We start from the raw sequence: 288,358 nt of genomic DNA on the forward strand, positions 1-288,358 counted from the left end.
AAAATCAACTACTCTTTTGCATTGCCCATTTTTTTAGTCTTTATTATCTCCAAGCTGCATTAACCATCTTACCTCAAAGTTTGCATGGTGTGGCTGCATGATTCCCCCGATCCCCTGCACGTGTTCCCCAGCCTTGTCCTAGGAGGTTGCTTCCCCAGACCAGCTTTTCCTAGAAAGGTCCACGTTGTGGGTCCTCAGAAAGGCTTATTCCAGTCTGGGACCTGTTCATCACTGGCTTGTACCTCTCTCAGGGAAATGGGAAGCCAGTGAGAGGTGCAGCCTAATTCTGCCACTTTGCCTTTTTTGCAGCCAAAGGCACGTTAGTTCTGTGCTGGCAGTGTGGGATAGCTGTCCTAATCTACAGACAACTCAACCAGTGGCAATCACTCAGGAAAAAGCAAAGGGGAATCCTTAATCTGCAGATTATCTGGGGTATTAGACGGGATGATCCTGAAGCATATGAAATTTTTCAATGCATTTTTTTCATCACGGAACAATAGTGGAGATTTCTCACCCCACCCCACTTAACCTATTTCTGTGATAGGCTCAGCTTCGTATTCCTGTGATATTCCCTTAAAAGGTTTCACCCAGAACTGAAGGCTGCTTGCAAGGAAATATGCAACTGCTGAGCAACAGGCTTCCCAAGCAGACTTTTGAAGAGTGGTCATAGAACCGTGTGCTGCTGAAAGAAAGTTTCAGATGCTTTCAGTCACCCAGTTCAGCTCTGATGCAGCCAAGGTGCTATCTTCCCAGATATAGATGACTTATTCTTTTTATAATATTTTTTTTAAATCTTATTATTTTAGTATTACTATTTTTATTTTATATCTTTTTGCACATGAAACTAACTTCTTCCTGTATGAGTCTCTTTTCCTTGTAGGGAGCAAAAAGTAGCCACAGTAATCAAGAGGCAAAGAGAAAAACAGCCTTTGCCTATAAATTAGTTTTCACTGGCTGCTTTGCTCCCCAAAGGCCATAGGCTGATTGTGGGCTAGGAAGAAATACAGCAATTTGGGATTATGCATGGATAAAACAGTTATCCTCATGAGCTGATGATATGTCATCATATATTACAGTCCTGCAGATACGAATTTGGACTGGGACTGTGGAGGCAAAGTTCAGCAGATATCGCAAATAATTTACAGTGTAAAATGACCGTCTTTATTGAACAAAGTCACCATGTAGACAGGGGAATTAGGACAAATAAACCCTGGTGATTCATAGATTACCACAGCAGTCAACGCTGAAGGAGGCAACAGGCTGGGTGTTATCTGCTTCCCAAGATCCTGGGATATGTGACAAGTAGATAGAGGATATTGTTGGTGAGCTGCTACTGCTTTCCTTCTAACAGACCCCACCATGGTGCAATTAATTAGCCAGCTAGCAATGTCCTGTGTACAGCTGGGGACATTGCAGCTGTGCCAAGCTGCCAGGGACACCCTCTGCAATGGCTGGCTGCAGGGCATCTGCTGGAAAGGGCTGCTACCAAGGGCCAGCAGCACACACTCAGCCAGCTGTCCTGTGGAGGGCCACCAGCACAGAAAGCACAGCTGGGCACTGCCTCCTGACTGTCTCTGCCACGCTTGGAGATACTTCACCAGGGCACAAACTCGTTTTAGGTGCGAGCTCTTGCTTTGCAACTCTGTGCTTTGTTAGGTTAGCAATACCAAGACCTGATACGGAAAGACATCTTAAAAGTGTAACTGGAAAAACAAAGACTTCACGTCCTTCTGCAGTAAAAGGTAACACGGGACTGTGTGTGGTAAAGCCATTAAAAAGTACCTCTTCCAAGGTTTTGCTCCTTCTAAGGACAGAGAGGGAGAAACACAGCAGCCAAGAAAAATCACACGATTGCAGACAGTTTAGGTTCCTGAGGACCAGAGTCCCCTCATACCAGGCACCTGCCAGGCCCTTGATGTCTCAGCTTAGGGTGACTTTCATTTTTGTGAAGTGAAAGCAGGGATAGACATTTTACAGATGGGGAACTGCATTTTCAGGTTGCGAAACTGCCAAATAGAGAATTAAGAAAGGAAGAAAGAAGAAACTGCCTGGGCCACCAAAAGCGGGTGCTGCTCAGTGCCATGCTCACAGTGCTGGGGAAAGTGGTGGAACTTCACACAGAAGTGGAGACAGTGTGGGTGAAGCAAAGACTGCTTGCTGCACCACGGGGACACATTTTCCTTCCCTACTGAAAACATCCACTGCTTGCGCTCTATGGAACAGGACTTCCAAAACCAAAATAAGCCACAAACATAATTACTTTTAAAAATCTTTTTAATGAAGAAATAATTCCATTCCAAAATATAGACACACAATTAAATAGTTTAATCACTTCAAAATATAACATGTCCCCAGTAGGTTCCAACACACACACACAAAACAATACTTAACAGCAATACAAAAAACCCATACAATAGCAGTTCTGTTACAATACCAATGAATATCGTGACATCTTTAGTGTCTCTGTGTCTGTCTCAAGTGGTGTCAAGTACAGTAGTTTTAAAAATGTCTTACAGTTAGTAGCCTCAAGATGTAACTCTTCATACTTTTTCTTTTCTTTTTGGTTCAAAGGTAAAAATGCCCTTTTGTCTTCAGGACACAGTGGAGTGCTTGTTGTTCACAGCTCCGTCTGCTGAATTGAACCAACGTGATTACAGCAACCTGCGGTTGCAATATTTACAAGGTCTATCTACAGTAATTGCTGAGAACCAATAAGGATGGGAGAAGATGACTGAAAGTAAAGGTGGACACACTTATGATAAATTATGATGCAACAATTTGCCTCATGCATATAAGAAAATACGTATTATATCACAACAAAGGCCACACACCTTTTTATGCAGTTTAGTTAACATTACTACTTACAGACAACCCATTCTCCACCTTCGCTTTGGACATTCAAGGACCCTATACATCTTCACATCCCTGTCTCCTGATTCCAAACCACTGGTTTCCCCCCAGTGACAGTAAAACCACCCGGAGTTTTGACTGTTGTGGTGGGCCATTGGTAGTTAAGAAAAGGCCCTCGCCAGGGACCTCTTCTGTAACTCTGTTTTAATGACCGCAAACCACAACCAAAATAATATTCAACAAGCAGACAAAGACCAGCTGGGCAAAAACGCAGCCAGCTTAACAGTTGGAAAATGCTTAAAATAGATATTTGGAGAGCCAAGCAATAGGTGCTTCATCTCAGAGCTCCAAGGCTTAAGGGACCCAGCGCTCCACTGGGGATCACCTTGTTGACACCAGTCTGAATGAAAGGCGCTTGATCCGTCAACTTTTTTCCTTACTCCTAGCCAGAAGCCCTTGCAATGGATTTATTCTATTGCATCTATTTTAAGCATAGTGATAACAAGCACACAGACATTGAGATGATGGGAGGGATCTATTAGTCTGGGTACAGTTAAACTTGACATGGGTTGAATTAGTCAGCCATTGCATGTAGCTGTGTTCTAGCTTGTTTTCTCTCTGTTCAGGAAATGTTTGCCTGGAATCCTGAGCTGACAGCAATGTCTACAGCTTCACCAGAGTAGCTTTAAATGTGGAGTGCTAGGCACTAGTGGAGGCTCACCCATTCCTGAGAGGAGGTTGGAGGAAGGGGCATTGGAGGATATGGTGCCTGCCTTGCCAGGATGGCACATACCCCAGGAGCAAAGACCAGTGATTGCAAAAATGAAAAGCTTACATGGAGATACCTGGATGTCTTAGTATGCACTTGGATGTCTGAGACCAAGCCCAGATATGCAAGGAGATGTAGACAAGAGACCTGCATATGCAATAAAACAACATGAAAGTGAAAGATGGAAGCAGCTATTTCATACAGATACTCCTTCCCTAACAGATAGTGCCCAGGGAAACAGCCACGAGCCTATAGTGTGCATGCAAACAAGTGGACTTACTGGGTTGAGCTACATAGCAATCTCACGTAAATACAGCAGCGCACATCCGTGTCACCATGAAAGCAAGGACAGCCAAACCACGTTAACCTGCTTTAGATGGGTATCTCATCACTTGCTGTAGGCAAACTGTGCTGGTGTGAAATATCTGTATGAAACACTACTGTTTTCAGGGCTGTTAGACAGTGTCACTTCAGGTCAGCCAGATACTGGAAGCCTAATACTGTATTAGGGCAGTAAAATTACATTAGCACAGAGGTCACCCTGAGCTGCAGTGACACACTGCAGGTCACACTGCACTCAGTGACACGCAGGGCTGTGTGGCCAGCATGTAACACCGCACCGTGTCACTGCCTGGCTCCTGGTCTAGCTGATCCTGGCCTGGCTCTGATGTCTCTGCATGTCAGTGCTATGTGCCATACGGGTGTAGTCTGTACTTCCAAGCAAATATGCTGTGGGGAGGACATTATAGCCAGTTTGTGTCAGTCCCTGCTCAGGAGTGTCTGTAGGTTTGTAGTCACAGCAGAGCAAACACTTTTTAGCTAGCAGTCCCATTGCCTAATCCAAAATGGCCAGGTAAGTTCCCTTTCTCCTGAAATGCCTTTATACTTGAAAAATACTAAACTGGACAAAACTCCAATTCTGTAACTGTATGCCTGTCCTTTCAAAAAATAACCCACTGCTTTTCTTGTGCTTTTCACTGATAGCTATTTCTCCATCCAGCTCTGAAAGAGTCTCACTACACATTTCCAAGAGTGCATGCAGAACATCTGGTGGCTGGCTAAGGCAATACACATTCGGAAATAAAAAGAAAACAGTTGCAAGCGCACTTTTAAGCCTGTACATTTAAAGCTGAAGGCCTCGAAAATAACATAACAGAGGGGGGGGAGAAGGAGGGGCAGAGAGATGGAAAGAGCCGGTTTGTTTAACACATGCTTACTAAAGCTAAAACATCAATGAAACAATACCATGGAGGATTATACGTAACATCAGTCAGTTCAGGGATCTTATGGCACCTGTGGTTTATAAACAGCTTTAGCAACGAGTATTTCAAAACATAGTTCACAGTTTTAAGAAGATCTGTGCTGATTTAAAAACTAGATTCTATATCATTTGAATGTCACCTTTTGTATATGATATCTATTTGGAAAAAAAATATTTACACTAACTTCTATGGCTGATTTGTTAGATTATTTTGAAAGAAACATTCCTAAGTTACACATTAGCCCTAAATTAGAGAAGTTTTAAATTACTATTATTAATTATATTATTATTATTATTATTATTTTAGTACATTTTTGTTTAAGTCTTAAATTAAAGACTTGCAAACAAATTGTGAATATAGTCTGGTACTTTGTTTTTTGGGCTACTAGATATATACACTCAGGAGTATAATCATTCAGTGTTAAATGCATAATTGTAGCTTTTTATTTCTTCTGTGGAAAAAATGTACAGTGTATAGTAAACCGATCTACTAAAATCTCAAAGTATTCAGAAATCAAATTCCTATCTATAAACAGTATTATTGTAAACTGAACAGGTTCAATATCATGTGCAAAGGGTTTACGTGAGTTATTAATACCGCCATACTTGTAACAGCAGTACATACGTCAGTCTGTTTTCTTCACTGGTAATGAGCCATGTTACAGAAGATGTAGCTAATATAAGTTAGCTTTAAACAAAAGTCTTGTTGTCAAAAACACACATCTACAAACTACAACTCTTAGAACAAAAGTACTGTGCTACAGTCCTCAGAACTTAGTTATGTGATTTTTTTGTCAAGAGACGCTGCACCTCTTGGTTCCACTCTTCCGTGAAGTTGGCAGCTGAGTTTTCTTCATCATCTGTCTGAAAGCAGCTCTCCTCATCATCAGTTCTTATGTAGCTTTCGTTGTCTGTCTGACTACAGCTTGCCTGTTGAGAAATGTTTAGGGAAGGTTTTATAAAGCGTGCTGGTTTAAGATGCTGCACCCACACAGGCAGGAGCAAGTAAAGCCTTTGCCTGCTGCTTCATTGAGAGAAAAAAGGAGGAGCTGGCCAGTTCCTGCAGTGATTCCTCAAAAAGTTACAGAAGTGGAAAAGCCATTCTACCCAGATGAGCCACAGGTAGTGGAGCTGTAAACAGAAACTTACAGGGCACGTGGGAAGTTGGAAAATCTTCTCACTGTGGGGAAGAAAACTGTTGCCTGCTCTGCTGGGGAACCCAGGTGTAACTCAGTCTGCACTGACACAGATTTGCGGATGTTGCCATCTTCCCTTCCATTTTACCCTTCCAGGGTGCTCTATAAATACATTACCGCTCGCAAAACCATGGATTATTCCCTTTGTGCACAGCGTTCAGCCACTCAGTTAACAGTCACTCACCACCATGAGCCTCGCCTCACATGTAAACGCCTCACCCTCGGCTTACATGCCTGAGTATGTTTTACTGTGTCTAAAAAGAAATGTGATTACTTAAAAGCATGATTCTGGGTGCTATAGCTCATGAGCACCCTAATCTGCTGGTACACCAGTTTCTCCTTGGTGCTCCCCTGAATCCTGAAGCATCAGTAAGTATCTTAAATTCCTATATTGGTGGCATAAAAGTTTTAGCTGGTAATGGAAAATGCTTGGTAGACGACTGCTGCTCTTTCTCAGAAGTACGTCAGGATCTACAGTCAGGTAATACTGCAAACTTCTGCTTTCGGCATGTTTATCATGAAGGCACTGTTTACATGCTTGACCCCTTCAAAGTTAAAGGAGCTCACCTTTCTTCTTTTGACCTACCTCAGACAGAAAACTAATTCTCATTGCATGAGATATAACAATAACAACAGCACAAAAGACCAAACTTTAATGACATGAATTCTTTTCTACTGATTTCAGGCAAGAAGCTGGTCTATAAGGTGAGAGATGAAATGCAAACTACATCAGCAACAAAGAGTTAAATTAAAGCTGATGAGTGAAGAAAGGTCAGGTAGTTTAGCTTGCTTCTTCTCCTTGACACCATTTGATTGTATTAATTATTCAAGCACAAACACTTCCACCAAATTCCTTAATACCTAAGCATGCCAAATGGTATGATCTTAATTTAGTATCTCCTTGTCTCAAGCAGTTACAGAAGACTTAGCATTAACATTTTGTTGATAAATTGAAAGGTAACCTGCACCGCAAGTCTAATGAGGTGTTCATAAAAAAATTCCAAGGTACATCTTCAATGAGTATTTTTTAAAAATCAGATGTGTATCTGTACTGCTCAAGTACACAAACTCATCTGGGTATCTTAGTAAAGGCACATTTTGCTCTTTGTGATTCAGCTAAAAAGTACAAATGAAAGGCATGGAAGAGGTCAGTTCTCAGCTGCCTGAGACTGATTTTTATTGAATCAGTTTCAGGGTTATGTAAATAGAAGTTCATCTCATATTTCTTGATGGTATCGTTGTAAACCGGGACAGTAAAGTTAAGAGTGGCTTGTGAAACACTGGATGCATTAAGATGCATTGATAGTACTGCCAAGTATTTGGGTTTGCTTCAAATTTTCTGGGTAGATTACTTCTTTTTGGTGGAGTGTGGAGAGGGTTATTCTGAATTCTCTCAAGGCTTATCTCTGCTCCACAGCCAGCATTGGGATAGAGAGATTTTCATACAGGAGATAATGAGTACTAATGAACCTCAGAGTTCTAAATTCATTGCAGTGTTTTGGAAATGCCAGAATTAATTCCAAGTTAAGACTCATATAATTTATCATGTTATAAAACTGTTTCTTAGCTTTTTTTGTAACTTAGTCCACAGGTCCCTTTCTGTTACTTATCATTCAGTGGTTTTCAAAAACCATGCCTATCACTTGTGTAATTTTAGAATTAAACTCACAGAACTAAAGATACTTCTTCCCTGTTAACTTGGTCACAGTTCTTGTACAGCTTTTTTTATGCCTACTTAAGCAGAAAAATAAAGAGGAAAACCAAAATATGGCTGAGTGAATGTAGCAGATATTTTTGAAAATTACTGTGCTGTCAGCCTGCTGTTATTTTCAAATGGAATGGTCCATGTAATGCTGTTTTTTATGTATTTGTTCAGGAAAACCCCAAAAGAGATGCTGAATCATTTGGTTGTGCTAGCAGAGTATGACTTATATATGTAAGCAGCTCATCCAGTGCCTGTATCCTGCTTCTTCACCTCTGCATCACTGACATGGGAGGAAGAGGCTACAGAACCTGGGCTTACGGAGGCTGGGGCAGAGGTGGTGAGGGAGGACGTCAGCAGCTGTTTGAGGGGAGTTACAAGGATAACCAAGCTAAAAATCTTCTTGGCAGGGTTGAAACACACAAAAAGGACAGATCACAGTTTGGGAGGTTCAGGTTGGACATCAGGAAAAAATAAAAACCATGAGGAGGGTGGCACTGCACGGGGCGGGGGCGGGGGGGGGGATGCCCAGAAAGGTGTTGAGATTTCCATCTGTGGAGGTTTAAAATTCTTTTCTAGAGAAAGCCATGGCTGACACGGTCTTGTCTTGGAGCCAGACCTGTGTCAGGTGGAAGACTGGACCAAATGGCCTCCTGAAGGTCCAGTCAACCGATGCACCTACACCTCTGTGATCTCCTGAGCTCCTGGCATGAAGCTCATGCAAGGAACACGAACATGAACATGCAGTGCATGAACTTTAAATGCAGCCAGTCAGCTCTGCCTCGCAGTGTTTGGGGACCTACAGCCAAAGAGAGGCCAGGGCACAGCTTGGAAAAGTGACCTCAGGCAGCGGGTGCAGCAAATATGAAACCCACACATTCCTCAACTGTGGGACAGTAGGACAGTAATCTGACTTGGACCCTGGGCTACAGATCCTGTGTCCCGTCTTTCCCCAAGAGTAAATGGCCAGGTCCATATTGCAAAGGGCTGAAAATGTCAGTGGCCAGTGCAACACACACTAGCTGTAAAATCTTATTTCCTTCCCAGAAAAAAAAAAAAGAGATATGCAGGGCAGTTGTATTTGCACAGCACTGAGACGAATTGTCTGTGCCTGTCAGCTTAGCCAACAGTCTTTCTCGCAGCGGCACACCAGGTGGACTGGACTGACCACTTGGCCCATGGGTTTTATCACCTGACATTTTGGCAATATTCCTAATCTCGGCTGGTAAACATGAAAACTGAGTTTGGAGAAAAAGAGAAAAGATGAGAAAAACATAAATGTGTTGAATAAGACTTTTGTCCTGAAAAAACCAGTCATATTGAATAAATAATATTTTGTTAACAATGCATTCATATAAATAAATTGAGGGGATATGGAGTTTTTGTGTTTGAAAAATTTCCACCTGTTTCAATGCAAAGCATTCAGTCAGTTTTGCAATGGAAAATGTCACCCATAGCCACCCAAAGCCCCAGACCTCACAACAATTTATGTGACAAGGTTTCAAGTGAGTGAAAGGGCTTGGAGTGGGAAGGGAATGGAGTCTTCAACTGAAATTAGTACACGCTTTTGTCAAGATATGGAAAATGTGATCACAGTTAAAACAGAGGACAAAACCTCTAATAAAGACTCCTCCCTGTACTCCCTCTCAGTGCATGCTTCAGGTCTGATTTTACTAGCTTTTCACACCTCCTTTTCTGTTATAATAATGCATCTAAATGAACTGGACATGACCAACTAAAATGTTGCCATGCCAGCAATAAGAAACCATTGCTTTAGAAAATCTAGGAAATTGTAGGTCTTGTGGGAACATGTCCACTGCACAAGTAGATGGCTCTTAATTGAAAATGACAACTTTTTAACCACTTCCAGAGATGGAGGCTTTCTGCTCCCATTTGCCATCCTTGGCAAAAAAAACCTGCTATCAGGAGCATAGAGGCAAAATAATGTCAAACTTGCATGTTCCCTTAATTTCAAGATCTGCCTAGAGCCTGCTGAAAACAAGCTCAAATTCACTCTGTTGCGCTATTAAAAATAAAACAAGTGGTGTTAAAGTACATTTAACATAAAAAGTAAACTGAAAACATGATTAAATTATGTTTTATATATTACTGGCATCATTCGCTGTCTTGGGAAATTGTTATGCTACATGTTATTTCCAAATCAATTCTAGAGAATTTGTACATAGCGCTTTTAAAACTGCAAATGCAAATAGAATGCAAAAAGCCTTAATCAAATGACACCAACACCACTTGTCCGTGACTGATGAACGAGGAAAAGAACAAAACACTGTGGCTGGCCATCAGCAGCAGTATCACTCATTTGAAACTACAATAAACTGATCTCATTTTTCCCACCTGTTTTTTAAATAAGCACGAATGTAATACTGTTGTGAGGTAAGAAAGTATGTTGGCTTTCAACCTCATATGGCCATCTAGGGCCATACTGACTTTATTTGCATCATCACTGATTGAATAATACTGTCTTAGAAGTAAATGCAGTCGCTAAGCTTCAAGCAAGAACCCAACATAAACAGCAAAAGCACTTCAGACATTTTGACTGGTATGAACTATTTTGGATGTATTTTTCCAGTGCTATGAAATATTAGCACCAAATAAAATACACAAGATATGTAGTCTTCCATATTCGCAAGAGAGTGAATCTTGAGAAGACTAAGCCACGCTTATCTGAGTAGATGTATTTATCACAACGTACTATAATACAGAGTTTCTTCTTGTGGGCGTAGGTGAAGCGCCAAGTTCACCAGTTTTTGTTGGTAATTTCTGCAGGGCCAGGCTTTTACAACTGGTGGGAACATTTCAGTCTTTGGTGCTGGCTGAAGGGCTCCCTTGGGAGCCAAAAGCAGTTTTGCTACGGAATTAACCAGAGCACAGTGCTTTAAAAAGTTTCTTCTTGACATGGTTTCAAAAAGTTTCAGAAGCATACAGGAGAAGAGAGAGTAGCTCAGTCTCAGATCTCTGCTAACTTGAGGCAAGGATACACATTTTTAAGAAAGCTACAGGAGTATGCCTTTCCCCACATCACACTATCTTAACACCGCTTCTTAACAAAAAACGAAACTTTAAATGGGATTGCCTGAGATTTATAATTCTAATGAAAAGGATTTTTTTCCACTTAATATTGCAAATGGTTTCTCTGAATGCTACTACCCTCTAAAGCAGGGGTCCTCACACTTTTTAACCAGGGGGCCGGCGCGCGGATGCAATGGCAGGCAGTCATCTGCGGCTGCTTGGTTTCCCCCCCAACCCCCGGCGGGGGGGTCTGTAAATACCGGGGGCCAGATTGAGGACCCTGGGGGGCCGTATCCAGCCCGCGGGCCATAGTTTGAGGACCCCTGCTCTAAAGTCATAGTTATTCATAATTGTAATTAACTTTAACATTTCCACTAGATAGGTAGTTACACACACATACACTGTTGTTGAAAGCTCTATTTTCCTTCTAATGTGACCTGATCTGTAACTGACAACTGCAACAAAATAGAAGAAGAAAATTTGTTTTTCTGGTTGTCAATGTTTAGGAAACTCTACAAGGCTCATGTTTTTAACAAGGCTACCGGGAAAATGAACGTAACCTGAGGGGCAATGTTAGAAGAATTTTTATGAGCAGTTATTTGGTGTTTATAGTACTCTGTGTATCGCTGTTTATTTGCTTTTCACATCCATTTATTCTGCTTTAGCTGCCAAAGACACTGAGACAGATGCTTCAGAAATACCTAACAGCTTTTAACACTGAAGACTGGCAGCTGCTTTCACAAGGTCCACACGTTAACAACCAAATTCTACTGTCATCAGAAGTTGCAAATACCTTGAACCAGGATCAAATTTTACCATTAACGTTGCCACATAAATAAGGAATTCTAGCATAAAACATGGCATACAAAATCTAGCAACACGAATTCCTGCTAAAGGTGGTGCAGGCTAGGTCACTGGTTTTGCTTATCTGAACATGACCCCGCTCCCAGCTTGAAGTGCCCATTTGATAGTTGACCTTTGGTTGCCTTTAGTTCTGGCTTTGAGGAAGAGACTCAGTTTGTGACCAGCCTGACCCCTAACTTGATTTCTCCTCCCGTTCTGGCCCTGTTACCCCATGGGTCAGTGCCACTGTAGGATGGACAGCATTGTCTCACTGCCATCTTCACAGCAGGGCACCGTACCCCCCCTGGAAGTCAGAAATGTAGAGCCCATAGCTTCAGATGATGCAAGAAGGAAATGTGTAGTCTCCAATTTCCTGGGCAAATGTTCAGAATAACAGGCTACTTCATAAAAATAGCCTTTGTCTGTGCTCCTGAAGAAAAACACAATTGCTGAACTTGGCATTAAACTCGGTGCTGCAACTGTGAGGTTGGCATGTGTGAGGAACATGACCTGATTATGGGCCAGCAGGGTATTTATAGACCTTCTTGCTGTATCTCTGAATTGCCAGACTCTAGCTAGTAGCTGAGTATGCTACACTTTGGATTGGGGCATTTTAAACTTCTACAACACATCTGAAGACACCTCTGTGGTTAAGCAGCTGGTGGATTGCTTTCTTTAATGTTTGCCTAACTCCTGTTTCACACACCAGACTAGATGTTTTCGTGTCATCAGAAATGATTTATTTCAGTTATCCTAGGAAGATGAAAGCATTCTAAGGAATTGAGCTCAGGCTTCCTGAAATGTAATTTGGTTCCTTATCTTCTGGATAAAGTTTCTCTGTACTGGGTAATGTATTTGTCATCATCCTCAGGGACAAAAAGCCCATGTTCTTACTCTTAGGGTCAACAAAGGAAGAAGATAACAAGGGTGGTGGCTTAGCAGGAATCCTCAGGACTAGGACCACATTTCAAAAAGTCCAAAATGATTTAGAGATTCCTAGGCATCCTAACACAGGTTAAAAGAAGAAAGAAAGAGCCTTGTCACATACATTCAGGCAGCACAAGGTGCACTGCAACTGAAATACACATTACGAGGATTAATTCCAAACATTCTTCTAAATTGTAGTGATACTTACTTGAGAGGAGAGAGAGAAGGATATTGCACTCAACTTTGCAAACTGACCTGCAGACAACAAAGGATAGAAAACAAGAAGATGACAAATTAAGCCAGTGAGCAGCCAGGCAGTGTATTATTCTGAAGAAAGCCATGCACAAGCGTAGAAATAAAGGGAACAATTATGGACCCAGAAAATAAACCCAATGAAAAGTGTCTTGCACAACACATCCAGCAAAAGACTGTAACAAGAACACAACGGGTAGCAGATGTGGGAGGGTAAGCACTGTTAGCATATACACTAGTGCATTAAATGTGTTGTTTTCTGGTACCAATACTTGTTATTTACAACATGCTTCCAAAAAAGAGAGAGAAAGAAGCCTCCTTTGAGTTTCTCTGTCCCAGATTTCCTTGTGCTTACTGGGTTTTCTGCTCATACTTTAATACCAATTTAGAGTTTAGCATGAAAGTCTTACTTGGAGACATGGTGACACGAAATAACAAGAGTGGGTTTTGACCAACAATCTTCCATGCTACACTACATCTACATGTTTTTTAACTGTGCTGCTTTTACACAAAGCAAGACATTTAATAACATAAAAATGGCTACCATATTGTTACTGAGGTTATCAGTTTGTAACCTTAATAGGAGTTCATCCTGGCAGATTTTTTCAGCTGACAATTGCATTTTACGATAGCTACAGCCACCAGCTTTTTTGGCTATCCAGATGAATGCAGTGTTCATGTGAGCACAAATAGTAAAATAGTCTGTAATAAATTCCAGTGGTTTGATGCAAAATGAGAATAGTTGACCTGCCACTGTTCAAGTAGGATACCTTCAACAGAACTTTCCCAATTTTCCTTTGGTTTTGCAAGTAGAAAGTTGTGTGTTTAATTTTAGAGCACTCAGTGATACTAGTAGGAAAAAGGAATAGAACAGAAAAGCAAAATACTACAAATTAACTGCATTGTGCAGAGAACAAGCCAAAGCCAAAGCACATGTTTCAGGATCAATACATGACACTATCCAACCAACTCCTAATTATCCTAGTGGTCCCTCCTAAATTAATAACTTTTCTTGCTTCTTTTTAAATTTGTTCCCTAATAGAAAGTGCATCAGCCACACTGAGAAGGACTTCTTGTGTGTTGCATGCTTTGGGTCTGTGGTCATCAACTACAAATAGCTTCTACTTACAAGTCACTACTGTCAAATCATTGCCTGAGAGGAACCGACGATCTCACGGACAGTGAAGTACATAAATAAATTTCTTTTGGAAAAATGCTATTAAACACAGCTTGTCTGGAAAGAGGACTTTCTGTTCCCTCAGTGAATACATTTTTGAAAGAAAAAAGCCTTCTTTTTTCTCTGTTGTGTCTTGTCATTGTGTCCCCCTTGCCCCCCACCCCCACTTCAAGTGGAAACAAATCTTGTAAAACCATGGGGAATGAAGTTCATCTGGGTGTAGTCTTGGCTGACCTGAATGTGAAAGAAGTTTTATTCTGACACCGATAGGGAGAAGATTTCCTCCCTTTCTTCCGGTAATGTTGTTGGAGGGCAGCAGAAATGCCCTTTTTGACTGAAGCAAGAGTAACACCCAGTTCCATTGACCACCATGTATAATTTCTACTGCACAGTGAATGCCCTTATTTTGCAGTGCACACTCAATTTTGTGCATGTATAAAATCCCATTGTAACTTGTGACATTCACGTAACACTGTTGCCATATATTGCATTTCCATACTGTAATCAAAGTACAGTCAAATTGGTCTGTCGTTCTTTCTGAAGAAAATGCAATTTTTACCAGTAATAATAACATTTATTATTTGATGCTTGACAGCTGTCACCATTGAGGTACTCCTTCTTTATAACTGACAATTATTTTCCATTACATCAGCAGTAGCTGCTCATCCTGTTCAGAAGTGTAAAGGCTCCCATTTTTGCCATTTCCTATTTTGGATAAAAAATTGTGACAAAAACCCCCATGTCACCCACTGTTGCCTTAGTAGATAGTCTGTAACAATTCTGCTCCTGTCATCATGTTGTTAAAGACATGAAATGACTTTTGTCAGGCTACCACAGGCATGTAACAGACCTAGGTAAACAACAACAACAAGATGCTCACATCAACCTCAAAACTACCTGCAACTTTGATACGAGTCAATGAACTTTTACAATGCGAAGTTATCATGGCAACTGGAGAGAAAAGAAGACCAAAACAGCAGCCATTCTTCATTAGCCTGTCATGAGCCTGTCAGTCCCAGATTCTTGTCTCTGAAGCGACTGGCAGTGGACACTACCGAAAAACTACCAGATAAAAAGGCTAGATTTTGTTAGCTCCCAGCAGTCAGCAGTTTAAAGAATTCCTGCTCCAAAGGTGCTTTTGAACCTCATTTCCATGCACCTGATCTCCCGGTACCTGCTTAATCCTTTTTTTTTAGTTCATTTATACTTTTGGTCTCTGTTATGCTCTGTAGTGGTAAGTTCCAAGTTTTAATTGATTGCCATGTGGAAAAATAGTTATTTTTACTTACTTCAGCTCTGCTCCCAAATAACTGAACTGGGTGTACCCTCCTACTGATACTACTACCAACAATACAGGAAGTAATGAATTTTGTATTAGGATGATCCAAGTCAGAATAACTTAAAAACCAGTGCATTACACCAGCTAGAAATGGAGACCATTATGCACAGGACAGAGTATCTACAGAATTCTAGCTCGCTCTGGCAAATTTGCTTTACTTAAGACTCTTAAACTTGCCCTTTGAAAACTTCCTCAGGGGTGTTTAATGACAAATCCCCAGGCTTCTCTATACTAGATGCTTGCTGAATACTTTGTCCTCTGGAATACAATTCATTTCAGACCTTTTCCTCTCCTTTCAGATTCTGACAATGACAATAATACACAGGGTGCACCTGAGCTTCAGTTCACACTGGAGAAACCATTATGAATGGTTTTCACTACTGGAGAAAAAAAATCTAAATATAGCAAGAACTCAAGCTTGATACCACCAGCAGTCCTCTATGGCACAGGGGAATGAGGTCGAAGTGACTTGGTAGGCACTGGCAGAGAACAAGCTCAGAGGCAATTCTGTCCCACTGATGCTCTGGTGAGCTTAAGGACCACTGGTGTGTGCCTCAGGCAGTGTGGTCTTCCTGGACATGCACAAAGGGCAGGTGCACGCCAGCCTGTGCAAGAGAACCACAGCATGTTTTGGAATTTGGCTGCTCTAGTAACTGAGAAGAGATCATGCCTCAGGGCCCAGGACAGGCCAACAAGGGCACTGGGCAGCTATGGTGCATTGTTGTTTCTCACTTATGGAGATATATGGGCAGCTGGTGTCCTCCCACCTGGTATGCCTCATCCTGCAGCTTCTGCTTCAGGTACTCCTCCATTTTCAGCTCGTTCTCCAGCTGGCGGACAGAGTCATTCTCATAATTTTCATCTTCTGCTCTGACATAGGGGTCTGCATCTTCTGTAACCCTAAAAACAATTATAAAAAAATAGCCTCCTGAGATGAATGACATTCAGAGTCAATAAAACTTTATTGTAAGCTATGAGGAGAACGGGATACTTTTAGTCCAAGCACACGCTCCATTAGTTAGTATTTTCCTGGCAGTGGAAAACACGTCTGCTACTTCCCCTCTCCAGTAGTCTTGGTATTGAAGAAGTAGACCAAAGGGCATATTCTGCTGAAGGCATTTTGGGGGTACAGCCCTACAGAAATGAGTAACAAACAGTTCTCAATAATATGCTACAAAGAGGTTTAAACTAAAAATAACTGGAAAGATGCCTGTTGTCCTTCTAGTAAGATTCTGGCTCTAAAATAAATTGGTTTGTTGGTCAATTGAGTTGGTCAATAAAAAGCATTCTGTCTTTTCCATTTAAAAAGTGTTTTTTTCCAGTGGGCTCCAACAGGCCCCTCAATCTGGATAAGCAGTGAGTACAGTCCTACTCGACAGGGCATACTGGGAAGCACAGCTGTCCCACAGCCTCCACACTGCCTGAGTGTACCGGACCGCATGCGAGACAGCTCACTCCTGAGGGCACCCTAAGTTCTGGCCTTTATTGTTTACAGAGCTCACTACCATCCAGCTGTGAAGCTGTCCTCACTCGGATCTAGGCATTTTTTTTGGTAATCAAATAGCTGAGAGGCAGAGAAAATATTACATGCTGCATATTGTTTTCAACAGAAACAGAATGAGATTAAGAAGGCGAATCGAGCAGGTACCCACATGTCACTGCGGATGGAGCCGGTGGCGGCAGCGCTGTGGATGTACCCAGGCTTCCGGGCATGGATCTGCGCGAGGAAAGCCTTCTCGGATGTTGGGGACGGAACAAGGTCATCAAAATGAGTCCGTCCAAATTCAGAATCCACGTTGCTTTCTGTCTCGCTCCCCACTTCTGTGAAGCAAAAGGTGACACATGGTTCCATTTGACTTTCACAAGACTAAGTATACTTGCCTATTTCTCTAAGCCTTCCTCAACCTTTCTGACTTAGAATGCCACCTTCCTCATAGTGAGTAATAGTATATTATTCTACATATACCTGCAGAGCTAATAGTTTTCTTCCTGTGGTGAGGGGCACAATAGTGAAGCTTTTGGTTATCTCAGTTACTAGGTAGGATGTTTTTATGAGGATACCACAGACTGCATTTTATAAGAGGTCTTACACGTTCTCTAGTGACTGAAATTTCTAAAGAGCAAAATCCAGTGCCACACCTCTACGTTTGTGGCTTTCAGAACTGCTGTATTCCTGAAGCCTTGTTTAGGTATTTTTTTTCTAAAAGCATAAAAAGCTTTGAAGATGCGTTACACTGGTTCTTTGTTGGTTTATATTTTCTTACTCCCATTTTTTCAAATACATGTGAAATGTCAGCGTGGTGACTATCCACTCTCACCAGCCTCACTCACCAGAATTCAATTCTTTTACTAAAGAAGACATGGTGTTGGTGATTGAATCTGCTGCCACCAGCAAATCATTTCTCAAGTTTCGTCTTGCACCTGAAGCAAGAGACAGACAAAGCACAGTGTTACTATTCTTTATAAGACATATGTTTTCCTATTGAAAGCAGTTTTAACCCTGTTGAAAGCTGCCATTGTGATAATTCAGGGTATCAAAGTCCTTACGATGGACACGTGCAGAAGAGTTTTCTGCAGAATGGCCTCATTTACTTGTGCTGTATGCAAGAGCAGAAGCCTACCCTCATGCTTCATTTAATCACAATGCCAGATAGGTGGAGATTATTCATTGCCATCAAGCTTGCATTTGTGTGGTGACACCAGCAGACCAAGCCTGGAAGATTAAATCCAGCGTGAACTCATTTACAATGTCTGTGGGGGAGGAGGGAAGAAATGAAGTGTTTTCTCTAAGTTCCCACAGCTCTGCTTAATGACACCATTACTGCCAGGTATTTGCCAGATAATTATGGCAAATGTTGAAGAAACATACTTGAGCTCATCAAGACTGATAGGGATTTTTCTTCTCTGCTCCCTCTCAGCCTCTCCTGTAGCTCAAGGACTTTCCTGTATATTCCACAATTTACTCTCTTTCTCTCTCTCTCTTTAATAAAGGAAGCACTACTGCCTCTCTAAACAGCCCCAGGCTGCTTTTAAACTCTTTCTAATAAAGGATCTAAAAGTGCTTCCCTGCTGAACCTGGCAATATTCCCTTAACCATCAATCATGAAAGATTCTTGTGAGCTGCATGAAATACTCCTTCCCTAGGAGCAGGCTGTGGGTAAATGCATCCTTAACTTCCCCAAATCCCAAACACAGATCCTATTGTAGCTGAATAATCAATATATCCCACAGAATCTCTAATCTTCCAAACTGGATTATTCACAGAAACTGGCAAGATTTTACTGCTGTAGATTCTTTACAAGTGACTGAATGTAAAACAACACATTTTAAAAAGTTCCCCAAATCCTAAAGCGTTTTTTTAAAATATATCTATTAGCAAAGGGTTACTGGAATGTAGTTAACATCTCTCTTACGCACACACACACAATGCTCAGACAGCCACTCCCTCTCTAAAGACTTCTTGATTTTGATTCCCTGAACTATTGCAAACACTATGAAAGAGAAAAAAACCAAACAAGAGAAACCATGCTTTAACCATGGCTTGTCTGCATTACATATATATTGGCAGATCTCTGCTGGCACAGCACAGAATGGAGCCATAAAATCTCAGCCTGCTCCCTCCCTCACAAAGCTGCATGTCAGGATGTGTCAGAATAGCTGGCTTGAAATTCTTCGGGTCTGACCTTCCCACCTAGAGAATATGGTAAATAATGACATAAAGCTAGGTATTTATCAAATGCAACAGTTCTTTAAATGTGATTGCTTACCATTTTATATTACTTTTTATCTTGAACAAAACACATTTATGTACTTAAAAAGCATTTGCCTGAGGCGTCCTTAGTATTATTTATGGATATTTTATTGTGGCCACTACATTATTTCTCTTACTCTTAGCTCTGGAAGAAACAGCCCTATAACAGCATAGGGGTTAGTGGTCCACATTTTTGCCTGCCTTGATTTTCTTCACAGCAGAAAGAAGAAAAATATATCTCGCCTGTTTCTTTTGACACAGAAAATGAGATATCCAGCAACCTGTTACGCTGGGATCAGGAATTATGCCTATGTTCAACACGTGAATGGACTAGCACTTTAGTAAAAAGTTTAGTATAAAGTTTTTGATTGCATTTTCAACCTTGTCTTAAGATACACAGACAGACACAATTCCCATAAAAATCAAGGGGAAGGGTGCATGAGATGGCTGAAATGGGCTCCTGGGAACAAACACACTTCCACTGTAGCCGAGGGACTCCAGAGCTCCACTTACATTTGATTTACACTAGGGAAACAGGGATTTTATTCAAACAGAAGAACTTCAGTGATGTAAATATTTTAGGAGAGAGCAGATCAGAAAAAAAAAGGAATATTTCTTCATTTAGATGACATAGACTAATTACTTTCTTTAGTATTCAACATAATAATTTAATCTGTGGCCTTAGAAATTCAAAATAGTTTAAAATTTATTGTTACTTGACGAAAGAGTGGAAAGAGGAGTGAGAAACATGGTGCAGCCTGTGGCAGTTTTCTGGAGATGCAAAGGAAGGGTTCACCTAGACTTCCAGACTCCATTCCTGACCAGTCTAGCTGGAGCTTTCTCAAAGGCCCAAAGCAAAAAGACAAGGGACAACAGTCACAGGTTGCATCAAGGGATGTTCCTTGTCCACATACAAGGACAAAAAATTTACACAGTGAGCATGGCCAAAGAGCGGAACAGAGGGTGTGGAAAACGTGTGCTAGGACCTATCCAGAACTCAACTGGTTCAGGTCCCGAGCAGTCTGATCTCACTCTGAAGCCCTCTTTCTTGGAGCATGAGGACATGGGGACTTACAAGAGCCCTTTCCACCTGAAGTAATTCTATGATTGTATCATCTATTCCTAGCAAAGTCTTTACTTAAAACCAAACACACTGACAATGCCTTGCTGAAGTCAATAGCAATTCTTCTCCTGGCTAACAGAGCACTGGTAATTGGTCTGACCATTCTGCATCAAAATTCCCTCTTACCACCACAAAATCCATTAACTGGCATCACTGTCCAGTTTCTGCTTACCTGCTCCCTTTGACGGCAAAGGCTGATGGCTGACAAAGTTGATTCTCAATGGCAAAACACAGTTGTTGCAGAGCTGGGGATTTTTTCGTTTTGTTTCATTGCATGCAACTCAGAAGTTCATTTAGTTGTTAACCATGAGAAATAACGATTCTTCAAACAGTCTCTGAGTACCTCAGACCAGCTGTTAATGAGACTTACTTTGTGCAAAGGCTTCCTGCACATCTCCACCCACTCCGGTCAGAGAATCCTGAGGTGCGTGGGTTGGGGTGGAGCAGGCAGAGGCAGACCTGATGGGCATTGGAATCGGTCGACTGATAGTGTGGCTGGGTGAGGAACGTGGGGAGCCTGCCCCTTGGGTCTGAAAAACAATCACAAGGGGTTAAACAGGTCTCCGCATGACTCCTGCCTGCTGTCCTTGCCACCCATCCCTCAGCTTAAAGGCACCATGCTGTTCGTAGATCAGTTGGGTAATGTTAATTTTGCTAAAAGAAATATACTGAAGTCAGTTGTTAGCAGACAGCAACACTTCCGTGTAGAAAAACAGTAAGTAGGAAAATATGAGTCAAAGTCTGACTTCCTTTAAGCATGGGAAAATGTCAGGCAGCTACATTAAAAAAAAAATCCAAGTTAATAAACACCAAAGTACAGTCCTTCTCTCTGCCCTCTTCGCTCTCTCAATCCCCCCGTTCGCATACGTGTGTGATAAAACACAACCCACTCAGGGTGTGAAAAGGGGAAAGATGCTGGCACTGACATGGCTTTCAGCCTGGGCAAGGGACCGAAACAGCCCCTTTCATCAGAGAGCTGCTGTGAGAGCTGAGCACAGCCCTGCCCTCTGCCTCCCTGCAGGAGTTCACAGTACGTGCAACCTCTCAGTCACATAAAGTCTGACATTGACAATAAATAATACAGCTTTCTCCTTTTTATTCGAAGCTAGAGAACTATTTTAAGGCACTATTAAATCATACACTATTAAATTGTTCGCTCTACAGGATATACTCAGGCACTCCCAAAACACTGTGGGGATAGGGCAATATAAATTCCTGCTCTGGGTTCAGCTGCTGGAAGTGAAAACGTTTTAACACTAGACATATAAAATGTCATGCTGTTGGCACCTCACAGTTAGTATCATTTAGCTGAAATTCAAGCAGACTTTACAAAACGGCAATTTTTACAAACGCAGCTGGGTGACTGGTACCAAGAGACACAGTGTCCTTTTCATCCACTGTTTCAAAACCCCTGGGAACATGCATCCACCTAAGGAAAAACAAATGCTAGGGCCCACACCAAGCGGCACATGGCTTTCGACTGAAAACCTGTGTTTCATAGATGCCAAGGATGCAGATGGCTTGAGTGCTGTTAAAGAGGAACTGCAACACATACCCCTGGCTGTTTACAGCAGAAAGCAACCTGAGGGCTGGTGTTTCCCTCACCCTGGCTTTATTTTGAGAATTCAGGAGGATTTCTTAATTCTTCCCGCGGCATTTATTTTGACTTCTGTAGTGGCTGCCACTGCAGCCCTGATAGAGTTTGGCAAATATGTTGTAAAAAAGACAACAGCTGCCCATTGCAGGAGGAATGCAGCGTTGCCCTTGAGAATTTTATAAATTCCTGCCCTGGACCATAAATAATGTATCAGAATACTAAGCTATTTGTTCTTTTCTCCTATCACCCCTTTCTAAGAGACATTATCACCAGAGAGACATCAAGGGCAAATTAGGTTTATGAGGCACATTACTGATAGGAGAACTGAGCATTTAATGCTTATAATTTCTTTAATGATCGGTTTTAGAACATTTAAATGATGGATGAAAGGGAAGTTGAATATATAAAGGCCAGATGCTCTCCTGTTTCTGGAATCGTCTGTACCCACTCCAGCAAAAATGCAGATCTCTAGTCCTCCAGAGGCAGGGCACAGAGCAACCTGGAGATGTTTCAGGGTCCTTGGAGTTTGCACCCCCTGCACATCAGGCAGGGGATCTGGGATCTCCAGCTATCTCCTTTCATGGGGCACATTTTATCCTCTGTGAAAAAAATTTCCAAAAGGGTTTCTGGTTCCCAGCTCCCTCTTTCGCTTGCCCTTTTTGCTCAGCTCCTCTCTGCCTTTGATCTCGGTTCTGGGGAACACCAACAACAGTGGGAACTTTCAGAGAAGATGGGGGAAAAAATGGACAAAATTTGCTTCCTACAGTCAAGTCACATTCAAGGAATAAACTTGAGAATATGCATTTTATTTACTATAAATAACAGATGCCTGCCAGTACTTCTTCACTGGAATTTTCCCACCAGAGAAATGTAAAAGCTGCTGCACACCAGCACTCACCCTTGCGCCTGCTTTGCAGCTATGACCGAGATCTTGTGTTTCTGATAAACAGTACTTTCTTATCTGTAGCTTTCAGTGTTGGAACGAACGGTTTGGGAAGCACAGGGAGATGAAACATTTGGAGTCCCCTGCCCAGTAAAAAACTCTCTCTTTACACTATTTGGGCAGTACCAGACAGAACTGATGAACAGCAAGTTGAAACGGGAGGGTATTAGGGAATGCCTGATATCAGAGAGGTGAAAACTTGAATTCTATTTTATTCATCAAGATCCACCTCAGCCCAGGTTTGTGGGAATGGAGTGCTATTAGGTTAGGGGTTATCAGGAGAAACGTGGTTTTCACAGGCTAGAGACAATGGCCTGAAACCTGCTATGATCATCAGCAGTGACTTTTCAGTAATCTCAGCAAAGACACAGAGCACCGAATTGCTCCCAGACCTCGGTAGCCTCCCAGCTGAGGACCAAGGTGTGCTGAGACAGGAGCTACCACAGCTACGCGGATGGCTTCAGCTTTTATGTCTGATAGCTTGGTTATGTCTGATGATAGCTTGGTTGCAGCTATCAGTGTTCTGGTGCCTTTTAGGAAAACTTCTATGTGTTTTATTTAGTTCATCATGCCCAACCAACCTGCTACGGACTTTAAGTTAACCCTTGCTAGGCAGGAAAAGATTTCCCACTATCAAGTGTCACACATGCTTAGGAGAGAAAGCTTGAAATGAAAACTGGCTTTACAGGCACTTCAAGCGCATTGCGCCCCCTGCTGGAACTGAGCTGGGATGACACACGGGGAAAGCCCATCTCGCCGCCTCAAGTGACACAGACGTGAAGAACTCATTATCCTTTCTCAAGGAAGGGCAGCCGAGAAAGATGAAGTTCATACGCATTAGGTAAATTGCCAGGCTGCTCACTCCAGTTGAATTCCTCCAGAAATTAATTTAATCCTGTTTCTCTCAACAGATCATGAAATGGCATAGTGTAATGGGGATCGTTTAATAGAAATTGTGAGAGTAATTCCTTAGTGTCACCACCTGGTATTCAGTGAGGTTATTACTCTTGGAAGAAAAAAATCGTATCTCCTAACAGCCTGAAAATGTGCTTTGACTTATACTGTCCAGTGAACATTTTATATGATAGGGAAACTCTCGTCACATCAGAAACTTCCTCTTTTGCGAATGGAAGATCTTTTAATACTGCAGAATCAAAAAGGACAGCCCTTACATGGAGGCAATGTTTGGTCAGATTTATTTTTTTGTATGTGACAGACTGATGCTTTACAAAGATTAGGCACAATGTTAGTTTTATGAAAGTGAGGACTACCTACAGACTCCATATGCTCTACCATAGACAGAACACATCAGACTTGTGACCGTACTTCTGCTGATGAAAGCAAGAGGCAGCGTGTTTTGTTGAAATGAGACATTTTTATTGGACTCATAAATCAGACTGCTGTCTGGAAAGTGCTTTTTTTTAGTCTAAGATCTATTTCAATACTAAAAAGCATCAAACCAATTAAATCTTCTAAAATTTACCACTAGTAATACAAACACTTGCCCCTTTTGATCTAGGTTGCAGATGCTGTTCAGAAACTGTGTTATTTTCCTGAAGACTCATAGGACTGTTAGCATTAGTGCCAACTTTAAAAGATGTGCACACAATGCCCTGACTTCTTCTGGATAAAGTGGGATTTCAAACTCATTGCTCTGGTCTAATTTAAACGTTTCTCTTAGTTCCAGAATTCTCATTACATTTTCAAAATGTTATCTATAGTAGAAGTGTTCTTAAATGCATATTCTAGGTTGGTTTCACTACATTTGGGTGGTGATTTCCATATCTTAGGTGTTTTTATTTAGAGGACTGAAAAAAAGATCGAGACTCCTTCTAGCCATGACTTGCTTTCTAGAGGGCTAAGATGTTTTAATTGTGAAAATTACTCCAAGATACTTGAAAATAATGTGTGAAAGAATTGCAAAATATTAATTTTGGTCAAAAGAACATGCACACATTTCAAGCAAAGGAAGTAAATCACAGGAACACAAACACATTTAGGAATTAGTGAGGCCTACAATAAGGAGGTAACTTACTACCTGTTTCAATTCTTCTTCCTAAAGAAAAAGAGGATCAGCACATGAGATTAGCTAGGATGTAAGTGAAGAACAGAAAATAAAGCCAAATTTGGAGTGCAGGGTTAAAGGTACTGTTGAGATAGTTGAAGGTATGTGACCAGGTTACAGTCCCACCTCTGCACGCTTTGAAACACCAGAATAGTGCAAAGTGTGCAGAAAGCTACTACCATTTCCTACCCCAAATTCTCTTTGTCCAGGCAGTGCAATAGCAGGCTGACCTGACTGCTAGTTGTAGCACTGCAACATTTTATAGGTAGAGAGAAAAGTACCCTGTCTACTTCCAGCTCCCCAAAATCTGTTGGCTACTTGGTGGGCTCTGCTGCTCAGGTGCCACCAGTTCCAGCACTGTAGCTGCAGAAGGCTGTGCCTGAGGAGATGCAAATGACATAAGGGGTCAAACTCATCCTTTGATGCAAATACATGTTGCTAAATGTATTTCATTGAAATTCTTTCTGCTCTTATCAGAGCCATATTCAACCTAAGCTGCTCTAAATTTCAATGCACTCATTTTATCTGGCATGGCCAACAATAAAACGGACTTTTACGTTATTCAGAGCACTTTCTTCCAATGTGAATTTCTGACATCATCTGTCCTGAGGCACAACAGGTAAAATAGGGCTGGACTTTGCAAAAAAAACCCCACAATTTCCATCTTACCCTAGTCTGTCTTAAAAATGCACATGCTTTCTGATACCTTCATTTTTAACTGAGATCCTTTCTTGAGGCATTTCATCTGTTTAACAAGGGTTTGCTTCTGTTTTTATGAAAATGACCAAGTGTTGGTGGGGAGGCATCTCTGAGATCAGAGAGTTAGATCTGCTTGTCAAATGGCATGTCTGACAGAACTAACAACTGAATGGGCAAAGTTAAAGGAACTAGCAAAAGTAATTCTATACTTTCAGCTGGAGTAGGTAATAGTGTATGGTGCTGAGTTGCTTTTCTCGGTTATTAGTTAACTCATTTTATGTGTTGCTTTGTTTCTTTTCTTACTCTTTTTTATTATTATTATTTGATGTCCTCAACAGAGGAAACCCTAAAACCACCTGAAACTGGACCACAAAATATTTTGTGTTTGGACATTGTCAGATGGCTGATCCAGAGATTGCTACCCTGAAAACCAGAGATGCTGCTGAATCCTTCTACAAAAGAACAAAAACAGGACTGTAACGCATCACGCTGCGGTATTATTTAAAGGATTGTATTAATTCTTCGATAGTTTAGAGCTTGTCTCTGATGTTCCATCTACTTAGCAGTAGATTACACTGATGATGCAGTGTTACTACAGGAACAACATCATCTGAGCATCATCTGAAACCCCTGAACTGAAAGACCAAGGCAAAAAATAAAAAGGGAAGGAAAGCAAGCCAGATTTTATGGGTGGAAATAGTCAAGTTCTGCAGAATTCTGTGGTCATATCTCCTCCCTCTACTCTCTTGTTTCACTCTGCCTGTTCTCCTTGGTAGTATCAGGTGGAGCTCCTTACCTTCAGCAGTTTCATGAGGCCTTCTAACTGAACCATAAGCTCCCGCCGGCTTTCCTGGAGAGCTGACATCCTCTGTTCCAGCTCATCCTTCCGCTGTCTGAGAAACAAGCAGATCCGATCAGAGCTGACCCCTCACACCGTCAGGAGCTTTTAGCTGCATTGTTTCCCCAGCCCAGCTATGAGGTATATGCCTATAGACCGCAGGAAAGCAAACACACTGCATGAATTCAGTATAGTGCTTAGAAATGGCGCTAGATGAAAGCTAGGGAGTTCCCTCAACCTGAGAATATTCATGGGACTGAATACAGTGATTAGGAAAAAGACAGACACTAACACACACTGTTCTCGAAAGAACAAAAGAGGTTCAAACAAATTTGTGTTATATTCCTTTGTGGGGATACCTGGTAATCTTTGTCTTCAGATCTCTCTAGTCAATAAGCTCACTAGCTGTCAGGAGAAATTAAAGCCATGCCCTGCAGGCCAGGAAATTACAGCAGGGGCACTAAACACAGCGAGATGTGACAGAAACTAAGAGAGTTCAGAAATTCAGCCAGAAAAACACAGCAATCTGCTTTTGTTTCTATTTTTTTCTGAAAGCGAGAGTAAGACCATCACGTAGTGGAGATATAACTGCTTGAAAATAGCTCTTGGAACTCGGAGTCCAGTGCTGGTCCTGTGACAGTGTGGAGACCGAGCCACTCCAAGTGTGACAGCCAGCTTGTGCCCACATAAATGGGAACAGCTTTGCTTCTGCACAGCTCCACTGCACGGGGTGGGGGTTCAGCACTTGCACATGTTCGATCACTAAATTGTGTAAGAAGTCCCTGCATAAACACAAAATAAAATTGTTGCCTCCTGGAAGCTATGATGCAATTAACAACATTACTGCTGAAAAATATACATATTAGGTATGTTTTATTCACTACTGTGTTGCAGATAACATAAAACCACTATGTTGTTAGCCTTGTACTACCTACAACATATGACAATTTCCTCCTAAATGGAAAAGCGTCAGAGCCAACAAGACTAAGTACATTTCCTGATTTAGGGAAATATGAAACCCTGATTTTGAGCCTTTTCTGTAAGAGAGCGGTTACCAATATAAGCAACACTGACTTCTACAGGATTTCTCATGTGTGCTCGCTCTCACCTGTGTAATGGGATCATACAGTAACGCTGCCAGGTTGTATTTACTCTTCTGGAGGATTAATCTGTTCTCTGCTAAAAACTGCCTGTGCTGGCTTTTCTTTTCCAGGCATGTAATGGTTGGAAATGCTATGAACTGTACAAAGCAAAGGCAATTGAGTTTAAGAAACTGCTTATAAAAATAAGATACACTATCCATGTAATTCAAAGTGGCAGGTCCTAGCACAGACCTCTGCTGGATTTTAGATTCTTTCTGCGGGGAGAGAGATCTAAGCAGCATGCAATGTACAGACGGCTCCTCTGACTTTTTTCTCCTGCTGTACTCCAGAGCAAGTTCCTGGAAGTAATGGGCTCTCCAGCCTGTCTCCAAGACAGCACTGGAAAGGAATGCTGTGTTCAGAACCACATTTCAGCAAGTCTGCAACACTACAGCAGCTAGTAAAAGATGCTGGGACAAGTAGCCACAACATTTACAGATTCCAGCACTTTTTAATATTATATGAACTAATTTGCCCTAATCGATTCAAGCCCCCAAAATCTGTGGGGTAACAGATGTAAATCAGTGCTGCTGCTCCGAGTCCTGCTGTTTTACACATTACAAGAACGGCCTTGTGACATCTTAAGTATCTAGGAAGTGTTGAAATTCCAAAGTAAATCAAAGCCAATCTTTTGCCTTTCAAATGGTGAACATTTTAGAAGGTATGCAAAGCAGTACAGACCCACAGTTTAAAAGTTATTTTCTGACTCTGACAGAATCTGAATTAAATCAGAAAAGGTATCGTAATTGAGGAACTCAGCATCACTGCCCTAGGGACATCCCATGTCAGGAAATTCAAAAAAGGATATTATGCTTTTAATATGTGTAGCAGAACCAGAAAGAGGGAAAAATTAAGTAGTCAGTTCGCTAACACTGTCCAATATGATTTTTTTTTTAAGGATAATGAATTTTATTTGTCAACTACTTAGAAAGCTGATCTCCTAAACCTGCTTAGAACAGACTTCAGGCTTGATGCACAGGAGTTACATTACTGGTGTATTTTATGTAGAGTACACATTTTCATCACAGTTTCATATGTCTCACAGAATGTTACTAGCCTGTAGGTATCTAGAAGTAATTACACACTAAAGTCACTCATAGAAATGAAGAAGCTAATTTGTCTTCAGATTGGAAAGCAAATGTAATTATTTGTGAAACAGAAAAATATTTTAGTGTGGAAAACTCAATAATAAAACTATACAGTATTTGTAAAGAACAAATTTAGCACAATTTCTTACAGTAACTTCCTTTGGTTATGAATCAGACCACTAAAATGTTACTTGTGTGAGAAGCAGCTAAGTGGCCAAAAACATTCTTTAGTCTCCTCATAAGAGAATGGCTCTATGGGGGTGGGGAAAAAATCTAGCATTGATTAACTAGAAAGAAAGTGTTTACACTCTATTCTCTATTCATGTGAAGTGTTTTAAACAGTTCTTATTGGATTCTCTGTCTGGCTCTCATAAAACCAAACAGGAACTTCAGGACTTGCAGGGAGCCTAAGGATCTGGGCCAATGACAATTGTACCTCTTCAATGTGAGATACATGGCAATTAGTAAATCCACGTAGAGCATCCTAATTAACATGTGGACACATCCATGTTGATGTTTTTAGCTGGGTGGGATAATTGAGAAATGATCCTCTAAATCTTCAGCTACTTCTGACTTTCCACGTGACAAGGAGGTTCATTCCACAGCCTGGTTTCGCAGGGTGAACTGAGCTCTCCTTGGAGTTCAACACATGGGGGAAATTCCCAAAAATTAATGTCTAAATTTGGCTGCATTTTCATGTGGCTCTGTATTTACTTTAGCAAAAATGAGAAGTCTTTGTAGAAGCATTTGTTCTGACAGAACTTTTTTCCCCATATAATTAATGGCATTTGGACAGGGCTGTAGAGACCTATTCCAAATGACCTAAAGGCTTAACTCTGCAAACACTAATGCAAATGCTTAATTTAATGTAGATGAGTAATATGTGAGGTTCCTCATGCACGCTGTTTAAAGCATAGGCTTAATTACTTCTAGGACTACAGCCTGCACCGAAAATGGAGAAAAAATACACATTGTGTTCTTTACTTAAAAAAGCCCCCCAAACTGTAAGCCAGGCTGACCTCTTATTTCTTCTCTCGCTGAGAATGACTGGCTGGGCTGTCATGGCTGGAGGTTTTATCACTGCGGACTTACCTCAGGAGCCGGAGCTCTGCAAGGAGAGTGGGATTTTGTTGTGCCTTCTCTGGCGTGGGCTGAGATGCTTGCTCATGTTCAAGTCGCAGCCTCTGGATCTCCTGTAGGATTTCCCTTGGGGAGGAGAATAAGCAGAAGACTGTAAGTCAATAATTTTCCACACAACCAGCTCACTGGATCTTGCAAGAGGAGAAAAAGTATGATTGTATGTAGCTCTTCATCAACGTAGATATAATTGGCTCGAGCCAACAAAAGAAGCCCTCAGCAACGGGAGAGGGCTCTGGGTATTTTTTAAATACACTTTTAAGATTTCATCATAAAGGGAAATATTTCTTCATGACCCCTCAAAATCAGAGGTAGATATGAAATAGCTCTATGCTTACTTAAATTGCTCCCTTCTAATTCTTTCCCATGAACATTTCAAGCACTGCATGAACTTCACAAAACTGAAAATAACCTATCTGGCCCTTCCTGAGTATCAGAGAAAATGTTTAGCACTTCAAAAATACTTCTAGTGTAAGCAGAGATGTGAAAGCGGTCAACAATTCACGAAGAAGGACTTTCAATAGGACTTGTTACGACTGGCTTGCCAGACCTGGAGCGGTCTCGAAAGGCTAATACAAAGCTTCGCAGCAGAAGGTTGAAACCTTTGTGAATTGAATCTCTTCTTTGCAATGTGCTGGATAGCAGACGGTCAGGAGGCAGGCCTCAAACTATGAAAGACAAATCGAGGCTGGAGCTGGTGGCTCATCACATGGTGACAGAAGGCAGTGCCGAGTTTGGAATAGGAAACCATCTGGTCTGGTCTGGCCTCTGTTTTACAGTCCGGCAGTAAAAGCAGACTTCCGCTGCCATACATTTCATGGCATCAGGCAGTCTGATACCCAGGGCCAGAGTCTCTGCTGCTGACAAATGGGCATCACTCCTTTTTGGGGCTGGCAAGCCCATTTCTCCTTGACACTCTCGGTCACATCCGTACCTGGAGTCTCATTTGATCAGCAGCCTAACTTGCTGCTAATCTTTCTGCAAACCTTTCCCAGGCAGAAGTAGTTCTGGTGAGCTTTAATCACTTTTTTAATAAATAAAAGCAGGGGAGCATAACATTGCCAGTGTGACTGATCCTTTTATTATTTCATGTTACAGTGCTACAGAGGATCCAACTGAAAGTTAATCTGGTTTTGAAAGAGAACAGGCTTTTTTTTTTTAACTCTTAACAAACAGTAAAGTATCAATGATTATATCATGTCATTGAACAGTACACTCATTAAAAGAGAGTGGCTATGGATTTCAAAGCCTTTGTCATACTCTGTGGACCTTTCTGTGCCGTGTGCTTTTTGTAGGGGGAGGTGTATGTGCATGTATAATGAGCACATTGCACAGAAGTAGGTGGTAAAAAATGTTAAGAAACAAACGTACATAATATATGGGACTGAACAAAACCAGGTACTTTGTGGATGCTTACCGGTTTTTATTTTCCAGCTCTGCAATCAGCTGCCTTTGTTGCTTGTTTGCATCAATGGTGAAAGAGATATCTGATGCCCCTCTCTGCTGACCCTGCTGCTGTTGTACAAAAGAGAAGGCTGCATTGAAGGAGGATTAGCCAGCATGCACCCATGAGCTCAACACAGATATGTACTGTGAAATCTGCTTACAGAAAATGAGTACGAGGCTTGACTACACTGAAAAAAGAGCATACATGTTGAGTTCAAACTGGTATGGCTCCATTGCTAGTAAAAGCAGGGTATGTGCTACAGTAAATAAGACTCAGTGTTTGCAATCCTGTCATTCATTGCTTCTTCAAGGAGCTTCCTCTGAACCAAACGCAAAAGGCAACAGCACTGCTGCAGGCAGTTGCTGTAATATGGCTCTTAATTTTGATACCAAAAAGAGGAATACACTGAAGCAAAAATCAGCAATGCCAAAAAGAAGGGGAAGTGTTTCCAGTGCAGTGATGCTTTGATGCTTCATTCTCTTGAAAGTACGGTTTACTTCCAGTTTGAAAGCTGTACTCAGTTTTCAGTCTGGCTGTGTGGCCCATTTGGCCAAATTTTCCTATACACTCTGATGATACTTCAGAAAACCTCTTTCCCCACTCCTTCAGGTGCAACAGAACCTTTTTTCCCCAATAAAATGAGGTGGGGATTAAACTATTTCTTATTAAACTAGGCAGTGCTCGCAACAGCTTCGTTGGACTATGCTCTTTTTTCATATTCATCAGCAATAACCAAGTATTTTTTCCTTGTACACACTCCTGTATTTCAGTACTGTACTGATGACAACACAGAACAAGACATTTAAAGGTTCACAGCAAAGACACCCATGTAGTTCTAACTCCAACCTGAAAGAATCACATTAAAAAATACTCTGCTGAGTTACTGCTGTGATCTGAGTGTTTCTCACTGTAAAAGCCCTGTGAAGAGTAACTCTGGAGCCTCATTTTAGCTGATGCCAGGCACCTCTTCCTCCAGAGGCTGGACCCTCAAAAAGGCTGAAGATACATCTCAGTGCCAACCTTCGTCAGCACTGTCTATGGGGAAAGGACAGCACCTTACACCTGCAATCATTCACTATTTCTTCTGCTACGGCTACCTTTTCCCATTTAACACTCCAACCATGGCGAAGCAGAGCAGTGTGTAAAGAAGAACTGATACACGCTGGTGGATGTCATGACTGATACAGGGGAAACGAGGGATCTTTATCCTGAATGCCCAGTATTATTAATACATTTTGTTCCTTAAAAAACAGAATGACCATGAGCAAAGCTCTGAAAATTTCCACTGCACTTCTAATGTGGTGCCACTTGTGCGGCCCGAAAGATTTCTGTATACAGAAACCTTCCCTTTTCCATCTCTTTTGTTCAAATAGCACAGGTGGATGACAACGAGAAAGTATTTCCCTTCAAACCACCTCTATTTAAAAGCTACTTAAATATTGTTTCCTAAGTTTTCCCCCATATCACAGACACGTTATATACAACTGATTTCTACCCGTTTCTACCCAGAGACATTATTAATGGGAAAACTTGTTCCCATAAAGAATTACCATCCTTCAGAAACAGGACCATCACCTACAGGTTGCCTGAAATTTGAAACAGTGTCACACTTCTGGAAGGGATTGATTTGGGCTGGGCTGGCAGACCAGGAACACCCCTCTTTGCCCCTGCAGCTGCAGGTAGGGCGAAATCCTCCGGGACAGATGGCTGCACGGGGGTAGCAGGTTCATCTTCACTGCCTTTGCTCGGGAGGAACGTGACTCAATGTTTTTATATGAAGACTGGTGCCTGATTTCACCCTTTCAATTGACCCCGCAGCGTAAATCTCAGTGTGAAAATATGTTTCCAGGCACTCTGGACTGCCTGCTTTTCACTTAACCATCATTTATGGTTCTATCAAATGTGCTGAGATGGAAAAAAGACGTAACTAGGCTGACCTTATTTGTGCCATTTAAGATTTTATATACTTTGATTAGGTTCCTGTTTCACTCTCTCTTGCTCCTGAATGTAGTTAGTGAGGTTTTAGCCTGTCATCACCTTCTGTCTTGGGATACACAGAACAGAATAATCATTGCTCTGAAATGAAAATGGGAGCCAGGGCTAATGCAGGGGGTCATTACAGTCATCCTGCTGAAGACCATTTTTTTAAAATCCTCAGCACTTAGGGCCCTAGTGGCCGTCATATTTGAACTAAAGAGTAAAATGGATTCACCACCCCATTTTCCCACTGCAGTAAATCATTAACCTTTAACCAAAGCTGGTCCAGACAGTATTTTTTAGTCTTTCCCAGGTTCAAGATGTCAGATTCCCTTTGCTGTAATTGTTTAAATACCCTTGCATTAGTATATAGATTATATGCATTAGTATGTGGATTCTTTGGTTTAAATGGACTGCTTAAAACTGTTTTTGCTAAAGCGTAACAGCATCTGATGAAAAGGATAGGGAAAAATAATCCATTAATCATTAAGACTGTCAGATGTAATTTCCCTGATCTTGCCAAGCCCCTGGAACATGACAGAAGGAAAGTACCTTCCTTTAATTAAAACACTTACTGATGAAGAAGTTTCTGCTGCCAGCCTTGCTGCATACCTGGCGATCAGCTTATGTTCTTCATCCAGGCGACTTGCACTGTCAAGCACGCTGCTCAGGGTTGGAGGGGAAGGAGGGCAGACATGTTAATACACGGTAAAAATGACCATTGCTCTGTCACATTGTCAACTCACACACCCTTGTTACAGAATTTAGAAGCAAAATGTTGACAAATCAACAATGGCAAATGTTAATTGAGCAAAGGAGCAAAGTGACAGGGTAATTTCCCTGGAATGATCAGCTCTAGGGGCCAGGCAGCACCTTCCCTTAGGGGGAAACAGCAGTGGTCTGCAACCCCTGGCCAAGGCTGTGCAAGATGCAACTTGCAGGCTACTCTATCCAAACAGGGGTGGTTAAGACCACCAGTCAGCATTTGTTTTTACTTCTCAGCCTTGTCATATCACCTAGAAGAGTGATTACTTTTTGGACAATGGATTGGTGGGAAGCTCAGTGTTTGCTCAGAAAAATTTCAGAAGCTTTGTCAGACTTGCAACAGAAAACAGTACTTAGGACAGTTTTGCAGGGCACTTACCAAGGCCTCACGGACCACAGTCTGGAACCACTGATCTGGGAATTTACAGCTGGACTTTCTCTTTTATTCTTGGTTTCTTGGTATTTGGGAGTAAGATTTCCGAGAATCGCATAATGGTGATGAGAAAGCATAAGAACTAAACAGCAAATATGCTGAATTCCTTTAAAATATTGCAACTTATTATTATATATCACCACTGATTCCAGACTTGGTCTCACTTTAACTTGGAGTCAACGCCTGCTGCCAGGGTGCAGGAGTCTACCAGTGACAACTATGAAGAGCTTTGGTCACATGTGCAGGATCTCCATAAAAATCACTCAAAAAGCATAAGAACTAGAGTAAACTCCTTTAAAATACTGCACCTTATTACTTCCCCCTCACCCCCACTCCCAGACTATCAAAGGCAAATATTTCTCTTGGGTTAATCCCTTGCCAGCTGTCCTTATTTTAAATGGAGGCTATTACTTAGATGACCAGGAAAAGGGCAATATAGTAAGAACCTTTACTATTTCTAAGCATTTAGAAGTTTGCAGAGAACCATCAAAACTAACAAACTGTCAAAAAATGAAATCTGAAGAGGACTTAGCTGACCCTGGATAATCCTGGGATTTGGAAACCTACACTGTGTAAGTTTTAGTACATATACAAGGAAAAATGAAGCTCCTAAGAGGTGAGAAGACTGTTTTGCTGTGTGGAATACAAGACAGCCTGCAAACCATCCCAGACAGAGGTAAGTCTGACCTCTTTTTTTATGCCTTGGCAACTGTCTGTGTGATGTTTTGGCAGAAGGGAGACAGGCAAACACTGCCCTACCGATGGGCTCTTCAGGGCATGCAACTGGTTGCTGGTGAATGAGCTTCACGTTTCAAAAGAATGTGCAAACAAGGGTTATTTTGTGGGCATCATATTCTGATTTTTGTTAGAAATTATATCTTGAACTTGAAAAGCCTTCCAGATGAAAATGGCCCTTGTGCAATAAGTTCTGCTTTTGAAGAATTGGCATCTTTAAAAGGAAAAGGAAGTATTTCTCCAAAATTTCTCCGTGCGTTCATACCCCCAGGTTCCTCAGGGAGCTACAATGTGCATCATTTGGTTGGCTTGATTAAGTCCACTGGGATTTTAAAGTTATGTTTGAACGTTGAGTAGTGGTTGATATCCATTAAACTAAAGCTGGGAGTCATGTGGATTTGTTATGGCTTGCTGAAGTAAAGGAAAAGAGACAAACATCATCTTTTTCTCATTCTGACAATAACCTGAGAGACCACAAACATGAAGTTTAGAAAACCAGTAAAGCTATGAAAAGTCAGACCCAGAGAGGTTCTGTGTAAGCTAAGTTTATGCTGCAGACTGCACACAAGACTTCGGGTGGCAGATGAGCACTGACTGTTTGGTGTTGGTGATGTTTAATTTATTTTTTTACATATATAGCTTAACTCTATGCTTACTCAGATTCTTGTGGGATAACTGATTTACTTTCTCAAAAGACCCAAGCTAAAGGTTATTTTTCTAAATTTACACAGTTCTGCTTCTTACATACTCATGCTTACTGTCCTGATATGTCACCCAGAGAAAGAAAGAGCAAGCAACTCTTGCAGACACATGAAATTATGCAAACCAGGTAATAAGGGTTACTTTCATGACAGTATAATTAATTTTTAATTTTTCCATAAGGACTAAACCATCATGTCCTAACAGATGGCTGTGAAAACAGAAGGCATTCAGCATCAATTCTCCTCTTTACAGCAGTGTGCAACCATATTATCCACCCTGGAAAAATAATGGATTATGGTTTCACTTGTTGGCATAACACAATCTGCAACGCAGTTCTGAAATGTGAATTAACCCCTGAGACAATGGCTTTAATGAATGAACCAAGCCACTGCAGCTTTTTGATTCTTACTTGCTATTTAATGTCTTTGATATATATTTGTGTGTAGGTGGATGTCATAAAATAACAGGTAGCAGCACGTCAAATTTGGTCTATGAATGCCACAAATGACTAGCCACAAAGCTGTGTAAATTAAATTTCAATGGATGAGATAAATTTAGTTCTGAAATGTACCTGTTCTATGTGATCATTAAGCACAGAGGTATGCACAGCAGCATTAACCTTGACTGCCAAGACTTTTATGTCTCAGAGTTCTGATTTGCCGTAATTCACTTTTGTTTTACTTCAGCAACTTCATGGACAATGATACAGTGAAATACATACAAGCTTTAAAATATTATGAATATGTGTGCAAAATCTGAGACCCTCAAGAGAATGATTCGGGCAACCTTTTGAAAGAAAATGAACATTTTGCATACAAAGATCCTGCTGCTGATCCTTCTTTTCTAAAATAGTCAAATGACATTTTTAACACTGCTTCTCCATTAGTGATCGTTTCTTTAAAGATTTTAATTTTTAGCAATAATTGGTCAGCAGAATTACCTTAATTAATATGTACAGTGAATATCTAGTATTATCACCTGTGCAACAGGATTTCTTTTTCAGGCTTCAGTTGATCTGTGTAATATTCTATGGTCTAAGGAAGATTAATAAAAAAAGGATCTCAAAACTGCAGGCAAAGGATGAAAAATATGATAGCCTGGGAACAAAGGAGTGACACTGGAGGATCTTTGCTACTTCTCAAGCTTTAGATGTGTCAAATCAGCCTGTTTTGCAGTAGGTACCCTGCAATGGGTGATATGGATGTCCCCTGGTGGTCTTAATGTTACCACTGCTTAGAAAAGTCTCAGAAATGTCAGTCCTTAGTGAAATTTTAGCAACAGGTATCAGTGTGGTCTTCATGACATACTCTTTATTCTCCAAACATTCACTTAATAAATAATTTACTATCAAAAATGCTTACAAATTAAAGGGTATGTTTCTAAACCTCAGGACTGTAAGAACAAATGCCCTAACAGCAACTCACCAAATGTATTCTGAGGATTGTTTACCCGTGACCCTTTCAAAACTGGCTTGGTTTTAAGGCACTTTAAACTGAGACACATCACCTGAGCTCTCTGCTACTGTTAACTTGCCATTTACTTTAGAATCACCAAGATTTTACCATCAAAATGTTAACACTCAGGTATGGGGGTATAATCATAAAAAATGACTCTGTTCAAGGGAGCCAAGTATCTACACATTTCCTCTGTAATCAGTAGGTCTCTGTTTTTCCTCTTTCAAGGCAAAAATAGTCCAGCCTTCCTAGCTGGAGTTAAGCTGTTGAGCACACCCCCTTAATAAACATTTTTAAAAATACCATAGAATAGCACGGCACTTTTATAGTACAGAAATATGACTCACCACAGTACTACACAGTATAACATAAAAAAATTGGAAAATAACTTTCTGTGGAACAAAAATAACCTCCTACATATAAAATATTTCATCTTATTTTCTTCTGCACCTGAAAAGAAAAAGACTGAAATACGTGGAATTAATCTTCAAAACCAGGTAAAGTCTCTAACTTATACGAATAAAAAGGAGAACTATTTGCAGTTAAAAGTCCTTTTTTTCGAATCAGACACTAAAAATGAACTAAATTGAATATCAACTGTTGGTTTTACATGCTAAAACATTCTTTATGTTTAAACTAACCAAAACATCTGGCTAAGGGATACTTTTTCTACCCATACAGTTACTATAAATAACGAATTCAGTCTTTCTTTTGTTTCGTAATTTGCCCTGGAGTACTGAATTCTCAAAAATCCTCAAGTAGGTTATTAGCCTGCGGGGGATGGAAAGAAAAACTTGTACTTCTAGTTGTGGTATCAAATAACTGCAGATGAAAACCAAAGATAAGCAGTGAAAATTAACCAAATTAATTACATTACCCCACCGTCCCCACCCTAAATACTAGCTACACTTAAACCAGGAAAAAGGTATACTGGGCTATACTGGATTTATCATTAGCTACTATAAATTGGCCTGACTCAATACCTAAAAAAACCCTCCCTTGTTTTGAAAAGCTACTATATACCTCTGAAAATACTTTTATGCATTATGCTCACAAAGTGTTTCTGCAGATTTTTCTCGCAGATGAAGGTCCAGCTACCATCAACCCTCTTCTCATCTTTGGCTGCCAGTAGCACTTGTAATAGGTGATGGCACATATGGGTATGTACACATGGTATTTTGCAGGCAGATACAACAGCTAGCCTCTCCTAAATCAGAAGCTACCTGATTATGGTTAATTACATAGAATCATTTAGGTTGCAGAAGACCTTTAAGATCATTAAGTCCAACCGATAACCCAGGACTGCCAAGTCCACCACTAAACATGTCTCTAAGCACTGCATCTACACACCCTTTACTCAGGTTACCAAATCTTGTTAAGCTGCAGGGTGAAATAACTTGAAGTCAGCACCATCTTAATACAGCTGTGTGGGTTTTGAGCAGACAATATCCAGCCACTTTGGGGAACAGGCAGAAGGAGTTCACCTTTGCCAGAAGATGCTAACCCAGCCTATATGAGATGCAGCAGCTGAGCATCCTGCAGAGACCTCACCTACCTCTCCTGGAAACTGGCTTCACACAGGAGCTGCGGGATGGCAACACTTCATTTGTACTGTCTTTATCAAAACATAACCATTCTCTTCTCTACTAGCAGCCTCATTGCAACAAAGCAGAAACTGGCAATGCAGCATGGTTTTGTGTGTGACTAAGACTGCTGTCCCTCTTGGTTATGTTTCTGTCAAAATCTAATGGGTATCTTGTATAAAAAACTGAGGTTGTTTCTTTTGCAGTGATTTAATGTCAGTAATCAGATGTTATGTAATATGCTTTGCATAAGTTACTCAACAATTAAGATCATTATCAGTCACTCTCCATCCCTCAAAAACATTAAATTTGAAGGTTGTTATGGCACATAATTGTTATGTGCTTATTTGGATGTGAATATACTATGACTTGGTAAGGTTGGCTCAAAAAAACATATTCAACCTTGAAAGAACAGGTCGAATTTATTGGATAAAATTTAGAGGATGAAGATGGTAAAGATGAGATTAGGCACTCACAAGGGGATCTAGCTGGTGGTCCTCGCTGAAGCTAAACGAACCACAGACATGGCATCCAAAATGCCATGCCTGGCAAACCAGCCTAGCAACAAAATTATTCTAAACCATATCCGTTATTTGCTTGCCTTTTGAACAACTGTACCAAATAAGTCACTTGTGGTAGGCAAGGCCACATCTCCTTCTCCCTGTCAAGCCAGACTAAGTGGTAGAGCATGCTCCTGTCCTTAGCCATGGACACAGCCATTACACACAGGCCCCCAACAGCTTGTCTTCACAGCCACAGCATAGATACCTGCTCTCTGGAAATGCTTCTCCAGGAATGAAATTCCCCTTCACAATGTTTTTATTTTGAAGAAATGGTTTTAATTTTCCTCACTAAAAACTGATTTGCCTTTTTTCCCCCCACTGGCACTTTCCAGTGGGCTATAGAGTAGAGAAGTAGATCCAGAACAATGAAGGCAGACTTTTTTTTTTTCACTGGGCATGGCAAATTAGTCCCATTTTCAACCGGAGCTAAACACAGAAGTGAATTTTGTAAGACTGCAGAGAATCATTGCGTTCACTCTCCCAAATGAAGTTGCTTGTTGCCTTCTACATGTAAGGGTAAATGAAGTTTCTCCCAGTCTGGGAAATACTCTGCAATGGCAGTACAAGCAACCGAAGGGTTCATTACGAGCAAAAGAAACCTCATGAGTGTAGTTTTGTTAGAAACACTGTAGAGTTTTCTGTTTAGCACCATACTTTCTAGGGCTGTATACTACAGTGCTCACCGCCTTGCTGGTACAGGGCTGTAGATTCTTGAGTTTTGTTGCACATGGGGAGGGAAGACAGCGTTTCCCCTCCCCAGGGTGGCCCACTGCAATGCCACCATCCACGAGTGCTGCGTCAGGAGGGGGTTTAGTAGACAAAGTTCCACATTCGCTCAAGCAGAAACAATGAACTATGCTCCAGACAGCCGTTTTAAAAACCTGTCGTTCTTCACGTTGAATAAGATAAAGGCAAATTTACATACAAGATTCAAACAATGCAGAAATCAGGCAGATTTCAGAACAACGCCTGACATGTAAAAATTGAAATGAATTTTCTTCACTAGCGTAACAAGCAAATTCCTATTATAATTATTTATGTACTATTACCATTTCTTACTTTCCCGATAAGGTGAAGCTACGAATTATGTAGCACCTCAAAAATTATTACCTTGAAAACGTGGACTTCTAAGTCACCATTGTATGAAGATTTCCGTACCACCACCAAGCCCTGCCCTGACTAGAGCACGGTATCCCAAATCAATTTGCATAGCCATTCTCAAGCAAGCACTTACTTGCAATACCTTGCTATTTACCATCACTGCTTATTCACCTTCTCTGAAAATAACAGCAATTGCCACAATCCACCAACTTCGGGAGGACATACCCCATACTGATGCACGTTCTCTTTAGCTTACTGCTCATTAAGAGCTACTTCAGCTTGTAGCCAGGAGGAAACAGTGACAGCACGTGACCAACCACCGTCCCTTTCCTGGGTTCCCCAAAGGTGCCAAACCTGCACTAACCGTGCGGGGTTGCTCTGCAGCATGTTGACATACAACCCGATGAGTACATGTTCATCGGCCAGCCTGTCTGCAACATCGAGGCTGTACTGTAACCTGGAACAGGGTCAGGGGAGAGAGGGTGCAGGCCGGACAGACAGAGGGACATAAACAGAGAAAGCAGGAGCAAGTGAGAGCGTGAAATGGGAATTTAGGAACGAACACTAAGTGCTCTTAGAAAAAAAACAATCACCAAGTGCAGAAATTATTTTGTTACTACTGTGATTTATATGTTAAATATTTCATGGTTTAGGATGTAGAATCCCACTTGATTACAGAGGCAGCCTCAGAAATCAGTGAGATGCCAGATTGGGCCAGGGACTGGAGCTGCACTGTACCATTTACTTCAAAATACAACAGATTGTGAGGTCGGCAGTATTTGCTTTAATATACTACATATTGCATATATACACTAAATATACATATGTTATACACACGATTAACATACTAAAATCACAAGTTGGATTTGTTTGGAAGTGTCTGATCAAGACCTCACACATCCAGGTATACATAAATACATTTAAACATGCCCTACTTAGCTCACTGGGTTAATTGGTTATCACAATTTTCTCAGGAAAGATATATGTTTACAGAATACATTAAAAAGGGGAGGAATAGAGGAAAAGGTTTTAGTTTAGCTGTGTTAGTGCAAGCTACGAACATACTCTCTCTCTTTAACTTACCCTTTGCCTTTCAAGAAAGCTGGAGCAGCCCTAGCCAGCAGTTTGCTCTGCTCTACTTCAGTATTCTTGGAAGGAGAGCTAGTTAATAAGACAGGAAAACTAAGAAGTGATGTCTGAAATTCATTACAGAACAGAGTTTGGAGAAACTCATTCAACCACGCTGGACTGAATAAAAATAACAACAGAAGCTTTAAAAAAATTTTTGAAAAATTCAGTAAATGCAAAGTAAACTAGAGTTTTCCCTCCTGTTCTCCAAAAGCAAACTATAAAGACTTCACTACAGAAAAGACAGACAAAATGTGCTTCTCTCACAAATGGAGAGCTGAAAGCTTGTGTAGTTTCAAGGTGGAGTCTGCGATAAACATCATCCTAAATGCAGCTTTCAAGCAGGGAAAGCTTCACCATAACAGCTGAATTGCTTTTCTCCACATTTGCCATAAGATGGTTTCAATAATCTGTGGAAATGTGCTTATTTAGATCCAGTGATGGGATACACCAGTTCAATTTTCAGAAGTACTGTTCTGTTGATTAAAAAAAAAATATAGTTCATCAAACCCACTTTTTTTCTTCCTAATTACAGTATTTAATGGATGGCACTAACTGCACCTTTCCCAATGCTAAAATATCAATGTTAATAAGGTAACTGGCTAAAAATGCAGACTGAAATGTTAGGTTTTCTTTCATGCTGCAGTATTTTTTGTTTGTAAAACAACAAAGCAAAATGAAAATATACTTTTAACTTCTTCTTTTTAAAATTATTCACCTTTAATTTTTGGTTTGGCTACTGATACTGTAAATGCCTGATCAAAAGACAGGTGTGTGAGCATGCATGCACCTCTGCCTCCAGCTGCATGCGTGTGGGAGTGTGTGTGTGTATAGGCAGATGATGTTGCACAAATATGATGCATGATAAATCTGTGCAGATGTGGCTTTGACTGACTAGAAATCAAAATCTTTAATGTTAGGACAAAGAAGGAATTCAGTAAGATGAGGTGTGTGCCATTCCCCTCCTTTTAGAAGGTCAAGATTGGCAGCAGGGTTCTGATAAGGATGATACTGAAGGGTGTCCTAACAACCAAAGCCCTGCTGATATATAATAAATCTGGAAGATAGCTAAAGGAAATGCTGTACTGCACAGCAGGAAAAAATGCTTGCTTCACATTTCTATGTCGATCAACATGCTACTTATGTCTGTTGTGCTTCCACCGAAGTGATACCCATGCAGGTTAACATGCTCCATGCCAGCTAGAAGGGTATGTTTTCCACCCACATTTTCCTCCCAGTTACAGAAGGAAAATGCATTCAAGGGGTACAGGGTGTGGCATTTCCGCCAAAATATACAGTTGTCGGTTCTTAAAGTAAAGATAAGTATGTTGCTGCAGTGGGCGACCAATGATCCCAGGGCAGATTTTGCGCTTTACTTTCTAACAGTGCGTGCGATGCCCCCTCTATCAACCCTAAGTTCTCCTCTCCTATGCTCCAGAAGAAACACAGTTAGGGTGGAGTGACCAGCAAGCAAACAACTCATTGAGCAATGGATGTCACATCTATCAATGTTCTTTTCCTTCTTGGTGGATTATGCAAACTTCTATCTCCCAACTTCTTTTTATGAGTTATGTTTTCTAAGCTTTTCTGATGTTTGGGTGTCTCTTCTGGACTCTGTCACGCTAGTCAGTGTATTTGTCCTCATGCTGCTGCCCTACACTGGGTGCAATCCTCTAGGAAGATTTCTCCTCCTCCAGGGAAAGAGCTTTAATATCTTTCCACATGATGTCCCAGGGTCAGATGCAATCTAACGATCGTATTGCTGACTTCAATTAGTTTGTGGTTCGCTGCAACTGCTAGGTCCTCTGTTAAAATATTTCTGTCCATGCAATTATGCTTAATCTTTGATTATTTGCTTCCTTGCTGCAGCACTTTTCACTTATCATTACTGAGTTCCCTCTAACTGATTTCAGATCATTTGGGCATCAATTACTACCATTGCAACTGATCTATTTTTTAATTTAGAAACTGCTCTCCAAGCACTCCTTCCCATAACTATTTAAACCTTTGTACCGTCTACAAGTTGCATACACTCGCTCTATTGCTCCCACTAGGTCATTACAAGAAATAGTGCACAGTGTCTGACTTATAGCCTTCAAGAATTCCAGCTGTTCTCCTCCTAGAATGACGGCAAACTTTTGAAAATTTAACTACTGATTTTCAGTGTTGCTTTTATAATGATTTCCCCATGCCCATATTTCCTTTGAGTACCTCTGTATCATCCAGGACTTTGTCAAAAGTCCTTTTAAGGTCAACCTGTATCGTATCTGCTGCTGCTTTTTTACCCACTGGACCAGTTATCCTGTCAATGAAATAAATTAGTTTGGTTTGATATAATTTGTTCTTGACAAACCCGTGCTGGTTATTTCTCATTGGTTTATTATACTCCAGGTGCTTACTAATTCTTTCACCATTTCTTTGGATACCAAGGTTAGGCTGTCTCTTGTATAATCCCTTTGGGCTTTGTCCCTGTTTCTGCCTTCAACATTCCTTCATTTGGAAGAGCTGACATTTGTCCTTCTTATTCTTCCACATCCTCCTACACCCTCCACATATTCCCCAAAATACAGCTAATACTTCAGAGATCATTTTGGCCACAGTGAGTTACTCTGGGTCTTACCAACTGGAGCATAAATTTTAAATATATTTTCCTGTTAAAATGGAACATTTTGCAAGATGCCAAAGAATGCTTACCCATGCAAATTAACAGACAAAACCTCCAGCTCCAAATAGATGTCTACAAACATGCAGACCTAGCAATACTGTTCTAAATGTTATACCCTCTTTAGTGACTACACTGAACAATCACACATACAAACATTTCTTTTAGCAGGTAGAACATTGCTGATGAAATAAGCAGGATTCTCATATTATTCTGAAAATAACATACAAAGGCAACTTGCAGTTCAAGTCTACCACACTCCTTAGAGATAGAAAAATTGACATCAGCAACCAGTATGTTTTGTTCCAAAACTATTGTCCAGAAATCTGGCCTAACCTCTTGCAGTGCCTAGGTAGAATATCCCATTTTTTTTTAGCTTTTATGTGGAGTTCAAAAAAGGCACCAGCTACTCTGATTCAGTGTTAAGTAAGACTCAGTTTCTCCTTGGCTGTGGGCATTTCATACCATAGTGCATTTTTTTTTATCTACCACAGAATTGCAAAGTAATTTCAAGCTCAGCAAAATGTGCTGCATCACTCCGTTTATTCCAGTTTATTACTCCTTTAGAAGAACTAAATGCATTAGTGGCACTGAGAAAAATGCAAGAAAAAATGTCCTGTTTCATCTTACCCCATGCTAGCCCTATAATTTGATAGCTTAAAGAAGACATTTATTAAGAAAGAGATTGTATCCATTACTATGGTAGCTATGTACTTGAAGGCAGCACTGAGCCTGCAGCTGGGAAACAAGAGAACCCAAATAAGGAAGAAAACATTAGTTCAGGGTACAGACTTATTCCTCTTGACTACACAGAAGTTTCTATAATGCTCAATTTACCTGTTTTGACATCACATAACCAATTCATGGGGTTTGCAAGGGCATTACCTACTCTGCAGCAATATTCCCTTGTTCTGCTGCCCTCTAGGTAATTGGAGATCACAAAAATAAATGTGAGGTTAAAACCTAAGTATTAGTGACAGTGAAAAAATTACAGAACTTTTGGTTTTAATCACAAAGCAGCTGTTATTGCAACAAATGACTGTGATTTGGTATTTGGGAGAAGATCAGAGATTTTTTTGTTTCTTCTTTTCTAATGTGCTTTAAAGTTGCTCTTTAACTGTATGGAGCATATTGTTGATATCAATTTTCACACTATATATTTAGAAGAAAGGTGCTTATAATTGTTATGCCAACCTCCTTGTTAAAGCTCTCTTATGGACTTGGTTGCTCAAACTAAGCAAAGTAAGCAGAGAAATTTTAAGTGGACTTTGATTCTGAAGTGGCTTGAAAAAACTAGAGAAGCACCTCAGGGAAAGCCTGAATCCAACAGCCTTTGAGCTTTGGAATAATTGTGTACCCACCCAAAACTGGTGCTTCAGATGCAATTAAGCTGCAAATAACATATAATGTTCAATCCCCTTTCAGCTGTTCCCTACAATTTGTCATTGTGTTTACTAGTTATCAAAGATATTTCCTCTAATAAAATTCTTCTTCTTCCCAGTTAATTTCCTTTTTTCACTCATGAATCCAGAAATTATGATATTGTGCTGAATTTATGAGATTATATCCATTTCCAGCAGCAAAATGAGTCGGTGTGCTGAATTCAGCATTTGCTGCTACAAGGAGAAACTGGCTGCAAATGCTTATGTCCTTATATGAACACAAGTAGCTGAAATAAATACCATTGGAATGCTACAAATGGCAGCCTGTGCCAATTCTCCTTTGAATAAACATTGTAATTACATAAAAACTTTCTGTAAAGCTATCTGAAACCTCTGGACTAGATTGCAGCACAAATTATAGTAACCATAAGTTATCTGCGGTGAAAACACAACCAGCAGAGCTTTTAGCATTGATTACATTCAGCTAGATATTTTACCCTGAGTTTGTACAATTTGTATTATAATATGAATCACAGAGCATTTAATATAAAATCAGCACAACTGCAAACAGAGCTGTCAAAGTCTGTTTCTCTGATGTACGAGAGGATGAGCTTCCACTACTGAGGCCTGACTTTCCCAGGGCAATAATAATAGTAAAACCTAAAAGAATGAATGAAGATACTGTTATTAGCCTAATACAGATTGAAGAACTTGGCATTTAACAGAAAAGTACCTTGGTCTCAGTACTTGCTTACTGAATTATAGCTAATGTTCGTGGATTAATCAAAAAAAAGAAAGAAGGAAAGGTCATTGCACTCCACAGTAAAAAAACTGGGGAACCGTTCTTACTCAATTGCATATTTCTTTTATGCAGAATGAAACAGGCTTTTCCTTTAGTGACCGAAAGATGAGAGGAAATGCTGGGAAAAGGGTGCAGCAACCAGAGGCATCCATCCAAATCCAAGGCTCACTATGTAAATGGGAAGTCTTCATTAGCTTCAGCAGAATTTAGATCTGCCTTTTCTGTGGCCATTTTGCAAAGCAAAGAAAAAGGGTCTGGGGAAGGTTACTGGCAAGCAGAGCCAACTGCAGAACAGTAACCACCAGCAGCAAAAGCTGTGGAAGAGGAAGAGGAGGCTGGCTGTGAGCGTGGGAGATGTTTCCAGGCTCTCACGCAAGCCTCTTTTGTTCCTCAGTCAAGAATGCAACAGGCAAGTCATACGTTGATGATGAAACCATAAAGGTGTTGCTTTTTTGGTTTTCCAAAATGATATTTCCAACTTCCACTAGATACATTAACATTAATCCTACAGGAAAGGGTAAAATGAAAGATTTGTGCTCTGCATAAGCAAGACAGGTTGGCAAAGCCCACAGCCAGCAGGAAGTCTATTCAAAAGACTAATTAGAGCCACAGAAACCCTCTAGCCCACCAGAGCCTTCCTTGAAGAGTATCTTTAGTAGTTTAGCAGAACCGCTAATGATTTAGTGCATGAGCTACAGAACTATGGCATTTATTGGGTTAGTGCTCTCATACTGACCGTGAATTGTTGTGAAGCTGATTTACATACAGCTTTATAAGAGAATGCTCATCAGCCACAGGACTGGCTGCATTTATACCCCCAAGTAACCTGAATGATTCAAACAAAACCTTGTTAATACTTCAAAAAGTATACAGACAGCAGTGTGTTCAGAGTGGGTTTGTTACAATAAACATAATTTGTAACCATTTAAAAAGGATACTGACTTGACAGTTTATAGTGTGCTTTTTCATTCAAATAAAAAGATGCAAATTTGATTTATAAGAGATGAAATTCAAAATAATGAGAATAAGCTGTCAAACACTTAAAATCCTGCTAAATCAATGAAACAAAAGTTACAAAACTTTCCATATACAAGCAATGTTACTGCTTCACATATCAGGGTACTGTTTACTCTAAAAAAGCCAGAACTGACTGCTGCATCATGGAAATGCTCTGCTGTATAAGGATGTCACACTATCCACTTATAAGGAAGCCTGGATACCTATGGGTGGGTGGGTGTTTATTGTCTCCTGCCCTCACGGGATTCTCCATCAAGGAGAAAAGATATTTTAATGCTCAGGAATTGTGTACATTTAATCCTGACAGTTAAAGACACTCATTTGAATTGTTAAAGAACACAAAAGTAAAACAATTGGGATTTTTTCATATGTAAAGATAAACAAGCAGCACAGTAGATAGTGCTGTGGTTATTACTGCATGTCCCTGGCCTAAACGGCAAAGCATACCTTTGTTGAATGAGCACAGGGGCTTCTTGGGGATAAATAGAAGCAATAGCTACACTCTTAAAGAGCGTTGCTCTTAATGACCTATCCCAGAGAGGCCACACATAGATTATCCTGCCTTGCACATAAGATCCCATATATTCCAAGCACAGAAACGAATTTGCATTTGCTGTCTCACTGTCTGTATAGGCAGCAGATCTAGTCTTGGGGGCTGCTTTGGGACTGGCCTTCAAAAAGCATCTCAGTCACACCCAGCAGCTACTTGCACTAAGATAACACTGAGAATGTACATTTTATAGCTCCTGGTAACAAAGTTCATAACTCAAAGTAGTAGTAGACCATCTTTACTGTGACCTTGCAACGCAGTACACTCAGGTTTGGTTTTGGTGTTAAAATATGTAGCCATGCACACCCAGAGATTATTTTTGGTTATTTGGGAACGTGGAAGCACTGACACATACAGCAGGAACCAAGCAATAAAATGCACCTAAGGAAGACATAGTGCTCACCGTCCCCAGTGAAGCTGGAAGTTCTTTTTCTGCTACTTTCTTATCTATGTGCATTGGTAGGTTTACACAGATGGGTGAGACAGCTAGCAAACGCTACACACGTTTGGCAAAGTGTACATCGTACATTGTACAATGTACAAAATGGCCAAAATGTACATCATCAGCTGCAAGCACCTCCTCTTTGGGATTAATGTTTCTGACCATTCTTTTTCTCATGTGCTTACTGAAGGGTCACCATAGTCCAAGACTACTCCTGCTCTCTTGTAGCCTTTAATGACAATCTGAATGGTTTAAAAGGAGTAAGGATATCTTGCTATATATTGCAATATGAACACATTTCTCTGTTCATACCTTGCAGTACAATGCAGGCACTCCCAGTATACCAGTAGGCAACGGCATGTCCCAGTTCCTGTTCCCACAATGCTGCTACAAAATGGCTTCTCACCAACAGCTCACTTTCGGCCCCGATGGGAGGGTGCCTCGGTTGCATGTGAGCACATTTTAGTGGGACGTAATGGTTCAAATGAGAGCTGATTTTCTGTGCTCTGCTGCGAGGAGCTTGCAGTGCCCTAACCCCAATTCTCCATCCAGGTATCTGGGCATTAGTCCAAAATAATGAAGGCATTTCTCTCCTCATGTCTGTTAATCTTATATTGTGGGTGGTTTGGGTTTTTTTTGTTTCCTGGGGAGGAATTGAAAATTGAAACCTCCACCAGTATCATATAATGGTTTAATATAAATAAGGATAAGAACTCACCTTCTGTTTGCAAAAGGACTTCCTGAGGGAACAGAGTGGGAGAAGAGTGTGTCGTTCATGCTGGTTACAGGTCGAGGGGGCCTAGAAGGCAAAGTATCCAGTTGCATTAATTTTGCACAAAACCTCACTTCATCAGCAACAGTATTTACAGATAATTAAATGGGCTTCTTGTTTAAAGTAACATTACTACTGGCATCTTCTGCTTTAAGTAGCAATAGTCCCAAATTAAAGATGCTGTGTTTTTAAGCAGAAGCTGATAAAGCAAGCTGTTACTTGGGTCTGGAAGGAAATAATGCTTTTGTGTGTTCTAAGGTGAGATTTAAGCAACTTGCTTGATTTCTTTTTCCCCTGCTTCAGTGAAATAACCACTATGCCATTTTTCCTTTCTACAGCCTGTAGTCCAGGGTGCAGTCACTGCTTTCAACCAGCTAGGCTGAGCACCGACAGCAGGTTCTGTGGCAGCACGGAGGTCTGCAAGAGGTAACTGCCAATGAATTACACATCTTTTCATGAGGTTATCCCTGGCACAAAGCTTCACGCTACATAGTGACCACAGTGTACCTACAGCTGTCAGTGTCCCATAAAATATATGCAGAACTAAACTGGTTTAATTGCAAAGCTTTCAGCTGGTATATCAACCCCCCAAATCAAAATTTAAAATAAGTATCCAGTTTAAGAGTACCCATTAATAATGATGGTTTTATTATTACATTCTTTATTTCCTGCTCTTACTGAAGATGAAATGAGAAGGAATATTTCCGCCGCTTTCTTTTATTGTCTGCTCTTAAAAAATATTTTGTGCATAATTTTTCCTTCTGTATCCATTAAGAACAAATTTCCACTTCTTAATGGACTTCTTATGCAACACTGGGCAAAAGATATAGACATTCTGGAAAAACTAAAAAATAGGTTATTAAAATCACAGGGTATTCAATCAGACATGAGCAGAACCTGAAGCCATATATAAATTCAGGCTTCAAATTGCCTGGATTTCAAGTGGGTTAATATCCTCTTTAAGCTCTGTGAAAGATCTGTCTTGCTTCTGAATTCTGCAGATGAGCAAATCAAAATATAGTAGCCATCTGCAAAACAGTCACTGGGCTCTAATTGAGCCAGACAACCAGTCATCCAAACCGTTTGTAAGAAAAGAAGAAAGCCAGTTCTGCACAGAAGTGAACTATTTCTATACGTTTTCTTCCTTATTTTGTAACTGTTAGAAAACAAGCATAAATGTGGTCTCTGACAAGTCCGAATGGATTTCTCAGCATGTCAATACTACACCGACTTTAAGAAGTTTAAAACTGGGAATAGAAAGATGTAGGATTTGGCATGTTATTTATTTATATGAAAATACAGTTTTAGCCTAACCCTGCCTCTTCAGACCCATGTAAAAAACTCCAGTGCTGGTCAGTCATGAATTTGAGAAGCAAAACTTTGTGCTCTGTGTACTTATGGAGAAGTGTTTAATATCATTTTTCATGGACTCCTTCATCAGAGCTAGGAAGAGCTTGGATGCGGCCATAATCAGAGCCAATGTGCTGGGAAGGTCACTGTGGTATCAGTCTTGAAATACAGAGGTTTGAAAATAAACTTCAAGACAATTCTTAGAAACTAATTTTATTTAATGGGTAATCAACCAGTATTTTGCGGCCTGGGAATTGTAAACCAGTAACTGGTGTAGGGGAAATAGTTCACACCAACTACGTGCAACTGCTGCATTTTCCCTTTTCTCAATACAATCACTGGCCAGTGAACACAATTCAAAAACTAATTGGGCACAGGCTGAGGTTTCTGATAGATGCGTCCAGCCCTGGGCTGTGGAGTTCTAAACAGCAGGGGAGAAGGGAGGAGAGGCTGGTTCTCAACACTGTCCCAGAGAAGGAGGTGGGGGAGTGCTCCCTTTGCAGAGCTTGGGCTCTGCTTTGCCTTGCACCCAGTCCACCTGTGCTGAGTAAGAAGTGGGTATGTGGCACCCATGGACTTCAGCAGATCACCACACACACGCTTCAGGTTAATGTCTTCTCTAAGCTTTTTCTCAAAATAGAGATGGAAAAGAAAGTTTCTAACCCTCAAAAGAGATCATCCCTTTCACTGTCTCTGTATTTAAAGACAATTATTTACTTGGCTCTGGACTCTGATAAATTAAGGATTGGTAATAATGAGATTATAGGATTTTTTTGCAAGCTTCTTCCTTTAATAAGTGTACTAAAGAAGAAAAATACTCACCAAGTATCTCTTTTGCAGCCAAAATGAAACGGAAAAGATATCATTAATTAAATTGTCAGTTTAATATGTTTGTGGTCTAAGTAGTGCATTGGACATACTCCATTCTTATGACCCTGATTCTGCAAAAAGCATGAGAGTCTCTATGCATAAAAGGTCACTGATCTGTTTACATATGCAGTCTCTCTTGTGTACCAATGTCTATAAACTCCAAGGCTTTGCTCAAGTTTTGTGATTAGCATTCGTTTGTCAATTGTTATAGATATAGGATATAATATAGAAAACTATACTAATCTGAGCTTTCCCAAGGCAAGTTACTTAAAGGCTGATGCCCACTGTCGCATTCCTCAGGTTCAGCATGAATAGATGTTCAAACATACATATACAGTTGTGTGACGTGGTAAGACAAGAACAGCAGACTTTATGGTAAAGCAAAGCAAAACGCAGCTATTGACTATGAATGTATATTTTTTTGAGGTTATTTCTAAGCTTCTGGAAGTGAGCAATTAAGCTTTTTGATAAAAGTGAGCTGATGACGATCAGCTTTCTTCAAGGAGGCAGAAAACACTTAATACTATTGAAATATGCCATGTAATAAATGCATGTTATAGCATAACTCATACTCACAGTAATAAACCACGTTAAATAAGAGGAATTTTCCAAAGTGCTCTATGCTGGTCTAACCTCCTCACACTGATGTCAAAAATAACGCCCCCACAGGCTTAGGTGGACACCAAGTCAGGCCAGTGCAGAATGCATTTGAAAGATACCTCCATGATGCACTGGCCATGCCACTTGTCATCTCTGCAGTCCGGGTTTTCTTTTTTGTTGCCAATTTTATGCATAAAAAGGAAAAATGACCCCTCCATCAGTGGGGGTAGTTCCTCATCAGGTTAATGACACCTCGATAACCATTTTCCTAGATAAGCCTTAGATGTGTTTCTTTTTCAATTGACAATTTTGTGTGGCACCATTAAAAGAAAAGAAACATGCAGTCTTTCTGTCTGTTACCACTCAAAGGTGGAAGAATGATTAAAAGGAAAGGCTGTATAGTAATGCAGAGTTCTTGCCCTCATTTAAGCTAGAAGCTAAGAAAAGGATACTGTTTTGTTGCCAAAATTCTTCCATTTAATGCACATATAAAACTCTTTTTGCCTGGATGCCTGCCCAGAGCTGTTTCTCTCAACTTCCATTATGTTTAAAAATAAAAATCACATCAGTGAGAAGATATTCTCAATGATGTACTGTAGCATATCTCTCCCCTCAGTTAATTTATGTGATTTATGCCGTAGATCATGCTACCTCCACACTTACAGGTTTTTCACTCATGTATCATTATAGCCAATATATATTGTTAAGTTATATTGCCTTCAATCTATGAATAAAGAGAAACTCTATAATAAATCAAAATAGATGGTGGTTTGTTCTCACATGTAATCACTCTAAATTATGTCTGTATAGTTAGGAAGAAGGGAAGGTGTTAATTTCACAGCAAAGATTTAAAACAGATCCTGCTTAACTATGGTACCTTCCCCTTGCCTTGCCTAAATGCATTTAATCCATTCACAGTAGCCTGGTTTTCATTATCCATTATCTTCTGACATAACCCCCGGCATTTGAAGGCCTCCAGCCAACAGGGAACATAGGCTTCTCTTTCAGTGTCATGCTCCCTGCCTCTTTCCATTTCTCTTAAGGATGGCCAAATTCTGCCTTGTGGAATTACCACTGACTTGCCAGCAGGGCCAGGCTTTTATACCACGCAGAGCAGCAGGGCAGCTCAGCAGATCCAACTCCACATGATTTCTTCCAAAGAACAACATCCTCGCATTACACCCCCATGAAGAGGTGCAGGGGTTTTAACTGACAGTTGAGTGTAACAGGGATTTGGCACTACGTTTTTGTCAGAGGCACCTTGTGTCTGAAGACCAGAGCACTCTTTTACGCCTTGAGAAAGTTCTGCTGTAACCACATGAGGAGGACGATGAGGATAATTTACCCTTAAAATGTCAGGTAGGTTAGATGAATTTTCCAGGTGTCACACAGCCCACGATGGTCAGTGTGCACTTGCCCTTAAGGATGCTACGTGCAAACATTTGGTACTGACAAAAGTAAGTATGTATAATAATTACAGAAAAGAACAGTTCCAGCAGCCAGTAACACAGATATGCAGCAGGCAAATGCAATTTTAATGACTGCTGCCTTAAGTGCTTCAGTCAGGGCCCCTGGGAAGATCATTAAGAAAGATATTTTCTTAAGAAATGTATCAGAATAAGACAAGTACTTTAAAGACAGGGTTTTTGGAATAATTTTTCCAAGTTAATTTCTTTTTAACTTTCCTCCAACCAATGCCTTGATTTTCACTGAATTCTATGGAAAACCTAACTTTATTTTTCTTTTCAGGACTCAGGAAGCAAAGGTAAACCACATTGATACATGAGAATATCTGAGCAACTCCCACTATGGACGGTGGACATGCTTCAGAAAAAAAAATAATCCAGTGATAATTTCCCCACCCTGCACAAATACGTTTTCTCTCTGCTTTGAGCTTCTTGACTCCTGCAGAGAAAAAGTAATGACACAAACTACTATACCAAAAAATAATTTTGCTTTCCCAAAATATCAGAACGTAAAAATAATAGCCTGTCTTCCAGTGACTTGGCAATTAAAAACACACTTCTTATGCAGACTCATATAACTCTTTAGGGCCGGGTGAAGCCACGGTTGCACTAAAGTCAGTGAGAACTGACACTGATTTCAACAAAATCGGTCAGACTTCACTTGTCATGCCTTGTGTCAAGGCATACCTGTGATACACTGAAGCTGAGAGTCTCTAGATGACAAAACTAATGTTCTCAGCATGAATACATCCCAAAGTGCTGAAACTATGAAATTGCATGGATAGCTTTTGAGGATAATGGGGACATCACAAAATTGCATCCCAGTATTTGGCTATATGTACATATCCCGCTGCCTCTTCAAGTGAAGTCACGCCAAAAGAACATTTTTATACTAAATACCCCTATCAGCAAATTTGCACTTGAGATGCATTTAGTTTGATATGCCACAGCTGCCTCCCGTTTTGTTCAGAGCTACAGCATCTACACTTGGTGCAAGCAACTCCTACAACAAAGCTTACTTTCTCTACAGCACACAGATACTTACACAATATGAGCCAGGTTTAGAGGTTTTTCAGGCTGGTCAGGGAACATTGGGTGTAAAGGTTCACGGCTGGAAGCACAGCTTAAAGACTTGCTAAGTGCATTAGTTAGCTTCTTAGCAGGTGATTTCTGGGAGGAACAAGGAAGGTAGAGGTAATCTGGACAAGTAAGGTACATACTGTTTCTGCTATAGGAAGCACAAAACAGGAAGCTCTACAGCTTATATACCTATTGACTGACAGCCCCCTTACCCCACTCCCACCCTGAGAATCTGGTAAGGCGAAGTCTGCTTTACTGCTCGGTTTGGAGGAAAGATTACCCTTACCTTCAGGGGCCTTCAGAGTAGGCTCAGCGGGTATATCTATATGGGCAGATGCAGTTGCAATAGCTTCTTTGCAATGCCGCGCTCAGGCAGTATTGAATGAAGGACAGCACAAAGGTAGTGTCTTCTGGACTGGAGCTGGCTTGTAACTCGCCATCTTGGGCGTGCAACCGGAGCAAATCTGTGTATGCCTGCCCATATAGATACATGTATGGGACACCTTTTCCCTCCTAGTTGTGGGACAGGCACAAGGCTGCTGTATTCTTTCTCCTTGCTAGTATTTCCCTCCTCAGCTCCAGCACCCTGTACTGTTTAGGTACTGTCATAAAGCTCCTCTTCCACCTCCTGTGGCTGCTGCAGCCCCTGCCACACCAGGGAATGGGAAATTTGAGATGTGCGTGGTGAGAACTGCCCCACCATGCCACGGTGACCGCATGCCAGAAGAGGCTGACCTACTGTCATGAAAAGATGGAAAGGCTCCGCACGGAAAGCATGCTTGTCACCCTGAAATCCCATCAGTGACTCTAAAAAATAAACCCACCAGTATTTTCTGCTTTCTAGTTTTGTTCAGACGCTCGCTGCAGTTGAACACGTTTCTAAGGAAGGAAGGGCTTGGAGTTCAAAGGTGTCTTTTAGGCTGTGTGAGAGATTCTCAGGGAATCCAACTCACCTCTCTGTGATTCAGCTTTTCTGCCAGTGAAACAGGGGTAGGGATCCTTACACTGTCCCCTCCCCCCACATCACAGCTCTGCATGCTGAAATTTAAAAAGCCTTTTGAAAATTAACAGCAGTGGCATTGTATTTGTGCACACACATGCTGCGTTGACTTAAGACTGTAATCAAGATAATAATGAAGTATTTTTATTGCAGAAATCCAACATAAGTATGTGAAGTTCAGGCTTTCTCTCTTTCATTATAAATGCAATTTCACTCTGAATTGAGAGCGGCTGACATCCGCTGCACCCATGAACTCCTCCAATCTGCATACGGAGCTCGATATGGATGCATTATTGAGAATGCTAACCAGGTTTGAATAAATGCTAATGAACGCTACAAAAAGGCTATTTCAAACTTGAAGCAAAACATTTGTTTCTGACAAGGAAACATTTGAAACCACTAGACACCTAGTCATGTTTTTGTCTTCTCCTGAACAGAAATATTAAGTTTTCCAATTACTTCCTACCTATAATTACAGTACCCTGGCTACAGCAGATATTATTTTATAGCACAAGTTGCTGTTAGCAATGGAGTCAGAGCTACATACCTGGCACTCTCCTATTCAGAGACTAAAATCTAAGCCATTCCTATCTATACAACAAGCAGCAATTAGGACCCACAAAAACAATTACAGATCCAGATCTGCCGGGATGTAGCACAGGCCCCTGTGACTGGCATACAGAGCAAACCATGTCAAATTTAACCCTTGCCTGCTCCATCAACAGAAAAACAGACATTTAAAAAGTGTTAAGCTTCATAACTTTGTTAAAAAATACGCACAAAGTGCTTCACAAACATGAGCATTTACTATATGCATAAATTTCTTTTTCTTGTAACAATATATTTTTGTAATATTTAAGATTAGTTAGGATTTTTCTACTGGTCTCTGGATTTGAACCCTGAAGGACTGGGGTGCTCTGTGACCAACAGAATCTGTTGGGGCTTTGCTCCTGTCCATGGAGAGCTTAGCCCCCAGGTCTGATGCCCTTCAGAGAAGGTTAATGTAGCTGTTGATACTTCTCTTTCAGCTTAGAAAAAGCACTGAATTATTTTAAGAACAAAAAGGCTGAAATGTGTTTTTCTCTATCGTAAACACTACTGTGGATCTAAGCCTGTGACCATGCTTATATCTACAGTGCCAGGACCATCCCAAATGCTACGCATATGCTGCAGCCACTCAACTGAAAATATTGATGAATGAGCCTCAAGTATTCGTCATTTCATTTACACATAGCCAAACAGAACAAGCCAATGATGATTTTACCGTAAGTCCTGTGGGAACAGGAGAAGCTGCCGTGAGCCTGGTGCTCTGCTGCCAGCCCCTCCTGCGCTGCCCTCGCTGCAGCACGCACCGTCACAGGCACCCCAGATCCTCACCCAGAAAAGACCATTCCCACCTCTGTGCTCTCCCGATGGCTCCCAAGACCAGAGCCTCCCTGACAGGGTTGCCAATCCGAACCAGCGGCACAGCTCCCAGCCTCCCTGTGCCAGATGGCTGCCCCGAGCTGTGGCCGGGGGCTTCTCCACCAGCTGGAGGGCAAAGCAGTCTGCAGCGAGGCGAGGCGTGAGCTTTCCCTTACCCATGACGTGTACTCTTTCATTTGGTGCTGGTTGCTGTGGGAACCGCTGGCATGGCCCCTCCAGAAGCAGTCCTGACAGAGCTGGTAATTGTGACACTGCTGGCAGCGGTAGCGAAACCCCATCATGCTCTCGCTGTGGCAGTAGGAACACTCGACGGGGTGGAAGACTGCAGGAGAAAGACACACTGAGCCATAAACCAAAGCAAAGAAACCCCCAGCAAAAGAACATGGACAAAGCCCTGAACTGAAGGGCAAGTCCCTTCTTTGTTTCTAGCCATCTGCAGCTTTGACCTGTGACAACTCAAGTAGCCATGCAGCAACCCATGCTAAGCCATGGGCAACGCCTCCAACTTGGGCACCAAACCCTTCACCACCTCTGAGCTGATGCCTGCACCTCCTCCTTGCAGCAGCAAAAAACGTGCTCAGTGTCTAACACAATACATGATAAGAGTAAATTCATACATGGGAAAAATCCACTGCACCCTTCAGCTGCGTTACTGGTTACTGGGGGAAGCTGAATGTTTTGCTGTGCTGTGAGGAGCTAAAGTGATGTGTCTTGGAGGAAATGTCACATTCAGCTGTCTCATTACTGGAAGCACAAAAGTGTACTTAGGCATGTCATTGTCTCTTAATTACTGCTGTCTCATCTGTACCACTGGCATCATTTAGATACCTATAAATGGAGTTGAACACTTAGCTTTGGATGCCCAGATTTGGAAAGCTGGCCATCGAAGGGACCCACGTGGTCCTGTTTTCTGTTCCACTCAGAAGCAGATAGTAACGAGGATGCAAATCACTGAGCACGCTAAGGCACCAATCAAGACATTCTGAAGCCCCTTTCCAGCAATACTGCTATTTCTGTTCCTCTCTCCTCACTACAGCACGTACCCGATTTACCACGGAGTACTGAACATCTCCCTGTTCCCAGGCACCTTCTGCTTTTCTGTCATAAGGTTCAGTCTGGGAAGATTTGGATCAGTGCTGAGTGTATCAGGGTTTTAGTTCCTTGCCAGAATTTTGCAGGAGGAAGGGCTAGCGCTCCAGGCTGGGAAACAGTGAGAAACTGGTGAGGGACAGGGATGGATGACAAGAGCTTGAGGAAGGTGGGGAAGATAGGTTGCTCTGTAGCCAAAAAGGACTTGGGAACACCACCCTACCCACCTTGGTGCCTTTCAGTGGAAAAGGGATTTATTTAGTACAAGAATATGTACCACTTCCTCTTTCTCCTTTTATCACCAAAAAATGTCTGCACACCTCTCCTTCCACACACACACACACACCCCCCCCCCATTTTCTTGTAGGAAATATGGTATAAATACTTTTATTGCCTAACAAAATAAGTGCATATGATCTTTTCTTCCACCTGCCCCGCCCCCTTCTTTTTCCCTGCAGCATCCCAAAGCTTCAGTTACGCTAGAGGTAAACTTTCAAGGGAGCAACAAATTAGGAATATTCAACAAGCCCCCTACACAATAACCTCTGAAGCATACTACTGGGTTGGAAAATTGTTTACAAAAAGTCTATTTATCTGGCTAAATTAATAATTAATTTTTTTGGTATAAACTTTCTCCATTTTTAAATCTTCCTTTTTCTAGATTTAAAGTGTTGGAATAATGACCCTCAACATCATTGCCTCCTGCTGATCATAAGCAAGACATGCCACATTAGGAACAAACAGACAGTAAAAAGGCATTTCTTGTCTCATGTTTTTTTCTGTTGTCAGTGCTGTTTGTTCTGGACAGCAGAAACTGGCTGCATTGGAGCCGGTGAACTCCTCCAGAACTACATGAGGAACTGTACAGAGTTTGTCAGAGGCAATTTGTTGGTACACACAGTGAGATGAGATGCACAAATTTTCTAGCTCTGTTCCTGCACCTTCAGTGTGGCAGCACCTTCTACAAAAACAGTGTATGAAGGGTTTGGCTGGAGGACCACATCTGTGAGTCTGTGATCTCTTCTGCAGGCTGGAAGCTGGAAGGCTGACAAAGATATTGCTGTCCAGGGACAAGCAACATCCACTGTACAATAATCAAATTGAGTTGATCTTCATGGTCCCTTCCTGTCTTAAAATCTGTGATCTACTCATTTGGGGGATAGACTACCCTTGAAGAGAAAGAGGCATCTCACAGTTCAATCCTGATCTTCCACACAAACAAATGATAAGAACAAATCCGGAACTTTCTTTTCAGTGTATACCCTCTGGCAGCGTAGGCTTAGGAAGAGATCCTTCATATGGACCTTTTGGCTGGTATTTTGCACTGCACTGGACATCTTCTGCCAAGAATATTGCATGAACGGAAAATGCCAAGCTGTTTCTTCTCTGCTGCCGTATGTCATAGCTAATAAAAGTTGTGGCATCAATAGTTTACCAAATGTGTGTGAATGGATCAAGTCCTATCGCTCTCTGCTTATCCAGAGCACAGGAGGAGTGGACATTTCCTGAACCTAGCAAAAATTAAGCCACGTTCCTGGCCAAATGACCAACATGATTCTTTAAAGATTTTACCCAGGACCGTAAAAATAGCACAGGGAGTCAATGAACCCAGTACAGTAACTCCTACAAAACCATCTACAGAGGGAGAAAATTATCACACAAAAGTTTACTTTTGTAACTGGATTTTGGCCGAAGCTCTTACTTACCATTTTCAACGTTTGCCAGTCGATGCAGAAGTGGTAACCACACTAGACACTGTGGCGGGGGATCAGACATGAGAGTATCCAAGAAAGTGTTTAATGTGACTTTTTTCTGCTCAAACAAGCAAACAAACAAGCACAAAGAATCAGTAATTAGACACATCAAAATGATTTTATCTTGTCCTTACAGAAACACTGGGAGTAAGTTTCAGACACTGTTTGCTTGTAGCCTGGGTTTGCTAAAAAGAAGTGATACTAGCAAAGCTTTTCTGGACTATTTTTGACAGTGACAATGTATACTACGGATGACTAGCAGTCCTTCTCACAAGGCTGGGTTGGAGACACCTAGCTCCCACTCACTTCAAAACTCTCTTCTAAAGTCATTGCCTGAAGATGATCTGTGAATAAGGTTGGTATTCAGCTCTTCATGTTTTCATGTGTTTTGAGTACTGCATAATGAGCAAAGTGCATGTAGGGTATCACTCTGTATTATCAATTTCCACATGAGAAGTCACTGCAGAGAACGACTGACAGTACTCCAACAAAGAAAATGAAAGAAAATAATGACAAGGGAGTATACTTTCAAAATAAATAGAGGGTAAGGACAGACCATCACAGGCAATTGTGTTACTGTGATTTAAGGACCTATGCCTGTCTGTTGAGTGATGGCAACTAGTTATGGGTGAGCTCTGATTGTGGGGTGTTGTGTTTGCATACACTCAGGGTCTGCAACTGTTCCTAAACCCTCAACACCTGCAAGCACTTAAAGATTTGTGTCCCTTTATTTTCAAAGGGATTTAAATTCTAAAATATCCTTGTTGATTTTAAAAAGACAACTTAGGGCCTTCTGTTTCTTAGGCGTCTGGAAAAAGTCATCACAAATCTTAGTTCACTTGTTTCTTCAGACCTGCAGGTGATATTTCAGTCTGACATATCTCCACCATAAATACCTGCTCTTTCCTGCATAGTATACCAGCTACGTAAGTGTTCACTGAAGTACCTACTGGGTGGTCAAGGACAGAGAGTCCTTAAGAAATCAGCAACTGAACCTTCCTTTAGACTAAAATTAAGATGCAAAAATATTGAGCCCTGTTGAGAACGTGTGCCGATATAATTTACAGACTTACATATTTAAGTAGCATCCCCATATCCAAAGGGATTGCTAAATTTTCATATCTGATTGCATAAGCTACTGCTTTAACTTGCTAAATAACTGTGGTTACCCCATGAGGAAGCAAAACAGCAGCTATGCAGTGACATGTATCATCTCTGCGTGTTGTGGAATGCTTTTAAGAGCTGAGATTTCCAGATGGAGTGTCTGTGCTGCATTTATATACAATTGCCACCAGATGTAAAGAAAATCATTGTTTCTCTTATATACTGAGTGATCAATGGAAAACACCTCACTCTGTAACAGTCTCAGGGCTGAAATATTGCAAGATATTGGGAAATATATAAAGATATTTGTCCCTAGGAGAAGAGAATATACTTCAGACTAGTTGTGAAAATGGTCTTGATTCTTTAATGAACAGAAATAGCCAGAATATGAGCTCTAAATCTCATTAAAATACTATCTTTTCCCACAATACCTGCAGTATGAAAGTCCAATCAAACAGCTGCCACCTGCTTGTTGCACGAATGATCTTCCCACCCACGGAGAATGGATAACCACCTCCCAAATAGGCATCCTATGCTATAAGCACCAGCTCACAGAAAAGGACCTTTCTTTTGGAGATCTGCTGTGTATGTTTGGCATGGCTTTGCTGACCAATGCCACCGGCAGATGTCTGTGCTGTCTGCAGCAGAACTGAGAACAGGAGGAAAAAAGGGAGAATGAAGTCTAGGAAAAGAAGGGTCTTCCAGTGCCCCATACTGCAGAGCTGAGTAGCCTTAAGTCTTCTCTCTGCTCTTGAAGGCAGATAAGTTGGCAGCAAACACACAACTGGTCTAAACAAGCAAATAGATGGGGAGACAAGAACAGCTCTTCCACAATGCAGTAGGCTTTTGAATGCAGGTATAATTTAAAACCTGATTTGCACCAAATAAAGCAACTCAGCTTCACTGACAGCTTTATGGCCAAACTCCTCTGGTGGCCACTGATTTTATGGATTAGAGAGAACAGTGTCCCTTAAAAGGACACCAACAGAGCAACTTACATACATTTTAAAAGGCGTATTTTCCTCTCACTTTTTTTTTTTTTTTTCTTTTTTCCAGCTGCTGGGAAAGTTGAAACCGAAAACTGTTTTCTAAATATATACTACATGCAGATGGAGTCTAGGTTTGTGGAATAACACTTAGCTAAGTGCTAAGAAAATGAAGTTAGTGCCTATCTTTTTAGTTTGGGATAAAAGAAAGAGAACTGAAAAGTGTTTTTTGTAATAATAGCAATAGTATAACTTAACAATAATCCTACCTATGGGGGAAAGCGGTGGCAATAAAACTCCTTTTTGAGCCACAGATTTGTATTCTGCAATATTAAGTCACTTGTTCTGGCATTTCTGTTCCATAATTTTGCTGCTGAGGAAATACTGTTGTTTCTATTTTGAACAGTCATTCAATCTAGCGGTGGTTCACAGACAGAGGAAAATACATGGTTTGATCAAGTAAACCAGTACAACGGGGAACAATAAAACATTTCTACAATAGGAAAAATCCTTTCAGATGCAAGTCGAAATGGATTTGACACCGTGAGCAGAAGATCATTCCCAGAATTTTTTCTTTCTCTGAAATTGAGAAATCTATATATCAGGGGGCTGAAAGGCTTCTGGTAAGTAAAAGTGATCCATACTGAGAACAACAGAGTGTGCCCAACATCCCAAGGTATCGACTTTTGGTAACACTAAGTGCAGCCTAAGAGAGTGAAAGAACAACCTATAGTGTAACTAAGACTGTAAACATTATTTATCATAATATCATAGGGATATGTTGTTTTGAGCCTTATTTCAAAACTCCAGTTCATCCCTAGTGAGGACATAATGAGAATTACATAAAGTAAATTTAAGTGAAATATTAGACCAGATTACAAGAGCACTTGGCTGCCTATGGATGCAAAACAGCAGCTTTGTAAATCTGCTCTGTACCTGCATCACTCAGAGAGCTAACCCTCATTAGCTGTAAGTGGAGATTGTGAACAAAACCATCTCATGCCTGTTTGGAGACACTGCTTCTTCAAGTACCTTAGTACATCTGGTCCACTCATTTGGATGCAATGTCAATGAAAGCGCCATTTCTGATGCCTTCTCAAATAGAAAATGAGGCCTGAATGACATTTTTTCATGAAAGGAAATTGCTTTTTTCATCTTTAATAACAGCATGTCCAAGATGCAAAGCTTGAATGCCCTGTTGCCATGCAAGAGCACTCAGTTTATTACTTCAACACCAAACTACCAAAAGTCACTTCACTGTAAATTCTTATAAGATGAAGTGCTGTCTTAAGCCTTCCTCTGTGAAGCAAGACTAGTTGACACATGCAAACATTGTCATGTAAAATGATTTGGGAGATGATTCAATAGACTAATTTCAACAATGCCTTTCAGTTGACTGGAGTCCCTATTGATCAGTGATGAAACTAAGGGAAAACAAAAAATGAGACTCTGTTTTACACGAAAATGACACTACTCCTGCTCCATTCAATTTATTTGTTCAATGGTATTCAGTTAGCGTATGGAAAGACAAACAGCAGGAAAATACCACTTTATTTGCAACATTTTCCTGGTTTCTGCATCTTCCCCTACTTTATATTTACGGAATTATACAGTGTGATGTGGGGCAAGGGCCAGAAGAATTCTCTTTCTCCATTGGAGAAGTCGACCACCAGCCCCAGTTATGGGATCTTTTGAAGTGCTAGGTGATAGTGGCAGCCAATGTACTGTACTCAGTGCACCTAGAGTCTGGTGAGTTGCGGAAAAATCTCATATTTTCTTTATGATAAATTCATTGCTTTCCTGACCCTAACTCATTGACGTTATCCGTAAGAGACTAGGAATCTCCTAATACCTACTGACTCCCATTTTCAAAAAAGGTTTAAAGCAATTTTCTTCTCACTCGTAAACTTCTTGTTTACACCATCACTTGGAAAACATGTAGCTTGATTTTTTGGTAGGAGTTGAGCTTTGCATGGAGAAGTTAAAGTCTCATATATGCTTATAGCAACAAGAACTAACTGGAGTGAAGAATTGCATGTCTTGGGGTATTAATATCACCTAAATGTAAGTATCTAACTTAGGTGCTTAAATTATGAAGCTAGTCTCCTCAGGTTCCCTAATTTAGGAACATGTAAATTAAGATCCTGCTCTCTATTACTTTTTGACTCTCTTACTCCTCCATGGTTTTACGGAGAACCTATAAAGACTAGCTTCCTATTGAATGCACCTAACCTACATGCCAGAAATTAGCAAAGTGGACCCCTCCTCCACACAGCCATGTGCTTCCTGGGCAAATACGCACATATATTAAGAAAGGAATGAAGTCTTAGCCTGTTCAGAGGGGTTATTGAGATCCTGTGTCTAGGATGCTCACTCTTCATTTACCTGTTGTGAGAAACAGGATTTTGCTGATTGCTCAGTATAACCAAATGAAGGCCCTTCGAAAACGGCTGTGGGCAGCTTGAGAACCTCCCGCAGAAACATGTCATATCTGCCATAAACCATCACTCCACTGGAGTCAGAAATCATTGAGAAAATATCTGAGGGGGGAAAAGACAAGAAAAGCTTCAGTAAAGAGCTACAGATATGGTCTGAATTCAGCATCGTCTGACTTGAACTTGAAGTGCTAAACAACATGTTCTTCTTACGGAAACCTCCACTGTTACTGCATCCTTAATTATAATCTTTCTCAACAGAAAACAAAGTGAATCATTTACATATTTAAAAGTAGCCGAATTTATTACTAAAATATTCCTGCTTTTTTTTCATTGTGTGTGGCCATTTTTTAAAGTGAAGTCTGATGGATGGCATGAGGCAGTAATTTAATCAGATAAGAAGGATCTGATTTGACAAGATGTGCAACATCAGCTTTTTCCCTGCTGCCAGCTTACCATGTCAGATCTGTATCTTGACAATGAGTTCATTAAGTCAGTTATTATTGTTTTGGACACACAAAGCACTGAAGGTCTTTCAAATGCATAACTTTTCACTCTTCTTTTTTCTCTTTTTTGTTCATGTATAAAAATATTGTAGTCTTATTATTGCAGAGCTGCATGTTTCTATGCCTTTACTTTCTCCCTTGTTTAAAATTATCCTAAGCTTAGCAATGGATAATAGACCAAGGAAAATCTCTCATTTTTCAGGCTGTCACGTCAGCTGCTTCATTTCCAGGAACCTGGAAGGGAAATTCTGACAACAGGACCCTGGGACTGCTGACCCAAAAAATCAGCATCGTACTCCAACCTTCCACTGGATGGATCCTGCTGATATTCTTAAAGCATCCTAGGGAACAAACAGTGTTCAATTTATAACAGTGTTCATATATAATTTATAATTTAAATTCAGTTTGCATTTGAGTTTCTACATAGAAATAATATATTAAAAATGGCACCAAATCCAGAAGACTAAATTAGCACCTGGGATTTCTACTTGTCTGCTCTAATCAACAACAATTTTTAAACTCAGTTTTCCTTGGCTGTGGTAGAAGGCTCAGAGGAAACTGAAGGTTGACATTAATCTTTTGGTCGAAAAGTCTGGAAAATAGTGTTTTTAACCTGAACTACCGACATCATAGCACTAAAGAGAATGCCTTTCTTTGCAGCTACAAGTAAACTATGCCTTGGCTATTGGGGAACTGGGAATAAATCCTGTGAAATGAGAATCTATTCTTCAAAGTAGAATGCATTAGTATATACCCTATGGGAAGAAATAAAAATAGTGCATAAATATATTGTACTACTACATGTGAAGAGAGAGATGTCACTAAAATGAAGTTTGAAGAAATTGCTAAATGATGTTTCATGATGTTGAACATTTGAGACACTTAGCTGTACTCTGAATTCAATCATCCCAAAGGAAAAAAAGAATAACCCACCAATCAGAACTTCAATATATGCAATCTGGCTTCAAAAATAACAAAGTCCAGTGTGAGGTTCAGCCAAATGTTTAGCGGGACTTACTTGGAGAGATATATAGTGCAAATCCCAAACCCAGCCATGAAACTATAACTTATCCTAATTCCCTCTTCTTCTATGTGCACTGTTATCCTTCCAAGTACAACAATGATTAACAGGTAAATTAACACCCAAAAGACTTACATCTTAATTTGTCCATGATCTTTCCTCCACAAAGGGTTGCCAAGGCCATTTTTACAGCAAAAACGGAAATTTTACCATGTCCTTCCCTGTTCAAAAGTAGAAAGTAGACATTTTATATCCATTTTATAATATGGACCTCTTTCCATTTAAAATGTATATCATGGACATGACATGCACAGTATATGAGAATTGACATACAAAGAAATAACAAACTTTAAAATCAAAGTTTGTTTTGCTGGAACACACATCAGTACATTGGTCTGTAAAGATCTCAGAACAGATTTATTGTGTATATGAAGCTCAGTATTAAACTGTTTATCTCATTATAGACTAAGGCAATGATTATTACTGCTATTTGTGCTACAGTAGCACTGGAAAACACCTATCACACTCGTGATCTCCCTATACACTAAGTGCACTGTGCATCTTCCGTCCCCAGAAGACCGCGAGTAAGTGCAAAAATCAATGCAGGGAATGCATGTGTAAAAGCAGAAAGGGCTCACATGATTGCATAAGCTGCATATTATACCTGTTAGCAAGTCGTGACAATTGCCTTTTAAATGATTCACCAGAACCCTATGAACCTTTAAGAATGACTCTGCTGAAAAATGGGGAATACACCGGCATCCACAGCAAGCGCAGGACATTTGTTGTGAGATGTGGAAGAGTTCTGTCCCTGGTTTGTTCAAGCGGAGGCCATGTCTGGCGCTCTATTGTCAACTTGAAATGCATAATGTATTAAACCCCAAATGCACACAGGAGTATGCCTTGGGGCAAAAAGACATAGTTTTTTCTGTAAATCCAGTCACTTTCAGGTAAAAACAAAAGACTTTTTTTTTTCTTCCTGAAAGGGTCAGACCGTATACTGCACTTTCAGGACGCTGTGTTCACCTTTAGCCGTTGTCAGCTCTTCCTTCAACTGCCTTGAAGCACACAATGGCTTAACTTTATTGCTCCTCTTGCTGTCCTCATTCTCCTTCTACAGTCATGATGGTTCCCATTGATTACCTGCCATTATATAAACCTTGGTGTCTTTGAGCTGCATGAGTAATACATGACTTCACACACTGCAAGGCACTCTTAGCTCCTAAAAGACCAATCCCTCCACTTTAGGCAAAACCAAGTCCAGCATTGACAGGAATGGCTGAACAAAAATGCTGCAATGTTCAGTCCCTTTCCAAAGACGAGCATGAACATGCTCTTCTAAGTTCATCTGCTTTTTAATGTTTGTTTTTTTGGCATCTGTCGTGGTTTAACCCCAGCTGGCAACTAAGTACCACACCGCTGCTTGCTCACTCTGCCCCCCATCCACACCCAAGTGGGATGGGGAGGAGAACCAGAAAATGGTAAATCCTGTGGGTTGCGATTGAACAGTTTAAGAATTGAAGTAAAACTAATAACAACAACAATAATAATTGTAATGAAGAGGAGAGGGACAGAGAGAAATACAACCCAAGGGAAAAAAACCAAGTGACACACAATATGACTGCTCACCACCTGCTGACCGATGCCCAGACAGTCCCTGAGCAGTGATCAGCAGCTCCTGGCCGACTCCGCCAGTTTATATACTGAGCATGGCGTTATATGGTATGGAATATCCCTTTGGCCAGTTTGGGTCACCTGTCCTGGCTGTGTCCTCTCTCAATTTCCCGTGCCCCTCCAGCCCTCCCGCTGGCAGGGCCCAAGGAACGGTAAAGTCCTTGACTCAGTATAAACATTACCTGGCAACAACTAAAACCATTGTGTGTTATCAGCATTATTCGCACACTAAATCTAACACACGGCACTGCACCAGCTACTAAAAAGAAAATTAACTCTGTCCCAGACAAAATCAGGACAATGTCCAAATGGTGAAATGTGTTTTTTCTTGGAATTCTCAGTCTTACTATAAGTCAGTAAGAGTCCACAGTTGCACCGGAGCAACTTTTATCTGTCATCCAAACACCTTAGCATTACTTAATAGCTTCCCATATGCCTGTTTAATGACATCAGTGGGAACACATTGTCATCATGATTTAAAAAAAGAGACAGTCAGCCAGTATTTGTGAGCTGAGCAAAACGGCACCCATTCCTCCTTCTAAATTCTACTGACAGGGCTAATGATGGTACCAGATAATAAAAAATTTGCATCATTTTTTGAAAGTGGGGTTTCTATGACCTTCAGTCTTTACTCTGTCAGGGAATATTATGTTTATAAGAGATTTCCTGTTAAAATATATGTAATTACGTCTTACATAAGATAGCCCAACTGCAATAGCAATATATAGAAATCTAGCTCTTCATCAATATTTCTGTTTCACTCTGTTGATTATCACTCATAACTCAAATGAAGAAAATTGTGTTTGATCAGAATTAAAAGATAAGCTGATCCTGGAAAGACACAGAGCCTGTGACTGTGTCTCCCTGCTAACCCCAAACCAGACTAATACAGTAATATATACATACACAGTAGACATGAATGGTATATCAGTACGTTAAAGATGTTACATGCTGGCTTTTGTGCATTTTCTTTTTCACTACATTGTGTTCTCTTTGACTGGCTTTATAAGATTAAAACCACAGTATAGGAATTTCCAGTCTTCTGTATTTCTGTCCTTTGTTGATTGGATTCTAATTTGTGTAAACCAGGACCTAGCATTGCTACAAAAATTGGTCACTTTGTGGTCTTTTTGTGGCTGCTACCCTTTAAACCTTTGGGATTCTCCTGCACTGTTTCATCACGAGTTTTTCACCTGCCTTTAAAAGAGCTGTTATACTTAAGAAAAGTAAATGCTAAGTGGAAGCAATGGCATTATGAAGAAGCTATGGAAGAATCAGAGGAAAAACTAAAGCCCATGTGGAAGTGCTTCAGATTTACATTATTCTTCCCAGTAGGTTTAGTTACATTTACTAATAGGATTATATTCTTGAATGGCAGACACATATCAAATCGCCTTCAGCTTTCTACCCCAGAGCTATCAGCTTTTCCCATACTCAGTTATGGAACGGAAAAAAGAAAAGATTTAATTTATCTTTTCAGTCTCTCCATTTGAATTGATTAGTTTTGACACTGTATTTTGTATCGGTCATTTGTATTCATAAAGGCATCACTACAGCCAGTACAAATTCAGTTTGCCCTCCAAATATATATGTCTCTGTGTATTTGTGTGTGTACATATACACACATGCATATATAAATATACATGACTGATGAACTGACAGGATAATGGGGCCCAAGACCTGCCAATATCATTTGGATCCAGAAGTGCCCTAAGCCATGTCTAAGCACTACAGATGCCCTTGACTGGCAGCACTGGGGCATCACAGTGTTTGCCTGGTAAAAGCAAATGCTGAAGCAGTGGCTCACAGCAGCGTGAAGATCTCTATTGTAAAGTCAGTGCTCCCTCAAGCTTTAGGCTGGCTAATGCAAAGAGTGGGAACAGGAGAGGACAGAAAATATTTTGATTTTATATAGCACCTCCCTTACTGAGATTACTCTTCAGATCCCTACAGAAAAGCACTAAAAGCATGATATGAAGGAGGATAAACTTCTTACGTCTGCAGTATTACGTTGTTGTTGATGGTGCCATATACAGAGTAAAATATGCTGAACAACTCAGGGGTTCTCAACAACACTAGGGTGGAAATTCATCACGTATTGTACTTTTGGTAAGAAGCACTAAGTTGTCCCTGCCCATAACAGGGGGGGTGGACTAGATGATCTTCAAAGGTCCCTTCCAACCCAAACCATTCTGTGATTCTGTTTATTGGTGATGCTAAATGCAAACCTTGAAGCTGATGTGCACTTAGCGACAACACAGGATGGAGTACCTAGGAAAGGGAATGAAGTCCAGGGCTTAAGGTTATCTCCTATGGCTTGGGGAAAAAAGGGCGAAAAATAATACATTATTTTAGACACCAGAGCAGAGGGTTTCTTCCTCAAATTTGTGGCTGCTGAGACAGACAGACTCTTCCCCAGAGCAAGGAAGCCCCACAGACTGCCTGGTAAAATCCACACACCATAAGGGGCTAAGTACAGCTCCAGGGCTGAATTTGCCTTTCAGGTCAGCAAGAAGAGCAGTACCAAATGGATGATGCTGACTTTTGTCAGGATCTGCAGTAGTACTCACACTGAGACAGCCATATGGTGGGGAAAGCTATAAAGAAATTACAACACATCTTTCGAAATAGCAAATGTGTCCCATGAAATGGACATCGAGAAAATAGGATTCTTCTCATTAACTAGAAATGAAGTGGTGTTCCCCTAACACTTTAAATTATCTTTTCCAAAAGTAATGAAACTCCTTTGGTCTTGTGGGCCTCCTACTGCCCACCTTAATCAGAGCAGCCAATTCTGAAATGTCAGAGGCTGTAATTAAAAATTCCTATTTTCACAAACAGGTTTCAGAGAGGAAATTTTATTGGAATCAAGCAAAATTCTTTCATTTAGAAGAGCAAAATGCATAATGACCAAATCTCTGAAATGCATGTTTTGCTGGACTTCCTTTGTAAAATCTAGCTGGCCTGTATGGCTTTCAAAGATTAGTGAAGGTGGAGAAGAGAGAAATAAACACTTTACAGCACTGAATAAATGGATGAGCAAGAAGTTACACTTCCAAAACAGATACTGAACATCTTTATGTATTGAACTCATACGACTCAAATGTGCATTTGATTAAACAAGGGCACGCATATTTCCTCTTTTCTTTGTAGAAGTCAAGCCCCTCCAGCCAGATTGGGTCTGTTTCATAGCCCAGAGCTCACAGCTCCATTTGTAATACAGGTATGTCAAGGGACAGCAAAAATTCAGGTATTTTCTTGTCAGTTAAACTGTGCAGCAGGGAATAGCTGTATTGCAATACTGAGTCAGTGCTGAAGATGATCTAGCACAGAATATTTTACAGTCTGTTTAAAAGTGTCTTTTTGGGAATGAGATTTGATTTGATTGAATGAGGCTGACATCCCACCTAGCTGTCTAAGCTTTGACACCGGCCTGAGATGGATTTTTCAGAGAGGTTTGAACTTGTCGTGTTTTGATACAGCCCTTGTGTGCCAGTGATGAAAGTATGCTATTATTTCATAAAGCCAGTTAATCACCTTAGATCTTGAAGGAAAAGCCATTGGCCAGTTTTAATGTGCAGTTAAAAACACACATCAGGCATGTTTTTGTACAGATATTTTAAAGTGTGACCACCTCATTCTGCTCACTGGTTTTGGTCTGTCAGGGCCCTCTACCCCATGATGATGCTTTTCACAAACTAATGGCAAATTAATTGAAGCAGCATTTCTGTTGGTGAATTTTGATTTTGTTGACTTGCAGTTTTATAAGATTGCACTTTAGTTTTGGCTTACCGTGAATACACGTCACACTCAGCATCATGTGAAATCTTATACACAATATTTTACCCCACTTTTTCCTCCCATCAGGGTTGAGCAGAAAGGAAATATAATTATCTGTAGTCCTAATGAATCCTCAAGGCCATGCAAAAACAAAAAATCTGGAATGAAAGTTCAGCACAGGCAGTGGGGCAAGCTGGCACACATGCCACAGCATTCTACTGTGGTTCCTCTTAAGTTTTGCTAGCCAGGTTCTAGTTCCTGAGAAGACATCTTATTGCAGGCCTAGGGAAATACTCCTTGCCAGAAGGCAGAGAAACCTGCCAGGTTTTCAGCAGGCTATAAATGAAGGAAGAAGCTCTGTAAAGCTTGGAGGATCTTCAGCCAGCACAGTACCCATGGGGTAGGATATATTAACTAGAACTAAATAAGTGAGACAGTGGAAGTCTTATTCAATTTTAAATCACACATTAACTTGTCCCTTGTGGTCCTTTCATACATGTTAAGTTGTTGACTCCATTTCTCCATTCTCTTTCTTTGCACTTCAAATGGGACATGAGAAACCGCACCACCTTTTCTGGACCTGCCCTCAGTACAGCAAGAGCAGCCATCAATCTGTGTAGCCACAAACACCAAAACCCATCCATGATTACTTAAGAACAGCCTTCTCATTTATAATACAGAGCTATTTGGCCTTGGTCTACTGGTTTTTGATCTTAGAAAGCTGTTCTGGGGTTTTTAGGGGTTTGGGTTTTGTTTTTTTTCATTGCCTGCATTCATATGATCAAAAGTGATCATATTAACATTCATTAATAAACATGAAAAATAATTCCTTAGTAGCTACCTAGAAATTTGGATAGCATTTCTGCAGGCCAACTGTTTCCTTGAAACACAAGACTAAGAAATACAGGAGTGAACCCAGATCAAAGATAACATTATTTTAGGGGTGACCATCGTGATTTCAGTATGATTCATGCACCTAGTAAACCCCTCCTTTCATCAGAGAAGACTGCAGGCAATTTAGTTTAACTGTCCAGTTCCTACAAATGGGGGGAGAGTGAGAAAAAGACTCCATCCTGCCTCACAGTCCCACCTCTGCTCCCCCTGTATGGGAAGTGCATCTGTGCACCCCACTCAGGGGCAGCACGACAGGCTGAGCTGCTGCTTGGCAAAGGGAGCGAGGGTCCCAGCCTCCTCACCCTGGGACGGCCTGACGGGAGCCCAGAAACAGGTCATGACCCACAGCACGTTGGACATTTTCAGGGAAAGCAAAACCTTACCCTTTTAAGCATACTCTCTGTTTCCCTACAGGGGAGAAAATTCCTCTCCTCCATTTTGCTGCAAGTAGCCTCAATGTCTAGCTGAGATCTTTGCCCCTTTACAGCGAGGTACAAAACAAGCACGTTATTGCAGGTCTTGCTTCCACAGTCCTGGGTCTTTCCCTGTGTTTACCAGCTGGGAAGCAGTTTGCTCGCGGCATGCAGCAATGCATGCATCTGGCCATTTTCATCATCCTTTAGTGTTCTTGTCATAGCCACAATGGTATAAATTAAAATGCCTGTTCCTTCTTTTATTGCCCTTGAGGGGAGAAATATATTCCTGAAGGCTATGGTTGCACAACGGATTGGCTTCTTTTTCTTCCCCTCTAAGGGGCCGGAGGGGAGGTAGAGTGCAGCCTCTTCATGTGGAACATCTACTTTTTCTCCCTGTTGCCATGGTGACAGAGCTGCTGGCTGGTCTAGCTCCAAAAGGTGCTTGATGACACCCAGCACTGGGGCCCTCAGCAAAAGGATGGAAATGAGGGAGGGGGAGAGGCGCAGCATCCTTATTTTAATGTGTCATGGCCAGTGTTTTCACTGGTGAATTTTCAAGATATAAACCATAAAGAGGCAATAGGTCATCTGCATCTGTCAGACTTAACCACTGTTCTCCAATAATTCGGTTTTGAGGATTACAAACATTGTACAGGTTGATAACCATATATTCTGAAACTGTAATACACATACACAGTATATGCATTGAGGTAATTGGCTTGCTCTATCTCAAACTTGCCCTTTTTTTAATATGGGTCCCATGCAGTAATAAACAACATTAATTTTATCACCTCCAGGTCTTTATCCTATTTCTGTCATGGTCTCAAAATCATGCTGCACTGGCATGAGCCAGAAAAAAAAAAAATTGCTTACAGCTGCAAGAACTTGCCGGAAAATGAGCTCTTTCAAAATAATGAGCTATTAACCCATGGCACTGCTGCAGAGGCATTGCAGTGGTGTCAGCCACTGGTGCATCAATAAATAACAAGGCAAATTAGAAGTGGATGTAAATTTGTTTCTGTAGATAACTCTTCTTTGATATAAACTGGAACGAGTCTGAGTAACTGGATGAAAACACAGTTGTGCTGAATTTGGCTTGACAGAAAGGAAAGCAGAGGTCTTTAATTTAGGTTTTCTCCCTTGTTAGCACTATTCACACGCTCATTATTTGGGTCAGAATTGAGCTTGTTTAATTGTTTTCCAAAGATATTTCTGGAGTAAGTATAATCCTTTCACCAGTTGGGAGAAGAGGGAAGAAAGGCAGACTTACGGATCAAAGGCCGCTAGCAAGAAGTTGAGCAGTAAGCTGATGGATTGCTCCACGTTGATCTGGTGGGTTGTCGGCATCCGTTTGTTGAGCTGGTAGAAGATTGTTGAAATCACAGCTTCCAGCCGAGCCACGTTCAGTTCGATGCTGGGGTCCAGGTTGTTCAGTGCGTTTTCCCGCAAGGCTTCTATTACGTTCCAGATGTCCACCAGGTGCACTACGGGACAGGACAGACAAGAGTCGGCAGGAGCACGTGCTCCTGAAAGCAACTGAGAAAAAAAAGTCACCTTATCCCACAGGGTGCGGAATAACACAACCACACAGGATATGCTTCATGAATAATAAAGCAAATGAATGTACTTTCCATCACTGAAATTTGAACTTGGTGGAGGAATGGGCAGATAAAATTCAAATCCGTTAATAAGCAAACAATATATTGATATTATTAGTTGCAATGAGTACAACTTCAGCTTGGGAAATCATTCCTCACTGCATAAAGTATTCAAGTAAAAATCCCTATTTTATTGAAATTGCTGGAAGGTAAACATATGCTAATTGTTTTTCTAAATCATGCCTCTATGAACCTCCATTCAGAAATTACTCTTAGATATTAATTTGCATAGCAGATGGGCTTTTCAGAAGATTCTATGAATGCTAAGTGCTTATCACGTACTGACATTTTGAAAATTCTTTTCAGCAATTTGTACGGAAAGCAAAATATTTTACAGAAACAGAATTGTAACTGAGTCAGGGTAGACAAGCTACATTTAAACAAAGAACATGCAATGAACTGACCCCAAAGTCATATTTTGTATCTTCTAAATATATTCGCTAAATGATTTGTTAAATCTTTCTCTTTGATAAAGCCGTGGTCTAAGCTGAATTTGATGGGGGCTGGTTTTACCTACAAGGACAGCTTGAAGGACAATCTCTGCTCACCCTTCAGATTGTACCCAAACAGAAATCTTGTTTGCATAGCACTGTTATTGTGGCAGAATGATCAGTTTGCCGCAGATTGGCATTTCTAAAAGTGGTGGACCATGCCAAAAATAAAAAAACCCTACAGTCATTCAAGATTTGGATTTTGTTCAAGCCTGAACTCAAAGAATCATTTTTATTTTTTTTATCTTAAGCATTACTCACTGTCCTACTAAACTGTCAATAAGAAACAAATCATGAGGTTCAGGGAGCAAATTTTGGGTTTTTTTACCAGAGAAACTGTGTACTTCTTATTACTTAGCATAGCAATATTTCTTATGACATGTCAAGAACCATCTGTATGCGGAAGGAGATGCATTTTTTTGTGGAAAGAGAAATTTTATTCTAACCCTCATCATTATATTTTTACTTGCTTGTTTTGCAGGTGCTGTCTCAGACTGCAATATGACATGATGGTCTGATGGCAGGGAAATGTAAGCTGAAACCAGATAGATAATGAAACCAGATATAGTCCTTTTACTTAGTCTAGAGATTTCCCCTATGATTAGGTTTCCTTTTTTTCTGCTTCAGGAAAAAAACCCCAACCTCTAATGCCCTGTGGTGGCATGTGTAAGCCCAAGGAGGAAGATACATCATACAGGTGAGCGGCAACAGCAGCAACAACTACTTCAGGCACTAGACAAGGCACTTCACTTCTTGCTGTTCCCTAGCAAACAATTGGGAAAAACTGAAAGATGCAGTCCCATTGTGACACCTAAGTATTTATTTGGCCTTTGTAATACAAGGAAACTTCTATAGGTGACCTCATATACTGGCAAGTTGTCTTCAGAGTGTCATCCTGAATTAAGACATGTGGGCGGAACATACATCCTCTCGGAACTCTTCCTTTTTATCTTCTAGCTGGTGGAAGAGCAGCCTCCCTGTAAAAATATCTGGCATAGGTCTCAGATCCTTTTAATGCAGGCATTCCCATTCAATCAGTTTTCACTGTCAAGTTCCCACAGAGGTAACGTGGGTAAATGGGAAATGAACAGCCTCCAGGAAGACAGCCTGCACAGAACTGTCCCCTTCCGGGCACCTACGCCACATGGCTCAGAGGCCAGACAAGGCAGAGAATGGAAGAAGTCACCAGAAAGCAAGCCGCTGTCTGGTCCAGGGGAGAAGGGTTAATGAGCTTTGCCCACTCTGGGTCACCACTGTAAAGCTGCCAAGGAAGAAATACAGAGCAACACGCCAGAAGATGCAGCAACAGGCTGGACCATGCGCATGTATTTTGTGGCCTTATTAAGAGGGGAAAGGCAGGCAGAAAGGAGAAGGTTAAGTGTGATGTTTCTCTCAAGGTCTAGCTGTCGCTGGCCCTGAGGGCTGTCTCTCTGGTAATTCAGACCAAGAAGACGAAGGAGAAGGTGCTTCCACTAGCAGTTTTACCAGGCTGGCTTCTGGGTGTGAGGGTATGTGTGCAAACTGTCAGACCCAAACTGCAACTACACTAACAAGATAACAACGTGAGAAATTACCAGGCATGACAAACAGCAAAAAGGGATTAATGCATATGCAGATGGCTGACCTTGACTTGAGGCTACACTAACAAGACAGCAACCTGAGGAACAGCACAAACAGGGGTACTAGCTTAACAGCACTGCTGACCAAGGAAGAAATTACTATGGCAACTCCATCATAAATACTGAATAAGGACGTAAAGTCAGCAACATTAGAGCTAGTGGGGAAAGAATAAATATGGACAGGCTGTTCATCTGGGGGTGCATGCCTGTGGTAGAGGAAAAAAGCATGGGAGCGGAAAAGGGGAATTTGAAGGGTAACAAATCGTGTCATCAGAGTTGCCCAGGGTACCTTTCAAGCAGCCCTGCACCTGACCAGCGTGAAGGAATGAACACAGCCGGAAGCCCACTGTTTTGACCATACGTGTTTACTTCTGCAGTTACAGGCAACTGGGATGGTTTCCCTACCACTGATAAAAGGACATCCGGGGAGGATGAACCAGACATCCAGAATCCCTGACAGTGAGAATTTCACACAGCAATTTAACTTTAATTGCCATAGCCTAGTAGTGGAAAACTTGAATAAGAAAGCATGGAGGAAAACAGTTGTCATAATGAATGAGGCTGAAATGGGTGTTGGTGTCTCTATTCTTCACAAGATTCAGTACTGATACTACGTGGCTGTCAGATTTTCATGGTTTTTCTATCTTTTCCCACTGATACTATATTTTTCATAGCCTAGTCATATCTAGAGTTAAGTTCGATGATGGTCCTGGGAAGGGAAATATCCAGAGGCTAGCAGACATGGGTCTAATAATATCAGTACACTAACATATCTGAAAAAAAATACTGGTTTCAGTGTTAACTGTAACCCGAGAGCCTCATAAGCTATCCTGATATTCATTGGTATGCCAGAAAGGTAGGGCACAAGACTAAGAAAATGACTTATTGGAAATTACACAGCAGTAAAAGTCCCCAACCCACCATAAAATATTAGTCTCAAGGAACTGCTGTGCATTTGTACTGTAAATAATTTTACTTGGGCTTTTTTTCAAGAAACACTTTAGTTCCACTCGAAGCTGAATAAACAATTCTATTGCACTATTTTATTTTGTTTCTTATTAATGAATTTCAAATCTCTCTGCAAAGGCTGGAAAGTAGTAATTCCTGGAGGAGGTAATGGAAGATGGACAAAAGCCAGCCATTATACAAGATCTACTACTTTTGAAAATATCTGCTGATATGACTAGCTCAAAATCACAAGGGGAGCTCGTTCAACTGCTACACAGAGGAATGAAGTCTCTGGCTTTTTTTTAAGTCAGTTGTTATGGACAAGAATTCACCCACCTCAATTTAAATGTCAAAAGTTAGGTGTCTACTGTCAGCTGGTGATCAAGGCTTCCTCTAATGTCAGCAAAAGAAAAAGGCACCTTAAAGCAGCTGTCTGGAGACAGGTGGGTGAACAGTGCTTTGAAGGTCCCCATACTTCTTCACTGACTACAGACAAAGCCTAAAGCAACGAGTTTACACGAGACATGTAACCTCAGAGGTGAGATGTTAACTCAAGTTAACCGAGATGAACCCACACCTTGCTCTTTAAACATTAATAAAAGATGTCTTTCCTGTTCCGACTACTACATGGCCTAGAATAATTTAGGTTTTATATAAAATATGAATAATAAATACTTTAATCTGTAGGAACAGCTACTAGATCCTGTCAAAGCCACAGCCTCTTACACCGAATTGCTTAACCTTGGGCAGATTGCATCTGGGCGTAATGCCCTCCTGATCACTTCAAATCGTATTTTTTTAAAGGTTTACTCACATAGTAAGCAAACTCTTACTATTATATCATGCTGTCAAGTTAACCTATCAACATTGGGAAAAGGCAGAGTAAAACACAGGCTTCTCTGCAAACTCCACTCTATTCCTTTGTACTACTAGAAATTCACGTCAACAAGCAATATATCTGTAGTCTTTTCAGTGTAACAACAGAACATCAACCTTGCAAACCTTGCATAAGCTTAACATTCCTCTCATTTTAATTTTCATCTTCTGTTACTCATTTTCTGTAATACCTGCTATGCTCAGTTATTTATTTATCCATCACTGAGAATGTTTTAATCTCACTGAAGAAGGCATATCTCCTTACTTTGTTTGCACAGTATTGCAATAAAACCTGAATTTGATTTCTACGTATACTGTGATGCTAACAAGAAGAGTTTGCAGTGTAACAAACTAGCCTACAGGTGTAGGGGAGCTTTCTGTTTCCCCAAATCTGCCTTAAATTCCCTCAACAAAGTAAAACTCCACAAGTATGTTTTCGGCTTCTCATTGCTGTTGCTGCTTTTGGTGCCTTACTTGCAATTCCCTCTGAAAAGGGAATCATCCCTCAGCATGAGAAAGGTAGCTTTTCAGAAGTGGATCTGTAAAACTATAGAAAGCTGTCAGGATTTCTTCAGTGTCAGCAGATGATCACCAGGCAGTAGGAGTATAAAGCTGCTTGTATCTAGCATCTGTGTAGCATAAGGCAATCCACAATCATGCAGCTCAGCCAATCTTCAGTGACCCTTCGGAAAGGCCTTGCACTCTGTAAGCAGCATACCTATTCAGGCACAGATCTCCTCCCTCATTTGCCTAATGTCTGAAAAAAAATGTAGATGATTTCCACAAGCAACTGCCAAACTATATATTTCCTTTCAGATTTTGTTAAGTGATTTCTGAAGTCACAGCTAAGCTAAACATCTGCATTATTAAACCTTCTATGACCAACAGTGTCTGGTAATTTAACTTTTATGAGACCAAGTGATATTTAAACACTGTCATAGAGGATTTCATACTTGAGCACATTCTGTAACAGACAGTGATTGCTGAATGTAAATAAAGTTCAGTATCCAGACAGCAGTGGGACAATGCAGATGGCCACCATTCACTCCACAACAATCGTTACCAGAAGATGCACACTTTGAGGAGACCCCAGCTGAACTGCAGAGAATGAAGATTAATGCGTGAAAATACACTCCAAATAACAAATGTTATTTCCTTCAGTGGACTCCTTCAGCTGTTAAAACAACATTTGGAGAATGCCTGTTGCCAGCATGTTTTAACTCAGTTGATCAGTCTCTCTCCACAGGATGTAAGGATGAGTGAAAGACAGCTGGCTCAGTTTGAAAGTTTTACATTTTCCCCAAAAGTTTTCAGACACCCTTAAGGTTTTACATCCTGCCCTTCTCCCTTTACCTGTGTTCAGAACATCTTTCCCTATTTCCTTTTACTATGACAGAAAAGACTAGTTAGTTGTTAGAGTGCAGAATTCCACCACCTACAACTCTGTCAACAGGTTAATTTGTGGAAAAGGTGTACTCTGGATACATTTGGAGAAAGCAGAATTAAGGACAAGATTATGTCGCCTACTATAAATGCATATGTCAATTTTATTGATCTTGATCCTCTTTTCTTCAAGTGTTTTTTTTAGTCTCTTCATTAGCAAAAAACCAATGTATTTTTAATTTATTGTAACTAGCATCTTTAATTTACTTGCAACTAGTAATTTTCTGTTTGGTAGATAACATTATCTTAATAGCCAAAATGCAAGAGACAAGATGGACTACAGTCATGTTTTTTCAACTCTAAGCAAAGAAATTAAAATTTATTTATGCAGAAAAAATGAAGTCTTCTTTCCAGCATGCAGTTTACTTAGAATTATGGAAAGGTTGTGAGATATAGATAATCTTGGATATATCACTAATCTCAAAGGAGGCAGATTACTTCAAACATCAGTTCTCAAGAAATGACGTTGCCCTAAGCAAACGTAAGAAAAGAAAACTGCAGTGGAAGTTTATGTTTCAAGTAGTAAAAAAATTAAATATATTAGAAACAGCCTGCATGCTTAAGCTTTCTTACCATTAAACAGATCTATGTATGCAAAACCCCTCATCTGTTCTACTGCATTTTTTTGTATTCCATCTGAACCATGAACTCCATGTTATCTTTCCATTTATTACTAAATGAACATGGAACAGAAGATTACATTTAATCTAAACAACAGAAACGAATAGATCAAGGCTTTAATAATCAATTCAAATTTACTTAACATACAGTAGGTTTAACTAACTCTAGGTTAAACATGCCTAATTGATAGTTAGGACAGAATTCCTCCTCAATAGATGTTCCTTTGTTGGTGAATACAGAAAAAAACACCTTTAAAGAAGTAGTAATTTATATTATTTCCAAAACTTTAGTATATCTTTCATTAAGATTTTAGTCTAGCAAAGCTCTTATGGACATGCTTGAGTTTAAGCATACTAATACTGTCATTTGACATCAACGGCACTTGAACATATGTCAGGTATTTCAGGCAGATTTCATTAAAAGGGAAAGATTTATGCTTCCTTGTCTAACAATCCTAAAAATATTTTAGAATATGTTAGGCAATTCTTCTTTTTTTGATTACAATCTATGAACCCATCACAAATCAGGGTATTAGAGCCATTTGTCATTGTCATTGCTATGAAGCCCTGGGAAGTTACTCATGCTTTCTGTTTGGCTCCCTCTCTCCTGCTGCTAGGCGGGTAACTGAGGACTGAGTGGGGTGTGTTTTTCCTCTAAGCTACACCCGTTTGTGGCCAAGCTTCCCCTCAAATCAGCCAGCTGCATCATGATCACCAAAAACTTTTATCTGCACATCTCACCGCTATGCAGGTCAACGTGCCAGCTACCATGGCTTACAGTCTTTTACACTCTCTGGGTGCCAAACTAAAGGGAAAGGAAAATGTGCCAGGGTGTTGCTTCTGCTTGGGGCTAAAATGAAGTACCCAGTTCTTTGGCTGGGCACGTCTGGTGACAGCTGTCACCCTATATGGCCTGAAACACCCAGGCTACTCATTGCCCAAATATCTGAACCTGCACTCAGTCTGTACCTGGAAATGTCCTGCAAGTTCCCATTCCCACTCCCATGTGTCTTGGGCTCCTCCTCTACCTCCCCGGTTGACTTCTGCTGCCAGGGCCAGTTCACACAGCCCAGTCATTTCTCACATAGTTGGGTACCCGTTAAGCAGCTGTTCCCAGAGCTTGGTGTGCATAGGGCCACTTCTGAACACTCCACAGGCCACCAGCCGCTCTCAGGCTGGTGACCACTGCTCTTCCAAAAGCAAGACTGGTGGACTTCTAGCTTGTCATCACATACTTGAACGTGTTAATGTCAAAATGCATTTCATTGCACCTTCTTGCCATTTCACTTGATTTCTAGGTTTTGCAGATGCAGTCACGGGTGAGTAAATACCGCAAGCTTCAAGAAAAAATTAACAAAATATTCAGAATATTTACTGCCATGTTATTCTGATCCCAAAATGCTTTGATTTTAGAGACGTGTGTATTAGACCCATCCAATAGTATGAGAAGTTGTAAGAGAATGATATATTGATAACCAAGAGCAAACATAGACAACATTCACTTTTTCACAAAAATCAAAGTCTTGTCAAAGACTGTAGAGGAATGAAGACAGTGGGTTGATTAGCATTGTTATAGGGTTTGTCTCTCTGTCCACTTTGATTGTTCTAGCAAATCTATGATCAATCTCCATGTTGTTAACAAGGCTGTAGCAATTTCATCCCCTCTTGTAGCAGCCCCAAAAAGTAACTTTCCAGCACTTTGCCATATCTGAATGCTGGAAACATTTTTCAGCATAACCAGCACATCATTTACTTTGCACCATTCTAGCAAAGTTCTTATTGCCTTCTTGTTATACTTTATGCTTCTTTTCTCAAATATACCTGCAAGCATTGTTAACACAGAATTTTCTTCCTCTGCACCCATATCGTTAAATCCCCATCTACAGTGGGCACCAAAAGTTGCAATTCGAGTTAAGATGGACAATAAATATTCCAATACACCCATATCAATTAGTTGTCAACAGCTCACCTCTCACCATGTCTGTTATGGGTCATAAGTTCTCCCACTTAGCTACGTTGGGCACCAGTTGTTGTAGTCTGAGTCCAACTCAGCCTCACACGGGGCACCAGTTGTTGCAGCACAAACAAGCTAGTAGGCTGCAACGAAGCCTTTACTGTCAGGCAGATTCTACTATCCATGCTGCTGCTGCTCCTCCACCCACCCCTATTCCACAATCCTCAGGGCTATTCAACCACCTTGTGGGAACCAGCTACAGCTGCACATCATCCATGTCAATCACCCCACTGCCTTCATTCCTCTACAAAAGACTGCCCACCTAGAATTGAATTTGGTAAGACTTACTGGTAAGCCTCCTTGCCTTCATGATGAAGGCCTCTACAACAAGTGGGACAGCCTGGAACAAGGAAGGCAACCTCGGTGGAGGAGGGTCCAGTTAGGGGATGTTTAAACAGACCGGCATAGTCAAGTCCATAGGACCTGATGGGGAACACACCCACGAGTGCTGAGGGAGCTGGATGATGCTAATGCAAGGCCACTTGGTAGTCTTTAAAAAGCTGTGGCAATTGGGGAAGGTTCCTGAGGGTGGGCAGAAACTCACTGTCACTCCAGTTTCCAAGAAGAGCAAGAAGTATCCAGCGAACTAAAACCTCACCTCAGTCCCTGGAAAGGGGATGGAGCAAACCCTCCTGGAAACCATATCCAAGCATATTAAAGACAAAAAGGTGACTGGAAGCAGTCAGTACGGATTTATGATGGAAAAATCATGCCTGACCCACCTATTTGCCTTCCCACAATTAAATGACTAGTTCATGGGGAAAAAGGACAGCAGTCGATGTTCTTTACTCTGACTTTAGCAAGGTTTTCAGCACAGTGTCCCATACCGTGCTCACTGGCAAACTAGTAACTGTGGGCCGAAGTGAACAGTGAGGTAGACTGAAAACTGGCTGAACAGATTAGCTGAAAATCTTGTGCTCAGTGGCACCAAATCCAGTTGGAGGCCAGTCACTAATGGTATATACCCCCAGGCCTGATACTGTTTAACACCTTCATTAATGACCTGGATGATGGGACAGAGGGTACCCTCAGCAAGTTTGCAGCTGATTCAGAACTGGGAAGAGTGACTGATAACACCCACCAGAGGGCTGGGCTGCCATGCAGAGGGACCTCAACAGGCTGGAGAAATATACAAACAGGAACTTCATGAAGCACAATAAATGGAAATAGAAGTTCCTCGACGTGGAACCCCATGTACCAGTACTGGCTGGGTGCTCACTGGAATATGCCTTTTCAGCAAAGGCAGCCAACATCCCCTTGGGCTGCACTGGGCAGTGCGTGGCCAGCAGGCGGAGATCCTTCCAGTGGTGAACCTTCCTCTCAGCACTGGTAACATATCTGCAGTACTGGGTCCAAAGTCCAGCAAGGGCCACGAAGATGATGAAGGGACTAGAGCAACTGTCATTTGGGGAGGAGCCGAGAGAGCTGGGACCGCTCAGTCTACAGGAGGGAAGGCGCAGGGGGGACTGTATAAGTCTGTACAAATATCTGATGCAAAGCAGCAAAGAAGATGGAGCCAGACTCTTCTCAGAGAAAGCATAGTGAAAGGACAGAAGGAAACGGGCACAAATTAAAACACAGGAAAGCATTTAAACATAGGCAAAAAAATTTCTCTGTAAGGGTTGTCACTCATTGTGACAGGTTGTCCAGCGAGGCTGTGGTGTCTCCATCCCTGAAGATATTCAAACCCAAACTGGGCACAGCCCTGAGCAATCTGCTCTAGCTGACCCTGCTCTCTTCAGAGGTCCCTGCCAACATCAGCAATTCTGTGATTCTGTGATGCCCTTGTCTAACCATGAATTTATACTGCAAGACTATATATTAACGGAGAAGAATCACTGCTGCCCCACTGATTTTTCTCTAAAGCCATTGCTCAAGTAAGATGGGCTCCAAGTTCCTTTTCTGACATGTGCAATGAGCAAACAAAACCACAGAGCCTGCCCTGAGGCCCTTTGGGATGCTTGGGAAAGAGCTCTCCAGTTTGTCAAGAGGTTTTGTGTGAGGTGTACTGAGGGCCTTCGCAGCACTCCGCGTATTCTGTCTTTCTCTCAAGGTTTCCCTTGAATGCCAAGCGGGAAATCATGATTTCACTTAGTTCCCTGTAAGCATTCCTTCTCCTCCTTACCTCTTTGCCTGTGCTGTGAGAGTGGGCAGGTGTGTGGTACACACTGGCTCAGTGGGAAGCAGGAGCAAGGCTATCTAATTCTACCTGCCCATCTCAATGGTGGATACCCAGAGTGAGGAGTCATCCTTGGATAAGGAACAAAACATTCAGACTAGCCAACAGAAACATCTTTTCTTCTGAACTACTGTACACATGGAGTAAGTTGGTTGCATTTAGACTCACTGAATTCATTCAGATCACCTGTCTGTGAAATACCACATGGGACAAGCGATGTCCCAGCCACCAGGAGCTGGGTTCTCTGTGCACACGCTGGCCAGCTGCACACAGCATAGACAGGAGAAACTTCTGAGTGGCTGCCAAACCTGGCTGCTGGGTGTCTGGAAATCTGCAGGACATGATAAGTACAACTGAGGCACGGAAAACTCTGGGTAAAAATCTTAAAGGTTCTGCTGTCCGCATACCTGAGCTTGCATCCTTGTACCCTCACCTACTGTTCTGCCCAGAAGAAAAATCAGGTATTTTTAAAACCTTCTGAGATTCTGATCACTACAGCACATTAAACCAACATGGCCTGTTGGAAGAGTCTGTCAACTTGGCCAAGTGCTACTACTGAGGAATAACCATCAGGCTAACGATACACTGAAACGTGGTATTTTTAATCCACCAAGGTGTAAGAGTATGTAAAGATCACCAGTAAAATTCTTTACATTAATTTAATTTACAATAAAAGTTCCTTCTCCCTCTGCTGTCAATTCCTGCCTATTTTGTCTCACCTATATTGAACCAAAGCCTGAAGGGCTCTCCACGGATGGCAGAAGAGGACGTCAGTCTCCCCAAGGAGCAGCACTAACGACAACTGATTCTGTGAAAGGGAACGGTGGGCAATGCACCCTGAGTGCTGGGCTGGGAAACTGCTGTCATCTGCTTGTCACCCAGCTGCTGGGAAAGTGTTTCCTTTTTTTCAAACACACTTTGAAATCATTTATTCAGAATGCTGAATGAAGTATGACATATATAAAATAAAATAATAACAACGTCTAACTCTAAGCTGCTTAATCTTTTGATGACAACCAGGAAAGACCACTCAATTTAAACTCTGCACTGTTGCTAATAAGTCACATAGCTTAAATCATCCATTATACATAATTTTCTTGTTTTGAGACTTAAACATATTTATGAATTACAGACCAATATGTAAATAGCAGACGTGTCATTATGTTTGTTACATAGCCAGAAACTTTAGAAATCACTCCCCTCCAAGACAATGGTATTCCTAGATTATGCACCTCTATTATTCTTGCTATCCCACCATAATACTATTTTAATGAGAAAGGCTTTATTTGAGGCATTGTGTGATCAGTCCTCAGTGTGGCTAATTATTCCCTTCAAATGGGTTTTGCAAGTGTCAGCTTTAAATTAGCCAAAAAAATCATGGGGACGTGAGGTAACAAAACTTGGTCAGTAAATATGTATGATACACAACAGATCTCTCATTTCTCTTAAAATAAAGTCAATTTGCCTTACATCTGAGTTCATATTTCAATTAGTAAAATTACAGCGCTTCAAAATTTTAATGAAATATAACTCTTCTGTATTATATTACAGCAAAGCATATATCAGGGAAAAGTTTGTGCGCTCCTGAAAGGTGGCAAAAAACATCTCCAAGGTTGGGTGATACCGTATCTGGAGTTGATTTTCAAAGTTTTCTCTGTTATATATCTGATCACAGAAACTGAATTATGGAGACTTTCAAAAAATGTCTTCAGAGAAAAGAAAAAAGCCATATCCCAGCCCTCCTACTTAGGAGATTCACCTAGAAGTTCAGAAATTACTGAACATGTGAGAAGGAAACCCTAATTTTAGAGCCTGGCACAACTCAGATTGTGTGCAAGAACCCAAGACACACCAGCTTTTAGAAAACAGGCAGGACTGGGTGCACAAGCCTTCTGGCAGCCGCGGTCATGACCACAGGATGGCACTACTGGGTGTATTTTAGTAAATGCAGCATAATTTGCCGTAACATTTTAACTCTCTGCTGGCATAATGTCAAGCGAACTGACACAAATCAAAGGCTGTGCAACCCCACCGCTGTCTGCAGAAAATGGCCTTACCTATCCGCTTAGTTGAATCAAGACTATGTGGTTGGAGATTGGGTGGTGTGGAAGCCCTGGGCAGGCGATCATACGTGATAGGCAGATGATACCAAATCCATGAGGTGGACAGGGCAGAACGTCTTCATGTTGAGTGTCCCCATTACAGTGATAAAATCTCCTCCAGAAGTCTTTCTTCTAATGCCAAATCTGACATCTTCCTCTCTCAAATAACTTCAGGCTTTTTCCTTTGATACAACTGTTCCCAGCTCCGGCTATCCCCTCTAAAAACTGTCCATGCCTCAAGAGGACTACAGCTTCCTTTGGCACCGTTGCCAGCAAAAAGCAAGTGTAAAGTGAACGTGTATGCTATTTGTTAAACATACACGTTCACTTTACACTTATAATTATTATATTTATTTATATTTTCCATTAATTTTGAAGCAGTATATGTTACCAACTTTAAGGATACAGGGTATTATCCCCAATCTCATATAAACTGCTGTTTTCTTTAAAAATTAGCTGGTGATGAAAAGAGAATATGCATTGTAATGGTTCTTAGAGAAAACAAGTTGAGATTACATTGTCAACCCTTAAGGTTCAGTCATATCACAAAGGTCAATGAAAAAGAAAGAGCATCTATTACACATTTAGAACAGCTTGAAGACCAAAACCTTCCTTGGCCCATCTCCTGTTCTTCAGACTTCGATCCGTGGTCAGCTGTCACTGTCTTCTGTAATTTTTTTTTAACCGTTTAGGGTTGGCAAGACTGTAACCAGCAACACAATGTACAGAATACTAATGAAATATGAATTGTGCATATCCTTGAATATAAGAGATGCAATATTTTATAAATAAGCATATTCTTAAGCTGATACTTATTAATTCAAATAATTTCTATGTAATGTGGACTGAATTTGGCCCATATCGTTTTCATCTCTTAAAAATAATTAGAGAAATACTTAAGATGAATATGATGCTTGCGTAAACTGGCTGATAGCAGAATTGCATTTTTTACCTCCAGGATAGAAGAGACATACGAAAGAGCATATGCTTCTCTCTTCTGAAGAGTTTGGGTCAGTCCAGACAGTTTCTGGCACAAAATCCCAGTATCAACCCCAGCTGGTAAAACTGAGAGCATTACTATGAAACAGAACATTCATATAATACACAGGACTTCGTTGAAAAAGCATCTTATGCCCAAAGTCATAAGGACAGTTCAGACTCTTAAATCTTATTTAACCTTTTGCTGAGATTGGTAATGTAGGTGATAATTACTGCCACAGGCTCACATTTTCACAGGTATTTAAACACCTATTAAATTTGAAAACAATGGGATTTATTTGCGCAAAAACCTTTTGGGATCTGAGCTATAATTAGCTTCGAGATAAAGAGATGGATCCTGGCACCTGAAAGATCCATTTTTTTTGCATCAAATTCATTTGAGTAGATAATATCTCATTCAGAGAAACTGTAGAGAATATTTGACTGAACTCTGGCTTTGTGTTCACACAATCTTCCCGCATTTGCCCTCCTGCCATTACTCATATTCAAAGCAATGTCTTCTGCAAGAGCCACTCAGTGCTCCAGCTCCCCAGCTGATGTGCTCAGTCACCAGGCCACCCATACCAGGAGGAAACTGCAGTGGCTCCCATTGCAGCAATGTGCGATACGACGCACTAAAACTTCACATCTCTTAAGGAAACAGGTATGACAAATAGGCCAAGAAAAGGAGAAAAGCTCCAGTTCATACAAACATAGTTTGACAATCAGCAACAATGAGAAAGGAAACAAGACTGCAGAATGTGAAATGACAGGTAAATGGGATTTAGGTGAAGTCCCACACATCTATCCTTCCACCTCTGTGTGACAGAAGCTCTTTAACGATGTTGTCAGGGCCCCTAGATGGAGTAAGAGTCTCAATGTACATGACCACTTTATCTGTCACCCTTTGTTTTACACATGCAATCCTTAAAGATATCTTGCAAATCCAAGACAAGATAAGAGTATCAAGGCAAATAAGGATGAATGAAATGTGGAAAATTAAACTCGGGGAAGATCAGCACCTTTACAAGAGATGCAGTATGATACTAGAGTGTCAATTTATCTGAAATTGAGTCCAATCTCCTTAAACAATATGCACGAGAGACTGAGCCACTCCTTCCTTCATGCCATAGTAATGTCAGGGAGTTCAATAGAGTTACTTTCAATATTCTTTCTGTCACGAAAGGAGACATCCATCTATCCGTCTGCATGTACTGAAGAAAAGGCTGAGCATTGTCCTGGTTTCAGCTGGGATGGAGTTAATTATCTTCTCAGGAGCTAGTGCAGTACTGTGTTTTGGCTTTGATGTGAGACTTTTCAGCTCCTCAGGCCTTGCTAGCAAAGAGGCTGGAGAGGCACAAGGAATGGGGAGGGGACACAGCCAGGACAGCTGACCTGACCTAGCCAAGGCGGCATTCCATACCATGGGACGCCCTGCCTGGTGTATATACCCGGGGGCTGGCCGGGGCAGGCAGGTCGTTGCTCGGGCACTGGCTGGGCATCAGTCAGCGGGTGGTGAGCAGCTGCATTGTGCACCACGTGTTCCTTCTTCCTTTCCCTCTGGATTTTATTCTTTCCCTTCCCTTTTTCATTATAACTGTTATTGTCATAACTGTTAGTATTGTTCTTTCATTTTTATTCTGTTTCAATTACTAAATTGTTCTTACCTCAACTCTTGAGTTTTACATTCCTTGGCAGTTCTTCTCCCCATCCCTCTGGGTGAGAGGGGAGTGAACGAGGGGCTGCATGGTAATTAATTACCAGCTGGGGTTAAACCACGATAGCACACACACAACTTCTCCTGGAATTAGCCCACACTTTGCTCAGTAAAGGATCGAAGACTGCTCAGAAATACCGTGAAATTGAAATCCATTGCAGCCAACAGCAATATCACAGATATAATTCAGTCTGAATTCAGCCTAGGAATGCCTTAATTCAGCACAAGGAAAACTGCCTCTGTAAAGCCATTGTATATCACAACCATTAACACCAGGAAGCTGAATGTTCATTGTGTAGTCTCAGAACTGTAGTAATAACAATGCACACTGAGAACATTATATTGTGCAGTCTCTTCACACTTATAAAAGCAGGAAATTATTTTTATGGCCAACATCTTCTGTCACAATTTGTCCTAGCCTACCAGATATATGCTGTATGAAATCTTCCACTAAAACTTACAGAAAATAATAGTAGGTGCAGCTGATGGGTAAAAATAGGAGATAGACGTTAAGCTCAAGCTTCACTTTGAATATTCTGGGTGTTAGGAGCTTGATCTATATTGTTAGAGGTACACAAAATTACTTTTGATGTAGCTCTGGAAACAAATGAACATGGAAAAAACCCACTCTTTTGGAATTAGAGAAGAGAATCATAGTAAAAATTATGTCATGTTCCACACGCTGACTTTCCTTCTGTGAACTATTTGCTGTCCTCACCCTGAAGAAGCCCATAACTGCTGAGAACATGCACCACAGACAGCCAGTGTCCCTGCTGGCTCCACAGCTGGTTTATTTGTAGAAGTTATTGGAGACAGAGGCTGAAAGGGAATGAGGAAGGGCTGAGGACAGATCAAACTGTCTATGTGAGGCTGTGACAGAAATCACTGTTTAGGCACAAAGATGGTGCAGATTGTGTGGTTAAGGTGGAAGAAAGCTCTGTAGTGCCTACTAATTTTCCAGAGCTGCGTGACACTGTAAAAAACACCACAGGGCAAAAAAACCTCAGCAAAAATCCCAAGTCAGCAGATGTACTGAAGAAGGACACTTTGAATGCAATGCCCCAACAGAAAGACAGGGCAAAATGCTGCAGCTTATCTTCTGAGGAAAACAATTTCCTGCACAGACATAAAACCTGTCCTTTACTCTCTACAGAAAACATGTATGGACTGAGCTCATGTATTATTGCTCAAGACTTACTGCTTTGAGTCCAGAATAGAGAGGCAGGGATGGTTCAAGATGATGGACTGAAGCTCCCTAAGAACAAAGGACTGTGATCACCAAATTCACTGAGATCTGCTCCAAGGATGACTTTTTAACTTCTTTCTCCTTTTTCACATAAATACGTTGTCACATGGCAAAAACTGAGAATGACCAACAACATGTGACAGGCATTAAGTCACACTGCTTAATGCACTCTGGCACATTAAAGAGGTGCTTGTGTAACATCAGGACAGGCTCAGCAAAATACCCAAATGGGACAGACCAGAACAGCCCAGGGCAAGGGAAAAAAGGCTCAAGTGTAAAAGAACGTTAGCCTGAAGGAAGGTGCTTGGAGCCAAGAGGGTAACAGGAGAGGAGAGAGCAGCTAAGAGAACGAGGGTTCCAGAGTAGTCAGAGATAAAGCAAATGCCACAGATGATGACATGAAGCTGAAGAAGGGACAAGAAAATTATGAAGGAGACTTAAAAACACAGTTACAGCTTGAGGGGAAAAACAAGAAGGTGAAAGAAGAAAAAGCTCTCACATGAAGCAGCAGCATACCTCAGAAGATAACGGTCATCCTGTGATTGCCAACGTATCAGTTTGTATGTCTGCATATATTTTGCAATTTTTAGACTGCCTAGGAGAGTACTAAGGCTAATAATAATGGTTTATTTTCTTTAGTTTGAAGCATTCATTAGGAGGACCAATGTGAAATAAAACGCAGAAACTTTCTGGTTTTGGGTAACTAATGCCAAGCCTGCCAGACAAAGGTGACTGAACACCTCTTACCAGTAGCAGATGTTCAGAGACATCAGTGGGGAACTCAACAGACTGTCCAACCTTAAACCTGCATCAGGAAAGCCATCAGAAATAGCACTGTGAATGGCAGTTTTCACAGAGTTCAGGAAGTCAGAAAGAAGAGATTTTCAGCTATGATCCAATTACAAAAGCTGTCTCCATCAAGGCAGGGCTGAGCCACCTGCGTAGCAGAGAGCAGCGTGCAGGTATACTTGGGACGTGGCCTAGCCTACGTGTCTGTCAGCTTCTGACTCAAAGGAAGCCAATTCAGTCATTTTCCTCTGTAAAGGACAAAATAATACCAGCTGACAATCTTCTGCAACTCGGTTTGTAACAGGAGCCACTTGGAATCATGAGTATGTTTGAAAAATCTACCTCTAAGCAAATGAAAATGTGAAAGTTTAAGATATATAACCTTGTTCAGTTCACTCTTTTTTGACATTAAAATAATTCCAAATATCCACTGATAGTTCTTCTATCAGCCTTGTACAAGGCAGACTTGTAGTGGTAGCCTTTAAGAGCAAATACTCAGTGACATCTGAGATATCACAACCCTTTTACATAATAACAGTACACTTCATGCTAACATTGAAGAAAAGGCTGAATAGCAGTCCCTCAATAAACATGCCAAATACACGGGTTATATGTCGGGTCGCTAACAGCTATTATGATCTTTTGAGTATATTAATAAACTTTTACAGTCAAAAGGAAAAGAAAATCCGAACCCATTTTCAGGATATTGTGCTGTGAGTGAACACTTACAGGCTAAAACCCTTATAAAGGATTTGTCTGCAGGGAATATGCTAAATCAAGCCCTTTTGAACTTTTGATTAAATAATTGATGCATAATGCAGAATGTATAATATATGCATCTTTTCCCCATAGTTGCCTGGAAACCCATATGGAACGGTACTAGCAGTTCCAGGAGCATTTAGTCTCTAAGTTGCTGGTAAAGACAATGGAACAAAAAAAGTTTTAAAAATCATTAACTCATCTTTCTTTCCATTATTCAGGTACTGCAGGATACCAGAATTAGTAACTTACACAATGGTATCATGAGTCTTGTAATATAGAGTGCTTTTTCTTTTTTTAAAGCTATACCTGTTGGAGCCATGTGAATAATGTAATTCACTATTAGTCAACTGTAAGACTCAGCTTCCATTAAAATCGAAAACAAAGAATACAATTAGCATTTCCAGCCTCTATCTTTCTGTAACAATAGTAAGCAGACCACAGAATATCCAAGACAGTCAACAGAGGAATAAAAATAAGAATTCAAAATGGCAGGTTTTCTTTGCAAATTATATGATTTTTAAGCCAATCACACGGGAGACTGATCACTGAGGGTTTAGAAAAATATGAGAATGCCATGATCACAAATTCAAGAGGCAGATTGCTTCAAACTGCAGCCAAGCAGACCTTTTGCACTTCTTGAGTAGGCAACATTGCTTGTCATTCAGTTTGATTGCTCTGTGACCCAGCCTGAATCTATCCTCTGCTTTATTGCTTCCAAGATGGAGTGAAAAACATGATGAAAATCAACAATGAGAACAGAGCACTAACCATGGAAACCTACAGTGATGAAGGATTAAGTTATTTAATCTAAACAATTCTGTAATTGTGATAATTTGGTGGCTCTGTTCTGATGGTCATCCTGAGAATAAAAGGATGAAGGGCAAGTACAAAACTGTGCAGGCTATACAGTCCTTCAGAGGTAAAAGGCAGGATATTGAGAATGAATGCCTCCTGCCATGGCAGGGATCTTCATGAGATTCTTGCACACTGAGGATACCACCATCGAGTCTTTCTTGTGCACTGCTTCACTTTAGAGAAAATACTGAGTCAAAGAAAGAATGGTTTTATACAACAGTGGCAAGAGGTCTCGTTTAAGTAAAGAGCAGCAGTTGCCAGTTCCTAAACCAGTTAACATACAAAGATAAAACATTTGGTGGCTAAGCATCAACAGGACAGATTAGAACACTTCTGAACATCCTCTAGATTTGTGTTTAGGGAACTTTTTGGATGTGTATGATCAGCGCAGATTTTGTCATGCAGTAGTGAAAGTTGAACCTGGATCTCCTGTTGACTTCCTCAGCCACTAGATAACACAAAGATCACAGCACCATTTCCAGTGTGGAATCAAGACTTTTCATACCCTTTCCTTTTCCTACAAGTACCAGACACTGTGACTTTTCATTTTGTGGTGAATGGCATGTTGAATGGGATGGGATAAAATGATATTTTAATTGTCATCCCAGTATAGAAAAAAAAAACAAAACCAACCCAAACCCCAAACCCTAGTATTTTATTTAGGTTTAATCAAATAATTTTCAGAAAGTGCTTGCTGTCCTGATGGCAGTCAGTCACTCACACAGGCTGATCTCACCATTTGATATCCAAATTGTCAGTTTCTAGGACAAAACCAGTTTCAGCAGCTTGCTGTAGCGTTACAGGAGGTATAAGAGTACAGACGGAAAAAAGTTTTAAGAAAAGCATCTAAAAATAGTGTGTTTACAATAACTGTCACTCACTTCCAGTGGGAAATTATTATATTTCAGGAGGGTGAGAAATTATTCTAACTTAAAATAAATATAAAAAGGCAGATCAGATCAGGGAGGCACCCAAAAGAATCTGTGCAAATTAAGCTGACACACCCACATGCCTCATCTGTGACTACTTAAAGACCAGTGGAGGCAGGAGGAAGAGTGGGGTGGAGGAAGAGGAGACTGTTTTGGAAGTTCATGAGGTCTCCATCATAGACATGGTAGCTGCACTCCCTACGTGGCAATAGCTGTACTATAACTTGGATAAGACAATGCAAAAAAACAAAAAAACCAAAAAAACCCAAAAAAACCTCCCCCCCCAGAAAAACCCAAAACAACAAAAAAATTGTCACTCACCAGAAGAATACTGAAGAAAGAAATAGACACTGAAGCCCTAAGGTGCTGGGACTAAATTGCCAGAGAAACAAGCTCCCTTTTTTTGTCTGCATTAAGTCACTTATTACTATGACCAGCATGCTTTAGATTCAAACTTTCAATTGCCAATGATTTATTCTGATCTCGGGACAGCAGCAAAACATGCTTTTTTCAGCCAGACTCATAGAATAATCTCACAACACATTCAGGAAAGTTTGTCAAGGGCAGCAGTAGTTTTCCAGCTGCACAGTTCTGTATTGGTGAGCGATGTTTAACAGCACAACAGTTTTGATTACGGTATGTTGTTATTTTCTACTCCTGCTGCCACCATACCCCAGAGGGAATCTGCATGTGAACATGATATTTCATCTCTGCTTGTTAATCAATTCACTGAAAACCAAGTATTAAAATAAACCAACTGCACAATGATCACCGGGGATAACTATAAATTGTGCTTTTTGGTGGTTCCTGAATACTGGTGAATGTTGCAGAGATGTGCAACTGCTGTCATTGGTTCTTCATGCCTTGTTTTAGGAAAACCTATTATGTTTCCATGTGTGAAAGCTATGAATAAACAGCTGTAAATCAGCCTTGTCAAGATGGCATTTTCCTGGCAGTAAGGGGAGATGAGCAGGAGCCTGTATGGTGGGAATGTGTGCTGACTGCTCCAGTGCACTGGAGGTGAAGTGAATGACAATACCCTGATGTTTGACTTTGAGCAATATTGGTTTGTAGAATTCCCAAGTTCTGCTACTGTTGCAGAAGTCGTAGTGCTCACCTGTAGTTTTTCCATCTCCCTGACACTCTTGCAGTGTGCACTATTTAGGGTAAAGCACATTTAGAAAATTTAGATGATGAAGTCAGCTATTCACAATTTGTACCGTACAGGCTGGAGTAATTGGACAGGCTGGATTGATAGGGTGAGGCCAATTGTATGAGGCTCAACAAGAAGCACCGGGCCCTGCCCTTGGGTCACACCAGCCCCACGCAGCGCTACAGGCTGGGGCAGAGCGGCTGGGAAGTGCCTGGTGGGAAAGGGCCTGGGGGTGCTGGTGGACAGACAGCTGAATGTGAGCCAGCAGTGTGCCCAGGGGCCAAGAAGGCCAACAGCATCCTGGCTTGTGTCAGAACCAGTGTGGCCAGCAGGACTGGGGCAGTGACCGTCCCCCGGCACTGGGCACTGGTGAGGCCGCACCTCGAACACTGTGTTCAGGTTTGGGCCCCTCACTGCGAGGGGGACACTGAGGGGCTGGAGCGTGTCCAGGGAAGGGCAGCGGGGCTGGTGAAGGGGCTGGAGCACAAGGCTTATGAGGAGCAGCTGAGGGAACTGGGGCTGTTTAGCCTGGAGAGGAGGAGGCTGAGGGAGACCTCATTGCTCTCTGCAGCTCCCTGACAGGAGGTTGTAGCCAGGTGGGGGTTGGTCTCTTCTTCCAGATAACTAGTGACAGGACAAGAGAAAACAGCCTGAAGTTGCACCAGGAGAGGTTTAGATTGTATATTAGGAAAAAATTCTTCACTGAAAGAGTGGTCAAGCATTGGAACAGCTGCCCAGGGAGGTGGTGGAATCACCATCCCTGGAGGTGTTTTAAAAATGCGTAGATGTGGTGCTTAGCAACATGGTTTAGTGATGGACCTGGCAGTCCTGCGTTAATGGTTGAACTTGATGATCTCAAAGGTCTTTTCTAACCTAAGAGATTCTGTGATTCTAGTCTATGATTCTATTACATGTTTCTATAAAGACGTAGCATGTTTGATCAGATTTCTGCACCTGTTTCCTATCTGCTTTTATTATCCCAGATAATGAAATTAAACCTCAAATGATTAGGGTGCTGCTATTTCCAAGACTATACCCAGTAGAGCAGCCACAGTCAGCTCACACTTGCTTTACATTCTGAGATTTGAAGATGACGTAACCATGAGCAGTGCTTCCTCTGGGGTTTGTCTGTCCAAGACTCTGCATTCATTTGGAATTATTTATACCCAAATCTCAAGATCTTCTCAAAAATTCTTTAGAATTTGATTTTTTTCCTTTTTTTTTTACAGAAGAGTCATCTACATCTTGGACAGCAAGCCAAAGCCAGCAGTGTGCCCTGGTGGCCAAGAGGGCCAATGGGATCCTGGGGTGCATCAGGAGGAGCGTGGCCAGCAGGTCGAGGGAGGTTGTCCTCCCCCTCTGCTCTGCCCTGGTGAGGCCCCATCTGGAGTGCTGTGTCCAGTTCTGGGCTCCCCAGTTCAGGAGAAACAGGGAACTACTGGAGAGGGCCCAGCAGAGGGCTACAAAGATGGTGAGGGGGCTGGAGCATCTCCCTTGTGAGGAAAGGCTGAGGGAGCTGGGCCTGTTCAGCCTGGAGAAAACTGAGAGGGAAACTTAGCAATGCATATAAATATTTTAAGGGTGAGTGTCAAGAGGATGGGGCCAGGCTCTTTTCAGTGGTGTCCAGTGACAGGACAGGGGGCAATGAGCACAAACTGAAACACAAGTAGTTCCTTCTGAATATGAGGAAGAACTTCTTTACCTTGAAGGTGACAGAGCCCTGGCACAGGCTGCCCAGAGAGGCTGTGGAGTCTCCTTCTCTGGAGACATTCAAAACCCGCCTGGACATCATTTTGTGCAACCTGCTGTAGGAGAACCTGCTTTAGCAAGGGGTTGCACTAGATGATCTCCAGAGGTCCCTTCCAACCTTGACCATTCTGTGATCCTGTGTTAGTATGTATAACTAAGGTAAAGACTATTGCTATATGAGTTCTGCAAAGTAATAAGCAAGTAGCCTGCAATCATCTCTTTCTATATCCACCACATCCTTGAAGGTACCTACATTACTGACAGTTTCTCTTTTCATTACTTCCAGTTTCAGAAATTATCAGGAGAAACAGAGAAGCATAAAATGAGTCTATATTCATGGTGCACTAATATAACTTCCCAGCTTTTAGGATTTCTGCATGTAGAATTTTGTGAGTCTCTTGCTTTTGGGATTTTTTCCCATGTTTGGGCACTTGGTAGATTCAGATGTGCGCCAACAACAATTTTTAAATACTGTTATTTATGTGTAATGTTAACATAGGCATAGGGGAATCTTAAATTTGCAGGAATTCTTTGAAAGATAATATTAGAGCTTTTTCAGATTTATCTATTCTCTGCCTTGAAGCTCTTGCCTAGAAGCTCTGCCTTGCACAGCCATTGCCTGAAATCACATCATGTGAATGAATGACTTCTTTTCCCACTAATAAAAGAAAGCCATCTGGGAGAGCAGTAGTCGACCAGAAACAACCAGAAGAATCTGTACTTGATGGTGAAAAGATGCATGTACTTGAGCCCATTCCAGAGCAACAGGCATTATTGCTTAAGTTGCGCAGAAACCAATTCTTAGGGTGACATTTTAAGTTCCTCCATTTTTTTTTCTTCAGAGGAGATTGATATAGTATAAGTCTTGATACGAGACCAGCAAATCATTTCTCCTAGGTTATCAAGGGCAACTAGAAGGCAAGCACTGTCCATGAGCAACTTGGCACGAGCTGGTAAACTGAAGGGTATGTGTATATGTGTATTTGTTCCCTATGAAGAGAAACAACAGTTCCACAAAAGCAGATTGCAGTTGATAAATAAGAAGAACAAAGTTAAGATTAACAACCAATATTTTTAGCCAGCCAGCCACTCCCAAGAATGAAGCTATTGCACCCTTAGGTTTTTTCATTTGCTTTTATATACAGTTATCAAAGCAATTACTGTTAAGATTTTGCTATCACTGTCAACCTAATTGGATACTTTTGTGACCTCAGACTGTTGTATTCTGTTACCATGAAAATGAAGTGAAAATTTCATCCTCTTAAATATAAAATTTATAAAAATAAAATAAACAACTGAATGCAACATCATAGTGTCTTTCAACACACTTCCTCTTGAATGGGAGAAGCCAGCTGCTGGGCAGGTACTAAATCCCTCCTGGGTTTTGTGTCCCGCAGCCTGCTTATAATGTGATACTAATCCTTCAATTCTACTTCAGCTAAACACATATTAAAAACATGATAAATGTTCTGCAGAAATAATTGAACAACCTGCTCTGTAGTTAATAAGCCAAAAAATACTCTCCAAAGTCTTTTCCACCACAACTTGGCCTCTCCAGTAGGTTTGGACAGCATAAGCTAAACACTTCCATAACGCAGCTAGATGTAACCCCAAAACTAGGAACTCTCTCCAGGGTGGTTAATCTCTATCTGCAGTGAACGTTCTTAACATACTTACCACTGCGCATAGCATAAACGTAGACAGACTGTCATTCTAGTTTAGATACGAAGACTAAAAAAACTTGTTTTCTCTGCATTAGTTGTCTCCCTACTGCCACTGATGACAAGCGTTCCCTTGGTTAGAATTTTTTTTTTGTCTTGGTGTGGAAAGGTCCAGTAAAACACATAGACCAAACCCTACCATTCTAAGTATTTGCATACTGTTTTGGATGGAGAAAAAAGGATACACTCCATTACAGATTTTATATGTATTTCCCCTTTAAAGTTCACAGCAGGTGACTGTGATAATAGAAACTGCAGCTGTAAAGGAAGAAAGACTGAATCTCAGAAGAAACATTTAAAAAGTCACTAATCAAGTGGGAAACCTCTCAAGAATGAAGTCTAGAAGGTGGAAGACAGACATGCAGAGATCAGAAGCAAGTTCACCCTCTTAGAAGATGTCTCTAGCTGGCCTTCTGGAGAAAACGGGGCTGACTGACATTGCACTTCACTTGCTGCACCCCAGATAGACAAGGACTAAAACCACCATTCCTTCTCATGGAGTTCCTACAAAAGCATTTAATTTTCAGGATCTTGCTGGAACCCACAGGTGTTATTTTACAAGAAAACTGGAGAGTGCAGTTAATATACTTATTAATTAAAGCTGTGGCCTGCATCACAACTCACCCTTCTGTGACTGAATCACTGGCATGCTTGAGACAAGTTCCTTATATAAAAAGGTTAATATTTAAAATGTGCCTAGGCACTCTGATTAGTGTCCTTCACAGTGCTGGATCAAACAGCCCCTGTTTGTGACTGATGTGAAGGACAGACTGGGGAGTGTGGTGGAAAGCTAGTAACAATGGTATATTAAAAAGCGCTGACATACTTACAGTTGCATTTCTTCTGAACAAATCTAAGCTTGCATGCTGTTCGGTAGGTGGACAAACGAATGCGATCCAGATCTTGAGCCCCTAGTGCAAGAGAATAACAGCAACATTTGTATGGAATATGACCTGTGCCTATCTTTGCTAGCAGGGAAGCCAAAGAGGACACATGAGCGGACTCTGTTCAATAATTTTTAAGGCACTCCCCTTTGCAGGGAGTAGAGAGGGGTGAGGAGAAAGAAGGGGAATGGTAGGAGCTACAGTGTTAAAAGACTTTTATAAAGGAAGGCAAGGAATAGTCAGCCCACTGTGTCTGTCACTTTGAAGAACAATCTGGTCAAGCTGCAGGCTAAAAGACACACTGGCCAGGCTCCAACAGCAGGGAAAACCTCCATCTAATTTTAATATTTAACAACAAAGCTCATATCAAATATCTTTGGCTGACATGCCAGATCAGAACAAGGTATTGCCGGCAAGCCAAATGAGAAAAAATATCATGCCATCACAAAAAGACATGCCAATCTGCAGAAGGGGACAAAAATAATGCAAAGGGTGTGAGGCCTTTCTCCATTTTGCAGAGCTATGTCCTCTGCAACAGAGACCTCAAAGGGTCAGCTTTATGCTTCACACATAGCTTGGCCCTGGCTGCTGCAACTTAAAAGATCTGGCAACATTTCCAAAGCAGCTGTTGAGGAGATGGGTATAAACTGAATGGTAGCTACTTCACATACAAGTGCAGTACAGAGGGACCAGGATGGGGGCAGAACCTGGCACAGTGTCTTTAGGGCTCCTGCTGCTGTGTACCACTCATAACACTTCCCCAAATCCTCAAAATGTAGATGAAGAGATTGTGATTTAAATCTTTCTCCTTCCTGGCTGGTATGTCTTACAGAAAAAAAGGGTTGCCTCATAGCTACAACATGGACTATGAAATACATGACTGGTTATTAATTTTACCACACATTTAATGGAAACGTATTAAATTAGTTGGCCCTGTAACAGCAGTAAAACCTGTTCTATTCAGTTAGGCAAGGTACCAAGTTACAAAAAACAGAGCTTCTTAAGGAACTGTCTGCATGAAACACAACCAAACAAGGTACAATCGGGCTGGAAGAGGAGTGGAGTATATCCCTGCTTTTACATATGTTTCCCAAATGCTTTCTTTAAGATTCCTCCTGACGTTATTAGATCGGCTGCTCAGCTGCACTGTTTGTACATATGGCTATGTCAGCATTGTTCACTCACACTTTCTTAAAAAACCTCCCGGACCCAAATTTTTCAAGTGTGCTCTGACCTGCAAGTTGCGAATGAGAATGATACTCTCCTCTCTCCCCTCTCCCCAGACTCTGCTCTTTTCCTGACTGGATTCCCCCACACTGAGTTCCCAGGGATCCCAGCTACTCCCTTTTGCCAGTTGGCTGTCTTAACACCATCTGCTCCTGGGAGAAGCTACCCGTAACTACTTAACATCAGGTCTGGAAAGATTTTTTATTCTTTTCATCATGTGCTTTATTGTTAAATTAGACAGGTTTTTCTCTCCTCTATTAGAATCTCATTGACAGCTTTTGGAAAACTTCTTTACTGGCAACGCTTGTAACACTAAGTCTTAACATTTTTAATAGGACTGATGAGTAATATGAATTTAACTTTCTCCTTCTTTAGTGAAAGCCACTAATAAAATCTTCCAATGCCCCTTTACAAAACTTCAGCCTTTTAATGTAAAGATTCAAAGCAAAGAAAGACTGGCTCGTTGAGCTCCCAAGGTTGCAGTGTTAATCCTAAACAAACAAATTTGTAGGCAATAGTGTTGCTTTTTTTTCTTTTCTATTTGCACACACAGCGGATGGTATTACTTTGATACTATTTTGGGAGCAGGTGTTTTTGCTGATAAAATCCCTGGAACAGACAATTTAATTTTATCATCATTCATATTTTGCCACAGTCAGAGATCCATTTGTCAATTTCTGTAGAAAAGTGAATTTACTTACACGGAGAGTCCTGAAAAGCAAGTGGAAATAGTGCAGGACTGAGCACGGTAAATGAGACTATGAATTTGTAACTTGCCTACAGGATTGCCAGTGGCCTCTCCCTCCTTTTGCTCGCTGCCAGTGATTCGCTGTTTCCTTTGAACATGCTCACCTCATGTAACACTGTTTGTTTGCAGTTTGCAAAAATAATAAAGGGATACATTTCAAGCTTTGGCTGCTGTTTTCTTGCTGGATTATATGTGCTTGCAGCACAACAGCGATGTATGTTTTGAACTCTCTTCATCAGGCCAGATATACCTGAGCATGTCAGGTAAGACTAAGAGAAGCCTAGTGATTTGACATCCAATGGTGCATTTTGAGATATAAGACACAATTTAAGTTTTAACCACAGGACTTTAAAGAAGATGATATTGACTATGATACTAATTCACAAAGGTTTGTAATCTGGAACTAGAAAGATGCCTCTGCGGAAGAAAGAAAACAAAAAAGTCAAACTAAACTTCTTTAAAACATTGGGAAAATCACATATTGGCACAAATCTAAAGTGAGAGTCAAATCCATCTATTGCTTGTTTAGAACAAATTTCCTACTTAAAAAGGCAGGAAAAGTTGGAATATTTCTTGCTGTCTTGTGTAGTCTGGAACATGACCCACTTCATACAAGTATTGTGGGGTTTTAATCAGACTTGCAGATATGACTGCAGGAACCTAAAACACTGGCAGAGTCCTCTGTGTTATGAATTTTCTTCCTCTTACATCTGCAGGTTATGGAGTTTAACTTTTTACCGTAAGTTTATGCTGTTACGTTAAGAAGTTTCACACGGCCCACAGCATGTAGGGCATGTGGAGCACATGTTTTTTGTTAAACATGGATCATGTGGGCTCGCACACAGCTGAGGGCACCTCAATGTAATGCCAGGATGAGCTTCTGTTTCGGTGAAGCACACCCTTTACACACACAGGATTCCAAGCGACTTTCAAAATGCAAAATTCAGTGTTTTATTAATATGGACATTTATTTGCCTAAAACATATTTAGTTTTTCACAAAGACTTAATATTTCCCCGTTTTTACCTAGTTGGAACCCAGTTCTCTGTGTGCATGTGTAGTATGAGGAGGAAGGGAGGCTGGCAAATAGAAAAAGGAAAGCACACGTGAGATAAACTGACTCAAGTAAATATGTCATAATACTAAAATGTGAAAGAAAAAATAGTAGACAATAACTATTTGTGTACAGTGCAGGGAAAATAGTCCCTTCTCTCCCTTCAATTGCTGAGTGTAAATTTTCCCAACACCTCCTTAACTCCTCCAAAACAACCCGACAGCAAAACAGCCTTCAAAACTGTGGGAACAAACCATAAATCCTCCAGCAAAGTCTTAAGCAATTATCTTCCATTTTAGGAATATTTCAAACTCACTGAAGTTAATGGAAGTTGTGCTATCGACTTTAGCTGATACAAACTCAAGTTCTCTCTATAGTTCTAAATAAAAGTATAGTATGTTCTAATAATGGATAAATGCATCATCCTTTTTTCTTGCTTTTTTTTTTTTTCTTTTCCTTCTAGCCAAAGAACAACCCCTCTCTCCACTGGTCTGAGATATTGTACGCAAGGGACAAGAGAAATACCCACCTGAGTTACAACAGCAAGCCTTGTATGATACTGAAATAATTACAGGGCACAACAGAGCTAGCGGACACAGTGGAACAGGCCAAGACTGTCCTCAGCACGCAATCTGAATGAGAAATCCTTAATTTGGAGACTCAGGAGAACAGGTGTAGGGCATTCAGTCGCCCCTGGACTCACCCCTGGAGAACAGTCCTAAGCACACCTAATTCACCAGCGCGGACCTGGCCTTTCAGTGTGCACAGCTGCTCAAGTCCCAGCAATGCTCATCTTAGTCTTCCCCCAACGACGGGGGAGATGTTCTGTCGTTGTTTACTATGTTGCAGGGGACAAATAATAGGAAGCTTAGTATTGTATTAGTATTGTATTGTCTATTACAGACAGAACTTAGGTAAACCTAGTAACAAGGTGACAGTCCCAAACTTCATACGTAACAGAAATTCCTTGACAAATGGTGCATTGCTTGTAAGAGAATTGAGAGATGACTGTCGAGAACTGCAGGATCATTGTTATAGTACATCCCTGACACACTATTCTGCAGGGAACACAAAGCTTCACTAGAAACTATAAAAAATGTGCTCAAGTGGAGTATGATAGAGTCCCTGTACTGTGCCTGGCTGGGATGGAGTTAACTTCCTTTATTGCACGCTGCTAAAAAAGTGTTTATCACACACTGATGTTTTAGCTATTGCTGAACAGTGCTTGCAGAGCATCCAGGCCTTTTTGTTTCCCACTCTGTTCCCCCCAGAGTCAGCTGGGGGTGGGCAAGAGGTTAGGAGAGACACAGCCAGGACAGATGACCCCACCTGGCCAAAAGGACAGTCCATAATATATCACGTCATGCTCAGCAATAAAACTGGGGTAGCAAAAGAAGGGGGTGGGAAGTTTTGTCTTCCAAGGTAGACATTGCTCGGAGACAGTCTATGCATCAATGAATGAGTGACCACCTTTGCATCACTTGTTTCTTGTGGTAATTTTTTTTCTCTCTTTACGTCACTTAATCATCTATCTTTATCTCAAGCCATGAGTTTTCTTGCTTTTGCTCTCCCTGTATTCTCTCCCACCCCACTGAGGGCTGGTTCAGGATTAAGGAAGTGGTTGTGTGGGTGCTTAGCAGCCAGCTGGGGACAACTCACTACAGATACCCCCACTAAAAGATGTAGCCTTTCGGAGACCTTTATCCCTCTTCATTGCTACCTGTGCATTGCAGCATTTGTGTCTCAAGAAGCTACTGATTAAATAATACAATTACAAAATCTGATGTAGAAAATCCCTCTCTTCTGCTTTTTGGTCAAATCAGCCCATTTTCCTGTAGTTTTGGACTCATAATAAACCATTTGTGAAATGGAGATATCAGTTACTTGAGGTGGAAAGCTTGCATAAATTTTACTGACACTGCATTGCAACCGGCTTCGTTTATCTCTGTGAAACATTTCTAGTACTTACGCATTTCTGCAAACAGCTGCCTTCTTTCTGCCATGGTATTTCCTCTTTTCCCACAATCTTCAATCATTCTGGAAGACAAAATCATGTTAAAATACTGAGTATTATTCCCAGACTGAACATAAGTACATAAGCATCCACAATTGATCCTAGAGAACCTTTGAGGCTGGCTGGTGCTCCATGTGTACCCAATACCTTTTGCCAGCCTCTCTGTGGCATGGTTTGCAAGGAAGCTGGTCCCCAAGTTGTCCTCCATTCCCTAGACTCTGCTTACAAGCATTTGTTTTCCCTCTCTCTCTCTCTCCCCCAAAGGCAATGTTCAGTTTTTCTGCTTGATGTAACTAACTGACTTACGTAACACAAGCTCTGAAATTCATTTTAGGTTTTGTCAAGTAAGGAATCTTCTGTTTAAACTATGTAAGAAAGAGGAAATCACTCAAGATTCAGATGTTATTTTGTAATTTAGAAAATACCTTTCTAGCCAATTCTGGGTGGAGGGGACAAAAAAATAACACAACAGCAACTAAATCTCTACTCCACAACATAACACCCTCTATTTACTCAAGCAAATATACTCCAAATATTCATTCAAATTCAGGACAGTACGACTCTGATTACATGAGTAAAAAACTCAGAAGTAAGAATATATTTTCCTTCAGTTTTAAGATCTAAAAATCTTCAGAATATTTTGAAGAGCACTACTGCTGGATAGAGCACAGAGAAGAGACAACTTCCTTCAAAGCCAGCATTCAAACCATAACAGATGGTTATTGTTGTTGTTGTTATTAGTATTACTTTATTTGAATTATTAAACTGTTCTCATCTAAACGCACGGGTTTTATCTTTTCCTGATTCTCCTCCCCTTCCCACCAGGGTGGGGGCAGGGCGGGGAGTGAGCAAGCAGCTGCATGGTACCTATTTGCCAGCTGGGATTAAACCACGGCAGCTCACTACAACGTCAATATGTTAGACATAAGGCTGTGAAAGGCTGTAACAACTTTATTTAAACTTCAGCAGCACTCAAAAAATGAAACCAGTGTCAGCATCACTACTTCCTATGGATAACTCCTAGCAAACCAACATCCTTTCCTCCCTGACAAGTCTGGTTAGGGCTTCTGACCTGCATTTTAATCTGCATCCTTATCTCAACTAGACTGTGTAACATAACATTGGATCATCCGGGATATATATAAAGGAGATGATCTGCAGAGACCTGCAATTCAAAATATTCTACTGTATCCCATAGCAAACCCGCATATGTATATAACGGGAAGGGTAAAAGTACTGGATGCTGCAGTCTACCATCACCAAAGGACTTAGGATAGAAACCCAGTTTCCTTTTACTTCTTGAGGAAAGAAAGGCAATCACGTAAGAGGTGTTTTGTTGTCTGTGGGTTTTTTCCTTTCAAAATGCACTGTTCAAATGAAGTGGTGGCACATTATAACTGCCTTTTCCAAACAGCCTATTCAGTTCTCAGAGTACTGATAAAGGTTCTGCTAAAGTGCTGTCTACGGTGGACATTTTGTGATGTGAGCAGCAGTGCCACTAGGAAGTGGACAAAGAGTACAGCTGCAGCCTGTTTGCAGGGACATTCAAGTTCACCCTTATGCTCTAACTTGGCTGGGAGTGATACAGATGCGTGTAGCATGACGTTAAGTCTCAGCTAACGTATCCTGCCTTTGTGCAGAGATACCAGGTTTCAGTAGAGTGCTTTACAGAAGTGGCCACACAGCCTCTGATCTAGAGGTAGCTGGTGGATTGCTAGCTTAAATGTGTCAGGGAAGACTCACACCCACCTGCAAAATGAGATATATCTCAAGATATGCCAGACCCAGCCTGCATCCTACTTAGACAGCAGACAGTAATACCTTTTGTGCCTGGATTAGCCTTAAATCTCTGCCCATCAAAGATGAAAAATGATGTAATCCCACTAACTCCAGCTTGAGTTCCCCACTCCTTCCTGTTTCTAATCAAACTCATAGTAGGAAACAAATTTGCCATGGTAAATGACCATATCTCATAGGACAGGTGGCTTCATAAAACCCTTTGAAAAGATAGCAGACAGCTGAGTGAATAATTCAGAGCAAATACAATTTTAGATTGTTTTATTATTTGTAGAGCGGGACACAGGCCACCATAATTTTCCCTGACTTCTCCTGCCCTCAGAATTATTCTACAAACAATATGCAACTGTTTTCCAGACTATATAGTGTTCATATTAATTGACTAAGATTGGGTTATTGTGATTTTGGCACAAGGATCACATCATCTTCTTTCAGTTTCTTGATACAATTTACACTTAATTCTTACAGATTTTTCTCCATTTATTAATTTGCTGTTTAAATTCCACCAATGTTCTCTAACATAAGTGAAATAATCACTGGTCTCACAGTGACTGCTGCAAACTTTATTGAAAACAGAAGGGGTGCAACTTTGTTTGCCCTTACCTCATACTACCTCTTGGAGAAAAACATTCCTTAGCTATTGCTTTTAAATATCTACAGAGCATCCACTGGAATGTGGCTCACCTGTGACCTTATTCACCACCTGTAAGAATTTTCCCAGTCAAAATTAAGTAAAAAAAGGAATTTTTCAAATAATGCAAATTGTACAGCAAGTTCTCCACTTCCCCCAGAGAGCCCATTCCTACAAGGTCCTTTCAGTGGGGTAAAAATCATTAACTGCTTTTCCCTTTCCTGCAATTCATCCTCCCCTTACTTTTACTGATGTTTATATCTCCTTACATAAAACGTTCCCCAGACTTGATCATAATTTTTCAGAATGTCCCATTATCTACTGAAACTGAATCACCCTTTTTACTGCTGGGGCTTATGGGGATTACCACGCCTGACAAATAACTTTTATATTTATACACACACAACTCAGGCTTCCTTTGAGAGGGAAGAAACTTTGGTTTTATATTTTTAAGACTCTCAATGCACTAGATATTTTGCAGTTTTGAAAACAGGCTTCATACCAAATGACAAAACAGTAAAATCCTCTGCAACAGGGTACAGGACATTAAGCTAATGAGAGCATCAGTGGTGGCAGTATTTTCAGATAGGTATCTTCTATCCCTCCTTCACATCTTTTCCTGACAGAAGGAAACTGATAGATGATACTCATCAATATTGTTATTTTTGAGTTACCATTCATAGTAATTCACTCAACTGTGTCTTCCAAGTTTTTTGTGTGCATTTTTAACTCCAGAATGTGCTACAGGCGCAGCTAATGCCATTGGTCATTGGTGTTGGGCATCTCCCTTCTCAGCCTTGCTCCCCTTGATCCAGCCCACATGTACACAGCTCTGCCCTTTATCTCAGATTACAGAGGCTCATGCTTCTTTGAGCCTGGGATGCTCAGCACAGTCTCTGGGCTGGTCGTGAGCATAATTACAGTCATGTCCCAGTATTTCTCATTTTGCTTTATAACACATGTCAAGTCACAGAAAAAAAAAAGTACAATTTGTTCTACAGGGGAGAAGAGCAAATTACAAAGTGAACTTTAATGGACTTTACAAAGCAGAATATATTATCAGAGACATAATTTTGAAAAATATTAATTAACGTACACTCTTCCCAGAGTTGGGATTAGATTATATTTGTCTTCTATTGACCCCTTCCACTATCTTTTTCCCTTCACTTTTCTCCCCAGGAAACAGCTTCTCCACTGCAGGTAGGGAGAACACCTGCTGGGCCTCTTATTAAAATTCCTGTCGTGGGCTAATTAGTAAGGTACCAATTAGCAAGGTATTAAGGCCTCAACATATTACAGACATTCCAGAGCAGAAATCATTCCAAGCATAAGGTTTCCAACCTCTGAAAAAGATACCATGAATGTTTCATTTCTATCAGTGTTTCAAGCTGAAAACTTTTATGATGTTAGTGGTGCTTGAAGGAAAAGAAAAAAGAAATACTTAGTTTGATTTGAACTCTTTTGATTGCAATCTCATCTTCATGCTTATCCTGTACCCAAAGCATAGCTGGTCTACTTTTTATTTTATTTGGGTTTTTTTTCACGTTGTTTATTTATTCACTTTATTTATATTTAAAAAACCTATTTGTTTATTTATTCACTTTATTTGTTTATAAAACCTGGGAGGAAATATCATATAATATACCTAAGGTGAGAAATAAACGCCTAATTTTTCTTTCCTTTTTTTTGCTGTTGTGCTGCTTTGATTTGTGAGTACTGTAATAATCTCTCTCACACATAACTGTTTTTCTTGTTTTAGTATTTATAGGGTAAATAGTGTATTTTATTAACCCCTGGTTTATGTCATTATTCTTGTTATTGGTATATTTCCATTTCTTGAGCTATCTCTATGCATGGTAAAAGCAATGCCTGCCAAAATTAAAACATTAGCTCCAAAAAAAACCATCAAAAGAAGTAATTGCCTATATACCTGGAGAAGGAGCTCCTGTCTGGAGAGTTCCAGACACTTCCCAGGAGACTGTAAAAAATTCCTGACCTAACGCACACGTGCACACGCAGTTTGATGGCTCTAAGAAAAGCCACCCCATGAACACTTCCACAAATCCCCATCCTGTCCAGCAGTGATGGTGAAGTGCCCCAGGGCGGCAGGAAGCATGCCAGTGAGGAAAACTGTCGGCTGAAACAGATTAAATGTGGCATGAAACATTTATCGAGTCCCATGTGATGGCTGTGATGCAGCCCTGTGTTTGACAAAAGAGGCTCCGAATCCTGTCTGGTGACATTCCTGATGGTCTTTTAGGCTGGATTAAAAATTGGGTTCTCCATTGCAGCAGGCACAGAGGAAAAAGAGAAACACTCATCTCTGCCCCAGTTTTGCCTGGTTGTGCTTGCTGCTGCTCTGAAGAGCTTGGGAGTGTACTGGGATGCAACTTCTAGCTGGAGATTTTGCTCCAGAAGATGGGTAAAACCCACAGTGAGTATCTCGAGATCACATTTGGAAAGAGTACCATCATTTTGTAGAAAATATCAACCATGCGCAAGCATCACTTATCTGAGCAGTCTGTAGTTCCCTAGCAAGGAAATCTCGAACTCCTGATATAAACAGCTATTTATTTTTTCTTCCCTGAAATGTCAAATGCTAGATATTTGCTTTGGTATCTCTGGGAATTGGAAGCATTAGGATGCAGAGAAATGTGCTGTTTCTCTGTGGCTATTCCTCCTGCTGTTGACAAATCTGATGTTATTTTCCATGCCGCTGCTCAACATTTAAACCCAGCTTTGAGCAGAAAACACTAACATTTTCCAGCAGCATAGGCTTCTTGTCTGCCATTGCTTGGGATAGTTTTATCAAAATGCCCTCCATACATAACAAACTGCTATTTCTTTTTGAGATTTACTGGCATCAGAAATTTTGATTTATGAAAAATTATGAAAAATCACAGCTTACAGGGACTTTATGAGGAACTTAAAGCTGTAGTCAACAGCTAGGTTTGGAGTGCCGTTCATGCAAGATTCATAGCAATATCAGAGAGAAGATTTTCCACAGATTTTTCCTCTTCTCTCGTTTTCTCCAAATTCAGCCCCAGTAGGTGGATGCTGCTCAGCTAACTAGAGCAGAGTTATGGCTGCTTCTTTCAAATTTGGACTGGGGAACAGAGAGTTAAAAGGACAGTGAGTGCTAGCTGAAACCATATTTGCAAAGTCACCAACCTCAGCAATCCTTGAAGTTAATAACGAGAACCCCAAAAGGCCATTTCAGAGCCCTCTTCCCCTTAAAGGGATTTATTGGTGCCTTATGAAGGTCTTGTTCCACATCTTTTAATGAAGCAGGTCCCTAATAGGTCTCTCTCAGCTTTACACTCCAGGACTAATCTTTGGCACAATAATAAAATTGGTCAATGCTGTTTCCTGAGGCTAGGTATAATTGCACTGCGCTTGCAATGCTTGTTTGTATTTTATCTAGATGAGCTTTTTACAGCGAAGAAGGAAAATAAAAGCTGTTGCTAAGCTCATCTCCAACATGAGCCTCAGTAAGTCTGCCTCTTTTATTTTTGTCACATTTTGCAATTTTAATATTACAAAAAAAAAAATGCAATGCTATCTTGATTTATTCCTTTAGCAAAATGTGTACTTTGTTTTTAATAAAGAATTTTCTAACAGATTTTTCATCAGTTTCCCATTTGGTAGCTTCGTATCCTTAGTAGGAAACTGTCAAAAATGCCTAATAAGGCACCCAATGCAACTCATTTTCATAACACTTAAGTCTTCAAGGAAGACCAAATGCTATGCACATCTTCCCTGTGAGGTCTAAAAACTGTATTGTGAAGAGGTTAATCACTAAAGAAAAAAAGGGCAATTTGAAAATAGAAAACATGAGAGTCAAAATAGACTAATTCCATATTTAATACTGTACAGAATCAGAACTTCAACAGAGGATGCTATAACTGTTTGGCTTCAGGGAACAAAGGAACCACCAGTCATTTTCCATGTGCACTAGGCATTATCAAATTTAGGAATTCAAAATATTATTCATCAGGCCAAAATATAACCCAGAATCTTTGGGTTTATGCTTTTTATGTGTGCCTGTAGAGTACAGTTTTCAGCTTTTATCTGCAACACAAAGGAGGACTTCTCTTAGAGAACCTTACTACTCCAGAAATGAAAGACATTTAAGAAAACCAGCACTTACAATACTTACAATATATTGTGAAATTATTGAGACTTACAATATATCTGTGAAACTTTACAAAACTGTCTTACAGGAGTTGCTTAGATATATTTTTTCAACCATGCTTTTTTAGAGTTAGCTTTCCTGGTACTATAAGAAACTACTCTATTGGATGAAACACAGAAAGAACACTAATGTTCAGTGCTTCAAATAAGTTTTCACCCTTTGAGAGTACAAAATTATCTAATAAAATCATTTTGGCCAGCTCCAAAAAGCTTTTCCCCAGTGTTTCATTGCCATCACTTCTGATAAAGAGTTCTGACAAACAGTAAGGATTGATTTTAGCTAACTGGTATAGATTTAAATATACCTTTTCAAAGTTCTATTCAAATGCTATTTTAAAATTATATTTTGTCTAAGTCTTATTAAATATTTTAAAAGAAATAAAGCAGAATATTGATTTCCTTTACACTCATGCATGATGTTTCAGAGCCTTAGTTTGATGGAGGGGTATTCAGAAATAACCTCCGCTAACAGTAATTTCAATTTCGTTGCACTCAAAACACAGTCCAGAGAAAGAAAGCTCCAAAACTCAGAAACAAAACCTGACAATATACAATGCCAAATCTGGTTGTCTGATGTGTTAATCTTTTAATGGAGTTTTGCCATGCCCTCAACATGGAGCTGGATTTCACCCAAACTGTAGTTTTTCCCTCAATGTATGCTTTTTAAAAACTATTTTTCCAAAAAACAAGATCAATAAAGTATTGATCACCTTTAAACACTCAAATTTGCAGTTCCACTTCTTTCAGTTGGTTAGGCAAGGAATAATTCATAGGGAAAACCATAATGAAACTCAAGGGATAAAAAGTTACAAGGTCTTTATCACAGGAAGCATGTAATTGATACTCTGATACTTTGGTACCCTGTCTTCTCTCAGGTCTTTTTATTTGCCATTGTAGAGACACAAAGGAGGTTGCAGGATTTCTCATGTAATTAAACTTCTACTTAGTCAAAAGGACCTTTCAGCTCTTCTTGTGCTGCCATAATTAAACCCAAATTCATTTGAGTAAGCTGTCACTGATACTATTGTGTTGGGAAGCATTTCCTGGCTTCTGCCAATTTTAATAATACAAGTTGTCAGTTTTTGGAAACAGGGATTTGATGATTATTTGCTGTAGGATGGCAGGTACTTTCATCTCCTTAGAATTATAAAAACATCTAAATAAACCAAATGGTAGCTGTGGGAGAAGATACACTCCTAGGCAGTTGAAATTATTGAGATCCCTTCAGTATACTGTGAAAGTCTTTCACTAAAATTAAGTATTGTTGGGTAGTCAAGCAAACTAGTTAATAGAGAGGCTGTTGACTTTTGCCACCTTACCTGATCAAAAGTTTCAGCATCCAAACAATTAACTGGATAGCCATTGATACAGAGAAGTTGAAAAAACCTTATCAGCTAAGAATAGTTTCTCATTATTCAACTGACAACCAAGAAAAATTTAAACTTTTTCATCTTTATGCCTGAAATAGACACCTTTGGCCTTTTTTCACTTTTTAATTTTCTGAAATATTATAATGAATAGATGGATGAAAAAGTAGTCTGAATTGTATCTAAACACAGCTGAAAAAAAAATTAAAAACATTCCCATGGAAATCCCGTCTCTCCAGATCTAATTGGGGAAAAGATAGAAAATAAATTACAAATGAAAGCATGATGAGGCAGTGATGAAATTATTCACATATATTCTTTCATAGTGGTAGCTGTTAATTTGTCTTGAGGTTCAGTCAGAGCAGGCACTAGGACAGAAGAATGGCACTAGGATGGGAATTAATGAATTTAAGAGCATATTCGGTTAAGTATACCTTCTGAGACCAAAAAAGCTTTGATTACTGAGTCTGTATGAACCTCATGCAGAGAGAAATCAGATCCTTAATCCAAGTAAGAGCAGCCTACAGGCTGAACTAATTAGTATCTGAAGAAGGCATTTTTAGCAATTAGCTGTTGTCAGGGAATAAGCAAATGGGAGATCTTCTCTTTTTTACTTGTCCATATCCATTCTGTGAGTGGCCTGATGACTTGGGTAAAAGTGACAGAGCTTGATCATTTCGGTGGCTGCATTCAGCTGAAGAATCTTTCAAAGCAGATGCCAACTTGTTCCTTTTAATTCTGTTTTCAAGTACCAGATCCCATTGAAAGACACACATCTAAGTCTCTAAGCTTGTGGTGGGAAAACAAATTCTGCATGCATTGTTAAAATGATTTCACTTGGCAGCCTTAGCTATAATGGTTCAGTCCTCAAGATACTCAGTTAAGATATTAACTATCCCAAAGTCAGTATGATTAAAATCAGTGTCTGTATGTTCTCGTTCCATTAACTGCCTGCCTGCATACCCACAAATAACCACACAAGCAATGCAGCAATACAGTCATTATACCCAACAGAAACAGAAGAGGTAGGCTGGCAGTACCATGTGATAACAGAAGAAACAGCAGAAAAAATTCCAAGCAATGAGATGTCTAAATTTGTAAAAATTTAAGTGACAAGAAATTACAGGCCCATACAAACATTTCTGAGTCTTCTAATGGTGAACACATCGGAAAGGCAAACACAGATTGGCTCCAGCTCAACAGAAGCTTTCTTTAATCCGTCCTTATTCTGCAAAGCCTTTACACACACACTGAATTCAAAGCATATGCTTGAATTCCATTGTGCTGACTGAGTACTTAGCTAAAGAGGAATGGACTTCTGAACCGGGCTCAAAGGTTTTTCTATTTAGTCCTTAATAAACATCTAACAAAAAGGACAGCCTACAGTGTATGTAACAGGGAATGTACTTGGAAACGGCACTTCAAGGAGGAGTCAGAGTATCTCCCAACACCAGATAAGCTTTAGTCACATGCAGAGATGTATCTAACACAGAACATACCTCCTCTGCATGTGATGTGGAAGTTTACAGAGTACTGAGGTCACCTGGAAAGCAAAAATAATTAAAGAATTAACGAGAAGTGTGTAAGAAGCGGAAGAATATTTCCCCCTTTCCTCCTGCTCCTCTTCTTTATTTGGTTGTATGTTGAGATGCTATTCAGGACACTCTTATAAAAGTGAACTGCAAATTTATGTCAGTTCATACATCACTGGTTATTTGTAAAGTATCCCACCACAGAGGGCTAGCATAAGGTTTTCTGTTGCAAAAATGTTTTTGATGCAAATGTATCCTGTCTGTGCCTCCTAGTAAATTTTGGCCTCCTGTTGCTGGACTACTCTCATATAGTATTACCATACCCTTTCATATTAGTCTAGCTGATTCATTTCAGTGATTAATAAGGTGCAGCTATTTATTAGGAGCAGGAATTTTTGCAAAACTATCCATTCAAGAAATACTAAATTAGGCATCCTATGTCCTTATGTCCTGATTTCAGCTAGGATAGGAGTTAATTTTCTTCTTAGTAGCTGGTACAGTGCTGTGTTCTGGATTCAGTATGAGAATGATGTCGGTACACACTGATGTTTTAGTTGTTGCTCAGTAGCGCTTACCTAAATCAAGGACTTTTCAGTTTCCCATGCTCTGCCAGTGAGCAGGTGCACAAGGAGTGGGGAGGGAGCAGAGCCAGGACAGCTGACCCGAACTAGCCAAAGAGGTATTCCATACCATATGACGTTTTGTTCTGTATATAAACTGGGGAGGTTCGCCACGGGCTGCCAATCGCTGCCTGGGGACTGGCTGGGCAGCGGTCAGCAAGTGGTGAGCAATTGTATTGTGCATCACTTGTTTTTTTTTCCCCTTGGGTTTTACTCCTCTCTTTCTCTCTCCTCTTCATTACAATTATTGTTGTTGTTGTTGTTATTATTATAATTATTAAATTGTTCTTATCTCAACCCACAAGTTTTACCTTTTCCCGATTCTCCTCCCCATCCCACTGGGGCAGGTGATGGGGACGGGAGCGAGCAAGCGGCTGTGTGGTTATTAGTTGCCAGTTGGGGTTAAACCATGACACCTTGCTACATCAATATATAGACATATGGATGTGAAGGGCTGTAATAACTTAAGGCAATTCAAGAAAAAAACCACCCTTATTTCAACAGGTGAAGTATGACAGGAAATGAAAGCAAATACAAACACACAAAATGGACAGCTTGATATGCACTGTCGCCTACTTTATTTTCTCAAATAAAAAACCTAATATACCAAATTACTTTTAACCTAATTAAAATCTGACATTATTTTATTAGGCAATATCATTATTACAATAGTGTACAGAAGAAAATGAAATAAAATATAAGTATGTAGTAAATAGTCTCATACACTAAGCCAGAACATAAAGCTAATGCTTCAAATATTGAATGCAAAGATAATGGCTGGTGATTGTTGTAAATGGACACAGCAGAAACAGGCTGCTACGTGTGACTGACTGACCCTGTTCTTTCCTCTCATTTACATACATTACCTCTAACACTGGTTGGACCCTGCTAAACTCAAATTACTGCTGGTTATGCAAAGTACGCTTGAAGAGGAACATCTTTAATAGAACTATTAATTATATTGTGAAAGAACATTTAGGTTATAAAAATCCCTCCAGTGCAGCATAAACATTTCAGCTGTTAGAAATATGCTTTTTTTTTTTTTTCCCTGGAGAAATTTCAGTGTCCTGAGTTTACCTTTCCCAGGTCAAGGAGGGAATGTGAAGAAAGCCAAGGGGAGGACAAGAAAGCCCAGAAGAAGTGCAACTAATCAAACTGGCACCTATGGCTGTAAAGATTTCTGATGTGCTTTGAAATACCCAGATGGTTGTTAAAAGATGCTTTTGTTTATGTAAAATGAAGTAGATTCTTAGAAACACTCAGCTAAGGGAAGTCAAGACAGAAGACATGTTCCTACAAAAGCATTGCTCTAGGATGCACAGAATGCATCGAATTTTGTGGAAAAAGGACTTTTGTAACATTAATGACAGGTTACAAGAGACACCAAAACAGCGAAGACCCAGTCACACAGCACTTTATATCTGTATGTGCTTCTGTCAAGTTCCACATGTTCCACCAGAGACTAATCTTCCTCAAACTAATTTTTCAGTACCTCCTTCCTTTGAAAAGATCTCATTTTCCTTCTGTTTCTGCTGAGGTCCATTGTTCTACATAATTTAGTACAAACCCAACAGTTTACATTTAAATGCACACATAAAGCTATAACAGAAAAATGTTTTACATGCTGTATTTCTCCCATTGCCAGGAGGAATTACTGGTCTCAAGCCAACATTTTCACCTGTGCAGGATAGTTTTTTACCCTGGGAGAACTACTGTGGACTTCAGTGAGGCTGTTCAATGAATGAATAAAGACTTTCTGGTCTTTACATCACAGTTGCATTTAGTAAGTTTTTTTCAAAAACCACAGCAGTTTCTAAGAGAACTGTCTCAAAAACAACTCCGTGGAGCAACCCTAGTCACTGAACTCCCAGCTGTGAAGGTGCCGCTTCCAAGATCCACCACACTTACAGATGTATTTCACAAAGACTGGTCACCAGAAATCATCAGCCATAAACTACGAGAAAGCCTCACAGCTGGTGGAAGAAGAGGAATGGATGGTCAGTGTGAAAACAAAGACACCCTACAGAAAAGCATGGGGAATGAAGATCTCCAGCAGTTTGCAGGGCATGACACATTCTGGGAGACAGAGTAGCAATGCGAACTGTTCAAGCTAGTTTTTATGTGAAATGCTTTGGTTCTGAGCAGATAGAACGCTGTACAGATACTTTCAGTATCAGGTACTGACCACCTGTAACGATGCACCACAGCAGCCCAGCAGCTGCATCCCAGCCAGAGCTGCCGGAGTATTTGTGGCTACTGCAGGGGCACTGAAAATTGGGGCACAAGAGTGAGAATACTACATGCATCCTCTCAAGAGAGCAGTAACCCTCTCTGGGCTTGGATTTTGACAGGAAAATGTACTTGAATTGACGGCCACAGGCGAGAAGCACTTTCAGCTGGGTAATTAGGAGCAGCAGGTAGCTACAGACCACTTCCACCATCAGGGCCCCTGCGCAAAAGCAGCTCTCCGCTGACTCAGCAGCGGCTCGCTGGTGTGATGCTCTGGCCACATATTGAACGCCCGCTTTCAAAGTGGTGACTAGTTTACTTCAGAGAACAACAGAAACTGAAACGGAGAAGTTCCTGTTAGAAGCACCACACCACTGCCTTAACAAAACCATGTCCAGCTTGAACCCTACTGTTACATGAAGCCGATCCTTAAACCAGTCTAGAGGCATCTAAATTGAAGTTGTTTAAGCTGGTAATAAGCAGATTTGAGCTAAGCTGTTTAATGATATTTGCAAACAAGAGGAAGTGCATTCACAGCTCAGGTATCACTCAATTCTGTGACCGTGTCTAATATTCTTCTGCGCATTCTGGCAAAAAAGCAGCAGTGCATTTTTGGTCTGCCTTATCAAATGCATCACATCAGAGCAGGAATCAAGAGACCTTCTCCTTCTGTCTGGCTCTGGTTCAACCGCACTCAACTATTACATTCTGTTTCAGGCACCGAGTTGTCTGGAAGCCATTGACAGAGTGGAAGGAGCGAGGAGAAGAGATGGGGGAATACTCAGAGGGCAGAGACAATTTCTGGGAAGAGAATAACATAAAATCTATACAGTTTTGTTAAACGCTCATGTGCTGGGAATGAAACAGCTATCTGCTGTTCATGTTGAAGAGAAAATTATCAGGTGTGATACAAAGGGTTTGATTAGGAATAAAAGGAATGATATTTAAACACAGAAAATATCCGATCTCGACAGGAAAACTCTGAAGTGAAAGATGTATGAGGCTGTGGACAGTCTCTCAAGAGATGTGGTAAATGCCCTATAGTCTGTGGTTTTTAAAACTATCTCAATAAATCTTTGAAATATATATTGTAGGCCTAACACTGTATTTTCAATGAGGTGAAATGGAGACTCCAGAAGTGTTTCTGGACAAGACTCTCTACGGTATAAAATAGCATGTAGAAGAGTTTTATCAGCAGAGGCTCATCTTCCATTCCCCAGTTGTATATATGTTTTTTCCTCTTACATATTTCATAATTTAGTTTCTTAAACATACAGCTTTCAAAACAGACTAGCTCAGCAGCCACGTCCTATTGCCCCATTGCTCTTTCTTCTTTCGCTATTACCTTTCTTTTGTCCCTTCTCTCCCAAACCATCCGTTTGCCTCTACCACCTTCTGATTTCTCAGACTTCCCCTGTGTTGCATCACAGAGTTGTGATGTCCTACAGCAGACTGCTCAGTGACAGCTAACCACTTTGCTTCTTGCCTTAGCTTCCAGCGTAAGTACGAGAGCAAAGGAAGGGAGCAAACCACACAGCTGGATTTTGGGCACCGGGCTCAGATCTCTACCTTGCGTTGAACAGACGTCAAAAGCTGAAACATGAAAATGATGGAAGAATTGCCAAACTCCGCTTTTACCTGTGAGAAAGATGACAGTTACACAGTTATCACAGGCCAAATCATTCTCAGAAAGCTTATAAAATAGGGAAATAGCTGTTGATTTGATGGTGATGCACCATTCCTGCTCATACATCAGTGAAGTGTGTTAAAGACACATGGTGACCAGGAGGTGCTAGTGTTGTGAGGAAGCTGCCCCACCCAAATTAAGAGCCAGGTAGCCAAGTCAAAACCATTCAGGATCAGAAACCTGAGAAGCAAGACTATAACAAGCCCAGGTCTAGGGGCGGACATGGTCAGAGGTGGGGCTCCACATCAGAAAACCAGGTGCATCCTGTGTAGCAAGCTCCAGCAAGACAGAACTGCAGCAAAGTCAGTAGGAACAGCAAAAACTTTTCAGCAAAAGACTATGCCCCTTTTCTAAGGGGCAAGATTAACAGGTGAGATGAATTAACAGCATAATACACTGAGCAGCCAAGAAAACTGGTGGGATTATTATTATACCTTCTGGTGGGGTGAGTGGCCAGTCTTTAGCTCCTCCTGACCTGTGTCTGGCCTGTAGGGGACTGTTCGGCCAAGGAGACTGAACACAACTCATTGCAGGGCTGAGGGTCTTGGAGAGGCTGTCTGAGCTGACCAGGGCTTTTCCTTGTCCCCTGACCAAGGCACTTCCAGGAAGACAGTTCCTTCATGCTCCAGTTCTAGACACAGCCATGCAGGCTGTCACCATGTGCTGCTCCTTCTGCTTTCCCATGAAAGAACTTGCCTTTACTCTTCACCTGTCCCGCTGCTGCAGGGGGTGGTGGCACCTCCCCACCTACATGGCTTTCTCTCCAGGAGATTCAACTTGGGAAGCACGGGAGCTGACCTGGAGATCACAAGAAGCCTGGCAACAGGCACTGAAAATACTTCTCAAACATCATCTGAAGGACCTGAAACACCCCAGTCCAGCTTGGCTTTTCACCTTGAAAATTTCCATTTCCATTTCCAAACCCTGGAGAGACAAGAGATCATTCTCTCTTCTTAGTTCATTGCTTATTGACTCAGGTTATCAGTTAGCTCAGCTCGATTTCAGCTCTTCTAATACCTGCATTTCACTACAGATGCCCAGAGGCAAAGGGTACTTAGGAATTAGAGGTGTGAATTCATTTCCAGAGGCACCGAAACAGATTTAACAAAATCTATTGGGTAAATATTTAGCTGCAGGCTTGGTTCTAAGCAAGCCTGCGGAAGTGTGGTTTTACAACAAATGAGTTGAAAAGGCAACTTGAAAGCGTCAGAGAGGTTTTTTTTTTCCTGTTGCTCACAGTTTTATTTTACTTTTTTATTTTATTTACAAATTTGCCACTCAATCCTATTTGCAGAGCAGCTAGAGAGGACAAATGCCTCTGCCTGGAACAGACCTACATGCTGTCAAATGTTGAAATTTTTGGCAAAGAAAAGCCTTTTGGTGGCGTTCCTTGCATACACCTCATTTTTCTTCAGCTGAGGAGAAGCACTGAAAGGATTTCACTGGCAATCTCCAATGCCAGGAGATTCACTTATATCAAGTGCCAGTCATTTCTCACTATATCAGCAACAGGATAATTAAGATTGTATCGCCTAATGCACAACATCACAGAGATTTGGGTGACGTAGGAAAATACTACAGGGTAGCACTTCTGGAGGTAGCATTTGTATGTCAGCTGTATGAGCTGGCTACACCAGCAGGGTTTCCCAGAGCAGAAGCCCCAAAGGGTCCATGAGAAGCCAGGGTAGAGCAGATCCTGGTGCATGAGAAGCTAGAATGGAGCAGATCCTACTCCAAAGTAGCAGCAACCCTGGAAGACTTTCAAATATGCAGTTTCTGATAAGAGTCAGACTGCCTGCAAAGATTTTAGCAAGCACTCACGGAGCTATAAATAACCTGCAGCATTAATAAGGCCAAAATAATGAGGGCAAACATAACAGGATCCCTTCAAACTTTATTTTCATCCAAGATCTCGCATTAGGAAGAGAACTAATACACGTTTTTTATAATCGTGTTAGTTGTATAAGAAAAATACTCAAGGTTGAAACAACAAATAGCTAAATTTCATCATATAATTTTGGGATGATCTGCTGAAATCGTACTGACTGAAATGGTGTCACTGTCTTGAGGGGGAAACTACAAATCATTACAAAGCTTTAGAAACCTGTAAGTTTCTAAATTTAGAAAACTGTAAAAATACATACACATAAAAGTTATAAAATAATGCACTTAGAAAAGCATTGGAGAATCAACATTTTAAGCCCTTAGAAGTTGCTGCATCTGCCAGCAACAGTTCATGACATCAGCTGAATTCTTGAACAGTGCCAAAACCTGAGACCCTGGGACAGTTTTACATAAGCTACTCTGAAGAGGAAGAATACCAAGCACCAAATCCAATGCTTCATATGTGAATGCTTTCTGTTCACCTCTAAAATTTTAACAGAAAAGCTAGGTCCAAACAATTTTTTTTTAAAAAGGCACCTTATCAGACTCGAATAATGTATTTGCTAGGATCAAAAAGACACATCACGTAATCTTCGTCCTGACTGCTCAGTTTTTAGTATGGCAAAGGATTAGAAAAAGAACAAATACAGTACTCTCTCAAATGTCCAAAGAAGAATGTTCCCATTCCCCTCATGCACACCAAACAAACAGATCACATCTGCACACATTTGGCTCTATCAGGATAAAAGCGAGTTGGTTTTATATGTTTCCCTAGTACTACAAACACTGACGGCAAAATAGGTAACACCTGAATGTATATGGGATAGAAAACCTTTTAAAATTAAACTTTCTAAGCTTCCCAGGGGCAACAGCTACTCAGAATAATCTTTTCTGCTATATCCCTGTCCATGAAAAGAATTCTGCACAGATTTCCTCTCCTTCCAGGCAAGATACAGCATCTGGACCCTCTCTGTCCTGGTACAAAGGCCTTTTACTTGCTCTTGAAGTCATGGATCTTTTTGCAACAAATGCAAACTTCAGTATATACATCAGTCTATGGTGATATTTATGAGGAAAAAATACAGATTTAGATTTAGGCTTTAGTGTACACTTCACATTCTTTTTACAGGGTGACTGTAACAAAAAAAAATGTCTTTTTCCTTTTTTTCTCAGTAAACAGTTCTCTTGTATTCCAGGCAGATAATCACATGGGAAAGTAAATGTTTGTTCTTTAAAAGAAAGGTTTTAGGCTTTTTCAGAGGCTGAGCCAAAGTTTTGCCCTGAACTACGAAGAGCAAACACTTAGTGAGATTTGCGTTTGAGGGCTCCTGGCCAGAATTACCATGAGTACTGGAGCAAAATATTGTGGCAAATTTCTCTTGGCTGGACCAAACACTGCAAATTTTATCTTGAAAATACGGCACCCTGGTAAAACCCCTGCTTCTCCCTTAAAGACATCCACTGTAAAATGCAATAGTATCTGCTCCACTGCTTGCAGGCCCCCAGGCAATCTCCCTCAGGATCAATGCCTGGAACAAAACAGACCAGATACTGGTCCCTGCTCCTCCATGTCTGCCACACAGAGAAAGGGCAAATCTAACAACCGTCTGTGGAAATGTACACTTTTACAGGTCAGAAGCCACTTACCCTGAGTACTGCTAAGGCTTAGCTTCGCTGCTCGCTTACTCCCTTGAGTTGACATCCAATACATTGTTTTAAGTTGCTATAACAATGTACTTTCACAAACGCAGCCTGCACACTGTCTCACGGAAATTGTCTTGATCTGAACCTGAAAGCCTCAGTAAGTATGTCTAAAATTTCTCCTTTCGACAGTGGGAATTGAAGCCTGTTGAAATCTACCTGCAGTTTTTTGCTGCAGACCTGTCAAGTGAAATACTCTCTTGTTTGAGAACTACAGGCACTGGCTGATGTACACAGCCATGCTTAGCCTGCACCGACTAACGCTTCTCTGCTGCTGGCATCCCATCTGTCCTAAAGGTTGTGAACTTTCAAGTGGCTCTTGTCCAGCACAGTACATTTATAGCAGAAAAGGGAAGAGAAAGCATGCATATGTCTGCATGTGAAAAAAGTAAAGGCTCTTCTATATAAAATACAGAGTTTAATCCCAGTTCCACTTAAATCAATGGAAAGGCTCTCATTGACTTCAATGACAACGGAGTCCATTTTGCCAGGATTTTACTTCTGTTTAATTTTAGCCATAATGGCTTGTGTTTTCAAAAGTAACTTGTGATGTAGGATACCTCTATTTCTGGATATATTGTAAAAGCTCCATTAGATGTCTGTTTTTCACAAACAAAAAGTTCTCATTCTCTGCTCAAAAATCAAGCAGGGCATTGAAAATAAACATCATCTTCTGAAAACAGAGTCTAGCCTGTATGTTTGTCTATTTTGTAGTGTTGCAGTGTTAAAATTAGAATGCTGCAAGGTTAAACTGTGATGTGAACAGATTCCCAATCAAGGGGGAGCCAAGACAACAGAACAGCAACATCAGAAATAACAATTGATAAGCAATGAATGATGGCAATGTGTGGATCAACAGTCACTTCTGTTCTTTAATTACTGTAAGATTCTCAATGGAAAAGGTGGCATTTGTTATAAACGACACAATCTTGTTCATCCTTAAGTGGCAGATGTGAAATACTCGCTGATGGGAGATTTTACGCACCATTATATCAGCTCATTTTTTCCACATCTTTATCCACTTTAGATAATTTTGGATTTAGAATTATATGCTGTTTTACAAAGATAGGAAATTAACCTAATGACCTTGATGTAATAATTTCAGTCACTGATTCCTGTGAAAGTAATCTATCTCTTAGCTGTCCAGAATTTTGATAGGAAAAGCGTAACTACCAAAGTGACTACAGGAAAGAGATGATAAAAAGACACAGAGGTTGCATGGGACACTCCCAGAAGAAAGGTTTAAAATATTGGCTATTTTTATGCAATAAATTGGGGCAGGGGTGGGGGCAGGGGCAGTTATTTTAAAATGCAAACATAACCACTTATACTCCTCTTCCTGGCCTGCAGGTGTTTTCACATACCAGTTTTTGATCGGATACAACAGGAATTTAAAGGAACAGGACTCCAATTAGCAGTAGCTCATGCGGTCCTGCCCTTTGCAAGAAGCTGCAAAAGCCAGATGGAATACGTTGAAGACGGCAGAGTCACGGTCTATTCTGCCTCCAGCACACTAGTGGGACCTTTCTGTTTGCATCTGACCACCTGTAGTGGAGGGGAACATGGATTAGCATTTTCCCAGGTAGAATGCACTTACAGCCCTAGTATCGCTTTCCTATAAGAATTTCAGAAACTGGAATGGGACTTCAGGTTTTTACTATCCCCTTCCAACAGTTACAATTGCACAAAATTAATGTCTGCATTGACAGCATTATGAAGACAAGACATATTCTCTCGTGGTAGCCCTCAATTTAAAATACACTGTGTAAAGTATTTTATTTCTATTAGAAATTACAATTTACACATAAAACTTTGGTTTTAAGGACAAAGGTAGGAAATTTCAGGTAAATAGAAAATGTAATTATTTTTTTTACCAGCTGTTGAGATCATTGTCCTTCCACTATTTGCAACTTCATATTATCCTGGGTTTTGGTCAGAATTCAAAATATACATATGTTAGCTTAGTAAAAGGGAGCCAAAGCACTTTCTGCTCCTTGTGTCACTATTTTCAGATCTGTAGCTGTTCTCTACATTGCCAAGTCACACCCCAAACTGAGGAAAATTTTCTGAGCTAATTGCACTGGTAGATGCTGATTAAACTTCTTATTTCCTAGGCTTTAGAGAGCCAAATGGGAACAGAATGGTCTGGCTAAATTCTGAATTGGCTTTCTGGAAGCATTTCTTTGAACTTCACCCAAAACTTAAGGGCCTGGGATGTTCTGCTATTCAAAACCTATTTCTGAACTGCACAATCTATTTCTGCACCTACCTGATACATTCTCTGCCTTAGAAAAAAAAAAAAAGACTCCTACAATTTCAGTAGTTTTAAATCACTTCTCTCTCTCCATGCAGCTCCACTAAATGTGCTGAGGTGTACCCCTTGCTTAAGTGAGAGAGAGCAGAGAGCAGGCTGGCAAAAGCAGCCCCACAAAGAACATGCTTCAGTGCTGGCCGCACACAGTCTCAGGTGTATTGACTCTTAATTCCTCCTGCAAGGATGATCCACCTTCTCGAGCTTTTGACTTAGAACTCTTAATTTCTCTTGTAAAACATGGTGGTTTAGTGTATACTCATCACAAACCCAAGCATTTAAAGAAAACAGAAGCGAATACTCTTTTTGCACCCTGACAGCTGGAAGGCTGTTATACTTACCCAAGCCTGCAGCCACCCAGACCCAGCAGAAGTCTAAGCTGGTGATGGTCTGGCTCATGGGACTCTGCCTCACCGCTTTGCCCAGACCAGCACGCTTGCTGGTTCGAAGGCACAAGGTTTTGCATTGCAGCCAATTCTGTTTGCTTTAAAACCATTAGAAGGTCCCTTGTGCAAGAATAATTATGCTTAGGCTCTTAAAAATCAAAACCTGACCCAAAATGAATAATTATTTCATTCTGCTTTTAGGTTATTTATGTGATTTACAGATTTTACATTACCAGCTGGGAGAAAAAAAACACTACTAATGGCTGGCTTAAAACATCCTCCTTCTTCAGCTTCTAATCATTGCTCAGGATTGCTCCATCTTCCTGCATTTAATGTATCACTGTAATAAAATCACTCTGAAAAGAAGACTCAGCAGTGAGGTGAAGCAACAACATGAAAAAGAAGGCACAGCGGAGCTGGTTTCGTATCATTACACATGGTGCAGCTGTAAGAAGTTTCTTCCTTCACAAGCAGGTAGTTCCCTGTCTCCACTCACAATCTGCCACCATCACCTTCTCTCATTCACGCGCTGTTCCATGTTCAAGGTGCAGAAGCTGCACTTGTTTCATGTTATCTCAGCAGTTAGGGAAGGTGTTTCCAAGTCTCTAGCACACAAGCACATAGGGGTACTTCAGATATAAGCATTATAAATTTTTATGTTATGCCTCTACCTCCTGAAACTGGTGCTCTTTTCAGGAGTGACACGGGCTTCATTATGGGAAAGGTCTACCAGAAGCTTTCAGTACTTTTACCCTAACAGACACCAAGCAAGTGCTGGGCCCTGGCAATGCCTCATAGAGATCAGACAAGTAAGGCACCAAATAAGGTTGTTTTATTAGGCACAAGGCAACAATATGAAATAGCGTGGGTGAAGTTTAATTAATATCTCTGAATAACATCAGCAATTTGACCTATATCAAGTGTAAACATAATTGTAGCCACAATGCTGATAACAATCAACAATCACGAAGGATCCACAGATAACCAGTGCTTAACGAACACAGGAAAAACTTGTGAACAAAGACATGGCAAAGAGAAACCTTGATATATGGAAACAGTTAAAGACAATGAAAAAGTGCAAGGATTATCAGTGAGGAGAACTAGAAAAAGAGATTCCTTGTGTAAATGTTAAAGGACAGATTTGAATGAAGAGTATCTGGTCATTAGAAAATGCCAGTCTGCTCCAAGGAATAGCAGAACAGAGGCAAAAAAGTGCATATATGTAGTGAGCATGGAGGAGGAATAGGACCAACAGCAGAGAGTGGCAATGCAGACAAGGGAAGGCAGTAAGAATAGCAAATGAGAAGGGAAATACGATGAACATATAGCCGGGAAGCTAAGGGGTACCAGTCGGTGTCCTTCACACTACGGTGTTGGAAGTATTTTCAAAGCCCGTTGAAGACACTTAATTGTACCTTTCCACACAGAGTTTTCAGAGGTCAACAGTTATGTTTTAACATGGAACAAACACACCAGGCTCATGGAATAAACCCCAAACAACAGGTATTTTTTGGTCAGCCTACTCATGACCAACACATCAGTCTGAAGCAGTGCACCAGAAAAGCATTTGGGCACCGCGCACCTGCGGGTAACTGCTTGCGTGGGAGCTGTGGGTGCACTGCATGAGGAAAACAATACATGGCTGGCAAAAGATTGTCAAAATCAAACAGTAACTGTTTTGATTAAAGGCCAAAGGACTAGGCTTTGTTGCTCAAGCCACCTAAGGCAGCACATTTAAGTTGCTCGGAACTGACACAGTTACAGAGTAGCATAATACTCTTTGAAGAGAGCCACAGCCACACTTCCAGCAAAACAGGAGGCATTGTGACCTTTGTATCTACCTCACTGCCTGAAACTACCTACTGTCTCCTCTCCTGCAGTGCTGCTAAGATGCACAAACTCACAAAATCATGCTGGGGGATAAAAGCACCCTTCCCACTTGTCACGAACTGGAGGTTTTGGTATGATACTGCTCCAGCATATCCATCTGTGTAATTAAGGCAGATGCTATAATGGGCAAAATACCTCGTAAAATCTGGAGAGGTCTGAATGCTACGAAGCCAGTGAGGTCTAACTGGTTACTTGCTAAAGATTAAAAATTATCATAGCTTCAAGACCTCAGTGCTTAAGTGTATTCCCTAAAGCCTGATGATGGAAATCCTGTCAGGAAACTAATACAGGGGATAAAGCAGAATTTCAAATAGTCCATCTATTAGATATTGAAAAACAAAATAAATCCATTTGTGTTGCTATTTAAAGCCGTAATATTTCTTTGAATAGGAAATTGCACAATAGCATTTTTATTAATCTTAGATGTTTTCAAACATAAACTTCTTTAAAATAATCCAATTAAAGCACATTTTTCATGTTTAAACATATTTCAAATCACATGTGTTACTCCTTATTTTGGAACATACTTGCTCTGTCAAAAAAAACACTTATGTTCATACAGACGTAATCTGATCAGTTTAATTTTGGTGTCACTATTGGTGTTCAGTTTGCCCCTTAGATTGGAAATACAGTTCTCTCAAAGGAAGAAAAAAAATCTTCCTGTGACTGTGCTGTTAAATTAGGCACCCTACAAAAGCCAACTAACTAAAATCTGGTTTCTTCCAGGAAAGCCAGAATGAATCACTGCTTCCCTCTCCTGCCACCAGCAGAGCCTGAGCCCTCTCCAATTAGGGAAAAGAAAAAGCAGACAGATTTCTCTAACAACTCTTCCTCACAAGGATCTTGCTCATCAGTCTCAAAAAGTCCACTAAGAAGAAAAAAGAATCATGTATTTGGTCATCTTCTGTCAGGCAGAAGACCTTACCAGCATTTCCTGGCCCAAGCATTTGTACAACGTAAGCTCTTTCTCTTGACACCTTTGAAGATACTCATAAACCCTGAAGAATCATAAAAGAAACTGGTGACTGATAGGAAACCATAAAAAATTAGGACTTTGGCTACAGAAGAACATTCCTTGCTTTGGAAATACTCTTACAGGCTACTGTTTTTAAGAGTTATTAGTGGTTATTTACCTTTTGAATACAAGTACATCTACTTTTCTGTGTGTGGAAACACATGCACAACTTTTTTTGCCTTGGTTCTGTAAATACTTAATTAAGCTAATAAACAATTTAACTGAAACAAATTAAGTGTGCCAGTGCAATATTTCAGTTTCAATTAACCTTTTAATTTAAATGTTCATCTGCCTACTTTCAATATAATTTAAAGCTGGTAAAAATCCAAGAAATCTTCAATATAAGTGAAAGATAGCCTGACTGGAATGATATTAAATCCGTAGGTGAGATGTCAGCAGTGGTTTCCTGAGCAAATTGACAATAAGGAAGTGTGATGTATGAAGCCTAGGGGTTATAAGAAGGAAAAAAACCCACACCTTTTTTTTCCCCCTGCTTTCCTCCGCTAACTTCAGCAGAATTAACAATCAAGATGTTCCTAGTTTTCCAGTATTAGCATTCCTCAGTGTGCCCTCACCTTCGCTGCCATTGTCGAAGGGTGCTTGAAAGTCTAATCTGCCACTTTTCATTCTAAACAGCACTCCACACAAAAATATCCCTAACTGAAGACAGCTAACAGGCTTTTAGTCTTCCCCTCGTGACATAAATGTGTGAGAAATAATATTCTTAATTACAGTTAGTAGGTAGGTGGCACTGTGCCTCTCAGCCCTGTAAATCCCGTTGCTTTCAGTCCAGTGCTGCTGCAGTGCACAGTGAATGTGGGATGGTCAGCCTCTGAGGCAGCCAGTTACTTCAGCATCGCAGATCAGCACGCAGTTTGGCACAATTAACAGGCTACCTGCTCAGTAAAAAAGGAAGGGGAGGCTTGCAGTTTGTGCCTGTTTTATTCTCCTTGACCCAATGTGACAGCACTTCTTAGGTCACTTATCTTTAATAAAAGAGCTTGTGGCATTTAATCTTTTCTTCGGTCATCTTTCTTTTTGGAAATCATGAAAACCGAAGTAATTCAACCCAAATGCAGTAATCTGTGTCTAATGACATACATGACTCACTTTAAGTGCATCTGTGTGTGCGTCTGTGTGTATATGCGTACATGCATACACAAAAGCATGTGTATGAGGGCTGGTTTACATGGGACAGGCAGGGAGGGAGGAGTCTTGTAGATTAATCAGTTAGCACAGCCTGAGCTGACAAAGGAGGTAGTATAATCACAGAGGGGAGCTTTTTCTTAGCACAGGATCTAGATAGGAGCTTTAGTCTTCGATGTTCAGAGCCAGAAACTCTCTCAGCACAGGTTTATTGTTGGATGAATCTGTGGGAGGAAGCTATGCTCCCTTTCCTCTCAAAGATCTAACATCAGTAAGAGCCACCAGATACTCTGAGCTGTTGGTTAAAGAAGCTGTCGGTTGTTTCTCTCGTTCTTTCACAGGAAGATAATTCCTCACTGAAAGTAACCTTCTGCACATATTTCCAAATGAACCTCTAAGGTTTAGGGTCTCTGCACTAGAGGCTCACCTTCACCTCAGAGAGCTTTCTTTTGGCTGTACCTCTGCTGCTCCATCAGGAAAAGAGGATCTCTTCTCAGGGTGTCACAGCATTTGGCATTTTCTTCCTTAACAGACTGTATTACTGGAAACAGGAGACTGAACAAACTCTTTGGCTCTGCAGTGCACTTCGAAGTTCTCCATGGTTCACAGCTGCAGAAAAGAACATGCAACGAGCCAGAAAGCAGGGTAGCGCTAACGTCTCGTGACTGTTCCCTAGCACAGACTCGTGATCCGTGAGCGCTTTGGACTCAGCAATACTGAAGGCAAGTTCCTCAGAGGAAGAATTACAGGAAGTTTGAACCCAGGCAAATGTGGCCATGTGGATCTCTCCCTGAGGCATTCATATGCAAGCCTCCTCTCCTTGCTCAGTGGCCATGGCAGCCTGGGAGCCAGAGCCTCATTTTCCAGAAGTGGTGTGTGCGTTTGCCCTCTTTCAGCACACTCTTAAAGCTGAAATGGGTTTTGGAGCTAGCTCTACAGACATCCAAGATAAACATCCTGATGCCATAAGCTCTTGTGCTCTATGACGAACTGAACCAGTTTCTCCTGGGATGTTTTCATAGTAGACTTCCTTCCAAGGACAGCAAATTTCTTTAATTCTCCATGTTGAATGCTCTAAGTGACTGGATCTTTTGTAAGTAACTGGCCCTGAGAGCACAGGTCATGCATGTGAGGAAGACACTCTGGACTGCTATCAATACATCCACTTTTGATCTGAGATGTGACCCTGGAGATGTTAGCTCTCCTTTTAGAAAAGGTTTTTCCCATTTTGATTTGAGCCAGATGAAGATTTGGATGTGGAGACCAAGCTCCTAGAGATAGTGTCTGCTACTGTAATCATCCTTGTACATATTTACCTCTAGAAAAATATCTCAGCCATCTGACAGCTGAGTGAGGGACTGGCCTGCTCCTACTACTGCACATATTCCTACATCAATTAGTCACTGCAAGTTGTTCCGTATTGGAATTTTGCCTACGTTACTATTTGCATACAAGGCATATACACATCATATTACATAGCCCTAAGAAATTGTGTCTGTTTTGATTCCTACTAATCAAGATTCCAGATTTCTTCCTTCTCAGAGGCTGACACACAGTCATGTCAGTCCAGTGGCTTATTTTTTTCTTTCCAGTGGAGTCAGTTTGGTTTTTCCATGAATCCAAAACCAGAAAAAAGATTATTTTATTAATAAATTGTGTGATATTAATCTACAGGAGTGAGGCAGATGAGACGTATTTTATAAATTTTTTGACATTATTAGTGAGTTATAGTTTTAATGCTGGGTAAAATCTGAAAAGCAAAATTTTGCAGTGAAATTATTCCAATGGTACATTAGTACATTCTAGCAGTTTTCCCTGACTTTCTCAGATGATTCACATACAAGAGGCACCCATATGTTATAAAGAATTATTACCTGGTTTACTGCACCTTTCAGAGCTTTCATTTAGCACTGGGTTTTAATACATTGTGCAGTCTGTAGACATAGATATATAAGACACTGCCCCTTGTTTTGAAGGTTTTACAAGAGATTCAATGGGATTAATGAGGCAGTAGAAAGGAAATGGAACAAAAGTCCAAGGGGGAAGGTTCATATGTACTCACAGATCCTAAAAATGGACAAAATGCGATACTTGAAAATACAGTATTCTTCACCAGACCATGACCAGGATTGCAATCTTTAAGAACACGCGTAGAATCTAACCTAATCCTAGTAAACCCATGCAAAGGAACACCATTTGGTGAAGGAAACTGCCTTTTGCTGACAGTACTCATGTTCCTTCTATTCACCAGGCTTCACCATGAATATGATTTTCCATACCCATATTTACATAACCTCTTCCCTTTTTGCTACTCTAGCAAAGATGACCAGCTAGACACTCTTTTCTATCTTGTTTTGCTATTGTTGCTTAATAATGGAGCACCTATGACTCTCACTTCCATTTCTCCCTTCCTTGTGATAAACCATCGTAGCTGTGATTTTAGAAAGACAAACTCATGGAGAGGGAAGTACTTATTAGATGGTGCTTTGTCTCCTCCTTAATTTTTTAATTCCCTGGAGAACTTCACCCTTAGTGTATCTCTGTGACAGTCTGTTAGATAGTGTGTTAGTGATACTATGCATCACTTGCTTTATGCTTTGGGCCACAATGGATGTGCTGTATTATTGATAAAGAGCTCTTGTGTGTTTGAATTAGATTTCTCATTCACCCAATTGAACAAGGTCCCTAAATCTAGATAGATTAAGCTTCTATTGCTTAGATAATTTCATCTGGATTTTCCTTGCTCTGTTTAACTGGTGAAATCAGAGCTAAATCAAGGTCCTACTTGAGTTTTTCCTTGTACAGTTAATCTTCCCCTTCAAAGATTTCCACCCTTTCTGAATCCTCATTTTCAAGAATCCGGACTCAGCTCCTTGCAAACCTGTCTTGTTCTGGGATCATTAACAGGCTGCTTGTTTATATACTTCTTTATTTCACAAATTCCCTCCTGGGAGCTGATGGGCAGGACGGCTGCTTCTTTCTTCACCTCTGTTAAAGTCACCTCATTACAGCTGGAAAAGTCTCATTTAAATCTGAGCTCTGATCACACAGTTCCTACAGTGTCACACAAAGCACACTTACTCTTTGCTCGTGGCAAAGCTGCCTATCACTCAGACTTGGTTTATTTATACCGTAAATCAGGCTGTTGCTTCTTGCCACTAACAGGGCTGAGTGAGGGGAAGGCTGACTTTCACACCAGGCCTCAGTTTCTACAGGAAGGCTTCCAATTTGCCTGCAGTGGTGATGAGGGATTTTAAATACTAGATCACCATGGATATAAATATCTGGAGAAACACAACGGTCACTTGAAACCTTTTAATTAGAGCAGTAGAGAAAGACTGCACTTCTGCACACCCTTGCTATGCCCTATGTAAAAGTAGTGGGGCAGGACACTTTTTCCTTACATTTTATAACTGTCTACTGTGAAACACACTGGAGCTTTTTCCATGGACTGGCTTTACACACACATCCATGCCATGTCTCTTCAGCTTTCTGACAGAACTAGGGAGTGGATGAGTCTTTAGCCTCACCACTGCTCCTAAACTGGCATGAAAGCACTTGGGTTTCTGCCTCTGATTCTTGTTATCTGTGTAAGCAGAATCATCTATGGAGTGGAAGTTTGAGGCTCTTAAACATCTCTTATATGGTCAGGAGAAAAAAGCAACTATTTGTTGAAATAAAGAGGAGCTCAATGGTAAGGGAGAAATATGTTCTAAGTTGCAGATAATAGAAAGTATTCAAAATGTTGGAAAAGCCTCATGGGAAGCAGGAAAAGTACTGAACCAACTAACTTGAATTTCAGACATGCTCTCCACCCTCTCCACTACTGGTTTGATCTCAGTTTTTTCCTTTCTAAAGTACTGTTGTCTTCCTCCACTGAACAGATGCTACCTGAAAGCCTGTCACATTTAACCTAGAGATGTGTAAAAGCAAAAAAAAGGTGCATAGAGAATATGGGAGAGTAAGTATTTTTTTGAGTTTGATATGGATCTGAATAAGCATAAACTCAGTGCTGACATTATTTCTATTTACCTGTATGTGGACGAATGGTTAACTGGGTAAAAAACATAATATCCTGTGGCACCGTGTCCACTTCCACATCTTTACAGGTGCACTGAAGTTTGGTTAGCTGCATTAAGAAAACTGCTGGACTTAAGGAGGCAGCATAGAATCTGAAGGAGAAAATTACATGAAAATTCACTTCCAAGAAGACTCAGGCACCCTGATGCAGCTGATCCAGAGGGAGGGAGGAAGAAATCTTAATAAATACTAAAGACTGCACACCATTAAAAAGTACTGATAATAAAAACCACTAAGTAGGTAAAGTTCTGGATTTTGACTGACAAGAGAGATGTTCTGAACCACTGTGCAGACAGTAACAAAACCAAAACCTGTTCAACACCTTTAAGTAAAGTGGAAACAACAGCAAAAAACTTCACTTTTGCATTGATTTTAGGGGAATCACCTCCTAAGCTGAAAGACTGGTCTCTGCAGTAAGGGTGCGTCTCTAACAGTTTAAATCACTGTCAATGTATTCACAATGTCATATTAGCAAATTAACTTACAAAAAAACACCCACTTGGAAAAACTAAGAGAAAACTTTCTGGGAAGTTGTGCTGACACACTGAGGAGGGTAAGATCTCAAGTTAATCGATGCAGTTGTACCTTACCTGGTTCTGCAGTTTAATATTACCATGCACCCCTACTCCCTTCTGCAGAGCACAACATGTGCTGGGAACTGTAGCATTTGACCTTCCCCAGCTCTCCATCAGAAACTCCAGCGTAGCCTTTACCTTCGGCAAGGAGCTGTGCTCCTTTTCCCCCTCGTGCTCTGTGCAGAGCAATCTAATACACCTCATCATGTGGTGTGTTGCTATAGCAGCAATGAATCCAGCTGCTGCAACACAAAAGACTGACAAAAAGTTGTGGGTTTTTTCCTGTCCACCCACCCAGTAAAAGTCAGGGTTGTTTTCTTGTGCAGCAAATCTAATCCAGATAGACTTATGCCACCTGTGAGAGCTGAACTGTGGCAAAGTCTAAAAAGAAAGACACAACTATAGGTTTTTCTTAGGAGGACTTCGGATTTATTTTTAAGAGAACAAATGAGTCAATAGTATGAAATCACCACTGATTCCTTAAACAGCTGATCCTGTTTTTCTGCTCCTGCCATTCACTGGTTTCAAAATTTAGGTCCCTATCTCCATAGGAATTGCAATCACATAATCATGCTTGGCAGACAGAAACGTGATGGTATAGCTGCAGAGCCAGTACAGGTGGCAAACACCAGATTTACACCTTCAGATACAAAACATCCATGCACCTCCACCCCCTTGGCCTGGGAAAAAATAACTTTTACAAAATTACTTGCTTGTGGAACAGAATTGTATTTAACTGGAAAATGCCAAATAATCATTATTAGCACTGCCCTACTGGATTAAGCATGAGTACTGACCATAAAAAGCCTTCTGAGTTAAACATTGATGATTTACAGTTTTAAATGAATTCTTGCACTGCTGAGACATCTTAGTAATACATTTAAAGTCTGCCTTGCAAAGTGTACTTGAGTACATGAGTTATTACCTCTGAAGGGCCAGGCTTTTCTGAAGTGGCCCTAATACGGTTTTCCCAGCAGCCTTCCCCAAAACCTGCTAGGCATTTTGAGTTGGAGTAACTGCTTCTCCTTTCCAAGATAAAAAGTCTGTTCAAGGTGTGAAAGGTACTATTGTTCCAGGAGTGTCTTACGTAATGATGTAGCCTTGCAACTATACCATTAAAAGGTCAACTTTTCTACTCAGTTCTCCATTTGAATGTGATGGAGCACACAGTAAAAAACAGCTACTACTATCATGGATCTCACCCCCCGCCGTCAGAAAGTCCAAAATAAAAATAAAAATAAAATAGTAACTACTAATTCATTCTTTCTTACTGCTTTATGAGTAGAGTCAAATTCCGTCCAAGGTAATTCATTATTTTTTTACCCTATTTTCATACAGGACCTGCCAAAGCTGTTTGTGCAATCTGTATTATCTTACTACAACTGCCAGCGAAGGCTGGGTTTGAGTTCACAGATCTCCACTTTTGTACATGTTAAGAGTTGCAGATGTCCTAAGAGACCTCTGAAGACAGAAAAGAGCAATGAGGCTCCTGGAAAAGTCACCTTACTTTGCCTTGAAGTAGGTATGTATGTATTTATTCACTTTTGAAATTCTGTCTGGCATTCTGGATACAGGGACAAAACACACAGTGCAAGAGGATTCTCCTCAGAGAATTACTCAAGGCATAATCCTCTTAATTGTTACGACATGGTGCATTTTCTTCCCCAAATACTGACTATTAGGAGAACAGATAGCCCATAAAGCACATCCTGAAGTTGTATAACGTGATTGAGTTTCAGTTCTTACACAGTCGTTTGTGAACTCTGTGATAAGTACTTTACACACAAACAACTGCAAAAAACCCTAAAAGCTGAAAGGCAAGCAAACCTTCCAAGCACATCCTATTAAGGTTACTGTCTGTCTTGTATTCTTGCAGTGACTTCACTCTAATTGTGTATAAAGTAAACAACAAAAAAAGAAAACCTATTGAGGGAGCCTAATGGACTATTAAAGGACATCATCACCTGTTTTTAAAGAAAGGAACACAGGCTTTTGAAGAGTAATATCCCTCCGAACCAACAAATAATTCAGGTCAGACAGCTGAGGCTGCAGGCTGGATCCCCAGCAGAGGCCTCCAGGCTCCCTGACCAGAGGGCTTTCCCACTCAACAGGGCTGGCGGACGTACAGCACCTGCTCACTGTTCATAGAAGGAATGACAACACAAAGATTAACAGAGCCATAATTTCAATAATTCATGTCTACTCTGGTGTCCCAAGGCTAAAAGCAACTTCTTGTGTCGCTCACGACTTCACCCTTTAACAGTCTTTACCTCGTCTGCTGTGTTTCCCCCCCCAAACCCAGTTCTCCTTCACTCCTACAGGTTTGTAGCAAACTTCAGCGGACCTGCAGGAAAAGCAAGCCCGTTTCAGAAATTGTGCTTGTCAGTAATGGGGGATAGCTCTGAACTCTTTCACTTTTTTTAACACAGTTAGGCACCTGGACCATGCTCCTAAGACAAGTGGGAACCAGCTTCCAGGCAGCACTTCCTTTTGTATGGAAAGGGTCGGGCATGGCTTGAAGCATCATTGTGTGCTTACTGTTCTGGAACAGAGTCAGTTAATACACTACCTGGAAAATGCAACAGGAGATTGAGCCAATGTCAAATGCACTCAAAGGAAGGTTACTCTGCTTTTCTTTAAACACCTGTTGGCCGGGGGCTGCATTACACAGATGGCATCAAGAACATTTGGACTTGCAGGACGAATGGCCGCTTTTCCATCAAAGTATTTTCTCATCAGACATGTTACTGAGACTTTTAGAGGGCTCTCTTCCTACTGCCATGGGATAACTGATCCTCTCACACAATACTCAAGCCACACAAAATAAAGGTAAAGCCTGGCTTCTATGAGAACGGACTCTCTCTGGAGGAACTCAGTCTGCAGCAGCTGTGAAGACTTGACTCTCCCTTTAAAATGTGGTGTGAGCAGAAGGGATGGAGTAGCGGCACTGCTCCAGCACTTTTGAAGCCAAGCAGGATACGGCACAGGGAATCACATCTCTTCTCACTGCCCCCACTCGCCTGACAAACAGCTTGACTTCTTCTGTGCTGCCTTTGCGGCACCCCTGCCCTGGTGCTGGGCAGCTGCCTGCATCGACAGGTAGGAAAGGCATCCCCAGTGCTGCCCAGATGGCTGAAGGCTGGGCTGTAGACCCCAGGAGACTGCAAGATATTACAAATGCCTGTGGTTGGGTTTGTTCAGCTGTCAGATTTCTAAGCCACAGATGATCAGGTTTAGGCTTTCCTTCAAATAGAGGCCAGCACTCAGATTGCTTTCAGAAAGAGCCAGAACTGTTAAGCCCCATTGACACAAGCTGCATCCCAGTTGAGCCAGCCTGTGTCTCGGCAGGGCTAGTGGGCATGGCACAGGGGCACCCAGATGGCTCCGAAGGGGGTCAGTAAGATGCTGTGCCAGCTCTGGCTCCCAGCCTGCCATGCTGCACCCAGGGAAGTCCTCACAGAGCTGCTCGGATGTTACCACCACTCTGAGGGGCTCCTCGGAGATGTGGGTCCTGCAAGCCCCAACAGCACTGGTCCAGCATGGCTTCAGAGAGCCTGTGAGCCCCCCCGCCTGGCATGGCTGCACCAGTGCTAACAAGCCTGTCTGGACTCAAGCTCACTTGGGTGCTCTTTTCAAATTAATAATGCTTCAGGCCAGATCAGTGGAAATAGAATGCAGAAAAATCTCTGTGGCTGAGCCACTTCACGGCACAAGTATTTGGTTCCAGCACTGCTGGGGAGGCAGCGTGCAGTGACAGGAGCAAGCAGCCACGGTTTGGCATGGGGGTGAAACCTTGCACTGAGGCAGGCAGGCAGAAAATTTGCGTTAAGAAACTACAGCCTTAATCTCCAAATAGCTGAAAAAGGGTTGTGTCAGCCAAAGTCTTTACAGCCTCTCCTTCCCCCTCCCTGAGGATTCAAGTATCTGGTAGCCGGCAGTGCACACCACTGGCAGACAAAAGCCCACACAAGCCCTATGGTGCAAGAACCCACAGAGCCCCAAAAAATCATTTTGATTATTTGATGAGCAGAATTCCTTGCTCGGTGTGTGCCTCTGGTTGCAATTAAACTCTGAATGCAAAATAAAACATGTTAACTGAAACAGGTCAGAATGAATAAAAACTCTTCAGTCTGAAGACTGGGCTCAGCTTCATTTTTCACCTACCAACAATGAGCTCACGGCGTGGCTGGGGTGACAGGTGTGCCACCCAGGTACACCCTCACACCAAGCCGAAGGAGGAACTGTACCTTGGCAGAGAGCAAATACAGCGCCATCACCTGCACACACCTCGGTGGCTGCCCACCGTGAGAGCTGGTTCCTGCAGGCTTGCTGAGTGACTGGGGAAAACCAGACATATGGGCAGGGGAACAGAAAAAGAGAGAGGAAGGAAGCAAGCAAGCAAGAAGGATATATACAGTTTCCAGCCTCTTTCCCATCATTCCCACCTCTTCCCCAAGGTGAATGTACTGGTTGTGAATGACCTAGGAACTGGGAGGTTTGACCTGTATTCCCCATGCTGCCACAAGCACTCTTTTCCACACAGGACCGGTCCGTGCAATCCCTTGTCAAATACTGGTGAGCCGCTCATAATTTTTGCTCGGTATTCTGCATTTTTTCTTCACTTGTCTTTCCATTAGGGAGAACTCACTGGCCACTACAAAGCATTGTCAAATATTTGCCACCCACGTCAAGACTTTGTCAGGTCTGGCTTTGCATTTTCTATCTTGGACACTTGACATGTTCCTCGCCTCGTCCTGCTGCCCTTCCCAGGGAATGGTTACTATGGGACTGAACACAAGGCCAGCAAACACTGTATGAAGCAGCACCGTAACACTGGGGAGAGCAAATGTTTGAAGACTGGAGCACATCTATATAGCAGAGTAACAGCTCAAGCACTTCCAAAGCAAAGGAACAAACATGCAAGCACAAGGGGCCAGGGAGTGGTTTGATGAACTAGCCTTTTTCTAATGGTTCTCAAAAGGACACATTTTAAAAAAAATTCTCAAATACATTAGCAATTAGGTTCCCTACCACTGTGATCACTTCTACACTCCTGCAAAGGCAGTTTTATTTCTTCATTTGTATTTTAACATGTTTCTACAAGGCAATAGCTCAAACCACCTCAAAACCCATCTGGGCTCAATCAGCTCAACCACCGGCCTCTTGCCACTCACCTGAAAGCAATGCGGCTGCTGCCGGTCCTGCCCAGCAGCCTCAGGCTCTCTCTCTCCCCCCCCTCCCCAGCTACCCAGCAATGCCGCAGTACCACCTCCCAGGCAACTTCGGAGCGAGGCGTGTGTGTATGCTGGGGGCACGTGTGTTGTAATGGGCATGCAGTCAGGATCTAATGTATATGCCTTTTTTTTTTTTTACATCGGGCAGGCAAGTTTAAAAGAGTGCGAGGTTTCTTTCAGTGGCTCGATGGTAAATCACATATAAGACGTAAACAGATGTAAGCAATAGACTAGGTAAGGAGAGCAGACAATCTGAATTTGCGTATCTTCTATTTTAAGCATGTAACATGAATGACCTCAATTGCCCGCACAGAGACACCTGCCTCTCTACCATGAAGTTACAGGGAATTACTGCTCCTAACGCTGTCCTCTGAATTGCATCCAAGTTGGAAGCTTAAAGCAGATGGTATCATTCCATCTCCTAAGGCTCTGCTTCCAGTAGACAAACCCTAACCTCTTTAAAAATGAGCAAATTCAGTTACAGGAGTGCAGACCTAAATCTAGGTGATCCAGGGCCTGGAGAGACCCTCTACAGAATTCCCTTATGCCAGAGCAGTCCAAACCGCTGCTGACAGAAAAGCGAGGGGGACTTCTGCCAAAAGCTCTGGGTTACTTCATCCATTTATTTCCTCTTACCTCAGCTAACCAGCATAAACTAAAGAGGGTCAAGCCAGTACAGAAAAACAAACCTCAGGGTGAAAATGGAGGCCAGCCAAGGAGGACGGTAGAAGTCAGGAGATGGCACCCTTCTCTCTGAGTCGGTGCCCCCGCTGATGCCGGGGGCAGATGGTGAGTGCCAATGGATTTCTCAGAACTGGGGCTTTTAGGCAAGAAGCTTGACAATGTTCCTGATCACCTATCATTATGGATCATGCAATTCTTCTCCATAATGATCTGGCCTGCAGCACTGGCCAGATTATGTTATCAGTAGATAATTCTGGTTGCTACAGTTTCCCTGGTAGTTTCAGTCAGACACAGCACTCTTCCTTGCTTTCAGACCCTAGGTCCCGGTTCCTCTGATAGGAATGGGTTTCAAGATTCCTGTAAATACAAAGCTTTATACAATCTCCCAGAACATTTAATCCCTGTGATTATTAGGGATATATTTATGTATCATCGTTATCAAATTTTGTGTGGTTTTGTTATCATTTGGGGGCTTTTTGGCTACATCTATCACAAAATACAAAAATTCTGCCTTGTAAGAGATCTAAGGATTTTCTGTCCTCAGCTTAGCATAGACTATACATGCTGATTTTTGCCTCTGTAGCTATGTGGTAGGAATCCTGTTAGCATTTATGTATGCCTCCCTAGATACTTATTCCATGCTTTAATTAACTCTAGGATTTGAGTCTTTCATGAGAAAATTATCAAGTAGGGCCACTGTAGTGTGATTTCACCACTCAGCCAGAGGGAGACAAGGATATTTTATTTTCAAAATTATGAGGGATACACCACAACCTTTCAACTACAGTAGTTCACTGGCAGTAATGCCACCATGATAAAACCAAAGTCACTGAAAATAGTACCATGACATTAGCAGTCAAAAAGCTAAAATTGATATGCATGTCTGGTCCATTTTGTTGTAGTTAGTTTAAGGATATCAAGGGAAGTGTGCTGCATGTATCAGACAAAGTGCTTGTATAACTAGAACCTGACATTTTATATTCACAGCTTGGCACAAACTACAAGGGAAACTGATGTGGAGAGCTCATCCCGCCCCTTATCTGAGATAATCATTAAGCTGTCACAAATTTTAGAACAGCTAAGCATCTCTATCCGAGAGCAATTCTGTAGTCTGGCAGGTAGAGTGGGACTGGGGCAAAGAGGCCACCCACTAAGTGAGGCTCCAGGGCCACCCCTAATCTCTCCCAAACCCTCTTCTCACCGACCTGCAGGAGCTGAAAATCTCATTACAGGGCAGGGCAGCTCTGCTGGCTCTCAGCTCTCCCGGGCCCTGGTGGCTGAGGACAGAGCAGGGAGCAGCACCCATCTCTGCGGGGCTCCTGCTGCTAACCCAGGGCTGTAAGCCCCAGTGGCCAGCTGACAGGCATGCTTAGGTGGGCTTTAGGAGCACCAATGAACAGATAATGCACACTCAACCATCTGGAGTTTTCCTCCTCAGCCATGAATGCCAGAAACTCTATTGGGGGGGAAAAAAAAAATCAATAAATTTTTTGTCCATATTTTACTGGGACCTGACTGCCTATCAGGGGCTGAACCTGGTTACAGGTTAGGGCTGCAGGTTTCCAGAAGAGAGGGAGAGAACCAGACTCAGCTGATAGATGAAATGAAGTATCCAAACACCTTGGCAACGAGAACACATTCCTACCTATCCGCTTTTATATATGTCCTCTCAAGCTTGCTGCCATGTTACCGTGCTGCCCGGCAGCACGTGTATTCTGCTATGGGGCTGCAACAGCATGCCTCCCTGAATGCTATGAAAGTCATTTTGCCCTCAAGCAACAGAAATCCGCACAGGATTTTGTTCGACTACATTTCTTATATAAAGAACCACAGTATTTATATGAACAGTCCTTAAAAGATACAAACCACTTTTTAAAAAAAAAAATCAATTTTCTGACTTTCAAAAATGTTACTATTATGTGATACTTAAAATTACTTCAAATAAAACAATTGTATAAAAAAATAAATTATCTCTTTTGTTTGCTTTATGGTTTGAACAGTGCTTTGTACTTTGTGCAGCTTTTTAATATAACAGAGGAGAGTGAAAGTAGTAATAGAATAAAAGTAATCTTGAAATAAAACATGGACAAGATATTAAGGGAAGTGCACTAAGTGAAACTATTTTTAACTCTTACTTTAATATTTGATTACACTTCATGGCCCATCTACATTTTTGTATGATCTTGCTGCAATTTTACATATTGCTTTATTATCTTACCCCAAATGCCTTTATTTATTGTGCTTTGCCAACAGCCATCTTCTGTCCTTCTTAGCAACTTGTGTTAATGAGTGTGGAAGATCAGTAGGAGATACTAACATGTCTGAAATGCTTCCATCTCCTTGCTGCTTTTGCTGAGCCAACCCTTTCCCTGTATGTTTGCCCTAACACAGGGACAAGAGCCTACTGACTACAGAGCTCACAGGACCTCACTGCTCGCAGCATTTCAGAGTGGAGCCAGACCCACACTCTGGCACGGACTTTAGAGAAACACAGATCAGACTCTGCCTTACCTGGTCCACCACCCTGCTCTTTGTGGTGGCTCAAGGCAGTCTCCATCTGCATCACGGACATGCCAAGTGCATGTAAGACCATGCGTACAAGCCTAAATCTTCTGCCATTTAACCCATAATATTTTAAAGAGTACATCTCCATCACCTGGTTGACTTCAAGCTGGTTGATCAGATGTAAACTCCTTCTTTAAAAGACCCTGCATCACATCTAGCAAAGCAGGTACCTCTGAACAGACATACTGCCAGAGGTCACCATGTCCGCACACAGGGGAAGCCAAAGCTGGTGATGTGAACACAAGTGAAGTTCACAGGATGTGCTGAAACTTAGCCAGCTTCTGCACCCCTGCTCCCCAGCGTGGAAAAAACCCTGCTTTGAATCCAACGAGTCCAACTAAGCACATTCATAAGCTTTAGGAGGACTGAAAGCCAATAAATCTTGCATTCACAGAGACGCAACTATGAAATAAAAACAACTCCTGACTTCCATTTATAGGCCTACTTGCATTTTTTTTTTAATTCATGCACTGGGATGTAGTGGTTTCCCTATCTCTAAATCTTTTTGAAAGCATGTTAATTTGTCTTTTTCTTTTTTTTTCAATTTAGCAAAAGTAAAAAACAGACAGATTCAGCAAACCTAGTATTACTCAGCAAGAAGTGATATTAACTAAATAGGACACCACCAGCAACAATTAGAACAATGTGTAAGTATAACTGGGTCTGCCTGCTATTAGCATGAAAGTATGAGGAATGAACTGTGATGAACACAAAAGTCTTTCTACACAAACCTTTAAGGAAAATGTGATTACAAATAGTGGGGGAACCACAGTACTGTTTTTTCCATGGCTTTTTAACCAAAGCAAGCCTGACTTTCCTGTTGGGAGTATGGCAAAGTACATGGTTACATAGGAAACAAAAGGAAATATGGAAGAAGACACAATGACACAGACTATCTGAAATTGTTAAGCGTTGTAAACTAACGTTCGTGTTTCAGTGAACTTTGTTATTGTGTAGTACCTGAAGCACTGTCCAGTGTCCAGCTAAGGGCACTGCAATATGACATCTCAATCCCTTCATCTGGCCATATGATTAATTATTACACATACCAACATCCAAAGTGCTCCAAGTTTGTGAGCTGGGACCTTGTTCATAACATCCACACCTTCTCTCACTTTGACTTGTTTACATGTGAAATGTTGTGCCAGGAACGGAAGTACATCCTGGCTAAAATTAGTTCTGATGGTTGAGCTGACTCCCAGGTTCCTTGGGGAACCAGTTTGCTACAATCTTCAGATGCAAAGGGTGAAACAGACTTCAGAATTACTGCAGCAACCCTGTTCTCAAACTGAAAATGGGCAAGTGGTTTCACATGTATCAGGCATTTACTTCAACTAGTATGCAGGGGGCACACCTGGAAGACCCCTTCCTGTGACCACCCTCTTTCCCTGCAGGTGGCTCTGCAAGGTAGGGATGTCCCCACGAAGGCTGTAAGAGGCAGCACCTGCAGCTGTCCCCTTGTCAGTGCATGGAAAGACTGTCAACCCCAGCTAACAGCTTGAAAACAGGGACAAGAGGATGGGAGAGAGCAAGAACTGAAGTACCCAGGATCACCCCTGAACTGGGTCACTGGGGAATCCGTCTGGGCTTGCTGGATGGAGTCAAGGTTGTGGGGAATACAAGCAGCTGAAGCCAGCTGTCTAATTTGCCTTCTCCTGACATTTATCCAACTGATTTCCCTTAAAAACATCCCATACAGAGTTTTGGCATAAGGGGTTCTGGCAGGAAAGTCTGTAAAGAGTTAATACATTTGGTTTCTACCTCTGGCAATCTGGATTCATTTCCTCCTTACATCACAAATGAAAATAAATTAAATCTTCTCCTTGCGCTTTTCCACAAAAAAGAAGTTCCCACTCCATTTGAGTAGATAAGCAGCCTTTTGCTCTGGAGAGGCCAATGAGGGAAAGCAAAGGAATGATGATTAAAAAAGAGGCAAAACAGTCCCTGCCTTTCTGAGGAGACCTGCACAATTCTTACAACAGCCATACTGAAACTGCCTCGTGGTTCAGATGACTCTCGGTGACAATCAGGATGGGGTTTCTGATTTAAAGATACAGCATCAACCCAAACCGCATTCATGCTAAGTGAAACAGCAGTTTTAACTAATTTTCACTGAAAAAAGACATTTCTACTTTAAAAGGTACTTCAAATAATTTTTGGCAATTTCACTGTTGTTAATTTAAGCTCTAATTTTACTATCAGCTGAAAAGCTGAAAAGCATTCTCTTAAAATCAGCTTATCATCTTTGTTTTGGCAATGTTCATTTTTTTAAAAAGAATTTAACTACAGCTGGTTTTCTTTCAATAGCAATATGCATTATTTGTACCAGATGATCACCATAGCAAGGAAGTATCTGTAACTGTGTAAACTCAATGGAACTGAGTGTTATCAAAATTGTTCTAGAAACAATGTTTGACAATTTATAAAAAGTCACATATTGCAATACTCCTGCCCATACTTTTTCCTGAAAACAAAAAGAATTGAAAACTAATTTCTGACTTAAGTTATGGATAAGGTTCAAAACTTAACTGATCAGTCCCCTTTGCCCCTTCCTCTGATCTCCCAACCAAGCTAAAACTCAGCATTCAAAAGGAAGCATGCGCCCTCAGCCTTCAAATTTTAGGCCAAGAAAAATATACAGGACTGCCATCCACAGTACAGAAGGTGAAACGGGACAAAAATTAGAAAATAAAGAGTTTTGATTTGACTGCATATGAAAGATGAGCAGAGACATCTGGGAAACCAGATCCTGCTGCCATGACATGTTTCACCTATAGCTGTCCTGAAATATAACACTGCATGCTACTATCTTCTTTCACTGATTGTCAATTGTCTGGAAAATGAGCTATATCTAATGATGTCTCACCTCATCTGCATCCTCAAATTTCCCGCTCCAGTTCTACCAAAAGATGCATGCCAGTGTCAACCTGTGGAAAAGAGAAGAACTCCGCAACATTGCATGCACTACCAGAACCCATGAAACTTCTCCCCTTCTGCCTCTACTCTGAGAAATCATCTTTTATTTCATGTGTGCCTTCCATGTGGGAAGAGAGGCCAGCACCCTGGTACTGACCTCTCTTTCTCACACATGAGAGACACTGGAAGTCCCTGACTGTGGATGGGAGCTTGAGCACATGCTGACCTACTCCCTTCCAGATTCAGCCCTTTCTGAAGACAGAGGAGCTTCCAGTCCCCAGGCTACTGCCATGGAAGCCAGCGGCTTGACTCCTGCTACTCTGGCACAAAGATGTACAAGGCACAGTGGCATTTCTGCCCACAGGGCATTGCTGCATTCTTAAATTCCTCCCCATGCTCAAGGAAGAACCCCTAATCTTACCTTTCTTCCAGATGTAAACCAACAAAACACCTAGTATGACAGGAAGGATTTCCCTCTGCTACTACTCATCTGCAAGGGAAGCTCTAAAGTGCCCCTAAAAGACCCTCTCTAAGACCCATACTTATCCCGACCTTTCTGGGATCCAGTCCTCCTTAGGTGGCTTTGAATATCTTAAATGCAGCATCTGTCCTCATCCCATTGTGTAACTGCACCTTGTTCTTCTTCCTAAAGCACCTCTTTAGCAATTTTGGACAAAAGAAAACTTGAGTCACTGGATGTGTGTATTAAGGAAGAGAGTATGTTCATGATGCAGAAGAATCATGTTATATTTTGAGCTGCAAGCAAAAAGGACAGAGCCTTTCAGGTGACTAACAGCTACCCATTCTCAGGAATGATTCCCCACATCAAACACTGCAGTAGAAAACCCTCTGACCTGATGAGTTAGTTAAGTGCACTGTGACCCAGGACACAGAGGTGACTCTGCCCTCTTGGGATTCAAGCACATAGAAATGACTGATGAATTACACTGTGGACCTCCAAATGAAGCACTTGCGTAAATATAGATAATCTTGACATTATCTATCTTTACAGATATTATTAATATATCCACATATAAATGCTGAGGGAATATAGCTAGGAATTCGTATTCAAAACAATCAAGTTGAATACAGCTGCAGCTGATTAAAACTGTTTTAACTAGTACTGAGAGCCAGTCAGTACCTGCAAGCAAGAATGCAAATTAAGTATTTGCTTGTCCAGTAAGCCTGAGAGCTGGGACTCCTGGGTCTCCTGGGCATCCCGCCGGTGCAGCCAGGGCAGCAGTCACTACAGAAGCTGCAGCCCTGCTGAAATGCCTGCAGATCATAAAGCAACCACAGCTAATGTGAGCATGCCAGGTCATTCAACTGTGACAAAAAGATGCATAATGAAACAGATACAGACTCCTGCATTTTAAAATTAAAGTTTTCTGGGGTGGGGGAAGCAATGCCCAAGACGCAGACCACACAGAGCAATACATTTATCTCATTATACTGTAGAATAAGACAAATACAAAGGGCACCAAGTTGGTTTACCCCACAGTGTAAGTAAAGTCAATCTGTGGTCTATCCTGACTGTCCTCAGCTAGCATCAGTCCAACAGACCTATCTGCTGTGCCTACAATGGGCTCCTACTCAGATAAACTATGACAAACTTTCCAGAGATGCAATAATCTAAAATTAGTTTTCAAAGGATCCGTGTGTGAGTAGGGTCCACATTTATCGTGAAAATACCATGTTCACCTAATTAGTTAAAAAGCAAAGCTACTGATGGTCAGTAGAACCTGTGGATTTCTCTTTTTTACTTTCTCTTTTGAATATTGTGCTCCTGAACTTGCCACACCTTACACCAAAACCATTGTCTTCAGTTCAGGAGCATCGAGGTCAGTCTCCATATGGAAATTATTTTAATTGTAAAACATACCAGACCCTTTGCATAAATACTTCAAAATAAAATGTGGCTTTAAAATTAAATTATTTGTAATTTAATATCACTTAAAACATTTTATTTTAAAAACTGTTCCAGAAAGGGATGAGAGGCAAACTGTAAAGTCTTAAGGATACAATAAAAGCAACATCATTCATAACTGGGCACATTACTTTTGGCTTACAGCAGGAAATTGGTTTTAAAAAAATAAATTGCAAAAGGCCACTTACGATAGAAATCACTTGTATGCAACAATATTTGCAATACTTAAAACTAGTAGCTCAGTGTGGAGGAGACTGTCCAGTTCTGGTGCCATTCTTTTATTTGCACTGACCTACAATTTTACCAGATAAATAGAAGGCTCAAATTCTTGAGCCTGGAGAAGTGAGTAGGGAGGTGCACCTAGGACTTGTTTCCAGACTCCTGACTCTCACCACACAGTCATAAAATAAGGACAAGTTTCACATGCTAGGTGCCTAGGTGCTTTACCTAGTCTGCAGAGATTAAATGCCTCAGTGCATCAGAAAGCCCATATAGGTCTGATCTTCCACACTGGAGACTCTACTGGAAGTTCTTCTGTTTGGTCCAAATTTCTTGCATAGTACAGTTGGGAGGAAGGAGAATGAATCAAATGAGAGAAGGGGAATCAGGACTACTCTCTCCATTGTGTAGTCAACCCACTGTTGGCACTATTTTGAGCTCGGTACTGCAACCTCTGTTTCCCCTAAGAGTGTATCAAAATCTTTGTTCGGTTCCTTATTTATTCTCCTGTGAGGTCAGAGTTTAGAGCTCTATTTTTCCCAGCAGTGATTAACTTCACTTACTTTTGTTACAGCTAAATCCTGTATGGGTACCTCAAATAAATGTTTTGGGTTTGTTGTTGTTGTTTTTTTTAATGACACTGAGCCAAAAACAAATACAAAGGAATAAAATGAAGGATAATTCAAATCAGCTTATCTGCTCAGACACTGCAGCAAGCATTGCTAACAGAGTTCAAAAGTTGCACACGGAAGACGAGAACATCTTATAGTGTGAAAAGCCAAGCTCACTGCGACTTTCTCCAACACCAATTCACAGAATCATACAATGGTTTGAGTTGGAAGGGACCTCAAAGATCATCTAGTTCTAATCCCCCTGCAGGACCCACGTGCAGGACCTTGCACCTGGCTCTGTTGAACTTCATGAGGTTTGCATGGGCCCACCTCTCAAGTCTATCAAGGTCCCTCTGGATGGCATCCCTTCCCTCCAGCATGTCAACTGCACCACACAGTTGGTGTCATTTGCAAACATGCCGAGGGTGCACTCATGCCAGTGTCCATGCTGCCAACAAAGGTTTTAAACAGTGCTGGTGCCAATACTGACTCCTGAGGAATGCCACTTGTCACTGGTCTCCACTTGGATATCAAGCTGTTGACCGCCACTCTTTGAGTACGACCATCCATCCAATTCCTTATGCACTGAGTAGTCCATCTGTCAAATCCATGGCTCTCCAGTTTAGAGACAAAGATGTCATGCGAGGCAGTGTCAAATGCTTTGTACAAGTCCAGGTAGATGACATCAGTTGTGCTTCCCTTATCCACCAATGCTGCAACCCCATCATACAAGGCCACAAAATTAGTCAGGCACAATTTGCCCTTAGTGAAGCATATTTTCCATGTGCTTCAGCATAGTTTCCAGGAGGATCTGCTCTATGGTCTTGCTGGGCACACAGATGAAACTGACTGGCCTGTAGTTCCCCAGGCCTTACTTTTTTCTCTTTTAAAAAATGGGGGTTACATTTTCCCTCTTCCAGTCATCGGGAACTTTACTGGACTGCCACAACTTCTCAGATATGACGGATAGTGGCTTAGCCACTTCATCTGCCAGTTCCCTCAGCACCCACGGATGCATCTCATCAGGTCCCATGGACCTGTGCACCTTCAGGTTCCTCAAGTGTTCTCGAACCTGATCGTGTCCTACAGCAGGTGGTTCTTCACTCTCCCAGTCCCTGCCTTTGCCTTCTGTGACTTTGGCAGAGTGGCTGGAGCACCTGCCAGTGAAGACCAAGGCAAAAACGTCATTGCGTACCTCAGCTTTCTGCATGTCCCAGGTAACCAGGTGTCCTGTTTCCTTCTGGAGAGGGCCCACATTTTCCCCAGTCTTCCTTTTACTATCAGTGTACCTATAGAAGCTGTTCTTATTGCCCTTGACATCCCCAGCCAGAGTTAATTCTATCAGGGCTTCAGCTTTCCTAACCTGATCCCTAGCTGCTCAGACGATTTCTCTGTATTCCTCCCAGGCTGCCTGTCCTTGCTTCCACCCTCTGTAGGCTTCCTTTTTGTGTTTGAGTTTGTCCAGGAGCTCCTTGTTCATCCATGCAGGCCTCCTGGTGTTTCTGCCCGACTTTGTCTTTGTTGGGACACATCACTCCTGAGCTTGGAGGAGGTGATCCTTGAATATTAACCAGCTCTTAGGCTCCTCTCCCTTCCAGGGCTTTATCCCATGGTAGTCTACCAAGCAGACCCCTGAAGAGGCCAAAGCCTGCTATGCTGAAGTCCAGGTTAGTGAGCTTACTGTGCACCCTTTTTGCTGCTCTAAGGATCTTGAATTCCACCATTTCATGGTCACTGCAGCCAAGGCTGCCCTTGAGTTTCATGTTCGCAACCAGCCCCTCCTTGTTGGTGAGAACAAGGTCCCACACAGCACCTCTCCTTTTTGGCTCCTCTATCACTCAGAGAAGGCAGTTATAATCAACACATTCCAGGAACCTCCTGGATTGCTTATGCCCTGCAGTGTTGTCCCTCCAACAATTATCAGGGTGGTTTAAGTCCCCCATGAGGACTAGCACTCATGAATGTGAGGCTGCTCCTATCTGTCTATAGAGGGCCTCATCCACTTGGTCTTCCTGGTCAGGTGGCCTGTAGCAGACCCCCCCTATAATGTCATCTGTCCCTGCCCTCCCTTTAACCATGGCCCATAAACTCTTGGTCAGCTCCTCATCCATCTATCCTCAGGTGGAGCTCCATGCACTCCAGCTGGTCATTGACATAGAGGGCAACACCCTCTCCTTGTCTCCCCTGCCTGCCCTTCCTAAAGAGCCTGTATCCTTCCACCTCCACACCCCAGTCACAGGAACCATCCCACCATGTGTCCATGATGCCAAGATCACAGCCCTGCAGGTGTGTGCACACCTTTAGTCTCTAACTTGTCTTGTTTATTCCCCATGCTAAGTGCATTTGCACAGAGGCATTTAAGGCTGGGCCCTCAATGAAGCTGACTGCGGGGGGGGGGGGGGGGGGGGGCGGGGGGGCTGCAATTCCTTTGTGCTGCTCTTCAGGTGCTCTCCCGCTGACCTGCAGTCCCTCTTTCCCTCTTCAGGCTCTGGGCATCTATTGCTGGCACTGGCATCAAACTGGCAGGAGTGGGATGGATTGGGGTTGCCCTATCCCAGCAATATGTAAGAAGAAAATGCTGATTTATCAAACACAACTCCCATCATATCTGCATACCCTAGTTTTGACAATAGTTTTGTTGGAAAGGTTTCTCAGGTCTAAGGTAGAATTTTTACTCAAAGCCCAAAAGAGGCTCATGCACATCTGGTAGTTAGGACTCCATTGATGACTGAGAAAACAGATGCTTGTGTCCCTAGCTCTGTCACTGTAGCTCAGGAGCCTTGAAATTGGAATGCCACCAGGAAGAGCCATCCTCCTAACTTCTGGGCTGCTACAATGCATGCCTGTAGGAATATGTCTCCATTTGATATTTTGAGAACAACTTAGCTTTAAACCAATGGTTAATGAAAAAAACCCCAATATTACCAACACCGACAGATTTCAGCATGAAGAGGACAATATTGTGTACAGTTCTGATAACAATGTAATAACCTCAGCTCCTTTCTCCCTCCTGCTATAGTCACCCTCTCCAAACTAGAACATCCTTGTAACTGTGCTGGTTCTCTCCACTTTCCACATTCTTTTGCAATCACACTTTAAAAAACTGTCCAGACAAACTGAAACAAAGAACATATTCATAAAGATCACATTGTCATACTAATTTGTAATTCAGGAGACTCTGGCTTAATTCCCCATTTGTTCTGATCTCAGTCTCCCATCTATAAAACAGGATTAATAGCGCATCCTATCTCACAGCGTTTTTCTGGAGACGCAGATGTTTGTGAGCCTGATGTGATTAGATGATCATATAGACAAGGAGCTTAGAAATACCCAAGACAGACCTTTGCCAGACCACTCTTGCTAGCACTCTCTGGACTATAACCAAACAGGCCCAGCACCAGCCTGATATTAAGAGAAGGACTACCTACCTGTCCCTCAGAGCCCTGGCTCAGTGTTCACTACACCGGGGAGGAGAGCAAGCAAGCCAGAGCACACAATGGCAGGCAGGAGAAAGGGGGGGGGGGCTCCTGAGGAGGAGGGTGGCATAGGAAGCCAGAAGACACTGAGAAGGAGGAGGGAAGAAGAGGGTAGAGTAACAGGTAAAGACATGATAAAAGACAGGATCAGAGCAGGAGAAATGGGACACAGCAGAGGCAAATGATCGTGAAAATAGAGAAGGGAAGGTGTAACCAGCTACAAAGGAAACTTCCTTGCTCAAGGCACGTTGCACCTTGCCTATGAATCATAACTGTATTAATGACAATTAATTGATGCTCATATGAACCTATCAGTAGTTTCTGGAGCTGCTCAGGAAACCCAGCTGGAATTGGTCCAGGTTTTAGTGCAGGTTTTCTCAGAAATTTAGTTCATATGTTCCTCTTGTCTTATAACATCTGTAGCGTCAGCTCCAAGCATCCTGAGTACTTCACATTTTTCACTACATGCAAACAAGCAAAAGGACAATTAACTTATCCCACATAACACACACACTATATCTCCCTGCCATGTAGCTGCATATTGTCAAATACCTTTCCTTCTTAACCAAAGGCATCACTCCCTCCACCAGGATCAACATAAAGATTAGCTCTGAAGAGCATAAGTCAGGGAAACTGATTGATCAGTTGATTTTCACTCATTACTCATGTGATACACCAGATGTCCTGAACACTCAGCCCCTAATATTTCATCAGTTACATGCCTGTTAGCCTCTCTCTAAACCGACACATAAATAAGGAGATAAGAAAATAGCAACCAGTATTGCAACATGCCTTGGATTTCACTGCTCTTTGTGAAAACATAAACGACTGCACATAAAGGCTGAACTGGAGATGAGAGTACCTTCTTTCTCTCCCTAACTCACTCAGACAGTATAAAAGCTTTCAAACATTTCTTCCCTGGACATGAAAAGGAAAAAGCAGCTGCTAACACAGGCTGTTATTTGGGAGGCTGTTAATAGAAATCAGGCAGAAATGTATAGCTCTCCCTGCCTCTCACACGCTATTGTTAGGACACAGTCTAATAATTGAGCAATAAATCAAGTGAACCAAAAGCCTAAACATCCCTCCGGCTCCCTAAAGCAACTGCATCAGCTTTCATCCTTCTGGTTAATAGTGCTTAACCCTCACCCAAGTGACATGAAAGGCATTATCTTCTGAGGAAGGCAAGGATTTCCCAAGGGATTCACACAGGTATGCACAATGACCACCAGTTACAGATACAATGTGTATGTGTGGAGGGAACGTCTTTCTTGTTTATTTTGACAGCTTGAAAAATTTATTTACTAGGACAATAAATACAGCTCGGACATTGTTGCATAGGACTTTTAAACAGTACAGGATTTTGCAGATGTTGTATAGGACATCTAAACAGTACAGGATTTTGTAGCAATTTCCAGCATCTTATCACAATTTCCAATCCACCCGCTTTGAGAATAAAATGGTAAGACACAAATTGACAGCCCATTTCACCAATCAGGGCCCTTCAGATTAGATTTCTAAACTGAGCAGCTGCAAAAGCCCTTGGGAAAATCTTTGCTGTCAATAGTTTTACTTGGCTCTTCCTGGATGATGTATTTTTCACTAGCTACCATTCAGTACTTCAAATGAATAGCAAATAGCACTCACCGATGGTTTTATAGACCAGGCTTCCCCTTGCTCCAGCCCCCAGAGTTTCAAAGAAATACTGTTCAGAAACCTGTTATTATGTTCTTATTATTTCCACTAAGGCCTTAAAGTTACACTAATCCCTGGCACAAAGTGAAAACAAAACTATGATTCTGCACCAAAACTCAGGGGGCACTGGGCTGCAGGACCTACTGAGCCAACGCACACCCAGAGGGGGCAAGGGGACCCAGCTCTATTCACAGCAGTTTAAACATGGTGATTTTACTGATTTTCCTGCTGGATGTTCTGTACCAGCACAACTGAGCCAACTGGCTGCTAACTTCCAAAGTGAATTTTTAATCAAGATAAAGTAAGTCAGATTAAACATGTCTATGCTTATTAGAATGGACAATGAACTTTTTTTGGGAAACCCTTTATAAATGAGGGAGAGAGAGAAAAACAAATTACTGATACACTGTAAAATCGTGTACCATCAGGAGAGCAGTGCTGAGACACACTGAATTATGCATAGTGCTGAAGATGAGGTTTTGGAGTAAAAAAATCTTTAAATGGAGGCCACATATGTCTGTGCTAGTTGTCCTGTGCATCCAGGACAAGATGAAGGGAGTGTCTTTCACTTGATGTGGGTTTTCCCCTCCGAAGCCCATTTGATACTCCTGTTGTGTGTACACACAGTGCTCAAACCACTCCCTCCACCCCTGAGCTGAAGCTAGGATGCCATGAAAGCAGCCTGTGACTGACAGGTCACTCAGCAGCACAAACCTGACCTGCAGCCGAGACTGTCACACAAGCACATTGGTGTCAAATCCGCCTCAGCATACAACACACAGCTTATGTTAGCTTGACACCACGCACAGGAGGTCACCCTGTCAGTGCTTTTTAAGCGGCTCTGAGCCTACAGAACAGGGATCGGTGTTTTGCCACCTTCTCCCCTGATGCTATGTGTTAGGTGCCCCGAAGCTGGCTCCAGGAGCTGAAAGCTTGATGTGGTGTACTGTCAGACAGCAGTCAGGAAGAAGGTGGCCAACACCTGCAGAAGGATGCCATCAATGCCGCCTGCTTTCTTTGGCACATACAACTGTGGCTTTTTGCCTTTATTCTTCATCCAATACATACTCCTGGTGACAGAAGTTGTCTGTGGCCAGTAATGGGAGGCTTTTCTGTTACTTGTTTCCTGATCGCAGGAAGTGGCAGAGGGCAAGTTTCTGTGATGGAGTGTATTGAGTTTGCTCTGCCAGGTTTTGGTAGCGGGGGACTACAGAGGTGGCTTCTGTGAGAAGTTGCTGGAAGCTTCCCCCATGTCCGACAGAGCCAGCGCCAGCCGGCTCCAAGATGGACCCGCCGCTGGCCAAGGCTGAGCCTCTGGGACAGCGTATTTAGCAAGGGGAAAAAAGCCCTGCGTAACAGCAACTACAGCCAGAGAGAGGAGTGAGAATATGTGAAACAACAGTGGAGACACCAAGGTCAGCGAAAGCGGAAGGGAGAAGGTGCCCCAGGCCCCAGAGCAGAGGCTCCCCGGCAGCCCGCGGTGAAGCCCCTGGCGAGGCAGGCTGTGCCCCTCAGCCCGTGGAGGGCCGTGGTGGAGCAGATCCCCACCTGCAGCCCACGGGGACCCCAGGCCGGGGCAGGGCGATGCCCCGAGGAGGCTGTGCCCCGCGGGCAGCCGGCGCTGGAGCAGCTCCTGGCAGGGCCTGTGGCCCCGTGCAGAGGAGCCCAGGCGGGAGCAGGTTTGCTGGCCGGGCCTGTGCCCCCGCGGGGACCCGCGCTGGAGCCGCTGTGCCTGAGGGGCTGCGCCCGGGGGGGGACCCGGCTGGGGCAGCCTGGGAAGGGCTGCTGCCCTGGGAAGGGCTCGCGTTGGTTGGAGAAGTCCATGGAGGGCCGTGTCCGTGGCAGGGACCCCCGGCTGGAGCAGGGCCCGAGTGTGAGGAGCCTCCCCCGAGGGGGCAGGAGCGGCAGAGGCAGCGTGTGATGGACTGACCCAGCCCCATGCCGTCCCTGTCCCCCTGCGCTGCTGGGGGGAGGGAGAGAATCCGGGAGTGAAGTTGTGCCCGGGAAGAAGGGAAGGGTGGGGGGAAGGTGTTTTAAGATTTAGTTTTTATTTCTCATTATCCTAATCTGATTTGATTGGTAATAAATTAAACTAATTTCCCTGAAAGCGAAAACTAATCTTCCTCAAGTGACACGGACAAGAGGTAACAGTCTCAAGGGTCTCAAGTTGTGCCAGGGGAGGTTTAGATTGGATATCAGGAGAAATTTCTTCATTGAAAGGGCGGTCAAGCATTGGAATAGGCTGCCTAAGGAGGTGGTGGAATCACCACCCCTGGAAGTGTTTAAAAAATTTGTAGATGTGATGCTTAGGGACGTGGCTTAGCGGTGAATTTGGCATTCCTGGGTTAATGGTTGGACTTGATGATCTTAAAGGTCTTTTCCAACCTAAACGAACCTATGATTCTATTCTAAGTTGAGTCTGTTTTGCCTGTAATGGTAATTGGTGAGTGATCTCCCTGTCCTTATCTCAACCAAGGAGCCTTCCGTTATATTCTCTCTCCTCCATTCAGCTGAGGAGGGGAGTGACAGAGCGGCTTTGGGGGGCACCTGGCATCCCACCAGGGTCACCCCAGCACATGGAGGTACTCCCTCCCATGTCAATGTCTGCACGGCTGCAGCCAGCTCTGGTGCCATCTGGCTATAGCCTGGGCAATGTTACAGGTACAGATATATCCACAGTGCATTTTAAGGTCCAGTTCTGCTCAGCCAGGCCTAGGTAGTCCTGGGTGCAGTGTGAGTATGAGGTAGATATCAAACTCCACCAATTCCTTTGTATTCGGCTGAGGAGAGGAAACAGAGAGGCAAAGCACCACTTGCAACATAGACCAGCAAGTTCAGGGCACAAAGCACCACCATTTGATCATACCCTAATGCTGTTAAACATGGAGACTCCACCTGTGGCTCAGGAAGTCCTCAAACCACAGACATCTCTGTGCTGGTAAAATATTTTGGATTACCATCGGTGCATTTTCCCTACTTTGGTACCCTATGATGGATACACATGTGGCAACCCAGGGCTGTTTGCAAACCCTTACATCTACAAAGGGTGCAGCTGTACATTACTGCTTCCTCCAGCAGCAGATCTGGTGTAGGAGCTTCCCAGCAGCCAAACAGATAAAGGACCTGACACAGCTGTGAGGAGGGTGACTCTGGCACAAGGGGGAGGGAAGGGGAGTGTGGAGTGGACAAGGGATCTGCCACCAACAGCACAGTAACACAGACCCACAGCCTCCAAAGCTGTGCTGCACTGCAGGGCAGCTTTTCTCCCTGCTAATCACACAGCGAATACAATACCTGTCTCAGGACACTCCCTCAACTGTTAGTGACCATCACATAACCCAAGCAGACGTTTCAGGCTGTGCAGCCTGACAAATTTCCCCCTGGACTAGAAAACCAAATCCTTTCTTTCCTGTCTGCCAAGTGACTTCTTGGGGTTTTTTTATTTGAAAGGAAAAAAAGGAATTCTTGTTCCTCTGCTGAATAAGATACCTGGTATTCAGAAATGACTTGTTTGTTCTGAGGAAGAAGAAATGGCTTGGGATAAGCTTACTATGTTTTAGCACAATTCAAAGTACAAAGGATGCCTCTTCAAAAGCTGTGTACAACCTCCCTTAGAGATTGGAACCAATGTTTTTAAGTATTACTGTGTGTTTTCCGGGGAGGCTGCATCTATTGTGGCTGCTAGGAGGTCCATCAGCTAAGGTATGAAATCAGGATTATTTTTAGAAAAAAAACAGGCTGGTGGAGGAGGCAGCATGTGATCAGAGACGCAAAGGCCTTTCTTGGCAATGGATCTTGTCTCCTCAGGGCTTAAAGGATATGGCTATAACAAGACCTCTTCATGCACAAAAACAAGTAAAAATCTGGCTCAGCCTCCAGCCTTATTTTCCATGGCATTCTCCTCTTCTCCTTCTATGGTCCAGTTTGATACTCTGTTCAGTGAGCAGCTAATGCATGGCACCCTTGGTTTCAGAAACAAACAAGCAAGCAATATTCATTTTTTTTACAGTAATTTGCATGGTTTAGGCACTAGTTGGTTGACATCCTAACAGGTCTGCCTTGGATAGTCTCAAATTAGCTTTCTCACAAGGAACAATTTCTCATTTGTCCTTTGATAGAAAAGTCTTCCTTACCTATTTTTGAGTTGCACGCTGAAAGGGTCCCTGCTTTGTGATCCCACTCACACAAACAGGAACAAACTAGCATAAGCTAATAAATGCATTAGCTAAAATCATGCACTGCCAGTAAAAGCTCACAGTCCCCTGGAAAGTCATTCTGAAAGTCCTTCTTGCCGTCCATCCAGAAGAAGCCAAGCCGGTAAGAAGCAGGCTTCTGCTGTACAGGGGTTTAACATTTAACATGAAAACAATGCCCCAAAAACTAGTCCCTGCTTTTAGTATAAAGCTGAATGAATTATAAACCATGTGGCTTGTGAACTACTCTCAGGCACTGAAAGACTGAATTTTCTCACTGTCAGAAAAAAAATGCATATTTCCATTGCATCGACAACTGAGCTATCAGGAGCATCTCAGGAAGCTAATTTGCACCAAATTTCTGTTATAAGCTTGGTTCAGGCAAACATTTTAGACATGGCCCACTCAACTAGCTCTTAAGCCTTCCCAAATCTGAACTGGTACAGTGGCCACACTTAAAAAGATTTAGTCACTGCCTGTCCACCACAGCTTGGAGACCATTTAACTTCATTCCTAGCTATGCCACTGGTTAAGGCAACAAAACCTCTTTTTCTTTAGGCACAAATACTCCTTTCAAAGCTAAACATAACATCCCATCTAGATGACATACAACAGGCCCAGCAATTTCAGCACCCCTCTTTGCAGTTTGAGATGCTACATCATTCAGATATCCTGAAGAGTAACAGACTCAGCCTTCCTCATTACAAAGGGCCTACAGGTTTGAAAATAGGTCCCACGGCAAGTTATTTCACGTTGAAAATCCCATTTTCAGTCTTTTCCTGTTTGTCAGTTTGGCCCAACAATTCAAGTGCTAACAACACAGGGAGAAACACAATCTCCAAAGAAAATGAAGCCCAAACAGGTTAAAACCAAACACTGAACTGCAAAAAGAAACAAGCTGGAAAACAATGCCAAGGTTTTTTTCAAATATAATTTGCTTGCTGTTTCTCTCAAATACATTTTTCTGCAGTAGCTGAAGTTTTGCTGGCCATATATACACTATACATAAAGTCAGAGTAATACATTGAGACGTGTCAAAAGGAGCTGAAGTCAGAGTGCTTTATCTGTTGGAGGCTTTTTAAGTAGGTAAGTTAGAAAGCAGGCAAACAATACAATTTTTATCTTCACTATGCAAAATCAAGAGTAACTTTTACTTCTACACGCAGGACTAAAAGCGTAACTTCAGCTATATAAAATTCACCTGACTTAAACATATCTAAAGGATTGCACTTTAAGAAGGATCCAGGGGAAACATCTTGGTATCAATTATAGTGTTCTTCTTTATGGCAACATCTGAAAATAGATCTTTGAGGGGGAGTGAAAACTGGGGTGTCTCATGAAGATGTTGCCTCCAGACTTTTGTTAGCTACATCTTTCATTCTCGTCTTAACCTGTGGAGTCCTAAGTTTAAGCTAACTGCATTTTCCAATGCCATATCTAAAATTTAAACTGCTGTTACCTAACCATATGTACGGGTTTTGCACACCGCATGGCAGTTTTTAAGGAAAGCCTGTCATGCATCCACTATACAGTTTCTGATATCACAAACACCCTCCGTGAAATGACATTTAGGGTACCAGTAATTACTATATTCATTTATTTTAGTAAAGATAGCAAGAAGAAAAAAATCTGTAACAGCATTTCACTACCACTGGTCCCCACGATCAAAACGGTAGCAAATGTGGGGTGAGTTCTGTGTCTGGTTTATTCTGTTTCCTTTACAAGCTGAGCCCTGGCAAACATACTGGATGCTCAGAGGGCACACAAAGTTTGGTAGGCATAAGTGGGCAGTGGGAATACAAAGTGCCTAGATAATCCCCCACAACTAGAGAACGTCTCAATGTGTCAGGTCGTCCAGTATAAAGTAGCCTAACCATAGCGCCAAGAAGACTGGTATATTCAGGTACTGCCATTTTTACCCCACCTGCTAAGACAAGTTATTATTTCTCCATATCAAATATCTAGATGGAAAGTCTCAATCAGTATTTTAGATGGCAATTTTTTCCTGCCTGAATGAAGAAAGACACACAACAGTACACAGCAAACATTAAATCAAGGTTTCCTTGCTTTTGGCCATTGCAAGTTCTTCACGTTGTTTATAGAGCTCTGCTCACTTGCCCTTGCTTTGTTCATGACCTTGAGAAATAATTTGGTTTACAATGGAACAGTGCAAGGAGTCAGTAAGTTGCCACTTTACTGTTAACTTCTGATTCTGAGAAGGTTACTTTGATTAGTTTTGATTCCAAGCATTCCTGTACACGGAGAGCCTTTCACTTTATCTGGAGTCCCATCCTCCCTGCCTTTTCCTTTGTTTTGCTCTTCAGCAAGTGAGACACCCTAAAATAATCTGATGGACAGAAACACAATTGCTTTTACAAGCACAATACTTCATTATATATTTGTTTTGAAAACAGTTTCCAGAGCCTAGAGGATGTCAGCAAAAGCCAAAGAAAGAGTGTTGATGTTGTTACAAGGTCAGCTCTTCAGAGACAGTAGGCAGCAATGTTGGCATGCTGTCAAATTATCACCATGGCAAAGATGGCAGCTCACAGGCAGTGAGTGATTCAGCTGCTTTGACAATACCAAGGCTCCAGCTAAATGTGAAGATAAGTTACTCATACTCCCTCGCGCACACACACACACACTTGCACGCACTCTACCTTGGGAGTTTCTTAATGCCTTTTTTTTTTTTAAAAGGAAGTCGCAGGGCTCAGGAAGAAACAGAAGCAATGTGCTTTAGGCTGACAGAGCACAGTGAAAGTTCCTTCTCTTCATACACCTATGTTGCATGCATATATACACATACCTATACAGATACACACCTAATATAGACAGTATATTATTATAAACAAGGTTTGCCTTGAGTAGCTGAAACAGTGAAACCTGATTCTCAAAAAACTTCCTTCCTTTGTATATGATTTCCAGCTTCCTCTCTCACTAATGTAATGACTTTTACACCTTTGGTTGTGGGGAGACAGGCTGCAACAGCCTTCCCGGGCAAAAGCCAGCAAGTACAGGGGCTTGTCGGGCGCTACGCATGTACAGATGGTTCAGCTCCCACAGCTCCCCTTTTGCTCTCTGAGGCACCTATTTTGACTTCTCCGCTCTGCTTGGCTGCCAGCATTTTTGTGACAGTAACAGGAGTTTAGTAATTCTGGAAATCTCTTCTACATGTACCTTGTCCTCTTGCTTGTATACAATGAACAGTTGCATCTGTAATGTTAAGAATGCCATTTACTATACCTCGAATATATCCCTGTTCTCCATACAACATCAGAAAACTCTTATTGATGGAGGAGATGCTTAGAGGCTATGCATAAATTGCAAGTCCTCTTAAAACTACAATGACTGGCAGGCTTTTGGGAGCTGCTCTGTAAAAATGTACAAATTTCACTTGAGTTTTTTTATTGGGATGTTTCATTATGAAGTCACTGCGTTTGTTTAATTTTGTGGGTCTGGGAGGACAATTTAAAAAACGCAGGAATGAAAAAACAGCTTGAGATGAACTACCTCCAGTAAACACTGCAGGGTTGTTAGGAGACAGTGCCAGTACTATTTGCTCTGAAATGCCTTTTTCCAGGCTGAAGCAAGCTATAAACTCCACTTTGCTAGTGGAGGTGCTTTGTTCTTAGTTTTGATATTAAAAAAGAAAAAAAGCTTTTGTATCTCTGTGTGCCCTGCAGCCATGTCCTCACTCCATGTTAGGGCAAGAACAGGGTGTGCATCAGCTGCCTCCTCTCTCTGCCTTGGCCTGTACCCAGTAGCCTGCAGTTTTTCCAGATGAAAGGAAACCCAGTGCAGGGGTCCCCATGCAACCTCACCAGGCCCCAGCTGGGACCATGGCTGGAAGACTTAAGCCTCAATTTACCATCCAAGATGTGCTTCTACAGGGAAAATAATTCAGCACTTCTGTGTGAGCAGTTTTTTCCCCAGGAAAGGTACAGGGGTGGCTCCTCACCTGTACAGCAGTGCACATGCAAGGGTCAGGACCAGGACAGCCCTGCAACCAGCAAGGTGATGGGCAAGCCCATGCCAGGCAAGCACACAGGGCACAGTGGAGGCTGTGCTGTCTCCTTGCCCGGAGCAGAATCATGACCTGACCGATCAGCCCTCAGGGAAGTGCAGGTCCCCCCGGGCTGACTCTCTCCTCCCACTGTGGGTGCTTAAACTCTGCAGTGGGTACACACTGTGAAGCAGGAGGATGCCGACACCTGGCTGCTTATAAAACAGCCGCATTAATACAGGTTTCCTAGGAGTTGCTAATTCCAGGAAGTCTCTTCATTTTCCTACCAAGAGCTTTTAAGAGGGGAATGTCAAAAAGTCTTTCGAGACATGAGGATTTCTTTCTAGAAGTACTTTAGAAAGGGTCTTTGCATGCATGCTTCAGAGCTCTTGGGAACAAATCACTGTCTAATGATGATAAGCATCTCTGTGCACTTATCCAGCTGAAAGGATACAGAAAGCTGAAATTTGGCACAAAGTCCTCCTGCACCAACAGTTTTGCACGGCTCATTGCAAGTCTCCATTCTTCGCAACTGGAGGTCATGCAGCTATGCACTCACTCCCTTACTGCTTCTTTATCCTTTGGTGGTTTGAGCTTGTGAACAGAACAGGCTTGCAGACAAGCACATTGTAGCCAAATGCTGTGCCGGTCTGCCTACCCTCTCCCCTTCCTCCATGGGATGCCTTTCCAGCCAGGCCTGGATGTCTTTGGATCAGCAAGCGCAGGAAGGTCTCAGTTTGCTCAGGCAGAAGCACAGGAGGAGAGGCAGAGAGCCAAGTCTACTTCCACACTTGGCTGTTTTTCCAAAGGAGTGATTATAATTTCTTCTCATTTCAGAAAGATACTTGTCAAGGGAATATTAGTGGAAAATGAAAGACAGAAGCTGTGTTCCTGTGCCTGTGATCAGGTGTGATTATAGAAAGGAAAGATAAATGTACTTTCAGTGAGTACAAGGGCCACTGTCAGAGCTACAGGAAAGAAGGAAGCATGCACCCGTTAGGGGACTACATAAAAGGCAGGGGAGAAAAGAAGTAGAGCCAGGCAGTGTTTTCAAAATGAGAACGTACATATGGATGCAGGAGTCTAATTTTAATCATCCACATATGAAATGTCTGGCCCAGCTCCCAATCTCTTCCGAGCGGGAGCAGTTGTTTAGGATTCCCTTTCCTGGCAGGTGTGCAGGCTGTTCCCTCTCCTCTGCAGCAGGGTCCAAATAAACACTCTCGGTTCTTCTCAAGGGGAAAAGAGACGCACAAAGGAGAAGCTCCCCATGCAGCAGAGCATTGGTTCCCCTCCGGCAGTGAAAACAGACATCAATCAACACCGCTCACTGGTGGGTGGATTTCCCTCCCACCACCATCACTGCTCCTCAAGCAGGTGGTCAGGTCTGGAGGAAGCCTTATTTCCCATCACCCACATGCACACCACTCAACACAGGGATGCCAGTAATTTTCTTTTATGAGGGTGGGAAGCAATTACTAATTCCTTAAGCTAGGGAAGAGTCTCTGAGAGGCGTGACTTCTTCCTTGCTAATGTTGCCATATGCTGCATTTTACTTCAGCAAACTGTAAATGCACAATAAAAGGACGTTCCTTTTTTTTTTAACCCGATACCTATTTATCCCAGCCATGCTGTTCAACACGCACTGTTTACAAGCAACACTAGGCCTCTGTTATTATTCTTAAAAGTCTTATGCCTTAAAATAAAAACAGCCCATGCCTTAATGAGGGGAAAAGATACTACAAATAACTAGAAATTACACTGCCTAGACGCAGAGCTTCTCCTTGTGTTATCATTAGGCATCAGTCTGAAGATTGGTAGAAATGTGTTTGCTAAAAATTGATAATCGCTGACTTCCTGTTTTATTTTTAATACATGCTTTGCAGATTGTCTTACCCATTCGGGAAGATGATAGCTCTCATTTCATTGCTGCTGACACTGTTCTGCTACCTCACGGGAAAGAAAAGCAAGGAAAATAAAAGCAGGCTCCCAAGGAGTTTAAGATGCATCAGAGATGTTTGTTGACACAAGAGTGCTGGACAAGCAGTGTGAGTATTGACCAGCAACATCTTGCAAGCCCATTCAAGACGCAACTGCTGGACAATGAAGTATCATAAATATTTCACTGATTTTCAGGTACCTAAAGCATGAGCCATGGTACTGAATTTCAGAGACCAGGGAGGAGGGGAGAGAAAAAAGTGAGAGAGGTTTTTTCAGCACGAACTCATTTATAGCTCATTCCATCTCTGCTTAGAGATTGAAGGCCCAGTCACAGCACTACTATTCAAATCCCGAAATGAAAATATTCTTCTAGAAAAATTTAAGTAATTGAACTGCATATAATTTACAGGAGCCAAAATCAAAGCAAATGTCAACAAAAGCAACTCCGCAATAAAATTCTGAAAAAACTTATGACTTCCTGAAAGCAAAACGCACCTGACTATATATTGTGAATCACAGATCACTGCCAGCAGCAGAAAGTATTTTAACACTCTACTGATTCTGGAATTTGGAATTGGTTCTACTTAAAATTTTATAAGGGAAAAACAATTTCAGTAACTCCCCTTTGTAAAAAATAAATTTTCACAGGCAGGCAAGTCTTGGGTTAACTAGCTCCAAGACTGTAGATCCTGCCTCAGTGAGAACATTTTCAGAGATGAGATATAAAGGAACATTAAATAACTCTTCCCTTGCAAGCTAAAAATAAAACACGTGAATTCCTGCTTCCTTTCAAGAGGCCAAAACAAGCCTTCAAAGAGTTACTTGAAACAGTGTTTCACTGGTATGTGCTACAACCCATCCTTCCCTCCAATTTATTTTCTCTCTGTCCTTGGCAATTTTTACAGAAAGTTCAAAAAAAGACTGGCCTGGGTATTGGTGCTCTATGGAAAATATGATCCCTCTCAAGTCAACAAATAACTCTTGCTACACTAGTTATATTACTGGACACAGAAAGGACACTCAGCTCCCACCCTCAGGCACACACTTTGCCAGTGTCCCAGTCTCTTACACAGGCAAGGCTTCTCTCCCTCCACACCATGCCCACCCTGCTCTCCACGCACATCCAGGACAGGAGCTGCTAGGAGATCCAACACATCCCCCATCCAAAAAGGCATTGGGCAGGTCCCCATGATACATTTTGCTGTGGCCAGAGCAGGCTACTGCCCTGTGAGACTGGCCCTGGCCACTCAGTACTGCAACTAACCTACACCAGATATGTTTTTTCCCACCAGTAAATTCTTATTTGTATGCAAAATGGTGTTTTAAAGCGGTTTCCAGCATGGCAATGTAGCTGCGGGTGGATTCTTTGTGCTGAAATACTGGAGGGGAGTCTCCTCATTGCTTGCATCAATTCAAGGAGCATCTGCCTGCCTGCCGGCCTGGGGTGGTGAAGAGAGCTGGAGACAGCTGCGGGTTTGCTCTGGCTTACACCTACCGAAGGAGCAGAATCTGGCCTGAAAGGAAGTGAATAAACCAAGCAGCAATCAAAGTGCTCTGAACGAGGAGACCTCCTCTGCTCACAGTGGGATGGAGGAAGGGGTCGAGGCAAGCGGGGAGCCACCAGCAGCTGCCGGGGCACTCGGGGACCACTGTGCCAGGCGCCCAGCAGAGGTGCCACAGGTGTGCTCAGGGGTACACCCTGGTACCCTCCTGATTCACCAGCAAGGTAGTAAGAAGCTTTCTGGGGCAACACCGGGTCAGAGGTGATTTTCCTTACCTACCTATTTTGCCTCTTAAAAGTACTCTCTCAAGCCAAAAGCCTGAATTACAAAAACTCCTTATCTGTTTTTCATAGCTATGTCAGATTCCTTAAGGGACTGGTTAATTTAGCTTTTCACTCTGAATACGCAACTAACCTGGTCTGTTTAACTCCTAAGACCACTTAAGCGTATACAAGGCCCTGCTACGGCCCCAAACCCTAGCCTATTGAAAAATCCTTTAAGTTGATTTTAAAAATGAACACACAAATTATTTTCATTTCCAACTAGTCAATAATTGGAAAAAAAATTGGATTCTAATTTTACCACCTATCAGTAACAATGACAAAGATACTCACCATCATCATCATAACAAAAATAATAAACCTTTGGGCTTACTGGCCATAACTTGAAAGCTACTTGCAAATATTGCAGAAAACTAAACTGGACCAAGAGTCAAAATCATAACACGAGACACAGAATATCCACCTTCTCCCATCTTCTCAGTAATTACTTACTCTGCAGCCAACCTTTGGCATTTTTCTGGTGCATTAGAACAACTGTGAATTTCATCACCTATAAAAATAGTTTTCTACCAAATTTCCTCATTAATAACTTCTGTTAAATAAGAATTAGTTTTACCTTTTTTTCTTTATCTTTAGTCCTTCTGCATCAATTCTTTCCATTGCAACACAGTGAAGAATGAGATCAGCAGAGGAGTATTTTTGATCAATTGCTTTGTTATCTTGAAAGATGTATAAAGGACCATGCACTAAGGTATTGGTGAATGAGGGTACCTAATAAACACCTTCTAATTCATAGAAACTGAGGACAAAACATGATGTTTACGAAACGCATCTGAACACTTCTTTACTAGGCAGAGTTAATTTCCTGGACAGAGTAAAGCACACACAGACCATTGGTGAGAACAACAGAAAAATGAAACACTAACCTACAGCAACACTATGGGTACCCCTGGTGTTACAGAAGAACTCAGTAATGGTTGGACAAAATAAAGAACTACATTGCCATTTTCAAGGACTACACAGACAAACATATTTCACCATTTTTTTTTTTAATACTTTTTTCCCCTCCTTTTATTTTGTACTGTTTATTTTCAGAGTGTCTCACAGTCTTCACAGTAAACCAGGTCCCTCTCCAAAGTATTTACCTGCTAGCAATGCAGTCTGTTCAATGGTGTTGCGTTTGGGGCTAAAGGTACACCAGGAAAGGAATGAAATGACAGGAGAAACAGTCTAAGATTAAGTTAGATCTATCCAAGATCCATTAAGTGTCACAAAAATCCTAAATGCAGTACACCCCCCCAAATAATTTAGCTTTCAAGAGTTAATTAACTGCTTCCTTAAAGATGATGATGAAGTTTCATATAAAAAACTCTACATTCCCACAACTCCAAAACAATTAATTTGGCTAATTCTGTTTGGGATAGCAGCAGAAATAACACAAATTCTATCTCAATCATAACAATGTACACACACTTTTTCTGCCCGCCCCCCACCCCCCAATTTGGCCTTACTAGCAATTAGTCAGATTAGGCAATGACTCCATTGCCGTTACAAATGAAACGCTAAGGACATCAACAGGGCTTGGTGGTCAGTAATTCCATGACATGGGACAACGGTGGAAAGCAACTACACTGGTTAAACACGACTAATGTGTTTAATGGTGGTCAGAGATCACTCACATGAAATTATGGAAGAGTTTCTCATTATCTGGGAAGGTCTGGGAATTCGCTGGAGGTAAGTCATCCCTCCAGAAAAAGCAGCTTGTGTAATTCTCTGGTGGGCTCTCAGGTTCAATATGCTGGAGCAGAACAGGGGAGACAGGTGAGCCGGTTACTAACTCTGCAGGTCAGAGACAAAACTTAGCAAGAGAGTCCCTCCTACCAAAGGGCATCGGATGAAACAAGCAAAACCAGGCTCCTCCCTCTAGACCTTCCATTTAAAACAACCAAACAAGGGCTAGAAGTAACATTCCAGAGGGGATGCCTTTTTTTTTTTTTCCTTTTTGAACTGTATTTTATAGAAAGGAGAAAGCGCTGCTTCATTTCCTAGGAGCCAAAGGACTTTTCCTACCGATAGTATTATCTGTTAACACCGCTCAGGTAAGCTGTTCTGTAACGTGCAGATCTCCTCCCAGTACCAGCTCACCCATACAGCCACACACTGCATGGCAGAGAATGCAGACCTAAGGCTTCCTGAGGAGCAATCACCACCATGCATGTCTGGAATGGCAATGAAGAGAGATTTTGATTTTTAATGAACTTTCTTGGTGACAATAAACAATGGCAAAATTAAGTAGTTTGGTTCTGGTGGTTAACATCCATGTTCAGGTGGCTGCTCTCACAGGAATGGGAGCAGCCTTACAGAGACAGCAACTGAACTGTGTCACAGATTCACAGTGGTTAGGGTTGGAAGGGACCTCTGGATGTCATCTGCTCCAGCCTCCTGCCCAAGCAGCGCCTCCCCACGCCGCGTACCTGGGACTACCAATGTCCTACCCAGGAAGTGCTCACCTCTTCCTAGCATGATAGTACTACATTTACAAAATCATTCTCAGGGTAAACTTTAAAGCAGGGAATTTGTAAATGCTAGGACAAATAGCAACATTAAACAGAGTTAAATTGATCTTCAAAGTTTAAAGTTTTTTTAAGTAAAACAGCTGCTTCACTGTGCCACAGTTCTGCTATATGGCTCTACACGGACACAACAAAAAGCTGAAACATTAATTCTCTGCTTTGAAAAAAATCTTGTTACTGTAGTTAAGTAACAGTTGAACCACACGGAACCCAGGCAACAGGGCAGTCTATTTAGAGCATTAACCACATTTTGTTTACTGCTTAGGATGAATTCATCATGCAAACCGTCCAAAGTGAGATCCTGGCAGGCTCCAAACGTGCTCGGAGAGGCTGAGGCCAGATACATTCTACATCCATATTAGGCTGTGGATCAAGTCCTGAGCTGGATTCGAAAGTTCTGCTTTGCCTGACACTTCAAAAACCCAATGATGGCGATTTACATGCAAAATCACCACTATCAGAATATGCTAAAATGCATTTGATCACACTACAGAAGTATTCCCTATAGAAGCATAAAACTACAAACACTAAACTGGAAACCAAAGTTCCCGTATTACAAGACGAAGAAGATGAGCAGAAGGACTCTTCTCCCTAAGGAAAACGAAAATATTTGCAAATTAAACTAGAAACTTTAGCCCAAAGCATGAAACTAATATATATGTCAAATCAGATTTTTTATTTATACTAAGGAAACTACAGACCTTGCCTGCTTACTCAGCACAGAATTTATTTCTAAGAAAAGAAATAAATCTACCTCCACAAAAATGTCACTCTCTTTATTCTTACTATTAAACTGCAGAGTGCTCAGCAGTTTCAGCTGGCCTATGCAGCAGTGGGGTTTTTTTTCCTCATGCCTTTGGATATTGTGGATAACATCAGTGAATTAGGCAGAAACAGAACGATGGGCAGTTCTACTACATTTAAGCTTCCCCACAATGCCCATTATTATGGTATTTGAGTACAGCTATTTCAACAAGATGGGCTACCAGCAAACAGATCTTCACATAACAGAAATGGATACAAACTTTATGCACTTAATTTTAAGAGTTTGTGTGGGATTAATTGTCTGCTTAGAATTGTGCACATGAATATGTTTCCTTTACAGCCATGACTCCGGAAAACTTTCCTCTGAAAAGGAACGAGTGCTGTGCAGTACGGGTCCTTTAGTTTACCTCTTGACTGTGATTCCTCTTGCACCTACATACAAGCACATCCCGACACAATTTGGATCAACTAGGACTGATCCCTGGCACAATCCCTGGAAGCTCAGTATCATTCTGAAACCAAATTTTCCCATCCAGATCATTTAGCTTTTTGCACACGTGCAGCAGTAGTATCTGGCATGTCCGGGACAGCAGTGCTACATGTTGTTACTTAAACCACAGTGACATCACCATGTTACATGCACTGAGGTACTAGTAAAAGGTACCGATATAAATACTTCTTTGTAAACAGAGATAACAGAATTCCAAATTCCTCTGTATCTGGAAAAAAAAGTAATGCCAGACATTAGGGCATCAGTGATTTACTGAAACACACTGACTATAGCACTGGGCCCAGGAGACAAACTTTTTTGTATCCAATGGCAAGATTTTCCCACAAATATTTTCATCGCTTTTGAAAGCAAATGTGTAATGTCTCTTGAAAAACCCTGCTGATAGCAAGATCCTGCCCAGCAGAAGACACGCAGTCAAGCTGGGCTCTGGCATTTCCCAAGGCAGATTTGTTCCAACTTAACTTGGGAGCTGTTAGGGAGGCAGCTTGCCCAGAGTTATTGAATAATCTATTACAGCGTGCAATGGGGTTCATAACCGATGCCTTGCAACACAATGGCGAGTGATGGCAACCAAACCACTGCTTCTTCTTTAGGTGGTTCCATCTCCCTGATAAGACTGTCTATATTAGTAAGTGAAACTGGGCAAGGAAGCACTCCCGGGAGCTGAAGCTGTTGCCTTTACCACTAGAGCATTACAGCAGTCCCTGGCACAGTTTTAGCCCTAGACAGCCCTCCTTCCCCCCGAGGGCTCCTAGGCACAGTTTGGGAGTTTGTAGGGGCCAGAGACCTTTCCAGCAGATTGTTTGCTTGTGGCCACCCCGCTCTGGAGACTGAGCTCAGTGGTATGGACACATGCTGTGCCGTGCTAGTTTGTCTCAGTGCCAGAAGCATCTCTGTGGTGTGTTTACTAGAATAGACATAGCCTCAGCGTCTCAGTCAGTGAGCTATTTAGTATGAGGTCTCTACCTCTTCAGCTTGATGTATGAATCTGGATGCCAGAGCTCTTTCCAAAATGATTTAAAACTGACACATTGCTTAGGAAAGCTCATGTTTCAAAATCAGCCTTTTCCCTCTAAAATAAAAGTAATGGTAATCAGACTAGCTGATTTATCTGAAAGAATTTCAGCTTTCCTTGCAGTCCATGCTCTCCATAGCCATAAGCGAGAATCCTGACACAGGTTGCTCAGAACTACAGCTACTTTGATGAAGATCGTATCCCTTACACTCACTGTTTCGGTGATAATTTTTTTACAAACAAGATGCACACTAAGGTGCTCTCAGCAGCCAGAATCTGACATGATTAGGGCAAACTCTGGCCTTCTTGTCTAGCAATGAAATATGCTCTGGGATATGCACAGTCTTTGGCAAGCCTAGATAACGTGTAAACAGAACTCGTAAAAAGCTGCTGTGTCTCATAAAAGGTACTTCAGTTTTAATAGTTTCTTTAAGAATCAATATTTTAAATTAAAGTATCCTTAATTCCAAACAGAGGTTATTAAATGAATAGAGGTGGTACTAAAAAAAAAGTGGGTAGGAAAAATTCTAGTAGAGTATGAAAACAGAGATGCTCTTAATAATACTAGCTTCTGTTCTTGAGTATCGAAGGACTGACATTACCACATCCTTCTATCTAGAAAGAAAAACCTCAAACACCACCATTTTTCAAAGTAGTAGTTTTGGTATATGTTGTGCTGCCTATTAACCGATGACATTAGCAATGGTGCTTTTTGTGAATGAGCTGTATCTATTTCTTCGTGCAGTGCCTACAATGCTTTTTCTGTTCTGCTGCGTAAGGTGCGAATTCCTGGGACGAGCAGCACATCTCACGGTATCACATATCCTGCGAGCTACATATTTCATCTGAGAGCGGGAGTTTTACTTCCATTAGCATGCAGCCAGAGGTAAAGTTTCATCTCCAAAGCTACATTTAATGTCAGTAGGGTAAGCCCATTTGAGTTGACATCCTAAATCCACTTCCCAGCTGATCACTGAAACAGTTTTGTTGTTTAAAGCCCACTCAATTCGTATGATTGGAGAGTAACAGTCACGGATTTTACTTGCAATTTTACACAGCCAAGATTCTAAATCTCTTTGGAATCTAGGATTTCCCCTCCCCTTTCTTTTAAGCCTTTGTTTCTAACACCATTTGTACACAGAAACCTGAATTTTGTTTGCAAACAAAATGCTGTGGTAGGGCTCTGGTAAGCGGCAAGACAGCAACAGCAAAATTGTGCTTGTGCTCTGCCCTCCTGTTCCCCTCTCTGGCCTCCAGCAGACATGGTGCCTTTCTCACCCATCTGTTACTTCTCATCATGGACACAGAGGGATTCGTATCTCTGCTGTTCTTTTTGTAAAGAAGTCGCCTATACGCTGTATTATATTTCAGACATCAAAGTGACCACTGGGAGTCTAGGCTTGTGCCAACAGCTATGTCAGTTTTAGGGTAAGCGCTGGCAACCTCAGCACCATACAAGCAGAGGAGATGACACTGGCACCCAGCCTGGCCTGCACAGCAGTTATTTCTGTACACATGAAACCACTTGCAACAGCAATATAAGCTCACAGTTGCTTTTATCTGCACATCAGCTCATTCCATTCAGCATCTTTCCTTTTTGTAACATGAAGTTCACAATTTTCCTGCATTATCTAAAATCCGGGAAATATGTTTGTTCATGGAACCTACCAGTTACTCTCCCATCTTAATTAAAGTATTTTTGTCTGAGCAGCTGGCAATCCATTTATTCAGGTAGGAAAGCCCAGAGCATATTTAAATAATGACTGAACCCAGTATAACTTTCTGAACCCCTTAATACATTGCTATAACAAGACTTGTGGTTTAATATGCAAATGACAGCATGTGAAGTGGACTGTGCCCCTGAAGAAGTCAGGAAGGCAACCTTTGTCTGCAGCAAATTGCTGGGATGCAGAATTTCTTCTTTTTGTTTGTTTCCAAAGATGTATTTCCCCATAGTGGGAAATCTGCCTTGCATTAATAAAAGGTCATGCCTTTAGTAAACCACTTAACTATGGGTTTTCTTTTTTTCAGTTGTCCAGTTGTTTAATAGCTTTATAACTTTGGAAACTGTTTGTAGAGGTAGAGTCGCTATGATGTATTCATATCCTCTCCATGGTCTTTATGCCTTGGCCAAAATATTTTTCATCAAGTAGTCAAGAAACATGAGGTCCAGTGAGGTGAAAGGCAGGAGAAGCGAGCACAGAAAATCTTGTGAAAGAGGTGAGAAAAAAAATCCCAAAGCCTTTTTACTACAGATAACTGGGGAGAGGACTTGTTGATTTGTGTATCTCTTTAAAATGCCACCACTACATTTGCCAGAATTTTGTTTTTATTTTCAACAGGTGCAAGTTGGCTTTGTAAAAAGCACTATTTCTTGCAAACTTTGCCTATTAGTTATCCTTAAACCACTACTACCAGAGAGGAAACTGGAGCAGAAGTAGTGAGTCTGAAAGCAATAAAGGACTATATAAATAAGATCTTTTGAGGGGGAAGTGATCTCACAGTGTTATAAACTGTGAAGTTATTTTCCATGACAAAGAATTTATTTAGGCAGACGTAAGAGGATTGGGGGATCAACAGAGAAATGTATCCAAAAGCATTATGTTGCTCAGTAAACAATATTAACTCTCTGCTCCCCCTACCATGCAACATTCACATTGTTCTCAAGCAAACCTATTCATGTGTGTAAAATACAGTAAGCATGGGGCATATAATAAGTGGAAAATAACATTCATCTGACCACACTGAACAAAACAGAAACTGAATCAAAAGGCTGTTCCTGAAGAAAAGGGAGATTGTTAAAAGAGAAAAGCAACAACAAAAAAACGGAGAGACGAGATGTAATCCTAACATCAGACACACTGATGACAGCAGGATGATTTTCTACTCAATACTGGCCAATGCTGCTTAACCAAGGTTTCAAAATGTTCATGTATTTTCTTTCCTTCTGTTTGTTGTTTTCCCTTTGAGATCTGTTTAGCTAAGGGTGGATGTATGGTAGAAACCCAGAAGTTTTGAAAAGCACTTCTTCATAAACCAAAATGGAAGTGAACTTTGAATGTAAGCCACTTCCTTTCCCCGGAGACAGTGCTGCCTGAGAACAAGAAGGATCCTTTTCCCGCTCCTGCCGCAGAGCTGCCAGAAGTGTATTTGCTGCATGTACCTCATGGGGTAATAGGTGAAAGCCAAAAGTACTATGGCATCCTCGATCAAGGTTGTTCTGTATGCTAGGCAGTATAACTACTACAAAGAATTGGAGGCTTTGTCACCTTTATTCAATAAAACAAGGACCGTGCCACGTTATATTCAGAATTATTCCAGAGGAATTAGGTAACAAGAACTTCACGTGTCTATTTGCTTTAGCAGCCTCAGCATTTAAGACACAGGAGGTGCCAAAGTTCAGGCTGCTGGGGAAACTGCAGCATTGCCCTCGTTGTGTGTAAGACTTACGAGTACAGTCTTTGACTCCTCGGTACACATTTCTTTTCGCAACCACTTCCTCACTCAGTGCACCAGTCTTGTAAACTAGATACCAGAGCTCTGTGTCTCCTGAAGCCCTGCGAAGACAAATACAGCGGAAAGCTTGCCAGATGCTCAAGGCCCAAAGAGCAACTCAGGTGTCATGAGCAGGCATGGACACTCTCCAGCAGAGGGGCTGGATCCATCAAAGACCTTCACTCAAAACAGCTGGTTCTTAGCATGGGTAAGCTGCTCAGGATTTATTTCCCTTGAGGGCTACTGTGTAGGACAAATGTAGGCAGATTTGCACAGTGACAAATAACAGAAGTACTCCTCATGCAAAGGTCATGTGCTCTGCTTAAGTTTACGTCACTACTCCAAAGTACAAGAATACTAAAGCACACTGAAGAAAAAAAATGACGTTTCTTTTAAGGTGAAGAAAACAACTTATTTTTATGCTAGCCTTGTTCTCAGTCTTACTGAATCACTTGAGCTGAGATATTCCAAAAATACTCGGGCTGAGGAAAACAGCTGACCTGAAAAATTCCAGCTCAAACGTTAAAAGTTTCACAAATACCCTGAAAACCAGGGTACTACAATGGGAACTGCTGGGCAGTTTTCCTAATTGGCGGTGCTACCAACCTATTACATAGTCAGGACTTTACTTTTTTTTTTTATTGCAGATTACATTATCAACTACTCTCTAGTGAACTGAAAATGAGCAGAAAAATAAAGAGGAGGGAAGCAGAAAGGAGGCAGAGGGCAGAGCTGCTGGCTGAACTTGGACAAGGCCTGTAAGATTGTTCCGTGGTCAGTCTGGGAAGTGAGAGACACCAAAGGACATTTTCTTGTGTCTGCCATGGCCTTACAAAGCTGTATCAGATGCATGCACATGCACATCACTCCAACACAGAAAGTTTTTGTAACATTGATAGCCTGCATCTCTACCAAGGCCATGTGCCTGAAACCCACAGCCAGTCAGACTGCCGCTTAAACGTGAGTGGAGCCATACAGGCTGTCGAGATAAAATTATCACAGTCATATTTCAGCAGATGAAAAAGAAACCTGAGATGTGTGCTTGGATTAGATACAAGAAAAAGGATACCTGGAAAAGCAACAGGCAATTTTATTTGTATGCCAAAAGGAAAACTGGAGCAGGTTTCACACAGACTGACCTTTAGAGACAGAGGAGGAAAACAATTCCTTCTTCCCAGGCAGTAAATGAGCATTTCCAGAGCCACATGATGACAGTGTGGTCAGGACTGTACCTCAAATCTGTCTCTGGGACCATGAGGATCTCTCAGCACTGAAGTCTCCTCTCCTAATTCATCAGACGAATTTAAAGTCTTTCTGCAATGACACATGTAGGGCACACAAGATCCTGCTTAGAAGCCCATTTCTGAACGTACGGTTTGCAGTTCTCAGAACAGCTCCAATGAACTGAAAACTGGTGGAGGCTTAACAGCTTGACTTTTTATTTTCTGCTAACTCCAAAATTAAAAACAATAAACAGGTAGCTTGCAACATGTTCTTAGCTGCTTCAATGCAGTTGTGTGTGCATGAACTATAAAGGAAAAGCAAAGTTTTAGAATTTTTAAGTGTCCATTGCTTAATAAATAGTATTACAGAAGTTTTAGTACCTTCAGGCAGGGAAAGACTAGATTCAGAATTGCAATAATGTATTTAATTTCCTGGGGTCATAAAGTTAACTATGAAGTTCTCACATCAGGTCCAGAAAACTCCCAGCACACCAGAAACTCTTTACTTCACAATGAATTACAGTCAGATAGATCTGTCATTTGGAAGATTATAATACCAATGTCCTACTCAACAATCACACTTGTACAGGATGTTGCTTTTAAATTTCTAAGTGGGTTTTTGCACCGCTTACCTTTAGTAATGTGTGATCCTATCTTTGGACTGCCTGTTACACTAGTATGAAGTGATACTCCTTTACCAAGGGTTCAAATTTTATTTGACCTTCCATTCTGCCCTGGACGGGTGAATGAATCAGACTGTCAATTTTGTAACAACTAGTTGAATTTTACTTTGAATAAGTTTTCCAGCGGACATTCTTTTCCAAGCATTTTTCCATGAATTTTCAATAGGGTCTGGCTCATGAATTGCATATGACAGCACATAAGAAGGACAAATTACAAGTACAACGTTTGATAAATAGGGTACAAAAGATAATGAGCTCTCCTTTAATAAACAGCTGAACTGCAAGTACTAAGGTCTGGCACTGAAAGCAAAACAGGAGAAACTTGGTAGAGAGAGCTACTTTAATAGTGTGATTGTCATGCACACTTCTCCATGGACTTCATTCAGAATTACAGCTGCTCAGAATCTCTGAAAATCAGACACAAAGGGTAATATTGCATTTAAAACTATGGAAACTATGTGTGTAACACACCGTCTTCCACTACCAGTATTTCTAGAGCATGAAACAGGGTTATTTCATGAATGAAAAATTAACTAATTTATGAATGAATGGACGACCTTTCCCAAAAAGCCATTAGGGCATCAGGAAGGTGGGAGGTTCTTTTCCTAAGCCTCAGACAGTCTGATCTCTTTTGGGGTTTGACCCCATGAGGGAGACTAAAGCACAAAGTAGTCTTGGATACCTTCACTTTGGTCTCCATCAAAGACCACCTTCCTTCCCTGCCCCACAATGACGTGCAAGCAATCTGGAAGCACAGAGCATGAACCACAGATTTTTTTCACTACAATGGGCCTCAGGGTGGCATCAGAGGCAAAACAGATTTGGTTGAAACCGTAAAGCACTCATGCTATCATCATGCTGGTGTGATAGTTTCAGCAAAGTTTCACTAGACAAACTCAGATTTAAATACGCCTGTCATTTTAAATACTGCTACGGGAATCACAACTGCTGTATTTTCCAGTATAATGAGTGCAAGGGATTTAGGTAGGAACCAACTATTCATTACAAAGACTTTTCTTCCCTGGAGAACTGCAATCTCTTTTGCCCAAACTTTAGCACTTAAAAAATAAGATAATTTACAAGTGTTAAATCTGTTCTCTCCTCCTGCTTTTGCCACTTCCTGCAATATTTGGAAAATCTTGTTCTTTATTTAAAAGCTAAGTTATCAGGTGTGGCTATTAATTCCCCAAACCATCCCGCTTTTTCCTATTTTTGGCTTACATCAACAAGGGAATTTAAAGTGGCCCAGACTGTACCTCCATTCTTAATGCAGTGCATTTGCCTCAAAACGACTGCAGGCGTGCAGCTGGTCCTTTCCCTTGCCCAGTTTTCACTCCAAATCAAGGGAGCTGAGGGTGAGATATCCAGGGCAGCAGAACAGTGCTCTGCATCACTGCCCAGTGGTGACAGGGCTCTTAATAACAATAATTCTGCTGCAAAAGCAAGAGTCAGACCAGACACCCTCCTGGAAAGGTCTCCTGCCCTACCATCTCCATCACGAATGTGCACCACCCAGGGAATGTTCCTGCTTCCTCCTTGAGCTGCCCAGGTACAAGGCAGCTCTAAGCTGGTTTCAGCTTCAGCAGCTGCTAAAACAACATGCATCATCACTGCACACAGCGCGGTGGTAAGTGAGCTCTGCAGCTCCTGGCTGGTGTGGGAGCACATCTCACCAGCCTGGGGAAAGGACAGAGGGGAGCTCATGTGGCCATCTTGCAGATACATGCCCTGCATCCAAACGTGGAGTGGGGACACCACATCTTCACACAAGCAATTCAAAACAAGATTGTTTGAAGCTTTTTTCATTCCTGTTTTTCCTTTCTCTTCTTCTGTTATCAGTAACATTTACAAGTATGTAAGTCTGAAGCCAGCCCAGGAATAAAGCCTTGTGAAGAAACGATAGCTCAGCTAGATTTATCACGAGTTTTTTCCATTTGAGAAATCTGCTTACAGTGACCACAGATCCTGACTGTGAAAATGTCTAAGCAGGCAAACCTCTTGCCCATAAGGAGTTCTGTTTAAATGAAGAACCACCAAGCACACTGTGGACTTCCTTTAAAGACAAAAGCTTGTAGAAATGGGGCCAAAATATACACTCTCATATGCGTACAGATACATGTATGTACATATGTATATACACATGTATGCATGTTTACTCACACGCTAGAGGTGCCTTAACCTGGAGTCACCCAAACTAGTATATTTGAGCTTTTCCTTTTCAAAATCTGTGACAAGAGTGTGATGATGGAAACTTCAGGTTTCAAAAGCCCAGAAACATCTTCAGTAAAAAGGCTTTTCACATCATCTTTGTACTCAGTGTACAGTATTTTAAAAAATATCATTTTAATAGCTGACTCCTTATAAATGATTAATATATTGTATTGCACGTAAGTGCCCTCCTGTTTCTAGGAACATCTAGTTGGGTAATATTCTCATTTGTGATTCATATGCATGTTCTTTTATAATTACAGTGAAATGACAGTTTCTGGGGAAGTGGTTTTTAAAAGTATGTTGGGTGCTACAGGAGAATATCAAAGTATATGGGAAGCAAAAATGATGCATGCCTAATGGCACCAGCTTTAACAATGAACGGAATAAACGCACGTAATTCTCAACAGGATGGATTGAATTTTTCATCCTAGCAATTAATTGCAGAAGACTACATTCAAATGAACAGGCTAAGGAGATAAGCTTGCACGTATCGCCATAACCACTTGATTCAAAAACATATACATGTACGTGCCTGGGTTCCCATCAGCACAGAAACTCTCACTACAAATGCCAGCACAGATCTTTACACATAGTGTTTGGGATCCTATAAACAGAGTAAATGCATGTAAATGTAGCCTCAGCAAATAGCAACGATTAAACCCAGCAGTCTTCATTTCAGTGAGCAGAGAAGTGGCCAGAGCAGCTGGAATGACCTGAAGTTCAGATCCCAGCATTACCAAGAAGCAGAAAACAACTGCAAAATATGCCAGATATGGCACAGCAGGATCTAGTCACCTGTTGTGTCACTTTAGTGAGGGAAGACATTGAGGTAATGGCTGGGAATGACATTTTGCTTGGCTGTTTGAAATTAAAGGAAATACTTTCTCTAAGCATGTGGTAAGCAGAGTGCTGAACAACTCTAACAGCCGATCACCCCCAAGTTCAAGGAAAATTCCTCATAATGACTGCAGCACTTCTACTACTGCTCATGCAGCGCCGGTGAGGACTCTGAACCTCACCTGTCAGTGCTAAAGACTACAAAATAAATGAGTATCAATGTAGCCATCTGCATTTGGAATCAAATTGTTAAGCTGTGGGACTTTGGCATTTATCTTAGTAAAAGTAAATTGCAAGTGTAGTGATCAGCTGGTGAACTGCAGTCTTCCTGGAATTACTTGGTCATCCAGACTGATGACAGAACACACAGGTTAGCTTACTGCTTCCCAAATATCAAATAAAAATTAAAAACTGAAGAGGACAGCCTAAGTCTGACTTACACAATTGAGGCAATGAGCACAGAACAAAACATGTCAGAAGTAAAGGTTTCTTCCAGAAAATTATACAACCAGAATTAATATTACATATTTGTTCAGAATATAAGAAATGCAGCAAGTAAAATATTTTAGCTATGCACAGCTTATTTTTTAGTAATTGCACTGAAAGGCAATGCTTTAAAGGCAATATCCAAATGCTCCTTTAATACAGAGCTATATGGACCTTATTTTGCCAAAATAAACTAGAGAACCGAGAAATCTTTGCAGCTTAAATTACTCTGAGATTTCTGTATAGCCTCATTGCAGAAATACTAACCTGCAATGTAATGTGAGAAAAGTAGCAACTAAGGAGATTCAGACTGAATGTCTGCCTTCATTCCCAGGTGAACAGAAAGCTCCATGACTTGTGTCCAAATATTTGAAAAGCATCAGTACAAGAGAGTGACAGGTATTAAAGACACCCCCCAACCTTCCCCAATTACATGAATTATCAGATTGAAGAAAGCCAGCTTCCTTCTTTCCCCCTGCTATGGTATTTATTTCCATTCCCCTCAACAGCAATCTAGTCTTCCATGGGATGTAATGGCACTTGAAAACCTTTAGTATGAAGGTCATGACTCAAAGGCTAAAAAATTATTTAAAAAATCTACTACCAATATCAATACAGCAGTTTAAACATAATCATTATGAAGTCTGTGTAACTGTTTGTGTATATGAAGGGCTTCAAGGGGATGGAAAATGTGAAAGATTTTCTCTGATGCTGATTGTAGTAAAAGTGGATGTTGTGCAAGGCCCTGCCTGTGGGACCAGCTCCCCTGCTAGGAAACACTACTCTGTCACTGGGAGAGATACACAGGCGAGACTCTCCAGCTACGCCTCAGTTGTGGATGTCAGGAGCACTGCCAGGTCTTCCCGTCTATGCCCAGCTGCCACCAATGGCGTGCCATGGGCAGAACCAGGTGAGACCATCCCCATACCCTGCCCTTGGGCTGTACTGAGGGGAAATCCAGAAACACCAGCAATAAGAGAAGCCCAGTGCATTCAACAGGCTCCTCAGTCTGGGCAGCAGAGGGACAAGGATTGTTGGCAGCACTGTAAAAAGTATCTGCTGTGCTGCTTGCACCCAGGCTGGGAGATGCAAGGGCCTGTTCTCACCACTGCTGTGGGATTGCAGGTAAAGGGCAGCACGTTCCTGTATTTCTGTCTGGCCTCTCAGATGTCCGCTCTCACCCATCCCGAATGCAGTCAGCAGGATCACTCTCTCACCACGTCTGCACACTATGTGACTCCAGTGTTGCCTGGCCTTTCATGTTCTACTGTTACACAGTAAAAACAGTGACGGATTTCTGCTGAGACAACAGTCAGTACAAAGCACTACCCGAAAACCCCCAAGCAAAAGCCACCCCCAACAATAAAAGAGAATTCAGGGCTCACAAGACAAGTCTATGCTGTTAACAGCATCGCGTGAATAACTTAACAGACCTTTTCTACCTCTACCCTGCGTGCAGTAGTTACCAAAGGGTTTTAAGAAGCACTCCAAATGCCTGACCCCAACCCTAAGAGGCTAAAAATCTTAACAGAAATTGCACATGGAATTCCTTTTCTTTCATAAGCTTCAGAAACGCATTCTTTTAAATCCCCAGTGCTCTTCCATCAAACAATGTGGAGGTGAATAAATGTAGCAAAGAGCAAAGGTACTATGGAGCAGATTCTTCTCTGCCTTTCATTGCATTGTTACAGCCACTTGCATCTGTACCATGAGTTCAAAGCTGGAATAGAAACTCTGTCACTGTCTGACAAAGACTTTGTATCAAAAAGTAACCATCCACATTTTCAACGGTATTTTTTCCTCTCTAGGAAGAAAGTTTTCAAACATAAATCATATTTCTCAAAGCCACTGCCAGTACCCAAGTACTCCCCACGAAGAGTTAACTGTACCCTACCCGTAGAAATGATGTTCCTCCAATCGATTGCTCTGTTCCCTGCCTCTTCTGCCTCAGAGTGCTCAGGCCAGATCCTGCCCCAGAGAAAAAGCAGAGTCAAAGGCTTGGGATACTCAGAGCCAAGTCCTGGAGTCAGGCAGTGGGAGGATCAAGGATTGCTGGGCTGAAGCAGCATGGAAGGGAGACATAACAAGGTGCACTATTGTTCAACCATCACACACAGGTAATTTAGAGCATCTTAATTTGAAACTGCTGGCCACCATCTGGTGATAAAATAAGGAGGCACCAAGTGAGTTAAAGCAAGCTTGTCCATACCTGGATATTTTACTTGCACTACATAATGAAACCCATCATCACCTCCATTCATACTGTCACGTCTTTCCCAGTTTAGCAGTTTAATACAATTTGTGTTAGCTTTGTCTCTCCTTCGCTTCAATTACAAGATGATTTCATCTTTTGAACAGATTGCAGTGCACACACACATGCATGTAACCTTCCAATTCAAGACACTTCTGACATGAAAGTGCAAAAGAGAGCAGCTAAGACCTACAAAGTTCTGCCATTCTTAAAAACAAGCACAGAACACAGACATTGGGATGAATATGTTAAACAAGGCAGAATTAAAGGGTTAGAAAAAGAAAGGACTCTGGCAGGCTGCCTGCTTCACAGCTCCTATGTGCATATTTATGAATCCTGGGACAACATCAAAATTAGGCCTAGCTGACCTTTGAAAGAATGAATAATTTCCTAACACAGAGAGATGTTTTAAATATACGAACAGCTTTAAACACCCAAAGTGCTCTGCTTCTAATTATTTTTGCTACATATGAAATATTTGAGGAAAATGTATATGGTATCTTTAATTTGTTAATTACCAGCTGGCTCCTACCGCGCATTATTAAGATACTATGGCAGTGACTAATGCCTCTGACAACACTAAATTACCAACAACATCTTGCGCAGGAATGTGACCTGAGTGGCCTAGAAAGGACTAGCTGCAGGTGTTTATTTTCAGATAAAGATGGTTTATTAACCCAGGTATAAGACAATAAACATTAAATACCACACGCACAAGTCCTGAGGAGGAAGGCTGCGCCCCAAGCCCCACGTGCTGCCTACTCCATGGGCACCACCATGCCCCATGGCTGAAGTAACCCGGACACCTGCGTGTCACGCTGTTTGCTCACGATACAGATGTGAAGAAGTGTGAGCACTCAGGTTTGCTCTCCAGCAGTGCTTCACATGCTGTGGGCTCTACAGCTCTGGCCCCCTGCTTGGTGACTTAGGTAGGGACACTGGACATGCACAGGTGGTGCTGTAGCAGGCACCGATGTTCAGGACTCCTCCACTTCCAGCCTGGTGGTCCCAAAGGCTGCATGCCCACACTCACACAGTTCCAAAGGCTCGGTGTCAGTGCAAGTTTGTGCATCCCAACAGGACAAGGACCTACGCCATCTCTTCATGCATTTCAGTAATTCCCTGACATGAAGCATGCCAGGGAACTCCTGCTGAAGTGAACGCATGCTGCAGAGATTCCCTTCAGTGTCTGAAAGGCAGGGCTGCTCAGCTGCAAGGGATGCCAGGCAGGGGGTCTAGGAGACTCAGGGATGTCAGGGATTTTGCATCAAGGAAGATCAAGATGAAGGAAAAGTGACTGCCCACAAAACCTTCCTCTGCACAGCTGCAGCCCAGGCACAGCCCTTTTCCACTCACCTCTGAATACAAGTCTTTCTTTTTTTCCTTTTTTTTTTTTTCTCAGTCAAAGCATTTGCTGCCAAATTGATTAGATTAATAACGTTTTAGCTTGGACGGGAACTTACACGTCTTAGTAGTGTGTGAAATAATGTTACTCTCCTTTCCAAATCCTCCTGGAGTGGTTAGGAAAGCCAGTCTTTTTTTGCGCAGCTACATTATAAAATTGCTGAACAAACCTATTCTGCTGTAATGGGAAGGGACATATTTTCTTCTCTACCGTAAGTAGGTCAACGAATACATGACGTTGTAAGGACGAAACTGTTTTCCTCTGTCCTCTTCCCTCTAATGGCAGTTTCAAATCATTTAAATTTAACTATGTTTCTAGTGTTAACTATAACATCATTGTAAGGTTATTAACAACTGATATATCGGTGGTCCTAAAGTCTGGAGTTTGTGCTTACCTGCAGGCTTATTCTAGCCTCAGGTATACATACGGAATTCCTACACAGGGCATGTCATTGCACAGTTAAGAAAAGCTGGCAAAGAAATTTGGATGTGAAATGCAACAATACATTAAGAGGCACAAAACTTTAGCTCTCAGCTCTGAGATTTACACTGAGCTTTTGCATCAATGTGATCTCTTTTGGGGGATGAAATTCTGACCATCACCTACTCTAAAACTGAAGTAGCTACATTGTGAACAGTGAACTTGCTCTGAATTAATACTGGCATAAACAAAGACAAAGTATTTTCAGTGGAACTATTCCAGTTCATAGCACCTGGAGACTTCTCTGTATGCATTTCATTGGGAGGGATTAACCAGTAACTGGAGAAACATTTAACTTGCAGTTATAGCTATCTGAATACCAAATGCAAATTAAAGGCCATGGCCAACAAAAAAATACATCTGGGGGGAGAACACACACCCCCAAACAGAAAAAGGAAAAAAATTACATTACACTAAAGAGAATATAAAATGCCTGAAGTCTTATCAAATGTAATTTAAAAAATTAAAATGGGTGTTGCTTTTTTACTGACTGCCTCTATTTTAGAACAGATGGCGTAAATTGGTTTTGTTGACATGACCTGAAAAAAGTAAAAATTAATTAATTCATCTCACGTAATGCCTGTTGTAAACTCTCACTCACCCACACGAGCACTACAAAGGCCACCTCCTGCACCAAAATGTTTGCCATAGCAAAGGTTACACGCTCTTACAACCCACTCCTTGTATCCTTGTCCTGAAAACAACAGGCCAGCCTAGGACAGTAAAGCTAAAGCACATACAAGTGGACACCACTCTGTCTTCAGTGTGAAATTTTTACCCAATATAAACCCATGACTTCAAAGGGGACTCAGATTTCATCCTAAGAATCCAATTACGTGTTTCAAATTTAGGATGGACTGTCAAGTCCCAGCTGACAAAATGATGTTCCCAAGTATTTCAGGACAATGATATTTGAGCTGAAATGCAAAGCCAGCTGTTTATGCCTTAACCACTTACCTAAAGAACATTTCAAATGAGAAAATTATATGATGAGTAAGTGCCTCTGCACCTCAGCAAAATGCATCCCACTCTGCAGGCAGATTTTTCCAAACATAATTTAGATAGCATGTCTTTCATTAAGACAAGAATTCCATGTGCAATATTATCACCAGTATCACCAACTCATTAAGGATGGTAGAAAAGATATGTAATCCACCTCCCACTGTGAGATAAAGTCAGATACACTTCATTCGTGTTTATTAAAGCCTTGTCTAACACCTCCAGTGATGGAGACTCCACAAGTTCCACTGGCAGTGTATTTCAGACATAATGTCTTCCTAGGGTTTACCTCACCTTTCTTGCTTCACTTTAGACCCATTTCTCTTTGTCTGTGGCACAGACTAGAGATGACTGGCCTTCTCACAATAGCTGGTTCTCTGCTATCTGTGCTTGGAAAACTGCCTGCCTCCTACTTGCTCCCCAGCAGGCTGCTCTTCTTTAGGCACAGACTACGTAGATCTTTCAGGTTTCTCTCCTGGTGCATGTTGTCTGGATCTCTGGTCATTTTTACTGCCTTCCTCTCCACTTCCAAAGTGGCCAGCACTTTCTTGAAGAGCAGTGCTCCAAACCAAACACAGGAATCCAGCTAAGCACTCACCAACACGGAGATTGCTCCTACGGGCTGTACTCCCATATGCTTCCCAACATCATGCCTTTCTTTTTTTCCTTTTCTATTGTGCAACAGCTTGACATTGCCAATTCATGTTCAACTAGAGATCCACAGTAATCCCTATATCCTTTCCTGAAGAGCTGCTGTCTCACCAGTTGTTCCCCAGCCTGTACTGGTATCAAGAGCTGCCAGCACACAGTTCAGTGACGCCTCTGGAGCTACACACCACCACTGCTAGCCTCTGTGCGCCCGGTGAGCCAAGCATGCCCTTGCGATGCTGCCTCACAAAAGGCATTGAGTTGCGTGTAGCTCTTAATTAGCACACAGTGAAAAATACTGGAAATCCAGCAAGGCCCAGGACAATATTTGCATAAACCTTCCCTCTTTTTATCTGCCTGCTCAATCCACCAGGGGCAGGGTAGAACAATTAGGACTATTTCTTCCAAGGCAGAGATATCCAATTTTATTTCTAAGCTCTATACTGAGTCTGTTATGTGTGTGTATATATATATATACATATAGTCATGCCTAATACAAGCCAAGCAGTCATCTACGATGGTGTACAACAAAAAAAGTATAGGACTAATGACCTTTGAAATAGGTATGGCCAGACCTGGCCAGGCTGAGGTTGCTTTCTGGCAAAGCTTGGTTTCTCTTGGACATAACACAATGAATGACTTCTTTAGTACATTACATGCCCACTTACAAAAGCTGAGGCTTTGTGCACAAGGAATTTATTTCCACCTTGAGGAAAAGTGAGTGGCCTGAAAAATTGCCAGTCTATCTCCTTACTTTATGTCTTTTTCACAGAGAATACATTGTTTCAATGTGGGTGAATATTAAACAGTGTAACAGCAAAGATTAGGCCCATTCCTCCCAAGCTGCCACCAGATTATGAGTAACTGCATGGCTCTCAGCAGACACCTATTCACCTTTCAGTGAAAATGCACTGTGAAGAGTTCACCTAAGCCTGGAGAGTGATTTTTTTTAAAAAAGCCTCTGAACTCCAGCACTTTTAATTCTATTGAGGAATACATCACCAGTTTTAATGTAGACAAAGAACCTACATTTGCTTGGATCCTTTTCAACCATTCACCACCTAAATTACTTATTTAGCTGTACAATCTCTGAAATTGTATTTACTGTCTCTTAGACTCACATAATTGCTTCTTGCCATCAACACTTTAGCAAGTTTCCTCTGCTTACACCCACTTCCTACTATAAAACTTTTTTTCAGTTGTTCTGCTGAATGTTATGCTTGACCTGAAATTTTATATACCAGATAATAGTCAAGCCAAATGTATTATTTATGCATTTTCAGCAATTTTCAAAGCTAAAATTAATGAAAAGAAATAGTTTTCCTTGTGCTAAAAGAAATCTTTTATCATTCTTTTGCTGAGAAGCATTCATTCCTCCATGCTTTCACACAAAAACTTGAAACCTGGCAGGCAGGTTTCTTTCTGCCACTATCATCAAACAGCCTTATTTGATGATTTGATGAAATTAACTTATTAACAAAAGGCATATTTCATCCCCGTCCAATGATGGTTCACAGGGAGCTTCAAAGCTTGTGAGTGCAAGTGATTGCTCTGCCAGCTGAAGGTCTGAACCTTGCTGACGACTTCTGTTTTGAACTGACATGGGTCTATGGGAGATGTGCTCAGAGGGCTTCTTGCAAGCCATGCACAAATTCTTGTATTTGAAGATGTGTCTCCTCCAGAAATTTCCTCCCTAAATGGGACTCTGTAGGCAAGACGAGGAGATGGAGCAAGGATTTGCACTGAATTACCACTTCTGGATGTGCTGCCAGCCTGCCCTGGCTGCTGTGACTATGTGTTCAATGAGTCAGCCAAAAATTCATCCAACTCTACAGCTGGAATTAGAGGGAAGACGACTTGGAGGTTGGGATGAAGAGGATTACCAATGGCTTGACAGGTGGCAAGAGAGGTGGGAAGCCAGGAGGCAGAACAGGTTGTAGGGGAAGTAATACGATAGATGGCATTATCAGAAGTGGGTTTTTTCAAAAGAAAAACATGACCTGTTTACAGAATAGCCTGGCAGAGTAAATGGCTTGACTCTCAACTCCATTAAGATCTCCTTGCATTCCTGTACCAGCATAATATAATTTGTACCTGCATTAAACTGATTACTTATTTTCCCTAGTAAGACATGCAAATTGATCAAACTTTTAAGGACAAAAATAAAACATAAAACACTTTGCATTTGGTTTGATCTGTTTGGAAACACATTTTGTTTGTGTATATTCAAAGAAAAGTGAAATATTTGTAATTGTAATAGCAATTAAAAATACACATCAAGTACCAAGATAAATGCTTTCAAACTTGGGATCTATGATGCGCCTTTTTTCCTTGGGATCTAGTCTGCAAAAGACTGGCCAGCTCTCCTAGCTTAAATTGTTTTTTTACAGATTAGGATGCCATGTCGAAAGAGTGGTAAAATTTCAGAATTATTAACTCAAAATTTAGAAAACATTTAAATCAATGTCTTGACTTTATAATTTAATGCAATTTTTAGCTGTAAAGTCCGTCATTCTGAAGTCAATTTATAGGAAAAAAGAATGATCTAAAACCAGGGAATGGATTATAGTTCCATACCACACAAATGATACAGTAGCTCTCTTAATCCAATATAAATGAGCTGTGTATAACAAAAAAGGAGGGCACAGAAACATGCGATGGCCAAACTATCATTGCTTTATAAATCTGGAAGGAATCAAAAGGTTTTCCTGATCTTATTCCAAGGACAATGTCATGTTAGGAATGAACACGGACTGAAATGGTAGTAATTACTAGAAAGCATATACTCTTGTTACACAATATATTTTTAAAAATGTAGCAAGAAAGCCTAAGATTACCAACTAATTCTATCTGCAGCTGTTATTTGGTAATGAGTACTCAAGGACAACTTCACTCCAAGCATGTTCTGTGCTTTGCCCGTGCTTACTTCCATTGTGTTTAAACGAATTAGTCACAAATTGTCAATAAATTTTTTTTAAAGCCTAGTTGCTCACAGACTTTTCTGTCTGCTTCATTTTTCTCTGAGGTTCCACTGAGTGCAAATGTTCTTACAAGTTTACAAGGAGGCATTTCATACCAGAGTAGTCTTATCCTTACAAAAAGATATAAAAGAAAATAAGAATGCAGCACTTCGCTACCACTTTTCATCCCCTGACCTTCACAGAACTGGGCAAGCACTACTGTCACTGCTCTCAGAAAAGGATACACCAAGCCCCTTACATGACTTGTCAAAGATCACAGGCACAGAAGCTGACTTGTTTCCTCCACTGCCCTAGGGAAGGTTATGTTCAGCAAACAGCTACCACCATGCCAACAAATAAATTAATAAATAAAGATTCATTAGTTCTACTGCTTTCCTATCTCTTCTTTATTACCCAGAGTATAATCCCCAATTCAGGTTTTACAGCCAAATGCAGCAAGGCCATGCAATTGGTTCAGACACAGGAAGGCTGTGGTAAAACTTGGCTTCCTGTAATAGCCCCCTGCAGGGAGGATGGTTTTCTTGAGACTATTGGGTATTAGGCATTCTTTCAACTACTGCAGCTGCAATTAGATGCATTTTTAAGCATCCTATTAGTGGGAAGTATTCGCTGTGTTTCCAGGTAAAGTCACTTCATACAGTAATAATTAGCTCAGGAAGTACTTTATTCCCTGATACACCAGGAGCTGGAATCAATAGTAAGTGCAGGCGGTCTGACACAGCTCAGACTGGTGATTTCTCTGGGTTTCCACTCACGGACTCAGAAGTGATAACACGGCTGTATAGGAAATCATAACTGCATTAGTTTTGGTTGTGAGTGTTTTGGGGGTTCTTTTTTTACAGAATTACAAAATTACAGAATTGAGGCTTTCTACACTGTGCTGCATTGTACAAAGCATTGACTGCCATACTCTGCCAAAGCAAATTAGCTGCTGTCACTGGGAGCAGAATCATTATCACAGTGAGCTGCTTCTAGGTACTTCTAAGCTCAGAAAAATGCCTTGGTGAAACAGTCCTTAAACTCTTTAGCAACTGGTCCCTGGTGACACGCCTGTTTTCTTATTTATGGCCAAACGATCACTGCAAAAAGCTTGAAGATGAGGCTAGAGACAAAGATTTACAAAGGGAAAAAAGATCACAACAGAAAGAAAGAAAGAAAACAGGAATTGTATACTGTAAAGTCTAGCAAGGAAGGATTTTAACACCCATGAGCAGGGTTTACAAAGAAAGAAGCAGAGGATGTATTAAAGGAAAAAAATCTGCAAACCCATTTTCACCTCAGAAAGCATGATTTTTCTGAACTCTCATTGACAAAGTCACTTACAACTTAATGGTAATGGAAAGAGAGGGACCATGTCCTGCCTGTTCCAGAAGACATGTTACTAGTCATGATGAAGCAGGGCTTGTCCCTAGGTAACACCAAAGAGTCAGCTCCTTGGAGCAGAAAAGCATGGCACATGCTAATGATGAACACTGTACCAGCATCAGAGTAACACCTCAACCACTCAAACAGTACCAAAACCAGGAGGCATCAATGTTTCAGCTGTAGGCCTGCGCTCCTCTCGTTAATGTTCTGTCCCCTGCTTGATCCTCCTGAAAACTGAGGCCTCCATGATCTCTCTTGTCTACCTGCAGTAGCAAGAGGCAGGGGCTGGGAGCAGGCACTCTCTCACCCTTCCATCCACTCTGTCCCAGCAGCACTTCTCCATCTCCCCCTGTGTGGGGTTAGTGGGAGTCCTGGGAAAGGGGAGGGCAGGATAATCGAAGGCTGCAGTGAGGCAAGAGTTAGTCCAGGTCAGGGGTCCTCAAACTACGGCCCCCCAGGGCCTCAATCCGGCCCCCCGTATTTACAGACCCCCCCACCGGGGGTTGGGGGGGAAACCAAGCAGCCGCAGATGACTACCTGCCACTGCATCCGCGCGCCGGCCCCCTGGTTAAAAAGTGTGAGGACCCCTGGTCCAGGTGATCAAGGAGAAGAGGGTGTTACCACCTCCAGCAACACCTTGTTAGAAAAGTCTTTAAGAAAAAGATGTCTCCCTTTCTCTTGTTCCCTGCTTCCCAACAAATCCTAGTCACCTGAGCAGCACAGGGCTAGTGGGAAAGAAGGGGACAGGTAGTGGAGAGATGTCCCAGTCCCTACATCCTGCTCTGATAAAGCTACCACACCCTGACCCAAATACTGAGCTGCTGAACACGTGCAGTACCACATTCACTCTAACCATGCAACCATTCACCCTAACAGCTGTTCAAGGATTTTTCATTTCAGAAAATATGCCAACATTATAATAATATATAAACTATATCAAACACAGCAATGTTTTCTACGGGAAAATATCAGTTTATTGAAGATTTTTCATTTACTGCTACGACAATTGGAAGATGTTATTTTGGGTGGATTAGATACACCAGAATACATTTTTTTAAAGTCAGTCCTGCACTTTAGCCTGGGAACTCCCTGTTCCTGGGTCAGATGCTCATTCCCTTCCAGGAATGAGGTTCTTCAGGCAGCTTCACTTCCCAGAATACAAAGCAGGTTTCCTTGTGATGAAGCTCTCCAGTGCCTCTTGGACATTTAATTATGGGAGAAGGGTCTCAGATAATGAAATGGGAACATCATGCTCCTGAACTGTAACTTCTGAAAAGCAATACACTGTGTTAGGGAAATGCAATTTAATTTTGAACTGACTCAGGAATTTCCCATGGAACATTAGTTCTATTTTCTGCTCACCTCTGAATGTCAGTCTATTTTTCTCTTTCAGTTTAGGAAGCTTATAAAAGGTACAGTGAACCTCTACTTCCAAATCTGTGGATTCTCCCTGCCTCTTGCCTTTTGCCATAGCCCTGGGGAGGTGCATCTGAAAACAGAAGCCAATTGTGCCAACCCTTATCAGAGACAATGCCTAGCCTGAGGAACTGCTATCCACATACCTAACACAGAACAGTAATAAAGGTATTTCCATACCCTTCAGGTGTGCAGGAGCTCTGACAGCTCACAGGACTTGCCCGAAGCTGTGCAGGATCCTGTACAAGAGGCAGAAACTAACCACAGCTTTACCAAGCCCCACTGCAAGTTTTTACTCATCTTGACACATTTTGTCTTAAAGCTCTTTCACTTCAATACCAAAACAAATATTGCAGTGATACCTTAATGTAAGTAACTGTTGACCTGGAAATATAGCATGGGACTGAAGTGTTCAGCTAGTCTAAGCTAGTTAAAACAACTCCCAACTAGTACAAGCTATAAGAGAACTGGTTTAAATGTCTTTTCTCACCCCCGCAGTTAGTTTTTTCCTTTCCTTCCTTAACATTTACCTTAAAGATTACAGGTTTCCTTCTTCTCCATCCCTGACATTTAACCACACAGAAAACACTTGACAGCAGATGTACTCACCCAAATATACCCAGATGTTTTGCAAAATTTGGGTAAACTGATCAATAGGGATGAACTCGATCAAATGGAAGATAATAAAACATACCAGATGTATCAACTTTCCTTTAAACAGAGGAAACATTTCTATTTTAGTTCACCCAGTTCCACGTATTTTGCAAGGCGCAGACTGCCATTATGTGAGTCTCTTCGGCACTGGTATATATAACCAAAAATGTTAGGCGTTTCAGTTATCCGCAGACAGCACCTACTTCCTACGGTTATTACTGGCAGTACTAACATGTCAGGAATTCTGACTATGTTTGGGTGAACTGCCACCAAATCCAAAGTTAAGACCTCCTCTACTATGAGTGTAAAACACACGTCTGGGATAAATGCTAAAAATGATGTTAGCATGTAGCTAATTCTCATTCACAGCACAGATTCAGATGAAACTTTCAGAACACAAGTTCTCATTCTGTAACGTAACTTACATCTAACTTCCTACTGAGTTACTGACATTTTAAAATCCTTTCAGCCACATGAACAACACAGATTCATCACAAATATTAAAAAAATAGCATGAGAAAAACATTGATCAATGAAGTAACTGCTAGATACTGAAATTACTTCTGATAAGCTACAGAAAGAACATGATCTCCTGAATCTTCTTTTTACTCACAAACTCACTATTTCAGTGAGGACTGTCAGAGGAATGTGCACACCTTTTAAAATTACTACTAGAAGGACTCTGTTCAGAGAAAACGAGGGTCAAAATGTTAAAAAAACAACAACACCCAAACCCAAACACCAAGTAAAAACATTATTTGGAAAGAAATAAACAAAAAGGTTAAATTTAATTAACCCTGCGTTGTGATCAAATTCACACATGAGGAAATAGTAGGTATGTGAAACCATGGCCAAACAAGCAAGCAAACACTGATTACACCCTCTGTAAAGCAGAAAACAACTTGCTTTTCAACTTTGTAATAATAAGCAGCATTTCAAACAGCATATCCCACTAACACAGAGCAAAGGTATGTAACAAAATTCAGCTGATAGGAAAACAGCACTCAAAACTGTAATGGCAAAATTATTAAAGCCCAAGGCTCCCTAGGTTCCTCAAGACAAGTAACCTCATGAGTTAACACTTCACTGAGGAATAAAGTTCAATCTGTATGGGGAAAACAGGGGAATAAATCGTGTGGGGAAGGCGTTACTTAAATATCTGTCTCATCCTACAGGAACTGCCGAGTGCTCTGAGAGCAGAAGCAAAGCCAGGAGGAACGACTCTAGCAAATGTATGCAAAGGCAAGTTTCCTACTTACCCTACAGTATGCACCATGATCTCTTTTGCCACCTTAGTAATTCCAAAGAATCCAGAATGATGTTATTTTTAAGGGAATATTAGAGTCGTTTGAGCTGACAGAGGCAAGCTGACAAGCAGAGCTTTGCGAGAAGCCAGGCAGAGAGGGATGAATTTAAACCCTGGCACAAGATGCTGTGTATTCTGCCTCTATCTTTAACTTCTAAATGATTTGGTTTCACATTCCTCTGAAGTCCTGCAGGCAGATGCCTTTGCGGAGCTTTACCAATCGCAATCACCCGGCCCCCCTTCCCCACCCCCCACCTCCCTCCTCCCTCCCTGCCAAGGCTGCCACTCCGCCCCCATCGCCCCCATCCCCACCTCTCCTCCTGGCACACCCGCTCGCACTCGGAGGGGCTGGCAGGCAGGATTTCACCGCTTCCCACCGCCGCGCCCCCCGCCAGCCTGCCCGAGCCGCCGGGCACCGCCGGCCGCCCCGCAGCTCCCCGCCGCCCTCGGCTCCCCGCCGGCGGCCCGGCACCGCGCCCGAAACCCCGGCCTCCTGCGCTCGGCACCGGGTACCTGGAGGTACAGCGTGTGCCCACCGACCGAACCTCGGTCAAGAACAGGACGGCGAGCAAGCCGTCTCTGCAGGGGGCTCCAAAGGCGACCGGCTGGCGGGGCACCAGGGCTGGGGGAAGGCAGTGACTCACCCTCCGCTGTATGGAGCTTCTGCAGAAACTCAGATTGGGACGTTTACGGCATTTCTGCCTGGGCACAGCTTTACTGAGGAACGGCTTATAAACAAAACAAACAAAAAGATATTTTACCAGATCTGAAACACAAAGCATCTAAACTTCCAGTCTTGGAAAATCTGTGGCTCCTTCCAGTAACAATGCATTGCAATGCTGTCAGCAGTCAGACTCAAAAGTAACTAGACTACTGATTAATGGAAGCATTTGAGGTGATTGAAGTGGGGAGGGAAAATAAAGTCCTTCCACCTAACCCAGAAAGTCAGTATCCCTACCAAAGGCTTCAGGCATCGTTAGTGTTGACACAACCCCCTGGCTCCTACTATCAGCCTTTTGAAGCAGCAGTTTTTAATTTGTAAATGCGCATCCAGTTGAATACTGCTTGCCATCAAGACTGTCTTATCTCAGGGGTGGGAATGGAATAAGCCACAAGACTCTATGTAAAACATATGAATTATTGAACACTTTCAGTTGCAACTGGAAAATATCAATTGACAGTCACACCAATTCAAACAGAATAACATGGTAAATGTCTCTGGTTTACAGTCTGAGCTGCTGCTGAGAGGGGTCGGTACTCAGGGATGCAGCCAAGCAAGCAGCGAGGACAGGTCGGGGCAGGGAGCGGGGCAAGGCCAAGCTGTGCCCAGAATCACTTAGCTAAAAAACCCACAGATTATAAATACCTTGCCAGTGTCCTGTTCGATGATGCACTTTTCAGAGCACCAGTGTTGAGGGGCTGGACTGATTTCGTAGTGAAAGTAATCACACATTACTTCAGGCTAATGAGGGAAACAACTCAGACTTGGAAAGGCCTAAAGAAGGGTGAAAAAATCATCCAAAGGGATGTATCTTAGTGCACATTAAGTAAGCCTGCACTTCATCTCCTGCCAGCTACTTTTCATGATGCTTTTTGATAACTGTATATATAGAACATATACCAAACAGTAGCTTCACAGCCATTTTCATGATCAGTCCCACAGGCAGTAAGGCAAGAGCTCCTCTTAACCTGGAGTCGGCTCAGGTTTGTGGGCCTGGAAAAGTTGCCAGCAACATATAAATGTTAAAGAATAAACTAGCTGACAACTCCTGAAAAGTCAAAAGATGTATTTTGAATTCCTAACCTTTGTTACTATTAGCAAAGCCAGACCTCAGTATGTTTAATGCATGCCTTCCAGAGTGCCTTACAACCTCCAGCAAAAGGAAAACATGCCAGGGACTCCCTGCCAGACAGGAAGAAGTCACTTCTTTGCCTCAGGTCCTAAAACTCTCTGACTGCTGATGAAAGGGTTCAGGGAAGGTGTCGATCGCTGAGGTTTAGGAGCTGCAGTGAACTGCAGGAAGGCTGCCTGGCACTGCTTTCCAACAGAGCCACCTCTAACACTGCCAGCTTACAAATCCCTTGGAAAGTCATTGAGCCACAGTGTCCCCCATTCAAACAGAGCAACTTCATATAATGCAGCATCGTACCTCAGAACAGGGTTTTTTTCCAATTGTTTGTAAGGATGTGAGACTCCAAGGGCAGATAATCACTAGAATCAGAGACCAAGTGCTAACATTAGGTTTAAAAAGCACAGTGCTTTAGATGCTGAGAGAGGCAAACAAGTCAGTCATGTCTTTGTGGCTGAGAGCTCCTTTTTAATTAGGGCAACAAGGAAGGAAGAAAGAAGCTCCCCATGGAAGAAGGTGTGATAGACAAATCTGGTGATTCAGAAGCAAAGTCGTGAACAGGAAGGATTAAGACTGAGCTGTTTCTAGGACTCTAGCCTACCTCTAGAGAGTGCTTAAGTGTGGGGAAAAACAAAGGCAGGGAAATCAACAGAAGCACCACACTTTTATCTAAACTTGTGTATTTCCCTTACTAGATACGGGGAAGGTGGGGGGTGGTGGGGTGGTGGGAGGTGGAGGGGGTGGAAGAGATTGGGTTTTGGATCCTCTAAAAAGAACACTTAATGTGTTTACTTCCCTTGTCTCTTAAGAAGTTATTTATAAACCTAAGAGTATGTGGTGGGTGGAGCTTTGTAAAACAGGATGCTGGAAAATACTGAGAAACCTTGGATGTCAATGTGGACAGCACGACCCCAATCCCATGAATGGGACAGACGTCATATGTCCAAAAACTGTATCACGTAAGCTAAGGGAAAAGACAGGTGTCCAGTTTCCTCAGATGAAGAGATGCAGTAATACCAGTGTCTGGGACAGATTTACCACACCTGTGAGAAGGGATACTACTCTTTCTCTCTCAGCAGGGTCTGTTGCTTATAGCCATCACCAAATGTAACAGATCAGGGACCTCTGTGGCATTAGATTTGACATATGTGGATACATATTAATAGCGAATTCTTACAGAGGAGTGGGAGCTGGAGCTGGCGTGGGAGCAGACAAGGGAGCGGCAGGGAGGAGAAAGTAATTTGGTACCAGTGACAAGTGTAAATAGGTAACATGTTTGGAGCCATGTGACTTCCTACCCATTCCCAATTTAGCCCAGTGCCTAAGAGGCATGATCTGTCCCTTCACATTTAGCTATTTTTAATGTGTACAGAATTTGCTCTTTGTCTTCCCTTGTCTGTCAGTGTCTTGAATTCATCTGTCTTGGCAGTCTTAAGATTTGGGCTTACTGGGACAAGCAACATCTTCTACCCTACGGGTTCAGTCCTTCTAGGTCTTACTCAGACTACTTCTTGCTCTTAGGAATAATCTTGTAAACCTCTGCAGATGATTTCAGCATGGGTTTTTTGGAGAGCAAGAGCTTTGAGTAGGGGGCTGCCACTACATTGACAGGTATGCAGTTCCTGCCTGTCACAGTGGACCCAGCACACTGACTTCATTCAGCATCGCTCAATCTCCACACCCCTCACTCCCCCAGCCTACCTCCAGCCTTGGCTACTCAGCTATGTGGTTACACCAAGAGCCCTCTCCAACATGGTCCAACAGGCACGGTTTGGCCAAGTGTTGACCCATGAGTTGCTTCTCTCCCACCTACCACTTTTTTTACTGCAAGAGATGGGGAACAGCTATTGGAGCTGGTGGGGACAGAGGGCTCTTGGTGGCAGCCCCTGAACACCTGCTCTCTTGCTGCTGCCTACAACACAGCCTCCAGCACAGCAGGGTACATTTGCTCTGGAAGCAATCCAGGGGACTGAGATGGGCTCCCACAGGAAAAAACACTGCCCTGGCCTCCCAGTGTGGAGTCTGACTGCTCTAAGTATAATCCTACCATTTCCAGGAGACTCACAGGATGATGGGAGGAAACTCAGTCACAAAAAATGTTCAGATGGGTTAGCTCTGCTATTTGCAAAACATACTCAAATTGCTTCAATTCTCAGTAAGCATTAGTAAGATAAATGGGGAATGCACTTGGTACATACTCTGTGAGCAGTTTTGCAGCACGAAAGGATTTTCTGTGCTGGCTTTTCTGTTCTTGATTTCCGTGTTTCTTTGATTCAAACTATGTGGGAAGAAGGGAGATCGTCCATGGTCATGCATCTAAGCTTCAGGAACAAATCATATTTTGAGTCAATCCATTTTACTGATTAAAAAAAATCTGTGATTTACTTTTAAACATTTCTTTCCTTTTTTCCACATCTTCTATTTACAGTTTGGTAAAGGTTTTTGGACAAACCTGTGGTTTAAACCAGTGTTTATCATCATATACAAGCATGTCACATCTACAAGAGCCAGGATATAAAGGCTTTGGGTTTATTTTTATACACAAGAACAAATTATGAATGTTAATTATGAAGAATTAAGCAATTTAAGTTTACTTGAAAAATATCTAAGAGGAGGACTAGAACAATTCTGCTTCCATTTATCTTTAATCCAAACAGAAAATACAGGAAAAAGACTACTCTTTTCATTAGATGTCCGAATTGATCAGCATAAAGATCTCTGAGATATAATAAAATGAAGAGAACTTTAAAAAAAAATTAGGTTTTGTAAGTAAATGGTTTAATTTTACCACACTGAAAGGAAAAATAGTTTTCTAAAAATAAAAAGCCAGGTAAACCTAAACCCACACAGTGCTGAGCCCTGGAAAAGTCTCCTGTGGCACAATGGCATTCATGGATAAATAAAAAAGCTGTATCATCCACTATAGGTTCTCCACCTGAAAACACTGAACTTGAAAGGTTTGAAGTCACAGCTATAGTTCATTAAAGTTGATTGGTTAGCAGAGCATCTAATGAAGACTATTTTCCTAAAGATTCAGGCTACTTTGTTATTTATTGCTCCCAAACACAGCAACCCCCCTTTCCTCTAAACTTTCACAACCACCCCTACCCCTCAGGCATGAGTGTTGCCCACCTACACTTTCAGCTCCTTTTAACATACTATGCAAACTTTGCCCCCACCTCCACAATAATCCTTTTAATTTCCCCAGGCCTCCAAGGTACAGCCCTAATCGGCACTCCTGCTTCCTTCCACGTGCCCTTTTGTACCTTCTCCCTAGCTGGGCAAAAAGCAGGGAACAAGTCATGCAGCTGCTTCAGAGCTGTGTGTGCTCAGACTGACCAGCTAGCACACGTGGGAGCTGTTTCAAAAGGCGAATGTTACCTGCCCTGTCCTTATTGGGGTGCTATCTTGAATCCCACTTCATGAGAGTCAAGGCGAATCAGTATAGTTGAGATTTTTTTCTGTTAAATTTAGCAAAGGTGTCTAATGAGTTCAAAACTGCTGGCTATGACCAGAAGTGAGACAAACAAACATAGCGTTATAGCCAAACTCGGAAAACAAAATACCCCACATGCCAGCTACAAATATTCGTGACACAGCCTTTGCTCCAGCATGAGATGCTCTTTGTCTCCTCGATGGTAAGAATCCTCTACTGCTTTGAAGGCTTCATGTCTGATCTAACAAAGTATACAAAAGGTAGTGAAGACTGCTAATTAGGAGAGCTCATTGCAACCTGTTCCTGAAAAGAATAATCAGAATGTTTGTGAAAGATCACAGCACCAAAATTTGTTGTCACAACTTTCTTATTATTGCTGAGATTATGAAGTTAAGCAAATATTTTTCTTATGGAAATGGCCCTGTTATCCTGTGTCAATCCAGCACCTTGCTTTCATTGCAGCACTGTATTCTGCATTGGAAAAGGTTTCCAGTAAGTTATTTCATAAAAATGCCACAAATTATGTATTTATATTTGCCTGGACAGACAACCACAGGCCTTTTGTGGAAAATCAGCCAATACTTAAAGTGTGCGTGCAGGCAGACACGCATGTGGATAGAGTGACACACACTTTTTTCAGAACTGGAAGAGGATAATCCATGAAACAGATTCTCTGTTCAGTTAAGCCAAGGGTAGGAACAGGGACCGTTCATTTCATCCCACATACCACCGAAAAAACCCTCCTGCTCTAAAATAAAACTCACTTTATTCCACCCTTCAGACAAAAAACTTGGGGGAAAAGAGATTACCTTTTTTTTTTTTTTTTAAGGAAAGAATATATAGCAATAACACAGAAGGAAGCCTGGAAGTCTCAGAAACTGCTAATGAGAGCTGGAGCATTAATATATAGGCCAGCAACAAAAATCCCATCCGATCAGTTATGTAAAAGCAAGAAGAGTCTGACTTGCTCTCTGAAATACATCTGCTCTGCAGGGGCTGGGGAGGTGTCCCTACCACACAGCCCTCTCTCTCTCCCTCTCGGTTCTGGACCCAAGGCACGCACAGACCCTTCAGGCTTGGGGGTCTCAGTGCTGCTGGGGGTAAACGGAGAGAAGAGGAGCTCTGATCAGCCGGAGGGGCTGGGCTGGGGCGGCAGCACACAGGGTGAGACGGCCTGGGAGAACCTTATCCTACTGCTCCCTCTGCTGTACCCATCCTGTGGAGAAATCCCAAATGTCAGCACAAAAAGCTGGGATAAGGCATGGCAGCTTTCAGCAAGCTATCTGCAGGTAACACAGACCCAGACAGACTTGGGAAAGGGATAAAGTCATGGCTGATCAGGAAGAAACCACCACCACACTCAGGAGATGGCACATTTTTGTTTTTGCCCGTTTAACCCATCAAATCTCTTTTGCTCTGTACCTGCCAGTGTTATCCTTACGCTTCCAGAGAGGCACAGGAAAATCATGCCTCTCCTTGGGCACAATCATCTCGCTCTAGCACACATATTTAGATAATGATCTCATCTTACGAGATGGATGGGTGTCAGGATCAGCTGCAGAGAAAGGCCCATGAGGCTCCCCGAGCCGGCTGGCAGCCGCAGCCGGGTGGGCAAACACCCCCCCACCAAACACCCCCCACCTGTCAGTCCTGTTAGTGCCATGCCACCTTTAGACAACTCGAAGCGCAGGCAAAAAAGGCAGCAAGGGGAAGAATGGCTTATGGAAATGGAGTCAATTAATCATGTGGGAATTCCCAATCTGACTGTCGTAGAGAATGTTTTTTTCAACCTGTGACCACCTGAACACAACTCCAGTCAATCATTCCATCCTGTACACTTATTTCTGAGAGCTAAGAAATTGGCAACACTGGATACCACCTGTAAAACACATCTGCAGCATTTATCTGAACATAGGGAAAACCCGCACCCCAAGAAAAGTGCTTTTTTTCAAATGTTTAAACATTACAATATGCTTTTTGTGATCTCCAGAGCAGTATTTAAGTTAGTCCACACTTCCCTTTTAGCACTGATTTATGGAAATCAAGACCAGTCATACACTCATCTTAAACCTTCCAGAGAATTTCAGGAACTTTACACAACTTTAACTAGAAACAAAACCAAAAAACCTTCCTAATACCCTTATGAGATTAAAATAATTAATCTGTGAATTCCAGAAAGGCAAGGTTAACAGACTAACTGCATTCCCTTTTTTCTCCATGCCCCAAGTATTATTTCCTTTTATATTACAGAACATCTACCAGCTAATGAAAATACTGGAAATAGGACTTTATGATATAACACAGTGATAAAGTGAATTACATTGAAATGTCAATGGGATCTATGGAACAGAGCAAATTCAGAAGAAACTAATTCAGTAATTTTAAAGTTGTGAACAATTAGCATGGCATTTTCAAATGCATTTTGCCATGACCTAATTTTGCTCTAAATTCTTCAATTTTAGTTTTTGCAAAGCTGTATGAGCCATGCAATACTACAGTAGTATTAGAACAAATGTTGCAGTAGCATTAAGTCCTGCTGAAAAATCCCGCCCCTAAATGAGGGGCTCCAGCAATGGAATGGGACATGACAATTCAGGGCAGAATGCAGTGTTCTTGTCAAAGGCAGTACTCCGGATTTACATAAACGCAAACAAATGCGGTTTGGCCTCAGGACTGACACAATGTACTTAATTTACACTTGCCCAGTTTACACAGAAGCTGGAATGGAGCTGAAAATATAAAGTAAACAATTTCCACAGGAAAACTGAGATATTGAAAAATATTTTACCTGTAGTAATCCAGTAATAATTACAAATTATTTTGACATTTTCCTGTGAAGTGTCATAACAAACAGCCCGCAAATATACAACATGTATGGCACAGAGACTGAGCACAGCTCTGGACATAATCTACTCATTGTCAGATACCACAAAGCTGCTTTGAAAAAACATGCTCCTTATTATAGCACCTCCTCCCATCTCTCTGAATTCACCATGTTTATCCCCAATAAAATATTTTTTTTTGCTTTGTTCAGAGCAGTGTATGCTTTATCTAAGAGCCTCAGACATTACAGTGTAAATTATTTGTACTTCTTCCTAAAAAAGTCTTGCTCCAGGACTTTGTGACTGAACACTGACTACCTGAGGGAAATCAAATTAACAGCAGCAGAGACAGAACTATTAAAGGCATGTTTTCCCTTATGTACAGTAGTCTGTTAACGTATCAACACGCACCAAGAGGGTGAGGATAAAGCAAGGACATTTCTCTGAACTATCACTATCTTTCACATTACTGTCTATTTTTGTGAAGGAGCCATGGATGTAGTGATACTGATAGGCACTGAGGTTCCTCAAGCCTCAACTCAAGCATGCAGATTTTACAGCCATGAACACTATGAAGATGCTAGCTTCCAAAATAAATCTGGTGAGCTTTTGGCTTGACTACAGAGGTAACTGCAAGGGTGTTTCTCGTTGTAAGCGAAATGATGTGAAGAACTGGCACAACAAAAGCTTTTCTCCCCTGCCCTTTCTCCCCCTTCCCTCAAGCAGCCTCCAGAGAAGGGGAAGGATTGGGGATGATACCCTGCCTCCTTCTGCACAACCTGGCAGGACAAGATGCTCACAAAGGAGCTGTACTCACACCCTGCATTAACTCCTCCTACGCAATGAGGGAGATGACACCTCTACTGTTTCCAGAGGAGGGCAAAAACACATTATTAAAACGTTCAGGATGATGGGAACCACTTTTGTATCTGGGAATACCACTCTGAAATGCAGTCAGTCACGGGGTACTTGTGTCACAGACCACCACACCATGCTGTGCTACTCAGGTGTTACTTAAGGGGTGAATACAGCAGGGCCAGCATGGGCTTGCAGTTAAACACCACAGTATCAGTGGTAGGAGACCTCATCAGGTCTCAGCTTTGCCACAAATTTGTTTTGTGAATTTGGGAATTTACAAACTTACTTCCTCCCACTGCCTATCTGTTTTACTTACATAGCCTTCAGTGGCTTTAGGATGGATGTCACGTTTCTAGGTGCTCAGAGCAACTAAAACTTTGAGCTGGAACCTCCTAGCACTACTGTGACTAAAATACTGAAAATTATTTAGGGAGCGTTTTTATTCCATTTAGTAGATGGAAAAAAATAACTAAGTCAAAGAAGAAAAAAATGCATCATCCTTCAAAAGCCTCTTTAATCAGCCCTAGAATCTGAATCAATGCTGAGCACAAAGATTTAAATTTGGCTTAATGAGAACTGAATAGACCAAAAAACAACAAAAGAAGTGTCTTTACAAAAGGTATGGATTCGACCCAGCCAGTAAATAATTAAAGCTCCTCTCTGTTCCCTTCCACTTTCTATTTTAAGGCTTTTCATTATATGGGATCAAAGTCAGCCTGAGTTGGAGAGAGTTAGACAAATCCATCACAGAGACAGAATGAATGTACGATCTCATCCCCCGTGACAGCAGCCCAATGGTACCTACCACTTGTTTGAACTCCAGCTTGCACCACTTCTGGTGACACTTGCAATGTCAAGCATACCACTCAAAATTCAAGGGGATGTGCAGAAGCTCTCTCCCCACAAGCAAACAAAATGAAAGAACTGGCATCAGGAGTACTACAGATGGATGGGGTTGCTAAAAGAGCAGCCACAGAAAGGGTTCAGACCCCAGGAACATAAACCACCAGGAGGCTCAGGAAATCAGCTGTATGAAGAAAGACCGATTTCTGTTTGGAGAGGAGGCAAATGAGGAGAGAGATGATGAATGCAGGATAGCTGTATAAAAATTATAAATAGTAAAAAGAAGGGAATTGAAACATTCTTATTTATTTTCTCATAACAGAAGAAAAATAACATGTTGCAGCCAAAAGACAACATAATTAAGGAAATATGGAAGAAAAGTTAAACTGGGAGTTTAAAACTGACAGGCAAATTTAAAAGAGATTAAAGAAAATTCTACCTTTTTAAACGTAAAGCATAGTTTACCCTGTGGAGCTGTCTGCAGCATAATATAATCGGGACCAAAAAGGATAAAAAAAAAAATATTCATTAGATTGTTAATGAATTCCTGTATGTTCCCATTAGAAACTCATTTGTTTTTTTAAAAAAATAATATAATCCTTAATGAACCTTGCTTTTTTTAAGCAACAGAATACAAACATTTATACTTCCTGACACAAGCAATGATTAAATGTCAGGGATTAAGACATTCCCCTTAAGGGGAATCCCCAAGGATTAAGAAAATCCCTCTTTTGTCACATTATTCTGTAACTGTCAACTGACCAGTTCCTGAGCACTGTCAGGAACAATGTACTGGGTCAGATCCAACACACCAATGTCTGGTTAACACTAGAGTTCAATCAAGAAATTTCTGCCTAAAACTTATCGTTTAAGAAAAAAAGATTACAGCCTTGGGAGTGTACCATAAAACTTAGCTTTTAAAACCATTTTTTTGCTCTGCCTGCCAGTAGCTAGCAGCACTTGAAGATGAAGGCAGCAAGCATACATCAACTCTACTTGCTTTGGTGTGTAAAAATACTTTGGCCTAGATTTGGGTCAAGATACATTATTTCACTTCTTTGAGCTGCTTGATATGTTCAGTGGAAACTTGACTTCTGGTCTGCCACTACATTCAGAATATTTGCAGTTCTAGGAGTTGCAGGGTCTTCTGGCTGATGAAGCTTGCCACTACACTGTGATATAAAAGTCAAATTGTAAAATTATTACAGATATCAAAAATATCTCACTGCTATGAAATTTATGCAATTCATTTCTCAGAGTCTACTAAGATGAAAACAAAGAAGCAGTTTAGCACATCACTAGCTGAAAGAGCTATTTCAAAACATGCTCTAGATTAAGACTGCATAGCAGGAGCTTTTGCCAGTGAGAAAATGCACCCTGGGGACAAGTAGAAGCCCCAAAGAGCAATGTTCTCCTGGGTGACCTCATTAGCATCTGATGTGTGGGAACATCTTTAAATGTGTGTTTCTCCTGCTTACTTTGAGATGGTTCTTTAATCAAATTCATAAAATTACTTTCATTTGGTACAAGACAGATAAATAAACCCACATTATTCAGGCCCAACAGCTCTTCAAATAAAAAAAAAAAAAAAAAAAAGCCTGCAATAAAAATTAGATTGGAAAGGTTTTGATGCTTTATGTGGGAGTTAGCTGTATGCAGAATTGAACTGTGTTTTCTTGGTTTAGCTGAACTAAGCTGTACTGACAACAGCATGCTGAATTAGATCCGGTTGTAACCTGAGGTGAACCTGCAGGATAAACCTTACGTCATTGTATTGCTGCAGTTCTTTCTTTTTTCCATAAGCAAATGTGGCTCACTTCCCTCAGTCTCTGAAATGCCATATCGGGTGTGCTGGCCATGGGGTAGAAGTCTAAACAGAGCATGTTTGGACTTATTAATTTCAGGCCTCTGGGAATAGAACTGAGCTACCAGGAGAGACTGAAATAAGACTACATGAGCGAGGCAGAAGTGAAGATCTTTTAAAGATAATGAGGGGTTTTAAAATGTACCCTGTATTTAAAGACATTCACCCACATTTCTGATTTGGACTTTTTGATTTTTGCCTATCCAGGGCAAAACCAGCCTCATGGCTCCCCCCAACAGGCATGTAGGGACATCTTGCCTTGCACTGTGAGGTAACTGAAACCTAACTGGTGATGATGCCAAGCCCTTTGTGGACACAGTATGTTAAAATCACATTTCTACAGCACCGTTCACACAACTTCATAGGATAAGCCACAACTCTCTTCCAAGAGACTGAGGACTCCTTAGCATGAAGGGCAATGAGGATATAGGTTACTTAGCATGGCAATCCCCTCTGCCAAATTTCCATGTCTGTATCATTGCTGCAGAGACATAACCAAGCAGGTAATACTGCTTCTTACATTCTACCTTAAAGCCAGACCTACAAAATGTGCTGTGTTCCACCTTCAGACATGGTTCTAAGCATGCATCTATTTTGTTTCTGCCAGAGCCAGCTGGAAGCCTCAGTGGCACAAGATGAATGGGCGCATAACCGTGTACCATCTCAGTACCTGATGGCCCATTTCTTTGTCAGCATTATCCCTAACTTTCTGTGGCATGGCTGACCTCACAGATGCCCTCCCTGGATTAATCTGTATACTTGCAAGAAAAGCAACTCCATTCGTAGTTGCACTAGTTAGGTAATAGCTAGACCCCTGCTCCACCACAGAAGGTCTTTGCCCACAGAGCCTCAGAAGGAGTCCTCTCCCTGCTCAGTTGGAATAGTATCATACTATAAATTTGATTCAGTAAATAGGTTTGGAAAGGAGAGGAAGACAATTGTTCACTGTACACCACTGCTCAACTACAAAACTTGGATCGCAATCCATGGGCTGATAACACTTTCTGCCTTGATCATAAAACAAGTCAGCTGGTGAACAAGGGTAGTGCAGCAAGGACAGGGGATGCAGCTGGTCTGGGCCCAGGCTGTAGCCACTAAGCACATTAACAAATAACAAACACCCCACCAAACTAGAAATTCTTTTGCTCCAAATTGTTAATGACAATATCCCAGGCATTTTCTTTACTTGAAAAATGGTTTTCTTTCCCTTTACACTGGCACTGGATAATATACAGTCTGCTTTGAGAACTTTCCACACTGTCAGGAATCACCTGGCTACTACAGGTTTCTCCTTCCTAAGAGCTATGGCGTTAAATGTTATTTTTCAACCCTGTATAATTTTTTTTTTTAAAAGAACTTCAGGTATATAACCTTGATAATGACACTTCTCATGTATATTCAAGCTAGTATGCGATGGAGATGTTCTAGAGACACCATGATTTTGCTTAATAAAAATATAAATCTCTATATAATTTCATCACTTCAGGCCTTGAATAACTGGAAATCCTCCTCCTACATAACTTGTCATGATTTCCTCTGTATGAGTTCAGTGTAAGAAGTGTATAGCTAAATTACGCAGGACTATAAACTTATGTAACTGTTTGTAAGACGGAAGAACATATAAAATAAAGCAGCTTTAATAGTTAGGAATATGGGTAAGTCCAGCACAGAGCTGAGGAAAATATGATTTATAATTTGTCCTTTAGATGGACAGGTTCACTAGTATTTAGTTCGTATAAACAGAAGTAAATCTAAGAGTGTACTGTCATTCCTCAAGAAATATGGAAACCAAGAGCTGGCAGAACTAATTACAAAGCAGCTATATGAACAAACATAAACATAGTATGTAGAAAGATCAATTTACATTGAGAGATCACCTACCTCTTGCCTTAGTTTTGCCTCTTGGAACAGCAGTGGACACTCACATGGCTCACTGGTATCATCTGCACACAAACTGGAGTATCAGGCATCCACAGCAAGCATACGTAATTTCTTTTGTTGCCTATGAGGAGGTGCATCAATAGTCCACCCTTTATGCCTTTGGATAGTTTGCTTTCTCCTTCTCTTGGAGCAGTCTCATATTACCCATGGTGCCTTCTACGCTCAATGCAAAAATCAGAAGGGAAATAAAACCCATCAATCCTCCACTTGGCTTATTAAATCTCTCTCACACTGTACATCACTCCCCGTGGCCCTGCAACTCCAGCTTTCTACTTGCAGGACTCTTTAATCCTTTAGCTTTCAATCTAGATGCCAATGGGCAGGTATCAACACAATTTGCCCAACCCCTGGTCTCTTCTTCTAGTCCCTGATAAGAAACTTTGCTCTCACTTGTGGTCTCTCCTACATCTGCTGAAACAGCAAAAAGCCTTTTACAAGGTCACATATATACCCTTAGGCAGGCGCCCTTTGACTTACAATGAAAACCACTGGATAGCACAAATGAATCTAGGGTTCATGACGTAAGGCACTGATATTATAAATTATACTTAGGTACAACCAGAAATGGGGATGAAAGTGGACTCATTAGCAAATGCCAGCTTTTCAGCATACTCCAAGCATGTGCATTTGGAAATTCCTGTTGCTGTACCTCATGTGAATTACAGTTTGCAGCTCCCTTGCACTGTTCTCCCATTAGGTGTGTGAATGAAGCATAGAAACAATTTGTTTTATCGCCTCCAATCTCACAAAAGAATTAAATTAAAAATAGCAATAAGGCACCACATTTAACAGGGCAGTAAAGCAGAACCATAATGACAACAGGCTCACTGCTTCCCTCCTATAGCAAATCTTGCAATTGGAGGGAGGCTGCAGCTCTGCTTGGGATCCTTCTACTAGATTTTGCCCTGAGAAAAGGTTTATTGAGAGGGAAGTCACCATGGGATAAGCGCCAAAATGCATGCCTGTCTTCTCAGTCCTCAGGCCATTTGGTTGGAGAAGCTTTGCTGTTCCATCTTGCTGGCAGCCCTTTTCCATTGTGATGCTCTTCTAGAGACACTTGCCAGCCAAGCATCATGGGAGTCCATTTTGTTGAGAAGGCTCCTCAATTTATAGCTATACTGTAAAGCTAATACAGGTAGTTATTTTTCTGTTTTGACTCTCACATGGGTGGACAGCGGTACCAACATACACAGTTTGCCCACTCCTTTCCTACCATACAAGACATTGCAAATCTGCACCTCAGGACACTGAGGGACTAGCAAACTAGCAGGACATGACTTGTACTGCTGACATTCATTTGATACATCTAAATTTTTTCAAAACCAGTGGACATGACTCAGGTCCCTGCAAAACTGCAAACATTAATCTGAGCTTTAAAAACCCAAAGAACTAAAGATGTCATACTAATATCTCTGTGCAACAATTCCTTTTAAGCAAATACTGCAATACTAGCAGAAGGAAACATTTTGTCTGTGGTATGGTATACAAGTAATACTCAGCTAACAAGACTCCTCAGCTGGCCCCCAAGATGCATGAAACTGTGCTCACTCTGGGACTTCCAAAATACACAACAATATTTACCTGCATATCTTAAATCACTGTCAGATCTGAGGTGCAGGCAACTGGGGATAAAAAAAAAGGATGGTGACAATCTGGATGGGAATTTGGTATTTTGGCTCATTTTATTTGAACACTTTATACTTAGGAATATATTTGGCCCCTGGTATTTAAGGGGTTTCTTTTATATGAGAACACTCATATAACAATGGCAGTAAATCCTAGAAATGTATGTGTGCCATTTGCATCAATGTTACTGGATTTATAGGGGACATGAGATTCACCCCTCCAGCACAAAGGCCCTTTGCTTCACAGAAGACAATAAATGTGCAAAGGAGCATCAAGGACAGAGGAGCTACCCAAAGGTACTTCTCTGCAGTCTTTCACACAGCACTCAAGAGGAGATGTTTGCCCTCTGAGAAGAGGCTGTCATATAGGAAGATTCAGGAGCAGGCTAGGGGAAAGGATCGTGGGACCCAGCCATTCACAGGTCCTGAGCACACAGCATTCACACAGCAGCTGACTCCAACCCTGAAAAGCAGCAGTGGGAGAGCTAACTTGAAGTGTTTAATCTCTTCTAGCCCTTGGTCAGTGATCTTCTCAGTCATACTATGCACACGTTTCTCACACAGGAGTGGTGACCCTCTCTGAACATTTCGTGCTAAGAGTAGGAAAAACAGTTATCATACTTCCTATAGTTCTATGCACAAATGCCTAAAGCTTTTCCAGCTAACGCATATATAAATTAAACTTCAGTAACTGTAAATTTTGCTGTTGGAAAAAAACCCATGAAACAATACAAGTTTTCCTAATGCTTCTGCCACATGCAGAGTAAGCACTGTTGTGAAAGCTGTGTGCTCAGGATGTTTTAATTGCCTGGTCCCAGGAGCCTTCCCTTTAGCCTGCTCCACAACCTCCTATATGACAGCCTTTACTACAGTGTGATGAGAGTCACCGACCCGTATTTTGAAAGCAGATTATTGCAGTTTAAATTTATAACATAATCATTAAGTATAAGGTCATTTCTTAATAAAACTCTGCTGTGGCTTACTACGATTCTGCACCAGTAATAAATATTTACTTACCCATAAATTACTCTGAAAATACTTTTTGTATGATTAAACAAGGCCCTTTTCACTAGAACACAAGTATTTTTCACTTGAAAGATAACGAAGATGGCAATTAGAGATTTATTTCTATCCTATATTCTAAAACCTCTGTTGCCATTTATTAAAAAAATATTTCGGACAAGCCAAAGAATACTGCAGATCCAGACCTTTTGTGCTCTGTTTTACATCTGTGCTGGACAAATGGCATCAGGACACGAAAGCCATTAACCTCTTCTGTGAGGGTCACTGCATTTATGACGTGACAGAAGTACCATCAAAAGAAGTCACATACACTTAATTGTATAGGCTATTTGCACACAGAATAACCAAATGGTCAAACTAAAATAGATTGCCAAATTCAGTATCAGTAGTCCATACACTGCCACACAAGAACTTGCACATCAATTAGCCAGTAAGAGTTCAGAATAGTTTTCAAACTCTTAAAAGTTTATAAAAGACAGATGAGTAAGGAAATTGGGGTTTTTTTGTTTGAAAACTTACACCTCATTAGTACGTGACAGAATTAATTTCTCCCTTTGCTAACAAGGACTTGCTTTTCTGTATACACTCAGGTTGGCAATTGCTTTTATTGTTCCACTAAGCTGCTCTACAGTATCTTAAGAAGAATTTTTCAGGGGCAAACTAGGAGACCAAATTACTTTATAAGGAACTTCTCCTTGAACCATTTTGTACTTTAGATTGGAGATAAACATGCCTTCACAACTGCTGTTCTCAACTTGAACCTTTTTTTCCCTTACGGCTCCAGTAATGTCGTTGTCCTATATTTTAATTTCTTACTGCTGTGAGGTCACAAATTTTTTATCGCCTCACTTCACCACAGGATCTACCTGAGGATCGAGACATGACATCAGAACATGATAGCTATGTTCCTTGATTGAAATCTCAGCTCTGTACACTCTTAAAGACATATTTCTGCTGCCTTTGATGACTTTTTGCTTTCTCTGAGCTATTAAATCATTCATCCACCAACACAAATGCAGAGTTCATCGTATAAATCTGCAAAGTCACCATTTTCAGAGCATACATTCAAAGACAAATTAATATAAAGGCTTTATATAGATAATTAAACGTGCATAGCAAAATACACAATATACCAAAAGGGTGGTAGTATATGGTAGGACTTATGTTGAATGTAAATGCTAAAGATAGCAGTATTCCAGCCTACTTTCTGCTTAGGTTCCTTTTCATGGTAAGGCTTCCATTTTGATTTGCAAAGCTAATTCCTGCTCTTTGCCTCAATTGATACAATTCCAAAAGTGAGGTTCATCTCAACAAATATATCTGTTACAGTGCCTTAGAAAACTTACTTTCTCTACTAATCTTTGCTCCCAATGCAAAGCAGCTACATCATATTTGGTATTTTCAAAGGCATTTAACCTGGACCTACCTCTTGACAAGAAGTCTACAGATCAGAGTGGACAACATTAAGGTAGAACCAAATACTCCCAAAACACCTAAAATCCTGTTAAGACTGCTAAATATATGGAATATCCGTATGTTCTGCTCACCCAGACTGCACTGAGGTGAAGGGGACAAAATATTAATTTGTCAAGGTTTAATTTATTACATGAATTTTATGCATGGTCAGTTATAGTACATAAAATAAACCTAATGCCATTTCATGCATTTTGCACAGTCAGCTTTATCGTATAAAATCTGAAGATCCAATTAAAACTTAAAAAGACCAATTATCTTTTAAAAAACAGTTTGAGTTAACAAAAGGGACTGTCTGATCATTCAGTGACAATAAAATTCTAGGTAAAGACAGCCTTAGCAGCCAAGCTATGGAAAAGCCTGTTCAAACACTCAACATTTGATTGTAGTTCTTCTGATATATTCACAGTAACCTTAGCCATGTCAGCCATGTCAATTACAGCAAATATTGGGACAAAGCCCAAAAGACTGATTTGGTTTTGACTTTCATTTTATTCCATTTTTCAGAATAAAACGGCACACTGGCTCTTGAAAAGGAGCTAAGAAAGTACATTAAGATTTGTTATCTCAGAAGACAGTGTATCCCTTCTATTATCCAGCTTTCGCAAGCAACCTGGAAAAGACTGAAGAAGTTAGGATACCCACTTTTTCTTAACTGTATGATCTGCATGATCTTTTTTTGTCTTGTTGCCCTCATATGGCTTCCCTGGATATTTAGACAGGAAGACTGAATACACTGAAACATTTGCAGTCTTCTCACCAACTTCAAAGGACTGATAAGCTGGCCATTTAAGATTCAAGTATTTCAAGTGAGAGATACTGTTGAGCAAAAGGGCAGAGTCATGTTTACCATCTTACTCTCTGCATTGCAGGTATTTTTGTCCTCCATAAAGCAGACACCGTGACACAGAACGTATTCTGTAAAATCAAGTTCTATTTATGCTCTTGCCCACATTTAGCCTCAGTTAGAAAACATTTACTTTTCAAAATCTTTGAGTCCTACTGGAAGCGCTTCCAAGGGAAATACTATCATATAAAACATGGTCACTTCCTGGCAAAAGAATGACAGACATATCCTTAATAAAACTGATTAACTCTAAAGCTTTTAAAACAAGGTCTCTATTTTAACCTGCTATACCAGCTCACATCCAGGGTAAGACATCATGGCTGAATCTTTGTCCAAAGCAGAAGCTGGAGTGTGTAATCTGAAATTATACAGGAAACTCAGCAGAAAGAGGGCTAGCAGTTAGGACAAGGTCAGCACAACACAGACTTGTCCAAGACCAGGAGAGAGAGAGAAAGCAGGTGGATGCTAGAAGGACACAAGCCACCTGAACACCGTTCACATAATCTGAAGTTTCCAAGGAAATTAATGATGGCAAATTTCAAAGCAGAATGAAGGAAACAAGACTTGCTCACCATTCTGTCGAGTAGAGACACTTAAGGACATACGTATTTACAAGACACTGTAAAGTTGCACAGTTTAAGTCAGTTTTACTCCTGCACACAGAATCCAGCTACGGAAAACCTAATGTGAGTTATTTCCACTCAAGAACGATTTATTTCATTCAGCTGATACCCACTGAAAATAGGTTTAAAGTGTAGTCAGGTGAGTGAGTGAGTGATGAATTTTGACATATCTTGTGCTAAGCTACTGTCCCTTGTCTGAGGTAACAAAGATCATCTGAATGCAAAGCAGAAAGGCATATCTTAAATGACCGTCTTGTACCACACATTTGTGATGTGCAGGAAGTGTTCTTCATCCATTTCAGGGCAGAAATAACAGCACAAGCAAACACTGACTTGGCTTAAAGTAAAGTTTGCCGTGGAACAGCCTAGGGAAGTTCACACAGGAGTGCACCTCCACTGGGAAACTGAATTCTTCAGCTGTCTGAACTGTCCCACTGGTCCTCTACATAAATTAGAAAAATCAAAATCAATGTCTACACAAGTTTTTACCTTAATTTAACTCTGCCTGCTTACATTCAGATAGTGCACTCATCCTTTGTAAAAAGTGGCCTAGGAAATCAACATGAAGTTTTTAGCTGTTGTTTGTAATTACTTCTGGAGTTCTTGCAAAGATGTGCTGCTCTAAAATGAACCAATTAATTTTAGCAGTTTTATTGCCTTACTCCTACTAAACACAGGCCAAATTTATAAGCCTGCAGAGGTTAAATTTTACCCCTTCATATGCACGTACAGTAGCTGAAAATAAACAAGACACGTTTGCAGGGTGCAAAGCCTAGGTTTCAGAGTGAGATCATGGGAAAATGCACAGAAGACAGTAGTTAGCGCAATGAAATGAAGTTAATAAAGGAAAAATTAATATCAGAAAATTAGTATATTTCTTGACAGTAGATCTATTATGGTCTGGAACATTTTCCTGAGGGAAGTGGTGGGAGCTCCATTACTTCAATAATTTAAAGTTAGACTGACAAAAAAGTAGTAAATGTACAGCATTATACAGATATATAGAATATAGAATAATTCTATACAGGAAGGGCAATGAAGTAGATGACTAATAAGCCTTTCTTTCTAACAGCTATGAATCACACAAGTGCAGTTGTAGCTTGACATTGGAGTTTCTATGCATGGATGGTAACGCAGACAGATAGGTTCTCACATGGTACTAGTTGGTAATGGCTGCAGGAACCAATTCTTCATATGCAATAAACCATAAATACACATGTTGGTAGAGTGCCTGTCTAAACTCTACAGAGATTTCATGTAACGATGCTTTATTTACAAACCCCTCTCCCCCAAACAATAAAAGCAATGCTGGTTTCATTATTGCATGCACAGACATTTTGCTGGGACAGAACTTCCTTAGATAAGAGAATATATTGGAGCTAATTTACAAACTGAGTGTTTTATGTATAACCAAAGGTAAGAATTACTGGTCACAGGTTATTCCATGTTTTACCTGAGTTTAATTTATTCTCTGTTCAAAAACATATTTAAGACAAGCATTTCATCTTTTGAGTATGAGTTCAGTATTTCCACACAGAAGTTGAAGGAAAAGAAACAAACACAGATTTCTTTTTTGATTCTTCTGGTTTCCAGTATTTTCTCTAGTACTATAGACAGGTAAATGTTATTTGAACTAATCTGTCCAGGCCAAGCTGTCTGACCCAAGCACTTTGTTGCAGCTACGTGACATTCAGCCATTAAAAATCATAACATGCTACTCAGGGTACAGACCAGGTGTTAAAACATTGACCACTACAGCAGCAGTTTGCAAATAAAAAGAAGGGAAGAGTAAGAGTTTTAACTATATACAGGATAGTATCTCAGATAAATCTGAACATGATACGCCTTAATTTTGTTGCAAAGCAAGACTGTCCAAAACAAAGGCTACTGTAAAGCACTTTTTGTTAAGGACCATCAAAAGAGAAACTTACTGTGGTGCATTTTTTGGGTGTTTTTGGTAGAATAATCACCTCCAACTACAAATTTGCAAACAACATACAAAAAAATCAAGGTAGCAATTTTCCTCAAAATGTCTGGAAATTAGGGAGAGTAGGACAATGTGTTCAAGTATTTTTAAGTCTTGCATCTCACTATTTTTGGAAAAACTACGTTCATGCAAAAAAAACTTCCATGCTTCTCCAAAGGTATTTTCATTGAAGCAGGCTGAAAATGGTGCATCACACCTGACGTCTTGATAGAAAGCAGCTTAACACTCAGGAGAAGAGGAACAAGTGCTGCTTGTTGCACTTCAGAAACAATCTGTTTCCTTTGCAGGCAGGTTATTTTGTCTTTCAAGTCTCTTCCCAAAGAATCTGAGCTCTCTATGCGATATTATTTTTCAACCACTTTGACTGGCTGTGCCTGGATGCCACTGTTCAAACAATTTCATGATCAGAAAATGATACATTCAAGTCTGGTGCTGAATTCAGCTAGACAGTAACACACAGACATCACTGTGGATGCAGTATAGGATGAACTACAGAATTTTTGTTTTCTTTATCACAGGAAAACACATATTAGCATATAGTAACTAAATAATAGTCTTTTCCTCCTTGTGCTCTCACAGTAACAAAAGAAAACTGAAATAATATGAAAATCACTACTATGTCAAGGATATTTACCTACATGTTTTTATTTAAGATTTTGGTGGAAATTCACCACAAATAGGGATAATAGCTTAGCCAGGTAGCTGTGAAAAAGTAATTCACCTTGGTGTGGATCTCCCATCTGGCTCTTTTTTTATATACTTCTTTGTGGTTGGTTTGGTTTTTTTTTAATCACTTCATACTGCTACCAGGAAAGCAAAAAGAAAATAGAATGGCTATTGATTTGAGATTAACAGAGAACAGACACATCATCAGAGTTAGGACAGTGCCATGATGGGACTGTATTTATAAGTCTCAAAAAAATTATGTTTGTTAACATTTAGCAGTAAAATCCATTAGAGGACTTTCAAACCATTTTGGTCAGTGGATCTAGATTCATAACCCAAACACTTCCAGTCCCTGGAACTGGGGAACACAATGATTTCTCTCTTAGGGTGTTAGCCAAAATGGATCTGGTCCTTTCATCTAATTACAACAAAAAGTCATAGAGTAGAGAATTTAGGTTTGATGTAACTACCTACCTTTGGAGATAGTCAGCTGAAGGACCATTTTCAACGTGTGCATAGCACAGTCAATGAAAGTATAAATATTACTACTGTCTGAAAATACTTTTATTTTCAGCAAAAGCTGTATAAATTGTTACTATTTTTTCCAGTTTTCAAAATATTTGCCTTCAAAACATACTTCGTGTTTCTTCTCTTTTTAACTACTGTGACTGAAGAAAAAGTAGAGTTAAAATAAAGGAAGACAGAAGGTAAAACAAAAGGGAAAAAATCTGGAAAGACGTAAACTGAAAAAAAACCCATCACATTTCTTTATGTCCTATCCCCCCCAAGTGAGGACTGCTGAACTCTCAAAATAACCTTCATCACAGAATAAAAACTATGGCTGACTGGCAGTAACTGCAGAAGAGAGTGTTTTGTCATTTTGCTACAGCACAGGCAGCTGGGGCCCTGGGACGCTGGGCTGGTGACCAAATCCATAGTGTCCTGAAGGGGAAATGAGGGGGAAGGCAGGGTGGAGTAGGTTGGAAGAAAAGGGTGAGGGTGAGGAGGTGTGATCATTGGAGGCTCTCACACTAGCTGGTGGAGTCCTTAAAGGGCCCACCTTCACTTGAGCTGTGGACTTCTGCTGTACACACCAAGCGTATCAAGACTTCAGCCAAGCAAGATGCTGAGGATCTCTACAAGATCTAAACACCCCTTCAACTCTTTTGCCATAGCAGGACCTGAAGATGCCTCAGCATTTCCTAGTACTGTGTCTGATGTCATCATCATGCTAAAGAAGATAGGGAAATGTCACATGTATTAACAACATTGCCTAAAAAAATCAGGCCTGCACAAAGCAAAGAGAAAGTACAGGATAGGTGAAAATTAGTGAAATCTGAAAGTGACCTAAGTGGCATAACCCACCGACTTCAACCAGTCACATAAGCTGGTCATAAAAGTGGCAAAACAATTTCTAGTGATTACATTATTAACCTTGTATAATTTGTTATTGTCAGCTGGAAAGCACAAAGAAACTATTAGTGTCAGGACCACTGGTACCTTTCTTAACACTTGCATTTCTGATTTTGATTATTTGATCATAGTTTTTTCCTACATGAACAGCTTCCAAGGTACTGATTCCAAGATCACTGAAACTCACTTAATTTTATTGACGTGAGTAATCCCATGATATTCAGTGCAGTTACTTACATTAAAAAGGATCAGGGCCTTTGGTTGTGAATAGTCATTGGCTCCTCTGCCATTAACAGGCCGTTGATAAAGTGCAGTTTTCTTCACATCTGACACAGGGCTACTAAGGTGTAGATATATATATATATCTCACTTGTCATTTTTCTGTTACAACTTTTTAAAATATAGAATCAGGCTTAAAAGCCAATCAACAGCAATCCAGTTGCAAGCACCTCTAATGAAGCACAACAGAAACAATTTGGTATTAGATTTTCACCTAAAAGGTCTCAGGATAAACACTTCTCAACTCCACTTTATCTGCCCAAAAGGAAGATCAAGGTGTTTATCCCAGGCTCTGAGCCATGGAGGATACACACATGCACTGAACTCCATACACAGCAAGAAACTCTACTGGGTTGCATAGCATGGCTCTTTGCACAAAGTTATTGCTGCCGTAGATCACTCGCCTCGCACGTATTCTTCAAGCACACATTTCTACTGTTCTAAAAATTATAATTAATTACAGTTGAAAGGTCAAATCTTATAACTATTTCCAAAAGGAATTTGAAAAAATGTTTTTAAAAATTGAAAGCTTCTGCTAGGATTGCTAGGACATCTTGTTGATATATCTGTTATATTTTTAACTCATGTTTGTGAATAACGATAGCCTGGTAGCAGTGATATGGGTCAAGTTTAGCACAAACTCTTCCACACTACTCTGACCATGCACAACAGCTCTCCCTGTTCCCTGACTCCTAATCCATCCTCAGCAAAGTCTGGAAGTCACAGTAGATTCATATTTTGTCAAATACTGAAGAATATAATTAATCAGAAATATTATTCCTCCTGCTTTGGGAGATAAAAGCAGAATGAAACCTAGCACATCAGTTGACTGAGCCTGTTTTTAGCTTTTCTTTCTTGAATAAATTTCTCAAACACAGTTATATCACAATTCTCTGCAATGCAAACCATCCTATTCACAACACAACTCACAAGAGTCAGCAGTGATTTTCACTTGCCTTCTAAAATATGATTATTACTTTTTGATTTTAGATGCTCAGTGAACATCCAATGATGCTTGAAAACCAACGTGATTCCCATTTTCAGATACACAAGCTAGAAGAAAAGAATAAAATCACACAATAATTTCCTCAACAAAAGTATGAAAAATACCAATAAACATATGCTGATGTAAATTGGCTCGTATCTCCTACACCCCAACTGAAAATCCATTACCTTTGCTCATAAAGTAGATTTGTGCACTTGACTTTCACTTCCTAGAATCAACTAATTCAGATTAAGGGATATTGCTACATATGCAACTCTAATCCAAACTGCTATTCCTAACTGGTAAAAATTACTTTATTAAGCCCTAGACTTCAAAGGTATCTGTGGTATAGCAGTATTGAAATGTTCCAGATGAGCTTGTTTGGTGCATGATCTAATTCCAGGTGGAAAACTGTGCTTGATTCTAATTTTATTTTCAAAAGAAAATGGAGAATACCAAAACAAATCACCCTGAAATCATAGTACTGGCTCAAAAATTGTGTTTTCCAGTTTTTATCGTTTTTTAATACACTTTATTTCCAAAGTTTTCTGTAATACCATAAAGGATAACATTGTTTTAGTTGGAAATCTTGTACCATCTAGAAGCTGCATGTTAAAATAAAGTCCAGTATTCTGAGGGTTGGTAGTGTTGCAACAGGGCCTAAGAACTCCATCTCCTCTGTGAATAAGCAAGCAAGAGACTAAAGCCCAATGCTTCTGAATTCATACCCGCAATTCACCACAACTTTAGCAGAAACTGTTTATTAACATGGCAGCAATGCAACAAAGGACCATGCTATCCCAAATGGTCTTCCTAGACCCTGAAAAACCTCACAATCACTCCCAAACCACATCTCAGCAGGCTGGAAACTATTACCAGCATTGCCATGCAGCCTCTTTCCTTGATTTGAAGCTCAAAGGCTTTTGGATCTGGCCACTCGGGAGAGCAGTCTTCACCAGCAACTCATATTCCTCCAGCACCAAGAACATCAAGTGAGGTGTGTGGCTGCTCTCTTACTCTGAACATTCGTCCAAGGTGACAGTCCAGGACCAAGAGCCAGTGAATGTCTTGTCTTCAAAGTGCATAAAGCAGTAGTCTTTCTTACAGCTGACTCTGAGAATGAAAAGAGGAACAGAGCCATGCACAAAAGCAGTCCATCTGCTTGGCAATGCTTGTGTTGGAACCAGGATCACCATTCTTCTTACAACTTAAGACCAGCAACAGCACCTGGGTTCACAGAAACCATAAGATGGTAGGAATGACTGTAAAAAAGGCTTGCTAAAGCCTGCAAATATAACAAATTAGTTTTGTCAAAAAACAAACAAATTTCCAAATACGCAATAGCAGACTGAGCAACTCTAAGAAGCATCTGTTAGGTCAAGTATCCACAAGAACAACCATGGAGAGGCAACTCTCAGAAAGGTTCACGTACCTTGCATTCAGACAGGTGAGTAGCTTGCAGGAGCGGGGAATTGGGAGCAATCAAACAGCAAGCTCTTACTCTGCCTCTACACAAGACAGCACAGTGCTTAAAAAGACAGCAGCACTCATAAATAGGTTTCCAAATATGAAGAGGCAGGACTCTCATGAAAACAGCTTATTTGTAATACACAGGCTTGCACTGGCCCAGAAGAAGACAGAACAGTAGCAAACCAGAAAAGCAAAATACAAAGGGAAAAAAAAAGAATTATAGATTTCAATCGGAAAAAGAAAAATCCATTAAACCTAGATTTAATGAAAACACTGAGAGAACTCACAGTCATATGGCAAATCTTTCAAATGTATTTTGCAGATCAGAGTTAGGAGCAGAAGAAAGGCCATTCCCCAGAATGTTATTTTGGATGAAAACAAAAATTCACTTGTAGTAAACTGACAGTTAAAAGCAAAAGCCAAAATGAAATGAACTGCCTTTCTATGTATTTCTCAGCCACCAAAAGCTTTCAATATATTTATCAGTCTCTTCTTTTTCAGCTGAAATTCTGCTTTTCAGCTTTCTTTAATCCTAGCTTTCTACATGCCGTTTCTTGGATCTTAATTGCTCTCATCCTACTTTCAACTCACATTTTGTGTTGCCCTGAAAGAAGCATTGCTTGCTTAACAAGAAGAGCCACAAAAGGATTTTTAGCCTATTCTAAACCAACACTACACTATATCTACCTTTTTTTCATTAATTGCCTTTATAAAGGTCATTAAAAAAAATATATGTCCGACGTCAAAGAAAAGCTAGTCCATCAAAGAAAATGCTAATAGGCATATAGCCAGAATATTAAGATTGCAGAAATTACCACATTCTCTGTGGTTTACATTTATTTGCATGCATTCACTGATGCAGTGTGATTCTCCGCTGCAGCTTCATGACTTAAAGGTAAATTCAGTGCTACAAAGATTACTGGGGGGGGTGGGTGGGTAGATTTCATCCTACAGGAGGTGAGGCCAAGGAAAGGATGTGGGTAGGTCACATCATGTGGGCAGGGAAAAGAACTGGGGGGAGTGTCTTCATAGGCTCCTCAGCTAGAAGGTGGGGCCCAGGTTTGAAAGCCTGTCAGAGACCATCAGCTCCTGCGAGTCTGATGAGATGTTCTTAGCGTCTGGGGGAGGTCTAGAGCTCATTCTGTGTTGCAGAAAGGTTCAGCAGCTGTGCTGTGTCATTAGTGATGCTGTCTTCATGACTCATCTGTGTGTTACTCTCTTAAATACACACAGAGAGATAGGATTTTTTTTTTCTCTGGGTTCCAAGTTGGTCAGGACCTTCAACATAAATGTGTGTATCAGTCTGCAAAAAAATTTATCATCTGTCCTTGACATGTTTCTTCCACTTTGAGAAAGAGTACTGGTTTCATAGTTCCCCACCTGTAAGAACAGGGAATGCATCGTAGAAGAGAAGCCTTCACAAGGATATTTCCAAGTTACAACCCATGCAAACAAAGAATAAGAGAACCTCAGAAGAGGGCTGGCCAGCAGAACAATATTGAACAGTTTTAGCACAGAAGTGCTTTAAGTTGAGCTGAAAACTGAAATCTTCCATCAGCAAAAATCCAAGTGAAGTACTCATCAAAAGCCAAGTTTAATTCATGCAGAAAAAAATGTATCACTTTCAAAGCAGACTGAATGGTTTTGTTTCAGGATATGTTGCATATCTCTGGGCTGCTGGAGTACCTCAGTGGACTTCTAATTTTGGAGCCTTGTAGAACTGGACTGTGGGGTTCCTTTTGGACAAAACATCATCTAAGCAGTAAATACAATCTCCCCACTGGGCACAGCAGCTGCACAGTAGTAACATGCCATGAAAGATGTCTCTCTGGGCTGGACGGCCTGACTTACTGGGAGACATGGGGGAAGGAAGTAAGTGCTGCTGTAGCTCAGGAAGAAAAAAATTAAAGTTCAGACTGAGGTGAAAGAAAACAATGACATCAGATATGTCACAATATTTCACTTCAATCATGAATTTTTAAATGAAAACCTATGAAATTTTTGATTGTGAAGTTTCAGTTTCAGCTAGTTTTTTGTTGATCAGTTGCTTCCACAGAAAGAAAATACTTTATACAAAACATTAGAGAGCACTGAAAATTATTTTTTTCTTTTCTTCAGTCAGGCTAATTTTCTGCTTTTTGAGTCAAATTCTATATAAGCTATGCTAGAATAAAGAGAAGCACAATGAAATCCACTCTTGTATTCAATGATATGACAGAGTAAAATTTGGACTGGTTGGTTCTGATGCTTTTTACACTTAAAAAGCAGTGTTTATTTCAGTATCAATATCACATGCCTAAAATTCACTAGTACTGAATACAAAAACATGCCTTTTCACAACAGGGAAAAATTCCCTGGTGTATTCTCTGTGAAAACCCACAAAAGTAAGAAATGCAAGTCAGGACTCAATTAAAATCCATACGTTCTTAGACTCACAAGTTTCACTGTTAATTGCCTAAAATATTAATAGTACCTCAGAAATATAATTCTATTTCTGATCTTTTTCAAAGGTAAGATACAGCAAATTGAATTTTTTCCCCCTACCCTAACAATGTGGTTTGGTTTTGTGTGGCTCTGTTTTGTATGTGTGAGTTTTTCTTCTCTCTTTTCATAACAGCTGCTTTTTTCTTTGCCTTGCTTTTGAGAACAGGCTATGCAATTTTTGGAAAATAAGCATTGCAAATGAATCATCAAATGATAGTAGTTAAGCTCCAGCCATTGTGGATGCTCTTACTGAGGGGGAGCACAAGGATTTACTCAGGCACTCATACCGTATGGGTGGGTGACCTTTGGTACAGGCTGTACACGCTCAGGAGGTGCCTCTTCTACAGTTACCGCACATTAAGAGCATTGTGTGGAAGAGCACAGAGCACAGGTGAGCTCATCAAGTTCATATACTGTTTGGTCAACACAAGCTTTGGCAGAGCAATCAAATCCAAAATGCCCACTGCCATCTGCAAGAAGCCCAGTGACCAAAAAGACACTGCCATCTGGAAGAGGCCCAGTGAAGTTACCCCCTGGCTCCTCAGGAGCCTTGCAGGGGTGTGAACAGCAACGTCACCATCACTTTAGCTAAGACTGCATGAAAGCACTACACAACAGATTCCTTTCAACCCTGCTAGTACCTTCTCATGGAAAGGGGATTGCAGAGACTTTATGCAGCCACAAACCTCCCCTTGTGCATTTTACAACCAAATCCTGTATCTGGATTTAGCTCAGCGTAAACTAACATAATCTTAAAGTCCTGGTATATGCAGCAAAGCAAAAAAATCTTATTATGGCAGTAAAATCACGGCTGAGGTAAATATATTCAGCATCTCTACTTTCAGATATTTGTAACCTACTGAAAAATACTGTCCTTTGGTCTAAGGATTTCATATCTTGTCAGTTCAAAAGACTACTTAAAGAACAAACTAGCAAAAACTGTCTGCCAGTTATTTTTGATCATCTTAAGTGCTCAGATAGGAAAATAAAAGAGGAAATAATTTTACAAAGCATGGAAGGTCATAGCTTACTATTATTCAGCCTTGAGAAGCCTTCCCTCTGTGACCAGGGGATAACTTGGCACTTGGACCATGCTAAACCACCTGGAGTTACACACAGAGATTGCCATGGGAAGTCAGCTCTAGTATCAGCTCCCAAAGTTTTCATGATGTTATTTTTTCCTACTTACATTGAAAAAGTTATAAAGGAAGTGTACTGACAGAAGTGGTTTTTTATTTGACAATGTTATTCAATAGATCTAAATCTAACAAAACCACATCATTGCTGGAATTCTTTACTGTAAGGGTGGCAAGACACTGGAACAGTTTGTCCAGAGAAGCTGTGGATGCCTCATCCCTGGAAGTGCTCAAGGTCAGGCTGGATGGGGCTTCAAGCAACCTGGTGTAGTGGAAGGTGTCCCTGCCCATGGCAGCAGTTGGAACTAGATGATCTTTAAGCTCTCTTCCAACCCAAACCGTTCTGTGATTCTATGATTACTTTTAGCAATGGCCAGTGTTATCAGGGATGCAGTAGTTAAATATCAAAAGGAAGCAAATTCATGTGGCTGGTACATAAAACAATGGTGAACTCCTACCTGTTTAGACTTGAAGCCCCACAGTGAGAAACAGGCCCTTTCTTTAACACTACTCTTGTAACAAGTGAGAAATGTGTTCATCTTCAGTCAAGTCACTGAGAAGAAAGAACAATTCTTTGTGTTCAAAACATTCCCTCTTACTGAAACATGAAAGGGCCTCTGACTGTTGCCATTCATCTTCTTAGGACTTTGACCTTCTCTTCCTTGCTAAGTTTTTGTGATAAACTAAAAATAATTAAAAAAGCCTCCTGGGTGTTCATTCTCTACCTTTTTTTTTTTTTTTTTTTTTGGGGGGGGGTACTATCATTGTCTCCTCCACACCTCAATCAATATGCTAAGAAATCCAGTCACCTCACCTTTGCAGACACACGTTTGTATATATTCAAGCATTTATTTCCCTTCTCTGATGCACATGTAGTTTGATCCTGCCCCAGCATATGTGCTGCCTGCTTTACTATCAACAGCTTCACAGGAAACACACTCAGAGCCAGGGCAGATGCCTTCAAAAATTACTTCAGTGGAGCTACACAAATTCGTGCAGCTAAGGATCTATCGCCTAGATTGTATGTTACACACTCCTTTTGTATGAGAAGGCACAGATTAGCTGTACTGCTTTGTATTTTCCTGTAAATCCTTCTGGACTGGGGAAGTTTTTTGCTACATTTCTTGATAACTGTTCCATGTATTTGCTTTTTAAAAGGAAGATTTTAAAATAGAATATTAAAAAAACAATGGTAACAGTACAGTAACCGGTTACAAATGCTGCAGTTTTAGAAGCAACTGCTGTAGGTGCTTCTGCTGAGAATATTTGTCAAGTAGAAAACCACAATAATTAAGAAGCTAGTTAATACAGACGCACAGACAACAGGGAGCAGAGCCTTATATATTAAAATCCAGCTGAACACCTTAGTACCTAATAACATTGACAATTAACAAACAGTGTGCCAGTGGGTGTTACCACTGCCCAAACCAAAGTCACATCATACATTCAACTCTTGAAAGATTGGGGAGGTTTGTCTAATTTAAAAACAAAAAAAAGGAAAAAAGGAATAAACTAATAAACTGTGAAAAATAAGATGTGAAAAGAAAAAAGTAAAGGCCCTCTCAGGGTCTGAACTTTTAGCGTTGCTGCTCACTAATATATGCTAACAAATGTTTTGATACTCAAGGACTGTATGAGTGTATGCTGGAGCTTCAAATTAAATGCATTAACAACACATAATAACATTTCATAACTTATGTTCCAATCACTGGTATGTTCTACCCAAACACAAGTAGAAGTATGAGGTAAAGCATAAAGAGCAAAAATATTCTTAATGATTTTTTAACGCCCTTGTTAACAAAAGATTCATTGGACTTAGCCAAGCAGAGAGCCAGAGGCCCAGAAGTTTCACAGCTGTGAGGCTGACAAAGACAAGGAAGTGATAAAAGCAACACCTCTCCTTTTGGTTTGGGGCTTTGCAAACAAAGCAATCAATTGTTCTTAATTACTGCATTTGAAGACTACTAGAAAAATGTAGATTGGCCCAGTATCTTGTAGTCCTTAAATAAAAATAGATGCTAAGAGCTAACTACAACAACAGCAAACTTTGCTGTCATTTCAATGAAAAGAAGTTGGTAAGAAGAAAAGCAAGGAAAGGAAAAATACCACCATGAAAAACAAAAACCCCTTTCCCCCCCTCCCAAGGTCCCACCAGAGTCATCCAACTGGATGCTGGTTATTTTGGATAACTGCATCTGACAAAACAAGTTTAGTTTAGTTTAATTTTAGGTTTAGTGGTGGACTTGGCAGTCCTGGGTTAATGGTTGGACTTGATGATCTTAAAGGTCTTTTCCAACCTAAATGATTCTGTGTTTCCATGTTTGTAGCCTAGCAAAGACAAGCATGTTGGTATCAACAAATTGGGATGTATATCATAATACCTATGGGACGACCATCTTTTTTTCTCTCTGTTAGTAAGGGCCATAGAGAGTCCCCTGGAAAAAAACCAGTATCCAATTCAAGTGCTCTGGACTTGGCTGGTTTTCAAACAGCTGCGTCAGGAGTGCTAAAATCAAGTCCCATATCCCCACTCTTCTCCGCTCAGCGTGCCACAGGACCCCCTGTGCCCATCGATACCTTCTCCTTTCAAGAATCACTGCTTGAGAAAAAGTGTTCTGGGCAAACAAAACAGGAGGAAAGTGACAGCCCGCCTGCTGAGGTCAAAGAAACAATACACCCACATCCTGCCCCTTGTGGTAAATCTGCATTTCCCCACCTGGCCAAAGGCGCAGCCACCCGCGCAGTGCCGACTACCTGCCTGCACACCGCAGCTTTCAGCCTGCAGTACCGTAGTGCTGGAAACTCAAAGCTTCTGGTCAGCTCCGGGTAACCGTGACCATCTAGTAGATTTGGCAGCAGTTTTCAGCTCTCCTTCCATTGTGTGATTTCAAGGTCTTGCAAAACACATGTAAGTATATGTAAGGGAAATCTGGGTTTCAAGGACAAATCTTCTCGACAGCTGAGTAGTAAGATGAGATTGACTCATAGGCATAAAGTCTGCTGTGAAAGACAACTTCATTTTTAAATATTTTTCCTCAGTTTTGAGCAGCAAACACCATAGGGATATGGGACTAATAAGGTTTCTGCTAGTGTAATTTTATTTCTGCTTCTTCTTTTTTCCCCCAAATTCCCATATTTCTTATGTTCTTCACTGGATGCTCAGACTAAGGTGAAAGATGTATTAAAAATACATGAACAGTAAGATCATCAGAGTATGTGTAAAATGGTAGATTTTAGAAATATTCCCTGCTAAAATTTCAACTGTTAAATGTGTTTTGGTAGGCAAAGAAGACTTTGCAGCTTTTTTAAACATGAGGAAATCCAAAGGATTACATCAAATCATGGTACAGACACTGACAGATACAGGCTTTCAAGCAAAACAGCTGTCATTAAAACTCCTGTGACTGCTTAGAATACATTGCTGCAGTCTCCTAAAAAACAAAACCATAGGGGGGAAAAATAGTACCTTTAATCTATACTTTAGCTCCAGAACAGAGATGCAGCTCCATGTTTCTTTCTTTTTCTACAAATAAACAAAAGCAAATGAACCATTTCTGTGCCTGTGGTCATCAGCAAGGGCCAAAAAGCCACCATATGGCCAACAAGCATACATCTCCTGGCAGTGACAGCAATCTCACACATTCTTTCCTAGGACTTCACTTACTGCTATGTGTCCATGTTAATTTTACTGAGCATTAAGGTCTTCCAGATACCACGTAACCTCCCACCTACCAAACGTTCACACCACTTGAAAAGACTCCGAGCACTGGGTAAGAAGCCTAAAAGAGCACCTGCTATCAATACAGCTGCTAAAATGCTGTTGTGTCGTTCTTTTCCTCAGGCTTTCATACAGGCTGTCCCTGCACATCTCCTACGGCGACAGCAGTCTGCCAAAGCCACCAAGGTTTGCATTGTTCTATGTGGCAACTAGTGCAAATTATTTACTGAGATAATTTGCATGTTCATATGCCATCCATGGTCAACGTGGAGCAGTGGCTGAGATAAGACAGAGCTGTTTAATAAATCCAAGCACCACTGGCACAAGGGAAGAGAAGATGCTCAGGTTTGTAGAGGAAAGTGCACACAAGAGCAGCTCTGTGCTGGGGAGGGAGGGAGGGAGGCCAGCATGAGGCGTAGTTGGGCTCACTGTTCCATGGGGTGTTTCTGTCGGGAGCTGGCGAGACGAGAAAACAGTTGGGTCCAGGACATGTGTAGAGATGATTAAAGGTCATAGAAAGCTACCTAGAAGGAAGTATCATATCAAAACCAGCCTTTTTACTGAATTTTTTATTACCCTCAATGGCCTGAAGGTGATCAACTTTGATCCAATGTTCATGTCATTATATGACACAGGAAGGAGAACATAGCTAATGATTTTTATAAGTCTCCGCTCTCAAAAGCATCATTCAGACCTATGTTAGAATAACAGGGCTGCCAACTTGCATAGTCCTCAAGTCTATTTATGGCATAATACTTGCACAGAAATACAGACAAATACATATTAATGCCTTTAAAAGTAGTTTTCACACTAAATGCAAACAGATCTAGCTGTACACTTCTTAAACCATCCCTGTTTGTATCCCGCCCAGAGAACCAGTTATTTATTGCAAAGCACATGCCTTTTCTCTCTACTCACCCCCCTCCCATAGCCCCCCTCCCCCCCCCCCCCGGCAGTATCCTCAAAGCCTTTCTTCTAGTCCTTCCATCTGGTTACTCGGTGAACTCCAGAGGCATTTGCATTGATGGCACAGGACTTAGCACTAGATCTGTCATATATGGTTAAGCTGCTACTGGGCTAAGCTCCCTTTTTTATCCTGAGTGGTATTTTCTCTTTGAACTTTAGGAATTTATACAGTGTTTTATCCTTTCAAGTATCTCTACAAATTCTTCATAGGATCTACAGCACAGGCAGGGCCTTTTTATGACAGAAAGACACAGTAGCTTTCCATGCTTTGCAGTCACTGTAATATAGCCCACTGCTTCACTAAGCCCACTAACATTACATTAATTATTTGGAACAGAGCTTATGGTAAAGAAGTCATGGTTGCTATGTTCCAATAGTCAAGCATATCATCAAAAGTCCGATTGCTTACAACAAATCAAGAGTTTTATAATGCCCTACCACATGCATTCATGTATTGAAATAAAAAAATTAAAGCAACAAATTGTGCAGGAATAATCATCTTTCTGCTAGATTATTTTAAAAAATAAGATAGGTAACATTTAAGTGTAAATGCAAATAGCAATGATGATATGGGGTTCCTAGTATCAGAAATGTAGCATTCCCTGTGGAAATACAGAAAAGTGTTACAATGGGACAAATGAAAAATACCCCTCAACAAAACATGAAGGTATTCTCCCTATTCTTCTGCCTAAGAAGGATGACTGCCTAATCCCTGGCACAGAGAAATGTACTAAGTTGCATTTTAAGTCACTAATCTTGTACAACAGTTATTATTTATCTTTTCGGTGCAAAAAAGTTTCTTGCAGTTGTCCATAATAATTTTGGTCTTCGTATGACTAGATAAACAGGGGTCAGGAAGGAAAAACTAACGGAGTGCTTTTTAGGGTAGACTGATGCAGCATTCACGAACACTGATTGCTTTTAAATCTTCTGATTCTGTCTAGAGAAACAGGGACTACAAAAGTAATACCTCTAATATTACAGTATTTGACAGTATCACCTTTCTCTGCAGAAGGTTATACAGAGCACAATGTGATGCAGTTCAGCTTCCAATATGCCTGTCTACAGGCTTAAAACACACAGCAACTTACTTTCCTTGTTTCAGTGCCAGCACTAAATTGAGGACATGTATATTCCCACCTCAATATACTCTGTAATAAAAAGGAAATCAGGGTCCTGTCTATTGGCATAAACAGATACAGCCTGACCCTGCTACCACTAACATCAGTCTTCACCCTATAAAGATCTTCTCAAGCGAGTTCCTCATGTAAGTGGTCCCATAAGGTCAAATGAGATCCTTTTCCCACAGAAGCCTTTGCAAGATGAGTCCTGCTCTGTCATGTTAAGAGAAAAGGAGCTTAGCTGGAGCATGTACTAATTTTCATTAACACAGTACAGTTCTTCTCATCTGATGATCTGCAGTTTTTAACTCTTTTCCTCTCCCTCTTTCCTTTCTACTAATTTCAGGGTTTTCTTTCTGTCTTCTTCCTTTCTACACTTCCCTTTTGTGCTGTTTTCCTTCTCTTTTCATGTACCATTTTTCTCCATCCCACCTTCCCCTTTTAACAATCCTTCTCTTCCATCCTATTTTTCTTTCCCTTTGCCCTCTCCCAGCCCTTTGGAGGACAGCACCTGTGTTTTCCTAACAGTCCCACCAGAAGCAGCTGAATGCTAGTGATAAGAAAACTGATAAAAAACACTTGAGACTTAAGGGCTGTGTTCTCCCCTAGCCTGCACAAAGGGGAATGAATGGTTGATGTGGGCTACGGAGACAGGGATTAAATGAGTCAAAACTTGCTGAATTTCCACACAGAGGATTTAAATTTCTGTAGCTCCCATTAACTAGTGCATACCACCATTAAACTGCTTGTTCTGGTTATTATTTAAGAAAGGAAAAAATGAACAGAGTCACATGATAAACACATCTGACAGACCAAAAGAAGAATAAAAAGTTAATAGAAGTGTGTGCACATCAGGCATCATATTCAGACTAGACCCATTCAATATTCAGAACACATCAGGCATACTGTTATCATTTCCAGTATGGGAGCAAATACTTGCCTCTGAAACCTACAGGATTTTTTAATCATCTTTTGAAATCTGGGCCCTAAGACACTACATCATTATTCCCCTTCTTCAAAATAGTCTTTCCATTGTATTCATTCTGGACACCTTGCCAGTAGGTCAGCCCCCACCAAAAGCCTGGCCCCATCCTTGAAGCCGAAACATACTCTATAGGCCTGCTGGAGCATGTAACATGCTGGCCTGCAAAATTTCTGTGTACTATGTGCACTTAGAAGCCAGCGACTGCAGTACTTAATTTGGGAGTCACACAGACAGCTGCCATGTCTTCAGGTTAAGTGTAAAGGTATTAGATTAGATCTGGTAAATTAATTTATTTCCATGATTTGAAAAAAAAAAATTCTTATCCCAATAATTCCTGTTAATCTAACTCAAGGGTCCTAGAAACATAAAGCCGAACCTCCACTTTTATACTGAAGCTATCCAGAGCCCATTACAGATTTTGCCAAAAATCTTAGATCCTTGGTTTGCCCTATCAGCTCAAGGAAAACTGCATCCACAGACATTCCAGAATTTAAAGAGGAGCCCGAGGCAATTTCCAGCTGGGTAAGTCATGCTATTCATCAAGCAATCCACTAGTGCTCTCTTCTATAGTAAGGAAAGAGGGACCTTCAAGCAAGGTACCTGTGTGCCCTAAGACAGCAAGGCCAGGCAATTCTCCAGCATCACATTGCTAAAATTAGGGAACTGGGCTCAAGGGAGACAGGCTTCTGCAATCAAATCCCTCTGCAGACAAGTTCAAGTCACCTAGCTTTTCTATGTCCCTTCTGTAGAGATGTAGCTAATGTTTAGGTCTTCAAAAGACTTACAAGCATTTAATTATCAATTATTATATGGCCTGCACACATATGTTAGCTGACTGCCATCCATGGAAGGAGCTTAGCGTTTACTTGCTAGCTAACAACACACAAAGATTTTGGAAGCTATAATCTACATACATTCTGTACTGGTAACAGATTTCCATGCAACTCTTGCTCAGTGAAGTATTTCATACTTCAAAAGGTAATTCAAAACAAAAAGTGTGGCATCCACAGATTTCCACTGATCTCAAGCAGTACTAGTAAACGTGTTGGTAGAATCTGAGCTGGTAGCAAGCTTCAAGTGGTTTGTAAGGGGATTCACTGCAGTAAAGTGTCATTTTCCACATTCCCAGTTGTAGTAACAAGAGTGCCTGGATTCAAAAGATTATATAATAAACAAAGGATGCTATTTAATCTGCAAAACTGCAAGCAGAGAGCGACAAGGAAAGCACCGATTCTTCCTCTGCAATTTCTGACATGGCCCCTCCCCAAAAGAAGTCTCTCTTCAGGCTCTTTGCTTTAGTACTCAGCCTTTTGCTTTGGCAACTTTTTTCAAATTGCAAAGATCCCTATTTATTATGCTTATACATACAATTATCTACATCTACACGTATGTATGTGCTTTGCTGGCTGCCCACATTCAGGCCCATCTGTTAGGCTGGCACTCTGCCCACCAAGAAGTTGGTCGGTCCATTTCACTAAAGCATAACTGTCAAGCTGTGATGCGCTTTGGTGGGCAGCCAAGAGCCCTTCTTTCTCCAGGGAGGCAAGCCTCCCAGAGCAACTCAAGTTTGTGTTGCACACCACATGACCATGCCCATTGACACGCATGCCAAAGCAAAGAAGATTTCAAAGAGGAAAGAAAAGAGGAGAGCTGGCTGGTACTTCAGACTGTGATCAAGACCTACTTTGTGGCAGTGATTACCATGGACAATGCTTCTGTGGCTAAGCACAGGCCAACCATCATTTAACTTTAACTCTGGCACCAATCAAGTACAACAGGGCAATTGTGAGAAAACTCAATAGATGTAAACAACCACTATATAGGGCAATTCTGCGAGGCATAAGGGCATACACAAATAGCCTACAAAAGGCAGCTCCTTTCACAAGTGGGCAGACTTGGTAACTACAGCTGCCCAGGAACCAGGGGGCAATATCAGAACAAGGTGCATCAGATCTTCAATTCAGCTCAAATCTTTCCAGGAGGATCATACTACCATCTTGTGCAACTGCTCCCTCTTACATTTCTAATTAAAGCTAATCTTTACTTTTCTACTTGCACTATGTTTCATCTTTATCACTTGAAGATAGAGGGCTCGTAGTTTACTTTGGGGATTTAACCTTCTAATGGTAATAATTACATTTCAGAAAATGCTGCATTATCTTCTACTTTTCCTTCAGTCACCTGTGGACTTAGCCACGAGGAAGCTGCTTTAGGACCAGTCCACGTGGCTCTTCTTGTTGGATGGAAGCAGCTCACCAACCCTGCCTGGTGCCAAGCATGGTGCAAACACAGTTCCACCATCCTGCACAAGCCAAGATGAACAGCTTAGCATGGTCTCACTGTTCAACGGATCTATTCATCTGTAAGTATGACAAGCAAATTTTGGCACTAAACCAGCAGCTCTTCAGTTCCCCAGGAAGGCCCCAAGGGCAAAATTGTATCAGCCTTTTATTTAAACCAGTGCAGTCAAACTGCAGTACAGAGGAGTTTCACCAGTTAAATGAGCCTCCAATCACACCCTCTGTGTGAGGAGCTGGCGATCAGGAGGAAGTTCCGGCTGAACTTTTGAAAAGCTGCGAATAGCACTGAAAGATTTCCTTTCCTCTGTTAACTTCCATCATGTCATAAAAAATCTTTTGTGATGTAAGAATCATAACGCAACAGTTTACAGAAGTTGCTATCACATGACATTTTAATTGCTGTTACCTTTACAGTCAACAAAGCCAAGGCAGAGCTTGTCAGCACCAAGAGAAAAGAAAATCAAGTGTGCTTCTGAAGTCTGAATTTCATTTTAAGCAAAATAAGCAGAGGCATCCAGACCACTACGTGAGGAAATTCCACACGAATCTTCTACTTCATTTTTGTAGCTCTTCACCCTTGGCTCTTCTGACATCTCTTCCAGCTAAGAAGATTAAAAAAGCCCAAATCATTTGAGATATTGCATTGCTTCTTGACATCAATCTGGTAGAGGATTTAACTGAAAAGAGCCTTTATTTTTGTACTGTGCGCATTATAGGATGGAATTGTGTTAAAGTTGTAATCTCCTTTGAACAATTATAAAAATCTCTGTATTCCCCTTTACAGGCTATTCTGGTTATACAAAGCATAAATGTAGTCTCTGTAAAATAAAAGATACAGCTTGGGATTTCCCTCTGGGTCCTTGTGGCATATGCTCAGGTATGTGAACTGTCAGTGGTACTTCTCACATAATCAGTATAAATATAGTGGCTACAGGAGGAGAAGATGACGCCACAGATTTAATGGTAAAGGTTTTGCATAGCATATAGGAACAGCATAAAATAATTATATACCTTAGCAGCAGTTGTGGATATGCTATGGATAGTAGCACAGTTGTGATCTCTTTTTCTCTTCACTGTGATGAAGAAAATACACTAGGACTGGATTTACGTCATCACAAATGAGAGGATTTAGCCCCACACATTTCAGTCCTGGGTATCTTAAGTAGCAGGGCAAAACCCTGGCTCTGCTGAAGTCAATAGCAAAATGCTATTGATTTCTGGGGGGGCGATACCACCTCACAACTTCACAGCGTTCCAATTCTATGGTAACTAAATCCAAAAAAGAGGTATTTGAAGGCTTTTCTTAGATCTTCATCTCTTTATAGAGTTGAGATGAGTTTATCTGGAGATTTCCAGTTCTGGTATCACTTTCTTCATCAGCGCAACTAGTCTTCAGGTTTGTTGATCTCCACACCAGGACACAAAGACCACTGAAATTCCCAAGTTCTTGCAAGAGGCATGGCATTTCATCTTAGTTGCTGAGACTGCTAAACCCTCCCTGCATTGATTTCTCCACATGTGACATTCTAAATGTCTATACATCTAGAGAATACCATAGGTGCATCTAACTTAAAAACAGATAAAGCATTTATGCTTTAATTGGAATTGGTCTGATTTAGATCTTAGGCTGGCACATCTTTCCTGCCTGTTTTCCAATGTGTATTGATTGTAACAGTTTCCCAATTTAAGATAATGTGAGAAGACAGAAGCTATCTTTGCAAGATCATTACCACACACACACCACCCCAAAACAGTGCTAATGTCTGTGATGATCACAAAATGGTGACTAGTTACATTAACAAGATTTAAAAATATACAGATCAATAATGTCCTGCTATGACTTTCAAATAAAAACCTCATGTACTTTCTTCTACAGTCCCTCTAGTAGCCATTGTAATGAAGTAGGAGAAGGAGCCATGGTATAACACTCCTTCGAGCCATTCCGACTGCCCCACACACAATTGTCCCCCTGCCCCCCGCCCCCATTTTCAGCAAAAGTGTCATTCTTGTGCTGTTCGTGTAATCAGAATTTTGAGCATCTGCTTCAAAATGATTATAAATCAAGTAACTTTCATGCTCAGTTAGCTTGAAAAGATGGTGCTATTAATGATCACTATTCAAGGAAGTTCAGAATAACTACGTGAAGACATCTCTGATGTTGAGATTTGTTTTGTTTCTGAAAACAGCCGAGTGAGCAGTCTTCACTCTCACTGTTTAACATATTTCTGAGGTTACCACCCCTAAGAAATTTCAATTATTTTCATTAGCTTAGCAATAACACCAGCTTCCTCTGGAATCTGAAACAATACTGTCATTCCACAGCAACACTCAAAAGTCATTTAGCTTAGACAAATATTGGGGCCTATGAAGATGCAACACTGCTCTTACTCCTCTACTGTTTATCCAGTTTCAGAAGTCTGAAAAACCTGGTGCAAATCTACAATGCAGAAAGTGAAAATGTAAGCATTAGGTCATACTACTGTTGGATTTGAAACAATGTAAGAAATGAATGTGTATAGCCTGGCAGACCCAAGATTTTATACACGGATTCATTTCTGCATTTGTAGATATATTCACCTAGTCCTGTTGCTCTTTGGATTTTCACCAATACAACTAAAAGGCAATTCACCCAGTGATGTCAAGAGAAACTTGCCATTTGCCCACCACAGGTGAGCGATTGGTTCAAGTTAATGCACCATGATTTCCTACATGACCCTAACCAACATCCTTTCATTTCAATAAAAACAGGAGCAACTCTGCAAAGAAAAGGCTTCCCAGAGTCAGAGGACTGATTAAATGAGTTTTTCACCTGCTAGTTACTTGCCTAGGTGCACAATGAATGCAATGCACCCCATGCATGAATACCTCATAATACCAAATTTAAAAGATAAGAGGTCTGACTCATCACTCCATTGCACCAGTTTTGTGCCTACGGGGCTCCATGTTCTTCCATGGTGACTCAGTCCCAGGACTCTTCTCTCTCCGGGAAAAACATCACAAGTCATGCAGTACATGTCAGACTTAGCCATCAACTATAATGCCCATTTGTATGGCAAAATTAATTGGAATGTAACATTCCATAGCACTTACATTTTGCTGTTATGCCTAGAGATAGGAACATACGTAATTACTATAAAGAGCAGCAGTTTAAAACATAGTCATTAGAATTAACCCTGTGACACATGGCAACACACTTAAGAAGCCCTGTTTAATAAAACAGTCCTTGCCAAATGTTAACAGTGTGGCTATGTGCAGGCTAAGATTAACAGCACAGAATTAAAGGAGAAGGAGATTAGTCACTGGAACAAAAAGTTTCTCCAGTACAGTTCTTATTCAAAGACCGCTGCCTTCACTTTCCTAACCCAAAGCTCCTGAAACAGAAGAAACTTTCTGGACAACTGTAAGACAGGCATTGACTATTTCTTCTGAAAGGACATGCTGTGTTTATGACAGCTATTTTTGGCTTTCAGCTACACAAATATAAAACATCAGGAGGCCGATTTTCTTCTCACAGTTTCATGTCAGTATATATTCATTGATTTCAGTGCAATTATATCTGATTATTTGCCTGGCATGGAAATTAAGACAGATCAGTGCTGACCCTTATAGGCAATTCTGAATAGACTTACGCTGGGCAAAATGGATAGGAAGAGATAATCTATTCTACAGTCTCTGACAATGTACAACTGTAGAAATAAAGGAAATCACTAATAAAGGACAAAATCTTCAAAAGCCAAACAAAACAAGAAAATCCATCCATCACCTTCCTCTAAACCTTAATAGATCGCTATCCAGCAGCTTACCATAACGTACTTTGTGCTTTTTCTCCTCTTTTTCGTTGTGGGATCAGTAGGTTACCCTAGCACACAGACATCACAGCCACATGTTTGTTTTCAGGACTGAGTCCTGAGGTGCTTCCCAGAGAGCACTGAACCTGCCATGGCTGAGCCTGCATAGTTTAGCCATCCTGAGCATTGGTGCACACAATCAGTAACACACCAAAAACTGCTAGTGGAAATGATAACACACCATTGGGAAGCCACATACACAGAGTATTACATGCATGAATTATCCACTTGCTCGCAATCACAGCGTGCACACATTTGTAATTTTGTATTTACTACTACCGCTACAAGACTACAGCACCTCATTTGATTACAGTTATAACTTATTAAGAGGTCAAGCCAGGAGCTGATATTTTATGTGTGACTTTTTATAGGAAGGAAAGATTTCTTTGTAAGCATAGAGTTCCTTGAATTTCAACTCTGTCTTGTGATAAAAAAAAAAACAAAAACAAAAAAACAAAAACCAGAACTCACATAAAACCACAAAAACATCTAGTGCACTAAATACCAACTTTGAATATATATAAGAACTTGACTGGTGACTGCAACAGGAGGGTGAAACCCAAAAATGTGTTAGTAGGATCATACTCTTGAGGAGCAACATAAAGACGTGAACTTAAAATGGACATGGCACTGGCTTTTATCTCTTGCCCATTTACCCTTTGACAACCAGAAACCAGTATGACTTCCAAAATCTATCACTCACTACACTCTAGTTACCATCATTTTTTTAGTGAAGAGGTGTCCAGTCATGTGCACGTTCACAGGTGCGAGAGACAACAACCTGGTGTTCTGGTGTTCAGGTAAAAGTTATGGAAACGGCTCCACAGCTATGTTAGGGTTAAACCACAGAATCCATGCCTTTACCTCCCATTATTATTAAACTACTTTTATATCCCAACAACAAGGGGGGGAGCAGAGATGCAGCATTCAGAAGTGAACAGTAAGTTACAAAACTTCAAACGCAACACAATATATTGACAGCCTACAAGCACCAAGTTTGTGATACTGCTTTTTGATTGGTGAAACTCTCATTTTAACATCTTCTGGGTCACCAGTAACTAGCAAGGATTATCAGACAACACTGATTCCTACCAACGTTTAAAGTACTATCTAAAACATCACCCATGCTGGCAAGCGGATCCAGTGAATAACTACCAGATTCAGCTGACCGCTGCAGTCACCAGCAATAGTTAATTTTAGGAAGCAGCTACTCTTTAGCATGGGAGTGTAGTACAAGCTAGTCTGGCTGCAATGACTTAAGATTTTCACCGCCAGTTACCAAAGTTTGCCAACGAGTCAGTGAACGCACAGGTAAAGGCAGGGCTGCTGCGTTATGGGGTGCCATCCTTTCTTTCCTTTTACCTCAGCTGGCCATAAGACGTGACAGCAGCCGCGCAGGGACGGCCGGCGGCCCACCGGGCCCCCTCTCCTTGCCGAGGGACCAAGGACCTGCCGCACGGAGCGGCTGGGTGGGTCACTAGGAGATAGCCCGGCCGTGCCGCACGGCAGCGCACACTCACACACCTGCCGGGGCCCGGAGCGCCTCAGCAGGCGGCGCGAACCCGCCCCGAGGACAAGCGGGAGCGCGGCACGACCCACCCGGGCGGCCCCGGCGGGACCGGGGGGGCACGGGCCGCCGACCCCACTCCTCGCCCTCCCCCTCCCGCCGAGGCCTCCCCGCCCCCGCCCCGCACACGGCGCCCCCGCGGCGCTGAGGGGGGGGAAAACCCCAGGCGCCCCCCGCCCGCTGCCCCACACAGGTAAACGGCAACAGGCGGCGCCCCCCGCCCGGCACCACGCACCGGCTGCCCCGGCCGGGATCGCTACCTCAGGCAGGCTCTGTGAGCTCCCGCCGCCGCCTGCTCCCGCCGCTGCCGCCGCCGGGGCGGATCAGCTGATATTTACCTGTGAGGTAATGCACGCTCCGTAAGGTCACCGTGCACCCGCCGGCACACGGTGCCAGGCAGGAGGGACGCCGGGAGCGGGAGTTGCTTCTCCGCCGCCGCCGCCGCGCACGGCGCCGGAGCGGGGCGGCCGCGCCGCGCAGAGGCAGAGGCGGCCGCTGCCGCTGCAGCTCCTGGCACATGCTGCAGGTGTCAGCGCAGGAGCTGCCCCGCCGCCCGCCCGCCGCGCCCGACCCCCCCCGCTGCGCATGCGCGCCCGCCACACCGCGCCGGCGCGGCGCTTCTGCGCCTGCGCCCTTCGCCGGCTGAAGCCGCCGCGAAGCCTCTGCCCGGCCCGGCGCTCCCCTCGGGGGACGCTTCCCCGCCAGCACCGCCGCTCGCGCGGGGGAGAGGGGGCGGCGGGAGGGATGACGTAGTGGGGCGTGGGGCAGGGGCGAGGCCGGGCGGCGGGCGGCGGGCCGGGGCCGGGGGGCGCCGCCAGCCCCCCCGAGCCCCCCGCTGGGGCGCGGCTCTGCCCGGGGGGTGCGGGCGCGAGCCCCCCTCGGTCCCGGGGCGGCGGGCGGGCCGGGGGAGCGGCGCGGCGGGCGGGTGGGGAGGGATGATGTCATCCCCTTCTCCCGGGGAGGGGAGGGGCGGGGCGGGGCGGGGACGGCGCTTCTCCCGGCGCGGGGCGGGACGGAGCGGAGCGGGGAAGGGGGGGCGCGACGCGGCGGCGCCTCCCCTGGGGCCGGGCGGGGGGGTACCGGCTGGTTGCGGCCCTCCGGCGGTGTGAAAGCGGCACGGGGCGCGCGGTGGCTCCGGCCGTGCTGCAGCGGGTGCGTTCGGGCCGGGCGGCACCGTCCCCGCGGGTGGTGCGCCGCCCAGCCGTGTGCCCTGGCGGGGGGGGGAACCTTCCGCGCCCGGTCCCCGGTTCCCGAGGCCGCAGGGCGCCGGGCAGACCGCCGCTTTCGCACCGCCACACACGGCGCGGTGACGTACCGGGGAACGCACGTTGTGTCCAAGCCGCGGCCGGAGCCGGCCGCTCCCCCGGCCGGGGGCCCTGCGGGGGGCGGGGGGGGCTGTGCGGGGCGCGCGGCGCTGCGGGCGCTCGGCGCGGGCACGGCCGCGAGGCTGGCGCGCGAGTGTGTGGGCGCCTTCCCAGCGCGTCCGGCTGGGAAAGGGATGAGCAGCGAGAGCTTCTGCCGGTCTCGAAACCAGCACGTTCAGGCTTGGCGAAGGAATCGAACTGTCTCTGCTGCTGAAGTTCTCTGACCCGCCTGGGGGGGGAGGGGGGGTTCCCCTCGCTGGTCGCGTAAACCGTCGGGATTAACCATAGAGCTGTAACCATAGCGCAGGTACCCGAGGAGAAAATTGGGAACCTTTCAGAAAAGCAGCCCCATGTTTTCTTTCCTCCATCATGTATTACCTGAAAATAAAACAGAGCTATCCGCATTAGAAATGCGATGTACAGTCTTTAAAACAATGATATTTGGGAGTTGGGGGGGGGGGGGGGGGGTGTTTCTCTTCAGCTTTCACAGATTTTCCAACCCGCTCACGGAGACAACTAACTGTATGTATAACTGTTTAGCTACAATACTTAACCTTCAGCTCAGGTAACGCTTAAGGGTCTGGATCCTGCTCATCACATGGTGTCAGGAGGACTGAAGGCTTTTGAGGCGCACTACAACATCAGTCCTGTGTCAGGACTGATGCTTTGACTAGTTGGAAGGCAACAGGAGGAGATCCCAGATTTGTCTGGAGAAGCAGAAAAGTGAAAAGGGGGGAGGTCTGATCATGCTGGAGGCCCCAGTGTACCTTGTTAAGATAGCTAGGGCACTGCATTACCCAGCTGCATGCAAGTACTTAAGAACGTGATAATCCTCATTTAAAAAGCAGTGTGAGGGGTTGAGCACAGGAGAAAGGCATTGTGCAGGCAACACTGCACTCTCACACCGATGCCTTGTTACACCACTTGCAGTAACTGCCCCCCTCATGCTGCTGACATAGTGGGAAGAAGCAGTGAGAAGAGGATGAGAATGCGATTGAGGTGTAGTAGCTACTACAGAGTGGCCCAATGGTACCCTCTGTCTTGGTAAGACACACCAGGAGTGTGGTAGGGATGGAGTGGATAAGGTGACACAGCTGCTGAAGTAAGGTGTGAGGTCGGGGAGAACAAGGGGATTGAAATGGGAGCTTGAAATGAAGCGCAGTGGGTGATGGAAAGCCGGCAGGGAAGTCTGTGTACCTGCAGAGTGTATCAGTTGTGGAAGCTGATTATTATTACCAGAGTATAGTAGAAAAATGCAGGGGAAAGGCAGCATCACAGAGGATGAAGTGAGTGAGCCTGCAGCAAGGGATTCTGTCACTGTAGTGACGAGGTAAGGGAAGACTTGCCTTTCAACAGAGACATTTAAACGACAGTAACGTTACTGGAAAGGAAGAGTGACACATGAAGAGGATCAGACCACAGGAGAATCTGTCCTTAAAATCTCTGTTTCCAGCTCACCAGAGAATATGCCAGCAGACCATGATGCTCAGTAGGGATCCAGTTAAGACATTAACGGGGCTGAGGATGTTCATAGCTTTCTGGGCTGCTAACCCAGGAAAAGCTGCTGTAAATTATAGCTTCTGAGGCTTTGTCAGGGAGTGTCGCTTCATTTCTTGAAATTATGGACTAAACTCATCACTGTTTTAACATGGCACTAAATTATTTGCACTTATGGGCAGTTCCACCACAATAAACCATAATCTTTCATTTGCTACAACATGCCCTTCCAAGGCTAAGTGGCCAAAGGATGCCCGATTCTATGGCTCACAGACCCAGCTGTGATGGTCTTTGCGTGGCAGGAGAGGTAATCTTTTCAAGGGGGATCAAGACCAGAGTTAGCAGACTGCTTTTCAACAAACTGGCATTGCCTAGAAGGCAGAATTCCCATAGAGAAGTGCTTTGATTCCTGGCAGAGCACAGCAGAAGCAGGACATTAGGGCTTTATGCTCCTCTAGGTGTGGTTAGCAGTCTTGGGACTGCTAACAGACGTGTGTGCCTGCATGATGGAGCTGCTGCCACATAAGGAGTTATTTTGTTCAGGGTGCACCGTACATCAATGTATTCTAAGAGTTTTCCTCAAATGTCCAGTTTGTAGGAAAGCAATGTGATTATTTGGTTTGCTTGAAATGAATGAAAACCAAACCAAAAGTGAAAGGCTCTGCTAAAAAAATCCAGCTTCTTAGCCAGTCTCATGGAGATGCTGATGGTACAAATGCAAATGCAGATTTGTTACGGGGCAGTCTGAGGGTTGCCTGCAACTCTAAGATCTATTTCAGACATCTTTTCCTTGCAGGAGAGGCATTGGCTTGTGTCTACCAGAGCAGGCTTCTCTCTGCAATCACACACCTGAAAACTTTTGTCCCTTCTTGTACCTGCAAAGCAACACACTCCATTTGCTGATCCTTTATACAGATCTAGAGCAGTTCCTCTAGGAGCTGCCTCTTCATGTCCCTTTATGGGGAAGCATTTGAATAATGTCACAAGATAGAAAATACTCTGAAGTTTGTTAGCTTCACCTGGGTTTGTCATCAACTCTAGTCAAGTGCAAGCATTAATCAAATTAAAGGTTCATTCTAGCCAGGTGCAAGGTCAAGCTCCAGATCACAAGGCTGGAAAACAAGAATGACTGGGAGTCATTTAAACTAAAAACGTCATTCTAGGGCAAACGTAACAACAGGTTCTTCCTTTGCTGCCCTATTATATTTCACCTTGAGTTTTGTAAGATGTCTCATCCAGAAAAAACACAGGAGCCTAATTTACACCTGTACTGTGTGGCTTGGCTTGTTCCCTCCATGCACAAGAGTGTGACCAGCTGTGGTTTTGTTTGAAGTTCAAAGTAGTTCCTGCACTCCTGACCTTTCTGCTACACCATCTAAGCAAGCTGTCCTATCACTCATTGTCCAGCTCTTCTTTCCAGCCAGCAATTCATAAGGGAGTTTACAAATCCTTTACTAGCTTTCCTGCATTTTACGTTTAATAATAACATTAAAAGCTATGAGCTCTGTAACAGCCCTCTCAAGTTTTCCATACGTAGCCAATTTCCTCTTGGGTAACAGAAATGGTTCTCTAACATTGAAGATGACAGACATGAGAACGACACATTTTGACCAAGCAGCTCTCCCACCATTTGGTGTCAGCTTCTGGAGTTCCTAATTTGACATCTCCCTGCTCCGCCCGCTGCTGAAAAATGAGAGAAGATCACACCTCCTACATCTAAGAGAGTGTGAGGAGAGCAGGAATCACACTAGACAGTGCTGATCTTAATGTCACTGTTAACAAATCTAATCTTTCCCTAGTTCATCTATCACTGTGCCAAGCAGGCATCCTTTTGTATGATTAAGTGCCTGTGAAATCAAATAATAAACTTAATATGTTCCATTTGGGTATATTATCCAAACTGGACTGTTGGATACATCATCATTACTATGATATTTGACTTGTCGGAAATGCCAGAATACAGATAATAATAGTAAAAATACGGACACTGTATGTTAGTCATTGCCTTGACTCATTACAGGACAGAGAATAAAGTTCATACTGCACTCTGGAAAAATGCCGTGCTTAACACTGAGATGTCACAGAGAGAAACAGGATTTCTAGTACATAGAAATAAAATAATTTAGTGGGAAATATGCTGGCAGAAAACTACAAAACACTTTGTACGCTGTATTATTGTAATTTTTTCATTAATAATTTTATTTATTCACTCCTTAGAAGAAGGAAATGGTGTTGACTACTCAGCATCAAATTATGTGTGTAACTCTGAGCTTTCTTAATGACCTGGAAGTTAAAATTGTGACTAAGTCTGTTACTAAATTAGTAGCTTTGTGGAAACTGTGTGAATTTTATTCAGAATAGGATGGTAGTCCCAGAGAGGTCACGCTGTACCAGAAATACATTGCAACAGACGTTTATTTGCTTGCAAAATGAGGGGACTATTCACATCTAACACTTCTAAAGCACCTTCTGGGAGTATTGCTTACCTACTCCAAGGGGAGTTTAAAACCTTTTTAGTGGCAATTGTTACTAGCCATTACTTGGCACTGGTGAAACCAGGAGACATCTGCCTTCCCTTGGTTTGATGCTGCCATGGTGTGACTGCTTTTCAGCTGAGCTCTGATGTGTTCCCACCCTCTCCGTACGAGTCTAGTCTGTCTACCAGAGAAAATAATGGGCTTGAAGGGAATCTGAGAGGAGCACAACTGTTTTAGAAAGGCGGACAAATGCATACCACAGGAGGCTGCAAGGAAGCAGAGTGATTTTTCACCAAATGCTATTCTTTCAAACAAACAGATTTCAGGTTGTCTGAGAGGATGAAACTGTAAAGGTCGCCAGTTACAACAGTAGAAGATTTAATTCCCTCTAAGTTTTTTCCTTCAATAAATAATACACTCTAGCAGTGGCACTCATCTTATGAGAGAGTGAAAACTTTATGCTACACAATTATCGTCAGCTGATAAATGCAAGTTTATGACTGTTATTTGCATTAATGTAGTATATAGTGTATTACTGTGCTGCTGTGCTCTACATCTTGCAAATGCAAAAGCTTTAACTTTAAAGAGTTTGGAAGCTGGATATTGTAACGGTACTTTGGAACAATGTAGTGCTTTACAGAGACTTTAATTTATTAGCACATCACTGCTGTCTGTGCCAAACAGCTAAATAGTATGCAGCATTTTAAAATGGAAAGTGAAGTTTAACATGTGTATCATCAAGACCTTTACAAATATTGAGGAAGTCAGTGGTGTATCTGTGGAGATAATGTGATGCTGCTGCAGGAACATAGGGTGGGGATTCGGCAACGGGGTTTCCCTTGCCAGCCCAGCCTGAGCCCAGTGTTGCCCTGGGCACAGCCCTTGCCTTTCCATTCTTCCACCTGCAGAAGGAAAAGGAGGGGTCCCTTGTAAATGCCTTAAGATCTGCAAAGGAAAAATGGGAGCTATCCTTATGGTAACTAGGTATATCCACACCCTCCATCTAAAATAGTTATAAGGAAAGTTTATAGAAGCAGACACTTGAAAGAAGAGAGTCCCACGCTTCAAACATGGGCACATACAGGATGTGAATATAAAGCTGTATGATCTTGAGAGGATAACATGTCCATGAATGTTGGCTCTACTACTCTAGAGAAGCCAAAGGTGCTTTGTCAGTTGTATATACACCATATTGCCTGACAGGGAGCTACTGTGTGACCGCACAGCCTCCCTTCTGCCCTTGTGACCGCAATGAGCCCTGGACCATAGAAATATCCTTCTGCACTTCCCAGTTCACCTTGCAAACAGCACCGGGATCACACAAAAGCAGCTGTACAGAAAGGGATACAGGGACAAAGGGGGCCTGACCAAGGAGGATGCAGAAAGGGACAAAATGAGTCACAAGGGACAAATTGTAATGACACATTTGAAAGGATGTTAGAAATGGGGGAAGGTGCAGAACTTAGTGCAGAACGAGAAGAGAAGCAGGTGACACCAAGATTGACATATTCAATGGATTTTAGTCACAAACAAGGTGCTGGTACCCAGAAACTTATCATGCTTTATTTTAACAGGTGTGTAGAGAAGTCCAAACTCAAGGACAGACTACATTCTAAATGTTTAAGAAATGTAGAATTTAAGAAATGTAGAATTTCTGCTAGAAGAAAAATCCCAGTGGATAAACATAGTACCTGTCATTAAAAAGGGGGAAATGAAGAAAATAGGGACTTTCAGGGGAGTGAGGCTAGGACTGTCATTGAGAAACATTTTACAACAAATACAGTTTGCTTCTAAACATGTAGAATACAGTCAGGCAACAAAGACTTTTGAAGAACAAATACTGTTAAATGGATCTAATCTCTTCTTTAGGACAAGCAGCCTAGTGCCATAGGCACCTACCCCTATTGCTGCTGATGATATGATAACTCTGGGAAGCATTCAGGAGGTGCCTTTCTTTCCCCTTCTGTTATGGAAACTCTGCACCCACAAAACACTTCATGTCTGCAGAAGTCCATCCCTTTCTGTGGGTGCTGGATTTACTGGGCAAGAGCTGCAAAGATCCTGCGTACAAGTTAATCCCTCCATACCCTCTGACTGTGTCTGAGGGAAGGTGGTCAGCTGAAACCCTGCTGCTGTGTTGTTAGGACAAGGTAATTTGCTGCCTACATAGGTAAGGCAGATGCCTGGCAGTTGGGTATGGGCTGCATGAATTGACTTGGAAGGTAGAGTCTGTAAGCTGTGTACACTGGGCATCCCTGACCTAGCTGGTGTATGGTAAGCATCAGATGAGAGCAAGGCTTTTTAAAAGCTTTTGATGTAGTCCCACATGATGTTATGTGCTGAACTAAAACAAACCATGAGGCCAGGCTAAAATCACTCTGCAGTCTGGTAGGTGCACAAGTGCTTGAAATACCACTTGTCCAGAGTAATTATCAATGATTCACTGTCAAACCAAGAGAATGTTGAAGTGAGGTCCCACAAGGGTTTGTCTGGGGTCAGTTTTACTCAATGTTTTCATTAATGACTTGGATGAGAGTAATGATTTGTATAGAGAGTAAATTTGTGGATGACATCAAGATGGAAGGGTTTGTGAGCACTTTGGCGAACAGGATTAGAATTTAAAATAATCTTGCTGCCCTGGTGAAATGCTCTGAAATCAATAAGATGAAATTCAATAAAGAATGCAAAGGACCCCTCCCAAGGAGGAGAAGTCAAATGCAGAAGTGCAAAGTGGAGAACAGCTGGCTAGGCAGTGGTGCTGGAGGCAAGGCTCTGGGTCCCACAGTCAGTCATGAACTGCGGACGAGTCAGCAGTATAATACTGCTGAAAACACACTCACTCCTGCAACGACTTCACTGCTGCATCAGCTGAACAAATGTAATTCTGGTGAATGTAAGGATAATTACTCTGTGCTACTCAGCACTAATTACTACAGTTATGTGCCCACAATACTATAATAAAAAAATAAATCAAGAATGACTAGAGAAGAGGAAAAAGAGCGATGGAATTCATTTAATCGAGAAAAAATAGAAACTGAGCAATTACCTGGTAGCATTCTTCACCTATGTAAAAGACTTGTAGAGAAAATCAAGCCTTCTCCATGCTAAAATGAGAATTGATTTGCAGCAAGAGAGACATATGTTAGATCATCATTTCCTCAGCATTTGAACAGGTTTCTTCAAGAATTCCCATTGTCAACATTTTAGAAGAACAAGACAGTCAAACTTCTTTCAGGAATATGCTACACAGAGTTGATTCTTTCTCAAAGGAGATAGGACTTGCGTGTTTCTTCCAACCTTATGTATCTGAGATTTTTGTCTAACAGCTTAAATCACGAGAGATAACATAGTTCTTAATAATCTAATTCTGCAGTTCAGTATTAAAGCATGTAGTCTTAATAATCTAATTCTGCAGTTCAGTATTAAAGTGTGTAGTCAATACCAGTCAATTAGTTCTGAGCTCTTGCAAGATAGCGGTGTACAGAACCAAAAAGCCATACACCATAATATTTTGTTATGGCACAGTTTCTTCTACTAAAGGGATCAGCCCTAAGAATCTTCACAAATTTCTTTGTACAATTAAGTTACCTTTACTCGGGTGAAAAAAAGCTACTCAGGTCTGTATGAAATTGAAGGTTTGGGCTTCTTTATGTATTACTGGTATGCACAGTGCAAAAACATTTATCAGCCTGATGATATATGTCATTGGCTTTTTTTCATTGGTATTTGTGGACTGAGTCCATCTAAAATGAAATCTTGATCCAATTCCCTGTGTGACAAGAAATAGTATGAACATTTGCTTTTGCACTCGTGTAATTCACGCTGGCTGCTGCCGTGCAGAATGGCACGGTGCTGGCTGCGCACAGGGAGGGCAGCTCACCCTGCTCAGCACAGCTGGGCTCGGTGCAGGACTCGCTCAGGTTGTAGCAGCTGAGGATCTGGCCTACAGCATCTCTAGAGTACTGTTTTGCAGCTCTGGAAATAGCATCAGAAAGGACATAACTTATTTTTGCCATGTACATTCTGTTCTAGCATTTTGCCTCCTTGTATTCCCAGAGTCTTTGACTTTAGAGTAGAAGAAATACTGTGCTATCAAGCAACCTGCAATGAGATGCTGCTTATTCATTCACTTGTTGGTTTCTCCTTTTTCTATTACCAGCTGTTTGGTTTTGGAGACCAAGTACGTGTACTAAGAGATACTTGAGGTCTCTGGAGACCTCTGCAGAGGTTTGAGCTGTCCAGGCAGTCATGTAGAGTACTGGGCTAGGGACAAGCCCAGAGGATCTGCACTCTTGGGTCAGTATGAAGCCTTGTTCTTACTCTAAATTTAATTTTTACCCTTTCTTGTCTCCTGGGAAAGTTTCAGATGGGAAAGCGTTGGAAAGCTTACCTGTGAGTAGGTATAGGGAATGAGAAAGACTTTAATTTAGGGACAGAAACTGAGAGCTGCAAAATCAATTCTCCTTTGCGGTAGTCTGAGCCATGGCTGGGTGCCCGGCTGAAGGGTGACTCTGGGGTTGGGGTTAGGGTTTTAGGTTCCAGGTTCAGGCAGAGGAAAGCACAGAGATACCTACTGCTGTGGGGGAAGCCAGGCTGGGGCTGTGATGGGTTAGAGTTCAGGTTAGGGTAAGAGAAGAAAAGGAGCAGCAGAGTCATAGTTGAGGTGGGGTGGGCAGGCAGCTACCAAAGGAAGATGAGGGCTGCAAAGAGTTCTCTGCCGAGGAATTTATTGTCTGGGGCACAGCTAAACCTAGCCCTAGAGCGCTCTGGGAGGGCTGGGCCTGGTCTTCAGGAGAGGGTGCACAGCAGAACCCAGCTTCTTGGGACAAAGCTGATTGACTGGGAAGAAGTAGTAATGTGAGAGTGGCTGGAAAGAGCCCAGAGCTCAGGCTTGAGCTTCTCCCAGCCTCATGGGGTGGGGTTTGGGGGTGGGGTAAGGTGGCCACGGGGGCTCTGCAGAGGAGGAATGACCAGTCCCTTCTAAGCAGAAGCCTGCAGTTAGCTCCAAAGGTTACTCAAAATCCTGCAGGAACCTGGGCTCTGCCCTGCACCTTTTCTCTAACCCTGACAACAGAGGCTGGCAGAGAGGGCTGTGCAGACATGAGCAAAAAGGACAGACAAGGTGCTGGCTCTTTTGGAGCCCAGCTCTCATCTCAGCTTCCTCTTCTCATGTCTCTTCTCCTAGCCCCACAGCAAACCTCCACCCCAAACAGTTACACAGCCTGGGGGTGGTACCTTGGGGCTACCTTCAACCCTGCCTCTGCCTCTTCAGTCTTCTGCTTCTCTTCCTTCATTCTGACCTTCTTGACTGTCTTGAAAGACAACTCCGGCTAAGTGCAGGTGGTAAATGCTGCTGTAGATCTACTTATCCAATCTTCTAACCAACGTTTATGTCCATTACAATCATAAAGTACTTAAGATAAAAGTCATCTGAACCCTGAAACTGTGAAAGAAAGAGAACAGCAGCAAGATATCAGAGTCTAGTATCAACAACTATTTGGCTTTGGACAGCAGTTGTCTCGGTGACTGAACAAAGTGCGTTTAATTTTATGAAGAGATTGCTTCTGATAGAAACACAGAACTGTTGACTGGGGGAAAGACTGGATAGTGACATCTGCTCTGAGTCATGGTTAGGGTATTCCCCATCCAGTGCTAGTGCCAGTGTGCGGTACAGTTGGTAGTGGAAAGGCGGCTCTATTTTCTCTAACAAATGGCATTAAAATTACGACAGAATGGGGTGAACGGCACAGGATACATTCAGTATCTTACAAAGTTAAGGTCAGCTGAGGTGCACAGCATTTCCTATTTCCTCTTGTGAAACAGAGACAGAAACAGAAAAAGAGAGCTCTGGGACTGGTTCTCATTGATGCCTGCCAGCAGAAGGAGCAAGCACAGAGGTTAACACCTAGTCACACAGGAGCTGGTCAGTATTAGCCCAGTGAATAGCTCCAGCCGCCCTCTGCAGCTTCGGCGGAGAGCAGCGATTCCAGCCTCTCCTCCTTTGCTGTGTGACACCAAGCGCACACCGGCTTGGCCACAGAAGAGAACCGGTCTTCAGGCTCATCTCAAAGACCAACTTTTTATGGATAATACTGGTGACTCTAGTCATAACACTCAGACAAGTGGAGACTCCATCATCTGGCTGTACATGGAAGAAAAGTAATAGGATTTCTTCACTTCCTTGATTTATGAAGGCAATGGGAAGGCCCTGATTTCTCCAAAATAAAGAACTGTAGAACTTCACCCAGCGAAGTGTTTCTCAAGCTACAGGAAGACAAAGAAGTAGGAAGAGACTATGAATCAAATACATTATTTTTTATATCTCTTCTGTATTTGTATCTGTGCCTTCCATCTGCAAGACTTCTGTTGAGCTATTCAGTTTGCGGGACAGAAGCATTTGAAAAGCTAACTAAATTGAAGAATGTTAGAGTTCTGTTTAAAAAATGCTTATGATATCCCTTTTTTTTTTTTTTCAATTACCCAGCAACTAGTTCAAATACTTAGTATACAGTGCATGTATTCTGTTGAACGCTGTACCAGTCCAGTGGCAAATTATGGTAAATATCATTCTTTTTCTTTCATCCTGTGGGGAAGAATTTTCCCCAAAGGCAGATTTTGCTCAAATTATAATGTAGTCCAGAAAGCTGTGTAACATTCAACTGCCAGTCATAGGCTACTTTTCTGAGAATTGAACAGAAATTACAAAGTACAAAATAAAGTCAAATAATAATTGCACTTTAAGGAATTAGCAACAACAGATCAAATAGGATATCTGATAGCAGGGGAGCAGCATGAGAAGCAAATACACAAAATGTTTATTCCTTGATAGTAGCGTTTTAACCTTTTCATGTCTTCTAGCAGGCAGAAAGAAGATCAAAGATTGGTACAAGAAGAGAGCCCCCTGTGGACTCTTCTCACACTCTCCCCTTTGTATTTTTTGCAAGTCAGCATATCTACCTCCACTCCCTTTTCTTCTTTTCCTTTCGGATGATATTTTTCTATTCAGTGAAATCACACCTGAAATTTTGGATTTACACTATCACCCAATGAACCCCCCTCAAAATGTTGCACCTTGAAACTCTTCATTTACTGCCAACACTCAGCTCTCCCTTACTAGATTACACAGTTTTCCAGGTACTGTGTTCCAAGACCCCTCTATTCTTCCTTTACTATTGTTCAAGAGTTCATTAGTGGAAAAGTGGGGACAAATATACACATTAGTGGATTGCGCCCAGAGCCAGCTTCTCTCTAGAATGACAATAGCCATGTTTATGCACTACTGGGCCAAGTGAACAAACTTTGCTAGAATCTAGCTGCATGTTCTGCAGCCACTCAGATGTTCATTCCTTGTACTGCCAGCTACTACAGGTCTTAATTGGCTTGGCTGGAGGCCTGTGAAAGGATGGTTATCCTTGTTCTAGAGCTGAGCCAGCTTCATTCACTTGCCCTGCTATGGGGGCTAATACGTTGCTCTTGAAAAAGGAGGAATGGTGGAGATGTTGCCTAGACTGCTGAGCTGGACCTGCTATAGTAAAGGTTAGATTTGGAAGCAGCAGTATTATCTCCATTGTTATCAGCCAAAGACATAGGGGTTGGATTCTTCCATTTTCTGAAGTTTCCTAACCTCACAGTGCCTGGGTGGTGAAGAATTAGCAGCATACGTGTGGATGTCAAAGGTTTATGTACAGCACTGATAGTGTCTAGATTGTGAAAGTTCTTTCACTGTGGCATCCATGCTGCTGAGATGATATCATCTGGGTGTTTATACGGCAGTGAGATCACTTACAGGAAAATCTTCCCTGAACTTGTCCTAGCACCTGTCCTGGCCATGTAATGGTGTTAAAAGCAGGCCCCAAAGTACAATCAGCAAATAATGTCAACAAAAAACTTGGGAGATAGCAATAGAAGAAAGAAAAAAAAACATATTCATGAAAAATTGTCCACCAATCTGTGCATATTTTTGAGGCAATAAAAAATACATTTCATTTCAGCCCTCAGGTGTTCACAGGACACTAAAGTAGAACGATAATTACTCTGTGCGTTGTTGACAGGGGGGAGAACTAAAGAGAGAATCCCATTTAGTGGTAAGGGAGCAAGTAGCGGTGATTAAACTGTGCTGACAGCCTTCCAGCTGGATCGGGGTTCCTTTTCCTGAACAGTTTTGGGACAGACTGAATAGGTGAAGCTATGCTCTACAGGGACTACTGCCTCTTGTGTGGAGAAGACACCATGGACACTTAGCACCATGCAACAGGAGAAAGATATCTTCAGCCACTGTTATAATTATGCATTACTAAGCTCCAGATGTGTTGGCTATCTAAGCCATCAGTTCAAACATGACTGGTAATGAGTTTTGTAGCAGTCCAGTGATATCTGGTGTGTTCAGCTAGAAAACAGTGTCACCAGTGAGATATCTGCTTTTACCAGTCCCAGTGATGATATGAAAGTAAGACCCAGGTTTTTTAGCTAATATTTAAACTTGTTTGCTAAAACTTATAAAACAACCCCTAATATTGTCATGTCTCAACAGAGAGATACCACTTGAGATACCAGACCTGTGGTACACAGTTTTGCTTCTACTGGGAGAACATTATCACAACCAGCAGTGGCCTTATGTTATTTACAAAGCCCTTCTTATCTGCAGACTCCTATATTATTCACACTTCCACAGCAGCCAGGGTCAGGTCCAGCAGCAGTGAGTTGGGGAGGACACACATCTTGTACTGCACAGCAGGAGCATGGACAGCCTGCTGCTGGGCAGCCTCCCTGGGGCCTCAGCTGAGCTGCTCTGAAGGACACAGATTGTACACACAGGGTAAGACTTCACAGTTTATCAGTTTAATAGTAACGCAGATGGATTGTAAAGAATTGGGGACTAATTGTCTTAAGTTGTGAAATCACGCAAGGCTTTAGGTACCTAGCAATGGGGAACTGAAGTGCTGCAGCTGGATGATGAAAGGCACTGAAGTAGTACAATTTGCCTGGCTGCTTCAGATTTGTTCTAGAAATTTTGAAGGGATAACTTTGTTTTCACAGACTGTATGCCAGATCAGGTATTTACTGTCCTCTTAGTGCTGGTACTGGGTGAGGAATAACTCAGAGAGGCAGTATAAAGCGTCATCAGCGTGAGTCTTATTTTGGGTGCTCCAGCTAACGGGGCAGAAATGTAATTTCCTTCCTGATCCTGATCAGCTTTCTTTTCCCAAGTGCTGTAGTGGTCCAATATTAATAACATGGAACCAGAGCCTTACAGACAACAAACAGCTTGAGTAACTTTAACAAATGAGTACATAACAACCCACCAGAAATCACAACAGAATTTGGGCACAGTAGTTTCAATACTCTGATGTGGTAAAATAAGGCTGAGACTCTTCGTCTCAGCTGATCAATTGACATAAATGATATAAATGATTTCAGCTTCACTTAGCCTTTTCACCATTACCACTTCTAAGACTGCAGGGATAATTGTATTTCAAGAAAACAAGTAAACTTTTCCAATGTTTGACAAGGTGAGACCTCTTTTGAAAAGAAAGTCCTTTTCAAAAGCAATCACAGCTCTAAACATGAGGTGGTAGCTCATAACATTCTTACAAAAAGCCTTTCAAAACTGTCTGGCAGATTCAGCCCCACCTCGTTCAATTATGAGAAAGCAAAAATGAGAAAGCAAAGAAAACCTACTTAAAAAAGTCTCCCAGCAGGCACTGTGGTTACTACCCAGCGTGAGTTACAAATTTGGTAATAGGAAAAGCAAAGAAATAACAGGCTTTAATAACATTAGGCCTAAGCTAGTATTAGTCCACCTCTTATTAGAATCATATTAACACAAAGACAAAACCTTAGCATGGCTTACTTGAATAAGTCGAACTACATGGGAGCATAGATTTCAGAACATTAAGTCACATTGCTCTGTGATCTCTCCATTAAAAATGTAACTGTTAGAGTCTGCAGCAGTCTAACACAAATAAGGTACTTTCTAAAGTGTCAGAACTCAAACAGACTAACAAAATTGATTTAAAGACTGACCTGCTTACATATGAATGTTAATTCTTGAGTACAGGTAGATTGCATTTAGTGTTCATGCAAAGCATACCCTTCCTCACCCCCTCCAGCGCTTTTGTAATTGAATAAACACTGCTGACTTAAATCATGAATAACGGAGAGTGACAGACTTGGCAGAAAAGGCAGACCTCATAGAAAGCTGTGAGAATCATCTTCTTGTGCACGCACAGTTTTTCAGGGATTTGGCCAGTTTGTGCACTGACGTGATGCACCTGTTTGGTCATGCTTGCTTGCTCCTAAACACCTTCGTACCTAAATGAAGGTAGTGTGCTACTGCAGCGTCTTTCGGAGGCCACAGGATTTGAGGACACGGCCTTTGCAGGTGACTCCTTTCACCAAGACACCACTACTCCTGTGCTGGAGGTTTCCACCTGACAGCAAAGCTAGCAAAAGGGCTCCTCAGACTCACCCGTGCAAAGGCACCTACGTGCAGCTGTTTTGAAGCTGGACGGTGCTAACCTTGGTGATGTTACATAAAAGCCGACGGAGAAATGCTCACGTATTTGACTGTGCCTGGCGCCAGGCTGGATGGGACCCTCGTGACAGTGAGTGGTTACACATAGGGAGCCACAATAACATCTTCAGGTGACAAAGCTGGGGCCAGAAGAATCTGCTGCCAGTGCTCTCAGCCTAAGAGTAGTGACACTGTATCTATGCACTCATCTACTGTGTAAAGATGCATGCTTAAATCAATTTTGGTTTCCTGTTCTTTAGCTATCCAAGCTTTCCTATCAGCTATTACTTTAAGTAACTGTAAGTGCAGTAAACAGCTGGCAAAAAGGTTATTTGGGTTTGTACCACATTCATCAGATTAACCACTTTTAAGCTGTTTTGTTTACAGTAAATCAGCAGCTATTATATTACCTTGTGGATTTCAGGCAGTAAAATGGAGCCCACTGGTAAATAAGAGGGGGTTTGTGCTTTCAGTTACGGGGCGGCTTGTTGAGTTGGCATTATTGGCATGAATATATACGGTCATGTCACCTGAGGGACGTGAACATAATGGTATGGAGGTAAGTAACTTTAGCCATGTACTCTGGGTTTATAACAGAGCAGCTCAGATAATGCCAGCAGAGAGACAATCTCCAGTTTGGATTCCACAAAATCTTTCTCCCTGTCTCTTGCTTTTCTATCCCAAAACAGAGTCCTTGGGCAATACTGAAGATGCTTTTGAATACTCTGGAGTGATTAATCCCACCAAATGTTGATCATCTGACCCACTAACCCAGCAAAGATTTTAGCAAAGGGGTGCCATTTTAATGAAGAACAAAATGTAGTTAGCAGCCACAACGGCTACTGGGGTACGAGGGCAAATAGCAAGAGCATTATCACTTCATTCATGCAGAAGAACGTTTAGAAACTCCCCTGCAGTAATTTGATGGCTTTTTTGTAGATTGTCCCCTTTTTCTGCGGTACGATATGTCTGTCTTTGAAGACTGGACTAGATTTGCCATCCTGGATAAAAACTTCTGCCTCACGTCTTCCTAGCTTACAAGTTTAGCACAGTATAGACCCTGGGTTTGTACAGTCCTGGCACCTATGTAGGGGATATCTTCCCTAATGGGGATCTCTAATTTGACTCTACAGTATTATCCTAACTGTATGATGATAATAAAAGCAGCTAGATAGCCATAAGCTTCATGGCAGACTTTCAGAAAGGAAAATTTTGGAATTAAAAAAACCCCACAGGTTAATTTCACACTCAGAATTTCTCCACATGAGAGAATTTCCACAGAAATTACATGCTTCTCTTTAACTGCTTCACATTATCTGCTCTGGAATAAGTAAAGAAGGAGTGGGCTTTCATCTTGCTGTAAATAATTGTTTTGTTGTGGTGGTGATTACTCCCTTAGTGCTGTGAACTAGAATTTTGTGCTCCTTGGGGCCGATGGGGGACAACAGTGCAATTTGGGACTGTGCCACTGCAACATGTGCAGCATGTTTTGTTGGTGGACACTGTAAATCTGCATTTTTCATGTCCTCTCATATAACTGTAAAAATACCATGATTTGTCTTTTGCCATAAGATTTCATTTCTGTCTGACTGTGAAATTGTGGCTAAGGACAAAATAATGATAGGACATACTTCTCCTAGGCACCCTGTTCCTGAGAAGTGGGAAGACAATGACAGCATTTCCTAGCTTATCTGCAGTGGAGCTTACCAAATCAAAAGTTTGGAAGGGACCTCAAACTTCATCCAAGCTACCCCCTGCCCCCAGGTTCAACTGTCCTATTTCAGTTTTAGCTCAGGCCTTCTAGAGATGAGCACTGGGGAAAACTCCATAGCAGCAGAATAAGAAAGCAAAGAGTAAGAAGTGTCACTTATCTCTGAAAAACTTCACATTGGGTATGGCTCTTTACAGGATCCGGGAATGCAAAAACAGAAGCACTTCTGTGGTAGATCACATCAAAGGTCTGGCTAGCTCAGTACTGTGTATCTGAAATGTTGAAATAGGGCACATATGTTGAAAAAGGCCTTATAAGGAATTTTTCTTCTGATGAAGACTGTATTCAGACTACCTTGCTTAATAACATCAATATGTCTGTTTGGTTTTAACTTTGTAATTCCTTTTTAAAACTGTTTATGCTTTTAACCTGTGCCATTAAGGTTGATCATTCAATTCCAAATGGAAAAAAACCCTTCATTTTCCTTTTTTTGAAATTAAATCCCTGAAGCCCTTTGACTATTGAATTGTGAAAAATAGTGAAAGACTGTTCCCTGCTCACCTTTCACAAACCGTCTGGAAGCTGAAGATTCTCACAGTCTGCTATCATATGGGAGCCACTGTATGCATTTATCATTTTGACATCTTTCTCCTTCCTTCCTGTGCTCTTTGTGAAAGCAGGTGATCAGAAATATCTGCTGTATTCAAGATGGGAATGGATGATAGATTTTTACAGTGGTATGATAATTTTTACTGTTATTTTTCTCTGCTTCTTTCTTAACAATGCTTGATATGCAATTTGTTTCTTTTTTTTACCACCAAAAATTGCTCCGAGTCCACTTTCTTGAGTGGTAATAGCTAACTTCTCTCCCATCACTATGTACATATAATTCATATGACTTTTCCCATGTGTGTTACATTGTATGTATTCACACTGAGTTTCATCTGCTATTTTGCCACCAATTAATAAAATACAGCAAGAATCCTTTTTGTACATCTTTGCAGTCAGCTTTACTCTGAACATCTGTGCCATCTGCAGACATTGCAACTTCACTCTCTGCCCTTTTGCTATGTAACTTGTAAACATCTGGTACAAGCCATAGCATAGATTTCCATAGTAGTATCTGGTAATCAACCTCTTGCTGCAGACCCTGGCAGTTTATTCCTGTCTTTTATTTCCCACATTTTAACTCTGTGTGTGTGTGTGCACGTGTGTGACAGTTTATTAGGACACTTCCTCTCTTCTCAAGAGGCACGTGTGTGACAGTTTATTAGGACACTTCCTCTCTTCTCAAGAGGCTTAGCTTCTTTGAGAAGCTTGGCAAAACTTTGCCAATCAATGTATGCTATACCAAATAAATCACTTTTATTTACATGCTCATTTACTTTTACAAAGACTCTGAATTGATGCTGAATGGACTACTGTGGCTGTGTTGCATGCTGCCATGAAGAAGAATCTTCTCTGCCTATCATAAGGGTTGTCCAGCCACGGAAAGCAAACACACCTCTGCAAAAATGCTGTTCCCTGTTTTCAGCACATACTGTTTGTCTCCATACCAAGCCACTGAGTTTAGAAACAAAAGGAATATTTCTCCGCTAACTCAATCTGGTGAATCTTTTTGGGAAAGACTCTGAGTAAATATTCATAAACTGTTTTCTATTTTCCTTAACGAAAACTAAAATAAACCCACTCTAAAACCAAGAAGTTTTCCAACACGGTTACTAGTCTGAAGATGAATGCTATTAGCATTTGTCTTCTTAGCCCTCTACAACCATGGCTAAGGAAACCCTTCCTTGGACAGAAAAAAATAACCCTATGTCATTATTATTGAAGTGCCTGCAGCACGACAGTAGCTTTTCTCTTTAGGAATTATAATTGAGTGCTATGCCCTGCAGTGAGAATGCAACCTCATATGCACTGATGTTGCAGCACTCTCCAAACTAGCCAGCTGCAACGAGGTCTTTTACCAGCTCATACCAACATACTCTTCATGCCGGTCCCTCTGCTGCATTCTCCCTATCCATCCTCACCCAGGGGGCATGCTCTTTCTTCTCTGTTTCTTCCTCCTCTATCTTCCTTGGCTGCCCAACCACTTAACCAGCCACAGCTGCACCTTACCTACATCAGCCAACCCGCCGCCCCTGAAGCCAGCCCACAGCTGTATATTATCAATGTTAATTAACCCAGCTTCATTCCTCTACACACTGAGACCAAAGGCTACAGCTCAAGGTCGCTCAACAGAGGTTCAAAGACTTTCAGGACAGGTTGAGCAGCCCTCAAGATGCCTCCTGAACAACAGCTGCCAGCAGCACGCAATCTGAAATGCCTGGCATACCTCCCAGGAAGAGGGAGCACACTGTTTTTGAAATACTGCTTGGAAATTTTAAGATGCGAAGCATTCCTTTTGTGTGCTTTGCACGTCCACGCGAGTGTTAAAATAGAATAGTGCACACCAGTCCATCAGGTGCGAGGGGCTCTGCATGATGGATCAGAGGGACCATTTTGCAGCCAGCATGTGCTTTCATGAATGTTGATTGTTGTTTACCTGTAGCACAGAGCGGATGATCTATGTGAGAGCCTTCACCAACAGGCCCAGAACAGTTTTCTGTGTATTGTCCAGAATTTTTCCCTCAATAAGATTTTACTCTTTTATTTCAAACTGTGTACTTGGTGCGAATGCTTCACCTTTCAGAATTAGCAGCTTCATTATCTATATGGATTTGTTGTGAATTTTAGAAACAGCTGAAAAGAAAAAAGTAGAAGATGCTTAATCAGTAAACAAGATGTGGCTTCGCCAAGTAAATAAAATAAGACACTGCTGTCCTTGATGTGCATCAAAACACATATCACCAAAGGTGCATGAACACATTTTTGAGACCATTTTGAACTTTGCAAAGAGGGAAATGAAGGGAGTAAGTGGAAGGAATATAGTGTTGTAGTTAAGGATTTAATTTATTATACTATAAATTACATTTATATATGTTTATAAATTATTTTAATATATATTTATAAATTATAAATTTAAGATAAGAACTTTTTCTAGAAAGGCTTAGGGTCTTGGCGAGCAGCCTTTCTTGTTGGGGATCACCCATATATTGAAGGTCTATATCAGATTCATGGCATCTTTGGGAGCAGTTTGGTCTCTGTCAGACTGAGCTATATGGTGGCTGGGAGAGCCAAGTGCCAAATGCCTTCTCCTGGTAGAATGAGTACTAGGGACTGGTAGCGTCTAGGCTTGCAAAGTTTTGTGATATGTCTCAGTTTAGAGATGCCAGAGGTAAGGGGAGGCAAAGAGATGGCAGCTTTGATTACATTTGGTTGAAGATTACATCCTTTACAGTAGCAATAATGCCCCAGTGCTGCTGGGCAACCTCCATAGCCACTAGTTGGTTTCCCTGTTATGGCCAAACTGTGGTCCACTATCTTGAGGCTGTTTTGTGGCAGCTGCCAGGGTAAGACCCTCTTTCTTTCTCTAGAACATCTCTACGTTCCTTTCTTTGCTCTCACCCCTTTTACTTCCGCTTGTGTTTCACTTTCTGTAGTCTGAGAAACTCTATGTGTACCACAGAGCTGGAGATTCCCATGAGGTCCCTGACCTTTGTTTCACTTTTTACTTTTCGGTTCACTCAAAACTGTGTGGTGGTTCAGTCTGATGCCTCTGAGGGATGTTACAGGTGCTGAATTGGCAAAAATAAGAAGGCTGGTTCATGTATTTGGGGTTTGGAGTTTTGGGTGTGGTTTTTTTTGTAGGTCTTTTTTCATCCTATAGTTGTCAATGATCTATGGTTCTGCTCAAAATCTTGGGAAATTTTTGAGAGATGTCTTTCTCCAGATTCCCTCTGAGATTTCTTAACACAGATATTCTTCTCTGACCCATGAAACTACTGAGGTTCATGCTGGGTCACCGGCATGGGAACAGAGAAAAAGTGACCCTACCTTATCATGAGGAATTTACTGCAGCACTTGCTCTTTGGTGTGCCACTCTGACTGTTTTGCACTTGGGAATGATCATGGGAGGTTTGTGCTTTGCACTTGTGCAGTTGATTGCTTGTTTCTGTTTTGGATGTGACCACCACGTAAAACTCTAAAATGCACTGGTGAAGGCAGAAACCAGAAATAGCCACTTAAGACTCCTGCTCATCTAAGAAGGGAAAAGGAAGCAAAATTCATTTTGGCTGTTCCCAGTTAAAAGAACAAAACAATTTTAAAACAAATCAAATCATAAATTTGGTACAAGGAAGAAAGCTCCTGAAAAAAAATAACTTGGACCTTTGTCATCACTGAACTAATGCGTGCAAAAGCAAGGAAATGAATGATGCTAAAATGTAAGACTGATTTCTGTTTCTATAAAATTGCTCTTAAAACATTACTGAAAATTAACATGATGCTGTAAGAAGACAGCAATAATTTTTTTGTATTCGTATCCTCCTCATCAAATCATACATGCAATAATCCTACATGGGTTTCTCTTGATAAACTAGAATTTTAGTTAAGGAACCTAGAAAATAATTTTGATGATAAATATGATGAGGACCAGAATAATTGGCATAAGGGACTGAGACCAAGGACAGCCTCCACTGCTGAAAAAGAGAAGTTAGCTGAGTGGTAAATACATATGTGATGGAATATGTATTTGGGGCTTATTTGGTCAGGAAAATAGGAGCAAGCAGGGGGTGGGGGTGGTTCTTGACTGTTGTCAAGAAGCATTTGGAAGACTCAGAGGGAAGCAGTAACATGAGGGTGGCAAGTAGCTGGAGAGGAGCAAAATTCTCACCTGGGCTGTTGGTGACCTGAATGCTCAGGCAACAGAGTTGCAGGGCTGAGTGCCCAGGCTGGTGTGAGAGGAAACCGGGTCACTGTTCTGGGAGACAGTTCCTGTATGTGCTTTTGGAAGGCATCACAGCCTCCTTGATGTCCTAAACTCTTGCCATGTCACTGCCAGAGTAGCATGTCAGGAAACTGTCTCTGCAGCCTGGCCAGGTGCCCTGAGAATCACTGGTCTTGTCTGTGCTGTTTCCAGAGGACTTCAAATCCCATGACTCCATACGGCCCTGTAAATCATCCTTCTCATGCGATGTTCAGCTTCAAAACTATTCTCTATCTTTTACACCACTTTTTTCCATAAGTCAAGGTGTTCAAGTCTGGAAAATGTGTCCCATCAGAAATATGGTCTAGAGGCATGGTAGGAAAAAACACTGCTGGGCTGGCAAGGCAATGATTCAAGGACTTAGGAGTGCACAAAGGGAGAACAGATAACCATAAACAGAGACACATCTAAATGCTGATGTGTTAGAGCAGGATAAACAGAGAAGCCAGAAAGCAAGAAGCATCAAAACATTCTGGTCACATTGTCTTTTCTTTCTCTGTGCCTCATTACTCATTAGCTATCAAACTCTTGAAAGTAAGTACTATACAAACCCATTCAAATAACGAGAAGGGAAGACACAACCTGGTTAACTATACTGTAAACTCAGTGCAGAGGGAATTCATCCCGATGCATGTGCCTGTTTGTTTTTACATTATTGAAATGAAAGACAAGCAATCAACCAAGAAAAGGATTTAGACAGTGACAGCCCTGACATGACTTCTCAAAGTAACAGTGGCTGAGCAGCGAAGAGCCCATCCCTCTGCTGCTGCAAACTGGCCATAGCTCCACTGAAGCTAATGTTAGCTAGCCAACAACTTGTGCAAGACAAAGAAAAAGAAGTAGTCAAAGACCCAGGATAAAGTAAGAGACTTCTTAGTATAGTTTATTCATGTTGGTAGCCCGAGTGCTAACATAGTTGATATACGTTTGCTTCATCCACTAGGGTGCATGTATTACCTTTAACTATATGCTTAATATGCAGAATAATAATACTTGCAATGGCAGCTGTAACAGTTCACTGGATTAAGAGGCTGAATGTTCCAGCCAATACACAGCAGCAATTGCTTATATTGTTCTCAGAAGCTTGCAGTGTTTTAAGTCCCCTTTCCACTGGCTCAGGTATCACTGGGAAGTAACAGACAAGTGAGGGTGTAGCAGCAGTGATACACTAGGTTACACCACAGATTCTGGGTTAGTATCACTTACTTGATGTAGGAAATGGGACTTGCAGTAGTGACAACAAAAGCTTGAGGCATCCAGTGCCAATATAAGCTATCCCGGCTTTTACCAACAGCTCCTTTTCTTCATTTCCAGAGAAGCATTTCCAAGACACAAGATCTGTATCTCGCCGCTACATGCTTTCTACACACAGTGCTTAAGGGATAATCCCCAATGCACTGTAGTATATGAAGCAATAAATGGCTGCTGAGATTAATAGACTGAGCAAAGCTGAAGCATTTAATCAATCTCCAGAAAGTACTCATTGCCAGAACATTACAGGCAAGAGAATTTATTCCTCGTGTACAAAAACCTTAACAAGGAACAGCAAAAATTTCTATGTTTTTGTCTAAGAGGACTTAGACTGCTGAGCTGTCCTCTTTCTTAGCAGGACACCTCGGTATGGGGTGGAGATGAAGGGACTGACCGCAGTCATAACCAAGCAGGAAACATGTACAGGCTTAGACCTGATGGGATAAATATGCTGCGGGTGAGGGTTTCCATGCTTTACGTGGAAGAGATAATGTCCTATTTCTCTGTGCCATGATATCTCTATTTAAGACAGAAAAATAATAATGAGTATTAGAGCCTCTTCCTGGTGGAAGAAAGAGCAGAATACGAGGAGACTTTGGATTTTATCGATCCAACACAACTGAGATACAATTTACAGCAGCTGCCAGACTGCTGCAATTTACAGCATTGCATTAAAGTTCTTAACTGTGCATCAGCAGGGATTACTGAAATGAGGTCTACTCCGATGGCCCTTGATGGACACCTTACGCATCTAGATGGTAGAATGCTAACAAAAGTAAGGAGCTCCTGTCTAGCGGGGAGTTTTTGTATGAACACACAAGCTACGTACGCCTTACCAGCACAGAGGTCAGCACTCAGGCTTTCTGACTTCAGGAGCTGTCTGTAGGCTCCCAGTTTCCCATAGAAACACCTGCCTCAGAGGACATCACATTCCTCTTCCTGGCCTGAGCCACCAAAACAATCCACAAAGTTCAGCAAGTCTCTCTCAAAAGAAACTCATTTTTCATGATAATGATCAATGTAAAGATGTGAGACCTGTGGGGGCAGGAAGAGGATGGAAATACCTTTCCCTGCACCTCCCCTCCTCACTCACACACTTTCTCCTGTATCCTTACGTTGTATGTTTATTTGTACTTTACAACATCTGATCAAACGGAGAGTTAGAATCTTCACTGCGAAACCACTTGTTATCTAACCTGGTCTAAGACATGCTGGCGCGTGGGCTGGCTGCTCTGAGAAGTGCTGGTACTGTATGCCATCTCACACTGGACTCTTCACTCATTTCTGTTTGCACCTCTTCTCTAGATGCAGTACATTTTCCCCCTCCTCTCCTTCTCCAGACTATTGTTGCTGGTTATCCCAGTTGTCGGTTTCCCCTACCACAGTCTCTTCCAGCCCTTTGTAATTTTCAGAAGGTCGATGCTAAAGACTTCCAGAAAAATCATACATGTTAAAGGAAATATATAATGAATGGCTACTTGAAAATCTCCTGTGTGACTGGCTGATGCTTGCTAAAGGTTGTGTGAGAAGGCAGATGAAGAAGCATTCCTGCTTCAAGCTCAGGTGTTTCAAAAAGCACATCAATAGACTGGATCAGATCTGAATCAGGTTTCTAATACTAATCTTTTCAACTTCACAGAGAGGGGAAAACTATAAAAGCACAATAAAGAAGATAATGGATGTTCATTTGTAAGGACATTAAACAAACAGACAATAAGCAAATCCAGATTTACCTCACCATAAATCCAAGGTAATCTGCTTTTCTCTAGTATCTCTGTAATAAATTCTCGTTAGTTTATAGATGGGGGTGTGGCACTTAAATGGATAGTTACATACCATCCTTTGTCTTTTTTGACTTGTCTCATGGATGCCCATGGTGTCCCTAGGCTGTTCCTTCTTTTGAACTCCACATGACTGAAATATGTATTAACTTTCAGTCTTTCATATAATGTTGTAAAGTCATGTTGATTTTTAATGAGTGCAATTAAGAAATTATTTATTAGAACAAGGCACTGACTAATCTGAACTGAAAGTTAATAGAAAATTGTCCTAGTAAGTTAAATGGGAGGAAGGACTTTCTTAAAGCCTTACTCTGGGTTTCATTTAGACAGGCTTTATGCTGAGGAGATTCTCCAGATTTTATTTACATCAGCATAAACTTGGAGTAAGTGCAGTGTCAGGTACTTTATGTTTCCAACTGTAGAATACACTCTCCAGTAACATTTCCAGAGCAGAAGGTACTCTAGATATACTTTTTTTTTCCATGAATGTAGGACAGTAGGAATAGATGCGAGATTTATTTCTTTCTCATGAGAAACATGTGAGAACCTTTGGGAGTTTTCTGGAACCAATTAAGTTCACCAGTCCTTATCGCTCCCAGTTCTGAGACTTTTAAGGGGCAAGTTAGAGCAATTGGCTTTGCTAACTTGAAATAGCCTAATGTTACATTTTTTATTTTCTAGTTCTAAAAAATAGTTTAAGACTATATCCACATTTCAGCTGTGTATTTTACAGGTTTTCTGAAAAATTTACATATGTTCCCATGAGAATTTAAGGGATGAAAAATGTCATGCTAATCTAAAGAAACAGATTTTGACAGTGACAGTCCATAACCAGTTTGAAGGGATATTACCAATTAGTTTGAACTCAAAGCTTGACCTGCCTTAAAATTATTTTGCTATGACAAGAAATGTGGTTTTCATCTTAAAATCACATTTTAACCTTTTTCTTATTTTAAGAAAATGAACATCTACTACTTTTTCTCTGAAAAATGAATAAGCTTTAACAGAGTAACAATTTAGATGCATGATATTTGAAGTGCTGTTGCAAAAGAAGAGTTGTCCATGTGGAGAAAATGAATTAAGAAATGGTATTCCAGTCCAGTTATTTATTCTATGGATGAGTAAAGATACTTAGACGAGACTGTATATCCTGTCTCCAGAGTACTGTTGACTTTACTGATTACACTGCAGATTTTAATAAAAAACAAAAACAAAACCCAAAATAACCACATCTCATGCTTTTGGCGTATAATCCATAAATTGTTTAGAAGGGAGAAAAAATTATTCCTATTGACTTTACCAGGTAGAGGAATTAGGTACTTGAAAGAATAGATCAACAGTGTTAGATTAGTCTTTTCCCACATATTTAAAGGACAGTCTTGCCTTCTGACAAAGCCATAATTTTTCTGATTTCTTTAACCTGTACTTAAATTTCTACAGCAAGAGAAGTGGATTTGATATTGCCATATGCAGAAATTACAATATAATAGGTGCGAAGCTCACTGCAGCCAGAATAATGGCATTTTATTCTGACTGAATATTAGCATTTTTATATCTATTTTGCAAAAGTTGTAATATAGCTGGTACAGGGTGACGCGGGCACCAGAGATATTTCCCAATTAGCTGCCTTTACTAATTCAATGAACCAAGAGCAAGTCCGATTCTGTGCTAGCGTGGCTGATTTTCAACAGGCATTTGCTCTGACACAGTTATTCTAATGGGAAATCTTTAAAAATTGAAACACATCTTTCCCAACTTTTTTTAGGTACATATATGATCATCTAATTGCTCCATGAAGAGCTTTTAGTAATCTAAGCTTTCCTGTTCTTAGCTTGAGGCCCTTTCTTCTCGACCTGCTATTTTCTGAGACTAAATAATTCCCTTCTTTCATTTATGCTGTTGGCTTGATAGTATTTACAAACCCTGCTTCTTTCTCCCTTGAGTTTTCACTGTGCTAGACAATACAAGATTTACCTTATACATTCCCCATGCAGTACAACTTATTTTCCAGGTTGTTGAGGTTTAAGCCCAGCCAGCAGCTCAGCCCCCCACAGCCGCTCGCTCACTCCCCCCTGGTGGGATGGGGGAGAGAATTGGAAGAGTAAAAGTGAGAAAACTCATGGGTTGAGATAAAGGCCGTTTAACAGGTGAAGCAAAAGCCTAAAAGAGGGCAGATTCAGACTAGATACAGGGAAGAAATTTTTCACAGTGAGGGTGGTGAAACACTGGAACAGGTTGCCCAGAGAGGTGGTAGATGCCCCAGCCCTAGAAACGTTCAAGGCCAGGCTGGATGTGGCTCTGGGCAGCCTGATCTAGTTGAAGATGTCCTTGCTTATTGTGGGGGGTTGGACTAGATGACCTTTGAAGGTCCCTTCCAACCCAGTCCATTCTATGATTCTATGAAGATCATCTTTGACCTACGTATATGCAATGTATGCACTTTTCGTTATGATTCCATCTTTGGTATTTCCTGCATACCTTGCACTGAGATCCAGGTCTCACCCAAACTAGAGGACAGCAGCTACTTCTCCATTTATCCCATCAGCAATGGGAAGCAGAGCTCTGCAGAGGACAAAACAGGCATTCCTGAATAAAGTATTTCTCACGAGCGTGACTGGAAATCACATTAAATGTGTCCTAACATTTGCACACCACATTACAAAGGACATAATTCAGCCACCAATCAGAAAGGATCTTATCAGGCTTTTAAAGGAGGTGCATGTTTGGCACACTGCAAAGAGATTTCTCCCCCAAAGTATAGAAGGAAAAAATGCTATATGATATGATACAGGAAAATTCTCGCTAGCATGTTTCCTACACTATAACCACCAATGGTGTTACTCTGGGTAACTGGTTTATTTTCATAAAGCATTATAGCTTCTTGCATATTTTCAGATCACAGGAACATAAAGCAACATAGGATTTTTCACTGCTGGCTCATTTGGAGATCGATCTTCTCACCTCAGCCACTAAGCGATGCTTCTGTAAGAGCTCTTACAACTGTGTCACTGCAGTTCTTTCCATTTAACCCCTTCTGGAAGCTAATTTAGAAAACACTGCTTGCAGAGCAGGTAGAAGTATGCTCACCTGTCTCAACAGACCTCCAGCATTTCTGGCTGTCCAGTAGCTGTTGAATCTTCAGGCCCCTAGAGGACATGCATCCAAACGTTTCAGAGCAGATTCCCCAAATTGTCTCTGTTAATCTTACTATTGTGTGTTAAGGTCCAAGGATCTTTTACAGCCCAGGCAGACAGTTCTGTAGCACACAGCAGCTCAGTGCCCTCCACGGGGCAGAAGTACAGGGAACAGAAACACATGGCAAATTGCTGATAATTACTTGGTATTGAGTTTACGAGGCTGCTGCCCACCCCTGTACAGCCTGCTAACTCGCACAAACCAAGCCTGCCGCTGTTATCTTTATCAGAAGGTGCAGCACCACCAGTCAGTGTTTCTAACCCACTAGGGCAAAAGGATGCATATTAAATCTGTCTCTACCCAGGGATGCTTTAGAGTATCTTACACCCTGTCACAGCAAACACTGCAGCCCTGTCGGTGGTGATGTTAAAAGTTTCTCCCTAAACTAGAGGGAGAGCTGCAGTTACATATAGCAGCTCAGGCAATCAGTTCCAATTAAAGAGTAGTTCATCAGTTCCAATTAAAGAGTAGTTCAGTGACAAATAAAACTCCAGGCATTACTGAATTCCTATTTTGGTGAAAGAAAGAAAAAAGAAAAAACACCACAACAAAAACTTCCAATATATATATCAGGTCTACTTACATTATTTCATTATTATTAATTAGGATACTCAGGCAAAACAGACCAAGCCTTTATTAGCTGAAGCACCAGTTTGGCAGTGACCGGAGTTTTATTTCTCATTGATTAAGCAATAGATACAAGCTGAACGAGTAACCTCATGTGAAGGGTATTACAGCTGAATGCCTAGCAGATTTGTGTGAAGTCTTATGGCCACAGGACAGGTAGATCTATATATGTTGTCCAGGATAAAACTGCATGAATGACTCTGAAAGGAGAAGGCTGTTGCATCACATCATGGCAAATAATTGTTAATTTATCTTAGTGTGAAATCTTTTTACACCTCACATAAAATAAACCACTTTTGTGGGAGTGTTGATGCAAGAATATTCACATTCAATGCACTGATAGGGCTAAGTGCTGCCTTTTGTGAGGCAAAAATGGACAGTTGTTCAGTGGACTTCAGAGGAAAAACCTGCCTTTCCTTTGCTAATCCCTGCTCTGCCAGAAATACTGAGCAGGTACCTGGAGAAACATCCCGCCATGCAGGAGGACACCCAGGACACCTACTGGCCTCACAGCACCTACACAGAAGCTCTGGCAAATCCAGTCCGGTCCTCCCCAGATGTCAGCCTCTTCCCCAGTGACTATAAATAATATTTTGTATAGAGAAGCTGGAAGAAGAAAACATTTGTTCATGGTCTGGTGTGGGCTGGGCATACTGTTTTAAACCTCTGATGAAGATGAATTTACAGTGATATGTATGCTCTGGAATTGCAGTGGCTGAGGTGCAAGCCTTTTATTGCTGGCACTGCTGTGAGAGAACTAATCTGCAAAACAGAGCATCCTAAGCCGCAGCAGCTCTTCGCCTCAGGGAATGAGTCTGGGTGCTTAGATTGCACTGGTTTCTATTAATTGCCTACTTAACTCCAAAAGAGCTGGACATGGCTATTTTGTTTAAACTTATGACTTAAAATAGAATAAAATATAGGTTATAGCAAGAGTTGCCTAAAAACTCATTAGACTCCATTTCTCTGTGTTGTAGTGTGATGAGAGAATGCAACGATGGCAGATATGGAGCCACATGTATAAAAGAGCCTCTCTTGAACATTCCCTTTGCCCAACATTCTGGCCTTATATTTCACATGAACATCATGGTCTTCGCAGAACAGATCTTCCCCAAAAAGTTCAAGCTTTGTCTTGCATAAGCATAAAACCAAATTGTCTTGCATAAGCATAAAACCAAATTATAACTAACACTTCATAAACTATTAAGCTTACACTGTGTCCTGCTTCATTTTCCTGAAAAGCCAGGAACGCAAATACCCATCTGGACATAAAAAGGGTTTGAAATGGCTACAGGAGAGATTTTCTGGGCAGAGACAGGCTCCTTATTCATGGTCGGTGAATTTTCCTCTTGTATAAGCCCCATAGCTGGGGCCAGCTATAGCAGAAAACAGTTATTAAAATCTGCTTTGTATTTCAGAGAATGCATGATCTTGGTCGGAAGCACTTGGGACTTTCTTTTACTGTGTGCTGCAAAAGCAGCCTGGGATGCAAGTGGACTGTTGAAGCAGAACGCAAGTATTTTCTCTGTTTCTGATTTATTGGTTGTTGCATGGCAATTAGTAGATCCCATTTTGCCTTATGATTTCCAAGTGAAATTCTCCTTGAGTGGAGCCTAATCTGTGCTTGGGTATAATGACCTGTGCAAACACAGGCAGAATTTCGTGCTGCAAAAAAGAGCCTCCCATGAGCTGTTAAGAGATGCAGTTGTTGAAAACAAACACTGGAAGTAATTTTTAAGTGCTCAAAGATGCATTATTCAAACTTTAAAAGCCCTGTTGTGCTACGATGTGGTACAGTCACTCACTGTTGCAGTGCTGTGCGAGAGCACAGAACATTTCACTGCAAAAACCCCATCTCCTGGGCAGAACAGAGGCTCTCCAGTGCACTTGTTTTACGGCAATTTGAGGATTGAGCCCAAGATCAGCATAAGGTCTGTTTAACCTCATTTTTTGCAGGCAGAGACTGAAGTAATATTAGAAGCAGACTGCACTGGCCTGTAGGAGACTCAGTGGTGAGGATTTTTTACCACCGCCTGCCAAAGCCCCTGACAGTCCGACTTTACCCCAACAGGGAGACAGAGGGAGTAGAGGGAGATGTAATGGCAGATGGCAACCCACAAGGAGGCAAGAACTGCATACTGCACTTTGGCACTCGGTGTCAAGGACACCCGTACAGTAACCTAGCTCGCTTATGAACTGGATAGTTTTACAGTTATCCAGTTTATAGCTTATAAACTGGATAGTTTATAAGAGGGGCCACTTCCTCCCCCCGCCCCCCCCCCCCCCCCCCATCTTCAGTCAGATCATTGCAAGGCTTGCTAAAATTAATTAATTAATTAATTAATTGACTTAGCTCTGTGAAGCTGTATTTCTAATGCTGACAAGGCTTAAGAGAACTGATTTTAATATAGCTAAGCCAGACATTGTTGCGTTGTTTCAGGTTTTGATACAGTTTCACGGTGTAGATGAGCTGGGGAACAAATTCCCTTACCAGGTAAAGCTCCAATGAGTTTCTCAGTCGTAACTGTTACCTGGCCTGAATGCCCCAGAAACCTGTAGAAATTCAACACAGGTTTTGCTATGTTTTCTGCATGTCTTCACCTTTAAACAAAAGTGTGTTCAATGGAGATAGACAACAGGTAAAGGGAAAAGAAATTTGATTTTCTCATACTCTTCTGAAAAATGGTTCTCCTGCCTGCTTCTATCCCTTAAAATTAACTCGCTATCTAAATGGATCTTGTCTAAATTAATTGTGCTGTCTCTGTGTAGTGTTTCCCCAAGGAACGCACTGAAATACTGTTATGTCTTTGCCTGTTCTTGGCTGATTGAGATATTAATTAATTATATGAATAAGCCTAGGAAAATAAAAGTAGGTTTCTGTCTTAATTCATGTAAGTAATGGGGGCTAATGCATCATATGTGGAGCTTGCCAGTGGTCACTGTGCTGTGTGACCTGGTCCACTGCTCCGTAGTGCCCTAGCTGGTGGGGGCAGATGCAGAGAAGAAACTGAGCTGCACAGGGCGGTGAGGCACGTGCATGGTGGGACACCACAGCTGGCTCCTGGCGAGTGCTGCACAGGGACCACTGCTGTGGTGGGCACACGTACCCTCTCAGGTCCTGGCCGCAGCGCCACCCTCTTCGTGCAGTGCTGCTCTGGAGTTAGTTCAGCCTAGCTTTGCAGGAGTCAGTTAGACCAGGCTTAGTGAAGTATATGTTGCTACCTCGCTTTCTGCTGAGAGCTCACTCACTAGGTGATCATTTGGGGACGTCTACCCTGCCCTGCCTGATGTAGCTATGTCCCACACATACCAGAGCCCAGCAGAGAGCCTTTGGACAAGCGGGGAGCCTCAGAGTCTGAGACGATGCTTTTTTGTAACTCCTGGATAAACAGGACCCCTTTTCTGATCCAGCAAATGGAACTGTGAATGCTCTGCAGTGCTAACATGTTCTTTATGGTTGAGATGGACACGACAGCTTTGTTTTGCTTTTAGCTACGGACTTCCTTGTTGACAAAAACACCTGAATCACATTAGCTTAACTTGGCTCTAAGCTGAGGGAAAAGTAAATGTACATTTTCTTTGCTACTAGCTTACTTAGAAAATTATATAACTACATATAAAATCATAAATATTTAGCTGGAACAAGAAATGAGTACTTAGTATTGTTTAAGAATGCTAAAATTGCAGACTTAATAGTTGCAATGGCTATTTTACGCTGCTCACCAGTGAACACTTTATGCTCCTGCAATGTGCCTATTTCCTGTGTGCCTATTGAGGAAAAAAAAACCCCACATTTAAACGTTTGAAAAACAGAACTCACTTTGTAATTTAGCTATGACCAGTAACATTTACATTTCAAAACTCCAACCTGATTTGAAAATAACCATATTCCAGGAAAGTAGGTGTTAAAATTGCTTCTGTGTTCGGTCCAAAACTGTCTCTCTCTGTATGCTCTACAAGCTTGTGTAATTCATATTCAGATGAATACACTGAGAAGTGTTCAGGTTTTTGCTTCCCACAACATCAGAAATTCTTTCAGATACAGCTGGTATTCACCAAGTCCCTCAGTCTCTCATCACAGGGTTGGTGGGGCCCAGAGCCCACGGGAGGGAAGCAGCACTGTTTGTAACACCTGATGTCTCAGAAATGCTCAGGCTTTGCTCTTAGGTCCCCTGGATTAAATGCAAAGCAACTCATTGACTTTGATGCTGCTGCCTTGCATTGCCCCTGAATGACTGAGAGCATGACTTGGTTCTGTGTAACCATCACCTTGCTGATTTTGCACAATCATTTTGCTTGAAACAATGAATAATGCCTGGGTAGTGTAAATTCCCCAGGGGCTGTGGCAGATGCTATCAAATGCCAGTGACATTGAGGCATCTGGGAAATTCTTTTCTTTCCACACTTTGTGCTTCAAGAACTTCGACACTTGATTGCAAAAGAGTTTGTGTTAAGAGACTGCTAATTCCAGAAGATGCACAGATAGCACCGAAGTTTTCTCAGACAATTAATAATAAAGACTGAAGAGACTGGTGAACAGGAATGATATTCTCTTGTCTGTAGTCTACACAAGGAAAAAACAGATTTGACTTAGCATAGCACTCAATATCTATTTTTCATATGCCATCTGTTGACCGTGGCAGGGAGATCCTACTTTTGAACCAGATACCCCACAACCCACAAGCAGCTCTTATTTTTGTGAAGAGCAAAAACATATTCAAGCCCTGACAACACTGAAACTTTGCTTAGGAGTGCTGTAATTAGAGCTTGCGTCTCTTTACTTTGAGCTTCAAATCTGCTTAGCAAACCTGGAGGCTTGGCTCTAAAACCAACATTCGTGTTAAGATGCTGTGCTAGTTACACTCTAGATTTGTCAAAACAATCTAACCAACTCTGATAGGAAACCAGAAACAAGAAGGAAAAATTTGGCCAAATTCCTATATCCAAATATTTTTACAGCATGAGAAATTAAACTAATAATGCCTCTGTCTGGTTAACAGCTGTCAAAGGATGAAAAATAAGCTACTGGGAATGTAGTCAATCACTCACTCCTTTTAATGTGGTGTGAAATCCATAAAGGCATTTATACTGAATCTTAATGTGTTTTATGGAAAAATCACTGGTAGCTGTGTTGAAGAGATGCCAATTTTTAACAGGCAGCGTCTGGTGCTTTCCAGGCCACTCTACGCATGTGTGTTCTGTAGAGAAAGATGAGTTTGCACTCTCTTTGCCTCCAGGAATGCATGTTTGGTAACATTCCCTCTCTTCCCCCTCTGCTTGAGGTGGGTCACCAGGACATACTTCATTCACAAAAACACATCCAAGCTTCATCCAATTCCTCTCCGTCGGTGACTGTAGTTTTCACCTGCATGCAGCACGACGGCTCCTCTCCTGGCACAGCGCACAGGCTGCAGTCCTGCAGACACAGAGGCACCCGGGAGACAACCATGACAAGTCCCACTGATTTCACGGGACTGTTCTTCTAAGACAGAGAAGCAGGTGTATCCCCATTTGCACGACTGTGGCCCTAAGTTGTGTGCTGTACTCTTTAACCGATGGGTGATGCTAACACTTCCCTGCATAACACAATGAGACATTAAAGTGTGTGAAGAGCTGGGTGCTGAACCACACACAGAACAGCCTATATATAGCCATAGATAGCAGCTTTTTTAATCAGGATGACAATTTTTGTGACCGATAGCACTGGGAAATGAATTGCTCAGTGACTGTGCACAGAGAATGCGTGGCTCAGGTTGTTGAAGGATTTGTGTTTCCCTGTGGCCCTGTTCTTCACTGGGGTTTGTTGGATGGATACAGCTGGATACGGCTGGATACAGCTGTGATGGTCACGGTCTGTGGCATCTTCCTCATCCTGCCCCAGAGGAGATATACTGTATCAGGTGGTGCTAATGTACAGGCTAAAGCTCCCTTTGGTCACCCTCCTCCTCTGGCTCAGCAGACCTACGGCAGATTTTACTCTGGTGAGTCCTGGGTGACTGCAGGGAAGCTTGTCCTGCCCCAATCACTCACACATGAAAGGAGAGCCAGCCCCAAGGGTTTTGGCCGTTGTTTAAGACGAAGGCACCAAGTGAAATGTAACTCATGGCACTCCCTTCTTCACATCTCCACCAGTTCATCCAAATGTAAAAATCAGGCTAGCCTTTAAGGGCCAGTCTCAATGGCAGTTTTACACTATATAAATCTGCAGTCCTAGGGACCTGAGTAGGTGACAGCTCATTTCCCATAAACTCATGGCCACTTGAACTCACTCCCCTTTCTCAGGACACAGACTCATTTTGTGGTCTGAGGCTCACCTGGTATGCTCGATCCAGGTGATGTTTTCAATTAATTTTACAGAGAGACAGGAACAGAAACAAGGCAGTGGCCCAGCAATAAACTGGCATGAGAACAGTAAAAAAAAAAAAAAAAAGAAAAAAGAAAAAAACTGAATAAAGTCTTGCTGTTTTCTTTTGGTTACCTTTATCTAGTGATCTGTAGAGGTGAGCAGTTACTATTCCTCGAATCCATAATTCACTCTGTTTCATAATGTATCTTTCACACGTGAGTTAAGGCTCTGGTCCACACTTTCTCATAGCTCTGCAGCACAAATTACACAAATTGAGACAATAGAAATGCTTAGCGGTAGGATCACACTCAGAATATCTTCCTGATATCTTGTCACATTGAATTCTCCATTCCAAACTGGGAAGGGCATGGGCACAGTCATAACAGGTCAGTCCAAAATAGAAAGTATGTGCCTCAGGATGGCTCAGGGCTAACACTGGTGCTGTGGTTCCTGTCCACCCTGATGCCATCACTATAATAAAAGCTGTGGCTTCAGCTGAGTTCCTTCCACACCTTAGTTCAGTGTGCAAAAACTATCCAGCAGAACCAGACTGGGGATGAAATGACCAGGGCTGAACAAGCATGATGGTTAACTCCATTCGAAAAGAAGGTCACCTGTAAGACAAATACACATTATACCACTGCTGCAGCCTGCTAAGCTACTGAACAAACAGGAGCATTGGACTTCCAGTCCCCTTGCTCTCAGAAACGTTAAGTATTACTGAATTGTTTCTGAATTTATGTACTGCGTAACATGCAACTACTACAAAATGTATTATACCAAACCAACATTCATGATTTCTTTGCTCTATTCACTAATTTACCTCTTTTAACTTAGATCATCTCCCAGCCTCCAGAAATTGCATCTTACAATAACACTGTGTATTAGTGACATGCAAAATTTAGGGGCTTTCCTAATACAACCCCTGCATTCCAGTGTGCTGCTCTTTTATTCAACTAAGCACATTATGGACTTGTGCTTCTCCCACTCACATCGGAAAAGATACATCATTTGCTTCACTAAGAAAACACCTCATGAAATGATAGTTTTCCTACTGGATGACAAGTTCCCTCAGCTTCCACTGAATTCAGTAGTGATGGGGGATCTTTATGAGACTAAACCTGAATTCTCAGCTAAGTGAAGCATTTGGGATTTATTTAAGTCCCATTGAAAGCAGTGGGACATAAATATAATTTTAAACAAGCATTTAAGTACTTTGCCAAATGCAGCTAGACTGCTGAACATAGGTCTCAACAAGAAACTGTTTTCTATTTCTTACCATGATAACATATTCTGACACACTGTTATGGTACCAAGTCAGTCGTATCTTCTTTAACACGTTACAACCAAGAGAGAAGTCAGCCTGCTGTACTGAAATTCATGAATAAGAATAAACTTTGAGTGGTATTTCTGAAAATCAGCTACACCCATTTTAAAATTACAAGTGCAATGCCCTTATTTCCCAAGAAGTCTTTTGCCTGTACATTTCCAAGGGAGGTCAAACTAGGAGTTAGGGAGCCAGTGAAGAGACTGGGTGCACAGGCTTCCAGACAGATGTTTTGCCCATGTGTGGAGAAGGCAATATTACACTCAAGGAGGTGCCCGTTAGGAGGTGCCCAGGGGTGCGAGCATGCCTAACGAGCACAAGGGCACTCCTACCAGATAATCTCCTAAAGACTGCTGTGGCATTGACCAGAAGGTTTATACAGCCAAGTGTATCTTCCCCCAAATACGCCCTTTAAATTTTTGGTTTGAATTATTATTTTTAGTGTTTGGTTTCTCTTTCATTTAACTTGAATCTTTGTATCCATTCTAGCATTACAGCTAGAGTACTGAACATTTCCTTGTTGTTTCTGCAGTTACCTTTATCTTCCCAGCTTTGATTAATCTTTGGAATTTATCTAAACTATTCCTTGGAGTGTTGGTGGTAATAAATCATTGCCTAGTTGCTAGTTTCCCCCCTCAAATTCAGATACTAAAGCAGCAGGTGTTCTAGAAATGACTGTGAATACTTGTGATGGTTATGTATATATGGAATTGTTCATTCCAGTGCTCAGCAGCGTAAGCTTATCACATGTAGGACAATGAAATCGGTTTATTCAGCTCCTGAGACACGGGAGAGCCTGTATGCAGACACCTAGACTGGCAAGGGCTTCCAAACTCACAAGCCTTCAAAAGTCCTGTAAGGAGAAAGCTTTATAAAGAGGGAGGAACCAGCAGCAAACCCACCTATGCGCATTAGGGATGCAATACCATTCCACTACGAACTCTGGTTGATCTCCTTTATCAGACCACTGAGAATAATATCCCCAATATGAATTCTTGCTTCCCACTGCCTCTGTGTGGGTTCACAGCAAGGATACAACCCCTCTTCCCGTGCCCCCTCCATCCCTCAGGTGCTCCTGCTGCCTCAGGCCGCTCAGCGCTGCAGCTTTGTGGAGGTACCCATTGGATCTTAACCCAAGTCCCCTCATCTCTGCTTCTGCCACCATCTCCCTTCGCCACCAAGCCTGGCAGGAGGACAAAGGGGAGCAGAACCACCCCCCCTCCCCAGCCCCGGCCGGCCCCGGCGGGCTGCGCAGGCTGCGGAGCGGGAGGGATGCGCAGGGCAGGGGGCCCTTCGCTGGTGCTTTGCCCTTTTTGCCAGGAGAGGGAGCAGGTACCTGCACATCCCCTGGAGCTGTTCAACCTCTCGACAGCCTCGCAAAGCTCCAGCTTTTCCTAACTGCGGGGTCGGACGCGTGTTAGCGAGAGACTTTCTCACGCGGGCACACAAGTGGCTTTTAAGCAGCTCTCCAGTGGCTGTGCGCTTTTGCGCCTGTGAGCCATTAGACACAGTCCTGCCACCCTTACTCGTAATCCCGAGTTGCACAAAGAATTTCCCTGGAACCTGGGTGTTCCCTTTTCAAAAAAGAATTCCTGAAATTAAAGAAGACAGGGATCGGCTGTCCGGAGTATGTGAAGGAGAAGTGTTACACATCTTTAGTTTCAGCAAGCGGAAGGTAATGCACACAATTCAGGAATGAAAGGCGAAAAGAGAAATGGGAATGTGTTTGAAAGATCATGGAAAAACAGCACCTGCAAGAGGAAATAAGATTTTTCAAGAAAAATGTGAGGACAGCTGGGTTCAAGTAACAATGCAGCAACAAATACCTGTGCTGCTGTCTGCAGTAGCAAATGCTATGTTGTACAACCCCAATTAAACACAGCTTTACACAATGCACATTATATTATTCTCTTTTGTGATGTGAGGGATATAAAGCTTTTCTTGTTCTAGATTCTAATTAAAATAAAATTGCACAGAACACACAATCCCTGAAAGGGAAGCTGTTGTGGCTGGCAGTGCTCACACACGTTCAGGTAGGACAGCGGTCACCCTGGTCAAGTAATGCTTTATCACACACTGCAAAGTAATATTGTGAAAGACACTAAAGATCATATGAACTTAGACCACTCCATGAGCCCATGACAACTGCACTTCATTGTTACCTGCCCTGGGGAGTAAGATGTCTCTGCATTGCCTATGTGCCATGTAAAAGCATCCAGTCTGTGTTTACATGGTTACCATTTCTTTTACATTCATAATCAATTCAAAATGCTGGAAGATGCTCGTGTTATTACACGTCTTTTATATCTTGTGACAAAGACAATTTCATCCGCATGTATTACAGGGCAGACTACGCCTCGGAGTCCAAAGAGGAGGCAGCTCTGCTTCCAGAGCTTTTGTGCTATTGGTAAGTTCATGCCAACACCCAGAAACTGCAGGAGCAGCTCCAGCACTGCTAAATGGCCACCCTTGCCCAGGAGTGTTGCATTCTCTAAAAAACAGCTGTTTTCCACAGCAAGCCATGAGGCAGAACTGCCTGATGCCCCAGGCCACCTCAGGAAACTAGACAGCACTGCAAGGGTAGGGAAACAAAGAGGCTTCCGCCTCTACGCCACCATTTCCTATCAATATAATGCCAGTTCTTCCACAGGTCTTTGGTTACACTTCTGTATCTGGATCTCCATCTTCAGAAACCTTGGCTGTGCAAGATCCGCCAGGCCTAGGGACTGTGAGGACGTCTGCACAGCTTTTTCCAGGATGATGTGCTCTGAGACCAATAGAAATAATATTGTAGGTGCCATGCCTGTAGAAATAAAAAGAATCTGAAGATGTGCCCTCAGTCAGTCCCAATGCTTAGAAACCGGAGATAAACAGAAAGTAAAGTGGCTGCTACTGAAATAGATGATATAATGGTTGTTTGAGGGAAGGCTTTGGATTTTCTTCTTCAAAAAGTTAAAATGAAACAGAGTTCAGGTGGTGGTCCTCACTCTGCCATTTCTGCCTGCATCTGCATCCTGTGCCCATCTGCCTGACTTCCCAGTTTCACAGAAAGTCATGCCCAGGGATGGGAGAAGACAGCCCCTTGTAAGCACCAGCCACTCTTTCCCAGCAGACAGGAGAGAAAGCTCCCCACACCAATTCCCACCTCCTCCGTGCAGTGCCCTTCTCCTTCATGGAAGACAGGGTGGCAAGGGCAGTGGCTGCAAATGTCTTTCCTAAACCCAGAAGTTGGCCTAATTTCCTGGTTTAATTCCTAATTTCCTGGAAAGGAAAATTGAAGCTGGGTATTAAAGTGTCAGCCAGCAAATGGTTACATGGTGCCCTAACTCCAAGGATGCAGCTGGGTGAGAGCAGAACCTGTTTATAAACTGCAGTGACTCTGCTGCCTGGACATGACTTCATGCCTGAAGAACTTCTGTAACCTTTTTCAGCCAATGCTTTTCTTTTCCTCTTACATTAATGTCACATAAGGACATACACTACATTATATGAATGTCAGAGATAACCGCCCAGCAATTGTGCTTTCCTTTTACTTCCTTTCTCCCTCAAAAGCAAGTTCTTCCTTTTTGCTGCATGTGAACAAAAATGGGATCTGATGACGAAAATCTAATCCCCAAGCAAGTCTTTCTTTACCAGTAAAATTTTCAGAGGAGATGATAAGCAGACATACAAGTGTAGCTCTTTGCTGTGATGATCACAGAGCAGTATAATGAAGATTAAACATCACTTTATCAAACTGTATCCATTTTTTTAAGCACCTTGATTAAACAACAGCTTAAATTCTGTAGAAGTGGCCAAGTCAGAGATGTGCCACAGCGACGTGCTGGTGTCTTCTCTTCCCTGAGAGTCCCTGCCTTCTCCTTGCTTCACCTGTGTCTGTGGCTGCCCAGCCCTGTTGCATTGCATTACAGGTGTTCCAGCTCGCCACCCCACTCCCCCACCCCCAGCCTCTCTGCTGTCTTTATTTCACATTGTGGGCATCCTCCTGGGGTGAGGAAGGCTCCAGCCACACTCCCACATCCCAGCAGAGACTCGCTGCAGCCAGGGCACTCAGCAGTTAGCCCCCCACCCCAAAGAGTGTTTTGCAAAAACAAGTATGTATGGGAGCTACAAGCTAAAAAACTACCCTGGTTTAAGAAGACGGGTTGATTCCCAAGCTCAAAATTCCCAGTCCATAAAATCTTCAAAAGGCCATTTCAGCTCATTCTTACAAATAGCCTTACTGGGTGTGAAACACACAATTCTCCAGGTTTCCCTGTAAACGGCTTGGCTGGTAAGCACTGTCTTAAGACCCAAGTTTTCAGTCCCTCAGCATTTATTTACCACCACCGTGAACAGCGAAGCATGTGCTTAAGCCTGTTGTTGGGATAAAGCCCCAAGGAGCTGGGCTATGGCATGAGCACGCACACACAGATGGCCAGTGCCTGACCTAGAATAGCCATTACACCGGATCAGGTGTGGGCAAAAAAACCCCAAATGCCCTTTTGTGTAGCACCAGTAAGACTGAGTAACATTCACATACAGGTTGACTGCAGGTGCCTTTTTTTTTCTGGAGGCCTCAGTCACTAAGGGAGCAGAAAGGCTCTCGCTGTGCCTGCCTCTTGCTGCTGTCCCTCCCTGAGCATCTGCTGTGACCCCGTCACGGCAGGGAGCAGGGGAAAGCCTGAGTGGTTCTCCCTGTGCTCTTCCCACCAAAACCCATGGGATACCTTCTTGAAACAAATATCTTTCTACTAGTTGTGGCATATTTCAGTCTGCTCGCTCCTGCTTTGCTCTGAAATAACTTCTCCAGCAAATGCTCACCTTAAAAGTACTTGGAGATTTGCCTGAGTGAGAATGGACTAAAAAAAAAGCATATTTTGGCCCTCATTTTTTACATCTAACAGATCATTTAGCTAATTCATATGTCTGTCTGTCTCTCTGATCACATACTACAACTGGACGCTTGAAAATAGAAGAGCATAAGGTGCACTGAGGGATACCTAGGCCTCCTGATATGGCCATTTTCAAGATAATATTAGGAGACACTAGGAGCCATAATCATTGACTACCTGGTAGTGATGTCAGACCTTCTGTTCTCTTGGGTTAATGTATGATTTAATCACCACAAATGGAGGTCTTCAGTATGCCCTTTTATTTGGATTAAGTTTTGGTTACATTTTGACATCCATAAAGACTTTAAAAAAAAAAAAAAGTGATCTATATGCATAATATGGCAATTGTGATGACTTGAAATTGAGAAAGATACTGACAACTATATGTAGTGAAAATGGCTGATGTTGACCACCTGATAGCATTGCACATTTCACTGATTAACAGCACTAGTTAATAAAACTCCTGCTGACTTTAATCTTACCTATGCCTTATCTTAAGATACAGAGAGTAAGTAAAAATGAAATGTATGATGTTTTATATCGCAAATGTAACACAGCTGGCTGGCATTTTTGACATGATATATGTGGAGTCACATCACAAAGCAGCCAAAATCAACACAAAGCCCAGGGTTGCATACACTGCAGACAAACAGTTAACCATCACTTTATGTTGTGACTCCAAAACCCCTGAAAATTGCTATATTTTATCCTACAGTTTCCTTTCTTTAGCCCACCCTTAAAGTACACTCTACTAAATGGGCACTGACTTCTCTTATTAGTGGCACTCCAGAAAACAACAGGAAAGTTAAACTGTGCCGGTTTGCCTTGCTTTACTGCTATTTTTATTTATATCATAATGTGGTTTGCACTTGCAGAACTGGCAGCGCTGCAGCTCTGCAGCCAGCGTGCCTGCCCAGCCTTGGCCCCGCAAGCTGCCTTACTCCTGACCTGCCAGACCCCCTGTCACAGGCTGAGAAGGCAACTCACTCCGGCCTGTCTTTGCTACTTTGGCTAATTGTGGTATAGATAGTTGTCAGCAGGACTTAAAGCAAAAGCATCAACTCATTTTCCTAGGTTAGTGATTTACAGACGGGTAACAAGTTATGGTCACTTTTGACAAGGATCAGAGGTGAAGCAGTGACCCGGAGTCAGAAGATAATGCATCCTATTACCAATCCACATCTGACCACTGCCTTGCAAGCCTTCCCTCACACTCACTAGGGGAAAGCAGATGTCTTATTAGCTGCCATCCTTAAGTGGCTTTTGTCATCACATCAACCTTGAAATAACACAGAGCAAGGGGGTAAAACAATGGCCAAAAATATGCTGCTAGACATTTTAAATAGAGCAAGGAAAGGCACTGGTGTTTAGAAAATGCAAAATGCGTAAATGCACAGAAGTAATTTTTCTAGCTTTGTGGACAATGAGGGAGTATGACTTGCATCCAGTTATCACAGATTACTGTGATACTTAAAATGGGAGGTGCTTCCACTAAGGACAGACTAAAGAAAGCAAGCTGCAGAAAAATTTGTGGTAATGCTCAACACCCATACATTCATAAAATGTGTAGTCAGACTTTAACCTACCCTCTCTCCCAACATCTAATTTAATTGATGTTTTAGAAACGTGGACGCCCATGCAGATTTCTCACTTGGCTGCTTGAAAGATATTCTCCCTATCACTGAAAATCACTCTTTGAAACCAAGGGATAAATTTACTGGGGCTGAGATAAAACCTTTGATCCCTCTTTTCTGCACACAGGAAGGAAGGCAGGTGAAGCAGAAGCTGGCACCAAGCTAATCTCAGGCTCTCCTGGTGCCATGTGTATTTCAAAGCTGAGGAGGAGCAACCCAGCTCATGGCAGAGAGGCCAGGGCACAGCAAGGGCTGGTGCCTCCGTGATGAGGGCAACCACAGCATGAGCCGTGCCCTCAGCAGTGGGGCACAGGCCCCCAGGGTCTGGCCATGGCAGGCAGAGCCGGGTCCATTGATGGCCCCAGGCAAGGCAAGCGGTGAGCCAGCGCTGGAGTCCAGCTAGGGAGCCTCAGCACCTGGTCTGGCATTTGCCTGATTTTTTCACCCACAGAACATGTCATGTCCATGCTGTTGTGTATGAAAGAAAAGGTTCACGGTTTTTGGGCCAGTTGTTCCTCTGGCTTCAGAAAGGCTGATGGCCGTGCATGCTCTTGGAGAAAAAGCTATCAGCAAAGAAGGAAATCAGTGGTGGGGCTGCTATGGGATCAGACTTAATGCTGCCCTTGTTCTGCTCTAGTGGCAGAAGTGCAAGGCAGGAGGTAAAGCAACACACTGCTGACACCAGACTGGGAAACATTGCCAACAAAGCAAGGGTTGGAATAATATGTGAAGGCGTAATGCATGAGCATGAGGACCAGTGGGGTAGAAATGGAAATCTATCTAACAGCAAAGTAATAGTCTCAGTGTTTCAGGATTAATCATGGAAATTTCTTTGAGTTCATCAGCTGTGAATGACAAAGGAGGAGTAAGTCTGTGTTTTATTAGTCACAAGGTGACAATGAGCCACTGAGATGTGTTGGCTGTGAAAAAGAAAAAAGGTGACCACAAAATCTATTAGGCAAGGTACTACCTACAGAGAGCAAGACTTATTAATGCTATCACAGAAGTCTCTGGAGGGATCTCATCCCTGCTGCTTTAAACCAGTAGCTCTTTGTCAGGAAAGACATGGCCAGCCTGGAGCAGAGGCAAAGGTGATGTCTGGGGACAGTCACTCTCCTATGAGGGAATACGCACAAGATTAATTATCTCAGCAAAAGGCTGTAGAGCTTATATGATTGTTCTTCATAAGTAATTCAGAAGAATTAGTAGCAGAAAGGGAAAAGGGCTATTTAAGTTAAGCTAAAGGGCAGCTTTGGCGCAAGAACAAGTGGTGTGAGAGGCTGTGGGGATCCCACCGTGCCAGCAAGGCAGTTGAAGAAAGCGAGAAACACCATTAACCTTCCTGGCCGTCCTTGGCTGTGGGCTGAGTACACTGGCTCAGCGGCAGGGGACTTGGTGGGCTTTAGAAGGGACTGAGGTTAATGACGCATTCGTTGGAGGAGAGAGATCAGTTCTGGGTAGCTAGGGGCTTTGAACTGGGGCAATTGGTGGATGATACAAGGTGATGTTTGCTTTTCTAATAGGATATAGCTATTTTGAGATGCTGAGGAGTTTAGGATAATGAAAAGGGCAAAACTCAGCTTGGTCTGTACTCAAAAATAAGGTTATAAAGCTGAAACAGGCATTTGCAGTAAGCATGAAATCTCCTTGTCTGGGTCTGGGCTGTTCGACCCATGTGCCTTGTGAATGAATGCTGGTGAGGGAACTACAAATGACAAAATGGGTGTATATATGTTGAGAGCAAAGAAGAAAAGTTCTTCATCCACATTTTCAAGTTTAAAGTTACTATAACCAAAGTACAGTTCAGCTATTGGTAACTTCAGGCATATACGGGCTTGAATTCTTCCATGTTCCCTGTCAGAAACTACTACTTCACTGCAACAGCGGAAGCTCTGTTTTACAGTAGCATAGAGGAAAACATACAGTCTGCAAATCTGCATGCTATCTACACTTCCAGTGTGTACATTTCCAGCCTCCAGAAGAGCCATTCCCTTTCCTTCTTACACCCTCGAAGTCAACGAAGAAGACTTCATTAGCACGAAGCTGGGGTGTGTTTGTGGTGGGGAGCCTTGCACCTGTCCAAGCTGTGGTCATCTGAAGCAGTGAAATTGTTAAAAGGTGAGCCAGGTGTCCCTGTGCCATTTTTGAGTGATACTGTAATACCTCTTGAATGTCTTTTTAGCTGCTTTCGGAAGTGGCCAGGGCAGTATCTGTACGTACAGAAGTGCCCTCCAGGCATGTGCCATGGAACGAACACCAAATACATTTGTTTTTTGAAGCTCTCCACCACCACACACACAATACCCATCAGGATTATAAGGACTGCTTAGCCAAACCCCCATGCATCTCCCTCCCAGCTTCCAAAAGCCTCTGTGGCAGCAGGAAGCCTGTTCTCCCCATCAACAGCATGGTGCAGTGCAAGGCCGGTTTTCATGTTTGATGTTTGCTGCAGTGGCAGTGTTGTTAAGGTGCAAGGCACAAGCAGACAACTTTTCTCTGTGTTAATACAAAGGGTCTTTCTCCCTCTGACTAGTCTGGGAAAGTGCACGTCCACTCACTGACTTTATCTGCTGCCCCCTGCGATAGCTGCATTGTGGTTCATATGACTCCCTGCGGGAAGCAGAGATCCCAAGCAGTAAATGCTACCTCAGGAAAAAACAGGCAAACCAAATATTTCCTGGTAACTGCCCACTCCCCCACCACCCGACCCCCCACCTTGTCACACATTCATTTTTACAACAGAAAATCAAAAGTCAAAGAGCAAAGCCTACTGTAAAACTTTGTTGCGTTACATCACGGGAAGGTAGTAACTACCCTGGCATCCCTGGGTGCCTTCTGAAAGCAAATACTTGGTCTTGTTTGACACTACTAGCCTGAGTGTAAGGTGTCAGTATTGAAGATTAGCTCGGTGTGTTGACACAGAAGATGTCCTAACATAGGAAGACAGGGTAGGAGAGTGACAGCAGGTGATCAAGGACAATCCGCCCTAGTGAATGAGCATTAACGGCTGATGGAGAGGCATGAACTTGGTAGGGGCGGGGGAGGAAGGAGTTTGAAGAAACACTGATTGAGGTCAAGAAGATTTCCCTTTTAAAAGGAGAGACAGAGGAACATTAAACAGGTAATGACAAAGTAAATGGAGGAAAGCTGCTGCACAGTAAGCTGCATGAAAATCAGGAGAGGTTATACATGTGTTCGCTAGCTATTTGCATTGATCAGCCCAGGGACTTGGATCAGGATGGTATCTGAGCACATAACAACAAAAGAGATTTCCCAGGTGATTGTAGGCATGATCCAAAATGAACTACCTGCAGCTCTGTGGCCATGCTGCAATGCAATACTGCAGTATGCCAAGTAAAATACCCAGGAGTTCAAAGGCATACTCTGGACCCTCTCCACATCTATTCCCTGGGAAGCTGAAGGAAAGCATTTAAAGTGAATAATCATGTGAAAACCAAGGTCTGCACAGCTCTCCTTCTCGGGGGCAAATAACTTCCACTGAGATCAGTGGGAACTAGTCATAATGGGTCTGAATTTAAATCCTTCGAGTGGGATTCCATAGTCCTTCTACTTGCTTCAGCTATGCTTTGCTCTGTATTTTTTCTGAGTTAATAAAACAAGATCTCTGTTACTTCAGGTCTGGAGAGAAGTGATTCTTTTAGTATAGTGTGTGTGTATATATATATATTATGTATATAAGAGTATTTCTATTAGTGTTAAAAATTGCATCCTTCTTTTAGTGTTAAAAAAACCCCTAAACCTTGTAAACTATACTTCATGAACACTACCTTTTGGACTAGGCAAGACTAAGGCAGACTTGTTAATGCCATTGTTTGTAAAAGAATTGTTCCAGTGCTTCAACGTGAAAGTAGGCTGCCCCAGAATATCTAGCTGCCTCCTCTCATCTGCATCATCTTACTACAGCAGAGCCTGGCAAATTTAATTACCACGCAGTGTTCTGTTTTCTCCCAAAGAGAAGAGGAATTTGTTTGCCTCTTGCCCTGGGCTTTCACATGTTGTTCAGAAAGCTCCTGTGCACCAGCACGGTCTGGGTGAGAGCTCTGTGAACACAGGCCAGCTGCCAGGAAAGCTGCCTCCAGCTCTGCTGCTCTCATTCCCGAGCTGCCAGCCCTGCTCTTCCAGGGGAGCAGAGCTGTCGGGGGCAGCCGGAGCCGCACCACTCTGCTGCCCTGCTGTAATTACAGCACATCCAGCATGCAGGCTGCTAGGAATACCTTTATTAAATGAGTGCCGCTGACATGGCTTTCCCTGCTGATGTGTAACGCTGCTCTGCTTTAAACCTGAACGTTTCTGAAGCCTCGGCAGTGGCTTAGCTGTATCAATCGCTGTTGCTGTTAGCAGTGCAGGTGGAAGGGTGGGAAAGAGCCTGAAGCTGATCCAGAAGAAGGCCTGCATTGATAGCGCTTTTCCTGTCTATGTGATGTGGGAATTGTCAGGATGCCAACAATTCTGCTCCTTTTGAACATCTTCTAGCAAAAAAGACTTCTGATTTCTGTTCCAGTTGAAATGCTTCCACTGGTTTCTCTCAGTTCCACCTGAAAAACAGGCTTTAGATCAGAGAGTTTGGGCAACTGATTTTCTGGGCATGTTGCTGATCCCTGGGGCTGTGGTTCACCAGTGCAAACCCCAGGAAGGTTCCAGTGGAATGTCAACTGTGAAAGATGAACTTGACCTGAAAATGGATTTCAGCTTCAAGTATGAATATTAAATTTAATTATTTAACTTACTGGACAGAGACCTTGTCTTTGTGATGGTCAAGAACAAGCAGTGCAGAAGGCACTAGCCAGAGCTTTTCGTAACCTCAGAACTGGCCTCAGTCCTTCACCTTCCACCCTTTAGTAGACCCACGTCCAGCTGACGACATCTGCCCGTGGCCCTAAAATGACTGCAGTTATACCAGACACAGTTCAAACAGGGATACCTGTATATTCACAGCAGTGCCTCACATCAGCCAGTGGGTACAGATTAGCGTGAATCCAACAGCGGCCTCACATCTCCTGGAGATTCTCCAGGGTTGAAGACTCCTCATATGATTAGTTAAACACACTTCACAGTTGCTTTGCATTATTACAACACAGAGTACCATGACCAGACTGGAGGATCTGCTCCATATACTTACTATACAGAGCCCCAACCCACAACATTTCTATTCACAGTCCACTATGTAGGACTACGTCTTATTCATAAAATCAGGCTCAAAATACTTCTAGTTAGTACCATTACGATTCAAAGAATATTGCACTGTTTTTTGCACTAATTTAGGGGAAAAAAAAAAAAAAGATTTAATCCAACTAGAAGAAGAATATATCCTGGCTTGAAGAAAGGAATCACTGATAAACTTTTAGCATACAGAAAATCCTGCCAGTTTCTGCTAAGAGTCACCATGCTTCACACAGAAATCACTGCTGAAAATCAGAAGAACAAATTACTTTCCCATGTAGAGGTAATAATTGCATTTCATGATGGGCAGAAAAGCCTGTTAGGACATTTCTGGTTCTGGGAATTTTCAGGCTAAGGAATTAGCAGAGACATAAAATGAAAGCACTTGGGAAGGATAAGAAACTCAAGTTACTTTTACCAATATGCAATGTGATGGACTCAGCAGCCACTTTCATGGAGACTTTTTTTAACTGGGATTAATTCTTTGTGGGTTAAAGCCACTTTCACTGCTCCAGTTTTATCAGTTGGCTTGGAGGGTGAGTATTTTTTTCAGATTCAGAACTTTGCATTTAGATGGCCCAGGGTCAGTGCAGCTACTTCAATCCTGACATCCAGGATAGCAGGCTGAGGCTGTGCTGGATAGCAGGGACATACCGAAGACTGCTCTGTGTCCTACACTATCCCTTCTTGTTACACAGGAAGAAGTTACCCAGGATTTCTTTTCTAACCTGGGACACATGGCTGACCAAGTGAGCACCAAGTCCTTGTCCAAGAAGGTGGCATAGGGCGGCACTGGCTCTCACCTGCACTGAGCGTAGGCCAGGGAGACTACAGTGTAGCTTGTTGCAGGGACCATATTTAACTTACAGTTTTATTGTACAGAACAACAATTATTAGTTGAGTTGTTTCACTGTCCTAAGAGTCTTACAGACCAGGTGCTGAGATTTTTTGTGGGCAGAACTCAAATGGATCCCTTTACCCCCAGGGGTTTACTATGCCAGGCTCCAGTCTTGCCAGCAAACCTAAAAGACAGCCAACCCTATGAAGTCAGTGGGGCAACTTACATATTCACAACTATGGATGAGTGCACATTTGCAGGATCTGGGTCTTCTTTTCCCCCCCATTCTTTCAACTGGCTGGACTACTGGAAGTCTTTATGTATACGGCAGGCTGCTTTCCCTTACACGGTCTAGATGAGACCCCTGAGATAAGCCTGAGTATGGGAGCACAGTGACTTCAAGTCAGCTCTGTGCAAACACAGGGGCTGTTTAGCTTTCCCTGAAGTACTGGGATCCCTGTGCTTTGCCCAAGCTTTGTTGATGACCTTCTTAGGAAGCAGTGCTCTCCTTTAATTTCTGGCCTTTACCAGGGAAACCATTGATCTAACTGGCAGCTCAAATTTATCAGATACTGATCAGATGCATGTATGCTGAAGACAAAGGTCTTTTTCATCAATTGCATTGGTAATTTTACCTGAAATTCAATACACAGACAGTCCCTGAAGGCAAAGATTTTCACTGAGTTTTATCCTGAAGTATAAATAGCCTTTGACTATAATTGTTTTACTAATTTGCAGTCACATCTTTTCCATACGTGTACAAGATTTCTAAGTAAGGGCAGGTTATTAAGATTAGATTCTAGCAATGATTATGCTGCAGGTTACTTTCCTGCTTACAGCATGTAGCTTTCTTTTTCTTCCCCCCTCAAAGGGATTTAATTCTAATAGAGACCCTTTTGTACTGAAACAGTAATTATTCTATTGTCTGGTGCTCACTTATTAATGTTGTTAATTCTCCTCAGGCATATTTTTCTCTTTTTGGTTGGTGCCTTAACACTTAATTCTGTAATTTGCTTGCTGTTTTTTCCAACCTTATTGCAAACTAGAATTTTAATCTCTGAGTTGAAGAATATAAGTTCAACTTCCTGAAAGTAAAAAAATGAGGGATTTTATAGTTTATTTGATATTTAAAGCTAATAAACTCAAGAGACTGGAGAATGCTTATCATCACTTAAAATTAGGCTTTACATTTTCTTTATGGAGTTAGAAGTATTACAGAGACTTACTTGATTTTTCTGGAGCTCTTCACACCACGTGCATTAAAATGCAGCCAAATGTAAGTTACATACCTAGGGCAAAGGAATAGGGGTCATACCTATAGAATTGACAGTCACATCTTAGGAAACAGCAGCATGCAAGGAGATAAGAGGGTCCTAAGAAACAGGCAAAGTAGCAGGAGCTCACAATGCTCTGCCAGTTTGTGAGGAGAAAAAAATTTTACCACTAAATGGGACACTGGGATCACCATTACTGGAATGGCACAGGGGCTGCTCATGCTTTAAAAAAGAAATTGCAGGAAACAAACAAGAGAAACAAGAGAAGTCCAGAACTGAAAAAGACAAAGACAGGGCCTGGATGAATGCTTTGAGGGCTGGAAGAAATGCCTGGCAGTGAGAGACTTCGAGAACTCAGTCTGCTTAGCTTAGCAAAGAGGAGTCGGAGAATGGCCTTCACATCAATGCAAAGTACCTTCATAGAGGAGGAACATAAATCCAAAAGGCTTTAACCTAGCTGAAAAGGCAGGAGAAGGAATACAGCTGACCGAACAAGAGAAGCCAAAGGCAGGCAAATACAAAACCAATCACATTTTTAATGTTGCAGAAAACTAGTTGTTTGAAGAAAGAGCTAAGGGGCATGGTTAATTGTTCATCTCTTTGTGTCTTCAATCTTGTCTACAAGATAAAGTTCAGTTAAACGTCAATAATTTTGTGCAGTACAGCCCCACTGGGTAACAGTTCATGTCCTCTCACATACGTGGGTTACTCTACACAACCACAACACTTCTGGTGTTAAGCTTTATGCTATTACAAGTGAATTGCTGCTTCAGGTGGAAGTGAGTCTCATAGAGTTTGAGGTCTCTTTTTTAATGTACTAGTGGCTCAAGCAGCGATGGCAGGCAAGTTTTTTTCTTGTTCTATGCTTTTTCTGTTTTTCCATTTCCAAAATAATCGATAATGTCACAGTTTCAAGTCTTGATGTTTAAGTCCAGTGTGTTTTGAGATCGTTGGACAAAAGGCTGAAGTATTAACAGGATAAAAGGGTACTTCTGCCTTGGATAAAAGGCTGAAGTATTAAAAATTTCATATGTGCTCTAGTATAAATCTATTTGTATTTCCTATCAGTACATCAGGCAATTATTTTCACCATAGTCATCATCGGAGTGGAGTAAACCATCACTGAAACTTATTCCCTTGCCACTCTGTTCCTAGGGAATACAGTTGTTTCACAAGGTCCTTTTTAAAGAAGTTTATGTAGCATTAATTACCTGCTGCAACTGCTGTGTGAGACCATCTTTCCTCAAAGAACAGTGACTATGAGATCTCTCATCTGTGAATTGCCACAGCAGAGACTTGAGGTGCTCTAGAAGTGTAATCCATGCCAGATTTGCTACTGAACTATTCTTGGCTGCCTACTTCGTTCTCAAACGCTAGTCTCATTTGAGTCCTAGCTAACTGAAGAG

The 288,358-nt window shown here is 41.8% G+C and overlaps 1 protein-coding gene across 8 annotated transcripts; it reads right to left on the reverse strand.

Moving 5' to 3' along the window:
- Window positions 1-2,256: 2,256 nt before the first annotated feature.
- On the reverse strand, window positions 2,257-236,737 carry DTNA (dystrobrevin alpha). 8 transcript variants are annotated; one of them, XM_027792457.2, is made up of 21 exons: window positions 104,425-104,509; window positions 99,374-99,454; window positions 73,965-74,178; window positions 66,066-66,151; window positions 64,354-64,508; window positions 59,831-59,936; window positions 57,191-57,357; window positions 54,576-54,700; window positions 49,191-49,271; window positions 47,200-47,289; window positions 41,573-41,650; window positions 40,854-40,946; window positions 33,729-33,816; window positions 31,147-31,244; window positions 29,685-29,798; window positions 26,321-26,417; window positions 20,591-20,750; window positions 17,678-17,767; window positions 16,999-17,167; window positions 16,114-16,246; window positions 2,257-5,810 (listed from the first exon to the last, which is right to left on the reverse strand). In XM_027792457.2, the coding sequence occupies exons 1-21, from the start codon at window positions 104,507-104,509 to the stop codon at window positions 5,655-5,657; spliced, it is 2,466 nt and encodes an 821-aa protein (XP_027648258.2). In that variant the 3' UTR covers window positions 2,257-5,654. The 8 variants fall into 8 exon arrangements, 7 of the variants coding, with proteins under 7 accessions (XP_027648258.2, XP_055655711.1, XP_055655709.1 ...); XM_055799739.1 differs by lacking the exons at window positions 41,573-41,650; window positions 47,200-47,289 and adding exons at window positions 12,787-12,833; window positions 192,019-192,249 and having other exon boundaries at window positions 5,671-5,810; window positions 104,425-104,492; XM_055799736.1 differs by lacking the exons at window positions 41,573-41,650; window positions 47,200-47,289 and adding an exon at window positions 236,534-236,737 and having other exon boundaries at window positions 104,425-104,492.
- Between the last annotated feature and the right edge of the window lie 51,621 nt (window positions 236,738-288,358).

This window comes from Falco peregrinus, chromosome 3 (assembly GCF_023634155.1).
Source record: "Falco peregrinus isolate bFalPer1 chromosome 3, bFalPer1.pri, whole genome shotgun sequence".
Lineage (NCBI taxonomy): Eukaryota > Metazoa > Chordata > Aves > Falconiformes > Falconidae > Falco > Falco peregrinus.

Bases quoted from the DNA above. Each gene is read 5' to 3' on its own strand.
- DTNA (XM_027792457.2), bottom strand. From the start codon at position 104,509: ATGATTTTGTCTTCCAGAATGATTGAAGATTGTGGGAAAAGAGGAAAT. The intron at 54,701-57,190 runs GTAAGGGAAAGC...TGTTCCTCCCAG, and splicing joins TGAAAGAGTACACGTCATGG to AAATCACCTGCTAAGAAGCT. The intron at 40,947-41,572 runs GTAAGTTAAAGA...ACCCTGTTCCAG, and splicing joins GCTTTCTTGAAAGGCAAAGG to GTTACAGTACAGCCTCGATG.